This window comes from Astatotilapia calliptera, chromosome 23 (genome assembly GCF_964374335.1).
Source record: "Astatotilapia calliptera chromosome 23, fAstCal68.1, whole genome shotgun sequence".
In the NCBI taxonomy this organism is placed as follows: domain Eukaryota; kingdom Metazoa; phylum Chordata; class Actinopteri; order Cichliformes; family Cichlidae; genus Astatotilapia; species Astatotilapia calliptera.
In genome coordinates, this window is record NC_137443.1 from 31,839,823 (window position 1) to 32,097,203 (window position 257,381).

General features: G+C 40.1%; 5 protein-coding genes across 10 annotated transcripts; 1 reads left to right on the top strand and 4 right to left on the bottom strand.

Annotated features, from left to right (window-relative positions):
* Positions 1 to 4,374: 4,374 nt before the first annotated feature.
* LOC113016425 (glucagon-1-like) lies at positions 4,375 to 7,088 on the bottom strand. Its single transcript, XM_080297693.1, has 5 exons — positions 6,982 to 7,088; positions 6,130 to 6,285; positions 5,469 to 5,585; positions 4,854 to 4,997; positions 4,375 to 4,753 (listed from the first exon to the last, which is right to left on the bottom strand). Exons 1-5 carry the CDS (start codon positions 7,077 to 7,079, stop codon positions 4,729 to 4,731), a joined length of 540 nt encoding a protein of 179 aa, XP_080153819.1. The 5' UTR covers positions 7,080 to 7,088; the 3' UTR covers positions 4,375 to 4,728.
* Positions 7,089 to 7,331: 243 nt separating this feature from the next.
* LOC113016664 (dipeptidyl peptidase 4-like) lies at positions 7,332 to 30,474 on the bottom strand. 3 transcript variants are annotated; one of them, XM_026159658.2, is made up of 27 exons: positions 30,427 to 30,474; positions 22,989 to 23,076; positions 22,407 to 22,502; positions 21,535 to 21,626; positions 21,317 to 21,391; positions 21,167 to 21,219; positions 20,962 to 21,034; positions 20,682 to 20,802; positions 18,616 to 18,770; positions 18,431 to 18,528; positions 18,211 to 18,340; positions 17,431 to 17,466; positions 16,965 to 17,063; positions 16,763 to 16,833; positions 15,128 to 15,181; positions 14,929 to 15,038; positions 14,778 to 14,825; positions 14,596 to 14,694; positions 10,918 to 10,987; positions 10,641 to 10,835; positions 10,360 to 10,414; positions 10,101 to 10,200; positions 9,959 to 10,017; positions 9,787 to 9,859; positions 9,211 to 9,284; positions 9,049 to 9,128; positions 7,332 to 7,541 (listed from the first exon to the last, which is right to left on the bottom strand). In XM_026159658.2, exons 1-27 carry the CDS (start codon positions 30,430 to 30,432, stop codon positions 7,466 to 7,468), a joined length of 2,286 nt encoding a protein of 761 aa, XP_026015443.2. In that variant the 5' UTR covers positions 30,433 to 30,474; the 3' UTR covers positions 7,332 to 7,465. The 3 variants fall into 3 exon arrangements, with proteins under 3 accessions (XP_026015443.2, XP_080153817.1, XP_026015444.2); XM_026159659.2 differs by lacking the exon at positions 30,427 to 30,474 and adding an exon at positions 23,176 to 23,332 and having other exon boundaries at positions 7,333 to 7,541; XM_080297691.1 differs by lacking the exon at positions 30,427 to 30,474 and having other exon boundaries at positions 22,989 to 23,150.
* A 711-nt stretch (positions 30,475 to 31,185) lies between these two features.
* LOC113016665 (grancalcin-like) lies at positions 31,186 to 41,826 on the top strand. The gene is made up of 8 exons (XM_026159660.2): positions 31,186 to 31,397; positions 31,940 to 32,149; positions 34,512 to 34,581; positions 37,332 to 37,375; positions 37,556 to 37,703; positions 38,430 to 38,543; positions 38,750 to 38,808; positions 41,030 to 41,826. Exons 1-8 carry the CDS (start codon positions 31,374 to 31,376, stop codon positions 41,054 to 41,056), a joined length of 696 nt encoding a protein of 231 aa, XP_026015445.1. The 5' UTR covers positions 31,186 to 31,373; the 3' UTR covers positions 41,057 to 41,826.
* Positions 41,827 to 45,447: 3,621 nt separating this feature from the next.
* Positions 45,448 to 118,995, bottom strand: LOC113016662 (voltage-gated inwardly rectifying potassium channel KCNH7-like). 4 transcript variants are annotated; one of them, XM_026159653.2, is made up of 18 exons: positions 118,495 to 118,995; positions 117,494 to 117,724; positions 93,557 to 93,712; positions 77,907 to 78,386; positions 77,279 to 77,299; positions 76,526 to 76,549; positions 75,630 to 75,844; positions 69,367 to 69,792; positions 63,934 to 64,165; positions 63,671 to 63,838; positions 63,172 to 63,371; positions 60,921 to 61,164; positions 59,195 to 59,400; positions 58,572 to 58,656; positions 54,000 to 54,290; positions 52,715 to 52,874; positions 48,351 to 48,528; positions 45,448 to 46,865 (listed from the first exon to the last, which is right to left on the bottom strand). In XM_026159653.2, the coding sequence occupies exons 1-18, from the start codon at positions 118,568 to 118,570 to the stop codon at positions 46,590 to 46,592; spliced, it is 3,669 nt and encodes a 1,222-aa protein (XP_026015438.2). In that variant the 5' UTR covers positions 118,571 to 118,995; the 3' UTR covers positions 45,448 to 46,589. The 4 variants fall into 4 exon arrangements, with proteins under 4 accessions (XP_026015438.2, XP_026015437.2, XP_026015440.2 ...); XM_026159652.2 differs by having other exon boundaries at positions 60,921 to 61,173; XM_026159655.2 differs by lacking the exon at positions 76,526 to 76,549 and having other exon boundaries at positions 60,921 to 61,173.
* Positions 118,996 to 208,155: 89,160 nt separating this feature from the next.
* On the bottom strand, positions 208,156 to 237,061 carry LOC113016545 (fidgetin-like). The gene is made up of 2 exons (XM_026159446.2): positions 236,831 to 237,061; positions 208,156 to 210,575 (listed from the first exon to the last, which is right to left on the bottom strand). Exons 1-2 carry the CDS (start codon positions 236,853 to 236,855, stop codon positions 208,297 to 208,299), a joined length of 2,304 nt encoding a protein of 767 aa, XP_026015231.2. The 5' UTR covers positions 236,856 to 237,061; the 3' UTR covers positions 208,156 to 208,296.
* Between the last annotated feature and the right edge of the window lie 20,320 nt (positions 237,062 to 257,381).

Consider the following 257,381-nt stretch of genomic DNA (forward strand, 5'->3'; position numbering starts at 1 on the left):
TGCATCCTTTTCCACATATAGCAACATGGTAAGTTCCTGAATACTAAGCAATGTCACTTATATGTCTGAAACATAGCTACTGGATTACTTTTCATCCACCGCTGCATTCATTGTCCTCTTTATCCACCATAGGTCTGTTGTGACAACTGCAAGTCTTATTTTAGAGAACTAGCTTTGGGTTCAATGATTTACGTCACAGTGGTTCATTCTGAAATACAGCTGGTTCACTTACAGCCTGGCTGCACAAAGGCAAATCTACTATTAATAAGCCCTGGTGCCTTTGTGAAGGACAGCCTTGCTCTCCTTCACTTTCTGAGTGAGAAATTTCTACCTTAGCCAAAATCTAATAAAAAAGCTGCTGAAGAGTGGAACTGTGGAGAAAATGGAGGACCTTATGAAGTTTCACCCAACACGATTTCACTCATATTAGGGAGTTATGGTTGTGCCAGATGCAGGCTGGCAGACAGATGAGGCTTAAGTAAAAGGTCTGGATCCTGTTTATTTATAATATTCCAGATCCCTACAAGAAGGAAAAGATGTGAAAACACCAGCATGCTTCCTCGTGTTACATAACCTACTAGACAAAGCAAAGCTCGCTCAAAGAATGGGGTTATGCTTTATTTGTTGATGTCGCTCGTGCTCGGGCTCAGGAGTGTGTGTGACTGCAGCTGCCACAGGAGTCCTCTGTTAAAATCAGAGGCATTCCATCCATGAACTGTGTATGCATTGTGTGTGGGGGCCTGTGTATGTGATGATCCGTTTGCCATGTCATCTGGAAGTTGTTTATGCGTTTGGCTAGCTCCTTAGCTGAGGTGTGTGTGGTTTCAGAAAAGTCTGCTCTTTCTCTCAGTGCCAATTGAAGGGAAAATCTCCGTCCCGGGTTCATCCGTGGATCGGGTTTCCCCCGAGGCGTGAGCACCGATAAGCAGAGTTTTGTCCTTTCCTTATAACATTCCTAATTATTCAAAGTAACGCTCAAGTATGCCGTTCAGCGGGTTAGTTACAGCGCCGGGAGCAGTTAGGAGAACAAAGTGATACAGAGACTGTTCAGATTGCTCTCCCACAATCAACTCAGAGGTTTATTCAGTATACAACAGCTTATATAGAGGAAAAAAAGGTTCGTGTGTCAGCAGGTTCTCAGTTCAAACCGGTACAGACCAAATAAGGAAACGTCTTCCTGCCTTGTGAGCAAAGAAGTATCCTTTGTGTAGTTTATCAGTTCAGCTACAATTTATGATCATCCCAGCAAAATACACTCCTAGACATAGAATACAGAGTTCTGTCATTAGTGAATTCTGAAACAAACCACCTGGCCTTTAACAAGCTCTTTTCTAAAAGATAAGGAAGGGAGGATGGGAGTAAGGAAGTGGTCTCGTCTCTGTGGTATTTTCGACCTTGGGGTACCAGCCTGTGATTCTTACACATCAATTCTTGGGTCAGAGAGACAGAGAAAAACAACTAGTAAATGGGCCTTATTGAGTAACAGTTCTCCTGTATAATATCACTACAAAACAATATCCTGTAAATGCTAACCGTAGTATCAAAATATCACAACACCTATCTCTCTCTCTTTACCCCAAAGTTTCTTCTTCTTCCCAAAAGGCTCTCAAAACTTATAAACATCTGTAGCTCCTTAAAATCAGCAGTTTTGTCCGTGACATTAACTAATGGTGGAAACCAACCACATGATTTAAGGATTTACAAAAGTATAACAGATGATTTGTGTATTTAAAGGAGGATATTTGTGGAACACCGCATTGTTTCCTTGATACTATTAAAAAACGTTTGTCAGTGTTGAATTTCTCAAGCAAAAATATCTGGAGGTTGAACTTCTCCACCTGTGCACAGGTACTGAGCCAGAAGCTGAAAATGTAAAGCAGCTGATTACTCCTGCAACAAATAATTTCTTGGCATCTCTTCTTGTGTCTGTACACATGAGTAGAAAAGAAAAGCAATGAAAGATGTGATTGTGGCTTGCAGCATGTCACTAATGGGAGTTTGCGCCTTTTCGTTTGATCCTATGTAATCTCTGCGTCAGTCATTAAAGTCAGCTGGCCAGACAGCTCTGTGCTTTATAGCAGACAGTGGTCAGCATCTGGAGAACTACCCCTCCGTCTGACTAACAGCCCTCTAGCTACTCACCAACTATTTTGGCTTTGCCTGAAAATTATGCAGAGAAGAGAAGAGAAGAGAAAGATTTACACCCAAAGGTGGTAATACCACTGTTTTCCCCTCTAAGTTGGGCATTCAGCAGCAGCTGCCAACTTTAAATAGAAAAACAGCTTGTAAACCTCTAAGCTCTAAGGTGTGTGGAGAGGGTGACTGAGAAACAAGGCGAGGAGAGAATGTTTGGAGGAGGGAGTGTGATTGAGGGAGAGATAGAAAGGAGAAAGGTGGGGAAAGTATTTGTGGGGAAATACCTGAGGGAGACAGATTAGAAACAAAAGGCGAGCAGATGAAGACGAGCAGACAGATGGAGACACACAGTCGTTACTTTAGCAGTGGATTGAATGCAGTTATGAGGGCTGAACTGGTCATCAAAAGTGAAAAGGAAAGAGTGAAATGCTGGCCAGTGTGACGGTGGAAAAAAAAGAAGGCAGTAAAGTAATTTTACCTGTTCTCCTATTCCTCTTTTTTATTCCATTTTGTCATTAAGCTGAGCACAAACCAAGCAGGTGGAAAAGTGGGCCACTGGGTTTGTGATTATTGCACCTTGTTTCCAAGGTGACTGCGTTTATATCTTTAGGGACTGCTCCCAATGTTAGAGGGTGAAATAAGGACAAAAATGCACCACCTTACTGCAAGATGTGGATGTACTGCTAAAGGAGCGTGGCATGAGGCGTTAAACTTTTACGATCCATTTTAAGGTTGGAGTGTTCTGTTCAATCAGAGTCAGCATGAATCACCATTTATACATACACTTTCACTGGTCTCTAATCTTTTTATATATACTCATCAGTGAATGGCACAAAGACATTTACAGTTCAGAGGCTTCAGAGCCCAACAAGACATGGAGACTATTAAGGTGTATTCACACTCATTTGCTTTTATGAACTGCCAGCTCCTTCACTTTGGAAAAAAGAGAGAAAAACCTAATGTGAAGCAGCTGTAAGGCGAACAGAAAGTGACAGCTCTGGAAAAAGTGCTGCTACTGGTGTCATTCAGGAAGAATGGCAAACTTTCAGTGGACGATAAGAGTGAAGTTTGCTGGGAAGAACTTCTAATTTCATCTGGAAGAAACTGTGTTGTGCTAATGTCTGCAGATAACCAACACTTAATAATGGTGAAGACAAAAACATTCTTTGGAATTTGATTATTAAGCTGTTAGCTAAGCAAGCACCCCATAATATGAGCAATCCACTTACCAGTCACTTCAGTCGTTTACACCTTGCTGGAACAGTGTTACACTCCGTCTTACCTTCAGAACTGCCCTAATTCCTTGTGATTGAAAAGATTCCTCAGGGTGTTTGGTCCATATTGACACAGTAGATGGTGGAAGCAGCCATAAGAAGATGACTACATTGTGGCCATAAAAAGATGAACACAGTACTCAGGTTTGCTCTGGCAGTTGAGTGATCCTAAATTTGTACCAAGGGACACAAAGTGGCAAAGGCACTATGGATCCATACTTTCATGTTTATGTCTAATTCTGACACTACCATCCAAACGTTAGAGCAGATCAATCAAGATTTATCAGACCAGTCAATGTTTTTTCCAGTCTTTGTTGTCCAATTTTGGCGAGCCCATGTGAAATTTAGCCTTTGTATCCTGTTTTAATTGACCAGAGTAGCACCGGGTGTGGTCCCCAAACCCAGTTCTGAGGCTGGGTTTGGGGATGTTCTGCATTGTTACATTGTGTTTTGATATTTGAGCTACTGTTTTCTTTTAATTCCAACAGTTTTCACAGACACGATTATCCTTATATTTTCTTCACATATTAAGATTTTGAAGTGGGTGTAAAATGTACAGCTTTTACGAGCTCACACAAATCAAGCATTATTACAGATTAAACCACTTCTTCATGCTTTTCATTGTGCTGACTGTTTTTCTATTCATTTTTTAAAAATGGTTTTGCAGGTTGGACTGTTCCTTGGAAAAAATAAGCTCTCTAGATGTGTCATTTTATGTTCTAGTTCAGTATTATAAGAATTACAATACGGTGATAATTAGTTTTAATACTTAAATACTTTTAAAGTGTTTTTGTCTGAATATTTTTTATATAATTTTACTTAATTAACCTTTAAATACAAATGTTTCGCAGCATTTACCGGTGCATGTTTACATGAATAAAGAATCCAGATCCTTCCTCAACCACATATCTATACATTTCTATGAAGTTCATCTTTGTAATATAAAACAGGACTGAAGCTGAAAAAACAGTGACTGAAAACTTTATTTTGCAGAGCAGAATATTAATATAATGACAATCATAAGCTAGATGTGCTTTCCATAGGTCTACCTGAGATTGAGCGTTTTTGTGTTCGTGTTAAAAATATAGAAAATAATTTAAAATTGTAAATTGTAAAATTGAATTTCTTCTTTTGTGTAATGTAAATTATACGGAAGAGTATTTTATATGTTTTGTGTCTTTGCCTTACATTCACAAAAAGTAAAAAAGAAAAACTTAAATATAGTTTTGACAATACATCATGCAAAGCAGAATGGCTTTCAATTCCTCCTGTGTATGGCTTTGTTTACAGCATGCAGGGAGCGACATGGAGCAGACTCTCATTCATCTGCTTGTCTTTTCTTACTGAAAAGAGAGAAAATTACAATCACGGCAATGCTCAGTCAATAAAAAAGACCTTTAACCTCTAGCATTTGCCAAATCAGCCATGATGATTTGATGTTACCTTTCCCCTGAAGGCTTGGAGGTCATGACCCAGAGTAAATATTCCTTGGCGGCCATGGAATCCAGTACCTTGTTCACATCGCTGGTGAAGCTTCCATCTACGTGCCTCTTGCTGAATGTTTCACCCCATCTTTCCATTTCAGATCTGAGTATGTACACAGGCACACAATGTAAACACTGCCCCCTAATGGTCAGTAACCCCACAGTACGGAAACCTGACAATTTAGCTGTAAAATTTGATCTGCACTGGAGAAATCATCAGTTTTTCATATGATTATTTTCATCATAAGTGAAAAGATTGTTCTGGTGTAATCATTTCCTAACTGCTTCATTGTCTCTTTGCATGGTTCATGTCTCATTGCACAGTGTGAGTAAGATATGATCAACACAGTGGAAAAGTTCAAGTGATTTATTTTGGCACAATCACAAGAAACACTAAGGGAAAAAAGCAGTGGAAAGGGGGAAAAAGGTTGAAGAAGCAAGAAGAATCAGCTGATTAGCTCGAGTTCTCTGTTTTGCTCTCCCCATCATGGTGGAATCAGACACAAGCAGGCCATTTTAGAAGGTTTGGGTATTGTAGGAGGAGATACACGTGAAGAAAAGAAGGGCGGCCTACTCTCTTCGGACTTGTCCAGACTTGAGGTTGGCAACAAAGTCTTTGATTGCCTGGTCTTTGAGGAAGGAGCTTACATCACTGGTGAAGGTGCCATCTGCATGTCGCTTCTCGCCAGCACTAAAAAACACAGACACGGACCACTTGATATGTCTTTTTTATACTAATGGAACATATGAGTCAATTATAAAGGCGCTTTCTTATTTGAGGTACCTTATATTTACACTCTAGTGCTTTTAAATGTAAGATTTTACATTTACAAGTATAAAAGATCAACTCACTAAAGACTGGCTCTGAATTCCTCACAAAATGTGTGGCTTGCTGGGCACATGTGTCAGATGCTTTGGAAATAACCTGTTTAAGGCCAATGGACAGGCAAATAGAGAAATACTTCTTTTTATTATTATTCTTATGACCCCTCTGATTTATCTGCAGAGGCTTTAGAAGGGCCAGGCCCCTAGTTTGAGAGCCAAAATGCATATAAATACATGAGATGTTAGGCTGCTTTTCTTGCATACTCCTTTACTGCTGCTACTTTAAGCACTATGTTGTATTACGTGTTTCACTTGTACAATTGAACACTACTCTGCTAGTATCCTTGGCTACTTTAAAAGATCAGTTCTAGTGTCTTTTATCACAAATTTCACACTGTTTTCACACTGACCCGCTCCTCTTGTTGTTCATCAGCCACCGAACAAAGTCCTGTGCTTTCCTGTCCTCCAGATATTTACTGTAGTCATTTGAGAAAGTTCCCTCTGAATGTCTCTTCATGCTCGACAACTCCTCAGGCTCATCATTTAATGTGTTGTCTGATTCAAAACTGCAAGGGAGAGCAAAGTAGGTACCACTGAAGTGTTTTCCATAGCATATCATATTTCTACATATCTATATAAATCTCTAGGAACACTAGGAGTATAAAAAAGAGAAGTAAAAGAAAGGGGAACCGAAAGGAAGCACTTTGTTCTTAAACTTAGCATTGTCATATATAGTACATGTATCCTTTGTCCTTCCCTTTAATCCTACATTATGTATCACTTGTTTCAGGGTCACACTAAAAAGTTAATCAACCATAGGTTCTATGAGTCAGTATCAGGTCATGTAGGAATTTACACTACAATAAAAACAGTTTTTAATTGCATTTCAGCATAATCTTTAAAGCTTTTTCTTGTTTTTTAATTCAGTTGGAGAGACTTTTTCTCATACGGAAAATATCTTCTAAAATATCTTTTAATTTCTTTTTGACGTATTTTATAGTTGACCTAGCTCTGAATTATGTTTCAATAGGCTCAGGATACTGGGGAGCTTCCCATAATGCACTAAGCATTTCTTTTCCCTCTCTGTTTTTTATACACCCCTACTGTTTAATCACTGTAGGGTCTTTACCTTACAGTATAACTATTGTTGTGAATCTGTGCTATATAGATCAAATTGAATGGAATTGTTCTTGTGATTTAGTCACAAGAGTAACACAAGGGTGCTAAAAACAGCTTTATCTTAAAGAAGCGTTTCGTTGTACCTTAAGCTGTCATCAGCATCATGCAGAGGAACCTGCCAACTGCTCTGGACAAAGCCGAGGACCAGGAGGATGCCAGCCAGGGAGTGAATGCTTTTCATGGTGGTGACCTGTAACAGGGGACAACACACACAAAAAAGAAATAAAACATTCAACCAAACAAAGAAACATTTCCCCCACCCAGAAAAAAAACCCAAGAAAAAGAACTTGACGGCTAAAAGTAAAATACCTTCTCCACTGCAACAAGATACAACTCACCTTTTCTTCTTTCTTTCCAAACACCCGCTGTTAGTTCCACTGCTTATTGCTGGTGTCTGCATCTAACCACCCTCTCTCACTTTGCAGCCTTATATATTGAAAGAAGAGCTGCATAGGTGGGTCTTTTTTCCCACTCTTAGAGTAACAGTTCCACCTATTACTCTAAACCTATTAGACACACCCATTACACACGGGGCCTGTTGACTGAATAGATGAGCCGACCGTTTGCTCATGAAGGAAAGGTGCCAGTCAAGCGTGATGCCAGCTGGTCCTTCAGTGTTAAGGTCAAACAACCGCAGTTCATCCTGTCAAACAGAAAGTTGGGGAGATGCTTTAATGTGCTACTGTGTCATTGCGATCGGAAGCAATATTTGTGGCGTCATAACTGGATGGAGGTTGTGGAGTCTTCCGTTCAGAATCAAAAGATCGGAAATCTCTCTCCCCCCCTTTTTTGCATCAGTTGCAGTTATCTCTGTTTAACCAAGCTGACTATTCAATAATAAATACACACATACAGGTGGGTGATGCTACATGACTGTCACACATAGACCAGATATTTAATTTGCTGGAAATTAAGGTTTATTAGTACAGGATCAGGGCTGGAACCTTTCACTTTGACACTAAATTTTGCTGACTTTTTTTGTGACATTGAATATTGATCATGAAATAACATTTTTTTTAGAGCACTGACATCCAGAAATATTATTCAGGTGCTGGATTTAAACATAAGCTTAGTGACAGCCCTCTTCCCCATATTTAGATTTTCCTGGTGCTGTGGATCCACGGCTGGATCAGGAGGGGTCAAGGAATCCCAAAAAGGCGTTGAATGCACAACACTACTCAGTATCAACTGGGTCTATATAATGAAGGAGAAAATCAACAAGACTGTCTTCATATAGTGTCACAGATTTTTACAAAGGGACAAGAAAACTTCAGGTATTACTATTTCATCACCGGGACCTTTCCCCCCAAGAGTTCCGATACTACATGGAACCAACTGTTTGATATGACACATATTTAAACCAGATGTCTTTGACAAAAAACTCCCACTAACCCAGGTACACTAGTTTTCACCTGAGCTACACCCAACCCACTAATGACACCATACTTTAAATACCCCTTAAAATTGAAAGTGAAGCAAGAAGATATTTTTTTCCTCATTGTTAATTATTTATTACATTAGAAAAAACTCCATTAACAGTTTTACAAATGTCATAAAACTGTATCAAATACTTTGATGTGTCTATGCTTAATACAATGCTGTAGAAATTTTAAATGTCCAAGTAGTTCAGGTTCACTAAAATATTCCATTACACTCAGTTCCCATTTCATTCTTTGCATTATTATACTTTTTCTGCTGGCCTCTAAATGACATTTTAAACAATAAATGTACACTTAATATATTTCTAGAAAAATTATTTTTTTCACATATAGGTTTTACAAGGAACCATATCAGCTTTAATTCTTAAAGAGACAGATATTTTTAAAAGAACATATTACACACTTTTTGACTTACCATTATTTTATTAAATTACAACGTATCAGATTGTTTTTTGTACCCGATGAAGGTCAGTTGGACTGAAACGTTGTGGTTTAATAAAATAACACAGAGCAAGATGTTTGTTGTTAATTCAGAGCTTTTTTAAACTAAATGAACATATCTAAAACAAGCTCTCATAGACACAGAATAACATTAGAACTGGGACAGTTTTGCACCCATTAATTTTCCAATACTAAATGAGTTTACATGTATTTTTTTGCCTATCTTTATTCATAGAAAATAAAAACAATTTTTGGTTTTATGCAAAGCACCTGAGTAGAAAGTGAGTCATGTGGGTATAGACATGTTGATTGGCAGCACCAGCGAGCCCATGATCCTTGTCTGTGTACCACTGAAAGAAGAAAGCATTATATGTATGAGTGTTTCATGACATTGGTCCCACAATTGTCTGTTGCATTTCCCAAGTTGCTCACCATGGCCTCAAAGTCCACCTGCTCCTCAACCAGAGCTTCTGAGATCTCTGCTGCCTGCTGGAAATGGACATTGTCTAGAAAAACAAACCGAACAATAAGGCAGGGTTCCGTTGAAAGGTAACATAGTGGTATGATCATGGCCATTACTTTTGTCAGTGCTGATCAAGTTGCAAGTGTTGGATCTATTTATTTTACATCAGTCTGTATGAATTTGTTGATAATGATAAGTGCTGGTATACTAATGGATTTTCTGCAATAGTATTGGCATTCAATTTAAAAAAGATGAAAAAAGTGTGCTTTACCAACCACATGTAGAAATTCAAACTAGTCTAGAACATTTCAGTTTAGTTTTCTATAACCACATTAATTTTGTTGCACTTTTCCAACGTCAGGAGATGGCTATGAGGAATGCATCTAAAACCTCCTGTTTGAAAAGGCAGGGCTGCAAATGTATTCTGTCACAGCGAATGAAAAATAAACTCTCACACTTATTGTTATTATGTTTTAGGCTTATGTTGCCCCCCAAAATTATAAAATAATAAACAGACACAAACATAGAGGCCTTGTGTTGCTCACCATCGGCTGTTCCATGAACAAGAAGATACTGCACTGAATGGAAGTTCCTGGCCCTGCCAGTTACTGTTGTGTTCTGCACACAGTCAGATTTAATTTTTATGCGTCAACAAAGACAATCGCACAGCTGAAAATAAAGGACAGAGAACTTGATATTCCTGGCTGTGAAACTTACATCGTAACCTTCAGAATTCTGTGAAGGCAATTTCATGTAACGCTCTGTGTAGATGGAATCTGGTACAAATAGACAGATAGTTGCAGATGTTATTATTTCATATCATTAATGGGATTGTAAAAAGTGACAGCAAAAGAAATACCATAATAGCGCCATTTGGAGACTGGAGCAACTGCCATTCCACACTTGAAAACTCCACTGCCAGATCCCAAGACCATGGATGTGACATATCCTCCGTAGGACTGTTGAATATAAAAAACTCATTACTGCAGATCATCTATTGTCTTGAGTACATGCCAAACACATTGACTTGTGAGTGAAACATTAACTTGCACTAAAACATTCTCAATGTGTTTAACCGTTGTGGCGTTTTTGTTTAACACAAAGTCTTCACTACTTACCCATCCCCAAATAGCAACTCTGTCTTTGTCAATGAATCCCATTTTGATGAATTCCCTTGAAAAAAAAGAGATATGAATTTAATATGGATAAGGGGATGACAAGAACTTCTGCTGATCATTGCCATCATTGACTCGTGATATTTCCGCTACACTAAGTTTCTCTCTAAATGGGAGTCACAGAAACAAGTAAAATCCAGTTTTATCAAACTTGCTGGAGCAAAGAAGGAACCTGTTTGTTTGAGATGCACTGACTTGTCTAAACTCCTCCTCACTTTCCTTACCTGGCTGCTGTTATCTGATCTTCCACCTCTTTGGTTCCCAGGCTTTTGTAAATTTCATACATTAACTTGTCGCCCTGGTAACCGCTCCCTCTTCCGTCAAAGCTAGCAACAATGATTTTCTCAGTGCTTGCCAGGTAGGTGGACCAGTTTACCCTGTAGACGTAGTTTACTTTCTGACTGCATGGACCTGCGTACCTGGAACATCAAGCACATTCAGAATGAGTTTTTTGGCCCTACTTTAAAAAGTCTTTTCGTTTTATTTTAAATGAACTCTTACACATCGATCAGTAAAGGGTACTTCTTGGACTCATCAAAGCCTGGAGGCAAAATCATCTGGTACCAGAGATCTGTCAAAAATATGAACATAAAAAGAGTAGTAGGTATAAGGCATGTAGTAAAATAAATAATGAAACAATGTACAAATAATAATTTCATGCTGGTCAGAATTGAACCCATGGTACTGCATTTCAGCCACAGAACATTAGGATGCCTGCTCAACCAGAGAGCTACATTATTTTTCATAATTGTTTTTTTTTTTTTTCATGACAGTTTTCCAATGGGCCACCTTCAGGGAAGGTTTACCTGCTTAAACCTTCTATCGTGCAAGCTGATGTCCTCTATGTTGACTGGTATTTGGACATCCACTGCTTTTTATTCAAAATGCCAAATTATTCTTTTTGTTTCCAAATTTTGCTAATGGCAGATCATATTTAAAACATGCCTGTCTTTTCCAATAATAAATATAAACAAGTATTAGTGAATGTCATTAATGTAAAAGATATTGCATATATCAGTGCCAGTATCTACCTATTGATCCATTCTCTTCCGTTTATACTTAGCAGAGTTGCAGGGGGGGCTAGAGTCTATCCCAGCTACCATAGGGTGACCCTCGACAGATTGCCAGTCTGTTGCAGGGCTAGCAACAGACTGGCATCTAACACAGAGAGAACATACAAACTCCACATAGAAATGCCCTGGGCAGATTGTGGCCTCGGGATCGTCTGGCTGTGAAGCAACAGTGCTAACCACTGCTACTACTATGAATGCTACTACGCATGAAACCCCAGTGCAAGGGGTTACACAAAGAGGATGTGGGACCCATGGAATCTCCGATACCCAGCATCCAAACTGACGGCGAAACAACTAGTAGCTCGGTGTTCCAGCATTCGGAAGAAGGAACTGCTATCACAGCTGGAGATCATTGAGGTACAACAGAAATGCTATGGCAAGGGGGAGCCAGGATGGTACGTCATATCATCACCCCCACCTGAGATTGGGTACCAAGCCCCAAATATGATGGAACAACGGGCGTTGAGTGCGAGAGCAGCTGATCTGAAATGTAAGATCATGGTGAAACTGGAAACCTGGACCCTTTCTAGCAAGTTACCAAGACTATGTGAAGTACCCCCTTGAAGGTCTACTAAAAGATGTGAATGCAGCAACAATCCCTACTGCAACCATCAACGAAACCAACCAGCTGATATACACCATGAAACGAGTGATCATGGGGATCCATGGCTACACTGTAAAAAAAAATTGTAATATAAAAGTATTTTGCTGTGTATTTTACAGTTTTTTACTGTTTTTCTAGAATATCATTAAATTTACATAAATAGACTGTCATGTTACATTTCAAATGAAAAATAACATAAAATCACTGTAAATGTAATAAAACATAATTTTCTTGTTTTTAAATATATTTGTCTGTACATATGCATATTTAGATTGTTAAAATACATTCACAAATGTATCATAATTTCACAAAATATTTGTCTGTTATTTGAAAGATTGAACTGTTAAATTCAAATGTAATACTATGGAAAGATATATAAAATGATTCTTATAAACTTTTTTTCACATTAAATAATGTTATTTAGGGCGATCGTGGCTCAAGAGTTGGCAGTTCGTCTTGTAATCAGAGGTTGCCAGTTCGAGCCCCGGCTCAGACAGTCTCGGTCGTTGTGTCCTTGGGCAAGACACTTCACCTACCACCTACTGGTGATGGCCAGAGGCGCCAATGGCGCGATATGGCAGCCTTGCTTCTGTCAGTCTGTCCCAGGGTAGCTGTGGCTACAACTGTAGCTGCCTTCACCAGTGTGTGAATGTGAGAGTGAATGAATAGTAGAATTGTAAAGCACTTTGAGGGTCTCGAAAAGTGCTATATAAATGCAATCCATTATTATTTAAACCAACTGTTAATTGTATATTTCTGTACATTTAAGTATTATTATTCATATTGCCGCATTCATTGACCTTGTTTATAGGTAATTTCATTGTTTAATCACATTAAAAGGTTCCTAATTTAATGTTTAAAAGCACTTGAAAAAGGCAAAATCCCATGTAAAATTAGGGCAACAAACTGTATTGTCATTACTGAAAATAACCGTATTTTTATGAGAAAGTTATTATCTGTTATTTTATGGTATTATTTTGGCGCACCGGCTGCTGGAATATTACTGTTTTTTCAGGATTTAATTTTTACAGTGTACAAGATGATGGAGAAGGACACTAGAGGCCAAGATCATGGTAGCACGGAGGTGCTATGAAGAAAGGGTTGCTTAATAAATATAGCAGGCTGCCCCTACCTGAGGTCATGGAAACTACCAAGCAAAGACTCACAGACACTTGAAGAGATGCTGGCCAAAGGAGGCAATAGAAGCCACTGACATAAAGATCAGGAAGCTTGCAACCATGCCTGGAGGGTTTCACCCCAAGTCCAGCACCCTAAGGCTGTACGCTAAGTGGTAGGAAGGAGGTTGGGGACAAGTGAGTGTCAGCACCATAGTCCAGGATGAAACAATGAACATCCACATCAGGAAGATGGCTCGAACCGACCACATGCTCAGTGAATACCTCAGGTAGCAGAAACCCAAGAAAGAGGAGCAAGAGGAGGAACCATCATGTAAGGAGAAGCCCCTGCATGGTATGTACCAGCGGCAGATAGAGGAGGTGGCTGACATCCAGAAATCCTACCAGTGGCTGCTGGACAAAGCTGGACTGAAAGACAGCACAGAGGCACTAATCATGGCAGCACAGGAACAAGCTCTGAGCACAAGATCCATATAGGCTGGGGTCTATCACACCAGGCAAGACCCCAGGTGCAGGCTGTGTAAAGATGCTCCTGAGACAATCCAGCACATAACAGCAGGGTGCAAGATGCTAGCAGGCAGAGGATACATGGAACGCCATATCCAAGTGGCCGGCACAGTATACAGAAACATCTGTGCAGAATATGGCCTGGAAGCCCTGAGGTCAAAATAGGAGACACCCCCTAGGGTGGTGGAGAATGACCAAACTAAGATCCTGTGGGACAAGATACAGACGGACAAAATGGCGGTGGCTAACCAACTGGACATAGTAGTGGTGGACAAGCAGAGGAAGACGGCTGTAGTGATAGAGCTAGCGATACAGAATGACAGCAACATCAGGAAGAAGGAAGATGAGAAGCTGGAGAAGTACCAAGCGCTCAGAGAAGAGCTTGAAAAGATGTGCAGGGTGAAGGTAACAGTGGTAATTGGAGCGCTTGGTGCAGTGACCCCCCAAGCTAGGCAAGTGGCTCCAGCAGATCCCAGGACCAACATCTGAGATCTGTTTCTGCGAACATCAAAAAAATAAATAAATAAACATACTAGATTTGTAATTGACCCAGATACTCTAATGAGAGGGATTTTAAGAATTTTATCTCATGTTTAAAAACATCTACAGTGTAGTGGGGTTGAGGTTTAAAATGGGCAAAGCCAACTGCATATGGTTCAAGATTATGCTTATCCGTTGCCATTGACAAAATATTCTGGCAATCTAATTGTGTAAAAAAAAACAAAAGCTTTCTGCAGGGTCGTTGTTTATTATTGCTATTGGATTATCGTTAGAGAGTATAGTATAAATGTTATCAGCTCAAAATGAAACTGATGGGGAAAGTCTTAAAGGAAAAATTATCATTTCTGCATTCACTTACTGTATTCGCCCAATTTGATGGTGCCTTGACGCATGGTTGGCATTTGAATACCAGAAATCATGCTCACAAATTCCTTGTTGTCTTCCAAAACTCTTTGCTCTACAAATGTACAAATACAAGAAAGTTATTGGAATACTTTTTTTTTTTCTGGACTGCAGAACCAGTTGCATACTGTAACTTACCTCTGTTGTTTATGTTATCCATGAGAGAATAGAAAGGAGTGCCAGGACCTTTGAGTAAGGAATATGATGATATAATTAACTCAAATGATCCAAAAACTCTAGAGAGAATAAGAGGTAGGTTTTTACGAATCAGAAAGAGAATAAAACTGACCACTGCAGCTCATGCGGTAATAGGAGGCATTGTGGCTGAAGTAAGCGGAGTTATACCAACAGTTTTCACGTAGATTACACGTCAGACACTTGGTTTCTTGTTGTGTCCGCCTAAAACACATAAAAATGCCCACATAGCAATTCTTATTGAATTTCTTAATGAAAGATAAAGGATAAAACATGAAAATCATTATTCTTACTTGTAAACGTTTCTTCCTCCTGGCTTGCCACCCTCTTCATTACTTGAAAAATATCTGAGGAGTAATCGGTAAGAATGAGTGAGGCAGGAGTTTTAAGAATGTAGCAAAGTAGGAATAAAGCTTGAAGGACACTAGTATGGAGACTTTGGAATTCTTAATTATAATCAGTGGCAATCAGACAATACCAAAACCTACATGGCCCCATGTAAAAAAGTGATTGCCCTCTAAACCGAATAATTGGTTTGGCCACCCTTATCAGCAAAAACTGCAATCAAGCATTTGCGATAATTGGCAGTGAGTCTTTTACAGCACTGCGGAGGAATTTTGGCCCACTCATCTTTGTAGAATTGTTGTAATTCAGCCACATTAGAGGGTTTTCAGATATGAACCACCTTTTTAAGATCACGCCACAGCATGTCAATCTGAGTCAGGTCAGGACTTTGACTAGGCCACTCCAAAGTCTTCATTTAGTTTTTCCTTCAGAGGTGAACTTGCTGGTGTGTTTTGGATCATCAAGATGATTTTTTTTTCCAAAATTGACACGAGCCTTTATCTTCCTTTTTCCTAGCAGCGGTTTTTGTCTCAGAATTCTCCAGGCCATTTTGTGTCTTTCGTATTGTGGAGTCACAAACACTGATTGTACCTTTATTAAGTTAGGCCTGTAGTTATTTGGATGTTTTTCTGGGGTCTTTTGTGACCTCTTGGCTCAGTCACTGCTGTGCTCTTAGGATCATTTTGGTCAGCCAGCCACTCCTGGAAAGGTTCTCCCATGTCCCATGTTTTTGCCATTTGTGGATAATGGGTCTCACTGTTGTTTTGCTAGAGTCCCGCAGCTTTAGAAATGGCTTTATAACCTTTCCAGACTGAGAGATTTGTTTCTCATTTGTTCCTGAATTTTCTTGGATGGCAGCATGATGTCTGGCTTTTGATGATCTTTTGTCCAACTCCTTTTTGTCAGGCAGGTCCTGTTTATGTGATTTCTTGATTGAGAACAGGTGTGACAGTAATCAGACCTGTGTGTGGCTAGAGAAATTGAATTGAGCTATCCAAAGATGTGATACACCACAGTTAATTTATGCTATAACAGAGGGGGCTAACCACTTTTTCCACATAGGGCCATTTATATTTTGTCTACGGAGTCCTGCACTTGAGTTCTCACTCTGCCTGCCACACAGCTAGCTGATGACCAAAAACAAAATTTGAAGACACCGTGTGCATCTATTACATTAACTGCAAGCAATTAAATGAATAGATTGGGGATGTCAAACTCATTTTACATTGCAGGCCACATACAGCTCACTTTAATCTTAAGTAAGCCAGACCAATTAAACTACATGATAAATGAGCAAAATTACAGACAAAGTTGTGGGTAAAAACAGCAACTTTTCTGATATATAACTGTTTAATTGTTGGTGGTGGCAGTATTGGTACTGGTTATGATGATAGTGGTGGTGGGGAAGGGGAGGTCTGTATCAATAGGAAACGCTGCAAAACTTGTGAAAAGACAGTTAAAACTTCAGTGCACTCTTTTAAAATTTCTAAAGCTTTTCAGTGGGCCGGATTTCGTCTGTGGCAGGTTGATTCTGGCCCCCGGGCCTTATGTTTGACAACCCTGTAGGAGATGATTTGACTTACACACTATCTGTTGTGACTTTCAGAATGTCAATAACTTCCCATTCTCCAGAAGTGATGGCTGTAGCCTTGCCCTGCATGAATACAGAATATGTGTGGGTGGTTAACATGTCACAAAAAATGATTCATAAAGATTCATAAAAGATATTGTGCAAGACAAAAGAAAGACTAGCCAGCAAAAATATTTCAGTACTCATACACCCACCCCAACCACATGATGGATGTGCTTGTATTGCTGGGTGTCACTCATGAGCAGGTAATAGCTGTTCTTATCTGTGGCAAAAACTGGTTCTGATGGAGAGAACTAAAGAACAAGCGTGTTATTATTTATTCTTTTATGCCTTTTCTGTGCAATTCATTCATGTCAGCACACATTTAATTTTAATATTAATTTTATTTCAGTACCCTGAAATAAATGGTTGTAAGCAAATGTTATCCAACAGTCAGTAGGGAACTATTTTCTGCAGTGGATTAATACACATACAGTGTTCTACTGAGTGTTTCTGCAGCACTGTCTGTTGACAGTCAGACAGTCAGAGCAACAGCGTGACTCACTTTGATGTAAGCACAATACTCGTCATTGTGGGAGTGAGTCTTTCCATGGAATGTATTACTTTAAAACATTTACATATTTAATACCTATTTAACATTTAACAGTGTAGTGACCATACCCGTCCAATCCAGCCAGTGCTTGCCACCTCCAGATGCTGTGAAAAGATGTTAAAACTTGTGTTTATTGTCGTTCTAAGCTACAGTTTAGAGTACAACACAACAGCCTTATCGGCTCAGCAGCTTTAAACCCAGAGAGCACAAAGAGACATTGTGACTGGGAACTGAATTTTGAAACTCTTTAGCCAACAAATTAGGAAAATCTCTAAATGGCAGGGTTGCTCTTTCACATTTTTACATAAATGGAAATAATTAGCAGCCCTTTAGCTAAGTGGAATGCCACAAGAAACTCTGCTGCACCAAGTTAACACTTTCGACTAGCTTTTGTCACGGTTTATATGAAGATATTCCAGAATAGATTTTTAGATCTTTAAAAGTTTATTTTATCCACATGTATTACACTGCAGCATTTACATACATGACTGTATTTAGTATATAAGCCTGGACTACAGAAAATATTTTTGGACTAGATTTTTTCCTTATAAGACTAGGGATATAGGATGGAAGATGCATTCCAGATCATATTCTACTTCAGTTGTGCAAATTTCCAGTGGATTTGACATACATAACCATTGAGCTCTAAGTTATTTAGAGTAAATCTAGGGATATATTGAACAAATAGTCTTTTGTCCATACTTTAGATAAAAAGATCAATTTTTTATGTGATTTAACATGAAGCATGTCAAAAAACTCTAGTCTCAGTCAGCAAAATCTTAGCGGTTTTCACAAAGTTATGGACTCAAAGGTAGGAAAAAGTACTGGTTTATACATTTTTGTTTTACCTCATAAGTATTCCATGTGAATCCATTAAAGCTGTAGATCTGAAGGATGAGATGGTTTTGTACTCTCTTTAGCCACTGGACAGCTAGACGCTCATCACTCACCCAGGTTACAGTAGACAAGTAGTGCTCACTGAAGTGAAACAAAAAGAACAGTTAAAGTTCAACATTTTGTTTTTGGATATTTGTGGAAGAAATGATATATTAGAAAGTGTTAGATTACACTGAGCCAAATGAGTCTGGAACAACAACTTCAGAGATTTTTGTTGCATTGTCAGTGTCCACGACAAATAGCTTCACTGTGGGATTGGGAGTTCCTGGCTGCAAAGACAAAAGAATATAAGATAACAGACAAAAGCCAACACTGATTACTGATGTATGTCTTCAACAAAACAGCAAATGTGCTACCTTTGGATATGGAATAGAAACAGTGCTGGGGTACTGGTTTTCACCATACCACGAGTATTCAATAGTGTGGACCCCGGTGTCATTAAACTCAGCGTAAGCCAAGTTCTTTCCTCCAGGTGACCACCAGAGACCTTGGTTGGATGAGAACATTTCCTCTGGAACGATGAACGTATGAAGCTGTGTTAGAAGATCTTTTACAGCTTATGGAGTAGTAAAGCAGCATGGTTTCATGTTGTCACAGTACAATAGATCGATAGATTGATATGTGTTTGGGGTTTTTTATACTCCTTGAAATGTGACTGTAAAAACACAAACATTCTTCTAAATGAATGGGAACATTTGAGGCCTGCTGCTGTCTTAGAAAATCTAAGACAGAAGAGAAATGACTGATATTATAGTGTAAACATATTTTTTTAAAGTACAGACATATTAGCAAAACATCCTTTGTATGCATTCTACTGTACAGTAATTAGTCAAAATCATCAATTACATTATAATAAAATATCTGTCATGAAATGCTGTGTGGCAGGCAGGAGTAGGACCCAAGATGCAGGCACTCAGACTCGAAGGATGAACTCAAAAAACTCAGCTTTATTTGCTGACAGGGGAAAGCATACAAAACTGAACTGGGAAATATAAGCTTACACTTGACGGCGAGGCACACGAGGAAACACACAGTTTGAGGGACAACACAACACTGACTCAGAGAAACACAGGGTTTAAATACACTGGGAAGTAACGAGGGGAATGAGACACATAAGGAGGGCACAGCTGGGAGAAATCAGGACTGACGAGACAAGCAAAGCAGGACGCATTCACATAAGACACGGACCTTCAAAGTAAAACAGGAAGTATGACACAGAGACGCAAACTTGACACGGTGGAGACAGCAACTAAGAAACACAGAGACATAAACCATAAGGCAGAGGACTCTAAGAACCGAAAGACACAGAGGGAAACTCAAACATGCAGACACAGACATACACAGAACAGAGGGGACACAGAGAAACACGAAGGGCAAGGGATCGAAACTAGAAACCATAGAATAACTCACACAAGTACAAAAATACAAAAATCACAAAGAACTAAACATGCTGGGTCAGGAGACCCAGGGCCCTGACAATATCATTCAAACCAGAAGGGCACTCGGTCTAAGACCATACCACTACAGTGCTCAAAGACCAGCGTTGCTCCTTTGTCCTTGCTCTGCATTTCCACTTCATTAATAATTAAAAAAGTTTGACAATAAAAAAACAGAGACTGTTCACCTACAAAATAAAAATCTCTCCTTTTGAAATGTGTTGGTCTCAGCAGTAAGGCACAACTTTTACTTTAAAGATGAATGTTCTACATTTCTGGTCTTTGTTATAGTTTAATACTGCTCGGTGGTTGGTTACAGAGTGTTCGCTAACAAAGTTTGTATCTTCCACTGCAAACTACTGTATAGGTAGTTGCATAATATGCTAGTAATCAAAGCAATCACAAGGAGGTTGTTGGTGCAGCAACCTATTTAGAACGGATTTAAAAAACATTTCACCCAAACAATGGAAGCATCACACCAGCCAGCAAACACCTCTCCATCTGAGTTTTTGCTTTTCTCACCAAAAGATTCCAGTGAGTTCACAACTGATCTGAGGCCTAAACTTTGTATGATATCTAAATGCTAGTCAAGTATGACATCCTTTTTATTACTAATTGTGGCGGTGGCGTAGTCTGTGCCGCTGCTGCAGGGGAGGCGTGATGAGCTGATGCAGTTTCGGTGTGCCAGCCTGTATTTTCCCACAGCGGCGCCACAGACCATGCCCCACCACACCCCACCACACTAATGTTGTCTTTTTGTGCTTGAATAATGTCTTTATGTACCTGTATTTATCATATGGTATGGTCTAATATTAATATAAAATGGTTTATTTACATGTGATATTAAAATTTCAAATGTCTGTATCAGGATACGTATAGAGTTGATCAGGGTCTCGTCCTGGAGACACAGCTACTTGTGTAACAGTAAGAAGCAAGTTTCCTCATGCAAACACTGAACGTAAATGACTCATATATCTTCCACTTACCCTCATAAACCCAGTCTGGGATTCCATTTAAAATCTTATTTTCCTCGCCATTGAATGTGACTTGTTGTGATGTAGAGTTGGGGCTGGTCTTTATATACACATTATTGTTCCAAACAAAGGCCTAGAAAAACAAATAAACAAAAGTCAAGAGACAAAACCCAAATATATGGATGGATGGGAGGACTTCGAAAAGGTTGTACATGATAATCTTTTACCCACTTCAAAACAGAAGTGTCATTCAAAATTAAGCCTGCAATCATCTGTCTTTCCCTGAACTTACCAGTTTGTTCCCTTCAGGGGCCCAGGCAAAGTACTGGACTTTATCAGGAATGTCAGAGGGTGTGATAAATGTGCTGAAACAGATTTAAGCATACATTTTACGAGGTGCCTGTAACTGAAGTTGTGAATTATGTCGGTGATATAAATATATATTTAAATAGAGGAAGCCAAAACCTTCTTTGTAGTTGAAAAAAAAAGTTACTCACTCTGACTCCCGGTCATAAAGTGAATATGAAGCTGTAAATGAATGTCTCCACAGCTAATGGGACAAAAACAAAGTAAGGTAGTTTATCATTTAAAAACTTTGAATATAAATCAGTTTAGAAATGAATCAGATGTGAATAAAGGTACTTTACCTTGGAGTAGTTGCTCATGAATGCAACGTATCGGCGGTCAGCTGACAGCTGGTAATCATAGGCATTTTTGTCTATCTGTTTGTTGAACAGAGAGATTGTAAGCATTTCATAGACACCTCCTCAAAGTCTTGCATACAAACAACACAGCATCTGTATGGAAGCTGTGTGCTATAAGCTTTAAAAGAAGGCTATGGATGCACATGAGAAGGATGTCTTACAAATCTGTCTTTGCTCAAGAAGTCTGATATCTTGTCTGTTGCGACGTCATAGAGGAACACTGAGCCTTCTGACGTATGCAGATATTCATGATCTATGGTGGAAGATGAGAAAGATGAAAGCACACCCTTAAATATTCTATTTACAAGGGAAAATGTGTGTTAAAGAAGAGAGTTACTAAATGACTGATTACTGTGATAAAAGGCAGTTGACACAGTCATATAGATGACAATCTCAATATGGACCAAAGTTTTCTCATGATTGTTAAATTGAAAAAACTGCTACTACTACTTTATGGAAATGAACTTTAACTTGCTGTAGTGCTCTAATCTAGCTATAGCTACTACTTGATTTATTCACATGCTACAGTTATGCTTAAACATACCCAAATGTATGGGTTAGAATTAGGGTTAGACCCTATGGTAGGTTAGCTCTGAGAGGGTTAAAACCACTGGTACCAAAATCATAGTAGCACCAGATTTAGCACCAGGGGTTAGTTATCCATTGGGAACATGAATGCAAAAGTATGAAAAAGTGCTTGTGATCCATGTAGATGCATGGACAAAACCAGCTTGATATTTCAGAGAAAAAAGGTGCTGTTCTGGTTTCAGAACAAGTGAATTAGGCAAGTCAGAGCTGTCCTTATTAATATTACTGCATTCTAGGTTATTTGGTTCCATATACTGGGTAACTAAATACGTGCCAATAATTTCATGTGCCTCAGTGAGTCAGTAACACAAAGTGGATTTTTGGAGATATAAATTATCCTGTCTGATAACATATTTACAGTCCGGGAGACAATAACTCAGTGTCATCATGCCCCACACTTTCTTTCTTTCTTTTTTTAAAAATACAGGTTAATTACATCACCCACCAGAAATCCACCTCATGTTGTAGGATTTGGGTTTCAGTGAGCTGTTGAAGACGTCCTCAAGGGTGAAAGATCTAATGCTGACCTCGTCGTTCTTTTCTGAAACACGTGTTTGGAAAGCACTTGAAGATCACATGTTACAGATATAATATCTAGCCCCCCCCCCCCTCCCACACACACACACACACACTCACATTATGATGCTCAGCAATGAGATAAGCTAAGAGCTGTAGAGGCTGTAACTGATAACGGCAAGTGGGATGTCGCTTACGTTAATGTGTAATAATGGAAATTGTCAAAGTGGGTACAGAATGGGCTTGGATTTAAAGGTATGCATATGGGGTGTCAGAGAAACGTCATTGCGACTTTAATCACACTTATAAATGTGACTTCGCTCGTTTCTTAGGTGGCAACGTGACTCCCGATGAGCTAAATGTTTTCTTTCAGTGTTTATAGAGAAGTATTAAGTGACAACGGTCCAAACAACGCGCAATGACGCGCGCATAAAATACTTTCTGACAAATGTGTTTAACGGTAAAGCAGAGATGACGCCAGTGTGTGAAGCATTTAATAACAAAGACTCACCATTAAGAAATATAGCCGTGGGGACCGCTATCAAAACGACGACCACAGCTGCCCCAAAAATTCCGAGGAGCACCTTGGCAATGGAAACCTGTTCGAAGGGACAAAAGTCAGAAAGTGCAAACGGTTCCGTGTGAAGCATTCCATACGCATAACAACGACGTGTGAGTATTAACAAACCACCACCAACCATTGTTTCTGGCCGTAAAGTGAAGTATACAACCGATATCGCTCCGAATCACAACTTCATCGATCCAGTGCCACACGCGCAGAGAGCAACAAAGTTATGTGACACATTGGTTTGTTGTTAAATATTATCTCAGCTCAAGTTTCAAAGGTGACACAGAAAATGTTCAGCGGAGTAAAGTTCGTCAGGTTTTATGATGCACAACAGTTTTGAGGAAGTATGTTATCCAGCTGTTCCCCAATTTGTCCGCTATTCAGAAAATTGTTCCTCTTATTCAGCATGTGGACCAAAATGCCATTTCACTTAAATATAAGAACACATATCGTGTCTGTAAACACTTTTTGTTTTGTTCAAGGCTGCAATTATCAGTTTAGTCTGTTACTTTGTTTTGCAATTGCCTGAAATGACAAAATTAATATCTTGTTTGATTAGTTATTTTCCTGTTCATACAGAAAGAGAAAATTATGCTTGTTAGACAGGGACGTTTGCCAGGAAAAAAGGAAAAAACGGATTAACGGTTTACAACTATGACTAAACAGAGTGTAGAAATAAATATTAAATAACGTCATTTTACCTCTCAGGACCTGGCGTCCACATATGTGGACATCACATTTTGGGTTGTCTAGACCAAAATACAAAATTTTGCTCTACAAGGGCCCGATATCCACATACGAAGACAGTATACTACCACTGTTCTATCGAAATTTAAAACGAATGTCCTCATATGTGGATATCATTTTTCCCAGAAACAAAAATCAGGTAAAAAGATAATACTTTGTTTTTACATTCATCAGGTCCCAATCAGCCCAAATAGCAAAGAGAAATTAAAAATGCATGCCATGAAAGAGTTAGGAGGTTAAAGAAAACGGATTATTTTCATATATTATGAACTACAAAAGATGATCACATAGCACCCAATATATATTAATTCCTGCAATTGTGTTATTAAATACGATTTAATACTGTGAAGGCTATTAAAAAAAACAAAAAAGCTTAAGCCAAACTGTACTTGAGCATCCTTATTATGTGCCAAAATCTATTAAAAATATTTCACTGCTTTGATAGCCAGATAGTCACCATTGCTATCACTGGCTATGCTGCTATTGTGGCTAACTCAGTCAAGCTAAGTTGTAGCATTATATATGCAGTCCTGAGAGTTCATTCATAAAAATCAAACAAACACAAGCTATTCATATTGAACCACCATCCTGTATGACAAGGAATAACTTTTTGTTAGCTCTCATATTGCACTGCATATGCTGTCCACCACTTTACATGACTGTCAAAATTATGTCTTAGATGCATCCACCATATAGTCCCTTCTGTAGTGCATGGTAAGAGTCCCCAAGCCGTATGCAATGCAATAAGTACGGAGGAATGAAAAAGTTATTTAAAAAAAAGTGATTTTACATTCTCTGCTCAGATGTATTTTTCTAACAGCTGTACAAATAACACTATTTATTCTATATATGTACACACACACACACACGTATATATATATATATATTTTTTCTTTTTTTTCAGTCAGTGTGACTCTCAGAAATACAAGTTTAGGGTTTTTTTTAGACATTATTTCCACTGACTGTGCAAGTCTTCCTCTTTGCACACGACACTGACCAGTCTGAAAATGCTAAGAGCCCATTAAAGGCTTAACAAATATAAAGCTGTGCCTTTATGAGGAATAGACATCATATTCTGCACTTATTTTCCTCATACCGGACATCCTCAGCAAACAAATAGACAGTGGATGTCTTCCCTAATGCAGCATGGCTTGTTTGAAGAGTGTTACTTCACAGATGCCTCCATTTAGCTGACACTCAGCCTGACTAAAATCGTTTATAGGTGTCACTTTATACGCATTTAGTCTTATTGGACAGATATAGCTTTGACGTATGAAGGCAGAGAGTGAGGAAAGAAAACATGACAGATATAGAGCAAAGTTTGAACCGCTGGTCATCTGAATCTATGTACAGTTGTGTACTGGTGGATTTATAATCTAATGCAGGATTTTGATACATGGAAATATTGCAATGTCTTGACATAACAACCATTTTTCAGTTTAAAGAAAAGTGAATAAAAACAGAGAAAACAGGAAGTCATTAATGTAAGATAAACACTGTCACCGAGTCAGATTATTTTTTCAACTCTCTTTCAACTCTGCCCTGTGTTAAATAAAAATTTGTTATATAGGGCATGAGACATTTCTTTGGAGGGTGATTGTGCTTGACCGCAACCAGCCTTCTAATAAAAGTGTGCCGTCTCAGGGATAAATTGAGAAGCTGGGCCTTGACTTAAACAGATTCTTTGCTTCAGGTTGAATAGCCTTGAAATTTGGGAGTTGTTTGGAGGAACTGTGAGGAAATCACTGCTGTTGGAAATAAGCCAGTGAACATTTTGTAAACATCCTCACTGCACTGACGTATCAACTTAATCAGGGCTGCCCAATCCCAGTCCTCGAGAGCTACTATCCTGCAGCTTTTAGATGCATCCCTACTCCAACACAGCTGAATCAAATGGTTTGATTACCTCTTCAGCATGCCATCATGTTTGGCAAAGGCCTGATAACAAGCCATTCATTTGATTCGGGTGTGTGGGAACAAGGATGCATCTAAAAGCTGCAGGACGGTAGCTCTCGAGGACTGGGATTGGGCAGCCCTGAACTTAATGATACGTCAGTGCAGTGCAGCAGCTCATTTAAAAACCACTCACACACAGATACTTCAGATTATACACTACAATTACTAATGTTGTTTTGCAATACAAATTTGTATTTCAGTTTGAAGCTATAAACACTATAAGTGGATAAAGGACTGGATACTGATAAACTGATAGATCATATAAATGTTTTACTGCTGTAAGTCCTGTAACTAATTGTATTTACTATTACATATGCACAGTATATATGCACTGCTCAAAGAAATGGAACCTAACAAAAAATAAATGAAAGGTAAATCGCATAAATCAAATAGTGGATCTTGGTGAGTGAACTATACAAAATGAAAATCTTTAACATACATGTGAGCAATGTTCCCTCTAATTTTTCATGTGTCTGAGCGAACACACAAACTCCCTGAGCGGTCCCTTGGACCACTGTGAGCAACAGCAGACAGTGTGCACTGTGGTCACGCCAGCATCGAATCCATCCAAGTTACATGGTTTATTAAAACAATCAAATTACAGCATTTACATTTATGTTAGACTACTTTTAATTAACTGCCTTAGCCCACTTACGATGAAAAAAAAATCTTGTTCATGACCTGTGTAGGATGTTAACACTATTGGAAGTACCAAAAAAAAAAAAAAAAAAAAAAAAAAAAAAAATATATATATATATATATATATATATATATATATATATATATATATATATATATATATATATATATTTGCAAAAGAATCTGGCTGCAAAATAAAATACAGTATATAATGACCAATGTTGGGCAATTTAATTATATAGTTACTTATATAGTTACTTCTTCAAAAAAGTAACCGAGTTATGCAAACAAAGTTTTTTGCAGCTGTTTACCTAAAAATGCAGCCAAGGCGTTTTTTAAATAAACATTTAAAACTATTTACAGAACAATCAGGTGTTCTGCATCAAATTTGATGCCACAAAAATTATTTGTGCCACTCCAAAAAACAATTTCTGACCACTATGAGATAAAGGAGAACAACAGCCTGATACCTGCAGGCCTGACAACAGGAGATGTATCACTCCTGTAACACCTGTAACATTCAGTAGTCCATTGTTCTGACACACACAACAAAACTATTGACTACACTACACACTAACAAGATTTGCGCTAAATGTCTCAAATCTCTCATATCTCAAATATCTCAAAACACCTCCGTCACTCCTAAAACTTCCGCCCTTCCTAAACAATAAATGCCATGTTGCCATATCATATTTTGATTGGTCGACATGGTATATTTTTCGACCAATAGGAAAGGGTGGGTTTGTTTGGTTTTGTTTTTGCTCACAGGGGGAGAGCGCTTTCCTTATAAAACGCCGTTTACCGTTTCTTCCGCAGTAAATATAAACAACGATAGTATTCAGGAAGAAAACCAAACATTGCATATATTTGTTTTTATCATAACTCTGGTTTTATGTGGCCTATCAACTAGAGATGGACCGATCAGATATTACGTATTGGTATCGGTCTGATACTGACCTAAATTACTGGATCGGATATCGGAGAAAAATAAAAAATGTAATCCGATATGCATCACGTGATAGAGCGGCTGTGGCATGCGGGACCTGTCGGTGGTTTGGATAGCATTTGGAGCTTCGCTAGCAACCCGGCATTTCATCTCCGACAAAGTTATCCCCGAGAGAAGTAAAGCAAGTGTGTAAGTCCATCTCTGAATGTTTGTAAAGCATTCCTGCGTTAAGCTTAACAAGCGATATATGGAGCGACTGCCTCTTCTTGCTGCTACTTCAATCATGAAACTGCTTAATGATCAGCTGATCGGCTTTTCTGTTGCGAGTCCATCTCTCTGGTTTGTTTTTGGCCCACTTTGCACCAGAAAGAGGAAACCAGCGGCTAAACAACAGCAGCACGTTTAAGCTTGATCAGCTGTTGTTAGAATTTATTTATTATTACTTTCTACTCGAGGATCTTTTTCTACGTAGCTGACGCTGGTAACTGTGCAGGGGCGGATCTAGCAAAGTTTAGCCAGGGGGGCCGATAGGGCATTAACAGGGAAAAGGGGGCACAAAGACATACTTTTCTTTCTTATTCTCATTTAAAATGTCTAGCTTTTAATAAATAATTATCCGAATCTTACACCGAAAGTTTTAATTTGATGTAAAATGAATAGAAGTCAATTACTGTATATAGTGACTATTAAGTCTAATATATATACCCTAGTAAGCTATAGTACTTTTTCCTTTGGGAAGGTACCATCTGTACAGTCTGCAATTTTGTTGAAGAAAGATGTTGAATCTATTTAATATTTCTTGAAAAATAATTGATTTCTGTGCATTTTTTTTTTCACACTGCATCAAATTAAGGTTGATTACGTTGATTAAGCATCATGAGGTGGAGCGTGAGGGGTGGTTCCCTATTTTTTATTTATTTATTTTTGTTGTTGCTGGGAGTTGGAACCCTATTAGTTAGGTTGCTTAATATTTACGCTAAGTACTCTTTAAAATACCAGAATAGGGAGGATGGTGTAGGTTTAAGTTTATTAGATTGATCAGTATTGCTGAACTATAAATGTTTTTTTTTGCATATAGGTATAACAGAATAGCTTTAGTGTAGTTGTTGTTTTAAACTTGAGTATGAACTTATACAAAATGCAGCAAGATATTTAAAAAAAAAACAGTTTTATTGATTAAAACACACTATATCGGATTCATATCGGTATCGGCAGATATCCAAATTTATGATATCGGTATCGGTATCGGACATAAAAAAGTGGTATCGTGCCATCTCTACTATCAACACAACATTTAAAACTGGTATAAAGTCCACACGTTTTCCGTCAATTGTTCCGTCTGTCCTGCTCACATCTCCAATGGTTGTACACGTTATTATTAACGTGGCTTCACTCCATATCATCCACGCCGCTTTGCTAGCTAAAACACCGTTGTCGGCACATAAGGACGCTGCCATAGCCTGTCAACGACGTTGTTTAGCTGCATACTGTATATACGAATGTGAATCGCATTATTGGCTGGACTATGGCATCCCATAGGTGGCATCGTTCTAATCCCTTACGGGAGCAGCCAGTCATTTACTGACTAACACTGCAAAACAGAATTGTTAACATATTAATTTTAATTTAAATTCAGGTTGGATTTTTTTTGTGCACAACGCAGATTTTCTGTGCGCAGAGACCGTGCCAGCAATTGCGCACATGCGCAGCTTAGAGGGAACATTGCATGTGAGTTAGTAGTGTTGTGTAGGGAGCCGTTGACATGTCTTGAAGTTCTCCAGAGGCCTGATAATGAACTAATCATTTGATTCAGGCATGTTGACCCAGGTTGATATCTAAAACCTGCAGGCGCTAGAGGCCTGGGGTTGGACACCCCTGGTTTAGAGCATCAATAAGCTCTCTCTAAAGGACAGAAAGACCTCATGCCAACCTCATGGAGTATCATTCTGACAGTTTAGTCAGAAACATGCACAAGTAGCCTAGTGGAGGTAATTTTGTAGGCTCTGCTAGTGCTGCTCTTGTTCTTCCTCACACAAAGGACAAAATACTGGTCCGGGTGTTGAGTTGATGCCTGCCTTAGCCTATTTACACTCTTAAGACTGTGCAGCGAGATGCAGCAAACCTTCTAGTACCAGCATTTATTGATGTGCTGTACTGGAAATACTGGACTACCTCTGAACCTAAATGGGCAATAGTGACAATGACACTAGCAAAAAGCAAAACTGGAGAAACGTCAGTCAGAAAGGCCTCTCCAATGGCACAATATTGTCATGTTCAATTGCACCAAAGGAAGTGATGTAATTTTACAGCGAATTGTTGTAGAATGTCACTTTGGTAAAATAGTTCAAAAAATCTTGAGCAACTATATTCACGTGAATAACTGAACACAACATAACATTATGAAATGACGGATAGATTGTGCAGTTTGAAGCACCAGTATTACGGTTTTATCCACTGCCATGTTTCTTTATTTGAACTATATTTGGAGAATCACACTAAAACATAACTGAAAAGTAAAATACAGTTAATAATAGCATAAAACCAAGTTAAGACCCAATAAAATATAATGAAAGGAAACAAAAAATAAAAATAAAAAACACTATCAATAAGAGTTTCCACAGAAAGACTTAACAAAAAAGTTATCATTTGGTTCTGAGCTTGTGATTGAAGACAGCGAGGAGCAGTATTTTTTTTTTAAAGATAAATTGAGATAAATAGTCTGGAGCTGTTGAGCTGATGTGGCATTCTTAGAGCAGACAGAACCGGATCACTGTAGAAGGTTCCATGATTACAGATTCTGACAGTCAGACACCTAATTGTTAGAATCTGGAAACACTGCAGAGAGGATTGGCTAGTTTTTCATGGGCACAACCAATGACTGTATGGGCACAACCCACAAATGCATTTTCCTCACAAGTATGGCAGGAATTCCAACAGTAATAAATTTATTGCTAAGAAACATTGTTACAACAAAGAAATAAGTGACCAAACAGAAATTCTCTTTTTATGCTAGGTGTGTGTGTGTGTGTGTGTAGACAGAGAGACATTATTCTTTCAAATCCATGCACCTAGATTTTTTCACAGCATAATTACCTTCATAGCAGCCAGTGTGTGTCCTCGATGACCTACAGCACTCTCAGATGCTCACTGATTTCGGTGTTTGGCTCTGAGTGTTGGTATTTCCCTGTTATGATAAAGTGGGACCTCCCACCCCAGATGTTGGTTCTGTTAAGATACCACTCCACACTAAGCCATGGACATAACGTACAGGAAGTAATGTCTTTTGCACTGTCCTTTGCTCTCACAGTTCTCTAGCAGCCTCAGATATTTTGCTTTTCATTTGTATTTCTTTTACTGAAGTTTTACTGAAGAATGAAATGCCGTGAAGGCTGCTCACTTTTACAGATGTGAAATCTCATCTTCTATTTGTTGATATTTTCAGCTTCCTGTCTTGATTAGATACACATATTCTTATGATAGTGTTTTAGGTAAAGCTACTTTTGACTCCTCCCTTACTCAAAAAGGGATCGCGACAGTAGGTAGCTATACATAAATGATTTGGCAGGTTATTTATGCTGGATCTGCAGACAATTAAGAATAAATAAATAAATATATACATTTTTAAACTTAATTTAAACGTATCTTAATGTGCATTTTTCTTACTTGTAATTTTATTTGTTTCGTTTTTATTTAAAGACCTTTAAATTCCTGAAATTATGAAAAATAAATAGTATATAGCGCTTCTTTATTACACGAGCAGAACCAAGGTTTCCACAGCACAACCTAGTGGTGAATGACAACATTGCAGGAGAGCAAAGCTAAGAGCATTTTGGCGGTCCTTTTAAAAATGCCCTGTGCTCTTCTGTCATTGGCTAGTTGCAATGTCTGTCAAGGCACTTCCGACAACTCTCGGCAGCTCGGATGTGATGCACTGCTCTTCTGACTTCGGAAGTTACAGCGTTGTTACAGTGTAGCTCGTATCAAATCACACTGGCATTTTATAAGTATTAAACTTGTCAGAGGTCTTTCCTTTTCACCAAATGGCTTATCCAGGATACGGCGGAGTGAGTAAACTGTACTAAACACTGTTAAACGAGCTACAGTAGCTAGCAGGAGGGTTAGCTGTTGCTGGAGGCTCTTGCATATTTTACGTTAAGTTGTGACTGTAGAGGTGCTGCATTTGTTCCTGTACTCCTGTAGTAATTATTAATGTGGTAACTTTTTACCTACTGTAACTCAGGAGCTATATTGGCGTCCTCTGTTGATTGTAAATGAACTTTTATACCCCGAAAAAATGTCTTCCGGGATGAAAAATCTCTCAGTGCTCGCCTTCAGTCTCTCAGCTGTGTATATGAAAAAGGTTTTGGCATAGAGTAACCTATGAAATTACAGCAAGTACGATTATCGGTGCTAAAGACTTTCTTTATGTCTGTACACTGTATTTAAACAAGCACTGCAGAGTATTTGAAAATGTAGCGTATTGACAGCACTTTGTGTAGGGCACACAGGGCAACAGGTTATAATTGTTTTGTGGTATGAAACAAATCAGCACTCTGATCAGTGTTTTACATACCAGTACTAATCTTCTCTCTATTTTCTGTCTCAGTATGGGGGCCAAATGCCAGGCATGCCACCGCAAGGAATGCCAGGAGGGCCCATGAGAGGTCCCATGCCTGGGAACATGGGGGGTCCGATGGGAGGTGGGCCACCTCAAGGAGGATATGGACAGTATGGAAGCTATCCAGGAACATTTGGTGCCCAACCCCCACCTGCAAATGACCCAATGTGGGGATACTTTACAGCCATAGCAGGCCAGGTGAGTTTGGATGCATGCAGAAACATGTCAGTCATAGTCTTTAAGAAATTCACATTTTCCCAGCAGCTTTGATTTCATTTTCATATTTCAGATCAAAAACGAGACAGGCTCTGTCTGCAGATGTTCAATATGTCATAAGTGTCAGGAGCTCAGATGAAGCAGTAAAGGAGCTCTGACTTAACTTGAGTTCCCTCTGTCATCAATGCATAGATAATGCACAAAATCTTGGCTGCTGGCCTCCAGTTCGAAACGGTGTGAGCACAAAGTTTTACTTGATAGTGTGTGCACTCAGCTGAGAGGTTGTGGCTTGCTGAGACGAGAGCAGAAAGTTGTTTAGTTTTCAAGAAAAAACTGCATTAGAAACATTACAAAACAGCAGTGTACATGCACTTGCACAATGATGTTTGCAGTTATTGCACTCAAACTATTTTTGTTTAGTGGTTTTTATTCCGGGGTATTATTTCCTGTGGGATAAAACTGTTTTTAAACCTACTGGTTCTCATCTTCAGAGACTTGACACAGCTGCCTGAGGCCGACAGGTCGAACATTCTCTAATATCTGTTGATCTGTGGTCATTATATTTTTCATATTTGTCGCATACTGTAGTCTACCAAAATCTCATGGTTAAACGAGTTTTATTTAAAGTATCAAGGTTAACGGTGGATTATTTTAATTGAACTTTTTTTTTTCATCTTCACTTACACTACCGTCTGTCACATCTTCTTCCTTTCTTTACTTTCTGCTACACAGACAAGATCCTCTGCAAGAATGAATCATGTAGGACTAATATTAGTCTCTTAACCTGCCTACATACCATTTTCAACCTTTTTGGTGCTAAGGCATATCAGAGGTCAAATGTAAAGTTTTGATAATTATTAAAGTTTAAATAAGTGTCCAAACAGGCAGAGAGAGAACATGAAAACTATACAGAAAGACCCCAGTTATGGTTTGAACTGTCTTGCTATGCAGTGACAGAGCAAACCTCTACATCACCATGCCACCCTGCATAAGTGGTTGAAGAAATAAGTCACAGATAGTTAATAATTCGGAGAGTCAACTCTTACATGTCACCTCATTCACTCCTTCAAGCAATTCTAGTCAAAATCTGTTAGTATCACCCTGTCTTTCTCTGGTATCCCAGTCAGTGTTTGTTATAAGCTAATGTAAGCTGCAAGGCTTAAAGAGTGAGTGCCAGTAGAGTTTGTACTGGTCTATAAACCTTCCATCCGTTATGGATGCAAAATAGAAGTAAATGCACAAAATAATCAAACTATTGGTAGCATTCATTTAAACTCGTTGGTTTCCTGGCACAGGCTCGGGTCTTATGTATAGTTTTTTCAATAGTGTTGAGTTTGGGTGTTTGGGAAGGCCATTCCAGAAGCTCAATGTTAGGCAGCTTTATCTCTTACAGAGCCAACTTTGTTGTGTGTTTGGGGTGATTGTCCTGTTTAAACACCTAATTGTGTCCAAGTTTCAACTGTTTAGCTGTTGATTTGAGGTGATGTTGAAGAATTTGGAGGTAGCTCTGACAGATCTAGAGGAGGTCTGTGTGGATGAGTGGGCCAAATCCCTGTTGCAGTGTGTGCAAACCTGGTCAAGAACTACAGGAAACGTTTGACCTCTGTAATTGCAAATAAAGGCTTCTGTACCAAATATTAACACTAATTTTCTCAGGTGTTCAAATACTTATGTGCACCAGTGCAATACAAATAAATTCTTTAAAAATCATACAATGTGATTTCCTGATTTTTTTTTTTTTTTTAAATGCTGTCTCTCACACTGGGGAATGCACCTACAATGTGAATTTCAGACCCCTCCATGATTTCTAAGAGGGAGAACTTGCAAAATTGCAGAGTGTTCAAATACTTATGTTCCTCACTGTATACAGCATAAAGAATGAGCATCATGGTACAACCATCATGCTTGACAGTTGATAGTGTTAGGTTTGAAGTCTCACCTTTACATTTCTTGTCATTGTGGCCTAATAGTGCAGTCTTTGTTTTGTGAAGGATCAGGATCACTTATATTGGAATCTGCATCTGTTTAGAAATGGAAAGCTGAGACCTTTCCAACTTTTGTAAATCAACAATTCTTCTTAGGTCTTCACTGAGTTTCATGCACTTTCCTATTCTTTTAGGTATTGGTTAATCCAATGAGGACTGCCAATTTTTTTTTTTTTTTTTTAAACGGTGAAATAAATTCTTTTTTAAAATAAATCTGGTGGGAAAGAGAAATTACCAGTTGTAATTAATAGGCCTTGGCTTTGTCACATTAGGAAACCATCCAATTCCTAATGCAGAACCATCCGCACCACTTCTTACAATTTTAAGTGAAAAAATATGTGACTTCCTGCTCTGTACAGGACGGCGAGATTGATGCAGAGGAACTCCAGAGATGTCTGACTCAAGCTGGTTTTACTGGCAGCTACAGTCGTAAGTTTACTGCTTTCTCTTTAACTAAAGAGGTCGATGCTTGAATTATGCTTTTACACAATTTCTGTTTTAATTTTGAAGGGCAGTTTATATCTCCAATATCGAGCTAAAAGTTCCAGCTAAGTGGGCCCTTTAAATATTTGTTACTGAGAGCAATTTTTACTGAGAAACTGAGGAATTTTCACTGTCACAGCTTGGATTTTATAAATGTACACTTTTTTTGTGAAGTCTTGTTTGTGGACTGTTCACTGCATATCATTAATACGCACCTATGTTTATGTGTATTTAAAAGGGACAGATTAATTAGCAATTAATATGCCAGGTCTTTCCTGGCAGGTTGATGACATATAAAATTAATCAACAAAAGCAAACATTCAGACACATGTGAGCAATAAGTATGAGCAAAAAGGACAAAAACACGTAGGCGACTTTCCGTGAGATTACTTCACATCATGAAACCTGCTGAATTAACCAACAGTAATAACTTTCTAAAGCCGTCCTCTGGCCCGCCCCCTTAGGGCAGCTCTCACATGTTTATACATGTAGTTCCACACAGTGCTGAGCTCGAAGAGAGAAGTGAAAGGTTCAAACAATTATTGAAACACCCCAGAGTTAAGAGGAAGGATGAGGTTAACACGCGTTGCAAGAATGTAATTGCGCATGTGAAAGTTCGGTCATAAAAAATACATTTTTACAGAAAAGTCACATTTATGAAAACCTTCTGTTGGCTCTAATATTTGACTTAGAAGATGCTGAAGCTGTACAGTTCTACCATTTTTGGAGTATGGCGTGTTGCATTTGATCTTCATAGCCACTGGTCTATTGCTCACTGGATGGTTGACTGTCTATTATAAAGAAGGTAGTGAATGACAGATGAGTGATTTTGGACACAGCTACTGTATCTGTAGTGATTGGTTAACAGGTTTAAAATAGTGATTCAGTAAGTAAATTATCTGCAGCAGTTTTTGTTGTGAGCTAACAAGTAATCTATATCACCACCTAGGGCTGCTCAATTAATCGAATTTTAATCACGATTACGATCTGGGCTTTTAATGATCATTAAAAATGACTGAGCCGATTATTAGCCCCTCCCTTGTGCTTTACTCTGGCGCTGCTCCGTGTGGCAAATCGAGCGCACCTCTCTGCATTTCGAACAGGCGTCACAACAATTAAGAGGACCCGAGGGAAGCTCGGAAAGCTAAGCAGAAGTTATTTGGAGAGGAGAGTGACTGCCGTTGGTTGAAAAGAGAAGTAAAAAAACCCCAAAAACTTCAGTGGTGTGGAAACATTATGGGTTCGCGGAGTCAGACGTGGATCAAGTAGACATAGTGTGTAAACGTTGCTACAGCGTCGTAGCTGCACCACAGAGCAACACTGCAAAGTTCACTAAACATAGATGTTTACATTTTTCATTTATTTCTTATATTGCAAACATTTGCACTGTTATCAGTATTTGCACACTATTTTATATTATTTTTTAAAGTCATTATTCAATACGTTGTTATTGTTAACCCTTTAAAGCCGGTCAGAGCAGCACGCTCTGTTTTGTGTAACTATTTTTAAATCCCTGTAGAACCTGAACCATGTAAGCTAGCGCAATAATTTTTTTGCATATGAAACTTAAATCTTATGCCATCAGCTTGTCCTAAGTCACGGTTTCCTTCCACATATAGCTTTGCAAAAATTGCATAAAAAGCGCTTGCAAGAACAAAAACATAATATTCCAGAAACACGCTTTGCCAATCCGATCAGCTGTTCGTAACACTTCCCACAATGAAAAAGATGTCAACGCGAACTATCGCATGTCCGCCATTTCCTGTCCGAAACCGGAAGTGACGTCATTTTCACGGAAAATGTCGTTTTTTTTACTTGTAGGCCTTAAAAGCCTATACTGGTGTTTTTATAAGTCATGTTTGACTTTTCTGAATAGTTTCTGGGATGCTTAGAACTCGAATTGCACTGCTGGAAATAGCTTATTTTGATGCACATGCTGTTTTCTTTGCAAATTTGCATCATAGGATTGTTTTTTTTGTTTTTCCTGCAGTATATAAAAATTGCTGTATCTCCAAAATAAAACTATGAAGACACTTAAACTAAATTTCCTGTTGTTGTAAACTATTTTTTGCAACTTTTTTGTATTTAAAGTTTTGAGGGATAAACCTCTTACATTTCTCCAAGTAGAAATATATGTAAAAAAAAAACAAAACAAAAACGATTTTCAATTTTTTTGTAGTTTATTGCACTTTTTTGCAATTAATGTAATTACTATGGACTTAATGCATACATATTATTAAAATATGGGCTATAACAGTATAGCAACTTGAAATGCTCCCACAAATGGCACTACAACATGTAAAAAAATAATATAAGCTCTGGCGGACTTGGTTCTATAGTAGGTCTTAAAGGGTTAAATAAATATCGTCAAATAATCGAGATCTCAATTTCAGTGAAAATAATCGTGATTATCATTTTTGCCATAATCGAGCAGCCCTATCACCACCAGCTTTTTCACAAGAGCAAATACTAGTTTAGAGCTTTATTGAGAAACCTTGTAGGAGTCATACGATTTGGAGTCACATGGAACTTCCTTTAGGAGCTTCCTAAATCCAGACCTTATCTTGGGATGCTTTGAGTATGGTATTAGCTCTGAAAGTTGCTTTCAACCACCAGGCAGTACTTTTGTGTTATCTTTAAAATGAAAATAAAAATGTTGCCTCAAGTAATTTCTAACATGTGTATTATCTTTACAGCCTTCAGCCTGGACACATGCAGGATCATGATTGCAATGCTAGATGTATCCTTTTTTGTACAGTATCTTTGGTCTAAGTAGCTGCAATATGCTGCTCGTCATATCCTAATCAAACTTTTCAGGTGAAATTCCTCAGGTTTATAGCAGGCGTGACTCAACCTTTGCTTTGTTATAGCAATTACTGTCCTCATATCTGTGCTTAAATCTTAACCAACCTGTCACCAGAGAGACTTGACAGGCAAGATGGGTTTCAATGAGTTTAAGGAGCTGTTTTCAGCTCTCAACGGCTGGAAGCAGAACTTCATGATGTTTGACCGGGATCGAAGTGGAACTGTAGAACCTCACGAGATGACTCAGGCTATCAACGCCATGGGTGAGAGTCCTAACATTTCAGCATCAGATACTTAATGGCTAATATCATCTTTAATTTAGTGACACTTAATTAGACCTAATAATATGTGACTGGTTTTTACTGGAGTTACCACTTGGCCCTCACAGTGAGAAGGTTCTGGGCTCCAGCCTTCAGGCTTCTCTGCTTGGAGTCTGCATGTTCTCCCTGTGCCAGTGTAGGTTTATCTGGGTACTCCGACTTCCTTGGGCAGTGCAAAGACAGGCATGTAAGGTTAATTTGCGTTTCTAAATTGGCCATATTTATGAATGTAAAGTGGATAAAGCTTTTAAACTGTATAGAATAAAGTACATTCAGTATGACTTATAAAGCCACAGAATAATGCTATAAACAGACGATTCCATAACAGCAGGCCTTAATCTTGAGTCACAGTACTACGAAATGCTGGTGATAATGGTTTTCATCATTATTAAATCTTTCAATTATTGTAAAAAAAATCTATTTATCTATACCTATCTATCTGTCTATGAAGTGCTTTGCAGCTTTCTTGCAAAAGACAGCAGTGAAGCACTTGCTTCCACTATGATGAAAGAATAAAATATTGAACTTTATTTTGCTCATAGGAGTGTTCTTTTGATTTCAAATCTAGTAAATTATTTCACAGTGACACAACTTTTGACCAGCAGATTGACAGGAATGATGAGCCTGATATTGTCCCCCCCCCCCCCCCCCCTTTTTTTTTTTTTTAAGGCTACCGCATCAGTCCACAGGCCCTGAATGCTATTCTCAAGCGATACAACAAAGGGGGCAGGGTCTTCTTCGATGACTATGTGGCCTGCTGTGTGAAACTCCGAGCTCTCACAGGTATGAGAAGACAGACAAGGTCTGACATGTTCAGTGATCAGCCATTGCAAACGCAGACATGGCTTTCATTTCACCTGTATTCCCCTGCTGTTCGCTGTAGTGTGCTGCAATGTTCTACTTTGCTCCATCCTTACGTCTGAGTCACGAAGCAGCAAGAAATTAGTTTTATTGAAATCATGACCCTGATCTTACTCTGCCTGTTACAGACAACTTCAGGCAGAGAGATGTCATGCAGCAGGGATCTGTCACCTTCCAATATGATGATGTAAGTATTTTTTATGTCCGGTGTTCCAATTTAGCTCTGCCCGAATCTGCTCAGATCACCTGGTTGCTGTGTTTGTGGTGTTCCAAACACCTGTGTTACCCATGCAGGAAAAAAAAGATTTCTCCAGTCTTACTCTATTTTATTTTATTTATTTATTTTCCTGTCCTAATCCCCAGTCATGGCCATATCACAGTCCAAGTTAAGCCCTTTGCAGACATGAATAGGCAGGATTTGGCCAGCATTATAGACATTTTTCATCGGTTGTGAGTTTGGTGCACTATTCTTACATCAGCACAACGTAAACTTAACAGTAGAAAGTTGCAAGGTTAAAGATCGATTTAAACTAGGGCTGCTCGATTATGGCAAAAATGATAATCACGATTATTTTCACTGAAATTGAGATCTCGATTATTTGACGATATTAATTTAACCCTTTAAGACCTACCATAGAACCAAGTCCGCCAGAGCTTATTTTTTTTTTTTTTTTTTTTTTTATTTATTTATTTATTTATTTATTTTTACATGTTGTAGTGCCATTTTTGGGAGCATTTCAAGTTGCTATACATCAATACAACTGTTATAGCCCATATTTTAATAATATGTATGCATTAAGTCCATAGTAATTACATTAATTACAAAAAAAGTGCAATAAACTACAAAAAAATTGAAAATCGTTTTTGTCATTACATATATTTCTACTTGGAGAAATTTAAGAGTTTTATCCCTCAAAACTTTAAATACAAAAAAGTTGCAAAAAATAGTTTCCCACCACAGTAAATTTATTTTGAGTGTCTTCATAGTTTTATTTTGGAGATACAGCAATTTTTATATACTGCAGGAAAAACAAAAAACAATCCTATGATGCAAATTTGCAAAGAAAACAGCATGTGCATCAAAATAAACTATTTCCAGCTGTGCAATTCGAGTTCTAAGCATCCCAGAAACTTCAGAAAAGTCAAACATGACTTATAAAAACACCAGTATAGGCTTTTAAGGCCTACAAGTAAAAAAACGTCATTTTCATGGAAAATGACGTTTTTTCCCTTCCGGTTTCGGACAGGAAGTGGCGGACATGCGATAGTTCGCGTTGACATCTTTTTCATTGTGGGAAGTGTTACGAACAGCTGATCGGATTGGCAAAGCGTGTTTCTGGAATATTATGTTTTTGTTCCTGCAAGCGCTTTTTATGCAATTTTTGCAAAGCTTTATGTGGAAGGAAACCGTGACTTAGGACAAGCTGATGGCATAAGATGTAAGTACAACTCCTCCGGTTTCATATGCAAAACAAATTATTGCGCTAGCTTACACGTTTCAGGTTCTACAGGGATTTAAAGGGTTAACAATAACAACGTATTGAACAATGACTTTAAAAAATAATATAAAATAGTGTGCAAATACTGATAACAGTGCAAATGTTTGCAATATAAAAAATAAATGAAAAATGTAAACATCTACGTTTAGTGAACTTTGCAGTGTTGCTCTGTGGCGCAGCTACGACACTGTAGCAAAGTTTACACACTATGTCTACTTGATCCACGTCAAGTAGAACCCATAATGTTTCCACACCACTGAAGTTTTTTTTTTTACCTCTCTTTTCAACCAACGGCAGTCACTCTCCTCCCCAAATAACTTCTGCTTAGCTTTCCGAGCTTCCCTTGGGTCTTCTTAATTGTTGTGACAGGTGTTGGAAATGCAGAGAGGTGCGCTTGATTTGCCACACGGAGCAGCGCGAGAGTAAAGCACGAGGGAGGGGCTAATAATCGGCTCAGTCATTTTTAATGATCGTTGAAAGCCCAGATCGTAATCGTGATTAAAATTCGATTAATTGAGCAGCCCTAACTTAAACCTGATCTCACTATATCTGACTTGCTTTTTCATATGCACTTCTTTCAAGCAATGTGTAGAAAACTTAAGAACTACAGTGATAGTCCCCTCCTCACCTATACCCTTTATCGCTCTGGAGCTTTTCCGTTGCACTGACAGGGCTCCGAGAAACTATCATAGAGGTTTTGTCCTTGCACACCTGTACACCCACGGTATGAAATGTTCTCAGCATGACAAACAAAAGCACGCTGTGCAGAGGGCCCAGGACGTGTTTGCAAGCTGTGGGATCCTGCAGCAGTTGGGGGTTTGCTAGCATCTTGCTGTAGCTTTAAAAAGCATTTCCTGTTGAGTTGTTGTGGATGACCACATTTACCACTCTTCCCCCTCTTGTTGACAGTTTATCCTGTGCACAATGGCCATCTAAGTGCTGTCGTCTGTCCCAATCCACGAGGGCAAGCTGTTTGTGTGCCAATCAGAACCTAATTCTGGATTATTGTCTCACGGGAATGCAAGGGAAGGCCAGTATACTAAGACTGTGCAGCAACAGAAAATTCACCCACTGCTTGTAATGCTTACTATAATGCATTAATTGTGTATTTTACACAGGGATGTGCTGAAGATGTACACACATATTATAAATCAGCATTGAAGGGCAATATTTTAAAGCCTGTAATAGAAATGTTTGTCTTTCAAAATAAGGGCACAAATATTATAATCTTTTAAGTTTATTAAAAAAAATGTAATCTCATAAAATCTGCATGTAGTGGCTTTAAAGGGCTTCATCATAAACACCTTTTTGGATTTGGACTTCAAAAATAAATTTTTTATTTAGGATGATTTCCAAGAGATTTTATTCAATAACCAAACACCTGTTTTAACAGAAATTGTAAGATATGCTAACAACGTATCGCTGTTAAAAAGATGCTCTGATGTGCCATTAGACTTTCTGAATGTACGCTCCAAACACCTTTTGTTGGACTTACAGGAAGTGCATCACGAGTCACGATTGATTGTTGTTACAAAGAACATGTTCATTTGCTTTTTATATTAAATGTTTGACAGTAATGGATTTTGTCAGCTGCTGTTTTCTCATTTCCCCAATCTGATGTATACCTCTGTTTTATACAATTTACAAAACCAGATGCATATAAATCAAATTTACCAAGCAGTCAGTGATGACTGTGTGTTGGAAAAGTAGAGTGAGATCTGCAGTCTGTTCAAAAATGTTCATGTGTTTGAGATTTTCCAGCTGGGAATGTTTCAGCTTTTCCCCTTCGTCCATTGACAGCATTTTTGGAAAATCAGAATAACGACTTTTAATCAGCAAGCATTCTGTTTATTTATTTATACAACTGCGAATCCCCGCCCCCCAAGTCTATTTACACAATACACTTTATTTCTTTAAATATAGTTAACAGAAACATTCAAATTAGCTGTTAAGTGTTGCATTGTATAAAATACAGTGGCAAACATTTAAAAAAAATGCATAAAAACAATTGTGAACAGCACTAGATTTAAAAAGTGACATATCGAGTACAGCAAGTTTTCTAATCTCTGTGCAAAAGTCTGCAAATCCCAAGAAAGTTCATTAGATGCCTCTTCAGGTGTTGGACATGTCAAGTTTTGTTCTACACATGTGCTTGAGAAAGAAAGCTTATCCAAAAAAAGCAGGAAACATTTGTATCGTCCTGTAAAGATCTTTAATCTCACCCATGTTAATTGTGTATTATCTCACCACTTGGTTCTTCTGGAAGGATAAATCTGATTTCATCATTTCTCTCATATCTCACCAAGTTTTTGATCACGTCTACATGTATTATTGAGTGGTTTGGAGTCAAAGGATCAAATGCAAGCCAGGCTCTCTTCAGAGAACAGCGAAGTTCTGGGTTTGAACTTGCTTGTTTCAACATACCAAATGATCAGAGAGAAAGGTCCAAGTAAAAACTGGGGGGAAAAAAATCATCAAATCAATGTGCAAAAAATCAAGACAAACTCTGTGCAACACATCGCCTTCAGTGTTGCCCATCTCTGCTTGCTACATTGAGAGGCTACGCATGACATTAATCATCATCATCGTCCCAGCAGTAGTCCACAGCATTCCAACCGAGAGCAGGGCTTTTGGAAACAAACAAGGTACATAGAAAAATAATGGCAAATTAATACTTTGTTTTAGAAAAATAGATGTAACTGTTATTTCCAAGTCTCTGCGGATGAGTCGTGTGCTGTAATTACAGATCAATACGTGTCACGCAGACCTTTTTATAATTGTTTCAAGTGCAGTCTCCATGCAATACACGAGCTTGTGCTGGACTTTATGTAGTTGGAAAACTAAAAGGACTAATTCTCATAATGCAGTCTAATCTAAAATGGTTTGGTACATTTACATTTGTGGATAAGCAGATTTTTGGTGTGTCGGACTGATGTTTGTAAAGGCTAGAGCAGGCGAATAAAGCTAAGGCCGTTTGGAGGCTGAGCTCTGTCCTCAGCATAAAATACATGAAATAAACCTTGTTTAAGATGATTGTTTAATCATCATGCTTTGTTAACGTTCACATAGGCAATGTTATTTTAGGAGTATAATGGAAGACGTAAAGCATGCAACTGAATGAAACTAGCCTCCAGCAGTTCCTTCCAGCTTTCAAGAGAATTTGGGACGCTGGTTCCTGTCAAGCAGTCTCATTCTCAAACACTTGAAGGACTTTTATGTCAAGGAAATCAGTTTAGGAGTTTTAATTATTTCTAAAACATTTATTTTCTGTGACAAAATGACAAATGGAGCTCTTCGTTTGAAAGAATAATACCAAGTTAAGATGAATTTGAATAGGTGTAAACGCAAAGTTCACTTTATCTGATGTATCCAGATACAGATAATTCATAAGAAATCATGTATGTGTGCACAAAAACTGAAATGTGTGCACATATTCTCACATATTCTTTTCTTCTTGTATGAACCGGGCATGTGTATTAGGAAAATTACCTTCTTAAACCATGAATGGATTTAGCCGATCCTATCACTGATCTTTTGTATACAAAAACTCTGGATCTTGTGTGAAACACTCACTTGTGGGAACTGTGTTCTGTTGGTCTCAGTTCTACAATCAGAAACAGATCAGCAGAAGCTAGAGCTCTGTATGTGTAAAGCAAAGGGCAGCAGGTGCAAGGGTTAAAAAAAAAAAGAAGAATACCAAGGCATCAATAAGGTCCTCCAATAAGCCCCATCCTTATGTATAACCACTACACACTATTATTGTTATTTATAGCTCCCACATCAAAAGCATTTACCAGATTTAGTGTTGCTCAGTCACGCTAGAGTGTAAATAGGGCAACAACCTTGGTTGCCCTGTGATTGCACTGAATCGTGAAGCACCTTCAAGCTTCAAATAGGGCAGCGACCCATCTCCAAACAGGAAATGTGGACTGATCCTCTCACACAAATTGGCAAAGGTTTGCATATAATTGCTAAGTTAGGAATAAAGTCAGACTACAAACATGTTGCAATGAGGCAACGTGTCAATATGAGCAACTCTCCTGTGATGAGTCTCTGCAACAGCCCACTTGACTCAACTGGTTGCTGCTAGTTGTATACTGATTATATTCCTGTATCAGAGCCTGTCATTTTGCAGTTATTCTGCTATATTGCAAAAACAATTTATGGAGGAATTTCTGTTTTAAAAACATAATGTTCTGGCTGGACTCTGAATCTACATAGCTAATGTGAATTTCTATTTACTTTCTGTGCAACAGATTAGCAGTTTTGACTAATTCCTCACAGATAACTGCAGTAGTGTTCCCAGACCTGGTCCTATCTTCGAAACAACTATTTCAGAGGCAATAAGATCCCAAGGTTGCAGTAATTTTGGTCACACCACAATCTCCACCCACTGTTTTCTACAGTGTGATAATAATTAAATAATAAGAAATTTAAGCTCCGGGACACTTTCTTTTGTTTTATTTCCATCACATTATTACTGATCTCCATGTCAGCAAGTCAAGCTTGACTTACTCTGAGAAAACCATGTGTACGCATGTTCTGAAGTGTGTTTGACTCATCCTTTGTCCAGCTTTTTCATGCATATTCATGGTTTATATATTTGGCTACTGGTAAAAGTTGGATTTGTGTGTGTGTGTGTGTGTGTGTGTGTGCGTGTGTGTTTTTTATAAATGGACTAGCTTAATAAGCTACAGGAATTATTGTTGGTGAATTATCCTGAAAAGACTGGAAAAAACAATACATTTTGTAAACTTTCTGTCACAAACAGTCATCAAAGATTCATGCTGACTTTTGTCAGTGTCTCGTTGATCACTACCAAAATAGAATAGGACAAGCAGACAGTGAGCTGTGCTTCACACTGTAAACCATCACAGAAAAAAAACTTGTCCAAACAGCCTTGACATAAATGTCCTTCATGTTTTTGACTTCCTCAGGGTGTTAATCATCTTCATGTTGTGGTCTTAATTTTTGTTTGTTTCTAATAATTAAAGTGAGCTAAAATGTGTGAAGCTTTACATCAGGTTTGCTCTATACAAGTAAATTCATCCACAGCACAAACGCTATGTTCTTCAGCTCATAGATAATTATTTCCAGAATGTATTTAACTCTAGAAACATACCAGAAAATCCACTGTGGCTCCTCATCGTTACATCATTATTGCTTTCAAAGACTGACAAAGTTGTCATTGTGCTATGGGACATCAGAGCAGCCTCTACACACTCTAATATTACATCCTGTAATAGGGGCTGAATAACTGGTTTTTCATATGTCATGGCAATGTGGTGTACATTAGGCACGCTAAACATACAGACAACTCTCCTTGCCAATATGCGACTGCACCAATTTATTTGGAGCTTGAAAGCTGTGGAGTGAAATATAAACTTAGCACAAAAAGTAAGGAAGTTTGTGTTTGGCTAATTGTATCAGTGATTGTTTATTTCCCCTTAAATGGTGCCACATTTGTAAGGAAAATGCATTTGTGGGTTGAGCAGCAAAGTTAAGTATGTGGTTGCTTGCCAAACAGCTTATTCTGTGACCAACACAACCACTTTGGCTGACTTGGGTCAAATGGTGGTTGTAAAATGGGACACCAGCGCACAGCACTGTGCTACCAAGCTGGTGACTAGGATGAGGAGGAGGTGGAAGGCGAGGCCCCTGTTTTATAATGAACAAATTGTCAATATTTCTTGTTTCTTCGCACTTCAGTCATTTAATTCAATAAACAACACCAAACAAGACAACAGATAAACTGGTTTGGCGTGTTTTTCATAGTTTCAACCCACTTGCTCAACACTGCTGCTCAACCCACAAATGCATTTTCCTTACAAATGTGGCACTATTTAAAGGGAAATAAACAAGCATTCCAACAGTATAACATTTATTAGCAAGAAGGATTATTACAACAAAGAAATAATTGACCAAACACAAATTTCCATACTTTTTGTGCTAAGTTTAGAAATGCCTTGGAAAGAGTTTCAAGTAGCTTTGTTCCCTGTGAGGAGGGAAGAGTGGTGGAAAATGAGAGTGGAAAGCTACAGTCTGTGTGCAGTCTGTGAGCGTGCTGAGGCCACCCCTGAATGAATGGTGGTTTGCACTGTGTGTGAGGAACATGCAACAGAAGACAACATGAGAAAAAAAAAAATCATGCATATCTTTTCGGAAGAGCACATTAGGTGCCTTGAGTTGCTGGCAGTGTTCTATTTCAACTATGTACATGGTAGATGATGACTTTACACGTGGAAGTAATATAGTGTATAAATACCTCTGTATAAATGGATTTTATACATCTAAATTGGAGCACAGGGCAGGGACGGAGGAGGGAGCTAGGGGGTTTTCTCAAAAGGAATGGAAGAAAGTCTACAGTTTCTTTTAACCTTTGCATATTTAGTCTCTTTCTTAAACCCTGAGTCAAGCTTTAGAAATAACCTTCAGTCATTGTCGAAGGGTTTGGAGTGGGGGGTGGGGGCTACATCCCTGGAAGCCCCGGGTCGGAGACTGGCCTGTGGAGTCCCAACATTCCTGAGCTGCTGGGGACATCTGGTAGAGAGGCTTGCCGGCTTGATGGGAAATTCAGTGGATGTTGGTGGTGCTGCTGCTCTGCTGAGTCTAGGATGTCTCTCTGCTCAGTGTTGGTGTTATTCTCAAGCAGTCCAGCTAAGTCCCCATTGGGATGAGTCTCTGCATGGAGAAGGACTGGGGAGGTTTCTTTGGATGTGTTCAGGGCTCTCTCTGAGCCGGGGCTCTGGGGATGGAACAGTACAGTGGAAATCCACAGAAATTAAAGAAAGACTACACACAGCAAACGACTTTCTATCACATGATATAAACCCCTGACACCCGGTCAACGTAGGAGTGGTTTTTGGTAGTTCTTTCCAAGGCTTTATCTCACTTACTTTCTTATTAGTTTTAATAAATAATAAATAATAAAAATTTAATTTAATTTAAATTTTACTGTGAATTTTGTCCTTCCATATAGGTGCTCTCCTGCATTATTTCAACACTGCTTTCATAAATATCCACCTATAATACAAAACCTATAATAACAGGAGATGAAAAATTTTATTTGCTGTCCAGTAGCCTCTTTATTTATATGCCACTACTGCATGCCATTAACTTTTTCTACTCTCTGTGATTCGTTCTGTTTGTTGTCTTTCTGCTCCTGTTTTCTCTCTCTTGTTTTTTACGTCACCTGATGGCTGCCCTCTCCTGAACCTGGTCCTCCTGGGAGGTTTATCCTGTTTTTAAAAAAAAAAAGAAAAAAAAAAAGGAATTCTTCCTCCCCACCATCACCAGTGCTTTGCTCATAGGACACACAAGGGCAAAATATGGCTTGAGGTTCAGAACTGGCACATGGAGCTTCCTAATCAGGCTCCTGATGTCCTAAAACTAAAAACTAAAAAACAAACAAAACAAAAACAAAAAACAGTTAGTAGATCTCATGGCGAATGACTGAAATGAGTCCATCCTGCTCGATTTAAACAAGACAGTGCAATAGTGCAAAAAAGTCAATGTGGCCTTTTGAAAACAAACGCTTCTGATGCTCGTCACAGGAGATTGCTGGTTCATAAGGATAGTATTATTAATAAATCTTATAACATTTCAGGCTATTTACCTTCAAATGTAAAAGGACCGTGAACTGTGAACTGCTGCCACAAATAAATCAAACTGGATTTAATGGAATAAAAGATCAATATTTAATATTATTTTGAAGGGCAAGCTGCTCCAACTTTACAACAGCAGCACGCTGAGTGATGACGGGCAAAATCCACTGGTGTTCTCTGATTTGTGTAACGCAGAGCTCCATCACAGCTAACCAGTTTGCTCTACTATGCTCCAAAATAACTCCTAACTGATGTTTTCCTTGCTGACCTGTGATGGAGGGACCGTAACATGAACAGCAGGTTATGTACTGTGTAATCTTTGCTTTAAGTAAACATTAAGTAAATGTAGAGGAAATGACCCCTTTAAGCTCTTTTTGGTAAGGTAGTTGCTATTTGGTTTGACTTTTGGTAACTGTTATTTAATTATATAATAATTACAAAAAAAACCCCCAAACAACACAAAAACTATGATTGGAATTCATCAACAAGAATCTTAAGATTATACAGATTTGAAATTTACCACAAAAACGGAGCCAAAGCTATTGTAAAACAGTGTGACAACCAGCTGAAAACCGTGGCAGTGTTAGGGAAAATCAGCGTTTCCACTCATTAAGCTTCTGCTGTACCTGCGGCTGGGATGGAGCAGGGCTCACATCGATGGCAGACACCAGCTGGATCCTGACGGCTGGCCTCTGGTACTCTGGGCTGGAGGTGACGGTGCTATAAGCTGGAGGACCGGCTGCTGTTTGCCTCTGAAGGAGCTGCAGGATAGCCTGGATGTCTGCAGTCATCTGGGACTCAAGTCTGATGGCCACAAAACATGAAATAAACTGAAAAGCAGCATGACAGTGGTTCCATTTTGGATGCTGTAGATCTTTGTGTTTCATTAGAGAAAACACATCTGAAGGAAATATATTAGCAGAACAAAAGTTCACTTCAACAAAGTAACAATGAGCCTTGATAGTTGATTGTTTACATCAGGGGCGGGGAACTCCAGGCCTCAAGGGCCTGTGTCCTGCAGGGTTTTAGATGTGTCCTTGATCCAGCCCAGCTGATTTAAATGGCGAAATTACCTCCTCAACATGTCTTGAAGTTCTCCAGAGGCCTGATAATGAACTAATCGCTTGATTCAGTTGTGTTGATCCAGGGTGATATCTAAAACCTGTGGGGACACCAGCTCTTGAGGCCTGGAGTTCCCCCATTTTTGATGCTCGACATCAGGGGTGTCAAACAAAATTAATAGGTAATTAGCAAGACTCTATAGAAAGTGGTAACCCCTAACTCTACCTAAGTAAATTTAAATAAATGTAAGTAAATGTAAATGTTTGGAAAAATGTACTTCTAAAAGCGTCTGGACTTCTTTAAGTTGCTTGAAGACGTTTCACCTCTCATCCGAGAAGCTTCTTCAGTTCTAAGGTCAAATGGTGGAGAGTCCCAGATATAAACCTAGTGGGAGTAACCCCCCACTGGGTTTAAATCTTCTTTCCAAGCTCCTTAGACTGCGATGACCTGGATGACTGAGAACCTTCACAGACGTACTTCTAAAAGTACTTTTATTGCGCCATGTTCATTCACTCATAAGCTGCTGTAACATGAATCAAATGGTTCTATAGAACTCTCAATCAAGACTGATTTCCATACTGATGACAAACAGGTGATGAGTTCCTGCTTGATAGTTCTGAGTACACCAGTCAAAAACTTTAATTAAATGAGATCCGAACAAATGAACAGCTGTTATTTCTAAGAGAAGTCTTCTGGTAATGGCTACTCGCTGTTGCTGTGACAGCAAGGAAGACCATTATAGGTAATCATTACTACACAACATACGGTTACATTGTCACCTTGTTCTCTGAGCGAGAGACTATCTCTCCACTCTGTTACATATTTCATATGTGGGGGTTATACCCCATACATATGGAATATGTAACAGAGTGGAGAGATAGTCTTGATATGATAGAGAACTAAAGTACTCTTACTAAATCCCCAACGTCTGCAGTAATAGTATCAGTGTATCAGTAGTGCAGTTTACTACCAGGATTTTAAAAAATGTATTTGTGTAAATTTCAACTGTTTTGCAGAGTGTAAGTTATGCAGTGTGTGGACTGTTATACAATGAATATGCAGACAGAAAAAGCATACCACAGTATAGTGCAGTACCATGGATGGAACACTAGAGGGAGCTTTAAAGCTTCCTTCATATAGTAAGGACAATCAAGAGTTTCCCGGTAGTATGATCCTGCTCAAATGCAGAGCCTTCAGGAAGATGAGGAATTCTCAAAGGTGTGACCGAACACATATAGTGTGTGCATGTATTGATGCATTAAAGATTTCACCAGCAATAAATAAGGAAAGATAATTCAAATATTCTGAGTTGTGTGCTAAAGATATTTGCTAGTAAAAAGTCTAGTAATTCCCTCCAAAATGAAGTGGAAATGTGAAGTAGTAGATAATGAAGAAGTGCTCCCAGTGCTCAGTTCCCTCACTGTTGTGCCGATTTTGAACCTGATTCTGTGATATCTGCACTTGAAAGTATGAAATCCTCTATAAAAATGAACTGTTTTTCATTTCTCCTGGAGATTGCTGCATCACCTTATGCACCAAGTTACATCATGAGCCACAGGGTGTTAGGTGATGAATCACCTCTTTTCCCCCTGCTTACACACTCCTTTTCTGTCCTTCAGTACAAAATAAAGAGAGTCAGTAAACACAGCGAGCAAAACAGAAGCTTTCCAGTGCAGACTCGAGCACATTGGTACTTTGTCAGGTGAGTGGGGGTTTTTTCACCCAGAGGACAGAGTGGAAGTAAACACTTTGTCTCGGTTCTGCTGTGAGGGTAAATGAGGGTTGGTGGTGCGGTGGCCAAGCCTGCCCATCAACTGAATCAGCATAAATGGCTGAAAGGTATTCAGCAGTGATGAGACCAGAATTTCTACCGAGAGGCAGTGAGCAGAATATTGAAGAAACTCAAGTAGTTCCACCCTTCAATTCATTACTTCATGTGAGATTTGTGAGACAGTTGCTAACAAATGCCATCTCCTTCAATTGGCAACTTTACTATGACTTCCACAAACCAAACCTCGTAGGATGACGTCGAAACCCTTGCAATTTGTCTGTATCTTTTGGCTCTGCGCTATAAATAGACAGTCGTTAACTGTCTTCCTCCCCCTCATCTGTATCAGTGCACCAGCCCAGAATCACACCAGCTGCTCACATGGTCCACTCTCTGCATTAACACAGCTGCAGTGGGTGTCTGGCCTAAAATGTGTATGCAAGTTTTAGCCAATTATAGGCAGAATTATGGGATTCACATGGCTAGCTCTCAAAGAAGCTGCTGAAAAATACAAAGCCTATTATAGAAAATTGAGTCAAACATGATCCCAGAGGTGTCTTTAGTAATCCAAAGGTTAAGTGCCTGAAAAATCCTGAAATAGCATTCCACTGATTTAGCTCCTGTAACATTGACTAGTGATGGTAAATCTGATTGGCCAGTAGTACTGACCAATAGATTAGTTTAAGTTTTAACCAAAACTGTTCAAAATGTGAAAAAAGCCTGAAAGTTTACATATTGGTGCTTTTTTCTTTGTTCCTTTATTTAAAAACAGGACATCCGTGATTTGGCAGTTGCTCCCCAGAAAAAGGATGTGTTATAGTTTTTATGGGATTAACTGAGAAAGCTAGCTTTCTGGTATAAAAATGAGCTATGAGTGGTTTCAACAATGCAAAAAAAGTAGAAGAGATCAAAATGCGTGGTCTACATAGGAAGAGAAATGGAGAAGGGGGTCAACTTGAAGGAAAAGTATGTGAATAATGTGACCGTGAAGAGGGTTGCAGACAGAATCATGAGTTTGAACCCAGAAATTTAAGGGGTGATGCTGAATGTTGTCAGTGTCACAGATTGAATATGTCAGTTAGAAGAAGGAATTCTAGAGTAAGTTGGATGAAGCAGTAAAGACTGTTCCCATGGGCGAAAGAGTGGTGATTGGAGTGGATGTCAATAGACATGTAGATGAAAGGAACAGAGGTGATGAGGGCATGCTGTATAGCTATAGTGAGAAATCGAGAAAGACAGATGGTAGTGGATTTTGTGAAATGGACAGAAATGGCTGTAAACACAAAGGGAGAAACATAGGGTGATCTAAGAATGAAGGAAGTTAAACACAGGTGGATTACATCTTATGCAGAAGGGGAATCCGAAAGAGAAGACTGCAAAGTTATGTCAGGGGAGAATGTCGCTAGTTAGGATCAGACGGTAGTCTATAGGAAATTACTGTATATTAAGAAGAGGAAGCAAGTACAAATAAAGCTGAGGATGAAAGAATCGTATGCACAGTTCAGGGAGAGAGACCTGCTCTGGTTTGTAGGGAAGTGTTACCGATGAGTGGGAAAGTACAGCTAAAGTACACCAAACAGCTGCCAAGAAGCTGTTTGGTGTACTTGGTGGGGAAATGGAGAAGTGCAGGAATGTATTCAAAGAAATAGGTTAGCTAAGAATAAGTTGAGTAGTCAGAGAGTTGAAGAATGGAGACAGAAGGCTTGCAGTGACTTCTATGTGATCCTAGGCACTAATGAAGGCGAAAAGGACTTTTACTGACTGGCTAGGCAGAGCGCTTGAGTTGGAAAGGATGTGCAGCATGTTTGGGTGATTAATGATAAATGAAATGAAAAATGAAAAAAAAAATACTTATGCTATATATACTTATATATGTAGATAGTAACGTGTTTAGGACTGACATCATGTTCCATTCTGCTCAGCAGACTTTTGCAGGGACGTTCAGCTTCAGCTCCAGCATTGACTGATAAACTGGTCTTTTCCTGCTGCTGTTGCTATATCGCATTTAGAAATTCACTATTGAGTTTAGCCGCTAAAGTTGCCTGAAGTCTCTGTATCAACGTAATCCTGAGTGTTGACGATACAAAGAGCATTTGCAGTCTTTTGGTTTGACATGACCAACAAGCTGTTTCAAAACCCTTCCCCTTTGCCCTTGCGCACCTGTTGAGGTGCTGCTGCAGCAAGTCTAGACGTTGCTCCACCTCTCCATAGGTGAGCTCTGTGTCACTGTCATCCTCCCTGGCTGGTGTTTCCTGGCAGTGAGCCGACTCCTCCGCAGCCTCACCGGGATGCTGACGCACCCACTCGTCAGGGTGGAGCTCTGGAGGGAAAGACATGCAAGCAGAGATGAATACGCATACACACGCGTGCACAAGAAACGATCTGTGTTATTAGAATGGTTTCTCAGGGAAAGCACTGTATGTGCTGTGCCCTCTCATCATTTAGCTTTACTGAGCTCCGAGCAGCTTACCACCTTCTGATTCCTGACATTTACACTGGAGAGGAAAACACCCATCTGACCCCAGCTTGCATCACAACCTCAGTGGGATTTTCCTGCCTCTCTTTTGGGTTTCTGCTAGAGATTAAATTGACATTTCCTGTGCATTTCTCTCGCCAGTTTGTAAGAATCAATATCACTCTGCTCTCCAGAACAAATCCTCTTACAGCTGTAACATCTGAATTGTGGGATATTATCAAACCAACACACTGACACAGATTTCCCACGTCAGTGTGGAATCCTGCTGAGTTTGACTTGCAGTTAAAATTCAGGAGCGCCCTGTGCGTGTGTTTATACTAAACCAATTTATGGAGGATTTAAGGTGACTGCAGCTGACTACTGAGAGTGCAGATCAAATGAAGTCAGATGCAGCTGTTTATGTGGAAGCTGCATCTGCATCGGAATGCATAGGAGGATTCTGTATCGGTTTGCTGCGCGTTTACAGCCGGTACAGTCCTATTAACAACATTCACATTAACAACATGTTTCCAACAGATCCTTCAGTTTGGCCCGAACCTACAGTCACAAGGGGTGTCCCGAGCCAAGTGCTGGATAAAATCCTCTAACATTTTATTACTGAGTTGGTTTTAGGTTTCAACATGACACATAATCCTTTTTGGGATTTTTAATAGATGTGACAATCCTCCCCTCAGGCTTTTTTAACTGGGGTTTTTTGAATTCTTGAAAATGAACTTCTAAGTTAATTACTTATTCTGGTGTCAACCTTTACAGGGAAAAAAACCCCAGATTTACAGGAAACTGTGTATTTGAACAATGTCAGTAATTTCCCAGATGTTTCTTTAGTGTTTTATCCACTTGGTTTTTGTTAGAAAAAAACATTTATTTGAATGACAGGAAAGAAATAAAGACTAATCTCTTGTTACTTGATGGAGAGATAAAAAAACCCTCTTCATTTGTAGGAACAAATACATCTGACATCTCTGTCACCTTTGTATTCCTGGTTCTGTGCGTTGTCTCCAGCCTGTGTACTGGAAGCACTGTTCAACCCAAGGCCCAGGGCGTGGTCCCTTACCACCGGGTAGCCCAGCACACCAGAACACAAGGGCCTCTGCTCCTCTTCCTCCTCCCTGCCTTCCTCTTCCTCCTCATCCTCATCATCCTCTCCCTCCTCAGCAGACTCTCTCCTCTTCTCAGCTGCCGAGGAAGCATAGATCTGCCTCGTCTGCTTTGTGTTGCAGTAGGTGACCGCAGTCTCCTTGTTGTCCTGGTTGTGGGAGCCTACGGGCACAAAGTGCAGTCAGGAAACCTGCTGGGGGAACACTGACTTCCTCTGGGGATGTGGGGGTTGCCTTTGTTATCTGACAACAGTAGCACGTGTCTTGCTTTGGGATTAAAGTGAGGACAAACAATGTTAAAGCACAATCTAGCCTGTTAATGTTGTGCATTATATCATAATGTGTTCCAAATGTGTGTTTACAAGGCAAGCTTGTTCAGCAGTAATGAATAGTGAACATGAGCTTTTCATTCCAAACTGAAGTGAGGTCTAAATCTTCACACCTGATGGATGTAGGCAAGATATGCCAGCTGCTAGACTGTGAAATGGACCATTAGCTACTTTCTCTGTCCCTACTTGTGTTATACTGTGAGATGGTGACACCAGTGACAGAGGACTCGTAACCATGGTGACCAATTAGATTAAATTAAAGATATTCCACTTCACGTACGAAGTACTGAATGATGATGAAGCATTATATTTTTAAAATCTCTTAGTATCAACTGTTGACAGAAGAGCTCTTCACTCTCATACTGCAGACTTGTTTGTGTATTTTATTTTACAGTCGACTAGGAGGCAGCGCCTTCAGCTACTGGATCTCTTTTCTGTGAAACTAGCTCCCAGTTTGGATTTAAGAGACAGACATGCTCCCTACTTTTCATATTAAGCTTTAAACTCTTCTTTTTCCTACAGGTTATGAGTAAGTCTATGGGCTCAAAATGAGGTCATAAATATTTTGTACTTGTAAATCGAGTTTGTACTTGTAAATCAGGATTTGTATGTGTAAAAAAAATTTGTGTGTTTATAAAAAAGATTTGTATGTGTAAAAAAGATTTGTGTGTGGACTTAGCCAAAAAAAACCCCTGCAAGTTACAAGTACGAATTTTGACCCTATTTTTCTTCCTTTCATCTGATTGGTCAATGTCATGTCAATCACAAATGTAACAATCCAATCAGAGAACAGATGGGTTTGGCTGTCTGAGGGGTGCTTTTTTTGAACTGCAGGTCTTTGAAGGGAATAAATGCCCTTTTACATGCCAACCCAGAGTTTTCCTTCATCACCACGAAGGAAAACAGTCTGTGGTCGTCTGAGTTTGGTGATTTTTGTGTCACAGGTCTACGTGTTTAATATAGGGACTTCTCTGATTGGATTGTTACATTTGTGATTGACATGACATTGACCAATCAGATGAAAGGAAGAAAAATAGGGTCAAAATTCGTACTTGTAACTTGCAGGGTTTTTTTTGGCTAAGTCCACACACAAATCTTTTTTACACACACACAAATTTTTTTACACATACAAATCCTGATTTACAAGTACAAAACAGATTTACAAGTACAAAATATTTTTGACCACATTTTGAGCCCATATAAGTCTGGATCTGGATATCCAAACAAGTTATGCTACTATAGGCTCTGCTGGGAGATGCACTGAGCACTTATCTATTCTCACCTCCCCCCATTTTCCCCATTTGTTGTTTGTAGCCTCTCTGTGCTCTTCTTTCCACTCATCTCTTCCCCCTCACTCCAACCAGTCAACATATGGCTGCACCTCCCTGAGCCTGGTTCAGCCAGAGGCCTCTTCCTGTTAAAATGGTCTGTCAGATTGTTGAGGTTCTCTTTTTGTATGTTGTTGCCAGTGACAGTGACAAAAGATGGATTAATTAATGTAGTTTAATGAAATTGTTTAGACTTCTCTGTATTTTAAATTCTGTCATGCGTGAGCTTCAGAAAAGTACAAAACAAGTCCAGCTTGTCAGTGCCGAGCACTTTCACAATGCATTAACAGTGCCGCAGCAAATAGGAAGGTTCAGAGAATTGCTTTCAGTTTGTATGATTGAGCATGACTGCACAAAGAAACCTAATATAACCCAGCCTAACTGTAAGAAAACATTCTTTATTAAAGTATCTTTTCTGGAAATAAGCTTTTTTTATTTTATAAACCTCCCCTTTTATTAACATTGAGGCTGTCATTGCACTTGAGTCAGCACACATTCATGAGAAGGGGCTAGGAATGAGGAAGCGCAGCTTTGGCAAGTTAAATGGAGCATCAGTGGGCTTCAGTGTAACTCAAACACCACCTGGAGGCATCGTTGCGTAGATCTGTTTATTTAAAATACTGTCCTGAGTATCAAAAATGTTTGTAGGAAAAACCGAATTCGCAGCTAAGGTCACCATGACTTCTTACAGAGTGGACGGTGTGCCAAAAGGCCACCGTGTGATAACTAAATGTTGAATTCTTGAAGACATTCAACACATCCAAAGCATTGAAAAACACATCACCCAAAATTCATTCTCATTAGCCCTCATGAGTTTCTGACCTGACACAGGGAGGTCACATGCTTTGCTAAGACATCAGGCAACTCTGATTTGCCTGCTGTCTTCCTTTTAAGGCCCAGTTTCAATACTGTTATTTGGTTAAGTGATCAGATTGGATTCGTGTGTCTACATGTCGCCCGGCTATCTGAATGAGTTGCTATGGTAACAGTGTAATAAGTAAGCAGCTCTGCATGTGTACCTTGTCCTTTGCGTCCTGTGTTTTGCATGACAAAAGACGCTTTGTAAACTGACTTTAGCATCCACACTGACACACTTCTCTAGAAATGTCCAAATGTGGTTTCAATCCACTTAAAAAAAATGCTGGAATCTTTCTGGATACAATATAGATGTGCTAAAAATAGGTCTGAGAAAGGCTTCACACTCAGCTCCACCTAGGCTCTGTGCACAGGTACATGTATAGGAAAATGACTTCATTTGAATGTGAGTCTCTGTGATAGGTACAGGTATGTGAAACATCAGTCACAGAAAAAAAAAACATGAAATAAGGCTAAACAGAGAGTGTAACAGTGGTTTTGGAGATCATTTCTCTCAAATTATGCTGACAATTCAATACCCAAACTTTGGTCATTTAGTCATAAGATCCATAATTGCAGCTGCTGTTGCTCGGATGAAAGGCTCACTGTTAATTATTAATAAAAGCTACTTTCAGATGCTCCCTTACTCACAAGGGTCACCTCAGCAGGTAGTTCCATATTTGATTTGGCACATTTACATGCTGTGTGTCTCTCTTTTACACAAGTCCAAACAGATCTGTGTCTAAAACAGTGAAAAGAATTTGCAGACTTTAGACTTACAGTTTAAAGTGATTGTCAAATTTTATATGTAAAATTTATGACTAAGTTTTCAGAAGTTGATCAAATGAAAGTAAATAAATTAAAACTGAGAGAATGTTCACATTACTCTGTCATTAATCTGACAATCCCCGGTGAGGAAGGACAGGACAGGAGTATTAGGAAAACTCTGTTTTAACAGGAAGACTTCCAGCATAGCCAGGCTCAGGTAGGTGCTGTCACCTGCTGAGGCCAGGTGAGTCATAAGGAGAAAGACAAGATGAACAAAGAGCAACCACCAACAACAACAATCTTCTGGAAGTCCAAGCCTATAGCCCAGGGGTGTCGAACCCCAGGCCTCCAGGTCCAGTGTCCTGCAGGTTTTAGATCTCACCCTGGGTCAACACACCTGAATCATTTAAACCAGTCCTCTGGAGAACTTCAAGATATGTTGAGGAGGTAATTTAGCCATTTAAGTCAGCTGTGTTGGATCAAGGACACATCTAAAACCTGAATAACTAAAAATGGTTCAGGCACCTGATCCAATCCTAATTATAAGCTTTATGACACTGTCTGTCTCCTGAACCCAAACTGGAAGCCGTTTCCACAGAGGAGAAACGCCTTATAGTTGAAGGCTCTGCCTCCCCTTCTACTTTTAGAAACTGTGGGAACCACAAGTAAGCCGTGCAGGCGTATTGAAGAGTGCTCGTAAGGATAACATGGTACTATGAGGTGTTTAAGATAGAGGGCCTGAAAGATCAGATGGATTTTATGAGGATTTTAAATGGGTTTTCTGGATTTTACAAAAAGCAAAGGAAGACTAGCTAATGTGGACTTTCTGTGCAGAGCCATTTCTAATTTTTTCAATATTCTGCATTTTAAAGTTGTTACTAGAGACTTGTTACATGGTCAGGAACGACTTTTAGGCACTGCTCCTTATAACTTACCTTACTGGAGGCCAAGATATCCATGGTATGTATCAGTTTTGGCAGCATGTTTCTGAGGAATATTTAAATGAGGGTGCAGCAGGTCTGAGGTGTTAGCTGGCTGAATAAATGGCACTGCTATGGTAACAGTAAACAGTAAACAGCATGTGTGCTGGTTATCCAGATGCAAAATAAACAGGGTTTCCCATTTAAAACCACCAACAGTAGTGCTTTTGTGCATCACGCTGACCTGTGGAGGATTTCCTTCTGTATGAGACCCGTTTTCGACACTTGGAGTCATCCATGTTAGAATCAGTTTCTTGTGAGTAGGTCACCTATAAAGAGATGATGTATGATCAGACTGAACCAGCGTAAAAGTCTGTGCCATATCTGTGTCACTCGCCTCTGTTGTTCTAGAAGTAAAAATGTTAGAAGCACAAAAATTGTGTTGGTATTAAAACAACAAGCTTCCTTAACTAAGCAATATAAACTCCTGCCTGTCTTGTTGGAACACCATGTCTCTGCTGTTTTTGTTGTAATCCTAGCACGCTCTTCTCATGTGTCACCTCTGCTCTGCGTCCCTCTCTGCTTTCCAGTTCTCTAAATAAATAACCAAAGGTCAACACAAAGTGCACTCCCAGCTCTCTTTTTAAAAGATAAAACTAGCTCATTTGGATTCACACACACACACGATGCTGCTCTCTCACTTAACGTGTTATTACAACCTCCCACATCATGTCTTCTGTCCAGCGATTAGTACTCTCTCATTCTTGTCTTCCAGCAAATGAGCGATTACAGAAATTTCTTTAAAATAGAACTGAATATGAAAGCCTATATTGCTATAATCGGTGGGGCCAGCCTTATTTAAGTTACCTTTGCATTTTCATCACGGAGGTCAAACGTGAGCTCCAGGTTAGTGAAGAAGTGGTCCGCGAATTCTGGATACATGTCCAGCACCTCCAGAATGTCCTCCCTCTGAATGGTTTGCAGGTCACAATAACTTAGCGCCCGCACGTCTGCGCATGATTTCCCCGGCTTTGCGTACAGGTGTATCATTTCTCCGAAGATGTCATTTTTGCCTAAAGAAGAAACAAGTGGGGAGGTTGACACAGGAAGTGTCATCTTTCAGCTTATGAAGGACATTTATTTTTGGCAGAAGAAATTAAATTAAAGTTACTGGAGAACATATAGCATATATAACTTGTAGATGCAGTGTTTTGCAGACTGGGGAACCTCTGCCTAAGAAACTCTCCCTCTGATGCTTTTCTTATAACCAAACATGTTACTGAGCTACAAATTAAGCTAATTAGATGCAAAATGTTCCTCCACCTGTTTTTCTTAAAATGATAACGATAAAACTTTGTTTCATATTGACTAAAATATGGATTTATGAGATTTTATTTACATTTTGTGTTATTTTTGTGTTGATCTACTGCCCTCGCAGAGAATGTGCTGACTTACATGTGATGGCCCTTGCTTATCCTAACCCTATTGTGTCATGTGCTTTCTCTAGACCTTATTGGCTGTGTGAAAAGAGCCCTTAATGAAAAACAAGCGTATAAAAGGCTCAGCAGGCTACACCTGCCCACAGCTGAGATGAGAAAAACAGGGAGACCAGATGAGATTTGCTGTGATTAAATCTGGAAGCTGTTGATAGCAGAATGCGGCTTCTGTCATCAAGCACTACATCACACCACGCTGACAACCACACAAAATTTCTCTACTCTCTTTTCTTCCGCTGTCACTTCACATTCTTTGCTTTCTATTGCTCCTCTCTTCTCTCTAACCTGCCCACTCGTTCATCCCTCCCCATTTCTTTTGTCATTTGTCTCTATATGAAAGAAATCGTGCCCTTTTTTTTCCATTAACACATATTCTCTGTTACCCTCATCCCACTATATGTACCCCCCCCCCACTGTGTTCTGTCCTCTCCCTTCATCTTGAGCATGCCTGTGAGGGAGCAGTAATCAGAATTTTCTTTGAAGTTAAAACAACATACCCGATAGGGAGCTCAGCTGCCAGCCCAGCCTTATTATAGCACAACTGAGCCATCTTCATTTAGCTGGCCCACCTGCATCTACACTGATGGAGGTGTACTCAGGCAAGTCCGACCAGACTGGACTGACAGGACTATCAGTCATACTCTTTTGAGGTTCCTTTTAAAGTGTTTTTGAGCTGGCTCATCAGCTGGATTCAATTGTTATTCACTAATTAAGAACATTTAGATGTTTGCATACTTGGATGCTGAATTGTTGTCAGCGGGTTTTCTGCACTGTGAAAGCTCATGCTGGCTGTAACAGCACTAGAATTCATCAAACCCTCAGACATGAGAGTATGATTTGAAGAAAAAATGTTTTTTCTGTTGCTGAAAGCCAATCAAAAACAATTATTAACAAAATGTTATACTTTGGCTCTTTGGTTAAACTTAGACAAGACAAGAAGTTTGACATCCATCTATATAAACCTACAATCAGCAGGTGGTTGATGGAAAAGAGAAAAAACCACTAACTTAAAGCATGCTGCTTTTAAAGTTAATGTTTGTTAATGTGAATGCAATTCATATCTAACGTAAATCTTTAGATGAGTAATGCAGACCCACCCAGGATGGCCACCACAACGTCATCCTTTAGGATTTCAATGGAGCCACGGGAAACAAAGTAGAGTGCTGTAAGTACATCTCCACTGTGGACTAGCGTGTCTCCAGGGGGCGCATGGGTCGTCTTAAACCTCATGGCCAAGGCCCGAAGGCAGCCCTTGGTGGCTCCGCGAAATGCTTTACAGCCCTGGAGGAGATTCTTGTTGAGGTGGAGGCAGATATCCGCCTGTAGGCACTCTGGAAAACCCTTCAGGACCTGAGTCAAAGCACACATGTGTATGGTCAGACGTATTGAGGTAGTATATTATGTAAGATGTGATGGTTCTTTTTTCTTATATTTTATGTCTTTGGGTTTGGGGTGAAGCAGTAGGTCGAATTGACTTGACTTCCAGAGAAATTTAATACAGTTGCCACTTGTGCTCTTTCCTTCTTCTCAAAACCCTGCAGTAGAAATAGTCTGCAATGTCTTTTTACTGTTTTAGTGAGCCTCTGAGGAGCTTAAAATAAGAGGTAAACAGAACATTTAGAGACTGTAAAGCTGTAGATAAATGAAATCACAAAGTCAAAACATAGATTTGACATTTGAGTCTTCTGTCTGTTTCTTTATGTACTCACATAATGAGAATCCTCTAAGAATTCTAACCTCAGTAACGCTCATAATTTTTTTTTTCCAATACTCTGACCCTTTGTTTGTTGTTAAAGGATAAAAAAACAAATACCATTTAAAAAATACTGAACCGATAAAATGTGAAGCATTCCTACACATTTACCATTACAATTACCATTTCTAGTGACATCACATTCAACTTCTGTTAAAAGGAAGTTTTTCTTTTCCACAGTCACCAGGTGTTTGGTTAAAACACTGTTGGGGTTTTTCTCTCGATTGTACAGTATTTACCTTACAGTAAAAAGTGACCTGAGGCGATTATTTTTGAACTAAAATTAAAACTTATTTTTGCACTTACCGTTTAAAGACATAACCCCCCCCCCCCCCCCAAAAAAAAAAAACAAAAAAAAAACAAAAACCCAGCGACCACTGACAAAAAACTTAAAAATCCCAGGACAACTTGAACTGACTATTAATAAGTGTACATTTTCATAGACTGAAAGGCTTGAAAATGAGGTTTGAGTTCACTGGACATCACAAAGACATTTCTTCTTTTTGTCATTTAGACAATGACACAAGCACAGCAAAAGAAATGTTGCCTGAACAGGATTTCTGGCTCTGAAATGCTTTTTGTTGCTCGCAACAAAAACTGATTAGTACATTTGGAAAGGAAAGATTGAACAACATTTGGCAAGCGCAGGTGCCGCCGCGGAGCGTGCAGCCAAGCCTCCCACAGTGGGAGGGAAACCTGGCAGTGCCCAGCGAGGCTGTGCCCACTCTCACAGGCATGATTCACTCACTCTCTCTGGTACCAGATGAATATCATGGGGTTGTGTTTGAATACACAGATTTCATGCAAAAGGAACTTCAAGACAGGCCACATGCAAGTCTACCAATGATAGACGATTACTGGGGCCTGTGAGAAACATGAAGAATTACGTGTGTGTTCCTTAATAAAGGCATGCACAAGTCGATAAAATATATGTGGTATGGTTTCACCACAGTTGTGTACAAAATAGCTATATGTCCATATATGCACAGTAAATTGTGTAACACCCTGATGAACAGAACACGTCCATTAATTACATGCATGTCTGGGGCACTAATAAAACCTTGACATGGTGTATTTGATGGTCTCATGGAGAAACTAACAAAGCATTACACTACTAATGTCAGACACAGCTAGGTGAAGCTCTAAGACTGAGGAGCATCCGTATAAACATTGTGTTAGCACATGTACCTCCTGCTCTTACCAGAGTGGTGGGGTCATTCCATTTGACATGAGGCAGACATGGAAAAAACAAACTTATATAAGTACCATGAACAGTTCATGATGACAAAAGCCTGAGTTACTGTATGCACACACAGTAACAGTGGCTTTCATTCACTTGGTTAAGGCTAAACATTGCACAGGATAATGAAAGCATTGCACTATGCCAATGACATAGCAAGATAGGTTCACACTGATGTGGTAAGGGCGTTTTTCAGAACAAGATAGTTGAAACTGAGCAGAAATGGGGTTCAAAACTTCAAACTCACAGAAATGAAATTGAAAAAGGGGGAGAAGAAGTAGCAGAGAGAAAAACCCAACAGCAATCCCAGTTTTGTTATAGTTCCGTACCAGTGCAAACACCATCCCTCTCGTACCATATTCATGTCGATGCCGTTAGTGTACGTCCAAGCGTGTTGGAAGTACTCCTCCAGCCTCTGCCTCAGTGGGTTTGGGATCTGGTGGAAGCGGATGAATTCTTTGACCCGCAGCATCTGGAGGTGATACCTGGCTGTACCTGAATACAATCTCTGGATGATGGCGGACACATTTCCAAAGATGCTGGCGTACATTAGAGCTGGGAGAGAAGCCATAGAGGTGACCTTTGAGTACAGATGGGTTCATCTCTTCATATACATAACACCTACCTTGGGAGTTGCTGCTACTGCCAGAAATGCACAAACTGATGTCCTGAATGTGGACTGTGAATCCTTTATGTTCCAATTATGCTATATCAGCAGGTTTTAACAGTGCATTTATTTATATTTAAAAAATACATTGGATCTTTCATGTAAAATGAAAACAGTACTAGTTTCAGTGTTTGGCTTTATGTCTTTCCTAACTGTCTGTATGTGCTGTCATTCAGTTATCACTCACATCCAATGAGCATAACACATATGGAAAAGATCTTCTCAGAGTTGGTGTTGGGGGAAACGTTCCCAAAGCCCACGCTGGTCAGACTGCTGAAGGTGAAGTAGAGTGCTGTGACATACTTATCTTTGATGGAAGGACCTGAGCTTGGGTCACTGTAGTTGTATTTTTTCCCTGTAAAATGCAACATAATCATTTTTCTATCCTACTTTTAAATTCAGCTTTAAAATAGAGAACTGAGGGAAGGAACTATCATCAACAGACATTACCTATTGACACCCCCAGGTTGTCCAGCCAGCCAATTTTATGCTCCAGGTAAGGCTTCTCCACATTTCCAATTGCGTACCAGATGCAGGCCAACCAGTGTGCAATGAGGGCAAAGATGCACATGAGCAGCATGAGGACAGCAGCACCATACTCTGAGTAACGGTCCAGCTTACGGGCCACTCGTACAAGCCGTAGGAGACGGGCCGTCTTTAGCAGACCGATCAGAGTGGTAGTCTGGAAAACAGAGAAGTGCACGCTCACTTAAATCTATGTGTTTTAAATACTCTACGTTTGGATATGTACATGGTACAATGTGCTAAAATATGTGATACAGGGAGTGATGGTAGTTTACTCATGTCCTTATTCTACTGGGTGATAAATCTGGGGATGTGTAGGTATTCAGGGATTTCAAAAAAAATCCTACTATTTAAAACTTCCTATTTTTTTTTCTTTTAGGCTCATGCAACACAAATAGAGTTCCTAAGATTTGTAATGTTTAGTTATTTATTTAATCTCCGACAGGGACCAGTTCCCTGTTGGAAACAGGGAACTATGGCGTTACCTGTTGAGAACAGGGAACTTGCAAATTGATAAATTATACAACACTCAAAACATGGCTAAAAGGAGTTTCTCTCATCTCTTTTTATTTATCAGGGGTTATAAATGAAAGTCTTGAAAAGTTAATAATGGCTAATAATATCGGTCTGCAAATAAATCAGTTGGGCTCTAATGGTTATCGGTCCATCAGTGATTAGGTTCACTCACTGTTTAGTTAAGCTTATAAGTGATTACCGACTCAAAAACATATGGTGTAGCTTTTTGCAACATACAGTAGTAGATCATTCGTGCTGGTATAAACAGATCTTTCAAGGTCTCAGCATCCCTTGGTGTCAGCACAACTTCCCTGCCTCAAGCTCTACAAATCATAAAATGTCAGTAAGTATCTGGCTTCTTAACTGGCATGCCAAAAAAGCGTATGAAAGAGAGAAGGTTGCTTTGGTGATTCATCTGTTGGCAGATGAAAAAAAAAAACCTTTTCGATAACTGCATATGATGATGGCAAAATGAGCTTAAAAAAAACAAAAAATATCACCAGCTTGGAACCTCCATCAAAGTCTCAAAGCCAGTGTGCCAATGTGTCCCCATTTTTGACACAATGAATACAGAGTGTGTAACGTGAGAGTGGAGCGGCTATTAGTGTGGAGCAATCTGTAAACACAGTACAAGAAAATGCTAATAGGTCCAACCACTCCCTATCACACCTGGCAATTATCTTAATATCCTTAAAGAAGCACAAACCTTAGTAACTGTGCTTCGTCACTTCTGTGCTTGCCTATGCAGGTGAAAGCAAATACGACATTGATTATTCAAAGCACTAAAAAGTAAGAAGGGGGCTTGTTGTTTGTTGTTTTGTTTTGAAAGCAAATGACTGATGAGAAAGAGTGCGTCTACATCAAGCTGAGGAAGAATGCTGTAGCTGCTTCTGATGGGTCCATTAAAGAGCCTCCATTCTTCCAATCTCACCCCTAAATCACAGCCATCTGTCATTGCAGTGTTCCCTTTCAGTGACAACACAGTGAACAGTGAATGAATCTTGTATAGAAACAGATGGGCTTCAAATTATCCAGCATGCAAGTGACTCTGAGTGACCTGCACAGATGACACAGTGCATGCTGTATGATGTGTAAAATTGATTAAAATCTTAAAGTAAGTTGAATGCATTTGGGGCTAAGAGTGAAGCTAAAGCTAACATTAGGAACAAACTATATGAAAAATACCCAGAAAATATCCAAATATCCCTCTGGTCATCTGCCACTGTAGCTTTGCAGGCTCCCCTGGCCACTTTTAAAACCCAAGAGTCAACCAAGGGTGTGATATAACTTTCTGTCTTCAAAGTGGTCACATTCCTTCTATCCGACAAGAGCTCTGCACGGCACAGAACAAGCCAATAATCACCCAAATGTTTCCCTTCTTCATGTGATCTATAAAGAGAACATATTATCCACAACTATAGTGTCTACTGTCTGAGTGAACAGTTGCAGAAAAATTTCAAGTACAAATCTGTCTGTCCTTCCTGTGTGCACAAGCGAGACTGAGGGGGCTGCCTGTTACAACGAATCTGCCTCCTTTCTCTTTGTTTAGTACAGCCGTTGCTGCAGGTTTTACAGCATAATGGAGTTGGAGTGCATTTTTGTACAGTCTGCTTTAACCAAGGGGAAAACAATGCACATTTACCCTCTGAATGGAGACAGAATGTGAAGCCGGGAAGCAATCCATTACACACGCCTCACTTGATTTGCATGAAAATATTCACAGGACATCTGTTATAGAAAAGAGGATTTGCTTGTGTTGTTCACTTGACCTTAAAGGGTTAATTTAATATTTGTAATCATAAATGTCTCTTTCAGGAGGGCAGATACAGTAATATGATCAATTTTGTGGAACTGTCATGAAGTAGCTAGACACACTGGAAGCACAGTGTTTATGTAAATTTACTACCAGGCACGGAAGAGATGTATGTAACCACCCACGCACCCTGACATTTTGGCTTTGTTCCAGGTTTACAGTGGTCTGCCCAGAATTTCAGGTGAATGACATTTGAATTGTGATTTAGGTTCACTTTTTTCAGGGATCCTCCATAGTTTGCAAATGTGTCAAATGCGGGCACTATATCCATGTGAATGTGGACATAACATGCAAACTATCTGATCTTATCACAACAGGACATTGATATGAAAATGATGGAGGAGTTGAAACAAGTCCTGCAGGCAAATTCGAAGCCACATCATTTTCTTTTGTGTGCCAGCCTGCAGCCAAGTCCAATCAAAGCAGGATATCACCCAGGAATATGCACCCAATAAAATCAGCAGAAAAGACCCAACAAAACTCTTAACACATTGTCAGATGTGGTTTCCAGGCAACAAAAGTGCATGAAATTAGGGCTAAAAATAGTTCCTGTTTCTGCACAGTGAGCTAAAATAACACACCTTAAAGACCAGAGCTAAAAATGTACATGGATATGTTATTTTCAGCTTCTCTTGATTGGAGGAGGTAAAAATAAATTATTTTTTTTTTTGCCTCATCCTGACACTGTGTGTAAGTAGAACACATCCTGTCACTGCACAAGTCATTTGGCTGTATGATGAGGACGTATGTTGTGCTGTGGTGTCGCTCAGCTGTCTGCTCTTTTTTCCTTGCCCGCCACTCACTGGTGGCCTCTAGCCATGTACTTCCTCAAAGAAACACACACCTAATGGTAAATAAAGACTTGGCAAACCAGTAGGCTGACATCAGATCAGGACCTTGCTCTTAATACACACCTTAATCCTGGATATATCCTAATTTTATGTGTGTTTTTGAAGGTATTGCTTTGCGTATCGTGGAACCTGGAATTTTCACACATTGCAATGGACTGCATTGCCAGATTTGCTCCTGGATTGATTTGAAAATGCAAGGAAGGGGCTGGGAATCAGACCCGCTCTAGAAACAAGAGAAATGCATGTGTTTGGGGCAGTAAAGGATTGGAATATTGTATTTCCTTTAAAATGTTTTCTTACTATTAAATATTAAATGAACCTTGATGTATGTAATTTTATTTTGGAGTGCAAATAATTAAAAAATGTTTCATTTAATCTGATTTTTTTTGTATATTCTCAAGCTAGTAATTATGTCCTCTGCTGCTCCCCGTTCTCAGCAGCGGGAGTTTGCTAAGCCATCTCCCTCAGACTTGCAAGCAGAGCTGTTGGGCAGGCACAGACCTTTTTAAAGATTTGGATGGCCTGGGGCCGTAGAGTCTGTCTCTGATGAAAAGAGAGCGGAGGGAAGCAGATGCGAAAACGAAGTGTCAGATTGGTTTGGGAGTCTAAGCATTCAAGATAACATCTCAAAAAAAAAGACTGCCCAAAGTGTAGCCTGATGACACAGGGGTAACTAAGGCAGGACTGATGCTCAGCAGCTTCATGGTGTAAAAAAAGAGTTCTTTTCAATTTAGGTTTCACAAAGCTATTTCAGGTAAAAATGACCCCCCCCCCCCCCCTACTCATTAATCTACTGATTAAGTTTATTTAAATGTGTTCTGTACTTATTTAAATGTGACTGTACAAAGAGTTGATCTGTATCTAAGAGGACAGAGAGGATATTAAGTACAAAAATCCCTTTGGACTTCTCTATCCCCAACCAACCCCGGCAAATGGCCGTTCCTCCCTGAGCCTGGTTCTGCTGGAGGTTTCTTCCTGTTAAAAGGGAGTTTTTCCTTCCCACTGTCCCCAAAGTGCTTGCTCATAGGGGGTTCATATGATTGATGGGTTTTTCTCTGTAGTATGTAGGGTAGGGTCTACTTTACAATATAAAACACCTTGAGGCGACTGTTGTTGTGATTTGGAGCTGTATAAATAAATTGAATTGAATTGAATTGAATTGGAAGAGTGTGTATTGAGAGATGGACGGAGTACTTTAAGAAGCTGCTGAATTATGCAAATGAGTAGGAGAGGAAGATGGAGGAAAGTTCGTGAATCTGGAAGTGCAGGGGATTAGTCAGGAGGAAATGAGCAGGTTAAAGAGCATAAAGGCAGCTAGTCCAGATAACATACTTGTGGGGCATCGAACTGTTTAACTAGAGCATGTAATACAATCTTTTACCGATTTACAAGAATGAGGGTGATGTAAGAACTACAGATGGATAACGCTGATGAGTCATGAAGCAATGAGAATGAGTTGTAGAAGCTAGGTTAAGAAGAGGGCCAACGATCAATGTGTAATGTGTATGGGCTCATGTTGAGATGGGGTTAGGGTTAGGCACAACAGGCATGATGATTGCTTTGAGAGTATTGATGGAGAAGCATGGAGAAGATCAGAAGGAGCTGCACTGTCTTTGTGGATCTAGAGGAAACATAACAGGAAGGTATGCTCTGGAGAGAAGATGAATGAAAGTCAGTAGAAGAAGTAAGAAATGAGTGAAATCAGAGAGACAGATTCATGGACGTATTGAAGGATATGCAGAGGGTTGTGTGAAATAGGAGGATACTAGGGATAGGGCAAGATGAAAGCCAGTGAGCTGCTGTGGTGACCCCTAAAGGGAAGAAGAAGAAGAAGGACCATACATACTATTGTTACTGCTGAACTGTAATAACCTCAATCACCTGAACGACATTCACCTCAAGATGAACTGAGATACTAGTGACCATAATGTGTAGTGGTTAACACATTTGCCTAACAGGTGAAAGATCCCTGGTTGGAGACTGGGAGAGGACACAAATAGGGTTGGATGAACCCACCAATGTTATCTCGTGTTCTAAAAGACCTTTAGAGTGAGTTGTGATTTATTCTGTGAGTTCAAGTGCTTTTCTTGTAAAGGCAGTCAGATACTCGGTCATCACTGTCATCATCTCCAACTCTGCCTGGTTGATAACTGACTGATAAACGAAATAAATCCTCACCTCATCAGATCCTGAGCCAAAGATGAGCAAGTCAAAAGGGATGGCAGCCACCATGTCTATGAGGAACCAGCCTTTAAAGTAGTGGATGGCGATCTTGGCTGGGTGGCTGACCACCTCCTCATTGGTGTTGACGTAAGTCGTCCTAAAATTTATAAGGATGTCCACTATAAACATAATGTCAACTATCAGATCAACCACATTGAGGGGCGAGCAGGAATAACCACACTCCCGTCTCCTCTGCTCCTCAATGTCATTGAGGAGGAAGGCAGCAGAGTAGGGGGTGAAAATGGCCGTGTAGATGACCAGCAGCAGGATCAGCCAGTCCCAAACTGCTTTGAATGGACTGTAGTGAAGAATGGTCCACTTATCCATCCGTGGTGTCTGGAGTTTGTATTCAGGAAGCACATCGGCACCCAGAGAAAGAACCTAGTGAAAAACAAAGAGAACTTTTAAAATTTTACTGCCTTTAACATTCACTATCTGTGTTCAAATACACACACATTTTGGGAAACAAAAGTGTAATACGGTGCTTTTTCTTGCAGATTCTTTGCAAATTTGTTTTTATTGAGGACTTCACTGATTGCCTTTGCAGTGCCTGGGAGAAGCTTTCAATTTCTATTTCTGTTTTACGACACCATCAGCAATATTTTCAGAGTGAAGGGTCAGGCGAAAGGATTAAAATTTTAACTACATGGACATTTCAAAGAGTCTGTAAGTAGATTTGCATCACAGGAAATACAGGATGAGCATTGTTTTTGATTAAGAGTCAGAACTTATTATTTGCCACTTTGAGTCTCTACTTTGTGAAGGTGCAACAAATCTAAGAACTGCATGCACTTAACAATCTTAAATATGCTCTGTTTTTTGAGAAATTTAGTTAAATACAAGAAAATTTGAAAATATTTACACTAAGCGTTTGCATGTCTGCTCTCTTACATTGCTGGGCATGCTAGTAAGTGGAATTGCATACAGTCATGGTGATAACTATCAGTACATATTAAAAATCAACTTGTCCTTAGCAGCTCTTAAAGTAAGGTAAATATAAAGTTAGATGAATAATTATTAAGCTAAAATGAAGAAGCGGTGTGCTAAAAATTATAGTACACAATGTCCACAGTTTGGACTGAGAAGAAAGACGGTTTGGAGTAAAGGAGGCCATTTACGTCCACTGTGACAAACCATCGAGGTGACCTCTAGAGCTCATATGACGGTGGGTTCGGTTGATGCCTTGTAATGTTAGCGGTTTCACACCTTTGTTCTGGAGGGGGTAATGACCCCGCCTTTTTTCACATCTTGGTTCATGTGATAACCCGCATGATTAATAGTGGGTCATTGACCCTCAGCACCACCCCCAAGGTGTTGGTTTACGGCAGGGGTAGGCAACTCCAGGCCACGAGGGCCGGTGTCCTGCAGGTTATAGATGTGTCCTTGAGCAAGCACAGCTGATTTAAATGGCTAAATGACCTCCTCAACATGTCTTGAAGTTCTCCAGAGGCCTGGTAATGAACTAGTTGTTTGATTCAGGTGTGTTGATCCAGGGTGATATCTAAAACCTGCAGGACGCCCTTGAGGCCTGGAGTTGCCCACCTCTGGTCTGAGGGTTAAGGGTTAATTTCCTGGGACTCTCCATCAGTTGTTTTAAAACTGAAGAAGCCTCTGATGACAGGAGGGATATCTTCACTATCCTAAAGAAGTCACTGTGGCTCAAGTTTTAAAAAAGTTTAGTTTTAATTAAGTTTGAAATCAAATTTGCTATGAAAAAGACAAACAGGCTACGAGAAACAGAAGAAAACAGACGAAGGTGCATGTGATCTGTCAACCCCACATGAAAAAAACAAAACAAAACTCCTGATTATCCAACATCTGTGGGAGAGTGCCAAGAAATTAGACTGTAAGTGATAACATCCTAGCAATGACATGCCATATTTTATGAAAGATAATTTAGGATAAGATGAGATAAGGAATACTGGAATATGTTTAAATGAAGGTTAAAGCCTACATCAATGTTACAGAGCACATGGAAAACAAATGGCCACAAACCTCGTTGAACTAAAGTAATGATGTAAACAGGTAACTGCTGCTAAAGGTGGTTCTACAAGATACTGAATCATGGGGTGTACTTAGTTTTATTTTGGCTTTGATATCATAAAGACAACATGTAATAAGTCATCAATTGTTAATCTGAAATTGTAAGACCTGATAAGGACCTTTTTAATAATGCCCTTATACGTAAAGCCGTGGAATTAACAAAATGTATATTTTCTTTAGATTAGGTCAAGTAAAATTCAAAAGAAAAGACTTATCGCTGTGTGAATAATGCAGCTGTACATCATATAGATTCAGATGTAATGCACTTCACCATTATCTGTCATCCACAAGAACATCTTGCACATTACTTTAGGCATGATTTCCAATAAATAAATACTTCTCCAGTGCCTGTTTACAGAAACTCTTAAAATTGAAGCTTCAGTTGAGGGAGTGATACCTTTTATTATTATTATTTGTAAGAATATTGTTTATAAGAACAGAAACTGAACATATCAAACCAAAATAAAATGACGATGCATCAACTGCATATAGAAAAATAAGAGCATGCATAAATGTCAAAATGTATCATCAAGACTGGAGGTATAATCCATTCCGGCAAGCCTGAATGTCAACATAATTATCTCTGTTATTGCAGTCACCATATAAACTACAGAACCTAATAGCTTTTAACATGAATATTAAAGCAGCGTCATGGGACTTTTTTCAGATAAGAGTCTCAGTGACTTGGAGGTAATTATAGGTGCAGGCAGGGGTACAGCTATTCATCTAAGTGTTCAACACTTCAATAGCTACAAATTTTCATTTTCACTGCTGATTATGGCAGAGGGGGTAGGTTTGATGGGTGGGTGTGCAGGTAAATTGCATGCACTACAAAGGCAAAGATACAATTATGATGTGATGTATGTGAGTGAGCACGAGAATGAAACAAGAAGGGAGGGCCTTAAGTGACTTTATTTTGTCATTCATCATATTTTTCATTGCTCCTCTATCGGTGCCCTGTCACCCCTCTATTCTAACCATTGTAACTGGGGAGGTAGGACCGGAGAACAGAAGGATGACGTATAGCACAATGTGGCGTGGTATTAATAATTGAATTGGTTATTAAAAACCCCATCCCTCTGGGAGGAGGGTTAAACGCTTTTACCCTCTGATATGGGATAACCTTTGAAATCGATCAGAAACCAAAGGACAGGCAAAGGGAATGCGCTCTAATATTCATCAAGCTGCCACTTCATTAAAGCTGGATGCTTAAAGTGATGGTTTTAACTCAGAGTTTAATTACTGTTGACTCTGAAATAACACCTTAGATTCCCATTCTTGTAAAATGATTTCTGTTAGGAAGGAGTATAAATGTTGAGAAAAGCTGACACTTGCTGTACCGAGGACGATTGTGGCCCGATCGCTCACATGATCCCACAACCTGCTGGTAATCCTGAGAAAGTTGGTTGATTTGTCAGAGTGACAGTTCTAGATCAAAGTGTTGTAGACATCTGTTTCTAAATTAATGATCCCATCTTAATTATTTAACCTGGTTACAGTAGCCATGTGCACTTGGTCAAATGAACTCTTTCTTGCTGGTTAATGGAAAGCACATTCTGTGTGTGTCTCGGTCTCAAGCACAAATAAACATTAGCTCTCCCCTCTTCTGGTTTTTCTGGTCTGCACAGTGCACACTGAGATATCATTTAGAAGTACATAGACCGTTATTTGACTCAAGATTCCACCTCAGATAACCGCAAGAAGTATAAACTGCTAAGATGCGGTCATTTGAGCCTCATATGGGGATGAGCCACACGTAGGGCTGTTCGATATAACGATATATATCGGATGACGATATAAAAACGTCTATCGTTTCATTTTACACTATCGTTTGTTTCGTGGTGTTGCAAAATAAACTGTTTACGGCAATATTTTTTCATCGTTTTGATGGTCACTGTAGTGGCTATATTAATTTCTTAAAGTTCTCTCTTTCTCTTATATTTTATATAACCACACTACTGACGGACAAGCGCATGTTTTTATGCGTTGTGGTTAGCAACAACTACGGAGCCCCGCTGGGGACATGGGAGAAAAAAAAATTAAGACAGACTTTTGTAAACTCGGGATCTCGCAAAACTTTTGCAACAACCTTTCACAATAAAGCTCAAGATCCTGTTGAGACTTTTCCAAAAAAAATGGATCACGTGAAAGAGCAGATTATTTACGGATGAGAATTAAAAAAAGAGCCGCCAGGTGCTAAAAAATAAACCTTAGACTCAAACGTTAGAACAGGCTTTTCCCCGCAGCACGCCGTGTAATAAATACTCACAAAGAAAACGGCGGCCTTTACAACTTGTGTCTAAAAATGTATAGTTTCATGCATCGGTTGAAACACTCGACTCCAGCTACATGGCGCGCAGCTGGAAACACTTCCCGCAAGTCGAGCTGCCCGAGATTCACAGAATTTACAGAAAATGTTACATTTTTGTGATTTATATCGTTATCGGGACGATAGAATTCTTATATCGGGGTATGAGATTTTGGTCATATTGCACAGCCCTAGCCACACGTGCACTGAGAAGTTCAAAATGTAATAAACAGCCTGTGAGGTGCAAGTCTGCTTTCCTTTTTAGCTGATCAGTTTCCTGGGTGAAGCCACCATCTGGCTGCAGTACCTGTGAGGTGGCCAAGGCCAACAGAGAGTGTATCTGTTCAGATGCTTTAATTATAACTTCAAATAAACTCTGATGAGTTCAAAGTTGCTTTCAAGACATCTTCTGTCACTTGGTTGTCAAAGTCAGGTGTCCAGAAACCCGCTTACCAATCTAAGCTGTAAAGGAAAGTGATAGGATAGGAAAAGTATATTTTACAGTTATATTCTAGGAAGTATGAAGCTTCTTGATGCTTTCACCACTCTCATGCAGCAACTCTTCTGAGGTGTTGTATTCTACCACATGTTACCCAAGTCAATTAAAACCATATTAAGCCCTCTCTTACTTTGCACTTGTGTGAGAGGACATTGTGCCATTCTGTGGTCCCTCTGCCTCTGGCGTCAGTGTAAGGCCTGCAGCTGAAATTGGCTTTGAGCGCAAACAGGGGTCAGTTTCTGTGTCCTCTATCTGTTACACCATTAATTGGCAAAATGCAAAACTGAGACCTAATCAGTAGTTTCAAGCAGCACTGGCCTACTCCTAGGACTACATTAACTTATAGTTCCATGCCTCTCAGTCCTGGCAGGAAAGGTGAGAATGACCTCTTACACTGTTCGTAACTCTAGAAATATAGCCTGAGCTCTGGATGCTGTCTGACAGCTGTAAGAGAACACTTGGCTATAGACACCTCCAATGCTTTACGTATCAGATCCCTTGAATTTCAGTTAATCATCCTGATGCTGACTGAGGGCATTTGGGAGTGTGCATGCAATCTGCTGATAAAGTGCTCAATCTGTCCAAGTCTGATTTGTGATGATCATAAATGATAATATGATGAACATTATATTAGAATTCTAATATCTCACTGTTCTCCAGTCTGCACAGACTTTATTATTAAAATCATTACAAATAAATACAGACTAAGGGCCCAAGACATTTCAGTCTATTCCTGATTTTTTGAGTAGTCCTATTTATGTTGTTATTCTTATTGCAGTGCTGCCTCTGTTTGTTTGGGTGATACATTTGTTTTTATTTTATGTAGGCAAAATCCTTGAAATTACTACTTGTTTCTTCAAGAATGAAAACAGTGATGTAGTATGTTTTATTCCCTTCGCACTGTCCATAACAGTTTGAAGACCCAAATTCATGAGTCCTCAGATGACCAAACACACAGCAAGCACTGTTTAACTGAGGTTGGATAATTCCAAAGGAACAAGGTAATCCAAAAACTAAAACTGGCCTGAGCAATATATGAAAACCACACAGTGGAAAAGCACTGGCATCAAAGGCAAGGGGATGAACACAGCCAGAGAACATACGTAATCAGACAGACTGTCAACTATCAATAGGAATACAGGACTATAAATAAATAGAAAGAATAGAAACTCACAAGGCACAAGTGAAGAAAATGAGGCTGACAGGATGTAAATCCAATGAAAACATTTTTGTTGCGTTTGCAGGTCTCACAGGTAGTATTATTGTTATTTTAAGGATCCAACAGATCATTTTATGCCTGTAATTCTAAATTACAGGCCCTCAATTTTTCTCCCCATTCACAAACTTGAAACTGGCTCACGTCCTTACCTGTGTGACTTTGTCTGTGACATTGTGAGTGCGATCTTTGACTTTTGGGGCGATGATAGTTTTCTCAGAGGATGGAGGGGAGGGGCACTTCTTATCATTGTTTGCCTCTGAGAAGTTGAGCGTGATCAGGGGAATCTTGTTGATGGTGGAGTACTTGTTGAGGTTGGAGTCGGAAGTTGAGCCAAGCAGGCTTGATTTGATTTGGCTGAGTGGTCCTGAAAAAAGAGCACGGCAGAGGGTGGGTGTTATTATTAGAAGATGCCGTATCTTGTTTTATAGCTGGGCTCTTGTTGATCTGTTATGCACTGTCAGTAGTGTTTATTTGGAAGTAGTTGCGACATGGGTAGTGAGCATGGAGTGATTCCTAGTTTTGGAGTGACTTCAACCACAACACAATACCGAGAATACAAAAGATGCTGAAATATAAACTGTACAGCCTTTCAGAGCCTCTCATTAAAACATAATGAACAACACTGTTGGTGAATAAACAGAATGATTTAATGTGCAATCAGAGAGTGCAAGTTCCCATAGTTTGCCAAATCTAGTGCAGTGAACTCACTGTATAGATAAAATTATGTAGTATGATCAGTGAACACTTTGTATGTAGAACACAATCATATTAAAAACGGAACTGTGCGATAGCGCTAAACAAACTGACATGTGGCCCAATGAGAGTGAGAAAAGTGAAAACAAGAAGTTTGCTAATTCAGCTGCGTGAACCAGCAGAGGAAGGATACACTGCCCACCCCATAAAGCACAGTGATTGAGAGTCAAGGACAGAGAAACAGACAGTTGAGGATGAAAGAGTGCATGCGCAGCTTCAATACATGCCACAGTCAGGATACATCAAAGCCGTCATAAAAAAACAACTGAAAAGAAAAAAGCTGAAGCCATACCCCCAGCCATCCAGGAGCGAGATACTAGCCAACCAGGAGAGAGAAGAAATAGGAGGTAAAGGAGAAAGTGGGATTATGGAAAGGTGTTTGGGACGTTGGGTCAGTAGTCTCGGGTACAAGCATATCAATAATGTGGCATTACTAGTAAATAGAGCTTGACAGGGGCTCTATCAGTAAACCTTTAGAGGATTAAAAAGGGCAGACTATGATGCTAATGTTGCTATTAATGTGTATTCCATTTGATTACAAAGAGCATATGACTTTTAAAGAACCTGGTTGAATATGTACTGTACTATGCATTCAACATAGCACTGCAACAGTTCAATTAAGCATGTAAACAGTCAGGTTTCTTTCCATTCACAAAGACAAGATCCAGAGCTTGCACACAAGAAAGCAAAGGTTAAAGACAGTAGGAGGCATCATTTCTTAAGCATTAATTTATCCTCTTCAATGAACAACAAGCAGGAGAGAAGTTTAATGTGCTGCTTCCATGCAAGCATGTGCAGAGGTTACTGTGTTTTCTTTTTAGTGAGCACTTACAGAGGCTGGCTAGGTTTAGGCAGGTCGTGTAGTCATTTAGTGTCTTTCGAGGCCAAAGAACTTACAAACACAGTCATCTGCTGAGGCATTTGCATACAACATGAACCTTTTGTGGGAAAACTCATGCAACAAGCAGGCTTTGACATGTACACGTGTATCATTAGACATGCTGCTATTCACGATCTGAAAATGCAGCAGGTTGCCGTTAGTTACCTTTGATATTGCGACCATTATCTGTGAAGGTGGCAACAGAGTGGGGGAGAAGACAGAAAAAGGGGAGTGGAGGTGAGAGAAGAATTTGTGGGTGTCTATGATGATAAATGGGGGTTGCCGTTAACGACCCGCTACTGTCCCTGTGAACAATGCATTACAGGGAAGTAGATGTATTAAATGTATCTAAATAGGAATTAGAGGCAATTGGAGGAGACTGATTGAGCTGCAGGAAACAGGACCAGTATGGGTCACTCCTACCCTCAACCAAATGAGGACCAAAAGGTGGAAGATCAATACCACAGATTATAGATGTGACCATCTACTGAGGATTCACTAGAACCCCACATAGCTGATATTTTAGGACGACAGTCTTAGTAATTGATTAGATCTGTAAATAAAATATCAATTACATTTGTTTCTTTCTTATATCACATCAATTCAACAAATCAATAAACAAGACATCATCAACCAGTGCTGTGCACTTTGCAGTTTAATGTAAACTAATGTAAACTTTGTTTACCAGTTTAAAGCATTTAAAATAAATACAAAGTGATTATTAAGTAATACCATATATACAGTTCAGCAACTGTTGATGCATATCTGAAAATGTATAAAAGGACACTCTTACCTTCACTGGCATGCCGGTCCCTGAACACCATCTTAGAGTTGGACCCAAAGCCTTCCATGTCATGTACAGAAGAGGCCCTGCGAATACTGCACATACTCTCTCTGGAGGCAGTTGGAGTAAGGCCTGGGATTGATGGAGCTGCAATAAGCGTTTCCTCTTGGCTCTGGTTTTTTGTCTGGGCAACGGCCTGGTCCGGGTACATCCGGTCCCAGGGGCCTTTAGGCGACGAGTGGTCCAAAGGCTCAGACACAGGGGTTGAGCAGTGGCTGGGGCCGATGAGGGCACGGGTGTCATTGGCGTAAGAGGGACTGCAGCTCTCTCGAGTGGTGGGAAGTTGGTAGTCGCGTGTTGCTACTGAGCCGTCACTGTAGCGAGGAGAGTCTACCATGACGGCATCAGGGTCTTCCTGGGGCAGGGACTGCTTGCTGATTCCCAGGAGAGGTAAGGCTGGGAGACGGAAACGAAAGAATCTCCCTTTCCCTGACAGAAAACAAGAGAAAAATCAATAAGAACAAGTGGTCGCACTGCCTCTGTTTCTCCTATATTGTTCCACACTTATGCCACCAAGATAATATTTTTTTATAATAAGAATATGAATAACAACACTGACAAAGCGTCTCAATTCTGATTAGCACATGTTTTTATACAGCGCCAAATCACAACAACAGTTGCCTCAAGATTCTTTATATTGAAGTAAAAGACCCTAAAGAGGGTAAGACTTTTATTCTGAAACACAAAACTGGTATACCCCAATCCCCTTCGAAGCCTTCTCCAAAACCGCAGCTCAATTAATGTCCAAGCCATTCACCTTTATCTACTAAAACACTGTCAAACCTCAAATGGGAACGTGGGCCCAGTGAGTGAAATAAGATTTAAATTTCCAGCATATCAAATTTCACTTGCTGAGTAATCCTCACCTTTAAAAATAATCTCTCATCTGCTTCCCCGCTCCTCTCTTTCATACATCTGCACTCATCTTTCAGTGTTGTATATTTACAACAACTGTACATTTAGCTTGCAGACACTATTTGTGAGATGCTGCACAGAAACAATTTGTTTCTGCCAGCCAAATGTACAAATGTGTAGATATTTATTAAATCTGTTGAAAAAATCCATTTGAAATTACTTGACACTTAAAAAACCTTACTCAATTTAATCGTGATGCTGAGCGCCATGACAAAAACTTTATTTACATCTACACCATGAACGCATCATAGAAAAAAAAGAGATGTGTTCAAGGTGTAAGCACGTTGTGGGATTTCATTTTCTTATTACTGAGCAAGAGGTAAACCCAGTCTAGCTATGGACAGAATGGGGACTGCCCATTCAATCATATCTATTATCCACCTGATCAAAGGTAAAGTAAAAAAAACTTTTAAAAAAGTAAAGTAATTTGAGTTTTTCTTCAGGGAGTGACAAAAATAGCCCAGAAAATATGAGTATTGTTGCAAATTTTATCTCTAACCTTTAGCTTCTATTAATGGATTGGAACAAAATATTCTTGCATAGATTTGTTTCTGTCAAGCAGGGAACGCCTGAGGACAATTGATATCACATTTAATGTAACTGATCCACTCAATTAGTGTGAAGACTATTTGACTGTAGTCACACCCAAATAGCATAAAAACAGAGAATACAGTGGATTTTAATGAACCCTGAGAGACACAACCCCCTGTGACCTTGCGGGGTGTTTTTACGGTGTGTTTATAAGAATACGTGCTTACATTCTTCAGCATCCCTGGTGATACCTCACATTTGTTTGCCAGCATCACTGAAAAGCCTACCAACACAGCTTTCTTAAAAAGACCCTGGCAGATCAACACAAGTGCTTGCTCTGCCTCAGGCACAAGTTCAGGCTTCAGTTTCCTTCAATTATTCATAAGGGAGGACATTTGTGGAAATACTATAGTGTGATGTGTAGTAGGGCTGAACGATTATGGAAAATAATCTAATTGCGATTTTTTGCCCCAATATTGCGATTGCGATGCGATATGCGATTATTTTTTAAGGTCTTTGTCTTCTGTATTATTAAACAAAGACAAGCAATACATCATATAGTATGGCCAATACTATATTACATTAATTTTAAACTGTTCTTTCCTGGAAGACAGACCTCTGTTATGATGACATGAGGTGATGCATGAATTGATGACTGACATTTTTATTTAACTTCTTCAATCACAACAGTATATTTGAACATACACAATAGTTTATTTTTAGCTTACAAACATCTGAGCATAAAGTGCTGACAAGGAACCCTGGTGTAAACATTAAAATGAAAGTCAGTACAATGTGCAGATTGCAGAAATATACATAAACAAAATCAGTGGCTTTACCACACTCAGTTTTTCGACATCTGTGAACTACTAGACAGTCATTCAATTAAAAAATAATATTAAATAAATAAAACTAATAAATAAAAAATACACACATCTTACTGATCTCTGCAGTCAGTAACATTACACATAAAGTGCAAACATAATAGCAATTGTATAAACACACACACAAACACGCCTTTAAAGTTTAAAGGCGTGAAATTGGACGGTCTAGCCTTCTGATTAGCGTCACCGCTGTCTCGGTGGAGTTTAATAAACTCGGCCGTCTGCTTCTTGCTATCTAAAATATAACCAGACACTGGCGTAAATTCTCGACTGTCTCATACTTCTGTTTAATAAGTTTTCTGTTTGACGTTTAGTCAGCTGTGTGAAAACCAAGGAGGAACCCACCCGGGGGATTAATAAAGTTTTATTTTATCTAATCTAATAACTTTAATCTCAGCCAAACCGATTTACTCATGAACAAACAAAACACTGAAAAAAGCCCAACAATAACATTTTTAGGTTGTCTAAGTGACTTATATATTACGTTTAACCCGAGCAGCGAAACTCCGCGGTGATCTGAAAATGATGTGCCGGGAGTTGTGCCGTTCTCGGCCGCATCAGTAACCCTCGAGCTCCCGGCTAGCTGTCGAGCTGGTGGGTAGCAGACGCCTCTGAAAACGTCGAAGCACTTTTGTAAATATGGGATATCTTGATAAACCGAGCAGATATTTGATGTTTACACAACTACTTTCTCGCCTGAAAATATTTTAAAAGTTTATTTTGTGACCCAGAAAGATTAGTATGAGTAATTTTAAAACTTAGTAGCGGCCGCCATTGTTGGAAACTGGAGTTTGGCTGGGCCGCGCTATGAATTCTGGGATATGGTAGTAATTTGGACAGCCTTCGGCGCGTCGCTGTGACGTAATCGGTCTACAAATGCGGCCTCAGGAGGATGCAGCCCATGAATTTGGACATGTCCAGAGTATAATCGCAGCCTTTGCGGTTAGAAAATTGCACTTGATCATGTCGCGATATTATCGCAAATGCGATATATCGTTCAGCCCTAATGTGTAGAAGAGTCAGTCTTATAGGAGATTACAGAGAGTGCTTTAATGAGTGACTGATAGCTTCTGGAGAGATAGTAAAAAGTCATATTTCTGACCATATTGAAACATACGGCAGTTCTGAGGGATGATAGTATAACAATATAAGTTTACTGTAACGCTCCCCACCCCAAAGACACACACCATTCACACACACATTTACTTGGGTTGTACACTATATGCAAACACCATAAGACATGCTCAGACTTACAGGTTTTCACATACTGTATGCACTGCAAAGTCACCTGAACATATGCTATGCATATAACAATACTCTCTCAGCCTTTAGTCTTACTGCCATGGTGACACAGTGAAAATCAGTAAACACATCACATTATCATGTCTCCTTTGTATATTTTCTGCAGACAGCTACATTGTATACAACATACCGACATATGCAAATAGCGGAAAAGGTAAGGATGTATTCAGAAAAGTAGAATTAATGTTTGAGTGTTAGCAGGGAGCAGCCCGTCGCTTTATCTACCTCACTGCTTCTTCTACTGGGGTGAGACTGACAGGGAGGAGAGAGAAAAACTAACTTTAGACACAATGCCAATGTCTGTTTGGGTCAATGTGGTGTGTTTAAATTAAGTCTGGAGCCAGATGCTGATGCCAGAAGTGATCATCGGCATTTCATTTGAGATTCAGATTGGAAACTCCAATCTGGGATACCGTTCATATTCATCAGGATGAAAACAGGTTGAATCAGCATTCTCGTCTTTTAAAAGCGATTGTGAACAAAAGTCTGTTTCGTGAGAGCTCAGTTCTATTTTTCTAATCACACCACTGTAATATTACAATACTAACATGTTAGACAATTAATTGTGAAGCATTTCACAATTTTAAGGGCCAACATTGACTGCTAAAAGTGACACGTTATGAAAATAATGAACAATATTACTTGCCTCCAATTATTGTGCATGGAGGATAAGTGGACAATGTATGCCACAGCTCCTTAAATTAGTTCGTAATTCAGTCACACAGTCAGCGTGTGGTGAGAAAATTGCATGTACATTTAATTGTGGCACTGAAAGAGCCAAACGTTTCATGGATATGTTGCCCTTTTTGTGACTGCTGTTACTGCATGTACTGTATGCGTCTCTTCCCTCTTTACCCCTCCCGTTCCCTCCCTGCAAAATCTCACTGGCAGCTTTACACAACCAGTACAGTGGCCCTTGTTGCTATGATACCAGATAGTAATATTTGCACTGAATATTAATTGGGTCCTCAGATCCCCATGTTGGGGAGTGAAACATCTTGATGTAATGTGAGCATCATTCAGAGATTACGTTAGAAGCAGAAAGAGAACAACAACCCTCCATGCTGTGGTAAACGCAGGACAAAAACGATGGTGTGTCTTTTTGTCTCTGTCTTTTGTTCTTGAGCTTTTGCTGACAATACATAAAAAAGAGAGTTGTACAGCAGTTAATGTGTTTGCTAAGTGATTTGAAAGCAGATTTCTTTCACCTTAAGAGTTGTTTTCCTAGACTTCCAGCACAGCCCTAGTATTACTCACATGCTCTAGAGCAGGGGTCGGCAACCTGCGGAGCCGCATGTGGCTCTTTAGTCCTTATACTGCAGCTCCGCGTGGTTTGGGAAAATATATTACAAGTATTTAGCTGAAGTGTATTTTTTGTATTCGTTCTTTTTAAACTTGTAGTTCTAAATTGGAAGATTATTGTGACATTGAAATATAAAAATAAAATAAAATTTTATTATTTTTCGTCGCTCAAAATAAGCGTCACAATCGCGGAAGCATCTTTCTTGTAGTCGTCGTTCCAACACAACAACAGTGTGTTTGTTTTGATTTGTAGACCCCGAAAATGGCGCCGCGCTCCCACAATGCATTGCGGCGTGACGTCAACTCCAAAGCCCTATACTCGCCAATATAAACAATATATACAGTGTTATCTTCATTTTAGATGTCAAAAAGTATTTGCGGCTCCCAGAGTTTTCTTTTGTGTGGAAACCGGGTCCAAATGGCTCTTTGGGTGTTAAAGGTTGCTGACCCCTGCTCTAAAGGATAACATTTGTATTTCTGCTGGGTCCCAACTTTGCTCTCTGCTTATTTATTACAGAGGAAATTAGCCTGAGTTGATAGTCAAGAGCTTTATTTTATTTATTTTTTAAGTCAGGCAGTTGCCATCGGCGTGTGAAAATATACCAGAGTGATAATCAGTAAAGGTCCCTGGCTGAATTTGAAATAGAAACACTATAGAAGTCAGTGATCAGTATAAAACCTCACAGAAAGAAAGTTCCCCTTGGGTGGGCTCCTGCTGGGTACTCAGGGTTCCTCCCGCAGTCCAAAGACATATGTTATATTCACTGGTCACTCTAAATTGGCTACAGATATAAAGTACACGAATTACTTAAACTGCGTGGACAAGGGTAGAAAAACAAGTAAAGAGGGAAACACTGAAAGCAAAGAAAGAAAGACTAAGACAGAGTCTTAGTAGCCCTGAAGGCTAATCCTGAATAAACTGAAAAGCCATTTCCCCAACAGGAATTTGATGAATCTTTCCTCCTGAGGAAAAAGATAGCTCATAAATAATTTCCCCCAGCTGCTCTTCACTTCCTAGGCTCATCACCACATTCCCCAATGCACATAAGCCAGTGTGGTTGGTTACAGAAAACTATAGTGCGACTAAATGCTAAAGACAACACATAGCGCCATCAATCCACTAAATCTGCAATTCCTTGCTCGTTTTTTCCTGAAACCTATTCTGAACCTCCTGTTGTTCTACAGTTATAAACACATCATGTGGTTAGATTAGATGCTGAGCTGTAGTGGAGAGCTCAAAATAAATAGTGTCCAACGTGAAAATCTGGTGTCTAATGTAGAGATAGTAAGGAGACAAGCAGAAACCATTGTAACCTTTCAGCAGCATCATTTTTCTAACTTGAGATGCCTAGCATAGACAGGATATTTAGAAGAAGAACTGATATAGGCCTGGGCAAAGTAAGATAAGAGGTGAGACAATTTTAGAGCTACTTTATTGTTCTAATATATCACAAGCAGACAATCTCACATTATAGGAATGAAGGTACCAACAGTCTTAAAAGACAACAAAACTGTGTGAGGCCTTGCTTCCCCTTATAACTTACAAAGTTCTACGCAGGTTCAGTGAAGATGAATATAATAGTTTTGGTTGTCAGGGTTACAACAAATGACTTTTTGTACACTGCAGTGAAGAGCACCTGGCACACCAAATCCACACACTACCTTCTCCAAATCGCCCTGCATGTCTTCACCACCTGCACTCATGTGAAAATGAAACACCTTTAATCTTGATTTTGGAATTAAATACAGTATCTGTTTGTTATTTTTTAAAGCTTTTATCTATGTGACATTTACAGTCACCCATAAGACAAAAATTACAAATTATTAACCATTCTCTAATTTTGATATCTGCTCTTGGAACCTACTGATTATTTTATAAAATAGGCCTCTGGTTCAAAAGTACAAGAAGCTCCAGTGATGATGTAAAGAACACAAACCTTTAGGCACACATATGCTTATTTGACCTGGATAAGTTTTTAGATTTGTCACACACAGCAGACTTAATTTGAACTGCATCTGTCAAATTTGTAGTGATCACATATTTTGTTCTGGTTTTAATAGTGTCAGCTCTCAATATACTGACAACATTTTCAACTATTCTGCTTCTCATCTTCCAAGTGATGCTCAGTGCTGAAGGAATTCCCTACTATTGCAACAATACTTATGAATTCATAAGAAACACAATACACAGCATAGTGAAATGAACCATTTTGCGCACATTTCTGTGTGAATTTTGTGAATCTGTTAGTGGCTCTTCTCTGCTGCATCAAAGCAATCCAAGTCGGTTGCAGAATGTATGACTCATCACTGGTTGACAGAGGGCAATTGATAAGCAGTGCCTAATGCATTCCTCAGATAGAGTCTAGATAACGCAATGCATGCATCATCTCCTCAGTAACAAGCAGTGTAAGGCTATTAATTAGAATAGTAACACTGTCTGTCTCACAGTCTTAAATTACATATTTAGCAGTTTTTTCATGAAAAATTCTGACAAAATTATTCATAATTTGTGAACATGACACAGGTTTCTAGAGTTTCTAGAGTTAAATGGATAAATAAACGAAGCACAAAGAAACCTATCCAGCATCGGGCCTTGACCCTATAAGCAAATCTGAACTATATCTGTGGAGGCACTCACTTAGATATTCAGACTGGAAACAGAGCTGGGAGAACTGCTATAGTGTTCAGACTGGGCCTTAGAAAAGTGAAATACGTTTCTAAGTGGGGGTGGGGGGTCATGGTTTGGTCCTGCCTTCGCTATTGTGGTTGATATGGGGGTAGGGACGGCCTTAGGGCGTCTGGGGAGTCCCTGGGGACGTTTTCCCTGGAGGGCCTAACCCGGGGGATGTGGCCATGACCTGGTTAGGGGCTCTGGTGGCTCTTAGATGGTGTTTTCCTTGTGGCTGCGTACACCGGAGATGGGGGAGGGTCTGTGCTGGCGGACGTTGGTTACTGGCCTGGTAGCCTGGCTGCCCCTGGGTGGGTCCGGGACGGGTGTGGAGGCTTGGGGGTCTGGGGGTGCTCCCCCCCCGGTCTGGGGTGCTGGCTGGGCCTTGGGGGCTTGGGTTCTGGCTGTTGTGTCGCCGGCGCTGTGGGCAGGTTTTTTCAATGCACTTTAGAACAGCACACAGCAACACTACATATGAGCGGGCGTAGGGAGGTTTGGGGTCTGTTAGCCTGTTAGATCCCAATCTGACGGCCAGCACCTCCTCGCAACTGGGGGGCTGGGAGGAGGTGCTGGCTGTCAGATTGGGATCTGGGATGCGGGGCCTCCCTGCTACTGCAGATAAGCAGGTGGTCCGCTTGGTGCTGTATTTATTATGTTGCTCTTTTTTTGTTTGCTTTCCAGGTGATCCAGGTGTTTTGTTTGTTTTTCTTTCTTTCTTCCCCCCTTTCTCACCGTCGCTTGTCCCCTCTGTTTTTCTTTCTCTCCCTCTCTTTCTTTCATTCTTTCTCCCTGTCCTATCCCCCAGTCATGTCTGTCCCGTTTGTAGCAACCGAAAATAAAATAAATACATAATTATAATAAAGGTCAATCAAATGGACCAATATGGCAAGGCCATGATGATCCACTTGGTAAAATAAATCCGCTTGGCATCTTTCTTGGCCTTAAGACAACAATTCTGATGGCTAAAGATCCAAACAGGACAAAAAAAAAAGAAAAAAAAAGAAAAGTGAAATACGAGGGCCTTATCAGTCACATGCACAACAGCCAAACATGGCCCCCTGTCATACACACACGCACACAAAAGCTTGACTATAGCCTAAGCATGCACACTGTCATAGTATCATACATAAACATGTATATAAACTGTATGTAAAGAACATGCATTCACACGCCACATGAAGCAAGGCAGTCTGTTCGAGTCCTCGTTCAATTACACTAATCTGAGGTGACCTTTGGTCTTCACGATGCTGCTTTATATGTCACAGACAGAAAATGGGGAAAGTGAAAAACTTTAAAAAAAAAAAAGGCATCAAGAACACGTTCAAGAGCACAGCTGGGGAACGACATTATCCACTATTACACCGACAGCTCTGGGAAACCGAGGGACCCACAGCACTGCTCGAGTAGTTCATCAGGCCATCCTGAGCTATAATTGGTCCAGACCTTTGAAATGATAGCAGGCTAACACATAAGTGTCTGCTAAACGCTTGTGTCAACATGCCAAAGGAGCCATCTAGCTGGGAATTTCAGCAGCTGCCCTCGTGATTACTGCTGCTAGTACAGTTGCAAGATTTAAAAAAAAAAAAAGAAAGTGAAAATGTAGCAGTCAATATGGGGATAAAAGTACCCCAGAGGTGTTTTTGCAGTAGTCAAGAGTACATGCAAAGATTAGCTTAACATGTCTGGAAAAACAGAAATAAGTGCACCTGAAAAGGGAATGACAAAGAAATACATAAAGAAGAATATAGCCTGTACAGAGAAATAAATAGACAATCAGGGAATCAAGTGTAAAAATGCTGAAGTAGCCAAATAAAAGTATAACTAAGATGATTACAGTGTTTTGGTTCTGCGTCTGTGTCTGAGCTTTTTAACTTTCTAGTTATTTAAATATTCTATTTGGTCCCTGATTGGTCTAATGTGTTTGTGCTCATTGTAAACAGTTTGTGTTTTTGTTCGTCTTCTTTTTTTCTTTGTAAACTACATCCACAAATACTCAATAAAAATATTTTGAATAATGTGTTCATGCAGTGTTCTTGAGTCTGTTCTCCATGCCCTGCTGTTCATCCTTCCCACTGTTCCCCAGCTCTGTTGTTTCCTAGCCTTAGTGTGTTTTCAAGTTTAGGTTTCAAGTAGTTGCCATTTTCTTTGTACTTTACTTTTCATTTTTATTCAAATGTGTCATTAGCTTTCAACAAGTTGCTCACTTTTTGTTTATTTCAGTCTGACTGTCTTTGCATCTGGTATTTGAGTTCTCACACTCCACTCTGCATGACATACAATTTAAACTGGTAGCTGATAACATCAAGAAACAGGCAAAATTTCTTCTGACACAACGCATTTGTGCTAAATTGAGTCATCTTAAAAGTAGAGAGAGTATCTGTCTCCCAAATAGGAGCTGATTCCTTAGTAGAGGGGCCTGATAGCTGAAGAGTATGCCTCCTATTCTACTTTTACAAGCTCTAAGCACTACAAGTACAAGTACTACAAGCCAGCAGTCTGACAGAGAAGCGCTCTGTTAGGATAATAAGACACTATGACATCTTTAAAACATGCTTAGATTCTAAATTTAACAGGGAGTCAACGGAAAGAAGCTAATATGGGAGAAATATAGTCTCTCTTTTTAGTCCCAGTTAGTACGCTCACTGCAGTATTCTGGATCAACTGAAAGCTTTTCAGAGAGCTTTTAGAGGGACCTGATATTAGCTTTTTAGCATCAATCTGAAACAGGATGTTTCTAATTTCAGCAATACTGCGGAAATGAATAAAGACAGTCCTACATATTTGTTTAATGTGCATACTGAAGGACATAAAATATACCACAAGATCCTTCACAGTGTTACTGCAGGCCAACGTAATGCACTTTAAAGTAATTATCTGGTTAAAACGGAGGTTGTCTGATTTAGTGACTATCTGAATTTAGAAGTAGGAAATCAGAGCTCATCCAGGCTTTTGTCTGTGACATGCCTGGAGTGTAGTTGACTTGTATCATTTGGCTTCCTGGATAAGTACAGCTGGATATCTGCAGAGCAATTAAATTGAATGCAGTTTTTTCTAATAATTTTAAAAAGTATTGGTCCCAGCATTTAACCTTGAGGAACTCCGTGACTAACTTGTGTGTGAAGAAGAGTCCCATCTAAAAATTAGTAGATTTACATCTACAAATTTGCATACAGGGAGTGCAGAATTTTTAGGCAAGTTGTATTTTTGAGGAATAATTTTATTATTGAACAACAACCATGTTCTCAATGAACCCAAAAAACTCATTAATATCAAAGCTGAATGTTTTTGGAAGTAGTTTTTAGTTTGTTTTTAGTTTTAGCTATTTTAGGGGGATATCTGTGTGTGCAGGTGACTATTATTGTGCATAATTATTAGGCAACTTAACATAAAACAAATATATACCCATTTCAATTATTTATTTTTACCAGTGAAACCAATATAACATCTCCACATTCACAAATATACATTTCTGACATTCAAAAACAAAACAAAAACAAATCAGCGACCAATATAGTCACCTTTCTTTGCAAGGACACTCAAAAACCTGCCATCCTTGGATTCTGTCAGTGTTTTGATCTCTTCATCATCAACATTGCGTGCAGCAGCAACCACAGCCTCCCAGACACTGTTCAGAGAGGTGTACTGTTTTCCCTCCTTGTAAATCTCACATTTGATGATGGACCACAGGTTCTCAATGGGGTTCAGATCAGGTGAACAAGGAGGCCATGTCATTAGTTTTTCTTCTTTTATACCCTTTCTTGCCAGCCACGCTGTGGAGTACTTGGACGCGTGTGATGGAGCATTGTCCTGCATGAAAATCATGTTTTCTTGAAGGATGCAGACTTCTTCCTGTACCACTGCTTGAAGAAGGTGTCTTCCAGAAACTGGCAGTAGGACTGGGAGTTGAGCTTGACTCCATCCTCAACCCGAAAAGGCCCCACAAGCTCATCTTTGATGATACCAGCCCAAACCAGTACTCCACCTTGCTGGCGTCTGAGTCGGACTGGAGCTCTCTGCCCTTTACCAATCCAGCCACGGGCCCATCCATCTGGCCCATCAAGACTCACTCTCATTTCATCAGTCCATAAAAACCTTAGAAAAACCAGTCTTGAGATATTTCTTGGCCCAGTCTTGACGTTTCAGCTTGTGTGTCTTGTTCAGTGGTGGTCGTCTTTCAGCCTTTCTTACCTTGGCCATGTCTCTGAGTATTGCACACCTTGTGCTTTTGGGCACTCCAGTGATGTTGCAGCTCTGAAATATGGCCAAACTGGTGGCAAGTGGCATCTTGGCAGCTGCACGCTTGACTTTTCTCAGTTCATGGGCAGTTATTTTGCACCTTGGTTTTTCCACACGCTTCTTTCGACCATGTTGACTATTTTGAATGAAACGCTTGATTGTTCGATGATCACGCTTCAGAAGCTTTGCAATTTTGAGACTGCTGCATCCCTCTGCAAGATATCTCACTATTTTTGACTTTTCTGAGCCTGTCAAGTCCTTCTTTTGACCCATTTTGCCAAAGGAAAGGAAGTTGCCTAATAATTATGCACACCTGATATAGGGTGTTGATGTCATTAGACCACACCCCTTCTCATTACAGAGATGCACATCACCTAATATGCTTAATTGGTAGTAGGCTTTCGAGCCTATACAGCTTGGAGTAAGACAACATGCATGAAGAGGATGATGTGGACAAAATACTCATTTGCCTAATAATTCTGCACTCCCTGTATAAAGATATGCGATTCAGTTCTTTTGCTACCATTAGTGTATTTTAATCACTGTAGTAAAATACTGTGGTCAGCCGTGTTAGATGAGCACAGACACCAGTCCAATTTCAAGATCATTTGACTTTCAGTGGTGCTATTTCTGTGCTATACACTCTAAATCCTGACTGAATCTCCTCAGACTAACCATTCCTTTGCAGATGATCAGCTAACTGTTTGAATACCACTATTTCAATAACTTTTAAAAATAACAGCAAGTTTAGAAATCCGTCTATAATTAAGGATCGATTAAGGACTTTTTAAAATAATGGTTTAATTACCACCACCTTAAAAGTTTGTGGTACATAGCCTGATATTAAAGACAAATGAATTAAATTTAAATTCGATGGATGGATAAAATTGAAGCATTAATGGTGAAACGTCTTTGAGCAGTCTTGTATACGGCTGGGTATTGTCACTGATTTCTAGAATTGATTCGATTCAATTCCGATTCACGATCCACGATTTGATTCAATTCGATTTAAATCTGGGAAATTTTGCCTCAGAGAGCCAGAAATATTATAATTCAGATCAGTACATTTACATATTTTTGTATCTATAAAAAGGAAGCTGACACTTGCAAGACTTTATCAAAGGTGTAAGCATCACAGCAGATGCCTTTGTGTCAAAGTAGCTGAAGAGAAAACACAGAAAAACATGAAGGTGATTTTCCTGGCCTGGGATTTTATAAAATATATTCTGCAGTACATCAAAAATGAAAGAAAACCATTAATCAACATATGAACATTACCTCTGAAGTTACAGCGGTTTTATTAGCGCATTATGCATTTTGCATAATTTTAAAAAGTTTACATTTGTTCAGAAGCCTATTGAACAGCAGAAATGAGGCTTTCTTTTCGGAAGCAAGTAAAAGGAAAAAAAACAGCAGCCGACAGCGCTGTAAACAACGGCAGACTTGTGCGTAACAAGCAAGCGAATAATGCAGAAAACAGATTTTTAGACGGGAAACTGTTCTTGAAGTATACTGAGAAAGAGAGAGAGAGCTGTGCATGAAGTGTGGTGGAAGCAAAACAGCAAAAGTCAGAGGGAATTCATGACGATGTTTTTGTGAAGCATAGTTTGGATCTTTTTTGCTGCTGGTTCGGTCAATATTGTTTGGAGAGAGATGAAACTAACAGCTTTAGAATCAGCGCAAAAAAGGCATAAACACAAAGTGCGGATCAGTTATACTAAAGTGAAATATCAATTATAGCAGACAGCAGCATGTGCAACATTAAGATTATAGTAGGTCTCTAGCAGTGTTGGGTAAGTTACTTTAAATTAGTAACTTAGTTACATTACTAGTTACTTCTATCAAAAGTAACTCAGTTACTTCAAGTTACTCGTTACTTTCAGAGTAACTAGTTACTAGGGAAAGTAACTTTGGTTTTACTCAGAATTCTCTTGTTAATGTGTTGCTTCCGTAACTGGATACCCAGCAAGATTGCCAGTCTTCTAGCTTGCTTACTTGCCACAAGTGCACTGTGCCACCTACCAATAGAAAGGAAAAAATAATGTGCACATTTCCACGAGAGAAATCCCACGCCTGATTCTATCCTAGCCTGCTTTTTACATCCAACACAAAAACTGCAGTCGTGGTGCTTTCGATTGTACTCAGAACTCGGAAATTCTGCCTTCTGAATAGGAAGATGTAGGTAACACCAGACTGCAGATGAGCTGCATACAGAGCTGGACTGGGACAAAAAAAATCGTCCCGGGCATTTTGACCATTATAGGAAAAATCATAAAACCTTTGAATGAAAATAAACGCTGTTGTGACAGTGATGTACACTGTTCTGATGGGATATATGTATCAATCTATCAATTGTTTGTTGCAAGACTCAGATAATTATTTTTTTAAAAGTGAGACATTTTAAATGAGAATAAGAAAGTATTTCTTTGTGCCCCCCTTTCCCTTTTAATGCCCTACATGGACCCCTGGCAACACTTTGCTAGACCCGCCCCTGCACCAGCTGTCAGCTACTTAGAAAAGGATCCTGGTGTTATTTATCTCTCAGAAACAGTTCATAACTTCCCTTCAACTCATTCATGTCACCTAAAAGGTAAACCTGTTTCTCCATCACAGCTCTGATGATTCAGTAAGGACATCTCCTGGTTTCATCTTCATGTTTCCCTCTCATCACATAACCAAACCATATCATGACCAGCAGGTTTACAGCTGTGGCTCCAGCCAACATCAGCTGATACTAGAAATTAATATTAAATAAATTCTAACAGCAGCTGATCAAGCTTAAACGTGCTGCTGTTGTTTACCGTAACATCCGCTGGTTTCCTCTTTCTGGCGCAAAGTGGGCGATAAATAAACAAGAGAGAAAAGCCGATCAGCTGATCATTGATCAGTTTCATGATTGAAGTAGAAACAGGAGAGGGAGGGTGAGAGGATGAGAGAAGAAGAGGCAGCTGTGCAGCGTAAACACAGAATAACTCCAGCTTTGTGTCTTTTTCATTGTAGCTGAAACACAAACTGTGTTCCTTTTCACCTCAATACGAAACGCATGATATTTTCTCTGAATACGAGACGATTCCGTTTTTTACGGGACAGTTGGCAACTCTAATAATTAACCTTATGAACAAAATAAAGTTCAACATCAGTAACATAGCACCACCCAGCTGTATAGAAACTCCGTCATGCTAGCTAGCACGCAGTACGAAAAAGTCAGCATAACGAAAATAAACTCCACCTAAACTTGGTTCATATCTGACCCAGATGGACTGCAGGTTATAACTTCTTACCTGAAGTTCAGTTCACCTGACACTCTCGGACCAGCGGCCGCTTCGGGTCTCTCCTCTTGCCTCCCTTTTCCTTCATCCACCTGCTGGCTTCCACCACTTGCTAATGTTATTGAATCTGTGGAAGTTCCGCGATAGCCACCACACGAAGTAACGAATAACGAGCCTCTCTAAATCCCAGTAACGAGTAACGCGTTCCCGGCTTTGGCATAATAACTAGTTACCGTGCTCGTTACCACAATAATAACGTAGTTACTGTAACGCGTTACTTAATAACGCGTTAGTCCCAACACTGGTCTCTAGTATATTTATATATTTCTAATATATGTCCACCTTTATACGTGTATTATTTCTAACACTATATTTACTTAATGGTACAAACACAACCAGATTTGGGAAACGAATAAAAGCTCCGACCAAATGTCACAGACGGTCGTCTAGCACCGACCTTCTCCTGCCTGGGCCTTGCATGTTTTTACTCACATTGATCAGCTTTAGAAGGTGAGGTATGGTTTAGTCTCTCCAGCGAGTCACTGCTGCCTTCATCCAGGATGTAATCAAAGTTCAGGATGAACATCATGACCACACCCTCCTCGTTCTTCACAGGGATGATATGGGTGGCACAGAGGAAGTTTGAACCTAAGCAAAAGGAAATCACAGTTAGAAAGAGTTTTCTATTTGATTGACTTAACATGTGAGCCAGTGGCAGATACAGAATCTCGAAATTATGAGGCCCAATCAATCTTTGTAATTTTTCAGTCTGAAGCAAAATGGAAAACCTGATTTAAACCCGACATAGCAGGTTTCTAGACATTTTGACCCTGGAGTTTTCCATTAACACCCTTTGACATTCAAGCATCTTATTCCAGATAACGTTGCTCACACAGGCAGGTCTGGCAGAAAAATGAGGGTGAAAAGGTCAACAAGGCCTTTGAGAGGAAACCCACTGGAGCTCAATGATTTTATACATACAGACATGCGGCAAGTGTCCTTCACAGTTCAGTACAGTTGAAACATTGCAAACAGCTTACATCAAACCTAACATTAGCAGATTATTTAAATAATGTATCCCCTTGAATAATTAATAATTTCTTCTTCATGTAACAACCATGAATATTTTCACAGCAGTTCTCATGGAAGGAAAAAAAATGAGGCCCAATTACTAGAGTTGGCAATGGCTTCACAGTGGGAGGTAATTTAATACAACCCTGCTAGCTGCTAATGCCTCACATCTAAATGTTCCTAATTGATCAAATAGGAAAGAGGTGAACAAAAATAAAGCAGATATAGGAGACAAAATTGTAGACCATTCCTACCAGCTGACTTGTCCTAGCTTCAGAAAAAACCCTCAAATAAACAGAAAATATGATTGTTACATTTTTATTTTTAGGTTTGATTCCGTCTTTAATCCTACTCTAGGCTTAAATAGTAATTGAAGTGTTGCCAACATTAGTAAAGCTGTAGTACAGGAGCAATGAACAAAAATGAGATGCATGTTTATGTTTTAACTAATAAACATAGACATTGTTGGAAGATGCTCTCTCACACACTAGACTTGAAATCCTGGTATCACTATTAGGCTATTTATAGCTCACCCAGCAGGCACCCAGCCCAGCTTCTGGGGGAGCATAGATGCACTGCTGCTCAAACACCCTAAACTGCGATTCTTACTCTGCCTACAAAAGAATTGTGGATTACCACTCACTTTCTTATATCAGGTTCTCAAATGCTACTGTGCAGCTTTGTAAACCAAAGTAGTTCACAAGGCCTGGTTTTGATTTATGTTTTAGGAAGTCCAGATTTTGCAGGGCTAAGCAATATCCAGGGCCTAACAGTATATCAGTGTCACCATGGGTGGGTTGAACTATTCACTTAAATCTGGGGCGGGGGGGTGGGGGGGGGGGGGGGGGGGACGACTACCGTGCCTCCTGTGACTACAGTGTCAACACTGTAGCACTGTAGCTTACAGATAATACAGAACATAAAGTCACAGCAGATGGTTGCCTCTTCTTCACCCTAGTTCTGCCTACTCACTCACAGGGAATGACCAGATTGCTAGTGTTCCCTCTCCAGTTCCGTACCTTTACCTTAAAATGACTCTTGGTGTAAACCGGCACTATATACACACATATACACACTACACTATGAACACAGCATTGACTACAGAGTGAGTATTAAGAGAACAGCATTCTGATATAGCAACTATGACTTGAGGTAAAAAAAAAGAAGCTTGTTTTGAATCACAACTGAAGCAAGCACTTTGGCGACAGTGGGAAGGAAAAACTCCCTTTTAATAGGAAGAAGCCTCCACCAGAACCAGGCTCAGGGAGGGGCGGCCATCTGCTGCGACCGGTTGGGGTGACAGGAAGAAGACAAGATAATCCACATAGTTTAGTTTGCATTCAACATACTTTTTAAAAGCAATTTGAATCAGACTTGACTGTCAATTTTATTCACACGCTCCCCATACACTTATGAAATAACTACCCAGAAGATGGTAAATGGCCTGTATTTGTATAGCACTTTACTTAGTTCCTAAGGACCCCAAAGCGCTTTACACTGCATTCAGTCATCCACCCATTCACACACTGGTGATGGCAAGCTACATTGTAGCCACAGCTGCCCTGGGGCGCACTGGCAGAGGCCAGGCTGTGGGACACTGGCGCCACCGGGCCCTCTGACCACTACCAGTAGGCAACGGGTGAAGTGTCTTGCCCAAGGACACAACAACTGAGACTGTCGGAGCCAGGGCTCGAACTGGCAACCTTCCAATTACAAGACAAACTGCCAACTCTTGAGCCACGATCGCCCCAGAAGAGTTACCAATATGGCTGCCAAGTGGTAAGTCATGCTTCTAGAAGGACTTTGACGTTAGCTAGAGGGATTAAATCCTGACCTACACAAATATACACACATTATTAGTGGAATATTTTGGATATGAAAAGAGTGCATCCAGATATTATTGTGTACTTACCTCATACTGACAGATTCAGTTATTTACCCCAACTTAAAATATGAACTTCAATCAATGACTTTGATTTTAGCTTTCATCTCAGCTCAGATATGTTTGTCATTATAAAAATACAAATGCATCTGTTGTTTTTATCTCTTTAAGCACAAGGAGTAGCACTGACAGTGATAAGCATCCTATAATTTGACTCACTTTGTTTGCAAATTAAAATCTTCTCCGTCTGTCTCCATGGAAACAACTGAGCGCTCCAAAGAAAGTTAAACTCACTGCACCATTCTGTCATCAGTACAAAGTGACTTCAAGATGTTTTTCAAATGATTATCTTTATTCATCTGCCAATATACAGGGTGTTGAAAGAAATTTCCCTTTTATGGCAACAAACAAATGGAATAAATCATTTAGATGGGCATTTAACAGTGTTTCCACTGAAAACACAAACACCACCCAGCCACCTATCATTACATTTTTTCAGTTGTAGTGCTGAAGAAGTGTCTGAAGTTGTACAAATGCACATTTGCATAGACTAACCAAACATGCAAAACAAATCACATGCATGCACACAGATGCCCTCACATGTGCACAACCATACAGTGCTGTGCAGAAGTCTCAAAGCATTCTATCCATCAACGAACAAAATCCAATAAAACTTGCTAAATATTATGTGATGTAATGGTAAATGGCCTGCATCTTCAAACACAAGGCGAACAAAGAGCCCCACACTAAACACACCATGCAGAGATTATATCAAGAGACAAAAGACAGTGAGCCAGTCTAAAATCCAGAGACCTGTGGCACATTTTCCAAGCTTGAATAACTGCACCTGTACCCAGGAGAACTGGAGATGCTCACATCAAATATAGATAGTTATGATTTCATTTTTATGTGATTAGTTGACTATACTATATTATTTTTTAACATACAGTACTTTCCAGTACTTGTAGTAAATTCGTTCACAGTACAGTACAGAGCAGTCTATAAAAGTAGTGCTTGCAGGGACAAAACCCCAGCCTTGAAATGCAATCTATGTGTGTACGTGTATGAGTGACTCTAAAAATAGGCTGCTTGGAATCCATAGGCATTTATAATTCATAAGTGTCAAGTATTATATTCTAGAAAACATAATGGTGACTTGGTGACAATGGCTTTTTTAGGCAACATAAGAATGAGAATGGGTTTAAAGCTGTGTGTATGAAGAAGAATAGAAGAAGAAGAAAGTGATGGGAATTTTATAAAAACTTAAAGTTTGTTAAAAAAATCTATATTTTGTTTATTGTAATAATTTTTCATGTGATCTCATGTCATATACTTAGCAATGGCTCAATTCAAATACAGTTGAATATGAAAAAGACAATGGAGTAGAGAAGTGCTTATAGTTTCTAAGCCATACAGGGGCACAAGGACATTGTGATCTTTTCAAGGTTCAAGGTTCTTTATTTGTCACATGCATAGTTATACAAGTATAACACACAGTGAAATGTAGCCTGACACGCTCCTCGACATGTGCAAAAATTGGGGGGGGGGGGTGTAGAGGAAGAACATTATATATATATATATATATACATACATATAGTATATACACTGGGTGAATGTGCAGTAGTAGCAGCAAGCAGGTGAATTCTGTACATTAATATGAATAGACATCTGACTTTTTGTCATTACTTCAGTTGACGCATGTGTTACTTGGAGCGGAGTGACCAGTTTTAATATGGGTTTAGTATTAGTTTTAAACCTGCATAAAAATAATAATTCTACATGAACTTCTTTTCCCTCTATCTCTTCTGGTCATTACTCCTTTACTCCTTCATGTCTCTTAAATCCAGACTCCTTTTTTTTCTGTTGGTTTATTCCCCTTAGTCTTTATTTGCCTGCTCTCGTTCTCTGCTCCTGTCTCTGCATGTCTTTCTTCCTGAGAAGAAAGAGAGCTGCCCAGGTTCTCTGCAGGAAGGCCACCTGACGCATTATAAACGGACAGATCAGAAAGATTCCCGACACTGCTGCTGATGCAAATTTCTGCCCATCTGCCTGTGTATCCTGCCTCAGAGGAGTGTGACAGGCAAACACAGATACACATACATGCATGCACACACTCACACAAACAGAAATAACATTTACATTTCTTGCGTGCACACTGGCAGTGAGACAGCCAAGCATGCGCACAAAAACGCTAATGAGGTCCACAGATCTCGGCTCAGCACACTCTGAAACAGCCACAGACAGACACTGGCTCACACACATAAACACACACAGTCACTCACACACAGCCTGCCGGCAGCATTAATTAGCAGAATGTTCTCTGTCCAACTAAATCTAATACGCAGGCAATGGAGCTGCTTTACATGGTGCAGTGTAATGAGAGAGCACACCTTTGAAATTCTCTGACTAAAACAACTTTAGTCAGAGAATTTCTGACCTGAATATTTATAAGCAAAGCAAGCACAGTTAAATATCTCCATTTAATAGATCGGGTGCCATCTCTACTGCTTTAACAACAGATTTAGAATTGAAAAAAAAAATACCCTTCAAACTTAAAGAAAGTGTGTGACTCAGCATCAGCCCTCCCATGACACAAATTTACAGTCATGGATGGATGAAGTGAAACAGAAACACAATCTGTTCTTTTCTAGTCTCTAATCCTCAGAGAATGGTGGATGGAGGAAAGTGCTGACACACAGTTCATGTAAGTGGCAAAGAATCTCAAACTTTGGCAAGGTGAAAGTGATCTAATGCGCACAAAACTGCCTATCATCCCCATAAACAAGATTCTTGAGCCAAACTGGAGGGAATTCTATATATATAAGCAGCGTGATAAGGCTACTGCTTTGCTAGTGTTGAAACTGCTTGGTGTGTCAAGGTCAAGCCTTAAGCCTGAGAGGAAACGTGGGTCTTATTCATTGAAACATTTTCCACTCAACTTCATTTCCTCGCTGACAGGGTGCAGTTAGGAAGCTACCTGGATTAACAGAGCTACCTAGTAATCTTTTGCTAGACAGATGGCTCGGCAGGATGGCAGCACAGTGTGTTACCAAGTGTATATGCAGACTACGCCAAATCACAGCATGCTCTTTAATATTTTCAGACCAAAGCCACATTGTATAGCATTATCATTTTTGAACATAACTACTCTGGTACAGTGGGGAGTCAGTGTCCATTCTGATAAAAACACAAGATTAAAAAAAAAAAAGGTAGTTCCAGTCATGCAAAGTCACCTCCATGCCAGTTTTTGTACTTGATGTCTCTCCAGTATCCTAGATGACTGGTCCAAGCAAAGACATTACTATGAAATTAACACAACTGTGCATGAGATAAAACCGGCATTCATCTCAAACACAGTGGATAAAAGTTGATATTCTGCATAACAGACACGTTATAGACACCTTTTAGTACACAAGACTCCCGGGAACCTTAATTTGACCTCAAGGTTTGGACTAACAACAGGAACACTAATGGAGCTAAGGACAAAGTTCAGATGAGGGTAGTGTCTTATATTGCATTGATACACCAATGACCAACAATTCCAACAATGTCCTTTCATTACAGAGCTATCCAATACATGTCTCTGTTCAACACAGTTCTCTCAGTCTGTGCCTCACTGCCATGATTCTCTTTCTCAACTTACATTAATTACACCATCAAAGGTTGTGCCAGTTCAAGCTCATTTTAAGCTTGAGGGATCACTGCTCTGCTCTGCTGAAGGGCATTACCTCCAGCCGAGCAGAGCTTTGAAATATCTTTCAAGAAGCTTGGAGCTCTTTTCCTGAAGCCTACTTAAAGAAATTACAAGAAAGCTTGCGTAAGATATTTCAGGCTCTATTGAAGAATAAAGGTGGGCGTTACAACTTATTGACTTTCATAATCTCATTAGAATTGTGCAAATTCTTTTTTTCCTTATATATTGTATTTCTATGCATGTTTCAATTAATAATATCCCATTTCCCCTATTTCCCATTTTCGTAGCAAATCATTAAGAAATTAGGGATATCTCAAGATTTTTTCATAGTATTTTATAGTGTAAAATTTTTGTTTTATAGTGTAAAAGACCTGATACTTTAATTATATTTAGTGCTGTACAGGACATGAGATGTCATTGTATTAATTTCACCAATTAAAGAAAATTTACTGATTTCTTCAATTTTGGTTTCAAAAAGAAAGAGAGTTGGCAGTTCATTGGTAAATGACTTGTCAGCCAAGCAGGCAGTAGAATTATCTTAATCCTTAATGTTTTCTTGGCTGTTTATCTTAGCCTGCTGAGGAAATAACCTGAGTAACCTGTAGGAGTGTTAACCCACTACTGAAATGGTAGCTGTTCAGTTAAACCCTGGTTGAAAAGTTATAGCTCCAAAAAACCAAGATGGCAATGGCCAAAACACAAAACCCAAGGCTCAGCAGAAGTCAATAGTCTACACTACTGGAAGAAATATTCAATTTTCTTACTGAGGTTTTGCAAACATGTGGTGACAAATAAAGCCGAAGTTACATAGGCCTAGAGATTAGTCTGTGACCAGCTACCAGAAACCACTGATCATGAGGGAAAAATTAGTGTTCCCTAACTATTTGCTGGAAGTTGATGACAGTCATTGGAAAAATAATTGCTAGAGCCCTAGTCAGCGGTCAGCAACCCCCTGAGTTTTACCTCTCACTGGGAAAAATGTGTTGCACAACTCCACAACTATTTTCAATTGCTTTGGTCTCTAGGACACTGCTGTGGTCGCAGTTTGAAGGTGTTGGACTTTTCCACAAGCACTGCACAGCTATTCCCTGAGCTGTATGGAAACTGTGAATCTGCAAACTGGAAATGAAAACCATTTGGCTTCAAAGTGAAAGTGTCTTTTGAAACATGCTGGCTGCAGGCACAACTTTTACTTTAAAGAATTGAATTTTTTCAAATTCTACTTCTACTGAGCTAATAATTAGTGAGTATTTGCAGACCAACATAAACAACCATAGGCAGCTGTGGCAACTGGCTAGTAGCCAAAGTAGTCAAACAACATCTTATTTTCCACTAGCAAAGTTTCAAGATAAAGTAGTCCTCTTAGGCTACGTCCACATTAACACTAAAACGGTTTCTTCGTCTGAAAATACTCTGCGTGCACCAGGGGCGATTTTTCAGTCTTTTTCTAATTGCCCTGTCATAAAATGTAATATTTCACATATAACTGAAGCCTGTAGAAACTGAGATGTGGCTCTTGGGTTGTTTGCAACTTCTTGAGCATTGCTCATTCTGAACAAGGGTGATGCGCAAAGCTGTAGTAAAAAGTATTGATGGAGATGTACAGAGAAGGTCAAAAAGAGGTGCTCTGTCTTTGTGGATCTAGAGAAAATTAATAATAGGGTGCAAAGAGATGAGCTGTGGCTGTGCTTGAGGAAGTCAGGAGTGGCAAAGAAGTATGTGAGGCTGGTACAGGACATGCATCAAGACACTGAGATATAGTGGGATGGGATTACATCAGAGCTGCCCTTCTTGTTCGCAATGATGATGGATAGGTTGACAGATACGATCAGGCAGGATTCTCAGTGGAATATGATGTTTACCAATGACATTGTGATCTATAGTGAAAGTAGCGCGCAGACGAGAGCCTGGATAGGTGGAAGTTTGCTCTGGAGAGAAAAGGAATGAAAACCAGTGGAAGCACGACAGAATATGTGTGTGTGAATAAGATATGGGACAGGTGGAAAGGTAAACATAGAAAGAGTAGAGATAGTGAAGGCAGATGAGTTTAAATACCTGGGGTCAACCATACAAACCAATGGAGAGTGCAGAGGTGAAGGAGAAAGTGCAGGCAGTTTACCCTGCTGATATGAGTGTCAGCGGTGATTTGTGAGAAAAGGATAGCAGCAAGAGTAAAAGAGAAGATTTACAAGATGATAGTGAGACCTAATATGACATATGGATTGGCGACAGTAGCACTAACAAAAGACAGGAGGCTTGGTTGGAGGTGACAGAGCTGAAGATTATGATTGACACTGGGAATGACCAAAATGGACAAGATCAATTTCATGAAGAAATGAGTACATCAGATCGACAGCTCAAGTTGAGTGTGTTGGAGAAAAGTTAGAGAGGAAAGGCTGTAATAGTTTGGACATGTTTGGACAGGCATAGTGGTCATATGGGACAAAGCATGGTAAATATGGCGCTACCATGAAAAGAGGAAGATGCATGGATGTGCACAACATTCAAATGAATAAAAGAAGGATATGAAGAGGGTTGGTGTGATAAACAATTTGCATAGCTGAACAAAATCCTGGTATCTTTATTATAAAAAAAAACAACAACAATCCTTTGTAAAAAAAAACTAAATTAGTTAGGTAATAGAAATTGCTGAATGTGACTGTGTACCTGACAGTTGCACAGCAGGAGGAGTTCCAGTTTCAGGATGCTGGAAATTTCATTCCATTTCCACTATCAATAATTAAAAGAATGCAGCTGAACGTACACTCATTCACAGTGGAAAGGTAACTAAAGTTCAACACAAGCATACATTTATCTCTGCAGTTTGATCAAGTTCTTCTTCTTGCTGTCTCTCTCATACACGGATACACACACACAGTTGCTTAACATCTGTTAACTGGTTATATCTGACTGTTATATGGGCATCTTGACAGCCCTCACTCGGAGAAATCTCTGCCAGCACCATTTAAGTGAAAATCATTTTAAATGGAAAACTCTACTTTTTGCCTTGGTTTGATAGACATGGTGTGTGTGTATGTGTGGGTGTATGCAGTTATGTTTGTATGTGAGCACAAATGAGTGATACTAATGTGAGCTGAGCCTCGAGCAGCTCTGGTGTTACACTACCTCAGGGGTTACAGTGACACTTCCCTCCTTGTTTCCACTCTCTATGTCTCTGTAAAACGCTCAACTGTGAGCTTTTTCAGTTCGCCACAACTAATTGTCATCAAATCAAGTTATCCAGGTCACTCTTTAACCGTCTCAGCAAGTTAGAATGTGTTGGAGTCGATCACTGTTGTAGCAGTAGTGTCTTTTATTCAGAAAGTGAGAAAAGCAACATGGGTGTAGGAATGACGGCGACCTGTGTAAACTGCAAAGAGCACAAATTCTCATTTACAGTAACAGACAAGCCACTCAATCTGATGACTCTACTCAAAAACAGAAGATGGGTGAAAAGATGCTGTGATTCCATTAAAGTATTAAAGCTAAATGATTATAAATGAGAAAGATTTAAAAAACAAGCCTATGCTTCTGGAAATGTAACCAGCGCTTCCCACCCCTCTCCCGTTTTCCTTTTTCCACTGAGAACATTTAGATGTACTCGGAACTGTATACGTGTATGTCTGCTATCTATTCCAGAATTGAATGTCATCAATGGCAGCACAGGGCCTGGTGGTTTGAGAAACTGTCTCGTAGCACAGAGGTCACTTGTCAAATCAAGAGAAGTGCCTCAGCATCTATATGAATAACAGGTACACAGTACATACGTACACATTATTTATAACTGCAGAAATATCCTCTGTTATTATTCATAGAAGAAATTTATTTCCATTTATCCCCTGCCAGTGGTAAGGCAATGACAGTCTTGGAACATAATTAAAATCGAATGTAATGGCATATCATAAATATATTCCTGGAAATTAGCGATGGAGTCATAACATCCCATAACATCTCCTCTTGAACAGACAGGAGATGTGGGTGTTAAACATTGTGATCACAATGACAGAGTACAGCCTTGTTAGCATGAGGCACAATGACTTTCAACAGGACCTGATAATGGTAGGAAGACAGTGACTAAAAGTAAAATTTGAATCAGAGGGTCAATGCATTCTGTCTCAGCATTTATATAAGAGACACTTCATAATGAGTTTAAATCACACAGTATAAAAGCCAAACTGCAGGCTGAAGCAGATAAACTTTATTCCAAATCTGAGTCATGATGCAGAACTGAATACAAGCAACTTAATTGCCTTTTGTGTGCCTGATTGTGGTGCAGATTCATTCAAGGTCTTATTTTATGAGCCCCTCCTCAAAATGTAAACCAGCAGTGTTTACCATGCATACATAACTATTAAAATATAGTGGTGCAAGGAGTCAGCTGACTCCTGCTTTGCCATTTTCAGTAAACAAGTTTGTCTTTCTGTTCCTCTTTTAGTGTCAGGGAAACAGAGTTACTAAACAGTAAACAACAAAAAATTAGGAGCTCAGTGCCAAAGTTACAGTAGGTAGTTTTTATGTCTTTACTTTATCTTTCCAAACTCAGTGCTACTGCACCATCTTGGACAGACAGATGGTTTTTGTAGCTGATGTGACAAGCGCTTCAGATGCTACCAAAAAAGGGACAACATCAAGCATGACAAAATTAAAGCATCCGCCTGTGCTGATATGTTTCTGTCACTGCTGATCAGAGATGGAGCTGAAAATTACCCACAACTGCAGAGTACTTCAGGGTTTATTACAAAAACTAGTTGCTGTATTTTAGCATATGTCGAATCTTTTATCTGATATTTCCTTGGTATTGTTTCTATCCTTGGATCGGGAAAACGTGGCTTACTGCTATTGACAGATTGACAGACTGATACTAAAATTCCATTATGATGTGTGAGGGTTTAAAAAAGGACCCAAATTCAGAATCCGGAGGACAAAGACAGGATGACAGCTAAATACAAAAGACACTTACAAAAGTAACTTAACTTCCACAGCATGTCTTTGTCCTCCCCTCACAAAAACTGGTCACGACAGATGGACGTCCCTCCCCCTGCCAGGTTCTGCTGGAGATTTCTTCCTGTTAAAAGGGAGTTTTTCCTTCCCATTGTCGCCAAAGCACTTCATCAAACGGGTTTTTCACTGTTTTCTTTGTATTATTGTAGGGCCTTTACTTTACAACATACAGCATCTTGAGGCAACTGCTACTGTGATTTGGCACTATATATAAAAAAAATTACTGAATACACGAACAACTGATTAGTGACTTTTAAATTTGTGGATATCCTGTGTTCATGTGGTGTATGGGTTACTGTTTACAGTATTATTACAGCACGAGAGCTTGACTGAATGTGTACTGTGTACGTGAACCTTTGAAGAATACCTTGAAGAGCCAGTTAATGATTGTACAGTTAGGGCTGGGCAATATGGCCTAAAATTCATATCGCGATATAATTTCAAGCATGTGCGGTAACGATATATATCGCGATATATTCTTTTCTTCTGTATAAGGTATTTTCAACACTACAAGGCACACTTAAAATTCTTTAATTTTCTCAAAAATAGAGAGTGTGCCTTATGTATGAATTCTGGTTGTGCTTACTGACCTCGAACCCGATTTGGGCGTGCAGAAATCTGTTAAAAAATGTTTTAGTACAACTTTGGTAAGCCGCACTGCTTGATGGATTGTCAGAGCATTACGGCTGCCATGGTGAGGAGCTTCGCGGAGTAATCTGGGTCCAAAATTCCGTCCCTTCAGGTCCCAAAGTCAAACTCTTTTACTGAGAGTAAAAAACGGTCTAAATTCTTTAATCTTTAATAAAATCATCAGCGTTGCTGCTTTACCAGGTGTAACAATTAAGTTTAACATCCAGGCATCCATGAAAACAGAATTTATTAAATTTAACGGAGTTAGAAGTTAGCAGGAAGTTAGCTCGCTAGTTTCCACCTAAACATGACATACTATGTTCTGACTGAGAGATTTTTGAAACTAATTAAAACGTACAGCTCTGCTACCACTTCCAACATAAATGAAGAGAGAAAACTAAACAGCAGTGGCATTTGCAGGGTTACTGAAGTTGGACTACCTAATGTTGTGCTACATGATTGCTAGCGAAACAGCTATGTTAGCATAACATTGGCACAGTGAAGCTGGAGGATGAATGCCAACTTTTTTTCCACTCGAAAAAAGTCATTAATGAATCAATGTTATGGAAGTGGAGGAAGCGCAGTTTTTGGCTTTCCCCACATTTCAAAAGTGCTTCATCTCTTTGCTATGACTGTCGGCATATTTTGCAGATGCTGCCGGTGGCACGGTGGTTAGCACTGTTGCCGCACAGCAAGAAGGTCCTGAGTTCAATTCCAACATCAGGCCGGGGTCTTTCTGTGTGGAGTTTGCATGTTCTCCCTGTGTTTGTGTGGGTTCCCTCCGGGTACTCCGGCTTCCTCCCACCGTCCAAAGACATGCAGCTTGTGGGGATAGGGTAATTGCATAATCCAAATTGTCACAATGTGCGAATGAATGTGAGTGCGAATGGTTGTCTGTCCCTGTATGTTGGCCCTGCGACAGACTGGCGACCTGTCCAGGGTGTACCCCGCCTCTCACCCTATGACAGCTGGGATAGGCTCCAGCGCCCCCCGCAACCCTGAAAAGGACAAGCGGAAGCGAATGGATGGATGGATGGATGGATAATGGCTGTAAGCCGCTGCGATGCTTTCGACCAAAACAGGCACATCATCAACATGCGCTATCACGATAGAGCGGTATAGTCAAAATCTCTATCGTTGGCCAAATTTATATCGTTTCTATCGTATATCGTTTCTATCGCCCACCCTTATGTTCAGTCACTTTTTTCTTTTAGCCAGTTCATAACCAAATACTGGTTCGACTTTGTCAGACAACTAAAAATAGCGTTCACACAATATAGTAATGCAACATTTGCTAGAAAACATACAACAATATCTTATGAGGACTTCTAAGACTAAAATTTAAAAAAAGAACCCATAATTTCTTTTTTAGCGTCATTTAGCATTGCAACAATCTGAACAGCATTGGTCATGCTTAACTGTCTAGCAAGAGCCAAAAAAATAAGAAACAACGAAGACAAAATACACAGTACCAACCTGGATGTAAATAAGAAAGACATGCATGATGAAGAGACCTCAAACAGACGAAGTTTGGGAAATGTCAGACTTGAACTACTGCGGTCTAACACCTTGATAATGTCAGATGTCAGGTTTTGTTGACATTTGTACAGTTGTGATGATATATGCCACTAGCTTTAGGCTGTCCCCCTGCCTCTAAGGGTTTGTTGATTGAATCCCCATCAAAGTGGTCCTCCAAGGGTAGCAGAATACAGATCCATGGCATTTAGTGATAGGGTGCAAAAATGCGTCAATTCATGGAAGCAAGTGATTGTTGTGGGGCTGGGATTGTGTCTTGGGGTCTTTGTTGTGTTTTTCAAGTTGTTCCTCCTTTCTGTTATGTGGGAGATGCAGTTGAATTTCAATGTCCAGGTGTGAGGGAACATAAGATCCAAATTAAGGCCAGGACATGAGGTTTTTCAGAACATTTCATTGTTTCCCTTCCCTGATTGTTGCAACAATCCAAACAGCACAAAATCCAGTGAATGAAAAACTATATAACAGTGACAAAAAATGAATGGCTGCTCATTCACAGATTTGCTCTTTGTATATTCGTCTCTGAATGAGAGAAAATCTGGGATCAGGTCTGAAATATCGTTCATGAGAAATATGAACAACTGAGTGGAGGGGGCAGGGTTAAATTGGCAGACCCACACTGTGTGATTCTTCCATGCAGTCAGCATTCGTAGAGTCAACCTGTTATCTCCTGGACATCAGATGAATGAACAGCATCTCTGCACATGGAGCTGCTGGACAGGAGATGTGAGCCCCTTAATAAAACAAGAATGAGCAGAGACTTGTGGGGAGGGGGAGGAAAGCCAAGTGTTTGAGCCTGAATGGGTTGGGGGAGGGGCCGTCAGACTGTTTACTGTCTGTTTGCGGTAATACTATCACATAAATGCAGTGAGTGTGGGCTTAATTCAAAGATACAACACCAGACTGACCTACATTTATTCACTGGCGCTGTAAAGCCCTGGCTTTGTAATAGATTTCATTCATACCAGTTAATTAACTAGTATGTGTGACTGATATCATAAAATTCTATATGTGGGAAAATGACAAAGCTGTTGACATGTCCAGAGCAGCGTGTATAGCTTTCTGCTAAAAGTTTGATTTATGAAAGTAATTCTTCTCTTTGAAAGAATCCAAAAATGTCAATACCTTAATGGATATCAATGAAATAAAACAGTGAAACAAAATAGAAACAATGGAAGGATATTAACTCCTTTGCAACCTCCTAACAACTAAAGAAAAAAGATCAGATTTCTTTTTTTTTTTTTTAAATATTGCGTTGATTTTATTCTGTAGATATTAATGTCTACAACTATATGTATAGCATTGTACTTCATCTGACATGTCAGTGAGAAGAAAAAAAATGGTGTCTGCTGCTGCAGTGAAGAATGATCTAACAGGAGCACAATGGAGGGGAGGGATGGTGAAGGAATACGTTATTGATCCGAATGATCTTGTTACACACTAAGTGAAAGGTTTCATGAATTTTAATACAAATAAGAAGACAGAAAGGCAGCAAATCATTTATCTGTCTGAGGCCATGCTATTTTCTGCAAAAGATGACTGAAAGAGGAGCAGATCTTTTCATCTTTGTTGACAAAGGCTGCATTTTGGACCTTTATCTTAGCAAAGTGCTGGTGCTCAGTAGTGCCTTACAGAGCTACTAGTGTGACATTGGGCAAGTGATACTCAGCTTACGGGCCTATCAACCTAGTCAGGTCTGTCACGGGGGACAACTGTCCAGCTATTCATTGAAATATGGTTTGAAGATGTTACACCTATATGTACCATCATATAAATGCTTTCCAGGGCAACAAAGTTAGCATTTTGCAAGTTAAATTTTTGCAGTTTTTATCATGTGGGCTTGGTGTCAGTCTTTGTAAATGAATTTAGTTAGTTATTAAGTTATGACTCTTACTCTTTTCATTATGGGGGAAAAGCTGAGTATTCCTGCTGAGTAGATTTGAGTCAGATTTACAATTTCTGTCAATTTGTAACTGAAATACACATTAATTTAAACAGATATTCTAACATTAGACGTTATTCCTATATTACTACCAGTCTGCTTTCACAATTCTAGTGTCTTTATATTCAGTCTGTCAATGAAGCCAGATCTTTATTACCAGGTCAAATGTTCCTTTGCAATAGTTATAATAAACCGTCAGCTAAAAAAATAACTGTAACTGCTCTCATAACATGAAATATGAAGCTAAGTAGAAACTGCCTGCTTTTCTTGAGAACCACATCTGCATTTGGGGAGCCTCTTTCTTTTGCTAACAGCCCAGAAAAGCTGTTGAGGAGACTCGTTATAAATGGGATCCACTGTGAGACATGAATATAGAGGAAATCAAAGCTTCTGCTACAACACAAATCTATCTATGTCACTTTAGACTGAGAGTGGTAGCTTTGCTCATTACACTGCTCCCTAGCTGGGCCCTGTAAAGTGATAAGAGTGAGCTGGACAGCTTTATTCAGTCGCACAAAATCAGTTTTCTAAGCAAATCCTTTGTTTTATTTTATATGGGTTTATTCAATGTTGAACACGAGAACAGCTCACTCTGTTTTTAGCGCAGTCAAGTGAAAATAATGTTCTGTATCTGCATAAAGAGGTAACACTTTGCTTCCAGTGAGACAGACAAAGGGTGTTGGATATAGAACTAGGGCCATCAATTATTTAAGCAGCTCTCAAGCAACTGGACTGAATTCAAGGGGGCGTTCCCACAATGGAAGAAGCCATCTGATATTCAGCTGCACTTGATTTCTTTCCATCTCTGACACCTCCATTTACTCTCTCTGCCAGCCGCCCCAACCACACACACATTTAGATAAGGATGAATGCTCCTTTCTTCATCCCAGCTCTCCGTCTTTCAGTTATGCGCCTTATTTTGTCTTTTGTTCTCCCTTTTTTGTCCCCTGCATCTTCTTTTATTCTCTCTGCATTTCCTTCTTTTTAGCTCGCACTGTTTCCCTTCATACACATGTCTTTCACAGAGACAGGCTGCCCACTGTATGCGCTCAAACACAGCTAAACCCGAGAACATGACGGAGAATGCAGGTGAAACAGAATAAGAGCTTATCTTGTTTGCACAGCAATGGATCTGCAAGAATTGGTTTTATGGAGTGTGGTTTCCATTCAAGACTCACACCATTGAATAACCTGACTCATCTCATCATCAGTCATCCTGTCCAGTTTCCATAGCCTCATTGGCTATTTGCACATTGTGAGTTATTCATACAAAATTCCCACAATGTGGTGCACTTATGTCAGCAGCACCTTCAAAAAAACACCTTCAAGTCATCTCATTCTTGTACAAATTAGTTAGCCCCAAGCCCCTGCAATACCATGTTTGTATATCCATGGCAATCTGGTTTAGATACTAACCTAAGTGATTCAGGCGCTAACTGGGCAGATGTGTGGATGAAAACTTGTTTGGTTTACATATGGTGTTAAACTGTATTCTGTAACCTGTAACATTAAGTGTTTTGTGCATGCCCAAATATTAGCCCTTTATGTAGGTGATGTTTGCTGAAAGATAAAGAAGAATAAATATTATTTCCACTGTGTTGTTTTGCTCCTGATGGATCGTTGCCCTACATTCTCTTAATTTTCTCTTAGAAGCACGTTTAACAAAATATTACCAACACTAAGGTTTTATAGGATAGTACACCTGATGTTGTTGGATTTCAACTCTTGGACAAAACATGTCATTTTACTGTGTCAACTTGGGTCTAGAAATTGTAATTGTAATTTTTTTAATCATTAGGAAACATGAACATGATGCTGCAATACAAAAAATGGACTGATAGGAGAGACAGGCTAATTTTCTAATTTATAAACAAACATCAGTTAGTTGAGTAGTAATAACCAGACAACCGTGATAACAGGTCCCAGCAGACTCACTATGAGAGCAAGCATCTAGTAACCAAAAGAATGCAGTGTAAGCACAGGTTTCATTCAATTCAAAAGTAGCATGGTAACTTGAATCAACAAGAGGCAGCTGCACATGAAACTGAGACACAAACGCACACAGCACCAGCTGTTGTAACCACTTCTGGACACCATGATTTGCAAAGGCAACAACCGTCTAATCCAGATGGGCTCTTGTACCAAAATTTGGCACCAATCGATTTAGTGTGAATCTGTCCTCTGTACTAATTCAGTTAATTCCCTAAAAAGTACTAGATTCTGTCCCAAGCCCTAGCAGTATGACCTGAAGTATGTACAGAAGCAGACAGAACAATATATATCTGCCTGCATGTTAATGACGTTAATGTTACTGTGCTTTGTTCATAAAACTTGCAGAACAACTTTTTCCCCTTTTACATGCCTTGCCATAGTATATGTATTGTATATGTATTACTGCTGAGAAAAGATATACAACTGATCTTGCACTCACAGCTATGTTCACACAATCACTTACACACAATAATATATATTCACTCACATGCACCAAGCCAGAATGCAATCAACCAATTAGGAAATACTAACTATTAGGCACATCTCAGATGTGTACTATTGATCAGATAAGGACTCAGAAACAACATTAGTTTTGTAACTGAGCCTTTAAAAGCCAAAAGGAAAGAAAAGAAAAGACCCACTTATAACACTCCATTTATGAATAACATTCAGATCCACGATAGCACTAAAAATATCCATTAAACATTCTAAAAGCATAATTTAAAATGTAGTTTCTACCAATGCTAAATACTAAAAGTTTTAGCAGGTCCTAAAATAATTCTGTTTGCAAAGTTTGGACAGATCGTTAGCAAATCTGACCCAACATGAATAACAGACTGAAAATAACTATGACTTGAACTTTATAACGTCACCTATTTTGTTCAGATTATGGCTTTTTAAGCAACGACAACAAATGTTCATCACAATCTAAAGTTCCCACATTTATCCATGGCATTTGAAGGTTGGAAAAGCTCTAATCTCAGCGAGCATCACTGAAGCACAACCAGCTTTAATCTATTTAGAGTGTGACATTTTCACTCTCATTTGCTATTTACAAATGAGAGCTGTTAGCATGTGCTGAGCTTATGGATTTCTAGATACACAATGGACCCCGAGAGTCGGCATTTTTAGCATGGGAAGCAAGGCGCTGCAAATGCTTGGAACAGAGACGCAAATAGAGCGAGTGTTGCTGAGTAAATATGTGCTGCTGAGATTAGAACTGTTTATATTTACTCTGACTTTTTTTTGAAACTGTCATTAAGACACTAACATTTAAATACTTAATCTTTAACTCTGGTAATTTATTTATACACTGGATACATTCATTAGCAAATATCAGCCTGCAGAGTAATAATGAGTGCTGACAGGAACATCAGCTGTAGCTACCTCCTGTGGTGCATTGTTCAATGCCAGAGCTGAAACAGGTAGTCTTTTAAAACAGGAACTGTTTTACTATATGCTTGTGTTTCAGGTGGCAACAGATGTTCCAAAGACAATTTTGTAGCATTACCATTTAAATGGGCCATGCAACTATATTTAACAAAATCCTGCCAGAGAAGAATGAGCCCTGCATCTGTATTCCTTAAAAGATTAAAGTGCAAGACTCTTTGTACCATTGTCAAAATAATTGTCAGAACAATTATTGGCTAATTTCTTTCAATCTTTTAACTATTTTGCGTGAATTGTCTGTATTTAACACACTTTACATATTAAACTCATGAAATACATTACCGAATGCATATTTTGTATTACTACTGCGTATCTTCAGCACACTATTTACAATTACTTTCCCCAGCAGTTGGAAACAATTTCCACTTTAATGACAGAAGTCAGATACACTGAAAGGAAAAAGGACCAGTGGTCCAGTGAACGCAAAAATCATAAAGCATTAACAATGTGCCAGAGATTGTGCTGATGAGCAGAATCTCCTTCATGGACTGTAAAGGGCATTGGGCAATGTGCTTATATCGACCTAGGATCCTGGGATTAAAAAGAAGATTGGCTTGAGGAAACTCCTACAGAGCACCACAATGAGATCTGCTGCAATGACATTTCTCCTAAAATCCTAATACAGAAGACAATAGAGACAGAGGCTGAAGGCTCTCTGATTGCTGGCTGTTACATCTAAATCTATTCTCATAAATTTATAAATCTGGGAGTTGCTAAACCTGATTTTTCTGGATTTTTTTCACTGCAGCACCACTCAAGACAGCTGGTGCATTTTTTAAAAGAAATTCTAATTGTTGTCCATCACTGACAAACAACCGTGCTTCAGTTACATGACTTTATCCATTGCTAGACTGTATCAAAGACATATTATTGTGTAAAGACACAATAATATGTGTATTTTTTACAAATGGAGCTACCTGCTTCAGCACATTTGTATTAACAGTGTGATCACAAGAATGTTTTGCAGTCAAAGATTATAAATGGTTAAACATATCTGCAAACATACCAGATTACATAAAAAGCTAAAAATATATTTATATAAATTCAAAAGAAAAGATGATTTACATGTATGAATACATGTACCCATACTTGCTTATCCTAATACAAGCAGGATGTTTAACAGCAGTCTGCCAAGTTGAAACAGGTGTATGACCTTCCCTGGAGAAACTCTGACTCAGGTAAGAGGAAAACACTGTGGTAATTAGGAACCAGGATACAGAATAGTAATAAGGCATTTCCCTTGCTGTAGGGCCCAACAGTCTAAATCCAATGAACATTGTTATTATTAACAAACTGTCCAATTTCACTTTAGATCTCCTGTGGATGGGCCAACAGAGGGCGGATGTTTGGCCACGACTGATTTGCACTCTCCAATACACTGTTTTCAGAGATCAATGCAACATGCAGGTATTTGTGTAATCGTTAATACTGTTTGCCCAGCAGATCAATGGACACTGAACGTCCAGCTTGTCTTAGCTGACAAACTGGCCTAGAGGAGCATTAGACTCCTAATGGTCAGTTACTTTAATCCTTTAAGTATTAAAAGAAAATTCCATTATGAAAGAATGTTACCAATTTAAAATGTGCCACAATGGACATGCAAAGAAGAGTAGAATAGTGAATAGTGTGGCTGTCTCATAAAATCTTTCCAACTGGTAAACGTCTGGACGGACAGACAACTCAAAATATTGGCAGTTTGTTAATCACACCCCAGCTAATTTTGGTGACAGTGGCAACAATAATGTAAGTCATATTGCTGATGCCAGGGAAGCTCGTTCTGGCCAGCGCACTAGCTGAACTCGTGTTCAGCTAGTGTTACGCATACACTAAGCACAGGAGGACCGACTCTGATCCACTGTAGTGAAAATATAGGCTAAAAAATATACACTTAAATCAGCTTCACGCAAACTTGTGAAATGCAGACCAGTATCAAAGTATATTGTAAGGCAGACCTTACAATTATATATAGAGAGAAAAACCCATAAATTATATGACCCTCTATGAGCAAGCACTTTGGTGACGGTGGGAAGGAAAAACTCCCTTTTAACAGGAAGAAATCTCCAGCAGAACCAGGCTCAGGGAAGGGCAGCCATCTGCCGCGACCGTTAGGGATGAGAGAAGGAAGACAGGACTTTTAACTATGAATCCTCTATGTCACAGGTGTCGAACTCCAGGCCTCAGGCCCGGTGTCCTGCAGGTTTTAGATGTGTCCTTGATCCAACACAGCTGATTTAAATGGCTTAATGACCTCCTCAGCATGTCTTGAAGTTCTCCAGAAGCCTGGTAATGAACTAATCATGTGATTCAGGTGTGTTGACCCTGGGTGTTATCTAAAACCTGCAGGACACTGCCCCTCGAGGCCTGGAGTTCATGCTAGGTGTTCAATAACTCACATTTATTACACAAAAAGGGTGCAGAAATTCTCTGACACAAAAATAAAGTTCTCATGCAATCAATAAAAAATCTGAAATGGACTTTATGGTTTCAGAATGTAAAATATAATTATAAATATAATATAGAACAAAACCATTTAGATAAGCAAAGGGAAAATGTAGCATTACTGATGCAACATTTACAAAAAGCTCAGCAAGGCCAATATAACACAAAGCTAGATTTTATATTGAAAGGTGTTACAGGTTCAGGCTGTAGCACAACACTTTTCTTAAAAACATGGGCTGACATCTCCTCTCTGCCTATTCCCTCAAGAATTTTTCTCTATCTTTATCACTTTCTTTTAACCTCTGACCACAAACATCTATGTCTTTGTGACTGCTCCATAAGCTGCTTTTGACCTAATCTACATCACCTTCTTTTGGTCTGGATTTTCTTATACATTACATACACAATCATACTCACACTAACAAACAAAAAAAAGCTCAGTCTTTGAAGCATGCGTCATCCTGATTGAACCACAGCGCCGATTACACACCAAGCGTCAAAACAAATCCTCCTGACAGGATGTTGTTTCACTGTCCCTGAAAAAAATGTCATTTCAAAAGCAGAGATATAACACCATTTTGTAAAAGCTGCATTTATTTCAAAATAAAGCGCCCCCCCCCCCCCCCCCCCCCCATTTTGAATTTGAATACATGGGAACAAATGACTGAAAACTGCAAAAGTACAATCAATTTGAGGATTTCAACTACAGCGCCTGAAGTCCAAAGCTTTTCACAGAAACGCATGATCAACTTAAATGTGTAAACAAACTCGAGAAGTGCAGGCATGTTAATTGGAAACTGCCTCATTGAAGATGACCTGAGGCAAAGTTAAAAACTGCCCTATGGTCTCGCCAGTCCACCTTTAAAAAGTATTTTTGAAACTTAAACATCTGCAAAGACTCCTTTGGATGTTAAAGTATGGTCCCATTCAAAGTATAATGTAATTGAAGACAGTCTTTTTAGCTTTTGTTTTTCCAGACAAAAGCCAAAAAGTGTTGTTTAATAAACAATAGATTTTGTCCATTTTAAATAGATTTTGTTGAAGCAAGTCAAAATAGTACTCTTGTATGGCCCCCACATCCTTGTATGCATGCCTGACAATGTTAGGGCATGCTTCCAGTGAGACGATAGATTGTGTTCTGGGGGATCCAGATACGGACTAGGGCATTCCTGAGCCCCTGGACAATCTGAGGTGCAACCTGGCGATGTTGGATGAACCCAAACATAATGTCCCAGAGGGGTTGTATTGGCATTAGGTCAGGTAAGTGTGGAGGTCAGTCAGTGGTATCAGTTCCTTCATCCTCCAAGAACTGCCTGCATACTCTCATCATATGAAGCCAGATATTCTTGTTCACCAGGAAGAACCCAGAACCAGCATAGGGTTTGACAATGGGTCCAAGGCCTTCATCCTGATACCTAATGGCAGTTTGGGTGCTGTTGCTGAACCTGTAGAGGTCTGTGTGTCTCTCCGTGTATATGCCTCCTTAAACCATCACTGACCCACCACCCAACCGGTCATGCTGAACAATGTTACTAGAGGATGTTGGGCCCTCAGGCCACCTTCGTGAACTCTGTTTCTGATTGTTTGGTCAGAGACATTCATGCTAGGGGCCTGCTGGAGGTCATTTTGTAGGGCTCTGGCAGTGCTCATCCTGTTCCGAAGCAGATACTGGCCCTATAGGTCGTTGGTCATTACATATTGATACAAGTATTATTACTTGATGTTGTAGCCAACTCTTAAAAGTCATAAGAAATGCTGTAGAATGATCCCTGAGCTCAAGACAAAAAAATAAACAATTCCTAAAACACACAACCACATGGGGATCCTCCCTACAAAGTTCTTACAAAACTATTAATCCTTGTTTGAATCACAGTGCAACTTTACTGGTCCTTAAGTGTTACGCAAGGAGACTTAATCATCTGAATACATATGCCACGATTAGAGGACAGCACACGAACTCTCCCTGAACCAACACAGTTGATGTGAATCAAACAGTTAAACTTTCACTTTGGAGCTAACTTTGTATTTCATCAAAACTATCCCAGCTGTCAAGTCATGAATTAGCATATGCATGCTACATCATCTTAATCATAGATGAGTGATACAGATCCCATCATTTACAGACAACTGCCACACCTATGGAGGCTTACACTGGAAAATGTAAAGTAGCAGAATGAAGAGTGACATATGTGTTCAGTAAACTGAGGAGAAACCGAGAGATGGCAAGAACAGAAAGAGAGAAACCGCACGCTTGACTATCTTCACATTGGTCTTAAGGGAGCTGAGCTACATCCTTCCCGGAGTGTCCTATCCGGCGAAGGCTAATGAACACCTTTTCCCAGTCATTCAGTGCATACATCATTTCAAAACTGGACATCATGGGAGACAAAACTTTAACAGTTGCTCTTTTCCCCCCTCAGGGTTCTAAATGGGTGCACTTAGTGATTTGCTGCTGCAAAATGCTCCAGCTAGAACTGATTCAGAACTAAAAATTACACACTAAATGTACCTACACTGGCAGATGTTGTACAAGTCACCCTTCACATATTTTTTCTTCATCTACAGGCTTTCCTTGCAGATAGCAGCACAAAATCTATTCAAATTCAAACACTGTAACACTAGATTTAAAAACTGTATTATTTTAAGCAATTTCTTTACATCGAAAGGTATAACAGGGATCACAACATAAAGTCAAAACATAAGCAGCTTTCCAGCCAGTGTGGATTTCAATGTCAGACTATTGCAGCAGCCTTATGTCAAGTTCTGCATGTGTCACCTGAACCTTGCAACACTCACCATCCTTGCGGTGGTAGGTGATCTCCACTTTGCGCTCCTCGGACCCCAGCAGTGCCTGGGCCACCTGGGCCACAGCGTGCCGACTGGTGAACTGGCCATGCAAGAAGTCACAAGTGCATGGCTTCTGCATTACATCTGGCCTGGAAAAGCCCGTCATCTCGCAGAAACCATCATTACAGTAGATAATAGCGCAGTTCTGCACCCGGGCATTGGCTATGATGAATTTCTTATCTGTGACGAGGCAGAGAAGAAATTGGGGGAGAAAGAGTGTTACCGTGTTTATAGATGTAATTTTAAACTATTTGCACATAAATAAGAATATGAAAAAGTATAACAAATGTTTTATTTAACTAATACAAGTAGGTGTATTGGTTTGTATGGGATTATCCAGAATTACAGTCCTGAATGCTACTCAGCTGACTGAATAAAATTATGAAACTTCACATGTAGGTGGGATTGCTCTAGACAATAAGCATGTTCAGTAAATCCTTAGTAGGCTTAAATACTCCACTTTCTATTAACGAGGTGGCGTTAAATTTGACATTTTTTTAAAACAACAATGTGGAGACAACTGATGCACATTTTTGAGTTGTAAAAACCAGATTTGAGGCATAACTGAAACCCATTTTTAAAAGCATAATTAGCTAAATTCATATATGGGGGATATAATCTGTAATTAATTACGTTAATCCTTTAATCCGTGTATATCACACGCAGCATTTTAAACTACATTTCCCACCGGAGCAGGAGAAAATGAGAAGGACACCAGAACTAAACAAACCTGGTGCGCGATAACACAGTATGGTAATTGACTCATAATGACTTTCATGGATTTCTGGCATTAACATCACAGGGTTAGCCATCCAAAGCCTTGCTGGTGTATAAAAGAAGGCCTATTCCTAACAATAACTGATCTCGAGGAGCAGCGGGACAGACACAAAAGACAAGCAGCACAGCACAGTGCACCCACACAGTACCTGACACCCAGGAAATCTACTTACTTTGTCCTTCGAATTTCCGAATAATTACTCCCAAAAATGTGTTTTGTGGCGCAACATGACCCCTCCGGACAGGCATGGTTCCCCTTCCAAAAATAATAATAATAATGATGGAAGAAAAAAAATCTTTGTCTGTCCAAGTAAGAGCACACCGGTCCCCACAAAAATGTCTTCCGTAAAGTTATATAGCGGATGTCAACCGAAGCCAGAGGGGCTCCCCGTATTCTTTGTCACCAGTCAGTCATCCTCGTAAAAAAAAAAAAAAAGCCCCAACAAACCGCTTTCCGGTTTTCTTACCCAAGCCCCAATGTTTCCCTTATTTCAACTCCGACGTGTCCCCCGTTGAGCGCATCGCAGAGGCTTCTCTGCGCTCCTCGCCGACGTGAAGCTAGAAAGAAAGAAAGAATCGGCAAACCGCAGTTTAAACATTTCACCGTCACTCCTCGAAAGCACTGCGCGCTTTTTGTGTCTGCGCGTGAGCAGAAGGCGCGCGTGCGTGCGTGCGAGCGAGCGAGCAGGGGTCTATTGTTGTGAAGGGAAGACGGATGGTCTCTGAGGCCAATGGCTGAGAGGCGTAGCACCGACACTGCGAAGGGAGAACCCACAAGGATGCGCAGACAAAGCAGCAAACGTAGAGATGTTAGAGGCGAGGCGGAGAAGTAACGGATTACTGTAACACCTTCCAGTGTGGTTAGACGCATCATTTCACGAGTAGGCTTTAGTTAAGTTAGCACAGAGTAAACACAGCTCCTACTTTTAGCTGATACACGCCTAAAGGCGAATTATTATCGACATTTTCAATATTCAGTTTTCCTTTTTATGTCTTATCACAGCTGCTACATTTTTTGTAGACTTTATGAGCGCAAGCTAGCTTAACTTTGTCTGCTTGAATAAAAAAACAAACCAACGGAATTTTACTGAAAGGACTTATCTTATTTTGGTTTGCAACATGACATCGAGTGAGGAAATACGTTTTGACATAGAATCATTATTTTTCTTTGTTACTTTTTCTGAGTCGCAAGCCCGACAGCGGCAGTGGGAGGCTGAGACCAGGGCAGGCGTATTTTATTCAAAGAGAGCGCTTGGCCACCACATATCTCCCCTTTCCGCTTTTCCTGTAAAACACCGTTTGCATCCAAAATGGAGCAAGGATCCGCTGTCACTGCCTCGGCCAGGCGCTGGCCATGGTGCTGCTGTTGCGGCGTCTCACATTTCCGCCCGCTGCTGGTTTCAGTAACTTTTTTTGAATGAAAAGATTCAGCCTTTGTTGCTGCCTTGTAACGAACGTAATACACTGTGTAAAAAATAACAACAACAAAAAAAAACCAACAATAAAAAAGATAATATTTCCCATTCAAGCAGTCTACACTTAGTTGCTGTAAACTCTCCTTAGAATGCAACAGCTTACTTGAGGTCAAATAATTACTCTCTCTTCCAAAATTGTGCTTTCTGGCAGAGATTTAATAGTATATTCTGCACATTAGCAGTACTTTCATATGACTGAATGTTTTATTATTGAACTATTATTTGTTTACCATTAACAGCATTTTTCTAGCTTGTTGGGTGGTGTTTTTTTATTTATTTAAAAAAAGCAACTTATCTTTTCAATGCCATTTTCACATTCAAATACACAAAGAAGATAACAAATAACAGTAGACTGAAATAAAAAAAAAAACCCACATAAATTAGAGTGACTTTAGCTAGCATTTCATGTTATTTACATGCAAATTAGGGCTCAGGTGATAGAACGGGCCATTTAGTAATCTACTAATACTTCTAATGAAGGTCAGCAGTTTGATCCCTAGCTCTTCCAGTCTGCAGGCTTCCAGTGTTCCTAAATTGCACCCAGTGTATCCATTATAATCGTCTGGGCGTATAGTGAAAAAGCAATTAAAGGCATGGAATTAAAGTGCTGCATGAATTTGTGTGGTATGAGTGGATGAATGTGACATGTAGTGTTTAAAGTGCTTTGTAGTGCTCAGTAAAAATAGTTAAGAGCCATTTAAATAGTAATCTATCACATATGAACTGGTAACATGTTTATATCAGTTGTTCTATAAATGACATTTATTAGGTCATATATGTGCAATCTTAATCTACAAACCCATAGCTATAAAATTAAAGTAGCATTTATTGTATAAATGTGCTTTCAACCACAATTATCTATATTTCTTTTGGAGAATTTGCACTAGATCTCCTACTGATCATTTAATGAACTACACCAACATGAGCTAGCAGGTTATCTATACCGGGTGTCTTAAAATGCTCTTGTTTCCTTTTATTATCTTTTCCCCCTTGGTCCACTTTCCTTGCAGATTCAATTTATTCACTATGTCTCCTTCAGTGTTCCACTCAGACACGCACAGGCAAATAAGCACTCCCATACTCTAGTGGAACATCTGTCCTGCTCCATCTGCTCCATTGAGAAAATGATTGACAATTCAACAGACATGGTGGGGAGGGGAGTTGCAGAGACTGCAGACTATGTTGCTTTTGCAGTCTTTTATTTCTCTCTTATTCCGCTACTCCTCCCTCAGTCTGTGTCTGTTACAGAGCGAGTAAAACTCTCCCTTCACTGAAACAGTGAAGGCAAGGCCTACCCCTGCCATAGTCACAATCCCATCCATCCATCCGCTTATCCTTTTCAGGGTCGCTGGAGCCTATCCCAGTTGTCATAGGGCGAGAGGCGGGGTACACCCTGGACAGGTCGCCAGTCTGTCGCAGGGCCAACACACAGGGACAGACAACCATTCGCACTCACATTCATTCGCACATTGTGACAATTTGGATTATGCAATTAACCTATCCCCACAAGCTGCATGTCTTTGGACGGTGGGAGGAAGCCGGAGTACCCGGAAGGAACCCACGCAAACACAGGGAGAACATGCAAACTCCACACAGAAAGACCCCGGCCTGATGTTGGAATTGAACTCAGGACCTTCTTGCTGTGCGGCAACAGTGCTAACCACCGTGCCACCGTGCTGCCCACACAATCCCATTTAAAGAAAATGCAGTGTTTGTTAGTTTGTATTCCAGCTCTTAACGTGCTCAATGAAATGACAAAACAAAATTTACATAAAAATCTGAGGGCCTTTTTTATTCGTGTTTCCTTCTAGATGGTCCCTTTAGGTGTTGTCACAGTAGATTATCTGCCTCCATCTCACTCTGTCCCAGGAACATCATGCAATCAAAAAATCAAAAATAGGTATTCCCCAACAAATTGTGTGGGGTTTCTGAAAGTTGCTAAGAGTTACTGTGATTTCCAATTCATACAGGTCTAGTGACTGGTCAGTGTACCCCTGGTAATGGCATAGGGAAAGGTCTTGTATCTGTTTAAAAAAAAAAAGATGTGCATAACATTTTTAATCAATTTCAATCATTTTATCGTAAAATGAATTGAATTAAAAGTTTAAAATTGAAAATGAGATTATGATGGCTGCTGATACTGGTGTTTGCTCTTTAATGGCATTAGCTCAGCTTTTAAAACAGTGGATCAGAGATAGGCTACAGCATTTAGTTTTTCCATCAGAAGATTATTGCCTACCACTTGGAGAGTAGCTGGTGAGTTTCTGCAGACAAGTTAGCATCTTCATGAAAGCTACAGATGACTGCAACAAATCTTCTAGCACAAGGAGGTTTTTGGCACAACACCACAACTGTGGGGCTCTGGCCCTGTGTGAGTGAAACCTTACATAGGTGAAAGGGTGGACTGCTACTTTATCAGTTAATACTAGCAAGCTTGGTTAGCATGCTGCTTTCATAAATTGTGGTTGCAATGCAGACACAACAACTCAGCCATTTAGTGCTAAATAACTGAGTAATAACATGGGGACATTTGACTCAAACATTTAACACAAACGTTTTGAATAGTCGCTACCACACAATAAGCAAGCTTCAGGGATCACCCGAAATCTTGTAAAGCATCGTGTAAACCTTGCTTTACAAGGAAGGATCCAGGCCTAACTACGTGCTTTATCAAAAGGGAATGTTTTAAGCCTGATCTTGAAAGTAGAGATGGTGTTTGCTTCCAGAATACAAACTGGAAGCAGATTCTATTATTTTGTGGGGATTTCAGCCTGCATTGTCCGCAGTGGGTGTTGACCTCATTCTAGGCCAGGGGTGTCCAACTCCAGGCCTCAAGGGCTCGAGGGTGTCCCCCAGGTTTTAGATGTGTCCTTGATCCAACACAGCTGATTTAAATGGCTAAATTATCTCCTCAACATGTCTTGAAGTTCTCCAGAGGCCTGGTAATGAACTAATCATTTGATTCAGGTGTGTTGACCCAGGGTGAGATCTAAAACCTGCAGGACACCGGCACTTGAGGCCTGGAGTGGGACACTCCTGTTCTAGGCAATGATTTTGCATGCAGTTGTCTTTGGGCAAACATGTCATCATCAAACGTGGTCGCTTTTCAGCTCAGATCAGGTAGAAAATGTAGTCTGTCCTTACACTTAACTGGCCTGTGCTGTTACTCAGGCTATTGAAATTAGAGAATTTCAATTGGCATTTCATTCAATGAGTTCGAGTATGACCAGTACTCTTTCCTCTAGTGAGGAGCTCGAACAAGGAGTAAGACAATTCTCTACTCATACACAAAAAGATGTGAGTGGGGAGACTTTAACTTAGGCTTGACTCCATTAACAACAAACATCCACCCTCTTGAGCCTCCCAGAGCATGAGAAGATAATGAATTCCCATCTATAGACAAACTTTTTCATCAATAGAAAAAATTATTTTCCCCTTCACTGTTAGAAGTAAATTATTTTAAAGCAGCTTTGTCATGGAAAAATTAGGGATGCTGTCCACCTTTAAATAGCCCCCTTTCACTTTATGTGACACCAGATTGAAAGGTTAGGGTCTACACGGGGTTTATTTTCCATCTTTTGTGAGTCTAAGAAAGCTGACATGGGTTAATTACATGGACCACCAAGAAATTGGCAGTAATTTCCCCTGATGGTTGTAAAAGATCTCTATTACTATGAGATGGGGTTTTTAAAACCTCATCCCATAAGCTCTAGCTGCTGTAGCTGGTTCAGCAGTTATTAAATTAACCCAGAGCATCCTAATCCACTCAGTGTATGAACATTTATTTGTAAAGTATGCCACTCTACTTTGTCTTGATCCTTCTATTGGATATTGTTACACAACAAGAAGAAGCAACACGTTTTGGGTTCTACATGTTCTTTATTACATTACATTCTTCTTCCTCTTCTTCTTTCAGCAGTCCCCTTTAAGAGGGTTCCCACATTGGATCTTCCTCCATCTCCACCCTATTTCTTGCAACCTATTCTGTCACCCCAACCCTTTGCATGTCCTTCTTCACTACTACTCTAACCTGGCAGCTCCACAGTCAGCATCCTTTGCATAATATATCCACTATTCCTCCCCTAACAACAAGAAGAAAATAAGCTGTTCAGAAATCTAAAAAATGAGATGCACATGTGTTAACAAGAATATCTGCTATGGGTTTTTTGAAACATCAATCTGATGTTAGGGGGACTTGGGGGACTAAACTACAATAATTCAAAAACTGGACACAATTTGACATTTCCAAGTTTAAAAACGTTGTTGTCAAGCTAAACAAAGACCTATTTTGATAATAGATGATATTATTAATGTTAAATCAATGCCACTGATGAGGATATAATTGGGACAGTCCTATTTGTGTTTTCTTCTGTGAGAAAAAACATTCTTCTTTGTGTTAATCTCCCATCAAAACTTGCATCAAAATATAGCCTCCTACTGCCGCCACTGGAGCTTAGGCCTGACTATCAGCTCAGTTGGCCCATTCATTTGTAGCTTAATCTTTTCAGTATGTGGAGCAATTTAGATCGGGCAGCTAGGCCTTGGCCCCTAATCCACAGATCACTCCAGGGCAAATGACTGTCTACATCCAAGAAAGACCCTATCTCTTCCTATTCTCTTGTGATTTACCTCTGCCCATTTTTGTTTTTGTTGGCTCTTCTCTGTTCTGGCTGGCAGCCAGGTGAAGACATGGGGACAGTCAGAAAAATCCAAAGCAAATTAATTCAGACACAGTAAAGCAGAATAGAAGAATGCATGGCAATAAGGTTAAGTAGGTAATGAAGCATTGCATTGGTTTTTGCTATGATCACCCATCCACCTTTTGTCACAGACTTTTTCCACAGCTGGCCCCTTGCACAGATACATTTCTCACCTTTCCTCTCTACTATCTTGCTATCATTTGGTAACCTTGCAGTCCACCTTTGAGGTTCATGGGAAATACATACTTAGGATGTAGTGTGGGCATTACAACGATAACCCACATGTCACTCAAAGATACCCCTGACAGCTCTCTATAAACCCACAGTTTTGTCTTCTGTCAGTGTCACCATCCTAACTAAATGCCTGTGATTGCACAGCTCATTGCCAAAGAGAGGTGTCATCCCAGAGATTTATCACCCTACACATGACCCAGTCTCCTTGGTAGTCCACTTGAAGTTCCAAAGTGGACTGACTGTGACTCAGGGCTGTGTATATATATCCATTTGTGAGTGTAATGCTGTGGCTGTCCTTGTAAGAGCAGATTTGAGTTTGAGGCAATTTTCATAAAAAGAAATGATTTTAGCGTGCTTTAACTGCACTTTATGGACTCATTGCCTGGTTCACCTGAGATCCCAGGGGCAGAGATTTGTGCTTCAAAGCTGCGAGAGTACAGACACCACATTTTAGATTGCAGTTATTTTGTTTTCCACCCATAAAACCATTCAAACAAACAATACTACTGGCTTTCTTTGTTTTGTGCCTCTGTTTGTTTTATGTTTTTTTTTCTATAAAGCATTATGTTAGCAAAATAAAAAAGACAAAGACAAAGCACCCCATAGAAAAAAGGGCCTGGGTTTAAATCCACTGACCAGCTGGGGACTTTCTACGTGGCATTTGCATGTTTTGCACCAGATGACTGCCCCTCCCTGAGACCTGGTTCTGCTAGATGTTTCTTGATGATTGATGAGGAACAACAGAAATGCTACAGCAAGGGGTACCAGGACCTCAGGTCAGGAGGGAGATATCATCATCCCAATCCAAGATTGAGTCTACTAGATGATGTGAATGCACCACAGGCCTTCAAGATGGCAGCAGTTTAGCCATTACTTAAAAAGCCATCTCTAGACCCAGCAGTCTTAGCTAATTATAGGCCAATCTCCAACCTTCCTTTCATATCAAAAATTCCCTGAAAGAGTAGTTGTCAAACAGCTAACAGATCATCTGCAGAGGAATGGTTTACTTGAAGAATTTCAGTCAGGTTTCAGAGCTGACAGTGGACTCGTGTCTGTGCTTGTCCTGCTTGACCTAAGTGCAGCGTTGGATGCTGTTGACCATAATATCCTATTAGAGCGATTAGAACATGCTGCAGGTATTACAGATACTGCACCACAGTGGTTTGTATCATATTTATCTAATAGACTCCAATTTGTTCCTGTAAATGGACAGTCCTCTTCACACACTGAGGTTAGTTATGGAGTTCCACAGGGCTCAGTGCTAGGACCAATTCTGTTCACATTATACATGCTTCCCTTGACACCCCTTAGACCAGGGGTGTCAAACTCAAATACACAGTGGGCCAAAATTCAAAACTGGAACAAAGTCGCGGGCTAACGTTAATATTTATTGAAATATATGTACTGTATTCCTCCAGATATAAGAATGAATCTTTTCTTATGGACTCAAACACGTTTTGCTGAAAAACTGAACATGGAACAAGAGCAAAGCTTAATACTAAACAATATATATATTAGCTGTATAATACCAGTAGGCCAGCTCTAATAGTAATTTGGTATGGCTTTGCGGGCCAAATGTAATTAGGCTGTAGGCCAAATTTGGCCCGCGGGCCAGAGTTTGACACCTATGCCTTAGGCAGTATCATCAGAAGACATATTCACATTTTCACTGCTATGCAGATGACACCCAGCTCTATCTGTCCATGAAGCCAGATAACACACACCAATTAGTTAAACTACAGGAATGTCTTTTGTTTTTTTGCTAGGATGATTGACTGATAAATACCTAACTGCTGTATGTTAATGTCTGTCTGTCTGTCTGTTCAACAAAGTATGCTGTAAAACGTGATATGCCTTAGATCTTTGTAGATAAATAATAATTAAGTTCATAAATGGGAAGGATTAATTATTTACAGTCCATCATTAACACAGATCCCGATTCAAGTCTCAGATCAGCTTCTTGTGCCAATTCTTAGAACCAAATCCACGAGCATGGCAGTTTTGAATTTTTTGCCCTATAATGACGTCTGCTTTTGTAGTCATTTGTGAAATAACGAATATTTTCTTGTTCTTAGACTTAGCTCATCCTGTAAACACTCACTCATCCTACATGTATGGGTGAATTAAATGAAGCAGTGACTGCTGTTACAATTAGTGACAACTGCATCCATTTGTGATTGTAGCTGGATACTTCCCAGCTGCAGAATCGCAAACAAGTCACATTAGTCATCTTAATGGCAACAATAGTGGGCTGGTATTTGCATTGGAGAAGAGATATTGGAACAAAGTCATATAAAAATATCACTCACTTGGCAGCAGAACTACATTGGACAACATTTACTTTCAAATATAGCCTACTTTCATTAAAGAAACAAGAATTGATTCAGAAATATGAACTTTAGGCTGCCAGTTTAGCTCACAGGGTGAGGAGGCAACCATATGCTGTAAGGCTCAATGCAGCGGCCTGGATTTAACTCTGACCTGAGGTCCTTTGCTGTTTGTCTTCCCTCACTTTCTCTCCCCACTTTCCTGTCCTCTCTTCTCTATGCTATCAAGTAAAGGCAGAAAGAAGTGTGAAATTATACAGCAGTTTTACCCTGGTTTCAGTTTGTACTCGACATTGAAAACAAAATTATTCATGTCTATGCAGCTTAGAAAGTGCTTTTCTTAAAATGAGATGTATAGACGCATTACAGATAGAATGGGGATATTCAGCTGTGTACAATTTGTGCCTATATGTCTGGGAAATTAAAATACAGATCATTGTGCAGCTCAGTACAATGCATATCACATAGTAACAAATTAGACCAGCGGCATGATGTTTTGCAATTAATGTTGACAGAACAAACAGAGGCTGAGGTATTTTTAGACTTTGTTTACAAGCTAAATTACTTTTCTAATTTTTTACATTTCCTTTCCCCCCCATTATTATTAGGTTCATAATTTGGTGGACAGACAGCTTTTTTAATAGATTTGGCTCTAGTACACATTTTAAATGGACTTTAAATTAAAAAAAATGTGATTGAAGTGCAGACTTCAATTAAAACTTAAATTTTAAGGTGATTAGCAAAAAAATAGTACATTAACTGCTTGGGAATTACAGACATCATCTGTTTAGCCAATTTAATTAAAAACTTACACATGACATCTTTTTTCATAGTGTAATCTTTATGTTCTGGGTGCTGCTCACGTGATGGTGATGAATGGTAAATGGCGCTTTACTTAGTCCCTAAGGACCCCAAAACGCTTTACACTACATTCAGTCATCCACCCATTCACGCACACATTCACACACTGGTGATGGCAAGCTACATTGTAGCCACAGCTGCCCTGGGGTGCACTGACAGAGGCAAGGCTGTCGGACACTGGTGCCACTGGGCCCTCTGACCACCACCAGTGGGCAACGGGTGGAGTATCTTGCCCAAGGACACAACGACCGAGACTGTCGGAGACGGGGCTCGAATCGGCAACCTTCTGATTATAAGACAAACTGCCTACTCTTGAACCACGATTGATGAGGAAGTGTAGCTCTAAACAGAAAGCCCGGTCCACCACTAACCCATTTATGTTTCTAACTGTTTTCCACGCTCGGCAACACACCCACTGAGGAACAAACTCTGGTAATTGTCAATTCTGTTTTGAGACATGTAAAGTTAGAGACACCAGCAACCATAGTCAACTGTCTTCCAGGGGACAGAACAGGTGACATTGAGGGAAATTTATAACTGCTGGCTAAGGGTAAACATAAATTCCATAAAATTATAATTCACGTCAGGAGTAATGACACTTGGTTATACCAGTTGGAGAGCACTAAAATTAATATTTAATAAGTGTGCAACTTTGCCAAATAAAATGTGGGACTCTGAATTTTTCTCTGTTCCCCTCCCCAACTAGATCAGGAGTGACATGTTTAGCTGCAAGCAGAACTCTTAAACGTGCACCTTAAAGCAGATGATCAGTAAGCTGGAGAGGAAATGGCATCTCACTAATTTAGAAGTTCATTATTTAGCCTGAAAAAATAGTTTGCTGCTTTACGAAAACATCTAGAACATCTTACTATTCATGACTGATAGAAAAAAATATGAACAACCCTAGGTTTCTCTTTAGTACTGTAGCCAGGCTGACAAAAAGTCAGAGCTCTGTTGAGCCAACCAATCCCTAAAGTACTCTTCACACACTAAGGTTACCAATTATGTTTACAGGCAGTATCATGAGAAGGCATATCATACATTTTCACTGCTATGCAGATGACACCCAAATTTATCTATCCATTAAAACACATGATAACACACACCAATTAGTTAAACTGCAGGAATGTCTTAAAGACATAAAGACCTTGACAGCCTCAAGGCATTACCTTGGCCTCCAGTAACACTGTGAGGAACCTTGAAGTAATTTTTGACCTGGATATGTCCTTCAGTGCACATATTAAACAACGATGCTGAAAAACTAGTTCATGCATTTATTACTTCTAGGCTGGACTACTGTAATTCATTATTATCAGGATGTCCTAAAAACTCCTCGAAAAGCCTTCAGTTAATCGAAAATTAGAGCACTTCGCTCTCGCACTGCAGGCTTACTTGTTGTTCCTAGAGTATTTAAAAGTAGAATGGGAGGCAGAGCCTTCAGTTTTTAGGCACCTCTTCTGTGGAACCAGCTTCCAGTTTGGATTCGGGAGACAGACACTAGCTCTAATTTTAAGAGTAGGCTTAAAACTTACCTTTTTGCTAAAGCATATAGTTGGGGCTGGACCAGGTGACCCTGAATCCTCCCTTCCTGAGTGAAAAAAGTAACTGAAGAAGAAACACTCATTGCATCATGGGGATCCCCCAGCAGCCTAGGCCTATTGCAGCATAATAATGTGTTTATAAACCTCTCCACATTCAGTTGCTAATTATTATCAATCCCTGTCTCTCTTTCACACAGTGTCTTTGTCCTGCTTTCTATCCCTCACCCGAACCGGTGGTGGCAGATGGCTGAGCCTGGTTCTGCTGGAGGTTTCTTCCTGCTTAAAGGGAGTTTTTTCTTCCCACTGTCGCCAAAGTGCCAAAGCAATTGCTCATATGGGGTCATAAGATTGTTGGGGTTTTCTCTGTTTTCTTTGAATTGTTGTAGGGTCTTTACCTTTCAATATAAACCATTCTGAGGACACTGCTGTTGTAGTTAGGGGATGCATAATTAAGACTGAACTGAATTGAAAAAAACTGAATTTAACAACATCTAACCAAGTAAAAAAAACACACTCTAGAAATGCCTTCATGAATGGAAAAAGCAAACAGCTATTTCGAGAAAAAAGTAAATGTATATTTCATCCATAGCCTGACAGACATTAAGCATCTACTCATGAACACTTTGCTCTGTTGGGCCAAACACTCAATTGAGGGTGAGACCTGAAGGCTGCATAAAGTCTTAAGGGTGGAGATGGACAGTCCACATACAATAACAGAGGAAAGCATGTCAAAACTCCAGAAATGATAAAGTCTCCTAAGGTTCAGCAAGAAAGAGAATCCAAATGCAGGACTAACAGGAAAGGCAAGTAAATGCAAAACTGACCGTTTTATTAAAGTAGGAGTCCACGAGAAGGAAAAAACAATGTAAAACAATAATAAAAGTTTATTAAATTTCAATAACTTACAAAACATGAACTGACAGACACTAGGGACATCAAACTGACACCACACATTCAAACACTGAAGGAAGACCAAGGCTTTAAATACACGTGAAGCAATCAAAGAGTTTCAGGGAGAAACACCAGCGAAACAAGACAGAACTGAAACTAATCAAGGAAATAACAAATTAATTAAAATTAAATACACACAAACAAACAAATGACTACCAAAATAAATCTGGAAAGGAAAACTGAAACACTGAATATGTAGAACTTGACTGGCAGGGAAAACAAAGGGAACAAGTCCTGGAACTGATAGAGTACAAGATAAACACTTGAAAATAAGGAACCACCAATAATCCAAACTCAATTCTGCTCGATATTAGTTTTATCTCTTTATAAGCGTATTGGTGCAACTCTCCACAACAGTCCCAGTTTCATATGTGGCTCCTTGGGGGAAATTAATTGCCCCACCCCTACCATAGAGTCTGGTGAATAACAGAGAATACAACCCTGAGGAACAATTATACTCTAATAGAAATAGTATAAGTATATAAGTATAAGTATAAGACAAAAGACCATATGAAATTCAAAATCTTCAAAAAAAAGAAAATAAAAACAGTATAAACTTTAAAAAATATTGAGAATTCCACACTCAACAATCTGAATCCAAAGTACAATTTGACTACAGCACATAGTTTCTGGATCAACGGCAGCAGCTGAGAACTTCAGAAATTACATATGTTCATCATTATCAAACCAATAGTTTGAAACCAATAGACAAGAATATGTTTGTGTGACACATACATAAGGGCGTGTGTGTGTGTGTGTGTTTCTTAAAGTGTTTCTTTAATCTTACTATTTCTGATATACTGGAATTTGTTCTGAAAATGCATCTGTGGATATTTGTCTGTGTCTTGTCATTGAATAATGGTTTCAGATGGCCTAACCATTAAGAGGTTATCCCTCTGGAGACCCCCGTGCGATGACTCCATCCCTCCTGTTCATTACTGCACTGCTGTCAAAACCTCTGGCAGCACTTCAGCTGACCGAAGGCACCCCACCTCCTCCATTCCTTCTTTCACCTCCAGTGTGACTCTTGCTTGCTCTCACTTTCTGTCAGCTCCAGTCGGTCTGACAGATCAGGAGGTAAGGTTGCCATGGCAACTTATCCATCCATGGATTGTTCCCTACTATCACAAACTCTTTGGAATACAGAAAAACAGAAACATATGCCAAGACAAAATAAACTTCGGTAAATTCCTTGTTTAAGCTGAACTATAGGAACAGACGTGTCTCTGTCAGATTTTCCATCATGCTTCTTTTGTTGGCAAAGTAGGCTATTATAGGCTAGCAATAATGAAATTCTGCAGGGAAGAAGTGACATCTTCAGGTTTTTAGGCTATAGATGAGAGGAAGGGAAGGATTGTTTCCAGTGTTGTCAGTGTGTGACAGCACGTGCGGGGGGGCTAGAGGGGCTTGAGCACCCGCCCCTTTCCTGATGGGTCCCCTTTTGTTGAGGCAACTTTTTAAAAAAAAATTATTATTTTTTAATGTGTGTGTGCGTGCGGAGTCCTGTCTGTGCCCCTGAACAATAATATTTAACTATTAATCACAGTTTTGCTAAATAAAAGGATCTGGCTTGCATCAGTCACATGATCACATTTAACCAATGATCGCCCTTGACGGCAGAACGCGCTGGTTACGAGCCGGGAACGAGCTCACAAAGAGCACGCGCATTTTTTGCGGTCCGGAGCTGTAGAAGAAACACAAATTGACACAGACTGATGCCACAAAACCAGTAAGTAGGTGTACAGCGTACACTGTAGTGTATAGCACACAGGAGCATTAGCTTATTACGTACACGTTGGTAAGCTGTCTTGTTGCAACTGACGAACTGAAACAAACGAGCAACAGCGTGACAAACATTACCTGTCCTTTTATTAACTGCACAAGTAGTGCTGGTCATAGCTGCTGGCTACCTGTGTAAGGCTGTCATGGGTCTGTAGCTCTGTCACCGTTTTAGGGAACATATTTAGTTTTAAAGTAAGTTTCCGGGCTTTTCCTGCCTTTCTGGAGGGATTATATTTCACTAAAAAACGGTCTGATATGCATGTCCACATAATAATAATTATAATTATAATATATTAAAAAACACACGCTGTATTTTAAAGAACATACATTAAGAAGCAGATTATATTAGATTTATATTTTAAATAAGACAATATTTGGATTTTAAAGCAGTAAAATTATTGTATCTCTACAGTTTAAAAATGTAATAAGCTTTGCCCCTGCACAGAGTGGATAGTGAAACAAATGGAATCATCATAATGACATTATTTCATATTTATTTCTTCCCCCTCCTCATTGCTTTATTATTGTAGCTCTAGTAATAAATAATAATGTAAGGATTCTGGATCAGCACCATGATGCCCATAGTATATACAGTATTCTGAAGACGGTCTAAAATGTCACTGTGTGTGCGTGTGTGTGTGTGTGTTTTATTTAGATGGATTTAAAAAAAAATATTACTCGTGATATAACATTGTCCAGACATGCCTGGTAAGGACATGAGGAGGAAACAGTAGGAGCTGTGTGAGGCTACTAAAGGCAGTGCTATAACATTTTTCTGTCATCATTTTATTATAGATTAAGTGCAAGAGTTGTTAGGTGTGGATAATTAAATTATAGTTTATTGCAATAGCAAGTTGTGCCTTGTTGTCAGAAAGACAGCAAGTGGAGAGATATATATGAAATGATGGGATGGAAGGAAGAAGAGAAGCAAAGAGTGATTCACAGGCAGAGCCTAAGCACTGTCACCAATCTTTGCATTTTGTCATTATCTCATGACACTTGTTTAATCAGCTACCATCTCTCCTATGGACTTTTTAATGTCTACAGTCTCAGATCAACACAGCCCTGCCCTCCAGCACTATCCACAGCAACCCCTCAACAGCAACATTGTACCCATCAGGTAAAACATTGGCTACGTTTGCTTTGCCTTGTTGCCCATATTAGATTCTTGATGAATGTGTGTTGTTGTTATTCAGCCTAGCTCAATGTGCCCCTTTTTAACTTTGAGCACCCGCCCCTTTAAACCTCTCTGTACGGCCCTGTTGCCAGGTGATGTTATTCATTTACACAGTAATACATTTGTGGCCGTGAACGGCTTTCAAAGGACAGACAGTGCTACCAGGTATATTAAAAGCGATATATTAGGGGCGATCATGGCTCAAGAGTTGGGAGTTTGCCTTGTAATCGGAAGGTTGCCGGTTCGAGCCCCGGCTTGGACAGTCTCGTTGTTGTGTCCTTGGGCAAGACACTTCACCCGTTGCCTACTGGTGGTGGTCAGAGGGCCCAGTGGCGCCAGTGTTCGGCAGCCTCGCCTCTGTCAGTGCGCCCCAGGGTGGCTGTGGCTACGATGTAGCTTGCCATCACCAGTGTGTGAATGGGTGGATGACTGGATATGTAAAGCGCTTTGGGGTCCTTAGGGACTAGAAAAGCGCTATATAAATATTTACCATTTACCAAAAGCGCTGTGATCACCACATCGCTTTGGTTTAGACATGAGAGGACAAGTGTACGTGCACTGGAGTTAACTCTATCAATTTACCACAACAAGCTTTGGGAGTCAAGACACTCCTCCCCACAGTCCAAACTAAAACAGATACGTTTGTGTTTGTTTTTCTGCCGACATACCAATTCACCTGGGGTACCTAAAAAGTTCCTAAATCTGGAGAGTTTCCCTTCTTTGGAAACTATTTGCATTAGCCAGGACTAATTACACACAGGTTCACACCCCTATAATCACTGACTCTGTCTAATATCGTGACAGGACAATTAGTTAAAAAAAGATGTCATACAAGGTGAAGTTGGCCACTGATCAATCTCCTTCTAATCGATTTATGGATAACGACGTTGACTGATGACTGCAAAAAGCTCTTACAGGTAGCTTATTGACATGCTGTACTGAGTGAGTGACTGCTTACTGAGAATCATTTTCTAGGATAATCAACCTGCTTGCTGGCTTATTGATAGTATAAAGGGCTAAATATAGAATATAGCTGTAATGAATAGGGATATTTAAAGCATGGCTACTGAGTGTCTCATAAAAAACAAAACAAAACAAACAAAAAGAGTGATTGTGACTTCTGTGTTACCAAACAATGAGGTGAGCTGGGATGGGAGCCTGTCGTTCAGCTAAATCACATTTTTAAGTTCTCACAGTGAATATTTTAGCTTTAGCTCAGACGCATGAACACTTGTAAAGTGTTACACTGGTCACAGTGTAAAGAGAGAAAAGAAAAAACAACATTTACACCAGGTTTTAGTTCATTAAAGTTAAATAATTAAAATCAATTAATTAGAGCTGTCAGCAACTGATGGTGTCGAGCAATAAGTGGAGCTCATTTAGAGAGAGTATAGCAGGAGCCTACACTTCTGTCGATGCCTATTGAGTGCAAGAGAAGATACAGATGGGCACCATCTAATACTAATGTTGAGCTTTGTCATATTTAATTTCATATATATATATATATATATATATATATATATATATATATATATATATATATATATATATATATATGTATATATATATATATATATATATATATATATATATATATATGTATATATATATATATATATGTATATAGCATTTCATAAAACAGACAGATAAGTCTCTATCGCCCTCTTTTGGTGATGTTATTTAAACACACATCAAAAGTTGTATGGAACACTGAAACACAGTTTGCCATGGCAGCCTCAAATGCAGGTTAAGGCTTTATCGTGCAAAGAAGAAACAATAGAAGTCCATCCATCTTCTCTGTTTCAAAGCTAATTTAAAATGGGCTGGAGGAAGAAGAAAACTATTCTGTAGTCAGATGAAATAAAATTTGAAATTATTCTTGGAAAAGAGTAAGTTAAAAAGGGACCATCTTGAATTTTATCAGGACTCATATCAGGTCTGCATTTGCAGTCTAAGCAGTCTTTTTTTAATACCTAATTATATATATGTATAGGTAGGTAGATTTAGGCTGCCATAGCCTGTAGAGGTCTGCATGGATAAGCCTCACCAGACCATCACTGATCCACCACCAAACTGGTCGTGCTTAATGATGTGACAGACAGCATAATGTTCTCTATGAATCTCCAAAACCTTTTAGTTCGCTAGTGGTAGATTTTCCAATTCTGGTATTCACTGCAAATGTCATTCAGGTTTTGTGGTGCCAGGCAGATAGCACAGATCTACTAGAGGACATCAGGCCCTCAGACCACCCTCATTAAGACTGTTTCTGATTGGTGAGAGACATTAACACCAGTGCTAGAGGCCATTTTGTAGGGCCCTGGCAATGATCATCCTGTTCCTGCTTGCATAAAAGGAGAAGATACCCGTTCTTCCGAGGACCTTAAGGTCCTTTGTCCAGTGTGAGTTAACACACTCAGTTGGACTTTTTGTGGTGCAGACTGCTGTCAGCCTGGCAAGTGAGAGTTCCTCTCCAGCCTGTGAAGAGAGCCCAATGTGAGTTTACACACTCAGTGCTTTCTAAAGTTTGTGTATGTATTTATATATAAAAAATTCACATCCATTTAACCGCTACAGCCAATAGTAGTGGTTTTAATGCTCATTCCCTGTTATGAATTTAGCAAAGTAAAGTTCAGCACACGTTTTTTCCTGACCCTAAAGAGTACTGTTCTAGAAGCACACTCAACACTAGCATTCAGTAACTTGAACAGGACTAATTTCATTAATTGGAATCATTTATGAGTCTTGTTTTCGGGGGAGAACACAATAAGCTGTAGTGAGGCCCGTTTGAAAAGAGACCCATGACTTTCATGCTGTCTGGAAGGGCAGGCTGTGTGAATACACAATCACAGGTGTAGGCTGACCCTCACTGTAAGGTCATGACTGAGCTTGGTTTCATGATATGACTCGTGTCTCTATCAATCATTTAGCACATCTTGTCAACTTAAACCTGGTGTTGACCTGGGCTCTCAGCCAGCGTAGCCGAGTATCACTCGCTCTCATTAACTCTATAACAACTAAAGTAAGAGCAGGAGTGGAATGAAACTGGAGGAGCGAACTTCACCAACTGAGAGTATAATCCCTGCTCGTTTGGCAGTATATCTCTCTCTTTCTTCATCTTCTCCATTACAGAGCCTGAATCTCATGTGTGTCCAAGTGTCTGCATCACAGACCCCAACCAGGACTCAATATAAGAGAAGCTTTGTCACGTCTGAACCACTTAGAGGATGAGCAATAGCCTCGGCTCTCTTAAGACATAGCATTCGACTGAGAATAAGATCTGGGAGCAGGCCTGTTTAGCCACAAGTAGCATCTCCACCTCTTCAACCCGGATTCCCAAGAGCCTCTTAAAAGATGTTGCACAGTTTTCTCTCTCTTAAAAACAGCTGAGTTTAGCATTTAGCAGTGGCTGGCAATTGTTGGGAATATATTTTTTAATTCTATCACCAGCTGCTGTAAAAAGGAACCACAGCACAACAGCAGATACCACACAAAGGAGTGCATTTTAGTAAAATGCTAAACCGTGTATTTACCACAGCAGCACAAAATATAAACAATCCCTGTCAACATAATTTCTCCCAGAGTCAAATGTTCAGTCATTATATCTGGTTATTTGTAACAGCGGCCATAATAGGAGTTAAATTTGGCAAATTTTTGGTCCTTGAATTTACTCAAATGGGAATTCTAACAGGATCTTTCCTAACAAGTTTATCCTGCTGTTATGCCAAAGCGTTGTTTCCTGCCAAGAAGTGATTTCTAGTCTTATAGTGTTATAAATGACTTGTTGGCCAATAACCTGTCAAACAAATCTCATGAATGATTTCATGTTATTTAGAGCCAAAAGAAACATTCCTATTACACGTTAGAAGCTATGAATAGTTTTAGGCAATGTCACTTTTCTATCCTTTGTTTATCCAGTACTTGTTCTTTTATCTCATTGGGATTAAAAACATGTCTTTCAAGAGACCTGAACAAGCAAAATATTAGAAATATTAGTGTTTTTGGCCACTGATCACTTTTTGACGCAACACTTATTTTCTGATGTTGCCTCTCATTTCAAAAGAGAAGTGGTAGATGCTATCAGGAGTAAACAGTTGTCACCCAGTGCCTTGAACAGTTGTTTAATATTTTACAATCAATCCATGCTAAACTACCATCTGCTCCTTCCACAGGCTCCTCCACTCCTGCTTAGTCAGCTGTTCCAGTATCCACGACAACCTCGACAACCTCTTGCTCTTGGAGCTATTTGGTGGGGGGTAGGTTGCTGTGGTGTTTTATTGCTCCACTGCTGGGGTGGAAGGGGTTCTGTTCTGCATATGGAGCTAAGGTACATCTAAGCTCTGGGATCACAGAAAAAGATTGAATAAGGAGTTGGAGACTGCCATTCATTGTGTCATTGCCACTTCATTCTGGAGTTGACAGTTGTGCTGACAATGCCCATAACACATTGATGTCCTTTTGCTACTGGGCTGTTCAAGTTGACGCCATTTTCAGAATCAGAATCAGAATCAGAAAATGTTGAGCAGGTTTACAATATTAGGAAATTGCTGCGGTGCTTCAGTGCAAACATACTGTCATAAATTACGCTAAAATAGACATGAAAATAAAAATAAGAATAAGAATTAAAAGTGCTAAGTAGATAGATATATACATGAGTGCAGGTGGTGATCAGTGCCAAACATGGAATGATGCAATGAACACAGTGAAGCACATCCTCTGCTGGGCTTTCTTAATGACGGAGGTGATGGTGGGCTCCCACTTCAGGTCCTGGGTGATGGTGGTACCCAGGAAGCGGAATGAGTCCACAGAGGTGATGGGGGTGTCAGTCAGGATGATGGGGGGGAGTGGAGCTGTGTGCTTCCTGAAGTCCACAATAATCTCCACTGTCTTCTGGGCATTCAGCACCAGGTTGTTGTGGCTGCACCAGGACACCAGACGTTCAACCTCCCTCCTGTAGGCAGACTCATCCCCGTCCGAGATGAGTCCAATAACGGTGGTGTCATCTGCAAACTTGATTAGCTTGACAGACTGGTGGGTGGAGGTGCAGCAGTTGGTGTACAGGGAGAAGAGCAGGGGAGAAAGAACACAGCCCTGAGGGGAGCCGGTGCTGATGGTCCGGGAGTCCGAGACATTCTTTCCCAGCCTCACATGCTGCTTCCTGTCCGTCAGGAAGTCAGTGATCCACCGGCAGATGGGATCAGGCACATTCATCTGGGAAAGCTTGCCTCCGAGATGGTCTGGAAGGATGGTATTGAAGGCAGAGCTGAAGTCTACAAACAGGATCCTGGCGTAGGTTCCTGGGGAGTCCAGATGCTGCAGGATGAAGTGTAGGGCCATGTTGATGGCGTCATGTACAGACCTGTTGGCTCTGTATGCAAACTGCAGGGGGTCCAGGAGGGGGGCCGTGAGGGTCTTGAGATAGGAGAGAACCAGGCGCTCAAATGACTTCATGACCACAGATGTCAGAGACACGGGGGTAGTCATTTAGTCCAGTGATCCTAGGTTTCTTGGGGACAGGGATTATGGTAGAGGACTTGAAGCAGGCAGGCACATGACATGCCTGCAGTGAGGAGTTGCAGTGTCTGAGGGTGGCAGGAGACACACCGTCTGGGCCAGGAGCTTTCCGAGCATTCAGACTCTTAAACTGCTTCCTCACACCTTCTTCATGAATATGAAAAGTTGTGGTGGGAGGAGGTGGTGTGAAATCCTCTTTTGTGTGGGGTGAGGAGGGGGGTGTTGTAGGTGAAGTGTTTGAAGGTGGTGATGGCTCTATGGAGGGGGGAGAGGTGGGGGAATGAGTGTCCAAAGTGTCTCTATTGTTGGGGCCGTTGGAGGTGTGAAGGCTGCCTAATGGCTCGTCAAAATGGCAGTAAAAGTCGTTAAGGGTGTTGGCCAAGAGCAAGTCATCAGTGGAGTGGGAGGTTTTAGGCTTGTAGTTGGTGATATTCCTAAAACCTTTCCACACAGAGGCCGAGTCATTCTCTGAGATCTGCTGCTGCATCTTCTCAGAGTGCTGATGTTTAGCAATGTCTACTTCTTTAGTGAACCTGTACTTGGCCTCTCTGTAGCAGTCCCTGTCTCCGCTTCTGAACGCCTTTCTCTTTTCCAGCCACAGCTTTTTGAGTTTAGGAGTAAACCAGGGTTTGTCATTGTTATAACTCACCCTGGTGCGTGATGGCACAATGCTGTCCTCACAGAAGTGGATATAGGAGGTGACAGTGTCCGTAAACTCGTCCAAGCTGTTAGAAGCAGCCTTCATTGTGTCCCAGTCTGTAGACTCCAAACACGTGCGAAGCTCCTCCACAGCCTCGTTGCTCCACAGTTTTTTGGTCCTCACGACAGGTTTGGAGAGCTTCAGCCTCTGTCTGTACGCGGGGATCAGGTGGATCATGACGTGATCAGAAAGTCTGAGTGAAGCGCGGGGCACCGCACGATAGGCCCCGCTGATCGTGCTGTAACAGTGGTCTAATGTCCTCTCCTCTCTGGTCGGGCATTTAATATACTGCTTGTATTTGGGAAGCTCATGGCTCAGATTGGCTTTGTTAAAGTCCCCAAGAGCAATGATGAGAGAGTCCGGGAATGTCCGCTCCATGTGCAGTATCTGCTCCGCGAGTGCGCACTGAGCTGCCTGCGCATCCGCATCTGGCGGGATGTAAACAGCGGCCAAGATGAATGAAGCAAACTCCCGCGGAGAATAAAACGGTTTGCAGTGAATAAAAAGGTATTCCAGAGAGGAAGAGCAGTGCTGAGCAATCACTGTTACATCTGTGCACCAGCCACTATTAATGTAGAAGCAGACACCTCCACCTTCAGAGGTGCAGGCACACCTGGGAACAGACTAAGTTTGCCTTAATTCCACTGCTGACTACAATTGTTGCTTGGCTAACCAAGGCACTTTCTATTGTAAGGTAGAGATGCTACAATAATACAGAGAAAACCCCCCAACAATCAGATGATCTCGTAGGGATGGGAATTGAGAACTGGTTCTTGGAGAGTACTGGTTCCTAGTAGTCCAATTCCTCAGAATTATTAGTTTGCTTGAATATCGATCAGGCTAATTGGTTCTTGCACTCACGCTACGTTTAGCTGGTTTCAGTTTATTTGTCTGAGGAGGAAAATCGTGGCACAGTTGCTCAAAAAAAAAAAAAGAGTGCGATGGTAAAGTGCATCCAGGCCAGAAACAACTGCATAATGCTGCTAAGACAACTTTGGCTCATTGCAACTACCTGCACAGCTCTCTTGCACAGCATATGGAGAAACATGCTAATGCTTAGCTAGCCAAGAGCCCAGAGTGATGTTAAAGCTCACTGTATGCTGACCCCAGTCCAGCAGCCAGACCCTGTTCATGTTTCTACAGTAGAATCACTGTGCCATCACTTTAAAGTCTCTTTGTGCTTTTGTGCTGGTTTTCATCTTTGGTTTGTGCTGTCGGCTTTGTGTTCTACTTGTGTAATACTAAGAGAAAGATCGTGTGTTTCATCATTAGGATAGGGATCTGTGTTTGTGCGTAGGACTGTAGCCCATAGCTTTATATCGCTGAATGGTTATTATGACACAATGCTTTCAGGTCATTTCACCGAGTAACACGAAAGTAATGTAATGAGTAGTATAACAAATTAATATCTCCTGGGAGTAACAATGTACTGCATTACTTTTAAGAAAAAGTACTCTGTTTAATATGTGTAACACTGATCACAACAAAGAGGGGAAATACTGCCAACATGAACAAACATTTGATTAATTAATTTCAAAATGTAATGTCTAAATTCTTATCAGTTCCCATCCCTACCTATGAGCAAGTGCTTTGGCGATAGTGGGAAGAAGAAACTCCCTTTTAACCAGAATAACCTCAGGGAGGAGCGGCCGTCAGCTGCAAGTGGTTGAGAATGAGCGGGGGAAGAAAAACATCAGACAGGCATACCCCTGCTAAATGGCATCACAATGTACCAAAATGAACATCAGGTTCTCTTCCGTAACATCTCAAACTAGTGACCGAGTCAATAAACTCATAACGAAAGTTGTTAGGGCACATCTTTAATTATTGGTTTCACTTTTGGACCCTCTATCTTTTATTAATAGTTTCTGCACTAAAAAAAATAACTCTTTGAATAAACATGAACATGATTAAATTGCTTTATTTTAGCGTTATCCAATTCTTTTAATCCAACTTAATGTACTTGAGTTGGACCAACTTAATTAATTAATTAATGATGAATCAACTTATTTACTGCAGTTGAGTCCAACTTAATTTGACTGAATTGACCCAACCCATGCAAATTACGTTAGTCTGATTAAGATACTTAAGGCTAATAGAAAGCCATTCATTAATGTGGAAATCCTTTCCATGATTATTGTAAGTTTATTTAAAGAGTTATTTTTTGGAGTGTTCCACAAAGTCTAGAGTCTGGTTAACATAAAAAGCTGATGGATTCATCCATCCGGTGGAGGGGTACAGGGGCCTATCCCAGATGTGATAGTAAGGTGTGTCTATCACAGAGAGACAGATTACGCTTACATTCACACTTATGGGTAATTTAGAAAGAACCTAACCTTGATAACCGCATGATTTTTGACTGTGAGAGGAAACCCAGGACCCAGAGAGAACACACACAAACTCAGCCAGCCTGTAGATTTAAACCCAGGACTTAGCTGCTTGCTAAGACTGAAAGTAAGAGAAATGTTAATATTACACGAACTGTGCTGTGTGCCGCAGGATCAACACGCTCTTCTCTGTGCAAGTCTCCTCACATAGTTCAACCTTATATGGGCTATAGGTTTACTGACACTAATACCTCTGGATTATATTGAAACACCAGCGGCGTAATGATCTCAGGAAGAATGCTTATTGTACCACACTTTGTAGCATCTCTATTTTCAGAGACGGCTCGATTCAAAGGCACACAGAGCTTACCTGTCAGTCAGACTCACACAAGAACGATTTCTTTCAGCTGACCTGAGGTAGCAGGAGTCACTTTCAAGTAAATGGAGCAGGAACTGTACTGGAGCAGCTGGTGAAAGGCAACCCAATCTGTTCTCTGGCTGGCCATGTGGTGTTGTTTGGGTTTCCTTGGGAATCTCATAATGAGACTATAGTTAATGAGAAAAACCTTTAGGGAAGACATTTTAGTAGTTGAACAACTTAATGTACTTAGGTTTAGGTTTGCAGGTTTAACTCCTGGTTTCTATTGTACAAATTGGAAAATCTATACCAACTATAAATGGGATATTAATCAGATATTTTCAGTTCCATAGTTTAGTTTTTTAATATTTATATTGTGTACACTACTAGGGTGAAATCTAGAATGGACAAGCCTCCTTTTTAATCAAATTATAGCTGCTAGTTATGCAGAGTACAGCAGCATTTTTAACCCATTGTAGGACTGCCACAGTTTGTTATATCCTGCATATCAGAAATGCACCTTTTCTTTTTTGAACCAGATGTTTAAAATGATCGACATAGTCACGAATCATGGGAAACGATGAAATGTGTTGATAAAAGCAAAAATAGAACAGAGCATAGAACAGTGCAGGAAACACTGAATACATCAAAGGCATGTAAAACCATGTCAAAACAAACATATTGCATCTAATATTAGCACAACACTACAATTCATGTCTTAACATTTGCTTCTTTTAGTAAATATTCATCTTTCACAGACAGATTCCTTCCCGTATCCATGTTATGTAAGCTGCAAGTAAATATGAATTACATGGGTTTTAAACCTGACGTTGCTCGTAGTGTTCAGTGCCAGTAGGTGGCAGTGTTTTTATATAAATGGTCAATCCACACAATTAATGATTCCATCTGTTAACAGGCAAAACCACTTTTATTTTCATTAATTTGTTACAAAAAATAAATATTTTAACAAATGAAATAATTTTATTCCCATCAGAATTTAAATTGAAAAAATAAATAAATAAAAAAAATACATGTTCTATGCGCTGTTGAAATGAATTCCTTACATTGTTTTAAACATACTAACAGCATCATTTAAAATAAATGCAAAAATGTGTAATTCCCTGTTACTAACATGTACACTACTTCTTATCTAATTAACACTCAGTTATGAAAAGTAAGCTGAGATTTTTCACACATACAATTATCTGTATTTACATTATTTTTCATTATTTATATATACATTTTGGCTATATTTCTGTTACCACATTGTGCTTTGAATCATTTGGTAACATCCATTTGATAATAGCATCATATAGTCATTTTTTTAGTTTCTTCTTCGTGACACTGTCTAGTGAATAAATTTAGATATTCATAATTCAGGCACATTGAATTATGAATATAATTCATATCACTAAATGCAGCATACTTAAAAGTAGTTTATAGGTGGATTTCAGTGTTGTTGTTATTTTTTTTAAAATATGTTTAAATGTTCCAGTTTTGACATCAGTCATGTTCCAATTGCACATTGGATTACTGGCTCCAGGCTAGTTGTGACGTCACAAATCCTGTAAGTAAGTCAAGGTTTTAAACCCAGTCTGACTTGTTGATGTAAGAACATTACTGTACTTTAGAGAAAAAAACACATCAAGTAACACAGATATTAAGATGACATTCAAAATGTAGAAGAGGATTGATGATGATGTGCCATTTATTAAGAAATTAATATTTTTTTGCATCAACTGTGCAATCACATTATTAAAATGATTATTATTATTGCCATGTGATTTACCTTTCATATATTGGATAAGTGAAGATCAGCTTTAATCTGATTGTTGGCAACAAAATATTATCAAATGATTTCCTATTTAAGTTGGTATTTAGTTTAAGGTGCTTTTTTAAATTACATTAATTTTCATGTTTTTGAAGCTGTGAATACATAAACATTTAATGTGCAAAGTGGATATGAGTGGCAGAAAATTAAATACAGATGGAGTAATCAGTTACAGAGCCATTGTTCTATCTATCTATCTGTGCTAACACATTTAACACCTTCATTTACTTATTGGCTCATAAATACAGAAAACATAATATTTAATATTATGGGTGCCATAAATAGTGAATGAATTGATCACAAAACTACTTTCAGTAACCAAGCAGTCATCATTTCCCCCACAAAGCAAACGTAAAACAAGGATTTTTCCAGATCCTTGTTGTTAATGTTTATTTGGTAAACAGTTTTAATTTGGAATATTTTGGAGTAATATGATAAAACAGTATAACTATGTTTAGGATATATTAGTGTACATTATGATGTAAAGAAAACAATTCATGTTCCTATAATTTTTCCTATACTTCAACAATTCATCTTCCTATAAAGTCACACAAATTTTGGATGAATAAATTAAATTTGTTAAATTTGTTCACTGAGAAAAAATTATGATTTTAGTACTTGTTTTTAAAACGTCCTACATTTATTTGATATAAAGCATATCAAACTATCACTGTCAGTTGTTTTCTTTTTTCTTGGCTTTGTTTCTTTGTTTTTAGAGCATGGAGCTTGGTTATTGCACACTGAGCTCCTGCAGCATAAAGAACTAGCTGTCTTAGTTCTCCAACAATTGTCTTTTCTGGTGACTCTTTTTGGTGGTGGTGGTGGTGGTGGGGGGGGCTACCAGCATCTATCCATATGTTTATAAACTACTTTTAAAACCAAGGGCTTTATATGTATTTATAATAATAATGGATTGCATTTATATAGCGCTTTTCGGGGCCCTCAAAGTGCTGTACAATTCCACTATTCATTTACACACTGGTGAAGGCAGCTACAGTTGTAGCCACAGCTGCCCTTTGGCAGACTGACAGAAGCGAGGCTGCCATATCGCGCCATCGGCCCCTCTGGCCAACACCAGTAGGCGGTAGGTGAAGTGTCTTGCCCAAGGACACAACGGCAGAGACTGTCCGAGCCGGGGCTCAAACCGGCAACCTTCCGGTTACAAGACGAACTGCCAACTCTTTGAGCCACTATCGCCCCATAATTTATCTCCTCCTAAAAAAGATAACCTGTAATTCCCAACTTGACATTAACTTATCTCCAGATGAGACTGCTACAGCTTCTTTTTTTAAGACTGATGCTCTGCTATACAGAATTAATCGAACAGTTAACTGTTCAGTGTAGTATTCTCATAATCTGCTGTGTAGTGTCCTCTTTACCCACCACCAGCCCCACCCTGACAGTGACTTACAGTGACCTGCAGTGCTTCATTTATCCATGCCAAATGATCCTATTTTAAGTATTGAAAAGGCCTTTCTCTACCACAACTAATGTCTTACCCAGCACGTCCACTAGGTGATAATGAAGCTCAGGAGACAAGACTCCACAAATAAGGCTGTTTCATTTGTGTTATATATAATACAGAAAAAAAAATCAGGCCTGATCCCTCTTCCTGTGTGATTAAGGAGTGGATGAAATAAGGAGCTGTTAATACTAGAGGCAAATTATACCTTTTTAATTCCTCCTTAAACTGTAGTCTGGTGTAAGGAAAAGGCCAACGAATTTAGCAGTGGTTACATTTGAATTATAAGGCAGGATGAATGTTCATGAAGAATATTTAATCAGATGAATTTGGTTTAAAGTTGAGATTTTACAGTGCAAATATGCATATTTCACATTTTCCCGTTCAAAGATGCCATTAAACCTTTTTTTTAACCTTATGATGTGAAATCATCACTATTATGTTACGTATAATTATCATCACCTTAATGATGACCCTTCCACATCTTTCTTGATGGTATGGCGGTAGGTGCATTTTCAAGAATCGTCATATTTGTGCTGATTGCAGCGTCTTTGTATTTGCATTATGTGCCAGGGAAAGCTAGAACCTACAGGTGGGCTTCCTCTCCCAGAGTGCGGGAGTGAAGTAGGAAGTAAGGTAACTAAATCAATATCATGTGAATTATTAAGAGCTTCCTCCTCTGTCACGCAAGGTGGATCTCAAGCTCAGAGATTTACTCTCTCTCTCTTGCTCTCCTTCCTTCTCTTATTTTCTTTCTCTCTTCCTTCATTTCCCCTTGTAAGTATCTTTTTTAAATAATGCTGTATGCTCTGTACGACACATGCGTATGGCTACACCATTTACACACACGTGTATGCTCACAGACTGGTCTTTAAGTTCACCCTTGTTGGAGTGCTCATTAGTCAGTGCAGTGATGCAGAGTAGCCCTGTCATTAACTGAGAGCTCTCTGTCCTCCACTCCCTTCCCTCTGTTTTGTTCTCCTTCCTCTACTAAGGATTTGTCTTCATTTTATCTTGGACACCAGGGGCATTCCAGAGATCTACATGACAAAGATCTTCCTAATCCCACTGAAGTCTAAATACCCTCTGCAGACAGTCTTTATTAGCAGAATTGAGATCAGGTATCCTAATTGCCTTTGCCATACATGTCACTTGTTACTGCCGAAGTCAAAACTGTTAAGGCAAAGAGTTTGTTCCACTCTGCCTTTGTTTTCTCCCTTTGGATGGTCAAAAAACAAAATCACACAATTATCTGTTATGATACAAATTTTTTCACCCTTCACATGCTGGTTACGTGAACATATTTGGAAAACTCCATTTACACAAAGACGTTATAAGAGAGTGGCATGAGAAAATCTCAGATTGAAATCTTTGGTAAATCCCTAATTTCCTTAGGAATTAATAAAGTATTCTCATTCTTTGTCTGTTTCTGGTGGAAAATAGCAAAGAGGGTAGTAGAAGTAACTTCATTAAACTGTTTAAACATTGCTTTTCTAATATTAGATTTGTCTGTGGATTCTATGCATGTCCTAAACACGCTGAAAACTATGCTCACTATCAACTTCATTAGTAACACGTACAGGTGTGGACTTCTTTTGCCTTTAGAGCTTTCTTAATTTTTCAATGCACAGAATTAAAAAGGTCCAGGATTTATTGCTCAGAGATGTTGATTCATATTGAGGTGATAGCAACTACAAACTCATGATGCGAATCTTCCATTCCACCACATTACAAACGTGCTGTAGCTGAGTCCTGTTAAAGACCAGTTTGAGTTTATCATAGCTTGGTGACATAGCACTTTATCTGCTAGAAGTAGCCACTGTAAGATGGGCACATTGCGGTGTACACATCTTCCAATAGCATTATTGCTAACCATGTCCCATGGCTAGCAATAATACTCAGGTAGGCTGTGATGTTTTATGATTATGATTATGATTTATGATTTGGTATTAAAGGACCCAAAGTGTGCAACATCCATCTACACCATCATCACCAGGAGCCTCAACTGTTGTTACAGGGTAAAAATGATCCATGCATGTTGTTTATGCCAAATTCAGAAATCAAGACTCACCAGACCAGGCTATGTTTTTCTTCTGCTGCTCATTGGATCTCACAGTCAGATCCATCCCATTCTCCTGATATGTTCTTTCAAAAACACAAGATAGCAAGGCTGAAGATGCTAGCAACAGGACTTTGCTAAACCATGTGTAACATGTGTGGTAGCTCCTTCTATATTTTCAGTAAAGTCTACGCTTCAAGCTAGCATCTACTCATTATTGCAGATAAATAACAGTTCACAAAATAAGGTTTATCCCTCAGAATGCAATTTTATATTTGCCTCCAGAAACTAGCAGTGTTTGCTGATGATTGTAAAAACACAATATGCATGTAATCTATCCAAGAAAATAATGTTAGGGCTTTGGAATAACTCTACAATCTCATTATTCAAATGCTGTGTGAGTGAATTTATCAGCAGCCTTAACATGTTTTGATGTAGTTGGAAATGCACTCTTTTTAAAGAAATAGATAAACTTACTGTATGGAATCAATTTCTTGCTTGAGTGGAGACCCTGGAACCGCTTCACACAACCTCAACATTTATTATTGTATATTCAAGCTTGCATTGAAAGAGCTGTGTACAGGTATATAGGTATTACATTATTCATTATTACAATTTCATTTTTGAAATGCTGAATACAGTTCCCTGTCCAGGTGTGAAGTGTAACAATGAGATGGGTGATAACTGTTGGGGAAATTTTATAGCTAAGAGTGCTGTAGTACCATTTTCAAACCTCTTTCCCTTTGTCATGGTTTTATTTAAAGTGGACCTGTGCTTTTCTAGATTTTCTGTCATGAATATATATACAGATATAATTGTGCATGCTTGCATTAAACATAGGCAAAGTTTCAAATAATGAGTTCAGCATATTTCACATATTTCACGTAATCACCAAAAGCCCAGATTTCCAATTGCTTCAAGCACCAGAGATTCCAAAGACTGTAATACGCTCATTTCAGTTATGGCTATGAACTAAAGGCCCAGTATAAGATACAGTGGTGTGAAAAAGAGTTTCCTATTTTTTTGTGTGTGTTTGTCACAATGTTGCAGACCATCAGACAATTTTAAATATGCAATATGTAGTTTCTAAATAAATGTTTACTATTGAGGGGGAAAAATCCATTTATTCTATTGTCTATGTTTTCTACGACTTTTGTGAAAATACTCTGTGGACTGAAGAGAAAAAAGTGGAACTTGGAAAGTGTGTATGTCCCATTATATGTGGCATAAAAAATAACACAACATTTCAGAAAAGGAACATCATACCAACAGTAAAATAAGGTGGTGGTAGTGTGTTGGCCAGGGGTTGTTTTGCTGCCTCAGCACCTGGAATGGAACTATGAACTCTGGTGTCGAGCAAAACATCCTGAACAAGAATGTCCGGCCATCTGTTTGTGACCTGAAGATGAAGTGTATTTGGGTTCCGCAGAAGGACAATGATCCCAAACACACCAGCTAGTCCACCTCTGAATAGCTTATGAAAAACAAAATGAAGAGTGGCCTAGTCAAAGTCCTGACCTCAGCCCGATTGAGATGCTGTAGCATGACCTTAAAAAGGCGACTGATGCTCGAAAACCCCGTGGCTGAATTACAACAATTCTGCAAATTTGGCCAAAATTCCTCCACAGCGCTATAAACGTCTCATTGCCAGTTATTGCAAATGTAATCAACTGCAGTTGTTGCTGCTAAGGGTGGCCCAACCAGTCAATAGGTTTAGGAGGCAATCACTTTTTCATGCAGGGCCATGTAGGTAGGTGGATTTTAATTAAGTGCAAGTATACCATCAACACTGACATAAATACAAGAAAACGGCCTTTGAATAGCTGTCCACTGTAGTGACCATGCGTGAAAGGGTTAAATGTGACAAACATATTAAAAGAACAGGAAATCAGGAAGGGGACAAACACTTTTTTCACACCTGTAAATTCAATTTTCAAACTGTAAATGAATAATGAAATGTAAATATACTCCCATACATTTAGATTTATTTCAAGAATAATGATATGGAGCTAAATCAAATAACTGTTTGAATCAGCTGAACAGTCATCAGAGCAAATCTTTTTTGTTGACAATTAAGCTGCTTAAAGATACTTAAATGTCTGACTGCGTTCTACATTGTCAGTTAATACAATTTTGTCAAAGCCCTTGTGTGGCTCATTTACACATAAGGTGAACATTGCCATCTCTGACCTGAGGCACTGGTTTACAGCATTAATAAGATTTGTCATTTTTTTAATGTGCAGGATTTTCCCTCACTATGGCCTTTTCCTAACCAAGTAAACACTAGTGCCCAACCCTAACCATGCAACCTTCTCTTGCCAAAAAAACAAGCATCAAATATGATTCAGTTCAATTCAATTTTATTTATACAGTGCCAATTCATAACAAGTCACCTCAAGATGCTTTATATTGTCAGGTAGATCCTACAATAATACATACAGAGAAAGTCCAACAATCATATGACCCCTTATAAGCAAACACTTTGGCGACAGTGGGAAAGAAAAATTCCCTTTCAACTGGGAGGGGCTCTAATGGGATGTATAAGATACAGTGATATGAAAAAGTGTTTCACCCCATGTTTGTCACACTTAAATGTTTCAGATCATCAGACACATTTAAATATTGGACAAAGACAACAAGTATACACAAAATGCAAACTTCCATGCTCTCCACCCCCTATTATAAATGAACTGTGGTGTATCACATCTTTGGGAGGCTGAGTTCTTCCAAAGACCTGACTGATAAATTGAAAACGTATGACACGACTACCAAACCTTGTAATGAGGATTTCTTTTAATGTATCTAAAATGGGAACCACTCAGCAGTCAGCCATGCCACGCCCATTGATACACTGATGCCAAAGGACAACTTCTGTATAAGAGAGTGATGCAGGTGACATCTGGAAACTAAATTTTATTGGACACTAGGGAATATGAGGTTAGAATATCTTGAATACACTCATATAAAGGTTTAAATGTGATTAATAAAAATGACCCTGTAATAGATTAAATGAAACATGATCTTCTTCCTTACATAAATTTAAAAGTAAGAGGAATGAAGTTCTGGCTACATTTGCTGATTTTTCTTATTCCCACAGACATCTGACCTTGAGATATTTCCAGCGCTGCTATGATGTTTTAGTGTCAGTCCTTCACAATCAAAGACTAATGGCCTCTTTCATCATCTTTCCAGCAACATTCAGCAATCATACACTGAGAAATACATACACTTAAATGGAAGACATTAGTTACTGAATGTGATTATTGTATTATTATATGTGTGGTCCAGATCTAAATTGTAGGCAATATGTTCCTTGATTATCATGAGCACACACACACACACACACACACACACACACACACACACACACACACACACACACACACACCTACACCTTTATGGGCAAAAAAGGGAGAACATAAGCAGAGCAAGCAGAGTAAGACAATAAAAAACAAACAAAAAGCACCAGAGATTCAACAGTGGGACAAAGAAAGATACAGGGCTACACGCACAGAAAAGTTAGGAGGACATAGGAGGAAAAAATTCATGGCTTCATGGCAGGTGAAAGCATATAATGATGAGACACTGAAGACTAACGCCATTGTGAAGGCTCACGCACATAGGTGAACACAGAGGGGGACACTCGGATAATAATTCAAGAAAGCCAAACACGCTAATAATAGAAATAAACAAAGATGAGATTACTGTAGCTTAAAGAGGTTTCCTACTTTTTTCCATATGGATATGGCCTCTTCATCATTATGGTTACAATAATAACTTCTTTGTGAGGGAAAGAGAAGAGTGCTGGTTATGGGTCACTTCTCTACTCGCTCATCTCTTGTAAAGGAGAATTTTAGGAATGAAACATTTTGCATGGTTAGATCAGTTTCCGGGTCACATTGAGGAGGAATGGCATAGACTCTGCTTCTACAGGGAGTGCAGAATTATTAGGCAAGTTGTATTTTTGAGGAATAATTTTATTATTGAACAACAACCATGTTCTCAATGAACCCAAAAAACTCATTAATATCAAAGCTGAATGTTTTTGGAAGTAGTTTTTAGTTTGTTTTTAGTTTTAGCTATTTTAAATGGTAAATGGCCTGTATTTTAGGGGGATATCTGTGTGTGCAGGTGACTATTACTGTGCATAATTATTAGGCAACTTAACAAAAAAAATATATACCCATCCATCCATCCATTCGCTTCCGCTTATCCTTTTCAGGGTCGCGGGGGGCGCTGGAGCCTATCCCAGCTGTCATAGGGCGAAAGGCGGGGTACACCCTGGACAGGTCGCCAGTCTGTCGCAGGGCTAACACATAGGGACAGACAATCATTCACACTCACATTCACTCCTAGTGGCAATTTGGATTATCCAATTAACCTATCCCCACAAATATATACCCATTTCAATTATTTATTTTTACCAGTGACACCAATACAACATCTCCACATTCACAAATATACATTTCTGACATTCAAAAACAAAACAACAACAAATCAGCGACCAATATAGCCACCTTTCTTTGCAAGGACACTCAAAAGCCTGCCATCCATGGATTCTGTCAGTGTTTTGATCTGTTCACCATCAACATTGCGTGCAGCAGCAACCACAGCCTCCCAGACACTGTTCAGAGAGGTGTACTGTTTTCCCTCCTTGTAAATCTCACATTTGATGATGGACCACAGGTTCTCAATGGGGTTCAGATCAGGTGAACAAGGAGGCCATGTCATTAGTTTTTCTTCTTTTATACCCTTTCTTGCCAGCCACGCTGTGGAGTACTTGGACGCGTGTGATGGAGCATTGTCCTGCATGAAAATCATGTTTTTCTTGAAGGATGCAGACTTCTTCCTGTACCACTGCTTGAAGAAGGTGTCTTCCAGAAACTGGCAGTAGGACTGGGAGTTGAGCTTGACTCCATCCTCAACCCGAAAAGGCCCCACAAGCTCATCTTTGACGATACCAGCCCAAACCAGTACTCCACCTCCACCTTGCTGGCGTCTGAGTCGGACTGGAGCTCTCTGCCCTTTACCAATCCAGCCACGGGCCCATCCATCTGGCCCATCAAGACTCACTCTCATTTTATCAGTCCATAAAAACCTTAGAAAAACCAGTCTTGAGATATTTCTTGGCCCTGTCTTGATGTTTCAGCTTGTGTGTCTTGTTCAGTGGTGGTCGTCTTTCAGCCTTTCTTACCTTGGCCATGTCTCTGAGTATTGCACACCTTGTGCTTTTGGGCACCCCAGTGATGTTGCAGCTCTGAAATATGGCCAAACTGGTGGCAAGTGGCATCTTGGCAGCTGCACGCTTGACTTTTCTCAGTTCATGGGCAGTTATTTTGCGCCTTGGTTTTTCCACACGCTTCTTGCGACCCTGTTGACTATTTTGAATGAAACGCTTGATTGTTCGATGATCACGCTTCAGAAGCTTTGCAATTTTGAGACTGCTGCATCCCTCTGCAAGATATCTCACTATTTTTGACTTTTCTGAGCCTGTCAAGTCCTTCTTTTGACCCATTTTGCCAAAGGAAAGGACGTTGCCTAATAATTATGCACACCTGATATAGGGTGTTGATGTCATTAGACCACACCCCTTCTCATTACAGAGATGCACATCACCTAATATGCTTAATTGGTAGTAGGCTTTCGAGCCTATACAGCTTGGAGTAAGACAACATGCATGAAGAGGATGATGTGGACAAAATACTCATTTGCCTAATAATTCTGCACTCCCTGTAGTCTATTAGATAGTCGTAATAGTATAGACTTCTGTCTGTAAACCTCCTTTCTCTTGTAAGGACGATGTTAGCTGTGGGAGAGACAAAAGAACAAAACGTAACAAAAACAAAGGTTAAGTTCAAGCTCTCAATGGCACCAAAACAATTGAGCACAACTATTTCTCTGTTGAGGAGGAGAACGATGCTGATGCTAGAGCTCAAAAATCACAATAGCTATCTTTTAATTTGGCTAAAGCTTTGAGGGAAATAAGGATGCTAGTTTTGTGGAGAAGAAGATGCTATCATTATCACTGCACTATGTGAAGTAGGCTCTGGTTATATAACTCTCTGGTTATATAACCAACAAACACATCTAAATTTAAAGCGGCGTGTATTTTTTTGGCAATGCAAATGTATTGCACTGTAATTTAGTAGGTTACCTATAAACTGCACTTTTAAAAGTAAAAATAATCATCAACAACAATAAAAGAAAAAGGTAAACATGACTTCCTGATTTCAAACCATCTGATAGACTGATGGCTTCATTATAATGACCACACACTGTTTCAAGAACAGCTACTTAGTGTGTTCTAAAAACGTGACTCGAAATAATGAATTTATCGGTGAACTTATCATGTAACATATAGACACACTGTGAAAAAAAATTAAGTCAACATCAAGTGATGATGAGCTAATCCTAATGTTTCTAAATGTGATAAGCAAGAAACAGAGATCAGTTTCATCCAATTCACAAGAAAAGGCAGCAGCAGGAAAATTTTTGAAGCCATATCATGTTATTAAGTTATCATTTCTATATTCAGTACCAGTTCACGTTTTAAGCTACAGTGCACTTGTGGCCAAATGCAGTAGCCTGATTGGTCAGATTTATTTATTTGTATCAAAAAAATGGGGAAAATTGATGTTCGAAAAAATAAAATGTTGCAAATTCATCCAGTGAAATTAGCGGTTGGTGTGAATGGCTGCATTATGAATAGAGTCCAAAAAATATTTTTAATGAAACGGATATTTACATGGATTTCCAATGGTCTGTAAAGGCCTTTACTTGGTAATATGGGTATAGTCATGTCTTGTAGTCAAGTTTGTGCCTGATAACACAGGGCAGCTTCAGAGGTCCTATAGAATCCATGTGGCACACGGAGGATGAACAGCAGGGCAGGGTATAAGGTCGAACTGGTCATAATGTTTTGGCTCATTAGTGGATTTCAGCAAAATAGAAACCTACCCAGTTCTACCCAGTACAAAAAAAAGAAAGAAAATTACATGATCACAACAAAAAAAGCAAACAGATTTATTCTCTCACATTGGGCACCCTGGGAGAGAATAAATCTACAACCTGAGACTGGCGTGTCACACAGAAGGATGGGATACACTCATGCAGTAGTATCAGTCTTCTTCTATTTCTCCTGCTGCTGTTTCTTATCTCGGAATTGGCCTCTTGTTTACAGACACCATCAGTTAAGCACAACATCCTCTAATATCTGTTCAGCTAATGACTGGGTTGTAAAACCTATCAATCTGCAGGAAGTACAGGCACCCGGGGAGATGTTGAGGAATGAAACTGTTAAGACTAAACTGTAAAGTTGTTAGAAAACATGCCAGGTAAATTTCCCAACAGGCATTCTTTAACAAGTATGAGTTTCAATTCCTAGCAAACCCATATTTACCAGAATGTGGGCTATTTCTGTCGAATAAACACTCATCACATTCAACCTGCTGTGTTACCAGCTAGCCATCAACAATGCAATTAATGAACACAATGATGATAGCGCCAGGAGGACATTCCTCATTGCTCATCGTGCATTCCACGCTGCATGCTATTACAAATGACCAAACACTCCATATAATAGCACATCATTTAGCCGACGTCCTTCGCTGGCTTTGCTCCCCACATACTCCAGACTGGCCATCAAAATCTCTCTGATAGAGCACATTAATTACACCCATCCAGAGACAGCTATGATTACAATTTCACACGTTTGAATGGACTACAGCCATTTGCAACAAAACTGCAGAGGCAGAGCAATGACTTTAGTGCAGGGGGAGGGGGGGATTGGAAGTGGGGAGGGTTATTCGTAATTCTCCGACGAGAGGAGCGGATGCGGGATGCGTGGATGCATGGATGCTGACAGTTTTGGCGTTCAAGCAATGTTCTGTAATCTCATGCAAATAGACCTGAATCTCTATCTTAACACATCTTCATTAGCCAGTTCACAAGTGTCTGCAGCATAGATTGAGGGACAATGGAGGGTGGAAGTTAATGCGTAGTAGGCTGTCTCTGTTTTCATATTGGACAACTTTAATTAAGCGATAGATTAAGTTTTGAAGAGATGGTTTAATGCACTGAATCCCATGAGTGCTCTAATAAACAGCAGAATAGAATCAGTCAGTGGATCTCTAATGGGGCTGAAAATAGACACAGACATCTATATTTCTGCAAGTAAGTCACTTATTTAAATAGAGATGCTATATTTAATAATTAAAGGGGTTTGCATACAAACAGTATATATGTACTCGATGGAGTTTCTAAGGACTCTAATAGACACATTTAATGTGATCCACAGAATTGTGTGCTTTACATGTTTTTGTCCACAGTAAACAAAGTGAATTTAGAACAGAGAAAGGCAGCTGTTATCATTGAAAGTAGAAAGTTAGATTTAAAAAGAGCCAAGTGAAAAGCTGGGTGAGTTTAATTTAATTACTAAAGCAAAACTTTAAGACATTTAAGCTATGCATGCTTACATGTCTATTTACACATTATACTAATACACTGTTAATCTAACATTAAACTAGTGTAACTTTGTTGGCCCTATTCACACGTCTAACATGACCTTGAATTGTAGGCTGGATGTGTAATAATTGTTGATAGGAATTCTGTTTGTGGCAGCACATGTGATAATCATTCTCTACAGTAAAGAGTATGCACTGTTTATTTTTTTCCTTTCTTGTGTCTGGAATCGTTTTGACCTGTAATCCCCAAGATTATAGTGGCTAAACTGCCCACTGTGTGTTTTCATGCTCTTTATCAACTCCTAGCATGCTAGGCTGAGATGACTGCTGGCCTCTGGGTGCCCTTAGCCTGACATTCAGGGATCACAGAGGTAGCTCACTGTGCGTGCGTGTGCACACGTGCACGTGCCTGCATGAGCACAGGCGTCTCCAATGCCCTTGGGTCAGAGACCAACCCCTAGGAGGTAACAGTGGGTCAGGGGGCACAGCAATTAGGAAGCAGTTGGAACCATTAATTAGCTGATATATCACCTATACTTTTGTTTATATAGACTGTGTACTGGAAATAACCTCTGGAAAACTTTTCCTCCTCATCATATCCCTGTTAGGCTTAATTCATAAACATTATTACCGCTCATACTTTTAGTCCTCCACCTTAACTAACCCAAAAGCTAGACAATATGATGCAGCACTCATAGAAATGATAATGGCAGGGAATAGCAAATAAGTAAGTGAACCTCAAAGATGATGTCTGGCATTGAGAAAGACTCGTGTGCCCCGTCTTCCGGCAACATGTCTCCTGAATTCACATCAAGATTTTTTTTCCTTTCTGAGGGTTTCACCTGTGATCCGAGCCTGCCTTGAGCAGTTTGATTTTCCTCTCTGTGCCTCCAAGCCAGACTGTGAACTTTCAAAGGCTGCGAGTGAAGTCGTGGTGAAAATTCAGAGAGGGGGTAAGTTAAGCCTGCGAGCTCCAGAGCTGTGCAGCTGAAAGGGATGCTGGATGGGAGGATGCTGCAGTTGTTTTAGAAACCATAGAAATGCGGGTAGTAATGGGGATTGACAAGGCCACCCACGTGAGGGAAAGACAGTGTGCTAAGACAGACATGAGCGGATGCGTGAGAAGAAAATGATGTGCACAAGTGTGATTGTGTGAGAAGACCCTTTCAGAGAAATGCCATCAAACGCCCCGTGTGTGGTATGTTGGGGTGATATCCTTGTGAGCAACACACAGCCAACACTTCAGTTCAGTGATAAGGCTTTTCCTGCCATTGCTGCACCTCTCTAACCCACAACCAAAGGATAAGCGAGAACACAGCAGAGCTCCTCAGGAGCAGCAGAGGCCATTTTGCCAAGCCGCCGAGTGATTGACAGGAGCTGACGATAAAGGGAGAGAGGAGGGGCGTTGAAGGATAGCGGCCTAGGTGATGGAGTGCTCATAGGGAAGAGCAGCTATTGAATCCTCTTTTTAATCTGTCTGTCAAGGTTATTGAAAGTGCTGTCTTCGTTATTGCATGGCAGCCTTGGACTTGGATGGACCGTAAGTATAAGAGCGTGCCGTGTTCTGGCAAACAAATAAACAAGCTGTAAGCAAATACATACAGACCAATAAATGTACAGAATATAAAAGCAAATAAAAGCAATAGAGGCTAATATGCATGGCTGAATTTGTAAATGTTCCCAAGTGGACAGATCTCATCCAGACCTGCTCTCTCACTTTGAGGTGCACTCTTATCCAACCAACGGCTATTCTTTTTGCCCTCAGTCAAAATCCACCCCCCCACCACCACCATGCTGCTGTTTGAGCTCCGGTTAGACCGAGGGGGCTCCACTCCAAACTGGACCCCTTTTTCAATCGATGTTCATCAGCAGGGCTAGCAATAAGTTGTCAATGGGATTCTCATTAGAATTCAAGTATGCTTTTGAATAATATTGTATAGTACTGAATCACACTGACAGATGACTGGGTGAGTGGCAGTTGAGAGCTAGTCATGGAGTGAATTTTAATCAAAAGAGGCGATAGTGTCAGGCTGAAATTGATGTGTCTGTATCAAACCACTACTGCATGTTCCTGTTTTGTTGAATAATCTTTAGAAGAACAGGGTTTACATAACTTATCGTACCCTTGCAGTAGTTTGAAAGGTTAAGACTTTCATTATTCTATACGTTTTTTGTATTGTTGATCTATCTAAAATATCTCCTCTTAGTTTCTACTCGAGATGTAAATTTTTGACAGTGTGTCAATCATAAAGTATCTGAATTTTTACATGGTTAAGGTTCCCTGCTGTGCTTAGAGCGCTAATACTGGATTTTTGTTCATAGTTTCAGGTTTCCATGAGATATTAGGGACTTGGAGGCTGGTTGTAGCTTGTAACCACAATAAAAATAAATTAGAACACATTAAATATTTAAGAGGGTAATGATTTGAAAGCAGAGGAATCATAAAGTCACAGGAACCAACAAACAAAAAAAATTCACACACTTGAAAAGCAGCAAAATCCAAAATACTTCAGGCCCTGTACTATAAAGCAAGTTTAGCATATCCAGGATATCTTTGTTTTCTGGCTTCACTTACTCGAAAACTGTAAATCAGGCTAAACAGTTGCACAAATTTGGCTTTCAACTCAATACGTCAGCTCAGAGAGTGTGTGTGTGTGTGTGTGTGTGTGTGTGTGTGTGTGTGTGTGTGTGTGTGTGTGTGTGTGTGTGTGTGTGACAGAGGTCTGAGGCAACTTCCCGCAATGGTGACGCTATCCGGTCTTTAAGTCTGACATCATTATCCATTTCCGGGTCTAAACTTCAGGTCCCAAAGTCAAACGAACACTGAGGCATCACTGAGAGTTAAAACTGTCTAAATTCTTTCATCTTTAATAAATGATCAGCGTTGCTGCTCTACCAGGTATAACAATTAAGTTTAACATCCAGGCATCCATGAAAACAGAATTTATGAAATTTCACAGAGTTAGAAGTTAGCAGGGAATTAGCTCGCTAGTTTCCACCTAAACATGATATACCATATTCTGACTGAGGGATTTCTGAAAAATTAAAATGCACAGCTCTGCTATCACTTCCGACATAAATGAAGACAGGAAACTAAACAGCAGTGACTTTTGTAGGTTTACTGAAGTTGGGCTAGCTGGTATATAATGATGTGCTATGTGGTGGCTAGCTACGCATCTATGCATAATATAAACACAGTGAAGGTGGAGGACGAACGCAAACTTTTTTCCACTCGATGAAAGTTAACGCGAGGGTTCCCGATGGTTAGGGACAAATGTAATCGCATGGCAGGATCCTGTAAATGGACCAAACTTTAGTCGGGAGAACAACTGAGATAATCCATCCACAATAAGAGGTCAGTGCTGCATGGGCTGGGCTGTAGTTACATCGTAAGGTTTTAAAAAGTGAGAGAGGCTGACAGTGATCACTGACTTTTTAAAGGGGCTTGTTCAGATTAAATAGAACAAGATACAAAACATTAAAACATTATAAAAACACAATAGTCTTAATAAATGCAGAGTAGTCTGGACCTGGAAGCAGGGTCAATATGTCATCACTTAAAGACTGGATAGAAGAACTATTGACTCGAAAGAGGTGTTTTAACCTGCTCCAGAGCAGGTAAGGTTTGCAGCATAAGTTGCCATGGTAATGTTCTCTAGTACAAACTGAACAACCTTCATATTTGTGAAAACCCAGGATTAGCGCCGAAGCTAACTGGATAAGTCTAAATCCTGCTTCATAGTACTGAGGTGTGTATTGCGAAGGGATATTAATGGCTTAGTGAGCTATGTGAAACTTAAAAGTCAGAGCTTTCTGTGTCACTACAGTGGTTCTCTTGTTACCTGGCTAAATCACCATGGTAACTTATGCTGAACACATAACCTGGTTGAAAGCAGGTTATAATATAATAGTTATGAATACACTAGTTTGAGAGCAAACTATTGTTGTTGATTTTCATGTTATCGTTGATGGATTAATACTTTATGGCCAATTTAGTGTGTGTTCATGAGTGCAGGATGGTGTGTAATTGTATATTTGATACACACACACGCTACTTAGCAGTTATACACATTATACAAAATAACATAACAACCCTTGTGTTTAAGGACATATTTATATAATGTTAGCTTGGAGTGGAAAATAAACTTTGTTGTAAGAAAAATGATCCCTACGTTCATCCGTAACATCCTGAGATGTGTGAAATGCATGACCAACCAAACGGAACTAAATGTAATTAAGATGTACTCAAGGTTAATTTGGTCAGTAATGGTAATACGTACGTATGGGGTAGCCCTTTTCTAAATACCAGTCCATTCAATCTGTGTTATTAAAAGCCAATGGTAAAATGAGACCAAGCATATACACATTAAAAATAATTAGTTTGTTCTGTATGTTTTCCTCCAGAGAAAAATGAGTGTAACTAAGGTAGGGTTTTAATGTTTATTATCAGTTCTCTTTTCTTCACTCATGCATGTTTTTTCCTCACAATTCCTTTTCCTCGTCATTCTGCGTGGAGTGCGTTATTCATGCGCTTTGGTTCAAATGGATTGGATGTCGTCCACTCATTTGAGCTCCTTTCAAATTACAAATAAAAGACAGCCTTTTTAAACGGAGCTACTTGAAAACAGGGATCTATCCAAGAGAAATAACCTTCTATTCTCTTACCCATTTCATTAGAAAACTTGGTCACAGATTGCCCTCATACAGAACAACTTTCATATGGCAAAAGTGTTGCTTTGTTATCACTGCAAGGCTAGCTTCTATCAACAAACTAGCCTGAAATTACCAAATAATCCATCAAGAGCCACTGCCTTTCAGAGAGCTCTGCCTTGTATCAAAGGCTTACCTTGCCTTGTATTCAAATTTCCCTGCATTATTTGATTATTCCATTCTTTAGAATATTAAATACGAAATATTTATTCTGGTGCAGTTAAATCAGTTATTTACTCAGGGGAAGCCAGTAATTTTGCTGTCCCTGAACCATCCATGGCCACGAAGAAAGACATGACAAAGGGAGCCAGATATGAATACACTCTTACTCTATACATCTCTTTAATTTGTCCTTTAGTAATATAATTTATTAATCTGCTGTTGACTGTTTAGAAATTATAATATTAAGCTTACATGCATGGGGATGTTTGCTTAAAAGAGAGATTTTTATGACCATAACATTATCAGCTACAGTTTACACTCCAGCCACAATCAAAAGGCTGGTTTGTGTGTGTGTGCGTGTGTGTAGGTATGTGTGTGTGTGTGTGTGTGTGTGTACATAGCCAAGCACTGGTGTGAATACAGTATGTGTGAGCACAGTCACAACATATGCTGGAGCCAGTTGGGAATAGTTTTCCCCAGAGAGTAGTCCACACAGCCCTCTAGTCAGTGCCTCAAATTAGTGGGAGCAGCAGCATAGCTGTGCCTCATCCACTTTAATAGCATTTTAACTGTTATTGGAGCTCTTATATATGAGCATTCAGTGATGCTGGTCATGCCGGCACGCCTATGAAAAGGACAGTGCCACAATAGCCTCCAACTGAACTATGACGGGCCAATTAATGAGCTTTCATTGGGAAACAGTCGTTACACAGGTCACCTAAGAAGTGTAATTAGAATGCATTGTAGATTCCTATTTTTATTGAGAGCGTTAAATTGAAAGAGGGAGCGCAATCAATGGCAAGTCGTTATAACTATGTGGGCTGATAGATTTGGGTGAAAAGTAAAAAAAAAAAGGTGACTGTTTATGAGATGCAAAGCAGCTCACACGCAAGAGTGAGCACACACACACACACAAACACACATAAATGTCGCCCACGAAGCTTGATAGATGTGTCACAGTGGGGATGTGAATGGGAGCCAATTACATTTATAATGTCAAACGTGGTGCAGAAATTAGCTCCAGTATTATTATGTGAAAGCTAATTGCAAGGAAATGCTAAAATGATTTAAATCACCAGGGCTATTTCAAGACACTAAGACATTCTGAAGATAGCAGCAGCACTAACAATTTGTACAACCCATTTTATAATTACATTTAATAGGTTGTCTTATCAGTACTCTAAAAGTGGATTCGGATTATCACAGGGTGGACCAGACCGACAGCACAAAATTGTATTTTTTTTTTCAGTGATGAGTGCTGCCCATTCTGCTCATAGAAGGGAGAGAGATAATATTCTGGGGGTTAAAGTCTTGGATTGCCTCTTCAAAAGGCAAAGTGGAGCAGAACATCACTGGCGAGGCCATGCTTTGTATTTTCGAGAAGGCAGACCGGAAGGTCTACTATTGGCATTCATCGCCACTTAACTTCCCACCGCAATAGATTTCCTACAGTATGCAAAGACACATGCAGAGCATGTTGCCCAGCCGTCCACAGAATTGACCCCATCCAGCGGCACTGACCTCACCATTGTTGGCGCTCTCAGCATTCAGATTGTATGCTAATAAGGGCGGTGAATGGAGGAAAGGGGAGCAGCAGACACGCTCTGTTATTAAGCATACGCAACACTTGAGTCGCTGTTGCTTATTAATGTTCAGGGTCCAACACTTTAGCAGCATTATGAATTGTTGTCGGGAATGTTGGAATGCCGCTCCAGAGGAGTATAATAATGTTCGAACATTATAAAAAATGTCAAAAGGAATGAAAGTCGTCTTTAAGGAAAAGCTTGACTTTTGTATATAAAAGTTTTTCCACTTAAATAACTGTTCACAGTGCAGATCAGTTTGAAGGATACGCATGTTAAACTAGAGCAGTTCACTTTCTCCAGGTTAGCTGTACATTTGTTAGATACACAGTTTAAACTGTGGCTTGGACTCACAAAATGAGCTACTAGAGCTGCTGAATTACAGCAAAGACCAGCTGGCGAATAAAGGACAAATGATCAGGAAAGTTTGAAAGGAACCTGGAGGGGATGTAGATCTGTATTCTGTAAGCGTGGGCCACTGCAGGCTTAGGGCTCTCTGTCCACAGCACCTGAAAGCCTTATCCACAGGTGTATAATCAGCAACATAAGCAATAGACCCCTTTACCCTAAGACCACATCATCCACAGGCCAGCCGCACAGACCCAGGGTGCTGCTTGGAGCTTAGAGGGAGATTAAGTTGTGGATTTCATGAAGGAGGAAATGTATCATTCATAAAGCAACATTTCCTAATCGTGTATGATATCTAAAGCATGTCTTAAACATTTAACCTGTGGCTCGCATTGCACATATTCCAAACATATTCACTATAAAAAGCCATATTTGAATCTTACCTCGTTGCTTTGGTGAGATGTGTCACAGCTATATGGACCCATGGTGTCTTTCATTCAAACGTTAGCTGCCAGGCACATGACTGTGAATTACGACGATCTGGGCATCAGTAAAATGTGCTCTGATCTCAGTTACAGGGATTTTTATGTTTTTATGGAACACACATTTACAGTACAAAACATCATAAAACCATCTTCAAGTGTCACCTATGTAGATGCTCTGGTGAGAAGGAGCAGCAGGGACTTTGGTGGGGGAAAACCAAGGGCTGGAAATGTGTTGGCCTAATCAAGCTGTATGTGCAGTTAATTCTATGATCCATCATGCGCTTACACGCAATGGCACATGGTGAATGATTGTGCTCATGTACACACACACACCGAACAGATAGAGCTCTGCATGTGAAGCATCTCTGTCTCTCTACCTCACTGTGAGTCATTAGCCATTCCAGACGCAGGGTGATCAGCAGAGCCAGCCTGGCCTGAGACAATTAGAGACCCCAGAGGTGGCTGCACATCACAATGAGCCCTGCGGCCATGATTAAAACATCAGCTGCTTTCTATGCAATGCTGACGGAAAGAGAAAGAAAGGGAGGGAAGAGATCACAAAAAAGATGAAGGAATTGAGAGTTTAGCTCTATCAGCTGTCTATGTTAATGGTTAAAAGAGTGGTTTGTTCATTTTATAAGCTCAAAAACGAGGGGTGGATCTTCATTTATTTTTCTTATATATACATGCTTAATATCCCCCTACCCTCATTTACCACCACAAATATACCGCACACCCAATTTTCTATTATTACACCTGTTTCTATAATGACCTCGTTCTTTAAGAGATGTGAAAATTCATAGAGCTCAAACCCACAGACACACTTGCATAAGACTACAACAGCCAGTGGATTACCACTGCTGCAATGGTGCTATCTTCTTTGACATTTGTGGCTTTGATATGTATCTCAGTGAAGGCAGATTTAGAAAAATCCTTCAAGTGCTTCATTGAGCTGAGGTGCACACCATTCAAAAAGCTTGCAGACAACCAAAATAACTGGAACAACAGATGAAATAAGGCCAGTGCTTTAAAGCACCCACATCGTGACAACAAAGGCAAATAAAGCTATATTTAATACCAGTTATTGACATTCTTAATTCCTTTAAAGGTCCTTAAAGTAAAGAAAAGTTATGTCATTTGATGTATTTATTCATTTAGCTTTCTTTTCACCTAATTACATTTCAAAATATAAGTTGCGAAATATGCTTATGTGGAGAAATGATCAAAGTAAACTGAGCTTACTACTTGTGACAGCTACCTCAACAGTGGTCACTGTCACATAACATTACAACACATTTCTTTATGGGTTTTTTTATTTTTATTTTTATTTGATACCTAACTGAGCGCAGGTGGAAAGGAGCATTTCTAAACTGTCTTTTGTCGATATAGAAGTGGATAGTTTTGAGTGCTTTGAAAAGTCCTGTATGAACCTGTCATGGCACTGGGTCTGTGACCCAGTGTTTTTGTATTTGGACTCTTTGGATTCTGGTTTATTTAATATTCTAAGATTTAATGTATATCCCTGGTTCTGGTTCTTTTAGTTGTTTTTCCTGCTTTGTGTTATATTTGTAGTTTCTGGTCTTTAGGTTTTGTTTTGTGGGTTCCATGTTGCATGCTTTCTCAGCCTTGTCTTCATGTTTGCTTAACTGTTGTTTTCACGTTACCTTTCAGTCTCCCCATCCAGTCTTGTTTCCGTGTTTGTTTCTCGTCCCCACCCAATCTGAGTTTCAAGCCTGTGTGTCTTAGTCTTTGTGTTATTGTACCACCTGTTTTATGTTGACAGTCTCTCGTCCTATGTTCATTGTGTTCAGTTTTGCTTCCTTGTTGTTCTGTTAGTCATTATTGGTTCCAGCAAATTATGGTGTGATGAAGCTCCGTGAATGAGTTGAATCTTTCCAGCCACATGAAGCCCTGTTTAACAGCTCATTTGGAAGTGCTGACATCTGATGGCCATTCGGTACACAGCAGCCCTTCTGTGATAATACATGTGGGCTACATACAAGTGGATATGTAAACATAATGATGTATCAAATGCAGTTACCCATATGAGGTCCTGTATAATATAAATATATATTATCTGTCTGAGGCAAAGATCTGTGCTCAGCAGCCTCCTGGTCAGCCTCCCAAGTGCCGCTGCCTGTGCCACCGGCCACGTGGCCGTCCTACAGAGCTCCACCGTCTGCGCCGCTGGCCACCCGCCAGCCTTCTGAACTGCTAGTTCTTTGTTTTGGACTGTTGTGCTCCTGTTGCTCATGATCCAAAAAACAGCAGGATGTTGTTCTCATGTTTTGTCATCTGGTCATTAGGTTCTATTTCCATACCTCCCCTGTGTTCCACATTCCATGTTTTGTCAGCACTGTCTTAGTCTTAAGCTGTGTCCCAAAACGTCGGCTGCATTCTTCGGAAGCCGTATTTGAAGGCCGATTATCCCAGAATTCATAGCGCGGCCCAGCCAATTCCAGCTTCCAACAATGGTGGCCGCTACTAAGTTTTAATATTACTCTTATTAATTTTTCTGGGTCACAAAAAAAAAACTTTTAACATATTTTCAATCGAGAAAGTAGTCGTGTAAACTTCAAATATCTGCTTGGTTTATCAAGACATCGCATATTTGCAAAAGTGCTCCGACGTTTTCGGAGACGTCTGTTACCCAACTGCTCAATAGCTAGCTGTGGGGTTCTGTGGTCACTTGAGCCGGCGAGAGCAGCAGACTCGTTTTCAGACCCCCGCTGTCTTTCACTACTCAGGTTAAACATGATAATTAAGTCACTTGGATAACTTAAAAATGTAATTATTTGTCTTTTTTCTGTGTTTTATTTGTTCCGGAGTAAATAGGTTTGGCTGAGATCAAAGTTATTAGATTAGATTAGATTCGATTAAATAAAACTTTATTAATCCATCGGGTGGGTTCCTCTTCCTTTTTCACACAGCTGAATAAACGTCAAACAGAAAACTGGTTAAACAGAAGCGTGAGATGGTCGAGAATTTACGCCAGTGTCCAGTTATATCTTAGAGAGCAAGGGGCAGACGGCTGAGTTTATTAAACTCCACCGAGACAGCAGTGACGCAAATCTGAGGGCTAGACTGTCCCATTTCACAGCCTTGCACTTCCGGCCTTCTCGGTCTTTGAAGGACCCAGCCCACGTAGACCGCGAAGGCCGGGTCCTCCGAAGGATGGCCTACGTTTTGGGACACAGCTTTAGTCTCTGTGTTATCGTACTTCCTGTTTTATTTTGACAGTCTCTTGTCCTGTGTTCAGTTTTGCTTCCCCTGTCCTGTTAGTCTGTATTAGTTCCAGCTGTGTTCCCTCCTGTTTCCACACCTCTCATTGGCTGTGTCCCAATTCAGGGTCTGCACGCTTGAAGTACGCATTTCAAGTGCGGTTACGTCACCGCCACGCGACGATGGCTGTCCAAATTCGAAGTGTGCTTCAAATGCATACTCCAAATGCGCCGTCGATTTCCCCAAATATCAAGCGTGGTCCGGTGCACGCTTCGTGGTCCCATATATCCCACAATTCATAGCGCGGCGGTGGGTGTGGATAATCTTGCCGCAAAATATGGCAGAAGAGGTTTTTTTTTTTCAAACTTTATTGAAATTATAAAGTGAACAGTCAATCATTCCAGTTCAGTTTGTACAATAGACATACAAGGCGAATAAGAGTAACAATATACAGTACAATGAAATAAGAAGGATAAATAAATAAGGGAGAAAAAAGAAAAATAGAAAAAAAAGGGGGGGGGGGATGTGACAGACTTCATAACAACTTTGTACTTGAAAGTTGTGACAGCTCATTCGTTAAACATTTCTGAATGAATTTCAATCAATGATAAACCTTTTTTATTGGAAGTTAATTTAAGAGAGTTTAAGTAATATTCAATTTATATATTCTTTTGTGTTTGCTTATGTATTCACTCCGTGCAAAATAGGGAATGTTTGATGATGAGTGTCAAAATATATAAATAAATAATAAATAAAATTAAGTTTGAATGTGTTGAATGTGACTGTAGTTTCTTTTAAAATTTTTAAAGCTATTGTGATATTATGATATTATGGTTACCGTGAATTTTTCAGGGAACTATTACAGCGTACAGAAAATATAACATTGTTACATCCATAGCGGTGACATTCAAACTTCAGTTAACTCATTCACTGCCAGCCATTTTCAAATGGCTGGCAGTGAAACACAACAAGACTTGCACCACATTTTTGTCTCACTGCGCAATCCCTTACGTGCGCAAACCCTGCACCTCCTTGCAGGTCTACTTTTACTGCTGGTGGGCTTCAGTTCAACTTACGTTGACTGCCATTGACGTCTATAGACGTCAATGGCAGTGAATGAGTTAATATTGTTGGGTTCAGCTATTCAGCATTCCGAATATTTATCTATGAATCCACTATTATCAGCCACCTATTGGCTCCAGTCAATGGGCACCGAAGCCATTCACTAGTATTCCCACTGATCTCCCCTTATATCCCCAGTCCTTGCTACCTTGGCCGACCCTCAGCTCCCCCACCACCCAGCTTCCGCCTATTGATTGCTACCGCGCCACCCTTCTCTGTCGCCCCTCAAGAGTCTGAACGTTCTCTGATCTGAAGCGACACCACCACTTACCCAAGGCAGCAGTCCTCCCAGAAAAGGCTGAGCTATCCCAGAGTCCCTGTGGTGGGCAGCCCTCTGTCCCTCTGTTCTTATGGTTCAGTCACCATTGAGCAAAACCACATGGGAGCTCCACTCCTGTGCCGGCCTCACCCACAGTGGTTCCACTGAAATCCCTAAACACCAACTGTGCAGTGTTTTGCTCATGTCTCTCTCCCTTTTTTTTTGCCTGCAAATCATGAAATAAGAGAGATTACTCAACTGTGCAAAAAATTAGAGTTTTCATGGAATTCACTTTTTCAAAACAATAAGATATTCCTAATTAGACGGCCGTTTTCTGATTACACTCGAATGAAGGAAAAATAACGCTTGTCTAACGCAACGCCTTATCTAACGGGTTCAAGTTGTGTTGCTGATGCTGTCTCATTGCATTTGAGATGTTGCTGCATTCCCTTCCTGTTCTGACACATGCTATAACGGCTAATTAAATGTGATGGCTGATATTATTCAATTCGGAAACAGTCGTACCTCAAAGAGCAAAGAAAATTACAAAATTGATTTGATGACAGCTAAATTGCAAGAGAAGGCCTTGATTTAACCAGCCAATGTAAATGAGTCTAATTTAGAATCGTGTAATGTGGCCAGGAGAACGTGGCGGGAAATGATCAGGCTGGCCAGTCACAGATATTAAAATGAATTATATCTAATCGGAATTTTAGTCACGCTACATTAACTAATAGAAAGTTATTAACATTTCAAGAGTGTGGGGAGGGGAAAAAAGCTTTTGCCTGCAAAATTAACAGTGGCTGGGCTGACCCGTGGGCCTGCCGATGTGAACACTGTAATGACAGCATAATGGCATATTTACATTTAAAACCTCGCTGGCTAATATTCCGATTCCGAATTAGACGTGAAGTCGAGGAATATTTGGTTTGGCCTTCTGGCCTTTCTGCCGAGGGTTTCTCCGATTTCAATAGTAAAGTCTAACTTTTAATTTCTTTCGCCATTTCTGCCTAATCTCTTTATTTTTATGCACCCTCCCGTCTTTGGTTTGGTTATAGTATGTCTTTTATCTGGCATGTTACGGGAAAGTGCCAACTCCTTCTCTTGTTGCCTTTATTCCTGCTTTCATCCTTTCATAAGAGTATATCTATAGAAATATTGTGTTTCTCTACCTGTGTCGTCTTTGTTCCCTCTCTCGTGACGAGCCCAGCATGTCTTTAGGCTAGAAGGCCATCCCTGACAGCTATTTTACCTCTGGCAACTGAGTTTTGTATTTTAAGCGTTTTACTTTTATATTAATTTTCTTTGCTCACCAATATCACTTCAGTCTCTTGTGCGTCTTCAATCTGCCTGGTTTTTTAAGTTCAAGGACTGCTAAGAACACAGAGGAGTGCTTAAAGATGCAGCTTTTGAGGCTGTTGATACCTGCCAGGTTTTGCTAATTTTCAAAGGACAGTGAATATCCATAATGAAACAGCGCCCACTAGTCAGCCAAGGACAACTTAGGCATTCAAAGATGTTTCATCACTTATCACACACACTGCCCACTAAGCCATTAGTATTCACAACACATTAGAAGTTTCATGGACATCATACAAGCCTATTCAGATTAACTCAAAGCATAGTCAATCCTTAATAAAGGCATCAAAATCTTTCAGTATTCACAAAGTTTGTTTTCATGACTGGGAGGTTATTCAAATTCCAGTGTTTTTCAGTAAGTGAATAGAACAATTTACAAGCACACAATGTGTATATGTGTCTGCATATGTGTGTGTATCTCCAAGTGTGTGTCTGTTATTGTTTCTGGGTTTCGCCAGAGTTGGGCTGACCTCTGGCTCGACACGTTCAGCGCCAGACATCACCGGTCCTCTGCTCTCCTCATTTCCACTCCTCCGCTCGTCTGCAACAACTCTGTTCATCCGCAGCAAGCGATGAAATTTTTACACTGAACAGACTGTCTTTTTTTTTATAATTTAGCATGGCATGGGGATGAGCAGGAGTAGAATAGCTAGTGCGGCGTAGTGATGTGGGTTTAATGTTTGATAAAAAAAATAAAGAGAGAACATCATTCAACAAGGTTTGTCATTGCGAATTTAAAAGCACTGTGGTTTCAGAAAGGGTTAGCTTGAGTGCGTGCATCTGTGTTTGCATGAGGGAGAGATACATGAGGAGAGACAATACTGGATTCATGCATGTCAGGGTCCAATCGTAAAATGTTCCCTGTGCAAAATGTACGATGGTATTTGAGAAAAACATGAATGCTCGCTTCTCTGTGTCCTTTTAGGTTGACACTTTTAGCTTTTGACATTCATATGGTACTCGTGTGTGTGTATGTGTGTGTGTGTGTGTGTATACCTTGTTCGTGGCAGTGGTGGACTGTTTAAAAGGGGGGAAAAAGCAACAAAGAGCATCTTGGGCTCTGACGTCCAGCCAGCAGACCTTCCTCTCAGCCCACCATCTGCTCCCCAGGTCAACCCCCCCACCACCACCAAACACACACGCACCGTTCTTGGTGCCTGTGAGCTTAGTAGCTGCTTTAGAATGCACTGATGTGTGAAGCACTAAGAGAGCAAGCTTGGATTTTCTGTCTACTACAACTTCCCCCAGCAGCCACTTTTAAACACCTCTTTTAAAACAGGAAATTCTACTGCACTTTAATGCAGAAACACCTCGCACTAACCTTGAAAGCAACCATTTGACTTTATTTTAGTCCTGACCAAAAAAACCAAAAACCCAAGAGACAAAGAGATCAGCAGCATCTTCAAGGGTCTGGATAATATTAGTCCCTTAAGGCCCTGATTTCTTGGCAAGTTTCCAATCACGAATTTGCAATACTGTTTCATTTAAAGTACCAGTTTACTGCCTTTTTGTGCAGTACCCGAATCACTACATCAGAAAGTTTTGCTTATCAAGGTGAAAAAGACTTGTGTTTTTATACTAGATTTAGCCATTAATGAAGCTGATAAAGTTTTAAGACATATATTTAACAAAAGTATAACTTATTTTTCCAACCTTTTTTGGCTTTTTATTTGAAATTTTTTGAAATTTGCTTTTTAAAAACCCCCCAAATTCAATAGTTCTTCTGTGCATATGTTTGTTTGTTTTTTAATGCTCCAAAGACCACTGAAATTAAATGGCTTCATACTCATTGAGATAGGGGCTTCAAAGTAACCACTCGTAGACATAGATGGGAGTGGTTGTATTTACCATGCTGTTAACACTAAAATAGGGATTGTGATCTCATAAGTTTGGAGATATTTTGTTTTCGGAAACACATTTTTGAGCCTGTGGCTTGATAACATGTGTTTTCATGTTCCAATTCAATTGGTTCTTGAGAACCAACAACTCATTCTCTTCCACTTATCCTTGTCAGGGTCACAGGGGGGGCTGTAGTTCATCCAGTCTAACAGAGAGACAGACAGCCATTCACACCTATTTGTCAATTTAGAATTGCCAATTAACCTATCCCCACTAACTTCAGTCAGAGTATCCGGGAGAACATGCAAACTCCACACGGAAAGGCCCCGGCCAGGTGGTGGAATCAAATGCAGGACCTTCTTGCTGGGAGGCAACAGTGCTAATGCCCATGCTACTACAGCAACTAAAATCACAAATGTAAAGTTCATGGTGTCACTAAAGGAGAAGTTATCCTTAGAAGTTATCATTAGAAATGACCACATATTGTGTGGGATTTAAAAATTCACCAATGATAAAATGGTAAATGGACTGGATCTTATATAGCGCTTTTCTACTCTAGCTGAGCACTCAAAATGCTTACCTACAAGCCAGGATGGATCTGTACTTTTATGTTGTTTCCAAATACTGACCGTAGCAACTGAATGTTGCAGCCCAAATCAAGATCCAAGACCTGCCGACATTTTTCCAATCTATTGTCCATTTTTGAGGAGCCAAAATTGTTTGGTTTTCACAAATGACTATTTGAGTTGCATTTCTATCAGCTCAGTCTGGCCATTCTTGGCATTTTTTGTGCCAAGAGAAGTGATTGTTTTCTCTTTTTCAGAGCATTCTCTATAAATCCTGGAGACGGTTATCCGGGGAAAACCCTGGTAGATCAGCAGCTTTTGAAATACTCAAACCAGCCTGTCTGGCACCCACAAGCATGCCATGTTTAGAGTCACTTAAATCCCTTTTGTTCCCCATTCTGATGCTCGGTTTGAACTTTAGCAAGTTTTCTTGACCATGTCTCCTTGCTGAATTGAGTTGCTGTTGATTAAATATATATATCAACAAGCAGCTAAACAGGTATACCTAATAAAGGGGCAGTGAGTATAATTTCTTTTTAGTGAATTATACATGCATTTTCTAGCGCACGTCACAAAGTAGCAGAAACCCTGTATAATTACCGTAAGAACCATAACTCATGCTTTGTGTGAGACAGCTGACAAGTAAAAAATAGCTACTTGTCATTGAAAGGACAAGACCTGACTATGACTATGAATCAGTACCACTGGTTATGTGATTGCAGAATGTGTATGCTATGCTATGTGTTAAATGTTAAATGCTACAGTTCGTCAAGCCAGCAGAGGACAGTGAAACTGCAGTGATGTTAAGTGTTAAATATGTGCTTCACTGTGTCCTTCAAGCAACTGCCTGCATCAGTCTAAACTTACCAGCAAACACCTCTGAGATCTTCAAAGTAAATGTGTGTTTTTGTGCAGTCTCCAAGGTATGCCAAGCAATTTAATTGTTGTTTTCTTGATTTTCACGTTTTCAGACTGCATCGAAGACTCTCCAATAATTTTCTTTTACTACCTACCGAGTTATTTTGATGTATGCACTATGCTGGCCTTGCTTTATATAATTATGCTCACGGTGATGGTCAGTTAAGGGTCTGCATGAAAAAGACTAAGAGAAAGTCAACGAGAGTGCAGACATCTGCTGATCTTGTTTTTTATGTTTATGTATGGAGATATGCATCATAGAGACAGCATGCTTGTATGTGTTGAATTGGAGATCTGCATCTATGTACGTTAGGACATGTAAATGTGGATAAAAACAAAACAAAACAAACTAAAAAAAAAATTCTCCCCCTACCACTTTACAAATGAAATCAGTGCTGTGAGGCGGTGGATTAATATCATAAGGAAGGCCAGAGTGGGCCATTAGAGTGGTGTAATGTTGCTCTGGGGCCTTCTGATGGATGGCCATCGGCGCTACGGCCCTATTTGCACACAGTCACCTCTGTGGTAGCTGCTATTAGCAGGACATGGGAGGTAAGGGCTAAGGGATGGTGGTGAGGTTGCTGTACCAAGGTTTTATTATTAGAGAGGTGTATGTGTTTGTTTTCCACTGTATGTGCCGGTGTGAGTATGCGAGTGTGTTCAGATTTGTGTATTTGTGAGCATGTGTTACTGCAATTATGAATGAGTGTGCGCGCGCATGTGTGTGTGTGTGTTTCGACTCTTTAACAGACAGATGTTGCGCTCCCCACTCTCCACTCTATCTAACGTGTCTGTCTCTCTCAGTGGACGGCGGTAGTAGGCAGCAAACACACTCAGTGTAATTAAGACAAATTAGCCTGGATGGCAGCTTTCAATAACACCAACATGTGTTAGGAGGTTTTTACAGAAGAATACAATCAAAATCATCATTAGCTAATCAATTATAGAAAACAGAGTCAAATTTTCCACCTTGAAGCTCTTGTGGATTAATAAGACGCATTTATATTTTAAATAGGTTTATCTTATCCCTCTCTCCTTCGTGCTACTTTCATAACTCTTTCTTTCTTTTTTTTATTTGGCTGAAAAACGGCAAATTGGAATCAGAAAGCCTTTATTGTCATTGTACTTGGCAATACAATTTAATTAGGAGTTTTATGCCTATGTGCTGCTTTAAAATAAATAAACACATACAAGCAAAAAGTGCAATATAAATTTTACAGATAAAATGACACATTTTAAGTTCATGTTTTGGTGCATGGTAGGAAACAAACAACTACTGACAGCCCTGACAGTATAAAATGTTTCTTCCAGGTCTGAAAAATGTTGACGTCTGTGGTTGTAAAAACACTTCTGATCTTATAGAAGTCTTGGGGAAAATAACTTTCTGGCTTGACTTCTGATTCTTCTGATTGCCTAATGAGTTTTCAGCCAAGTTGTTAGGTAGTGTCAGACCCACCCGGTGAATACTCCCAATGTGAGTATTCAAAACAGGAATTCAGATATCACTGAATAGCATCCTGGTACCTGGATCCATCTTTCATACTGTCTATGATTAAAACACTATAGTTGCCTATGCCGCCTCCATACTTGGCTTCCGGTTACCAACTTTCTTAGAAACAACACGTTTCCAAACATCGAATAAACAATCCTGCTTAATTAGACATAGGGTTTTAAAGAGCTCAGCAATAGCTTTTCATAACTGCACAATAACATTCCTAACTAAAACTGCAGTCAGTTTACAGTGTTGCAAGTTGTTTTTGTTGTTGTTTAAAAACGCAAATCCTCCCATAAAATGCTGATTGTATAAACTGGAGGTGCACAGTACATAATGTAATGTTAAATGACTGACTCAGTTAACTAAACTTACTGGAGGCCTTAATTCTCTTCATGTCAGCCCTCCTTTGTGCTTTCTTTTTTTGCCATTTTCTCTGATTATCTTCACTTTTATCCCCTCCCCACGTTTTCACTTTCGAAACTTTTTGTTCAGATATGCAGCTTACAGTACTACGAACAGTTAACAGTAAGTTCTGAACAATGGGTGCTTGATTTCAGACAAAAGCAGCTCATCATTTGTATTTGACCCTTGTGAAATGAAATGAAACAAATACATTGTATCATGTTGTCACTAGGTAAACTAATAACTAGTTGTTTGAAAGCACTTGTTTAATAGATACTGTAATCCTAGAAGAGTAAAACTAAACAGTTTCATCCCTTAAGATTCTTTTAGATTTGCTCAAATTCACCTCTTTTTCCTCTTAGTGCCCCTTTTTTCAATGCTCTCTATCTCTCTTTGTTTTTTTTGCCTCATTCTCTCTCCGTATTCTCCATCTCTCTGTCTTGCTCTATCACTCTCTATGTCACTCGCCTTCTCCTCACATCTCTCTCCATCTCCCGCAACATTTCAAAAGAATGAATTACTTTGGGCTGTCACTTGGCCCTGGCCGAGAATTCATTTTTGTGGGTCAAGTGTTTCAAACTGTCATTTTTGACAGGAACCTTCTCATATAATAACTACATGGATGGACCTTGACTTGGGGTGTTTTAGTTTCTCTCTCACCCTCTCTCACTCACTCTTGTCTCTCTCTCTCTCTCTCTCTTCTCTTCATATGCATTCCAAAAAGATCTCATTGTTGGTGCCAAAAGAAGGAGCTGGAGAGACAGGGAACGTGGAGAGTGAAGTCTTGAAAAACGTGGTGTCGGAGAGATCAATGCCAGTATTTAACTATGGCAAGGTCTACAACATAAGTAAGTCATGGAAAAAAAGGAAAGTGCATAAAAACATTATGCTCACATGTGTGAAGTCAAGTAAAGATGGAATTGAATGAATTTAAAGCCTCTGTGTGTGTGTGTGTGTGTGTGTGTGTGTGCGTGTGTGTTTAGACATCTTTGTGAGGACAGAAAATTGGAAGTTTATTATACTTCTGGGGACCAACAGTCACTTATTGAGACAATATACCTGTCCCCACAAGATTGAAGGCACTTTGAGGCTCAAAATGTGGTTTTAGTGTCAGGGTTACAGTTAGGTTATGGTTAGGGTTAGGCTAAGGGTTAAGATTAGGCATTCATCTTTGATGGTTAGGGTTAGGGTAAGTGGCTAGGGAAAGCATTATGTCATATAGATGTCCTCACTAAGATATGAAAATTTGTGTGTGTGTGTGTGTGTGTATTTGTGTGTGTGCGTAGGTGTTTGGGCGTGTGTGTGTGTGTTTGCTGGGGACAGCAGGGCTTCAATGGCATTGGACTTGAGCAGACAATCTATTTACAGTGTGCTCAGGGGAGCTTATAAACAAATGTTGAGTAATTTCAGCCAGGAGTAATTACCCTTGCTGCTGACAAGGAGAGTGTGTTAGCACTCCCCTTCACCCTCTGCCCTGTCCAGAAGGCTCCAAGCTTATGTGCAAACACACACACATGCACACACACGCACACACAGAAACTTGCACAATATGCACATTAGAACTTCCTTGCACATGTGTGGCATTGTTGCAGCAGTTAACATGGAAAGCACCCACTCAGGCTCTTGGTTTATCCACCTGCATTCTTAGAAAAAGTACTTTTATTTTCTACTCTTGAGCCTGAATATTTCAAATTAATAAATTGTGAACTATATGCTCACATTAAGCAAGGCCAATATTTCAACCAGTAAGGTCAAGTATGTAAAGGTAATTCCAGTTACTGTATTTCCACAAAAAATTTCTATATATAAGTATCATAATTTGTGTCATTTCCACTGAAGAACAAGAAGTCATTTAATGCAGTAGATTTCAAGCTTTCTTTAGATTCCTTTACACTGGCTACCACAGTGCTTTGAGAATCACAAAAATGGGCTTGTATTTGACATTTCTTTCCCTAGAATCACAATTCTCAAAGTCTGTGCTAATAAGACAGGGAAAGAAAACACAATTGCACATTTTATACATCTGCAATTTATGTTACTATACAACACAGTGGCATTTTGTCAGGACAAGCAAGGAAAGCAGTGCTTAAATTTTCAAATCTAAAAGCAGACAGAAATTTAATGTACCATAGTTTTGGATTGTTTGCCACATTTACATGTTTCAGAACAAATTACAACAAAGCTAACCCATGTAAATACTAAATGCAATTTTTGAATGATGATTTTCTTTATCGAGTGGAAATAAAATATCTGATTGTACCACCTTTGGCAGCAAGAACTACAATCAAACATTTGCATGATCTGGCATAAGTATTTCATGATGTTGTGAAGAAATTTTGCCCCACCTCATTTTCGCAGAATTGTTTTGATTCAGCCAAAATAGAGGGTTTTTGAAGATGTCTGGCCTGTTTGAAGATCATGCCAAACCAACTAAATTGGATTTCATTCCTGACTCTGACTCGGCCAAAACCTTGTTTTTTGAGCAATTCAGTGGTTGACTTGCTGGTGTGTTTTGTATCATTGTACTGCTGCATAACCAGTGTCCCTAAGCTTCAGGCCACAAACTGGTGGCTGGACATTTTCTTTCTGGATTTTCTGATAGAGAAGCAAATTTAAAGTTCCATTAATCATGGCAAGTCATCCAGGTATGAAAGCAGGAGACACATACCATATTTGACTGTTGGCATGATGCTCTTTTTATGAAATTCTGTGTTAGTTCGTGTGTTAGACATAACAGTCCACAGACTTTTTCCCCATCAAGATGTTTTGCAGCAGATGTGGGATGATCCTTCGTATTCTTTTTGGTCAGCAGTGGTTTTTACCTTGGAACTCTCCCTTCAGTGCAAGTTTTGCCAAGCCTCTTTCTCATTGTTGAATCATAAAAACAGATCTTAACTGAGGCTTCCAAATCTTTAGAAGTTCTGGGTTCTTTTGTGACCTCTTGGATGAGTCATTGATGTGCTCTCTGAGTAATTTTGATTGGCCAGACATTCCTAGGTTCACATCAGGTTTTGCCCTGCATCACTTTGTAAAAGAGAGGTTCAATTTTTGTGACTTCTTGATTCTTGCTTGATGATTTGAAACATGTAAGTATAACAAAAATACCAAAAAGTAAGAAATTAAGAAGGGGACAATTGCTTTTTCAAAGCACTGTATGTATGTTGAAACATCTATCCTAATTGGGCACAGGATAAATATGTTTAATGAGCATGAAAATTATGTGAATAAATCCTATAAAGTCACCAGATTTTACCAAGTTCCCATCCAAAATCACACATGGTAAAATTTGGATGGCCATGTAACTGTGGAAATTCACTGGGTGTCTTAACATTTCTGTGACACTTGGATCACTGACACAGACAACAGTTCTGGGTTGCTTCCGAAATGCACTGCAGTGGCTCTAGTGAAATCACAAGCACTGTCTTAGATGTGAATGATTGACTCAGCCTGTCCCATTGTGGTTGCAATATGACAGCTGGAGTGCTCTCTACCAAACATTAAAAACTCAAATTAAGAATATTTTATTGCAGCCATTCGGCAGAATTCTAGAGTTTGGGATAATCAATGCAAAGGTACGTTTTTGTGGGGGCAGCACGGTGGCACGGTGGTTAGCACTGTTGCCGCACAGCAAGAAGGTCCTGAGTTCAATTCCACCATCAGGCCGGGGTCTTTCTGTGTGGAGTTTGCATGTTCTCCCCGTGTTTGCGTGGGTTCTCTCCGGATACTCTGGCTTCCTCCCACCATCCAAAGACATGCAGCTTGTGGGGATAGGTTAATTGGATAATCCAAATTGCCACTAGGAGTGAGTGTGAATGGTTGTCTGTCCCTATGTGTTAGCCCTGCGACAGACTGGCGACCTGTCCAGGGTGTAACCCGCCTTTCGCCCTATGAAAGCTGGGATAGGCTCCAGCGCCCCCCGCGACCCTGAAAAGGATAAGCGGATGGATGGATGGATGGTACGTTTTTGTTGTGGTGCATGGTGGCCCAACACTTGACTAAGACACACCACTTGTTTATTCCTTGTATTTAGCACTTTCCTGCTTCAATGGACACTTCATGTTAGCTTAAGAAACAGATGACTCAAATTCAGATGCAATTCCTTATATTAGAAAAGTAAAATATTGGAAGCTAACTTCTCATCTGAGAAATGTTATTCCACAGAATACAAAGGAGATAAAAGAAATAAGAGTAATTTAGCTTTGTACAAAAATATATTAAACTAAATTCCTTTGTTAACACATAGTCACTAGGTTTATGAAATTTAATATTTTGCCTGTTGACCTCTGTTAAATATGATTTATTTGAGAAACCCTTTACATACTATGAACTAGAGATGGACCGATCCGATATTACGTATCGGTATCGGTCCGATACTGACCTAAATTACTGGATCGGATATCGGAGAAAAATAAAAAATGTAATCCGATCCATTAAATATCACGAAAGCACCTCACAAAACTTGCAACACGCCGTAACTCGCCTCAGAACATTAGCACGTCGGAGCAGTATGCATCACGTGATAGAGCAGCTGTGGCATGCGGGACCTGTCGGTGGTCTGGATAGCATTTGGAGCTTCGCTAGCAGCCCGGCATTTCATCTCCGACAAAGTTATCCCCGAGAGAAGTAAAGCAAGTGTGTAAGTTCATCTCTGAATGTTTGTAAAGCATTCCTGCGTTAAGCTTAACAAACGATATATGGAGCGACTGCCTCTTCTTGCTGCTACTTCAATCATGAAACTGCTTAATGATCAGCTGATCGGCTTCTCTGTCGCGAGTCTGTCTCTCTTCTTTGTTTTTGGCCCACTTTGCACCAGAAAGTGGAAACCAGTGGATAAACAACAGTAGCACGTTTAAGCTTGATAAGCTGTTGTTAGAATTTATTTAATATTACTTTCTACACCAGGATCTTTTTCTACGTAGCTGACGCTGGTAACTGTGCAGGGTCGGATCTAGCAAAGTTTAGCCACGGGGGCCGATAGGGCATGAACAGGGAAAAGGGGGCACAAAGACATACTTTTCTTTCTTATTCTCATTTAAAATGTCTAGCTTTTAATAAATAATTATCTGACACCCAAAGTTTTAATTTGATGTAAAATGAATAGAAGTCAATTACTGTATATAGTGACTATTAAGTCTAATATATATACCCTAGTAAGCTATAGTACTTTTTCCTTTGGGAAGGTACCATCTGTACAGTCTGCAATTTTGTTGAAGAAAGATGTTGAATCTATTTAATATTTTAATATCCATCCATCCATCCATTCGCTTCCGCTTATCCTTTTCAGGGTCGCGGGGGGGCGCTGGAGCCTATCCCAGCTGTCATAGGGCGAAAGGCGGGGTACACCCTGGACAGGTCGCCAGTCTGTCACAGGACTAACAACATAGGGACAGACAACCATTCACACTCACATTCACTCGCACATTCACACCTAGTGACAATTTAGATTAATCAATTAACCTAATTATTGAAAAATAATTGATTTCTGTGCATTTTTTTTCACACTGCATCAAATTAAGGTTGATTACGTCGATTAAGTATCATAAGGTGGAGCGTGAGGGGTGGTTCCCTATTTTTTATTTATTTATTTTTGTTGTTGCTGGGAGTTGGAACCCTATTAGTTAGGTTGCTTAATATTTACGCTAAGTACTCTTTAAAATACCAGAATAGGGAGGATGGTGTAGGTTTAAGTTTATTAGATTGATCAGTATTGCTGAACTATGAAATATTTTTTTTTGCATACAGGTATAACAGAATAGCTGTAGCGTAGTTGTTGTTTTAAACTTGAGTATGAACTTATACAAAATACAGCAAGATATTTAATAAAAAACAGTTTTGTTGATTAAAAAACACTATATCGGATTCATATCGGTATCGGCAGATATCCAAATTTATGATATTGGTATCGGTATCGGACATAAAAAAGTGGTATCGTGCCATCTCTACTATGAGCTTCCTTTTGTTGATTAGAATTCTGCCGGCCTGGTCATCAGGCCAACAGATCATGTTATTGAATAAAAAAATAAAAAAGCAATCAAAGTCACATTCATTGTTCTATTGTTTTACATTTTAATCATTTGAAAGACTTAATTAAAGGATTGAAATGTAACTAGCAAACAGGCAAATTAATTTTCACCTTAACCTTTGAAAGTCAAGCAGGCCAGATACAGGCTTTATCCTTTCTGATCAATTACAAACTCTCAGCTCGCATGGAATGGATTCCCATGCAGATTGAGCTGGATCAATCTGCATTCCTCATCAATCGATGCAACAGCTTTTCCAGACCTTTGAGAGACAATGTATGATTAGGAGATAAGAAGATAATGACTGGAGGAATAACACACAGTCAAAACCGTCAATTTTGAATCAGAATGGGGCAAATATAACCAGTTCTGAGTCAAGAAAAGGAAATACACCACATGGAGAAAAGGTACTTCTGGTATTCAGCGTTTAAAATTCCAATCACTGGAGCTTTAAGGGCAATAGAGGAAGTCTTCATCCGTTTCTCTACTCCCCCAACCTTTGATTCCCTTTTGATGTGAGAAAGGTGACTGCTTAGGTTTGGTCTCACGACAACTGAGCGTCACTTGTATTCTGGTGTAACAATTAAGCACAGTGTTGTGTGAAATAAATTGAGCCAAACCCAGTCGTGAAAATCATAAAAAAAATTGCTGTGTGCAAGTTCAATTCAATTTAATTTATACAGCGCCAAATCACAACAACACTTTATATCGTAAGGTAGACCCTACAATAATACATACAGAGGAAAACCCAACAATCGTATGACCCCCTATGAGCAAGCACATTGGCGACAGTGAGAAGGAAAAACTCCCTTTTAACAGGAAGAAACCTCCAGCAGAACCAGGCTCAGGGAGGGGTGGGGCCATCTGCTGCGACCGGTTGGGGAGAGAGAAGGAAGTGGTCAATTTTTGGTTTGGTCAAATCAGTTGTAATAAATTACGCTTTATCCAGGATTCCTAAATTTGACGCCTTTCCACAAGGACATGCTGAAATTAGGATTACAACCAACATTTTTATGCTTTGTTTTGTTTTTTAATACCCTCACAAAGCAGTTGCTATAGTCCTGTATACATTTTTAGCAATGGAAACAAAATTTAACTGACAAGTGGGAACTGCAGGATATTCAATCAGTGTTAGATAATCGCAATAATAAAGTTCCATTTTGGTCCAGTACAAGTCTTGAGAAATATATATGGGTAATTCAAGGCCTTTCACTTTCCACATATATATTTAATGTGATAATTGATTATATCAGCTTTAACAATATTTTCTTGATATCAATAATATCTGTCTCAAAACTTTTTTCTTTGAGACAGATGCTTACCTAAGAAATAGTTAAAGCATCCATATAGGTATCAAACATTGTTGACTGCCTACTAATGATTGCCTACTGACATATTTATTTATTCATTTTCAGTGTTAACAATTGAATATGGAAAATAGCTTCACCAGTGTGTGTGTATATATATATATTAGGGGTGCAACGATACTGTATCGATATTGAACCGTTCGATACAGTGCTTTCGGTTCGGTACGCATATGTATCGAACAATACAAAATTTTTAATTTATTTTATCAACTTTTCTTCTGACGATGCTGTCTGTGTTGAGCGCTCAGTGGATCTGCGCTCGACAGTGCAGCCTTAGGCAGAGTAGTCGACCACAGATTCACTGAGCGCAGGGCAAGCTAGCGAGACAGAAGTTAAGCTCTCCTTGCAACATGGCAAATTGAACCTCCCCCACCCTCATTCAGATCTGGCATTTGGAACTATTTTGGTTTTCATGTGACGTATGACCCTGAAGGTAAGCGCGTCATGGACTAAAGTAAAACAGTATGTTGGATGTGCCACGCAATGCTCAATTACATGGGTGGGAACTAGTGTGTTAGCGCAGTTAGCTTGTTAACGTTTTGGCCGCCCAGCCCCACGCACGGGGCGATCCGCGGTAACTCGTTAACGGAGATTTGCCGTGTTGTGGCGTTAACGTCATTTCAACGAGATTTACGCTGACAGCACTAGTGGGAACACAATGAATATGACTGCACATTTACTCCGACAGCATCCTAGTGCAAAGACAAGTGGAAGCAGACAAAAACAACAAGCACACATGCTACAAACTTTACCCGAGTCATTTAGACAGCCGTTAGCACATGATTCTCCTTATGGGGACCTGATATGTTTAATATGCTGCTGAGAATATAGCCCAGAAGAAGCGTATAGTATAGCTTTTATCTTTTGAAAGAGCCATTTCTCTGTAATAAACTCTCTTTTCCAAAGATGAGGGATTCCTCAATCAGATACAGGACTCGCAAAATCGCTAGCCCGACATCCTGGGGCTAGCAATTTTTCCAGTCGGGCTACCAAAATTTATCTTTGCCCTGCCCGTCGGGCTATCGTAGTTAGGAAAAATATATGTCAATGCTTTTGCATTCTTTTGGAAATGTAGCTGGGTAATTATGTCATTGGCATCGGTGAGCCACTGTCAATATGTGACATATTGAAATCGCGTTTAAATTTGCGCTTGTTTTTTTGCTTTCACTTTGCAAACGCGCGTTGCAACTTCTTATCTGGTGTGCGTCTTTTATTTTGACAGTGAATGCGCACATGCAGACCACTTATGTGCACCCGTGTAAATAACATGATGTTCTGCCGGGTGTGTTGTTGGTTTTCCCTCGATTTCTGAGTCGACAAGTGCCTTTGTTACTGGGACCAGTCATTTTAAGAAAGGCCCCCATTAGAACCCATGAGAAATGCAAGAAATGCATTATTGCTCAGTCTGCAATATCTTTCCCAGAACAAACACCAATTGCAAATAACATACTAAAAATAAACCTGAAAATCAGTTCAAAACAGCGTACTATGTTGCAAAGAGTGAACTACCACTGGTATAATTTAGCAGTCTTTGCAAACTTCAAAAAGCAAACGGCCTCGACCTTGGGTCCACTTGCCTCTTACCCCTGACTTCAGTGGAAATTTCAAATTCAGGATCTGACACAGATTGATTCATGTTCTACACAGTTCTTACAAGTTCATAGAAATTTCTGTTCAATTAGAACCAAGTATTTGAGTTGATGATTGTAATTTTTATACAATGTTGTAATTTTTTTTTAACAATATTTTTATTAATGTTTTGTTTCCTTTACAATATTATACTTTAATGTATAATATTGTAAAGGAAACAAAACAGGAAACAAAACGTCAATCAAAAAATTGCTCTGTTTTTTATTCGGGCTACTTAAATTTATTTTGGGCTACCAAAAACTGAAGAGTCCCTGCCCGAAGGGCTACCAGGGATTTTGAAATTTTGCGAGCCCTGGGATATATATATATTTTTTTATTACTTTTTTGTTTCAGCAACATCAAATTTAAAAACTGTACTTTTGAGTTAAAATATATATTTATTATTTTAATAAATAACAAATTAAAAAGGCATGAACATTTTTTTTGTATCGAAAAAACATCGAACCGAGCATGCACCACATATATATATATATATATATATATATATATATATATATATATATATATATATATATATATATATATATATATATATATATATATATATATGACTGGTGTGTCACTGTACAGTGTAAAGCTTTGTTCATGGCAGCAAACCTACATCCTTTACCTCTGCTGGGAATGAAAGTGGAGGTTGTTGGAAGGAAAGTCACATTTTCACATTCCACTGAACCATTTCAATGTCAGACTTCTCTGCTGCATCCTTCACTTTATATATGGTGGAGAAATACATTCTATGTTTTTTGCTCTCCACTTATAGAATGCATCATTTGCATTTTAACACACTCTGCTCAACTGACATATCCGGCAGACGTGCACATTTGTGAGACTCTGCATGTATATACTGCACCAGTATATCTTGCTGTAAAATACAATCTGTACTTCTTTGTCCTGTCTTTGAAATTTTTTTCCCCCCAGCTGATATAATATGCTGGGAGGGTGGTGGGCTACGTTAGGTGCCATTGTGCTGCTTTGGCTGCGGACTGCAAGAAGTTGTGCTTGGCATGAGGCCCAGAAGCAAGGTGAGGACAAACACTCCCAACAAACACTCAATGACGTCCACAAATTTATAGACGCAGCTACAGATTATGCATTGTTAGTCTGTGTGTGCGTGTTAGTTTGTGTGGGTGGTTGGGTGGGTCGGTAGTAGGGATGAGTGTTGTGACACCTGTGAGCATGTGTTTGAGTGTTTGCACACATGTCTGAGCAGGTCCACCTTTCGTCTGAGCTGAGATTTGGAAAGGCTTCACTTTGCACAGGCTCCTTAATTCTCCCTTAATTCATTTGTGCTCCAGATTCACTTGGCTGCTGGGATAACCTGGGAATGATAATGAAGCGGGAGGGAAAAAAAGAGATAGAATGGGGCAGAGAGAAAGACAGAGAGAGAGTGAGGGACGTGAAAACATCACAGCACAAGGCACCTCCTTCAGTTCCCCCTTTGAATGTGTTCAGAATGGATTTAGGGCTTTTCACTGAGTCTTTTAAGAGAAGATGAATCTTATTAGTGTTGATTGCTAGTCATAGGATGCTTTCTGCCTCGGGAAACCACTTAACTTAACCCTTTCACAGATGCCCAAAGACTGCAACATTAGTGGGGTTGGGGTTTGATAGCATTTTATCAAATATGAATCTCGCACACAAGAATTTCACTCGCATGTGCTGTGCCAGTGTGCCTGCACATGTGATGTGACAATAAAAGTGATTTGATTTGATTTGATTTGATTAGGTACCACACATGGATGTTGGCAGTGTGTAACACCTCAGATTTTATACATTATTTTATTATTAATTACCTCATGTAAATACTTGATGCCTTAGTTTAAAGATTTTACTCGTCAAATCAAATTAATTCATAAAGCACATTTAAAGACAATGTGCTGTACAAAAGATGGAATATAATACATAAAAAACAAGTAAAATACATGTTAGTAAATGTTAAACCTTGGCTCAAGAGTTGGGAGTTCGCCTTGTAATCGGAAGGTTGCCGGTTCGAGCCCCGGCTCGGACAGTCTCGGTCGTTGTGTCCTTGGGCAAGGCACTTCACCCGTTGCCTACTGGTGGTGGTCAGAGGGCCCGGTGGCGCCAGTGTCCGGCAGCCTCGCCTCTGTCAGTGCGCCCCAGGGTGGCTGTGGCTACAATGTAGCTTGCCATCACCAGTGTGTGAATGTGTGTGTGAATGGGTGGATGACTGGATATGTAAAGAGCTTTGGGGTCCTTAGGGACTAGTAAAGCGTTATATAAATACAGGCCATTTACAATTTACCATAAACAGATACAGTCATGGCTAAAAAAAAACCCCACAGAAGACACAATAAACAAATGAGACAGACTTAACTAAAACAATAATAATAATGATAGAATAAAAAATCATTTTTAAGTCTAGTTTTAAAAGACTCACTGCACGGAGCAGATTTGACTGTTAGAGGAATGCTCTTCCACAGTTTGAGGGCCAAGACAGAGAACACCTCTGAGTTTAAATCTAGAGTGGGGGGCAGTGGAGGGACTGGGAAGCAAAGTAGGAAATCTAAGAAGCCACACATAAAGGGCTTTACAGACAAACCTGAAGATCTTGAAATCAATTCTAAACCTCATGGGACGGACAGGATTGACTGTAAAATAAGTACATAAAGTAAATAAGATCATGGACGACAATTTTCAGATCTATCACACAAAGAAAAGGCAGGATTTTTAGTATAGCGTATAACTAAGTATAACTAAAATTTCATAGTATGATGAAGCATTCGGAGGTCCTGTTTGAAACTAAGGGGCTGAGCCCAACTCCTGAAAAACAACCCCCATAATTCTGCCTCCAATAAACGTTATGTTTGTCACAATGCAGTCAGATAAGTACTGTTCTCTTGGCAACTCATGCATCGGATTGCCAGACAAAGAAGCATAATTTGTCATTCAAGTCCTGTCCAGTGGTGGTATGCTTTACACCACAGCATCTGACGCTTTGAATTAGACTTGGTAATGTAGGGATTGAATGCAACTGCTTGGCCATGGAAACCCATTCCATGAAGCCCTCTACACACTATTCTTGAGGTAATCCGAAGTCCACGTGAAACTGGGAGGTCTGTAGCAACTGACTCCACAGAAAGTTGGTGACCTCTGCACAATATGCAACTCAGCATCTTCTGACATTTCTCTGTGATTTTACATGGCCTACTACTAGCTGAGTTACTGTTGTTCCCAACCGCTTCCATTTGGCTATATTACAACTAAGATTTGACTATGGAATATTTGGCCATGAGGAACTTTCACAACTGGACTGGACTTATAATAACAATCTGCAATTCACTGAACTCCTGAGGGTGTGACCTGTTCTTTTACAAATGTTTGTAGAAGCAGTCTGCATGGTTATGTGCTTGATTTTAGGAACCTGTGGCCACAGAAGTGATCGAAATACCTAAATTTAGTGATTTGGATGGGCGAGTGAATACTTTTGGTAGTATAGGGTAGGTTGGCTGCTGTTGGGTAAGGTCTTGGTCTCAGTACAAGGAGTGGCAGTGAATGAGTTGACAAGTCAGATCCATCTTTCTCAAGATGAAACCGGTAGGGTTATGTTGACTGAGGACACGTTTTCTCAGAATTAGATCCTTCCCAAACTTCCTGAAACCTTCTCTCTGGTGACAGGCAGTGTTAACCCAGGGACCTTTAGTGTACTGAGGAGTAGGGAACGGAAAGGGCCATTTCTGACCAAATTCAAAAGTGTAGGAGTACATGAGAGACAGTCATAGATTCAAGAGAGTTTGGTGGTCATAAACTATGACAACTTATACATCATTCTTCAAAATGTTGAATGAAAAGCAACAGGGGCAGCAGGCGGTGGCAGGCAGCCAGACACAGAGACCGGCCATCATCTGGATGTTTGTTCGTTTAAAATCAACGAAAATAAAGCTGTGCCACACTATCCAGCAGGACTGGACTGAAACAAAAGTTCAGGCTAGGAATTTGACATCATCCCAGAACACTGTTAAATCAGATAACAAAGTGTCAATTTTATAGGATAACCGTTTACGTTGCTTGCGGATTATGACTTCCAATTTTTGGATTTGCTTCATTTTACCACTGTCATTCCTCTTTTTTAAAGAGGCACAGGCAGCTGTTTTCTGCTTTAAAGGCAAAACTTATTTTCATATGTGTTGGTATAGGAAAAATCCACATACATTTAAACAAAACAATTTATCTATTATCCATCCACCGACTCATATTCATATGCCAGTGTCAATGCAGTTCCATTAGCCTGGAGTTCAGGGGTGGAAGAACACTGAACTGCCAGACCTGCAATTAACTGACAGCCTCCACCTGCTGAGGTAACATTGATTAGTCTAGAGCTCGTATAGCTATGAAAGACCTGATATACATATCATCAGCATTGTAGTTTATCCATAACTTAACTGACTTGATATGAGTACAACTGAGAAGAGATGGCATAGAATGCACTCTTTATGTCTAATATGGACCAAAAATTATATTCATTTATTTCACTTGCACTCTTTAATTATGTTGGTTGGTATTTTGTGAAAATATAGATTCTCTGTCTCAGTATTTTCCATTTCTTCAAATCTTTAAATTGATTTTATCTTAAATACAAATCAATTAATTTGAATTTAAAAGTCAATTATTTTGGGATGAATGTCCTGTCTAACAGCAAATCACCCAGAATTTTCAGGCTTTGCTTAATTGAACTATATGCATGTCTTGGATAAATAAGTATTCCAAATTGGTTCACTTACCTCTCTGTAACTAATTGATCATGCCTGAAACAATGGCACTAATAGAGTAGTCCCAGCAGGACACAGGCTTCCCCTCCAGGAAAGCAAATGCAAAATGCTGCCACTAATTGAAATCATTTCGATTAATATGAAGCATAATCGAGGCTAACAATGTAGCATCACAACGGGTCATGCAGTTAGAATGTATTCCTGTTTGCTCTGTCTCTTTACTGTTTTGAACCTGCACCTCTGTGTTTTGACAGTCTCGCCCTCCTCAATGCACAAAGCAACAATTCATCCTGTAGAGAAGAATGAGCAGACGGGGCGGGGGAGCTCGGAACAGGGCCGATCGATAAGCAGAGTCGGAGCTGTGATTTATTTACCGTTGTGTGTTATGTTGAGGCGAGAGGAGGGAGAAGAAAAGCCTTCTGATATGGCCACGGGCAGCCATCATAATGGGGCCCTCTCAATCTTCAGTGAGTTGCTTGTTGCATTGTCAGGCAGGTTTCCGCCGCTGTTCAAAAGCGGTATCCGATCAAACCCATGAGACGCGAGCGACCAGACAGATGATTACTCACTGTAAACGATCCAGGAGGGGAAAAAAAAGAGAAATAACTACAGCGGATATTGATGACTCAATAGACTCAATGACAGACGATTCCATTTGTGTCTAGATAAAGTGTTGACTGTCTTGGATCAATCATAATACAGGCCTGTTATTGAGCATAAAAACCATGTTTAATATCATTAAATCCAGATCAAGCTTTTCCCTCCCTCTGCCTCCTCTGGCTTTCCCTTCCCTCCTTTCCTAGACGCTTACACATATCTGGCAGCCTGCCTTCTACAGTACAACCATGTGAGCACGAGACGTGGGGGATGGGGATATTAGTTGTGTTGTTGGTGGTGAGGGCGGAGGAGGGTGTGTTGTTCGTTTGTGTGTGTGTGTGTGTGTGTGCGGGGGGGGCATGTGCACCACAAGGAGAGATGGGAGAAAAAAAGAAACCTCCGAGGCAATCATTTCTGGAAGAGTGGTGGCAGTCAGTTTGGGTGTATGTGTTCTCTCTCTCCCTCCCTCCCCATCTCTCTTATTTATTTATTTTGTAATTTCAGACAGTTCAGACATGGCCAACACTCAGCTAAGGCCAATAACAGTTTATAGACTGCTATTGTCATCACATTTTGACAAACTTCTCAATCTGAAGTGACCTTGTGGTGCATGCTCACCTCTGTTCTGCATCTTCTCTATACTCCCCCTCATTTCTGAGCAGGTCGCCGATAGCAGAGGTTATTTGTGTTTATTGCTGAGATTTGAGTATGAAAACTATGCTTTTTACAAAACAGCCTGCTTTTCTATAGTAATGAGGAATATAGGTTCTTAGATAGCCTGTCGAATATAGTGAAGATGAAAACAAAGCAGAGAAGCTGTTTTGTGTGGTAACTTAAGCAAATAAATTCAAACTGAAGGTGTGTGTATTAACTGTTTTCTTTTTCCAAATTTCCAAATTGACTGTTTTTTTTTGCATTTGTTAGTAAGTAACTTTTGTCCACTTCTTTTTAAAATTGATTTTGTATTTACTGTTTAAGCCATGTGAGTGACTCAAAGATTGCTTACTTTTCAAATCATGTATATTACATTATATATACATTATATTCAATTCAATTCAATTTTATTTATACAGCGCCAAATCACAACAACAGTCGCTTCAAAGCGCTTTATATTGTAAGGTAGACCCTACAATAATACATACAGAGAAAAACCCAACAATCATATGACCCCCTATGAGCAAGCACTTTGGCGACAGTGGGAAGGAAAAACTCCCTTTTAACAGGAAGAAATCTCCGGCAGAACCAGGCTCAGGGAGGGGTGGGGCCATCTGCTGCGACTGGTTGGGGTGAGAGAAGGAAGACAGGATAAAGACATGCTGTGGAAGAGAGACAGAGATTAATAACAAGTATGATTCCATGCAGAGAGGTCTGTTAACACATAGTGAGTGAGAAAGGTGACTGAAGAAGAAATACTCAGTGCGTCATTGGAATCCCCCAGCAGACTATGCGTATTGCAGCATAACTAAGGGAGGATTCAGGGTCACCTGGTCCAGTCCTAACTATTTGCTTTAGCAAAAAGGAAAGTTTTAAGCCTAATCTTAAAAGTAGAGATAGTGTCTGTCTCCCGAATCCAAACTGGAAGCTGGTTCCACAGAAGAGGGACCTGAAAACTGAAGGCTCTCCCTCCCATTCTACTTTTAAATACTCAACAAGTAAGCCTGCAGTGCAAGGGCAAAGTGCTCTAATAGGGTGATATGGTACTACAAGGTCATTAAGATAAGATGGGGCCTGATTATTTAAGACCTTGTATGTGAGGAGCAGGATTTTGAATTCAATTCTGGATTTAACAGGGAGCCAATGAAGGGGAGAAATATAGGAGGAATATAAGAATATAGGAGAAATATGCTCTCTGTTTCTAGTCCTGTAAGTACTCTTCCTGCAGCATTTTGTATTATATTCATTATATTATATATGTATATATATATATATATATATATATATATATATATATATATATATATATATATATATATATATATATATATATATATATATATATATATATTATATGTTTTATATGTAGTAGCTTACACCTCTATAATTCTGTATGAGTAAAAATTCATATGGAAGGTAGATCTAATCCTCAGACTGATGGATGGTTTGCAGTTGCCTTGTGTTTTAGGGGTCTGCACTCCATTGTCACATATGTTGAGCCAGCAGTTCTTAAATCCTACAACTTGTAGAAAAAGATTCCTTTTACAAAGAAAACAAGGAAGTTTAAACAGTGTGCTACAAAAACTTGAAATAGATAACTAAATGAAATACTGTTAAAATATTTTCTTAAATATTCTTAGTGAACAATAAAAACTACTAAAAGTAAGTCAAATTAGAGCATATATGGGTTTTTTTTTTTTTAAAAAGGGCTGAAAAGGTTAGTTTGCTGTTAAAGCTCATGGATAATTATTCTAATATGTAGCTAGAAATGAAACTTATGCAGAAGCTCAATAAGGAAGATCTGGAGTCCCCTATCTGGCTGCTTTCCTGCATTAAGGATTTACATGATTAATGCTTTCCTGCTGTCAATTGACATCACTACTTTAGTCCTAACATCTTCTCGCCCGCGTTGTTTGAGCCAATCAGCCTCCGCTTTACATGGTTGAAATCTTTTGCTCTGTCATTTTCCCTTTAGACTCTGTTTCATGCAACCCACCTCTTACCCATCTCGACATCAGCTCTATTGAAACCTCAGTCTTCATCTTCGCTACCACCAGCTTCTAGACTGGGGAGGGTGGTGTCCTGAGTCCTATCACCACTGGAATTCCTTTTTTAAATCTCCAAATACATTAATCCCTCTATCACAAAAAATCATGTTTACTTCTTCCAAGTGATCTCTCCTTATTGAACTAATGCATAAATGGTTAGCTTAATGGATCAACTGTTTAAAAAATATGAAAGTTTTGGTTTGTCATTTGGAATGACTTCTTATTTCTTCTGTGATTGCTAAGACTTGGGACAGCAATTTTTTTAAAAAAAAGTCCAATTGCCCAAGTTAAATAGGTTAATTAGGCTGATTGCCTAAGTTATGGTTAATTATCGCCAATGACAAATTTGACCTTACTGGGTTACTGAGATCTTATACCATGCTAAAAGTAATCAAAGGGGAGGTAAAACAAAAATGAAAATGAAACAGGTAAATTGTTAAAATTTTTAACTAAAAGTGTCAAATTAACCTAATAGTAATGAAACAAACAGTGATAAAAGTCATATTAAGTTCATAGATGAAACTAGCTTTTAAGTAGCTTAAAAATGATAAAAAGCTAATGCAAATCCACTAAACCAATATGTGTAAACCAGGAAACGATGTGATAAACCTGTGGAAAAACGCTGGGTTGACACGCTTATCAGTCAGACCTTGTCCTTGCAAGCCCCCACGTTCCCTGTCATCTTTTCCCCATCCATCCAACCACCCCCACTGCTGGAGGCCTTTGCCCTGGGGCCCATCTGACTGGAAACTGTTGATTTGGATCTCTCCATCACTTGCCAGATAAAAGAAGGATTCAGGATTTATTCCAGCTTCTCTCTCCACTCCTTCCCTCCCTCTAGTCGCCACCACAAACACAATTCCCAGGCACCAGGTTTCTACAGGCCCTCCTAATGAAGTCATTCCCACTACTCATGATTTGGTGAGATTGCCACCACGACCATACTGCTCCCACTGTTGCTGCCGCCATGATCTCCTCTTTTCCCCTCACACACCTCAGGTTTCCCATCCCCCATTCCCAATGAGTGAACTCATGTGGAAACAGCAAGTGGTTATATGCATTTTCTTGGTCCATTCCTTCCCCGCATGCATGTCTCTGTGTGTTTGCACATTTATGACATGTTTGTGTGTGTGTGTGTGTACATATATTATGTTATGTTAACTAAGCTAACATAACCTGAGTGCTACTAATTGGATGTTTCCAACAGCAGTTATGCATGATGTGGTATTATGGCCAAAATAAAAATCACATAAGAAACTACATACTGTGGTGAAACAAAATGATTGCAGCAGTTATAAATTCTACCCAAAGTAAAGAAAAACACAAGATGATGAACAGATCACAGTTCTTGTACAGTATGTTCTGTGATAAAATCTGCCAGAGAGGTAGAAATCAAGTTATTTCAACCTGTCAATCACTGTCTGGAAAGATGAAACCCTTTGATGAGTAATGATCAGAAAAAAACAGTAGACAGCTAATGAATCTCTCATAATGTCAGGCACACAAAAAAATCTCTTTGTGGAGGTCTCCTGCACAGCCTAATGCACATCACAGTCTCTGATAGTTCACTCAGCGACACCTCCTCAGTAGGAATCCTCCAGAGACAGCCTCACTGGCTGTCAGTTGGTCGGTCTGCCACTCACAACTATGCGCTCGTCCCCAAGTGCCTGTGAACATTCCACAAGCGCCGCCAATCTGACAACAACATAAAAAAAGCAAAAGAGTGTTTCTGAAGGTATTCTCCTGTGACGCTGGCAAAAGCTCGTTTTAAGTTTTTCTGCTAAGGGAAGTGGGCAGTGGAGTGAGGATGACTCACATCTTACTCCCTGTTAGCAAGGGGGCCATGCGATCAAATGGATCAGATTTTGGCTTTTGAAAGTCAATGATGGCTGCTCAGGAAGCTTGTAAGAGAAGAACTGGACTGGTAACAGCCAGCTGTTAAAACGAACAAAGATCTATGATGTTGAATAGTAAATCATACCATAAGACACAGGCCTAAAAGAAAGACTGAAAAAAGTATGGATAAACAGCCTACTCATTATTAACCAAAGTAAGGAATATCTGATAAGTGCCAATTAATATGCTTCTAACCTAGAATTTGCATGACAATAAATGCAATGCATTATCAGTATGCCAACATCATGCATTATTAAAGTTGGACACCATTAACATAATAATATATTTGCATAATCAAGACCAACATTTGCATGGAAGATGTTGTAGTGAACCATGCTGAATCTCCATACTTCAGCGAAAGGTGAAGTCGTTTCTACTACATGTCCTTCTTCAGTCAATTCAGAGTTTTGTGACATCTCACATTAGTTCCAGTCCCATCAGAAGGACTTGTTGCTCTAATTCAGTGCCTCAGATAAGTCTACATTGCATACCACTTCACTTATCTGATGACAGCAGTTGTACAGTGGTTAGTTCCTTTCAAACCAACTACTGTATTAAAACGCAGTCCTGCTATTTCTATTCTTATATATTTTAATACAATAATAATCATACATAGAATAAAAGATGGAAGTAGGTAGTACCTTAAACCTGGATTATATCTGAAGGCCACCAGATGCTGTGATTGCAAAAATACTTCTGGTCCTATCAAAGTGCTCAGAGACTGCAGATGAAAATTAGCATGTAGCTAAATCTGGTATAAAGCATTAGTGTGATTAATGTATTTTGTACAAAGAAATAACCAAAGAAAAACAAACTACAAAAAACCCCAATAAATAAAACGGTTCACTGAATAACCCCTATAAACATTTACCATTGAGTTTATGGGCTTGTTCATTATGGGTGAATAGAAAATTGTCAAATTGTTCATCTTGGTCATTCTATTTTTCAAAATGAGGGATTATCTGTAGTATGAAACTACATGTTTGGAGGTTTGGAGTCTTCTCTCACCCCCGTTCTCTGCGGCCTGCTGGAGCGGGGGGGCTAGGAGGAGGAGTTGGCCGTCCGACTGCGGTCTGGAGTGTGGGGCCTCCCTGCTGCTGCGGAGTCGGGGCGGTCTGCCTCTCCCCACCGCAGGGAAAAGGGTAACACCACCTGGGTCTGGGTGCAGTTCCCCCCTCCAGGGGCAAGGGTACCTAGACCCGGTTTGTAGAGTAAGCTTGGGGAGTGTGATCGTGTGTACAGCGTCTCTTTATGTCTGTCTCCACGTTGGTTGAGTGTGGAGTAAGTGCATATGAGAGCATGAGGGTGGGAATGGATGTTTGTGTCTGTGTGTGCCTGTATGTCTGTGTCTATATGTCAGGTTGGGTATCAGACGCCACCTCTCTGGGGACATCTCAGGCCCTCCAAGGTTTGGAGGCCTATCTCCCCCCACCACCACTTCCCCTGCCAGTGGCGGACTCCCTCAGACATTGGTGCGTTGGTGGTTCTTTGTGTCCGGGGATGGGCGTCCAGGTACACACCGGCTCACTCCTTGGCGGCCGCTTATCGGGGCCTGGAGCCTGGGGCTCGCTCGGGCCACTTCGGAGGTGGGGTGCCCCCGGCCTCTCGGCCTGGGGCTCGGTCAGTCAGGCACAGCTGGCTGCCGGCGGAGCTCACGGGCACGTCACTGCAACTCCCTCTGGCTTCTGCTCCGCGGCTGCTGAGTGAGCCCTCATCTGGGACTCTCCTCAGCTCTTTCTGGGACAGTGGCGCGGCTGCCCCTCTGTTAGTCTTCCTTGGTCTCTTGTGTTCTGGGGGCCTCTGGATGTCTGGAGTTTTGATCTCCTCCATACCTGCTTCATGCCCTGGAGGACGGGGCTGTGGCTCCCCCACACCCTCTAGCAGATCATTACATGAAGGAACCTTTTAAAAAAACAAGCGCATCCATGCTCACAGGTGTACACACGGGTGATCACACCCACAAACTACACCCTTTTTGGCTCCTACCTCAAAGCACACTGTGTTCTGTTGATCTTATGTGCTGCACAATAATGTTTAATATTTAGTATTTACTGTCATATTCCCATATATCATTGTGATGTTGTTTATTCTATTACTCTTGTTCTCTTCTGCTTGTTTTCTTTTTTCTTTCTCAGCAGGTGATCCAGGTGATCGATATATGCATTTTTTCTCTCTTTTTTTCTTTTTCTGCCCGTTCTGTTGGTTTTTGTTTTTTGCCCTTCTCCCCCGTCCCTCTTCTCAGCTGTTTCTCTTTCCCTCTTTCTTTCTCCCCTTCTTTCCCACAGTCAAGTCTGTCCCGTATTCAGTAAATGGAAAATAAAATAAACAATAAAAGGTGAATCAAATGGACCATTACGGCAAGGCTGGGATGGTCACTTTGGTAAAGTAAATCCGTTGGGCATCTTTCTTTGCCTTTAGACAATAATTCTGATGGCAAAAGAGCCAAACGGGACAGGCAAAAGAAAAAAAAAAGTATGAAACTACATGCTCACACCTGTTAATCACAACTCGTCAGTTAAAGAGTGTCTGGTTTCATGCTCAAACCCACTCCTACTTCTCATATCTACTTGATGGTAATGGCGTAAACTGTTATTTTGAGGCTTAAAAACAGGACTTCAAAGACCAACAGATGGCATCACAGTCACCATGTCCATCTGTTATACCATCTACGATGCTGTCATGCTTGGGAAAAAGGCAAATCCAAAGAGCAGACCCAGGGAAAAGTTGGAAAATTTAAATTGTTAACTGTTATGGAGGGAATGGCTTGCTGATAGAGAGTAGTTGGTGGGAAGACTTAGCAGCACTACAGCTTTGCATATGGGAGCTCTGCTAGTTGTTGATGCTCACAAACCTAGAGATGGGTATACAAAGTTATCACAGTTTTGTGTGATAACTTTTCAACCACTGGAGTGAGTACTATCACCATAAAACTCAGAGTCACACATTACAGAACAAGCCTGAAAAGTAAAATAGTGTGAGATGTGTCTAAAGACACCAGGACAACTGCCAAGACAGTAGTGCATGACTTAGCCAAGTGAGGAATTGTGGTCACCAAGAAGACAATCACTAAAAACCTATACAGGAATAAACTGTGTTGTTGCAGACCAAGAAAAACTCTGTCTGAAAGTTCAAGCCAGACTCAAGGATGCTAAGGGCAACCTGGACAAACATTATGTGTAGTGGAAGCAAAACCTTTGGTAAGAGTATGCAAAGCTAAAGCGCTTTGGCCATAGAGATATTGCATGTATTTGGAGGAAGAAGAGAGAGGGATTCCACCCAAAAAACACTATCCTCACAGTGAGACCAGGTGGGAGTATCATGCTGCAGGGATGCTTCAGTGCGTCTGGAACTGGAAATCTTGTCAAAGTGGAAGGAATCATGAAGAAATAAGGATATGTGAAGATTTTGAAAGGAACTGGATCTGGGTCATCAATTTGTCTTCCAAAAAGACTCCAAACATATGTCACTCCTGATGAAGAACTAACTCTAGAAGACCAAAGTAAATTTTATTGAATGGCCTTCACAAAGCTTTGACTTGGTTCTCATTAAAAATCTGTGGGATGAACTGAAGACCATTGAATGTGAAGGTGCTTGAGAGATTCACCAAAGAAGAATGGGCTGGGATTTCTCAGAAGAGGTGTGTGAGGCATCAAATGACTGTAGGCTGTTATCTAGCAAAAAGGATAGAAAATTGACTATCAGATTCAGGGACCCACAATCTGTAATAATTTTGACCTTGGTAGGTCTTTTGTTTTATTTTTGTGAAATTATTTTGTTTCTGTGTTTAAAATAGGATGTTTGGAAAAGCTGTCTACAGTGCAAATTCCTTGCACTGTTTAACAGCAGTTTGGATATACTTAAAAAAAAAATGATATATAGGCTAATGATTCTGTACTCCACACTTGATTATCAGATGCAAGCACCTGCATCAAGGACTGCTCAAACTGAGAAATTCCACCCAGGCACAGACCCAGAGAGAAGAGCCAGCCCACTAACACCATTTGATACTCAATAGTAAAACGAGTTTAATAAACAAGAAAAACAGATTTCCAGTCCATCCAGCTGCCCCACAATAGTGATCGCCTAGCTCTTGCTGGCTTGTTTAGGTGCACCCTGTAGAAGTCTTCAATTAAGAGATGGATCCAAAAGGAATGACCAGGGAATACAACATCTATCTTCTGTTCCATATGCCTCCCAGTCCACTAGATAATGGAGTCCCCAACCTCGCCAGTGGATATCCAAGATCTTGTGGATTGTATATACTGCTTCCCCACACATGTACATGTTTGTTGGAGGATGTGTAGGGGGACAAAGTCAGTTGTAATTTGTCTGCAAAAGTTTAGACAATGGGAAAAGAAGGTTGGTGTACTGCCACTCTGAAGTCTAAAGCAGCCACCTTGACTGCCAAGAGCTTATGAGGATCAGGTAACCAGGACAAGTGTAGACTTGACAGTCTCTTGAGCTCAGCAAAGGCTTTTTTGGCTTTGGGATTCCATTTAAACGACCTGGAGAATGAGATGAGAAAGGTTGATTGTGAAACAAACTGGCTTCAGTTTCATATAAAAGATCTGTCTGCAACTGTGTACACGGCATTTCAAGACAGCTTTAACTTTCCCTGGGTCAGTCTTCATCTGCCCACCCTCAGGAATGTAGCCCAGAAAAGACACTTTTGTGACATGGAATTTGCTTTTGCTTTTTGTCACACAGAGCCTGTTTTCCTATAGATGCTCTAATACTTTCACTACATTTTCTTTATGTTGTATGAGATCTCTGGAGAAAATTAGAAAATTGTAAAAATAGACAAATACAAAGTTGTTCAGAAAAACCCTCAGCACATCATTGACTAAAGCCTGGAGAACTGCTGGTGCAATGGTTAACCTAAAAGGGGAGCACTGAATGCAACCTACACGCTTCCCTTTTGTGCACCAGACAGTAAGCGTTGAGCAAATCGAGCTTAGTGAACACGGTTACATCATTCAACGGCACAGGTGATGTATCTTTAATGATGATCTAATTCATGTACTCAATAAACGGTCTCAGTGTTGTATTCTTTTCCTCAACAAAAATATAAGATGACTATATAATACTGAGAGCAAGTGAGTCCTTGATGCAGGTTTCCATGGCTTCTCTTTCAGGACCAGAGAATTTGTAGAACCAGGTTGAAGGCAGAGGAGCTTCAGGCAACAGATCAGTGGCACATTCGTAAGGTCTGTTGGGAGGGAAAGAGCATTTTCTCCTTACAAAAAAACTTGTCCCAGGTCGTAGTACTTGGGGCGCACCAATGACAAATCTGGCAGAGAATTGGCTGACGGGAAGTGAATTGGCAGGAGGCATAATCTATGCAATGACAAAGGCAGAAAAAACTCCAACTCTCAATTCTCCTGTCAGTCCAATTTATGTGAAGGTCATGAGTTTCTAACCAGGTACAATCAAAAACGATTGGAGTTTGTGGTGTGGAGAATCTATGAAACTCCAGGTACTCACAGTCATTTCCTGATAGCATGAGATGAACTCGCTTTGTTCGGTACAAAATCCTGATCAGCAACTGACCGTTTAATGGAGACACAGAGAGGTGAGAAGAGTGGTTCCAAGGGAATTCCTAACTGAAATGGCAACTGATCACCTAATATTACTCCATTTTTATCAGTTCCAGAGTAAAGTAATGTCTACAAAGGCAGGCTAGTTGCAGGAAGTTGCCCACCAGTACCACCACAATTCCTGACGGACTTGGTCTTTTAATGGCATGCAACATAATGCCTAATCTGACTATGGTACATGCAACATTTTTCCTCCCTCCTCTCTTCCTCCAGGGAAAGTTTGGTTCACCCCAGTTCAGCTCCTCAATGATCACGAGGAAGCGCATGAATGGAAAGGTAAAGGAGGTTTTGGAAGCTGAACTCGGGGCAAGTGTTGCTTTGATTTGACACTATCTAAATACAATTGAAATTACTTGAAGTGTAGGATTTGTAGTTCTTTTCTTGTGCCTGTTCATGAAACTGGTTATCAATCTCCCTAGCAGTCCCCTAAATTCTCAAGGGAATCTTAGCTGAGTGTCATTCTTAGTGGCTCACTTACCCTTCAATTTATCACTTAGGAAATGATAGAAACCGTTTTTTAAAGCCTTGTCTCCCCAACCTGCTTCATCAACCAACACTTTAAACTTGACAGGAAATTCAGATACAGATCTATTCCCCTGTTAATCATTAGACACTTCAGATTCAGCTCAGGATTCCTTAAGGGGATTGTTAAAAACCTGTTAAAACTCATCAATGAACTCATTGTAGGTGACTGAACTGATGAGGTTTGAGAGTAAATGTAACTCCACCCAGAGACGATCAGAAATGCTTTTGGTGAGCGATTAAACAACAGTGGGCACTGAAGAAGCAAATCCCCGCAGTAATCCAACTCACCCCATGGGGAGAGCTGGAGTGACTACAGGACTTGGGTCTGGAACTGTAGATGAAGAAGCTTGAACAGTCGCTCAAGGCTGAGTGATTTCAGTATTTACAATCTGGATAACTTTGTGCCTGTATCATGAGTACTTCTATAACTGCAAGACAAGGTTAAAAATACAGTATAATATTAAAAAGGTAATATTATACTGAGTTCAGTAAACTCAGGTTTTTTTTACAGACTTGCTCTTATGTGACAAGCAATTAATATTAGCTGTAAACCAATAGTTCATTGATTTTAGTTGGTTCAAGTGCTACATTATGCATCAGAATAAAGCATTAATCTATAATTAGAAAGTATGGCCACTATTGACAACTAGTACATTGAAATGATCAACAACAACAACAAACAAAAACAAAAAAGTGAAATTAATCATAGACTGTATATAATATATTAACTTCAGTGTTACTGTAAGTGTTAACAAATAGGAGGTGTTAATGCCTATACATACATAAATACACAGTGTTAGGTACAATTTGTTCCAAAGTAAGGTGTTACTATAACCACATTTCATTTTTTAGGTTCACTTTACTGTACTGAATTCAACAATTACATCACAGTTACAGTTATGTTGTTGCTTGTGTTACAAATATTTTGTGCTACAATCAGCTGTTTTCAGTTCTCGTGCTGCAGTCAGAGAAATGGTCGACGGTTCTACAATTTTTGATGAGGAGAGATATGAATGTTACTTTTTTATCGCATGAAAGAATAAGAGTGCAATGGTAAAGAGCAAACTGTATCCGGATAACAAACAGCTATATTATACCGCTAACACTATTTCCAAGCATCTGCGCAGACAGCATGCTAATGCAAACTTAGCAAAAAAGCAGAGTGAGGTTAAAGTTGAGTGTATGCTAACTCAGATCAAGCAGCCAGAGCCTTCAACAGGTATCTAAAGCAGTGAACAGTCAGGCTTGCAGCACTGTAACCTTCTTGTAAATGTCTCTACAGTAGAATGACTTTTTGCAAATTGCTTTTCAGCCTCTTTGGGCTGGTTTTCAACTGTGTTGTTGCTGGTGTTGTGTTTATGAATAAAAATACATAAAAACTAAAAGAAAGATCGTATAAGTGATTTGTGCTGGTGTGTAGAACTGTAATTTAAGGTACACGGGTTGGTAATAAATTACAGCTGCTTTGGTGTTAATGAAATTAACAAAGGTTCCACTGCAGGGGAAAAAATGAAACATGAGAATGGATTTTTGGAAAATAAGTCATTTATTATCTTAGCCTCTGCTTCTCTTGTATATCTCTTTAGCCTTGTGGGTAGAGCTATGAGCATTTGTTTGGCAGTTTCTCGAGCCTCAGGTATGGACATCTTATTGTACCTGTTTTTCATCCACGTTAACTGACCAACAGCTCCCAGCTTGTGCTTCTAAGATTGCTATGGCAGTGGTGAATGTGGTGTACACTGATTTCAGTGATACTGCTAGTGGTGATGATGTGTAGAGCAATGTGCACATCTGATACAGTTTAGGGCTCCCTGTATATAGCCAGTGTGAGTTTCGGGGTATTCAATTAGTTGTTTTCTGTAAGCTGACCATGAGATGATACTAAGGAATGGAAGTATAGACTTCATGATGTCACTGTTTTACTCAAGTATTAACGTGAATGACTGTTAATATAAAAACATTTTTTTTTTCAGCTTTAATGAGAGGTAATGTCGTGGTCTATGATGTTTATTGTAAATTTTTCAATTTTTCATTTTTCATAACTTTTTGTTCAACTTTCTATTATACTACATATCATAGTTTCACTGTATTATACTTTAATGTGTATTTTCATCCACACTGCATGGGTAGTTGTCAGCTACATATAGAAAATAGGCAGCACGATTAATTTCAATTGTATATTTAAATACTTGGTATTGTATTGTTATTTTTCATCAGATAATTTAAATTAGATAGGTATGAGTTTTCAAGTTATATTCAAAGTGAAGCAATGTGCCCCTGATAAAACAAAGTAAAGGCACTTAGCATGTGTTCGCCTAGTTAAGATTCCCTCTCAGCAGTAATACAATGTTTCTAAGTGTCTGCTGGAAAACAAGTGGAAGGTCAAGAACATGAACAATAGATGTTGATTCCAATTATGTGTAAAGCATTGAACAAGATGCGCTAATGATGGCGTTGTAGGGAGAAAAAAGGTGTTTATGTGCTACTCTCCCAAAGCCTGTGAAACAGTTTATTAAGCAAAGGCTTTATTTCCATAAAGGCTGATAAGACTTCAAATGATTCACTGAAAAACAGTCCTGGCATCAGCACAGCAAAGCGGCGTGTGTATTTATCTCTCCCGACGTTGGGAGACAATCAAGACAAAGATGATAGCACATTTTGAAATGCAGCACAGAGACATAATGAGATTGCAGCTACTTCAGGAACAAACCAGACAAAATGTTTTTTTTTCTTTTTCATAAATGACTCCTTGTTTTATTCACACGCACCAAAAAAGGGCCATCGTTTTCAATTAATGAAGCAGGGAATTGAGTCCGAGGTCCTGCGGGATATGGATTAACTACGATGGCTTGAGGGCCCAATCTCACACTGAGTCTGTGCTGTGGTACTGCGTGGAAGAATTTTTCATTGAAGCCCCCCCCGCTACCTCCTACTTCCAACTCATCCATCCATTCCTCATCCTAAGGTGAGTTGCTTCAGTGCAGACCGCTATTAGTGGTAGGGGGAGATAAAACTGTAAGTGTTGCTCCCAATTAGTGCATCAGTGACCGCTCTGTGCCTCCTCCACGGCGAAGCCTGCGAGGAAGGAAGGAGGAGAGAATGAAAGATGGGAGGAAAGGATGGAAGGAAAAAAGAGAATTGTGTGAAGATGATGGCCGTGGAAAGGAATAAAAGAAGTGAGCTGGTTAAAGAGCTAGCGAGATAAAGACAAGACAAGAGATGAAACAAAGTGAGGATAGAAGAGAGTGAGTGGCGGTGGTGTAGGTGGAGGCGGAGGGAGACAGAAAAGTGACTAAAAATGGCTTAACCATTCATTTTGAGTGGCGAGACAGGTCCTATTAACATTTAACAGCGTTTGCGCAACTTGGTGTGGAGGTTAGGATGCAAATGAGGAGGAATTAAAACTGGCCAGAGGTTTGTCATTGATGGATTGCAGTCTGGCGGTACTCACCACTTCCTAGTGTCCATCACAGACGATTACTGTATAATTAAACCTTATTTCTGGACTCTCCGACGCATAATTACTTGTGTGGGAATGTAACCATCATCTAAAAGCTCCAGCAAAATGCTTTAGCATTTAGTCTGGCAGGCTGCAGTCATTTCACAAGAGCAGCTAGACAGATAGAGCCATCTGATGATCGGCAAAAGAACAGTCACTTTTAATAAGAGGTGGGAAAAAAAATATTAGGCGACAGTGTGCTGATTATAGGAAAATTAGGCTTTCAACTGGTAAAGTCCTTTGTGTTATTTGCATAATTTATTCCAGCTTTACCCCCGTTCAATCGCCTCCGATTTTTTTTCTTTTTTTGTGAGCTGTGGGCAATTTCCTCTCATATTTGAATAGATTGCACATTTAAGACTACTTAAGGAAAATGATCACTTAACATATTTTAATTGTTGTGCAAAAGACTGAGCGAAGGTGTGAGGCACAGCTTATGGAGGGAGGAGGACCTTTAGAAAATGAAGAGGACAGTGTTTTGGCAGATAACCTCGGGGTACAAACGCACACACTGGAAGAATGTAAACCTTGAAATTGTGAGTAAAGCTCAAGTCCGGCTGCTGGACTTAATTTTCCAATAACGTCCCCTGCTGATCAACCATAGCGTCATAAATACGGGTTATTTCTTTGTGTCCGAAAAATCAGATGGGGAAATAGATGTATATACGTCATGAATTATTTATGATCATAGCATGTATGGCATGTGCCAAAGTGGAAAAATAAAGAAAACGGCACCCCTCGATGTACTTTAACCTTGTGACGTGTTCGAGTTTTCAGAGATAATTACGGAGGCTACGCGGCAGCTTCCCACACTTCACCAGTAGCTATATAATGACACCTAGGAAACATAGTGGGTAAATGCGCATCATTTTCTTTAAGAGTACTCACATAATCCAAATTCTTTGTGATGGAGAAACATAATTAATGCTTTAATGTTTTGGTCTAGCCACTCTTAGCATAGCAAGAGAAATGAATTGTTACATTTTAATGAGAGAAGCGACAGCGCTGGCTTCCTGTGCAACACGGATGATTTTATAATTGCACACAAGGGTGACTAACACAAGGCTCATTAAGGCGATTTTTCAGCTGGGCTATTTTTTGGCAGGACAATACATTTATTTTTCCATTTTACTGATAAATAAATTCAGTTATTACTTTACGCTTCCAATAAAAACAATAACAACAACAACAAAAAAAAAAACGTATACAAGCTGTAATCTCCCAAGAAAATGTCTTTAATGAATTGTTTGTTGCTGCTTGTATCTCAGATTACATGAAAATACATTTAAGTTGACTGCAAGTATGGCAACATATTCACACATATAAACAAGTGGTGCATTTGTATTGTATGTATAGATATGTACAACAGAAACACATTACACTCTGTTTTAAAGTTGTGCAAGTGTGTTATATATACTAACAATTTATAAAATTTAACACACTAAATCAAAAAAAAAATTAAATAAAAAGAGTGTGCCCATGTATATACACATTCACACGCGCACAACCACAGTACTTCACAGAAGATTAAAGCAAATGTATTGGATTATACATTTCCAGGTCACGTTTAGGTTGACCCCCAACCGTTCCCCCGCCCCCTTTACGAATCGCTTGCGTTTTTCACATCAGTTTCATCATGAGTGTGTGTCTGTCTCGGAGAGGACACGTGGTAACACACACAAACGCGCACACGCACACTAGGCTATGCTGCAGCCTCCGGTCGCACCATCAGCTAAATGTTTTTAAGTACAGTCATCTGAGGTAGACTGCGCAAAACTTCATGGTGTTATTCTTTCCTCCTTTTTTTGTCTTTTTTTTAAAATACATTTTCCACAAATGTCTGACATTTGTAAAAGACCTAAATCAAATACCACGTGTGTTTTGTAGCCATGAGGTAGAAATGCCTTAAAGAAGAACTCTATTTAAAGAAAGGAAAAAAAGGGGAAAAGATCAGCACATCATGGAGAAAAAGACATGAAAAGAGGACCCGCTAAACACGCAACAAACAAAGCGTAGCATTGACCAGTGTGTTTCAAGTGGTTTGTCGGTCGGCTTGTGGAGAATGGCGAGGGATAGAGAGAGAGAGGAGGAAAGGCCTGTGCTACTGTTGTGTGCTGTGAAGTGCATTAGTAGGTTTTTCTGTCCAAAGGGACTCTCTCTCCAGAGGATTTGCTGACAGAAGGAATTCTGGTACAGATTGTTTTGAGGGTGGTTTTCTGACGGACCACTCTGCTTTCCCCCCTTGTGCTGCTGCTGCTGCCACGCTGCCTGTCTGTCTCTCTTTTCCATCAGTTTGCTGATGCTCAGCAGAACTCCCCACCCCCACCCCACTCCAGGTGCTGAACTGATGGTGCCTACGAGATAGCGACACAAGGCACAACAAGCAGCTCGTACCTTTGGGATATTTTTCTTATAGAAAAATCAGGAGGTACGATAAAAAGGGTAAGACTGATCAGCGGTTTAGATAAATAAAACACCAACTAAATAAGTGCTGTCAATGCCGTTGAGAAATTTCAACAAACCCCCCCCCCAGATTACACACAAAACGCTTTAGTGCACGTGCAATAGACCTAAGCAGTCCCATGCCACAACAGCTCCTTAAACGGTGGCGAGGAAGAGACAAAAATACATTCCAACATGATACAAAGGGAAACAGATATTGTTCAGTGATGTAGGTCTTCAAAACTACTGCCAAAATTCCCCACTCATGTTAAACAGTAGGAACTCAAATGTATGTAAAAAGAAAGACAATACGGATACAGGAAAAAAAAGCGCTGACATTGTTTAGAACTGATTTGTTTTTCTGGGGTGGTCATCTTAGATAAAAAACAAAAACAAAAACAGAATAAAACATATATATTCCAACTGCATATACCTCCTGGCTGACCGTATTATGGTTATGACAACTGCCGTGCAACCGAATTTATTTCTTTAAATTTCTACTTTCCACATATGTAATTTACATGAGTGGCATCTCATTCAGAAGCTAATCGAGTTCAAATACAGCTAAACATGGTAAGCTAGTTTCCCTAGATGTGGATTAAGCCTAAAAAACTAACTTTTTTTATTTAAATCAATGAAGATGAAGAATTTGTTTTTGTCTATAGCTAAGCGTCATCTGTGTCTTGGAAACTGAGCCAGTGTTTAACAAGGGGAAATTCCTACAAACGTATCTATGATACCAAAGTCCAAATGAAATCATTGTGTCATCTTCTACAGCACAACTATCTCTCAAATTAGATTTTTTTGTTGTCTGTCCCCAAAAAACGTCAAAGTCGGTAACATTGCAAAAACTGTAACCATGTTCTTATATTTCACTTCTTATTTAATTTCATTTTCACAATGAAAAATAGACTTACTATTAATTTTCATTTTTTATTTCAAAATAAACACCAGTAATTGTTAAAGACCTCAATAAAATATAGCAAATAAAGCAATAATGCAATTTTTGTAAAATGTTGCACCTATACAGGTATGATATGACCCATGTTTTCATAGTGCTCCTATTTTAGTCACAGCATATTGTTACAATGTCTGATTGGTGTTTATGGTTGTATGAGCACGTTCTGTTCTTTTAATGATATCAAAGTTAAAAGTTAATTTAGAAGCATATTTATATATGACATTTGTTAATACTGCAAAAAATAACTAAATATGATTTCAGTTGGACTCGGTAAGGGCAATATCCAAGCCTCGCTTTCTTGATGCTGACTGACAAACATGCTTTCCTCAAAACCATGCAAGACCAAGTCAAACAATAATGTAATACCCACACAAAAAGACAGTATTTTTTCTTTGATATCACTGATATTTTGGAGAAATACAGTTATTTGTTCTCTTTATGAAAGATAGCCAAGTCTACAAACATTTGCCCGTTAGCTTAGCATTGCAAAATCCCTGCAAAAACACTGTTAAGTGTTTAAAAAGTTAACTGGTTAACTTTAACATGCTGCAGTCTAACAGGCTAACATATTTTATGCCAAGCTAACGTAAACAGCTGTTGGTACTAGCCTGATCTCTCAGTTAAAAAAGCAAATAAGTATATTTATATGAAGAATGATTCCTTCCATTTAAGTTCATCAAGATCAGAGAATACCTCGCTTAATGTATGATGAATATTTTACGCAGGAGTTAGCTGATAACTGATGCGGTTCCATGCAGCTAAACCATATAGCCTAGATCATGTATTATAGACAATGTTGATTATGGTTGTTTTAATTAATGTACAACTCCCACCACCCCAACACCTGCCCATCTTTTAAAACCCCAAAACAACACAGTTTTATATTTTGAAACAGCAATGGTAATAAGCTCATAAGGATTGGTCAAGTAGAAACAGGTAACTAAAGCACCTGCAGTGAGGGGGGGGAAAGGACAAAATCTTTTTACTCTCACTATAGAATATGTTCCACGAATCCAGAACACATTTAGTACATTCATTGCCACCTCTTTGCTATTTAGCCTAGTCTTTTGAGGTACACCTAACACTGCCAGATTCTCCTCTCAGGTCTTAGTGCTTTTCGTGAAGATGTCTTGAGGTACTGTACAATTCACAAACGCTTTCCTGAGTGTTGGTTGTTGGTTTGTTACGTTTGCTTGTTTTGCAGACACAGGATCAGAAACATGGGTGAGAGTCAGGGGCCCAGGGTACTGCAGCCCAAATGGATTTCTGCTCTTAGTAAGACAATAAAGGTCGATTGACCACCACCCAATGGTGACTGTCAGTCTGGGTCTTTCAGACATGCCGCTGAAGTTTTTAAAGCTCTTAATAATTATCAGCTCATGCCATGAATGTAGATTGTGAGGCAAATAAACAAATAAACTCAGAAAGCACCACTTCAGGCACTTGGATAGCCAACTAAATCTCAAGAACAACAACATAACAATATATACACAGACACTGGGGTGTCCTGTCTGAAGCCAACTTGCTTGCAATGTGTAAACAATCCCTGGCTTTCTGGAGTGTCGAGCATTCAAATTAAAACTCTTGTTCATTAACTGCAAAATTGTCAGTTGTCTCATCAAAGCGACTCTCTTGGTGCATCTAAACCCTACTTGTGAGAGCTTGTGTTGGCCTTTTGTGTGCCTTTCCCCTTCAGCACAATGCTTCTGCCCTGAGGGGAGGAATTGTGGAAACCTCTTTTTCTCAAGGGCGGGATCTATCTTTTCACTGACTGCAACCAAACATTTTGTTCCACTCAGTATAAGTGTCAATCTCTTTCTGCGATATACTTGCTTGGAATTTACAAAAGACACTCTCAATGTCCTGGTAGGTGAGGGGCCTGATTTGTCCCCTGGGCATCATACCAGTCATGTCCACGCCCTGTGCAGAGACATGTAACAGGCCTACAAGAGCCTCCTGGCAGAGTCTGGCCAGATCCAGTCCTGAGAAACCATCTGTACGCTGGACCAGCAGCGCCAGCTCCTCCTCGCTCAAACAGTATTTGTGCTGAGATTGGGCCAAGAGCTGGTTCATGATCTGGTGTCGAGCTGCGCTATCCGGCAGAGGCACCAGGACCCTCCGGGAAAAGTACCTGCGCAGTCCTTCATCCATATCCTGTGGTCTGCTTGTGGAGCAAACCACCAATACTTGGTTGCCTCCATCCTCGCCCGAGCCCATAAGAAGTGAGTCTAACTGGGCAAGAAGTTCACCTTTAAGTCGGTTGATAGGGCTCTCTTCACTGAGGTGGGCCGACAAGAGCATGTCCACTTCACTAATAAACAGTACTGAGGGCTGCCGGCACCGTGCCACTAGGAATGATGCTCGGATGATTTTTTCTCCATCCGCCAGCCACTTTGTCGCCAGTGTTGAGCCGCTGAGCTGTAGGAATGGTGCTCCCAGCTGACTGGCCAGGCAACGTCCCAGCAATGTCCTGCCACTGCCTCTGGGGCCAAACAGCAACACACAACGCGGGGATGGTCCTAAACTGCTGAACATGTCTGGACGCAGAATGGGCCACAGGACCTCTTCCTTCAGGGTAGCCTTGGCAAGTTCTAGACCTGCAATGTCACTCCAATCCACTGGGGGCCCCTGCTGTACAATTTCAGAGGTAACCATGTCCAGGAGGTGAGGATCACTGGTTTTTAGTTGTTCTTCAGCAGGCCGGGAGTTGGAAGTGGATGAGGAGGAGGTAGGTCCAGGTGCTGAGTGAGAAAGGTGGAGACGGTGGTCTTCAGGACCTTGCTCACTGAGGGAGGGGGTGGTAAAGCTGGGAATAGAGTCTGCTGAGCGGGAACCCCCCAGGGTGGAGGAGACGTAGGCTGGTGGAGTCAGAGGCCCACCAGTTGCCTGGCTGCTGTACTTCCTCTGCTGCTCTGATGCAATGGTGGATTGTTTCTGAGGATTAAAAGTTAAAGATGACTTCTCAGCACTCCTGTCAAACCCACCACCACTGGCACTGTTGGAGCCTCCGTTTGTACTGCTGCTATCTGCTACCCTGTACATGGGACTCTCAGCTGAGCTCCTTGCCTGACTGTAGCCAAAGTTACCATAAGAGGGGTCTATCTCTCCTTGACCTGTCATGTAGAAGGCTTTCCTCTTTAGTGAGTTGGAGGAGCTACTGTTGAGAGGGGTTGGGGCAATTGGGGTCAGGTTGTGGCTCTGGTATGGGTATCCAGGTAAAGCAGAAGAGGGAGCAAGGGGTGTAGGTGCAGCAATGCCTGAGGGAAGGTACGAGGAGGGAGGGGGGGCTCCTCCAGGGCTATATCCTGGCCCTACTGAGTTTTGAGCTGGGTAGCCTGCTGGGGGGTAATTATAACTAGACAAGTTGGGGGAGCCTCCATTGTAAGCTGGGACTATAGTGGGGTGGGAGGGTGGAGGAGGAGGTGGTTGCAGTAGCCCAGAGCTGTGCAGTGGAGATGGAAGTGCCGGGGCGGGGGTAGATTGGGAGCTGTAACTGCTGTGCAGGTACGAGCTGCTGTACGCTGGGCCATATTCCTGAGAGGGCATGGAGGAAGAGTGCAGGGCAGTTGCTGTGTGGCTCCCACAGCTACTGCTGGAGTAGCTGGGCTCACTCAGGGTGCTGGAAGCCAGGCCCGGAGAGCTGCACATGCCAGACACCACCTCTGAAGCTGCCGCAACCCCCCCTTTCCTGACGGAAATGCCCTCTGGGATGCAGCTCATGGGGTAGACACCATCCTGCCAAGGCTCAGATTCACCTTTCCGTCCATTCATCACTCCTGGGACACCAGGCGTCTCCGAATATGAGCCCGGCATGTCCAGAATACCAGAGTACTTCTCAGCGTACTTCTTGAGCAGGTTGGAGGCAGTGAGTGCCGAGATGTCGTCATTGGCCCAGGCATATTGGTAGGTGGCCGAGCGCTGCAGGTGGCCAGGTACTGCCCTGTATGCCTCAGCCTTGTGGGCTGGCGAGCGCGTGGTGGACGAAATGTCGAAATGCTGTTCGGCCCACTGGCTGTGCTCGGGGGTCCACTGCATCTTTACGCCTGAGGAAAAAAAGACAGAGATGCGTTAACACACTGTCAAGCTAACATCATTTTAACAATAATTAAAACTGTCCAAAAAGGTGATATTTGTCCAGAGGCGTTTGGTGTGTTATTTGGTGTGTTATTATGGATTTGCATCCAACTAATCAAGATTTGTTAAACCCTACAGCTCACAAGGACTCTGAGAGAGCATCAGCAGGTAAAGTGCGGTACAGAGAGACGCTGGGATGGCTGGTTACGGCAGCCTAATGCACCCTGGCCAGACCAATAAGACAGAGGCATTGAGGGTCACTCTATAATCCCCGGCTCATCTGAAGAGGCTGGAGATGGGTTTGAAAATGCGCCTCGCCGAGTGCCACAAAGCAACACACACACACAAACACACACCTCTGCTTGTGGTACTTTCATTCAATACACACTTAAAGACAAACCTGTGCTCAGACACACAGGCGTTTAAAAAAAAAAAAAAGAAAAAACATCTATGCCTGCACTCCGGCGTGCAGACGTCCATGAGCACACGCGCACGCACGCACATCCACTGACCCAGACAGACAAACACAGGCACACACGCAGGAGCTGTAGCGAGCTATGAATTACAACACATTGTGTCTCAAGCTTAGTTCCTTTCTGCACAGCTCCACCTTGACCTCTCTCTCTCTACCATTCTCTTTACCATTCTGTCTGCCTCTTCTTCATGCCTCCCTGCTGCCTTGTTTTCACTCTCAGCCTCTCTCCTCTTTGCTTTTGTTTGTTATCCATTTTCCACCTCCCCTCCTGCTAGATCTGTCTTTATTTCTCTTCACCTCCTTTTATTCAGACTCCATCTATTTCGATATATATCTCCACTTTTCACTCCCTTTCTTCGAAGCCACCCCTCCTCTTATTTAGTCCCTCTGTGCTCACTTCGCCTCCCTCCCCTTCCCTCCTTCCTTTGCTCCTTCTCATCTCAGACATACTCACCTGGCTCTCCCCTTTATTGCCTCAGGAGGCTGGAGAGCCACTGTTTCCTTTAATCCCAGCCAATGCCATCTGCAAACACTGACAGTCACACAGTGGCTCCATCGTTGTCTCACTATCAAAGCCGTGGCACTATCAAAGGCTGGACTGGGCGTAATCACAGCAGCCGCACAGCAGATTGAACCCTGTTTGATTTGACTTAGTGCACACAAATAAAGGATAATATCGGTGTCATTTAAGCTACTTCCTCCGACTTATTGACTGGCAGCGGTTGCATGTAGAGACCCACAACTGGGGGTCTAGTAAGCAATCCCTGTTTCAAAATTGGTTTATGTGTGTGTTTTTGTGCTTGTGTGAATAAAGCCAGCACGCACAATAAAATGCATTCACGGAGGAGCAAATCTTCCCTTCCTCCCATCCATTTATGCTACTGCAAACACATAAACATGGGGGAAAAAACGCAGAAAGCAAGCACACACAAACAAATACACGTTCACTCTCTCTTGCTCTCTTTTCTGAGGCCCTGTGTTTGTTTGGTAACAACACAGGCAGGGGTGGGGGTATCCCTAGACTCCTATTTCCTCTCTGATTCTTCTCTCTAGCCATCTCTCAGCAGACGCCAGTGGCTAATTAGCAGAATGGCGATCTGCTAATTGTGTTAATTTACAACATTTTAGCCGAGGGGAGTCTTGCCGGGGCTGGCGTGCCCATCACCCTCCCAGTGTAGTGAGCAGGGAACACCTCAGATAGAGCTGGGCGAAGTTTTGTGCTAGCTAAGAGGCTCTTTTAATATTGAGAATATATTAAGTGAAGGCAGCAATATAAAAAGGACAGTATTTCTAAAAGGAAATTACATTTCCAAAAACAGGAGAAAATAAGAACAACGCTCTAGACAAAATTCAGATTTCACACCAGCAAAGAAACATTTAACAGATATTAAAAAAAAATGGCTGCACAACTGCCAAAGAGCACTATTTGCAAAGACAAAATGCTACAAAGTCACATTCCTCTGTGATGATTCCAATGCGTTCATACAGCAGTGTAACCATTTTAATCTGAGTAGCTCAGAGAGTCCACAGAAAAAAATTGTGTTTCCAGGAGTCCATCAGAGGGTGCAGTTTTGTTATTTTTCTTGTTATTTTGTCAGTAAGCCAGTGTCAATGAGTATTGATCAATCCTTAATAGAACAAGATCACTGAAAATATTAAACAATTCAAGGCTGCTCTCAAGCTTGTATTCTAAGCGTCATGTCTGATCCGTAGCCAGGAGCAAAAGACTGCACATAAAGTCTGTATAGTTCCAACATTAACTTTTAAGCATTACCAAATAACTATAAAGCAGATATGGATGAGGACAACAGATTCAGCCATGTGTTCAACTATCTGTAAATACATGTATATATTTATTATTATATTATATTTATTATTATTTATTATAGACCTTTTCTTACAAACAAACTGTCCACTCCCCATCTGATTCAGGGGCTATAATCACTGTATATACTATCAGAGTGACTCTCCTCTCTGCAGTGGCACAGACCTACAGTGAAACAGCATTGCTGACACAGGGTGATTCTGCAGCGTGATTCTGCCACAGAAAAATCCACCTTCAGATGTTTCTTAAATGGGCATTCAACAGTGCTTCAGTTGAAGATTATGGACATAACATAATATTAATTTGGTATAGTGCAGAGCAAGTGGCAGCAAATGTTATAAATATATATTCTATGATATGACACATTCTTTTTAAAGAAATTAAAGATATCACACAATCTCTGTAATAGATGACACCATCTGGGCTGAAATAAACATTTTTCTATAAAAACTGAACAGAGGCTAACTATTGACATCTAGTATATATTCATATTAATGTAGAGAAAAAACTGTATTTTAAGGCTTTGGTTTTTTTTGTTTTTTTTTTGCTTTATTGTTAATGCCTGAGTATATATGTTTAACTTTAGAGAAATTCTCATGTCCTCTTGCAGCCAGACAATAAGCCGAAGCACGAAAGCTACATCAAAAGAAAGTTAGCAAGAGATGACCCTGTTAACCTTAGCTATGAACAAAATAAAATACACATTTCAAATAAAATAAAAATCAACTTCAAATGTACACTCAAAACATTTTATTTTCTTAAATATTGCCATTCAAAAGGATCTTAATGTGCACTTGATACAGTAAAACAATCAAATAGGTATGAGCTATATCAAATAAAAGAGCTAGCCAAACTAGCATTAGCTAAGTTTTTCTCTAGCCATTATCATTTATGAATGCCACATCTCAGGTATAATATATCAATCACATATACATAAATGATAAATTGCCTTCTTTGTCAAAAAAAGAGTAATGCATGCATTTTTACTGATGTAGTGTATGTGGTGAAACCCCCCCCAAAGAAAAACAACGCAGCTAGCAAAGCTAGTGTAGCTTAATAAGGTGCCACACCTTTGGTGTTGCTACTTTTTAATCACATTAATTAACATAATTTGAATCTACCTATTAGCAGAAGACACAGAGAGATGCTAAGTACTGAAAAAAACTGTTCATTTTCTCTTAGACTTATCTGTTGATGACATTTAGGTAATTTGGCGTACCTTTTTATCTAGCTGTGTTATTAGCTAAAATACTCCAGCTTATCTTATTACACAAAATAATTCAAAAGAAGGTGTGAGGATAGAAAGAAATAAGAGTAATATATAAAAATGTTGAAGGTAATAGAAATGAGGAATAAACACAAAAAACAAAGGCCTTCAAAGTCTTAGTCTTCACTCCCTGTAATCCGACATGCACCAAACTCTTATGTGCTCTGTTTAAAGAAACACGATCTTTCTAATACTGTCATTAATAAAGATAACATATATAAAAAGAGTATGTCAGGCTCCATCAGGGCTTTCATCTCTTCTATAATGAGGTTAATGCAGAGAAGCAGTGATTACCCTGCAATGCAAATGAAGGCCAAACGATAACTTGCACTATTTAAATAAGGTAATAGCGATTACGCTACGTTATTCAAATGAGGACGGATGCTTTGAACTGAGCACTTTGAACTTGCTGCTCCTTCTCCAAAACATATGGAAGAGATCGAGGAGGACTGACTTTGGTATCATTCAGGGGTGTATCCTTTAATTCAATGTGATGTAAACCAGGGGCAATGAGCAAAGCAAAGCGCCCTAATGTGATGGTGCAGGTGGGGTGGGGCCTTACTACATCCCTTTACTTGCTATGAATGACCTTGAAAGACATTGAAAGAAAGTCATTGAATTCATTGTCAAAGGGCGATTCAATATCCCTTTGTTATTAAAAGCATCACACATTCATTTTCACAAACAGTCAAGGCTCTTTTCTTTAAAATATAAAATTGTTCTGTTACTTGTGGAGCACAATTTGGCCTTTGGCTGCAGAGGCCTTCATTAAGGTTACAAGATTACATGCGTGGGGCCTCCGGCTTAAATATTTAACAAGAAATATTTCCATTCATTTGTTTTTGGTCTCGTTACAGCACTTTGATCGAGCTGCAAGGCTGCAGACCTGGCAGACATATTTACAGATCATTTGGACAGACACATGCAATAAGGTGTTCAAGTTTTTTTTGTTTTTGTTTTGTTTTTTTAAACCAAGAGTCGTACATGTTGCCGAGAAAAAGGGAGAGAGAGAAATCATGCACTCGGGTGAAACATCCAGCAGAAATCTTCTCCACCTTCTGAAGCGTCTAGTCTGCCAGCTTTTTTCACCCCTCTCCTCCAGCCTCCACATAGAGAAGCCTAATAATTCTCATTACACTCGGCGTCCATCTGCATCAACAGAACTGCCTATTACTCTGTGTGTGTGTATATGCAGTAAACAGCTCTTTAGAGAGAGCTAATGAGCTCTTTTAAGTCTGTCTGCTATGTGATTCTGCAAGCGGGGTGTCAGAGCAAACTGCCCATTTCGGTAACGCCATAATTAAGCCGTATGTGTATGTGTGCGTACGCGAAAAAGACATGCTGGCACACATGTTTCCACTGCGTGCGTATACACACACGCCAAGACAAGGCGTACAAATGTGCACCCCTCTTTGTCTTTCTAACATAAACACTCACCAGAGACCTTCAAAAACAAACTATTGTGTCGTAATTCTTTTTTTTCCCCTTCCTTTAAACAAATGCGTTCCGGCCGAGCGTTGGAAGAGAAAGAGGAGGACGAGGAGGAGGAGGTGGAGGAGTAGAAAGAGCTGCATGACAAGCGATAACTTCATCAAGAGAGACCCGTTTTCACGCACCACAGGGGAAATCTAACCAGCCAGTTATTCAAATCCTTATCAAATACACCAGAGGGCATCTTTTAACCCCTAAATCACAGCACAAAAAAACCTCAGTACACAACATACAGTACGCAGCTATTGTTTAATGACATATGTGTGTGCATTTTTCTATGCACGCAGGCCTCGTGTGTGTTTGACAAATCTCCGGACTGCCTCGTTAATGAGTCCGGCACACTGTGACTAAGCCACAGGCTACGCTGTATTGGCACACAACCTACAGTAGAGAGTCAAATAATGTGATTAGGTCCTCCAAAAGGCAATTAATTATAAAATTAGTCATGAGCTGGTGTCTCTCTCGCCCTCGCCCTCTCTCGCTCACACATACATGAGCGCACAAAATCAAAACTGAAATCATGTTTATTCTTTGGAGCAGAAATTGCAATCCAGAAAGTGACAGAAATGTTATTATTAACAACCTTATTTGAACCGAGTCCAAACTACAGACAGAAGTGTTGCTTGCAGAAATTTAATTTCATTTCCATCCTCCATGACAGACTTTTTTTCTCTGAAAATAGCCTGAATTCACATCTTTGAAGCCTTCGATTCAAGTCCAGCCACAGCTTACCATTACAACGACTAGTCTGCCGCAAAGCAACGACAGTAACGACAACAACAACAACAGATAAGGAAGTAAACAGAGCGAGTTCAAAGTCTAGACGGCGAGCAGTGACCGGGAGAGATGAGCTGTCACTAACTCAAAGACGGTGGGTGGGGGTGGGGATTCTGTAAAGATGACAGCTCGGAGCTGCGATATAAAGATATTTGACAAATGACAGCAACTTTAAAAAACTCTAACACCCATTGTAATCAGCGATCTGTGACCTTGGGATAAGTTTGCACAGCCAAACCAGCAAACTCTAAAATATTTCTGGAGCAAAAAAATAAATCAATCTGTTTTTGACACTTTCAAAATATTAGGACATGTTTAATGACGATACCAAGTTTAGCTTACGGGAGAAATCAGACCAAATCACCGTAAATCTCTAACTAAATTCCAGAGGCGTATCCTCGTAACCCCTGCCTGCCCATATCAGATCTTCCTTAAAGCTGTATAAATTGACACTGTCTAAATTTCCTTTTACTAGACAGACTATTGAATGGGTGGGTTAAATGGGTAGGGCGCAGTTAAACAAATGCTCTGGATCAAGGAAATTGTGCGTGGCTTCTTTTGTCATTCAGAGAGGAAATTGAGAGATATTCGGCAGGGGCTCAGCGCTGCTAACGCACGACATTCATCTATAATGCACTTGGCCTGTCCGTCAGATACTCCATTTCCTGTGACTAGCGCAGCGTGCCTAATCACCCAGCTCCATGCAGGGTATCTTCCTCAAAGACAGCCCTGCACACACACACACACACACACACACACACACACACACACACACACACACACACACACACACACACACACACACACACACACACACACACACACACAGTTATGAAGTAAAAAATGAAGACAGACACATGCACAATACACGCACGCACACATTGAGCCCACTTAGGCAAAACAGATTATTCTTATCGTGTGAACAAAACATCTGTAAAGACTCTCAACACCAGTGTGCTCTAACAGTGTCACGACCTCAGCAGCATCTCCATAGCGCCTCTTTCATCAGAAAAGCCTTTCACAAGCATGCAGAAACCAGACACATCATCAATAGGTGGAAAGATATAAAGTATGTAACTTAAACCCATTTGTTGCTGCTTAAACATCTTACGGCAGCTGTTTTTCCCCCGTCTGCATTTACACGTATATGGTGAGAAAGCTTCTACTTGAGAAAGAAGGCAAAATCAGCCAAAAGTCATTTTAGAATCTGTGGCTCATTACTCATCCACAAGCTATTAATGATTAAGTACTCCAATAAATCTGCAAATACAAATTAGCTTCTTTTATTGCTATAAATTACATAAGATAAGATAAGATAAGACTTTATTGATCCCACAGCGGGGAAATTTTTGCGTCACCTCAGCTCAGGTACAGATATATGAAGGAAATACAAAAATAACGTGACATAAACAACCTAACACAGAGTGAAAATTTATAAAGCTTTAATAACATGTTTCTACTCTCGTTATTATGGTATCAGCTGCAATTATAATGATTTCACTGGTCTATAAAGATTTAACAGTTAACAGTTAATTTGATCATTTATAAAAATTACTCACGTATTAAAAAAAACTAAACTTAGCCATACTGTGGTAGCTCTTACATTTATAAATCATTTACCATTAGCACCTATTAGTGAAAACAGTTTGACATAATGACTGTTAAGGTACTAAAGTCTGTCACAAATTCTTGTTTTATTACTCATCTATTACTAGCGTGCAGCTAATGGGGACGGCAACAAATTAAAGTATTAACCCCAAAAATACTAAAGCCTACATTTTTATTAATGCTCTGCAAATCTTTAATCTTATTACAGATTAAATAAAAAACAAACTCACTGAGTTTTAAATGCCTGAGTTTGGTAATGAATGCATGGGATATACACACAGACAACTTATCCATGTATAACCCTTATTAGAAGGGTTATACATGGATGCACAATCTGTATGGGAAGACTAGCAGACGCTGAAGCTGGCAGCTTCTGATTAATTGTAGTAAAATGTGACACATTAACACCACAATGCAACAACTTGCTACACAGTATGTAGACTTCAATCTGTTTCCATCATCAATGCGGTCTGACGGAAAGAGTGGTCGCGGAGCTACATCGGCATTCCCCGCTTCCACCTGGGGTGCAGCCGGCAGGATCTTTCAGAGCGGCCCCGAGGTTAACGTGGGGCCACACGCTATCAATACTCCTCTGACGCTCGAATCCATACCTGTGAACCACTACCACTTTGTTTACCTGTGTGTTCAGTAATTAAAATAGATTTCTGAGAGGAGGCCTAATCCTTTCAGAAATGGCATCGATCTGACTACCAATGCACGAGAGGTGCGGTGTAATTTTGTCTGCTTTTTTTTCTTCCCTCCTCCCCTACACTCTGTTCAGCATAACCGAGTGCGCTGAGGACACACTCCCCTGCCTCTTCCTCCTAGACGGAAACTTTGGAAAGTCCTCGACATGAAGGACATCATTTAGGGGCAGAGGAGGGAGGGGGCTACAATAGAGGGGTGGCAGGTGGAGATAATAGAGAGGGAGCCTCTAACCTCGTCTAAAGCTGTCTGTCTTCGTAAATAAAATGAGATAATTATTGAGTGAACAACATTATACGCAGACGACGCACTCTTTCTTCTACCCCCCTCCTACCGGCGCAGTTGTAAATCTCAACAAACACGGTGCTTTTGGACATTAAGTGCTCACTAAGCACAGTGGATGCATCATATTTCAAGAGCAGGCGTTGTGTGGGTGAGGAGCTGGGGAAAATGGAGTGTAATGGTTATCCATTATCTTATATGGCAACGGCAGCAATGATCATTTTCAAGTGACTCATTTCTGGAAGTACCTATCTATTGGCCACTTCGAGAGAAGACTTTGATGGCTAATCCAAAACAACTATTCAGAGGTCATTTACTGCGGCAGCGTGGAGACACTCTGCACAAGAGAACGCTCAAGCCTTCCTCATTATTCAAATACAATCCTCAGGAAGATCTACATGACAAACAGCAGCGCAGCAGCCCCGGAGTGGGTGATTACCTACACAGCACACTCCGAACCAGAGTGGAAACATTAACAGCGCATCAACAAATGAATATATCACAATCCAAGTAAGAGTATGAAAGCGGCACAATAGATATTTGTCAGGGGAATTAAACAATGATACTGGAGCTGTATTAATACGTCGACGCTTGCTCACAGAGAAGCTTAGTAGTCGGTAATGTGGCCACGAGTCATGTCTGCCAGAGAACTTTCATATTAGTCAATCATATTCTATTCATCTCGCAAGGTAAATGTATTTTTATTAGTGTCGCTGCGCTGTTTGTTTGTGTGTGGTCTCAGCTCCACATGAATGGTTACTTAACACCACACTGATTTCCCCTCAGCAGTTAGAGAAAAACCAGCCTATGCTCAATGATGCATCACCGTGTTTGCTGCCGCCAGGCCGTGTGTGTGTTTGTGTGTGTGTGTGTGTGCATATGTCTTTGTGTGTTTGCATGTGTTATCGCTGCTGGCACGTAGACAGCCAGCCCAGGAGTGACTGCCGGGGTGTCACCATCTGTGGATGCATTTATGTCTGTCTGCACCGAGTTGTGTGTGTGTGTGTGTGTGTGTGTGTGTGTGTGTGTGTGTGGTTTGGAAGGGGAGGGGGGTTTAGGGGTAGGGTGGAGATGCACTCAGACAGTAGACTGGATGGCAATTGTAACATCAGTAGGCCAATTTGCTACCAAAAAACTTCAAATTTCAAATTATTTTTTCCTATTAAAGACCACAGAAAATGCCATGATTTATAAAGCCCCCTTGTATCAATTACAGAAAGCTAACTGTAAACTCTCATTTTGTCACATGGGCAAAAAAAGAAGAAGAAGATTTTAAAGCCTTTTCTACTCGTTACGATGGATTTTGCAGTGTATCAAACACTTGGCAAGCAAGCTAGATTAGAGTTCAACAGCAGTTGGTGGAGATTAACGCCCGCCGTGCTTAGCGCACGTGCAAGGCTGCAAAAGTGCGTGTGTGTGTGTGTATATGTGTGTGTATATGTGCCTGTGGGATGTGTGTGAATTACTGAAGAGGCCCTGGCTGGGATAACCTCTACCCCCAGCCTGTGAACTTGCAGGATCCTTCACGGTTCATGTTTGAAGTGTCAAATTCTGCACACTTCATATGGATTTTGGCACGATATGCCAACCCACACCTCTTACCGAGTCTGAAAGAGTCCAGTCTCACAGTCCAACTGTTTGGAAGTGTATTAAAACACATAAATGGAACCCTCCTCCCAGCCCCCCCAAAATGAAAAGCTTTCATGCCTGTCTGTGATGCTTTAGCAATAAAAAGGACATTAGTGAATAACCAACCTTTTCTATCATTTATTGGCTGTTGGATGGAAAGAAAAATTAACAAAAGTAAAATTGAATGAAAATAATTCACAGTTCGGTCCAAAAACGACATCAAGCACCAAAATGAGGCCTGGGAAAAGGAAGGTAAAAAGTCATGGCCTTCAAACAACTGTGCAAAAATTTTTCCAGATATTTGGGAACAGTGAGCCATAAACAAATACAAGTCATTTATCTTAATCTCACACCTTTGCACACTGTGGGAAAATGTTATACATGATGTAGGGGCGACTGACAAGGGAACGATCGGACATGTTGGTATATGGCGCTGGACTCCACCAATATCTGCTCTGAGATACAACCTATAGCTGCTTATTCTGAACTCGGATGCACATGTTTGTGCACGTGATGCTCCGAGCATTAGAAAGAACGAGCTCTCTGGTATGACAGCAGGCATGCGAAAGAGAGTACACGAATGCAAGGCAGTGCGGCCTGCACGTGCATCTTTAAATCCAGTGTGCTGCACATTATGCTAGAATTCACACAGGTTGTCTAAACAGTCAAACAGCGGATCAATACGCCCATCGATCGGTGGCATTGAGACTGAACTGGTCGTGGCGAGGGGGCAGGAGATTCTCACTAGAGCTCTCTGCAGGCTGCCGGCTGGACAACGTATACACACATACTCACACACTCCTTTACGGACACACACATTTACTGCAAAGGTGAGGCTGAGACAAATATTTGAGAACATGTGTACACAGATTTACGAACGTTAAATTTCTTCCTCTCTGCCTACTCGAACAGAAACTCAGGCTTCCTTGGGACACAGACTACCTCTGCACCAGCACAACGCTGCTCATCTCATATGAGCAGATTCAGGTCCTGTCTGTTCAAGTCAGAGCAGTCTGCCAGCAGTTTGTCTCAAAGTGAGGGCATCCAGTCAGCTTCAGCAGCTGAATATCAAGCTGCCTGCCGCCACGTCTCCTTGCGCTCAACTGACACAGTCGATAGCTCTGCATTATTCATGGGGACGGCGGGGGCCGATGAGATGGCCTCTCACTGAGGGCTGGATTTCAACAGTTCCAAACTTTACACGGGCTGGCGGACGCGTGACACCTTCAACAACTGCTTATCGTCAGCGAAAATGACAACCTAAGGCACAGGGAAGGGCACGGACTTTAAAGGGGAGGCTCGGGGAGGAATTTGTCAGAGGCGCATCTGTAGGTTTTGAACGAGGCTCGAAGACTGACACCATGGTTTTAATGTGACCCTTTCACAACTGACTGATGTGCCATTTAAATAACAGGCAGTGGAGCAAAAATAGCCCCTCTCTAAGAAAATAAAGTACATACGACTTTCTTGTCAGCTCTTCTTGTTTGCTATCAAGTCAATAAACACAGATCACAAAGCTAACATGAAACCCCGAGTATCTTTTAGCGATAATAAAAAAGAAAACAAATCATAATTTGAAATGTTGCTCAGCTACGTTTGCTTATTTCCATTACACAGACTCAAAACATCAATTAGCTAAACTGCGTCCGTTCAAAAAAGGAGGAGGGGAAAAAAAAGAACAAGTTAGGGAAAAAAAGAGAGACTGTTATTTGGAGTAAATCAAACACGACGCAAAGAGAACCAAAGGCAATAAAGAACGTCAGGCTGCTTGATATCAGATCTCGGAGGAGAAATTTGATGGGCACCGATGAGCAGAAGGCATCTCGGGAGGATTGGACAAGGGAGAGATTTAATGTGATCATAGGGGACGCTCATCTTTCAGGGAACGGGGTAATAATGAGCAATCAATAACATCCCTAACAGAGTTAGAGCGAGTGGCTGACAGCAGATGTAAGGCTCCGGCTAACAGGCTACGTCTGATCTCACATTACCACACTGGATCTGAGTTTAACACACACACAGGCGTGCAAAGTGTGTATAAATGCACAGACAGCATATGGATACCCCACCCCTCCACCCCCCACACACACCTACACACACTCTGTACTTCTTACACACTGACACATGCACACAGCGCACAATCTCCTTAGGTGACATCCAGCAGCAACGTGTCACTGTCTATCGATCAAGAGCTGTAATCACATTCACGGGTGATGAACACAGTTCGGTATTGTGAACACGGGCTTCTGTTTATCCGGTGACTGCAGATTTCACGGCCTAAAATGACAACCAGGATATAAAAAGTACCCAGTAAATAAAGCTCAATGTCCTGCTCACTGCTGTTTCCACCACTTAGACTTAGCTATCATGTAGACTCAGTTTGAATAGCTAGAAGTGACTTGACTAACACGTTACAAAAAAGCATTTCAGCATGGCTTAAGATTAAATGTTCAACAATCCCAGGGTTTCCTCCAGAAATATTCATTTAACTGTGAAAAGTGTTATAGGAGAGCTTATTTTCCACTTTAGAGGAGGACACACCAGTGAGCCATTATTCACATGCAGCAATGCATGCATAAACTACCCCACTGTTATCTGCAATTATTTGATACAAGTGGACAGATAATGGTTAAAAAGTTAAAGATAAGGTAGTAGACTAAAAAAATATATCCCCTAATTTAATAACTGTAGCTATTTTATCCAGAGATTCAGCATCACAGAGGTCTAGAAAAATACTTAAGAGTCAAGAAAATGGCTAGAATAATAAAATGCCTAATCTTCTGTTAATCAAAGCATTTTAGCTGGAAATATTTTCTTTTGATTAATTTGATTAATCCTTTTATGCTAAGATCTGGCCGACAGTTGATGTATTTAAGCCGCACTGAAACAAAAGTCAAATCTACTTGTACATTTAGATCATCACAGAACAATGCTGCTGATGTAACTGGCAAATAAATTACCACTAATTTAACACAATACATGTTTACAAGAGAAACATAGCATTAAGGTTAGCTTCTATAGTTACGCTCATTTCTTATAGCCTGACTCAAGGAGCCAAAAGATGATTAAAGAATGCGTTCTCAATGACCCTGAAGCTGTGAACCAAAACACCAAATACTATTTTCTCTGCCTATTTTGGAGTGACAAAGACCAGGGCCTTGATAACAGTTTGGATGTGCACGTTTGCATGCGATTTCACATATTTGTGACATAGCATGTCTCACAGTGGCAAAGCAGTTTTAGAAAATCAATTATTTTCTTCTTCCCATATTACTGTGCCGCTTCGCTGTCAGAACCTTTTCATGAGCATTTTCTGCTCCCTAAAAGCAGAGTCGGACGACGAGGAGGAGAGAGAAAAGGGCACGAGGTATTTATTGAGGAGATGAGTTGGGACACAAGATAAGGAGTGACTCTGCTGGCCTGTTCGAAGACGAATGTCATTCCACCACTGAGGTCCCATGAGGGACATGAGTCAAGGCTGAGGAACGAAGAGGCTGACAGAGGAGCCAGAAATTCAGGCTGTGATATTTCCATTTTTGAAAGTTACGATATTTGTTACTGGAAGACAAAGCCAGTACGGCGGCACCATATAACATCTGAATTCTGCTTTTACACTCATTTCTTCTTCACCTTGAGTTCTCTGCTCCGAACATCCTCCCTGCACGCTTTCGTTGAAAAAGCTGATTGACACCAAGCCTATAGGGAGCTGCATTTTGTAAACAGTATCATGTCGTTGCAGATGCTCCAGCTTTTGTTAACAACTTGTACTAACAGCTGACCAGATGTGTCCGAGGGTTGCAGCGTCTCCTAGCAACAGTAAAATGTTCTGGCAGAACGGGCAAATCTGAAAGCACAAAACAGATTTCTATACTGTGTCTGTCCTTTACTGGCCAGCAGAACATCAAACAGTGAGGCCACTGGTAATGTAAGTTTAATCTGCACTCATTCACTACCTGTTACACTTTGCTGTCCCTTGCACCCTCCTTAATCAAAGCTATAGCACAGCATCTCATCAGGTTGTTAGTTACTCTGAAGCTCTCAGAAGTTGCTATGGGCCTCTTATCTTATCAGTCAATCTGCAGCAGCGTGCAGGAAATGAGACACACAACAGCAATACTGCCAACAACACTCATCTGTCAACATACACTGGCTCAATTACCATACTGTAGCACAATTCAGGACATGCAGAACAACAGCCAAGTGGATAAATTGAATTGCTGACGTTATACAAGCTAAGTCATTAGCGTATCTGTCACCGGTGTATCTGTGCAACAGTAAAAGTGGTCAACTTTTTGCCGCCCGGACGTAAATCTGCATTTTTCTAATCATTGGGAGTGTGCATTTGTTTTGATTCGGCATCCTCGTATTACCGACTTGTTTGCAGGCTCTGTCTGCAGACAGAAAAAGGCAGGGGGGAAAATATATATATATAAAGAGGAAGGCGAGCAGATACACAGAGAGAGAAACAAAGCGTGAGACAAACCCATACAGTGATACGGAGAAAAGGGGAGAGAGATACACATGCAGGGAGATAAAGAAGGATGCCTGGTGTATGTACTGCATCCCAAGGGATCACTTACTCAGTATAGACACTTTCATTGGCCAAAACCTCTTCTCTTCACACACACACACACACACACACACACACACACACACACACACACACACACACACACACACACACACACACACACACACACACACACACACACACACACAATCCCTCCAAGCAATATTCCTGTAAGCACTTGTCCACTGAAAATCACTGCAAGTGAAGTGGAGAAGAGGAAGGAACGGAGGAGGCTGCTAGAATACAGGGAAGTAAAACAAGGAAAAAAAGGGATCAGGAGGAAGCAGGAGGACACCTGGCTGGTGTCCAGGGGAATTAAACAGTCTGTTTACTGCTCTCAGCGCCTCAGCACTGCTATGTTAGCCTAATGGTACGGACATGAAGCCAATTGATTTGTAGACCAATAGACCTCTCCCACAGCACAGGCAGATTACCTAGATCACTGGCTCTGCATCGAGTAGACATCGCTTCTCATTTGCGCCCCACAGGCAGTGGAATGTGAAAAGGGTTTTTGTGTGTCTGTGTGTGGGCATGTTTGTGTATATGTTCGCGTGCACCTGGGATTAGAATGTGTTAATTCGCAAACTCCATACACTTACAACCAGGTGACCCTTATTTCAATTATTTTCCTTCAAATTATGTAAAATCCTTTATGAAGGATTAGCTACATTATATTATTTTCATATATATATATATATATATATATATATATATATATATATATATATATATATATATATATATATATATATATATATATACATACATACATGTGGTTTAGTTCTGTAAAAGAGTTAAAACCGCCACTGATAACAGCAGGTTATGTCCTACAACTAGGGCTGCTCGATTATGGCAAAAATGATAATCACGATTATTTTCACTGAAATTGAGATCTCGATTATTTGACGATATTTATTTAACCCTTTAAGACCTACCATAGAACCAAGTCCGCCAGAGCTTATATTATTTTTTTACATGTTGTAGTGCCATTTGTGGGAGCATTTCAAGTTGCTATACAACTGTTATAGCCCATATTTGAATAATATGTATGCATTAAGTCCATAGTAACTACATTAATTGCAAAAAAGTGCAATAAACTACAAAAAAAATTGAAAATCGTTTTTGCTTTTTTTTTTTTTTTACATATATTTCTACTTGGAGAAATTTAAGAGGCTTATCCCTCAAAACTTTAAATGCAAAAAAGTTGCAAAAAATAGTTTACAACAACAGGAAATTTATTTTGAGTGTCTTCATAGTTTTATTTTGGAGATACACCAATTTTTATATACACTGCAGGAAAAACGAAAAAACAATCCTATGATGCAAATTTGCAAAGAAAACAGCAGGTGCATCAAAATAAACTATTTCCAGCAGTGCAATTCGAGTTCTAAGCATCCCAGAAACTATTCAGAAAAGTCAAACATGACCAGTATAACCAGCTTATCTTATAACCAGCCCTTTTAAGGCCTACAAGTAAAAAACTACATTTCCGCGAAAATGACGTCACTTCCGGTTTCAGGGAGGAAATGGCCGACATGTGATAGTTCGTGCTGACGTCTGTTTCACTGTGGGAAGTGTTACGAACAGCTGATCGGATCGGCAAAGCGTGTTTCTGGAATATTATGTTTTTGTTCCTGCAAGCGCTTTTTATGCAATTTTTGCAATGCTTTATGTGGAAGGAAACCGTGACCGAGGACAAGCTGATGGCATAAGATGTAAGTACAACTCCTCCGGTTTCATATGCAAAACAAATTATTGCGCTAGCTTACACGGTTCCGGTTCTACAGGGATTTAAAAATAATTACACAAAACTGAGCGTGCTGCTCTGACCGGCTTCAATGACTTTAAAAAATAATATAAAATAGTGTGCAACACCACTGAAGTTTTTTTTTTTTTAACCTCTCTTTTCAACCAACAGCAGTCACTCTCCTCTCCAAATAACTTCTGCTTAGCTTTCCGAGCTTCCCTCGGGTCCTCTTAATCAGCGGTCTCCAACCTTTTTTGCGCCAAGGACCGGTTTATGCCCGACAATATTTTCACGGACCGGCCTTTAAGGTGTCGCGGATAAATGAGGGAGGGGCTAATAATCGGCTCAGTCATTTTTAATGATCGTTGAAAGCCCAGATCGTAATCGTGATTAAAATTCGATTAATTGAGCAGCCCTACCTACAACTATATGGGATATTACCTGTCATTGTAATTATTAAAGAATGGAAGCTTGAAGACAGGAGACGTGTACCTTCTAACATGTTATGAAAAGAAACTTTGGCCAAAATATTACCTAATCAAGTAATTTTAGTACCTAGGCATTGAACAGGTTTCATAACTGTGGTCAAAAAACCCTGAAATAGTAAGCAAACACACACACACACTCACACACAAAAAAAGACAATAAATAAATTTAAGCCATGTTCCCACTCACAAGACAAACAGGTCCTCTGGCTGAAAGCCAAGCCACCACCACACTGGGGCTAGAGTTACAAATGTAAAAATGCCTCAATATTATTTCAGGTGCCACCAAATATCCAGTTATTGTGCCATATATGTCTAAGAAAACAATGATTTTTAGGCTTATAGCATCAACACATACACTCAACAACAGGTTAAAAGCTAGCTCCTGAAAAACAGTATGTCTGATAGTGACATGAAAAGAAAAAGAAAGCACTAGTATGCAGAATGTATGGTAGTCTTCTGTTTTTATTGTTCTATGCACAAAGTATAGATAGCAATTAGGTAAACACATCTATAGTTGAAATGCTAAGCTAGCTTAACTGTGTCTTGCTAAAACCATTTTTGCAGCCACAATCAGGGACAATAGAAAACTGAGACATGAGGTTCTGAGACATGAAGCTGCCTCGCCCCGTCATGTATGGTTTACTCAAACCATCCATCTTAACCTTCCTGACTTCTTGGGACCTTTTTGTGCCACTGCTATGTGTTAAATGGCTGCCATTTCCACTGTGTTCAGTGGAATATAACCAAACTTGCCACAGGATAGTTTTTACCTGTCAATGTTAATATTCCAGTGTGAATTCCTTAAATCAGCCTAAAATGGCTGAGCAGCAGAAATCCCCACACCCATCACCCTGGGGACCATTTTCTGCCCATTGACTTCCATTATAAACGCTATTTTTCAACCCCAAATTATCATCATATGATTTTATTTTTTCTTCTTTTCTTGGATGTCAATGAAGACTCAGGGCCTTGAAGTTTTAATTTTTAAATTGCAAAAAAAATGCAAAAAAAATAATGGCAGGTCAAAATGTATGTTGGTGCCAATCTTTGGTCCATCTAAAGGCCTACTTATAATGACAATCACATATTACTTCAACTGGTTTTTTGTGGAAATATTTAGTTTCGTTTTTTGGTTTTTGGGGCTTATAACACAGGGCGCTCATGTAATAACACTGGGATTTGAAGGGTTAAAACAACGAAAATATAATTAAAACTTTACATGAATATTTCAGGGAGAAGTAGTTTTACAAGGTTGGCTAATTTAAAGTGGAATAAAATATGGATATATGGTCTTTTTATGGCGTGGCTGAGAATGGTCCCTAGGGTGATGGGTGTGAGTTTTTTAAAGGATGGCAGGAGGGTTAAACTGGGAATTTAGAAATCAATGAATAATGTTTCAAAAACTTTTACAAGTGGGTATGAAAATGTCATTGACATAATGATTCCAATCCAATTTAGAGAAGAAAAAAAATATTCCATTGTGATATAAAAGAAAAAAAAAACCTGACTGTGGATTAAAAGTATTTTTTCCCGTGACACTAAACAGATGATGCTTAAGAACTGATAGTACAATTACTGTGGAAGTGTAACATATGGCTCCATGCGTGATGCACATCTGTGGCATCAGCAGTGAATGTGGTTCCAAACTGAATGTAGAAACCCAAACGACAAAAAAACAAAAAACAAAACCTTTCTGTAGGACAATGACAGACCACACACACTTGAAGCTACATTTATCCCTGTGTATGGCCGAATACTAAGAGCAATTCCACATTCTCCACAGTTTTCACTCATGTTACTGTCCCAGTTGATAAGCATGAAAATCCATTTATCTACAAAGGAACTGTATGGTCTGTATTTGACAATGTCTCTTTCATGGTCCCTTGCAGAACCCCTTTTTTTGTTCACAAAGCCACCCAACTGACTCCGCCACATCTGTAATAGACCACACTCATTTGATATAGACATATCAAGCAACTTATTGCAAAAGGTTTTTGCCGTGCATCAAGAGGAGCGGAGCTGGCCGACAGAAGCGGTGATACGCTCTGAACATAAAAGAACAATGGGCGCGGGGCAGATGCAGTTAGACGAGAAAAAGACACAGTGGACACCATACAGGGCTGCACATGTTTGCTGGCATGAATGCATGGACAGAAAACCTAATGGAGACATGCTAAGGGTGACTGTCATTCAGCTTTCTCCTCTGTGTGAGTCATTCTCCTGACTGCTGGGTGTGCAGGAGAACGGGGATCCAGAATTAGGCCTCTGGGGAGGATGAGGATGAGGAGGAGGAGCCATCAGATTACTGATTAGAGGGTGGGGAAGTGGTGGGATTAAAATGTGCATAGGTATAGACGGTAGCCCGACTAATGCAGCTCACAGCTCAGGAAAGGGCTTCGTCGAGCTTAGCTGTGGGAATTATAGCGTGCTTAATGCACTGACAAAACTGCACAGGTGGAAATGTTGCAAAAAAGAAATACAACTCTCCTGGAGATTCTTATCGTAACACCTTCCTCAATGTTATTCATTGCTGATCTAATCCATATTTGTGTAAATGAGCTGCACGGAGCTTTACAACACAAGGCAGACAGAAAAACCTTTGAGACTTTGGTATTAACAATGATGCTACGTCGTAATCACCCTCTGGCTAATGCAGCTAATGAATGAGAAAACGCTAGCAGGCTAACGGCTCTAATTCTCCTTCACAGGCTATCATGTTGCAGCCCGGAGACAGATCAATACCATTTGCTCAACACACAGGAGGCCTGGGAATCTATAAAAGGGCTTTTATTGAGTAATTAAACACCCATTACTGTCCCGTGCAGCCAAACAATAAATTTGATCAGCCTCTCAGGCACAGATCCAGCCCGTGATTAATACACAGTGCATGCATGACATAAAAGACCGCAATGACATTTTGGCTGTTTTAGACCCTAGAACAAGAGTTTGGTCCTTACAGCGGTTGTTTTCAGGTTCCATGTTATAGTCGCACCTTTGGGAAGCTCAGAGAGCGATTTTGTGCCTGTCCAGCAGCCTGTCTGACCGTCCTGGCCTGTAGTTTGAATCCCACCAGTACCACCAGTTACAGACACACCCTGCTTTTAAAAGTCCGGAAGTGAAATTTTAAACCTCGGTCAGTAACCCTGTAAAGGCAGTAATGTACTTCCAGGTGTTGTTGCTAAACAGATCCTGTAATTTTGAATATTTTAAAACATTTATATTGTGTAGAGGGTTTCATTTTTCCAAGAAAAAAGCAACAATACACACGACTAGTTTGGAAAACACTTGAATTGTCCTATGACTTCTAATGTCTCTACTTATTTATTCACACATTTCAGAGTTACTGAAGGCTGGATACTGTTCTTCTCAACATCCTTTTCGAACACTTGCACAATTGAAAATCCTGTTACAATCCCATCCTTGTTGGAGAATATTTAGCATTGTTGAGCCAACAATATGGCATCTGGGTGATTCTCCTAAATATGAATGGCCCATTCACAGGGCTCAATGGAGTTGCTTGGCAAAGGCCCTTCCTCCCCTCCCTCCTCCATACGCAAAACAATATTCAGCGCAGCAGTCTTGGCACTTTTCCCCGAAATCAACAAAAGAGGAACTTGAAGCTGTCCCTGAAACCCTCAAAGCATTAAGCCTCTGTGAGATGCAAGTACTTGGCACAAGCAAAGCGATTTATCGACAATGGGCAAATCATACAGTGCTTTGTGAGATTTAGGGGATACAATAGCACTCCGTTTCCAAAGCACACATTAGTAAGCATGTCATTGGGACCCCCTGGGGGATTTGAGCAGCCTAGAGGATTGTGTAGTGAAGAGGATAAATATATGTTACTGGGCAAGAAGATGGACCATTGCCAGTGACTCCCTCCCTCACACAGCATACTGTGGATTACAGAGTGAGGAATACATTAATAGAATAATCTTCTGACCACATAAACTAACCCACCAACTGAACCCATTTGGCTTGTTAAGTGTATACATTGGAGTGCATCTAAAATCAATTTACAACCATTTAACAGAGCTCAAGAGGTGCAGATGAGGAGAGATTCTCGCCTCACGCACGCACGTACACATGCATACCGAGGGCTTCTGCCACGATTGACAAAAAAACAACAACAACAACAAAAAAACTTGTTATAAATGTGCAGCGCTTGCAGCCATGCTGAACTCTTAGTGCTAAACAAAACCAACAATGGACAAGCAGACGCCCACTCAAAAGTCAATACCATGCGTGCCTCCTCTTCCTCTTGTATGGTTAATGCATGATGCCAGGTAGGGGAGACAGACGGAGAGTAGGATCTCATTATACGCTGCGTGCTATCATTAGCCATCTACCACATGTGTCCATCCTGCCAGCAGAGTCATACAAGCAACATCCTAATGCTCTCGCCCGCTTCCAGTGGGGAAACTTGGCCACACACACACACACACACACACACAGTGCAAGCATGAAACAACATAATCACACACAATCCTCCTTAGCAGGCCTGAACACACACACACACACACACACACACACACACACACACACGCACACATGCAGACATTAAACAATTTCTCAGCGACTGAGCTGCAGATCGTTTCCTTTTTCATGTCACTGGGAAAAAAACCCATATGTACAAGTTTTTGATTGCTGGTCAAACAAAAGACAGTCAACAGTTTCATTTTGAAATTGAAGCTGAGGCAAATTTAGAGCTTGGCATTAGTGTTGATTGTACATCACTTAAATGCAAATAAATGGGAATGTTAAGAATTATCGTCAAAAGCATGACAACAGTGAAATTTCTGTTTTAACTCATAACTCCGCTAACAAACGCTACTTATTCACAGCAGAAAAAATGAGATACATAAATCTTTTGTGTCTCTTGCTTTGCTTTAAAAAGCCATAAAAAGACTATAAAGTTATCACCTCAAGCTAGACAACATGTGACTCAAATTTTTTTTCTTCTTCTTTTTTTTAACATTTTACAAACCAAACCAGTAAAAAATAAATAGATTAAAAAAAACGTAGCAACCCTGCAATAGCCACAGTCAAATTTGGAGCTCTTTAGCAATAGAAGTTGTTTTTGCTCTCGCTCCCAGTTTGTGTCCATCTCCCTGAGGCCACAGGCAGCTAAGTGATGCTGTGCCACACGCCCAGCCACTCAACATCCTTTGTGTCCATCCCCTGGCAGCCTTCCAAGCTCACACAGACACCCATACACACATACAAATTCACTCTCGTGCCAAATGAGCCATTGTTCATTAACACGCACGCACACCTCAACCGCCTCAGACAAAAATAAATAGATAAATAGATAAAAATAAAATAAAAATAAGAAGTGCTGCTGACTTACTTTCCATTTGCCAAAGGTGTCCTACTAATCAAGATATTCAAACTGAGTGGCGGATTGGGGGTTTGTGGGGGGGGTTGCAGACGGTCACTATCTGGCCAAGCCTCGCTGTTAGCAAAATCAGATCATCCAGTCAGAGCCGCAAAGGGAGAGCAGCAGCAAGGCATCACAGTCAGCTCCTGTCTTGCTCTTTAGCTGCTGTTTTCTTTGGGCCAGTGCTTTTTCTTTTTCTTTAAAAAACAACAAAAAAAAAAGAGGCTCTCGTCGGGGTCCTCCGTCGTCAAACCAAATGAGCGGCAGCCCCTTCGCACACTTTAACAAGACTTCCATGGCAATAACCTAATTAGAAATGGTGCCTTCTCATTTCAAGGCACAATGTAAAGGATAAGCTGTGAGCTGCCATGTCTATTAAAGGTCTAATGGTGTGGAATATTTTTCCTTTTTTTAATAAGTCCTTAGCATATTTAACACTTCCAAACGCAGAATGCTTTAATATCTGCCAGAGAATCCGGGCCACGGGTGGTGGAGATTGCTGGTGAAGAGTAAAGGGAGGTGAACGGAGGTCTGTTTAAAATTCAGAAATAGGGGGATAGCAAAAGAAGGTAGGAGGGAGGAAAAAGTATAAAATAACTGTCGCTTTGATTTGATTAAAACCTATGAAAAACGATGCATTACATAAAATGAGAAACTTCAAACATTTTGTGGGGATTCAGAGTTCAAAGAAATGGAGATAATGCTTTTTAATCCTGGAATTAACATGGAAATGAATTTGACAGGATGTCTTTTAGAGGATGGTGTGCGTGCATGTGTGTGTGTGTGTGTGTTGAGAGGGGGGTAATAAATCTGTAAATTTGGCTACATTGGTCATAGATCAGTTTCTGCTGCATTTATTGCAATTCTTTCCTCATTTGTGTCAAACTTAAATTCATGACTTCACATCTTTTAACGTCTAACTTTTTCTTACATGTTTTTTCCCGTTTTATAATAGCACCAAAACCTGATGAACCACGTCTGGCAGTGTAAAAGCACAATCTTAGCACTGAGCATCACAGGTTACAGCAAGATCTTTGGTAGTAAGCTGTAGGTATTACTCCTCCACTGAGTCAGTCTTATGTGGCTATCCCTTCACTTAAGAACACCCATCAGATTTTGACTGGATAATAACTAGTCAGTACTGAGAAGGAGAGATGCCAGGAAAAGTGAATAGGAATCAGAAGAGTGTGTAAAAAAGGTTGAGTCGCAACACAGGGAAAAGAGGAAAAAAAATAAAATTTATCAAGCGGCAACTGTCAGTCACAAAAAACAAAACCCCCATGTGAAACTATGAAAAAAAAAAAAGATGCAGCCAGTGTAGCAGGGAAAAGAGGGGAGGAGGGGGAAACATAGAAAGAGGAAGAGGAGGATAGAGTGGATCACAGTGTCAAGGATTTTAAGGAATTGGCGTCCACTCATCTACGGAGAAACACAGGCAGCGGCCCTACCGACAGCTACCTGCCGTCTCTGAGAAGAGGAACTTGGATCAGCGAGGAGGGGGCTGTCAGCTAGCACGCAGGGAAACACACAAAGACTACACAGCCTCGCTACAGTTAGCTGACACACAGCCCCAGCACTGTCTTCTGGGACAGAGAGAGAGAAGAACGAGGGAGAGAGAGGAAGAGAGAGGGAGGAAATAAGTGGACAAAGAGTGAAATAGATGAGAGAGCAAAGAGACAAGATAGGCTGATGCACTGTCGAGCAAACGCGGAGAAAAGAAGGGGAGCAGGGAGGGGAGGTGGAGAGATGGAAGAGAGCGAAACAGACAGACAGGTCCGAGAGGGATTTGTTCTATTTGCATGCGCCAGGCTCCCATGGGGTCCAGCTCCGCTCAGCAAGCCAAGAGCACAAAAGATAACACTTAACATATTTGCTAAAAGATGACAACCCTGCCTGGATCTCATTTGAAGAGGCCCCTTTGTCAGGATGCTCAGACAGGAGAAATCCACTGATATGGACGTGGCAAGGACCAACAAATGTCTCTCTTTCTTTCCTTCCTTCTCCCTCTGTCTGAAAAGCCCGGTATTCCCCCCCCCCAACATGCACATCCCCTTACATCTGGCAGGAGTCCCGCGGGGCAGACTAGATCGCACGCCGGTGGTTGCAGGATGGTAAAACAGCTTTTAATGGTAAACATTACATACTGATAGAAAGTGTCAGGATAATTTATTTATACGGCCCCGCTGGGAGTAGCTTAGCCACCCTCGCAGCACACCGACTCTCTCTGTTCATTTGAAGGAAAAGTCCACATTTAGATAGATAAAGTCAGAGTAAAGGGCTGCCTGTTTGTAAAGCACTTTTTCTGCTATTCCTATTATTTCTCCACACTCTGTCCCTATTAGCTTTACTGTGAGGCCATTGGAGATGTGAGGCGATACTTTATGTGTATAATGAGGGGGATTATTGCGACTGTCACTGCAACAAGCTCACACAGTGGACGCAGATCTTACGGTGAGGACTGGAGCAAAGGAATAAACAAACCGCTCAGTATCTACATTATTTACAGTAGGCCACACACACACAAATCAACAGCGTGTGTGGCTGTTCCTGCGTTTCCTTCTTGTGCACACACTCTTGCCTTTGGAAAAACTCATGCTACCCATCTCAAACGTCAGAGCCCGCATTTCACACGAGTCTCAAAAACAGCAACAAAGCAAGAACACAAGTGTACGCGAGCGCCCAATAAAAAGAACAGAAAAATCACATCTCCAAATCAGACCCGCACGTCCAAATAAAATCAGTATGGACTAATTTAGGGGAAAAAAGCTGCAGAAACTGTTCAGTTTTAACTGTTCGCTGCTACTTACATGTGCATACCTGCATGCTAATTTGGAACAATGAAACCAGTATCAGGATAACTTCTACATTTTCACCAAAGTGTTAGAACATCAGCACGCGCACGTATAAAGAGAAATAAAGGCGAGACACACGCAGCAGCAGGAGAGAGGAGGTGAGGTGAAGCGAACGACTGCGTGTGTGAGCTCAGAGATCAGAGACGAAAGGTTGAGTTCTCACTAACAGCCACTAGAAAAAAAACAAGACTGTGCAGTTACAGAACTTGGCTGTCATCCATCCTAAAACTCTCGCCTTCAACGTGAACCTTCTTATTGTGCATCGGCACAACAGCAACACGCATGCAGGGCTGTTTTGTTTGCGTGTTTATGTGGCTGAAATTTCAAAACTGAATTTAATTTTGGAGCAAGGTGCTCTCATTGTGTCATCAGCGTTCTTCTATCACGCAGGAAATCCCTCACCTGATTAGAAAAATAATAACTAGCACTGAATGTTTCTTTAGTACAATAACGGAAAAAAGATATGGTGCAACTAAGGGGAAAAAAATCATAAATATGTATTTTTCACTTTGTAAAAATGTGACAGAGGTCTCGCGCACAGTGACTCCAGTCACATCCATTTGTTTCATTAAGTGATCAGTGAATTTCTGAGCACATTATTCTGTCTCAATGATATTTTGAAATGTCAAGGAAAAAAATAATTAGCCTACTCAAACTGCTGTATTTAATCTGCAGCTCTGAGGGTTTTCAAGAACAATATTCCATTACAAATATGTCATTTATTTAATATCTTGAAAAAAATCGAATTAGAGCTGCAAAATTAAGCCATGTGTAATTTAGATGTTGCAGGCTTAGTCACCAAATATTAATTACCAGGTAGTGTGTGTGCTACACAAGGCTGTGTTTGTGTTACAGAAAAAAATAGTTTTTAAAAAATTAAGAGAAGGAAATTAATCCAAACAACACAGCTACAATTTGGACATCCATCTCAAACATGAAGAATTCACTTTTTGAGTCAACACTGAAAACAATCTGAGGTCATCAGCTCCCCCCTACCCCCAACCCCAGCTGCCCAATGTTATTTTAATAGTTTTACATACATAAATACACACACACACACACACACACACACACATATATTTAAGTGAAAAAGTACATAAGTTGATGGAGAAAAAAACATCAACCTACCATAGACGCTGCTGCTGCTGATCATGTCGTGCTGGAACAGAAAGAAGAAGAGAGAGAGGAAGAGGAGGAGAGAGCATTGGAATTAATTTGTGGAAGAAAAGGCGGAAGGAAGGATTCCCTCTCAAAGAAAAAAAAAAGCTTTACAATAGGAGACACTTTCTGGGTGCAACACAGCTCGGATTTCAAGCCGTGTGAGAGGTGGGCCCTGCGAGTCTTTGGAGCAAGCAACTCAATAGGAGAGCCATCTAACCTACATGCATCTCATTAGAAAGTGGAGCCCGAGATGACAGGCAGCAGTGGAGGAGGAGGAAGAGGAGGACGATATCGGAGAAAAATCAACTGGTGCGGATCTGTCATCCGAGTTAAATCCGCTCCTTACGACCACAAATGTCCAGTTTGTGAGATTCATTAATTAACACGTGCCGCGATATCACCGGATCCGCTGACTGCACGCGCAACTTGTTGTAACCGTACCCGCCTCATGGAAGCTAATGGGGAGAAGAAAAAAAGCCTCCGCGTGTGTGTGTGTGAGTGTGTGTGTGCACCCAAGTTGTGGCTTTTTTCTGTTCGGAGTGCCGCACAGTCGACACACACAAACAGGAAGCCAACGGTGCAGCCTACGTGTCCGTGCCTGTGCGATCCACGCGCGGCGTGGCGCAGGTGCGCTTCACCGACAGATGAATAAATAACCCGTTACGCAGAGGGCATCGCTCGCAAATCGGGAAACTTGTCAGATCACAAACTGCACATGCACTATTCCGAGATGAGCGGCGGGCTGCTCCGAGCTCGTCTCCTCCACACAGACGCGCTGTCTGCTCTGACCGCTCGCTCTAATTGCAGATGCAGCGGATCCCCGTTCCTTACCTTTTTTTTTTCTCTCTCTCTCTCTCTGCTCTCCAGTGACAGGTCGACCTCTCACGTGTGTGCGTGTGCGTGTGTGTATGTGTGAGAAAGCGTGTGGGGGGGGGGGGGGGGGGGAGCGTTATGGTCGCATCGATCCCTGGGAGGGGTCCTGCTGATGAGCGAGGTGCCGAGGTTAAGCCGGGATGCGTGTGAGCTGAAACCATCCCAAGTTAACGCAGTAGACACTGACCACAGCCACTGCCATGTTGGAATTTCACCAGCGCTGAACAGCTGCTTCTCAGACTGACCAGTACGCTCGCCAACACGCATGCGTCAAAAGGAGGAGGCGGCGGCGAAGCAGGGAGGTGGTGGTGGTGGGGGGTGGAAAAAAAATCCAATTGTTACCCATAAGGTTGTTGTGGGCACTTGATTTGTATGTTAAGTTTGGAAGTAGTGATGGGAGATGAGCCGAAAGAGGCAAACACAGAAAGAGTGAGGACGCCTGCGCTGAAGAAGAGGCGCCTTTTAACAAGTCACTTCCACTCAGCTGTTTTAGGATATGAAAGGTCACACACAGACAGACACACTTTAAGCGCGTTTCTGACGCAAAAGAAACGCCTTTTAATCTTTGCACATCACCGACGAACTGATTTTCTAACATGGACACTGATTTAAGCACAGTGCTTGCGATCGCTTAAAAGTTCTCACTGATGATAAACTTTAGCGTTCACCTCTTAAACCGAGCAGAGAAGAAGAAGATGGAGAGAAAAAAACACGAGCGCACGCAGCAGTCGCAAATATCTCCCAGTGATAATTATAGCAGGCAGTATGGAATTAGCAATTGAAGCCCTAATTAGAATGAAAATGTCCCAGTTAGCGCGTTATCAAAGCGTCAGCGGGGAGACCAGGTTTAAACAAGACATCAAAGATGGAAGACCTGTCACTTCATTGTTCCTAATATCACCCCACTAAGTAGTTAGCGCGCAAGGGGGAGAGAAAAAAAATCATCGTTAATGTAGCCAAGTTTTAAGTGAGGTTATTAAAAATGTGCTTGAAACAATAATAACTCGGGGTTAAATGTGCATCCATGCTGAGGTCACGCACACCTCCACCAGTGGCTTCCTCCTTTCTTCCCTTCGTTCCTTCCTGCTTCTTATGGCTCGGGCCTGCGCTGCAACTTTCGCTGTCAATAATTATTATTATTTTACAATTCCACCACTTCATTAAAATTGTCAAGCCGGCAATGCAATCAAGGATTAATTAAAATTGATTGAAACCTTAGTTAATCACTATGTAATGGCTTCATGGAGGAGTGATCTTTTTGTTAGGAAGTGCTAATTATTAGTTACAGGGAAGAAGGCTTCCATGCATCAGGTTTGTAATGTTTAACTGGGGGAAAACAGGTCTCTGTCTTACATTACAGTGTGTAACTACATTACAGAGCATCCCCCCCCCCCCCCCCCCTCTGATTTCCATACTGAAGGCAAAAGATATAATTCAAGTGTTTTGAATATTCAGTGTTGCTATAAAAGGCTCCCACACTGCTCACTGCTATGGAAAACCTTGTGTAAGGCTACTTTTGTGACGTGTAAAAGTGTGTGTGTGGGAAAGATTTAACAGCAACATAAATCTAAATAGATTTTAACTCATTAGCCATTGGAGAGGTAATGATGTAAGTCTGCCACTAATGAGCTTAAGCTCTTAATTGAATAGGAGGGGGGTGGAGAAACACAGTCGCACACACACAAATATGAACACCCACACAGTGCACAAAACACAATGCGCATACACACCTTCCAATGCAATCCTGTTTCCTGTGTTCCTCCTCTCTGTCTTTCTCTCTCCATCTCCAGGGTCATAAGAAGGGGGGGTTAGAGTCACATGACCAGCTAAATTTCAACCCCAGCACCAGCAGACTTCAGTGTCGGGCCTCATCATTTCAACGCTACACTTTTTTGGTGAATTTTCCCCTTCCCTCCACCAGCCCCAAATTAATTAATTAAAAATAAAACCCAAAGAAATCTCTCGTGTTATTTATGAAATTACCGTGCTAAATGAAACACGAGGTCCTGTTCTTTAATGCGAGGCAAAAACAAAGCACCTAATCAAAGGAATCCCCGAACGTCACAATAATCAAGCTTCGGCTGCAAATGTATCATATTCCCGCTTATAAGAGGCAGAACATGCAACAAAACCCGTTGCTTTGATGTCACCTCCCTGCATATCATATTTTTCTTCATCTTCTCCAAATAATTATCAGCACTTAACCTGCCTTGTCTGCCACGAAGTAATGTCAGAATCTATTTGGATAAAGAGGAAGGCTTATAGAATAAAACGTTTTTTCTTTACATTATGAATAGGCCATATTCCCTTGGTAATACAGGCTGAAAATGAAAATGATGATATCCAATTTCTTAGTGTCTTCTATCAAATATACCCTGATGTAAACAAAGCCCATGTGAATGGGGTACAATTGTAGGGGAATCTCAAAGGCAGGAAATCCAAGGGGAGAAAACGGAGAGATTATAAAAGCCCAGACAGTGTTTCCAGTCTCTCAGATAAAGAATAATAATATAGGGAAATAGAAAAAGGGATGAGTTGCCTGTGCTTTGAGGCTAGAGTGTGGCCAGTCCTCTTTTATAACCCAGACTAACGGCCTGATAGGACGCGGTGTAGATTTGAGCAGAGCCTATTGAACATAAGCTGTTAAATTTGGCAATAAGGGGAATGTGATTTACTGTAAGCTACAGTGGCCCAAGAGTGACGCAGCCACCTGCGCACACACACACACACACACACACACACACACACACACACACACACACACACACACACACACACACACACACACACACACACACACACCTGAGAGCATAAAAATACACACTAACAATAACTCAGTCACTCTGTTACTGTCTATTGCTCTCTCCCTCATTCTCCCTGACACACAGTGTGAACGGCTGGCCCGCTTTGCCTCTGAGCCCTGTGCACACACACATAGACACACACACAGACACGCTCGCACGACCACTCATGCGGCTCAGCAGCACTGACTTTGACAAATAACCAGGAAGTCCTGGTGTTGGCTTAAAAACTCCAACTTGTTCAGTTGCAATTCTGCATTTGTCCTGCTTTAATGGCTGTGGAAGTGGCTTTGGAGGTAATCTGTCAGTGATTGATTAGAGCCTGGCCAAATCCCCCCTCACTGAACGCATTGGTAAGCTGCAGGCCTGCCTGCTGCTGCCGCTGCTGCTGCTGTGTGAGGCAGAGAGAGACAGAGCAGAGAAAAGACAACACGGAGACAGAGAGTTCTTCGATGTGCAAGTACATCGAAGAACTCAATAAGAATTCAGCTGGGAATTCATGTGTCCTTCTTTTAAAGGCCAAAACAGCCACAAACTCATCTTGCATATATTATGAAGCTGACAAAATCAAAGCAAGTAAGGGAATGTTTTATCTTTAGCAATATATTATTTCACACAGTGCCCAAAAATTCCTTATTTTATGTTTGGAGACGATCAAACCCCCAGACCACCACATTTCTTTCTTATTTTTTATAGCATCATTTAATAAAAATTATGTTTGTAAGAATTCAGCTCCAATATTTTGCAGTCATTAAGCATCAACCTGGTCAAAGTCCTCATCAGTGGTGACCCCAACCCTAGCGCCACACACTAATCTAATCTTTTTGTTTTAGAGACAAACAAAAGGGACTTTTTTGGAAAATATAAAAAATATTTGTGATCTCCTGATTGCTAAGGGTTTGGAGAGCGAAAAAAAAAAATCATGACAAAAAAGTCATGATCTGATAGCACAGGGTTACATAAGGTGATCCTTTAACTATATCAAATTTATAGTAAATTTTTTTTGAAAAGATATTAAATATTTTATATAAAAAATGTTGATATGATGTTTAAGATTTCACTGGAATATTGAATATATATATACTGGAGAATATATATATATATATATATATATATACACACACTTGATGCCAAACTGTCAGTGTTAAAATTCCTATAGGAGAAGAGGTATTTAGTTTATATGGAGTGCATCCTGATGTAAGAATATATACAGCATTACATTCTACTGTACCATGAAATATACTGTTGCCTACATACAGTACTGTGCAAAAGTCTCCCCCATTTCTCTGTATTTTGCTTCCATGTAGTCACTCTTTAATGGTAATTCTTAAGGAAGGCAAACAGGGAGAAAAGGCTGAGGTATGCTGAATTACATAAGAAGCAGAATGAAAACTAGTGGCGACAGGTCTCAGTGATGAATCTGAATTCATGAGGACGCTTTGGTTTGGGGCTGAGATCTTGTCAAAAGTAAAAGTGCAGAAAAGTACAGTGGTTTCCCAGTTCAGGCTGTGTTCAAGAATAGACGTGATAACACCAAATATTGACTTTCGAGCTCATCAGAATGGTGCTAACTCTGTTTTTGCCTCATATATTAGATTCATTTTAAGCTTTCACGTATTTTCCTGCCAAAACATGAAGAAATGAGGGGAAACTCGAGACTTTTCCACCGTACAAAATGCTCCTCCTCCTCCTGCTTGAGTAGGCTACAATGAACAAAGAAAACTAGGCCATACATTTGTTGACAATAAGAAAAGAATCATCCAAAGATTGTGCGTAAAGAGATAAAATACGGGTGCTTGAAGCAGCCACGTCTCACGGATGCATTAGTTCAGTTACAGAGCACCGAGGCCTCTGTCGACTTCACAATCGAATGAAATACAGTGTCACCATGTGCTGACATTGGTAAGAACTCTTCTTATGCGTCATAAAGAACTGTTGGATTCTTCTGACAGATTCACAAAGCAAAGTCTCTTTGCAACTAAATGACCGTGTTATCCTCCATTTTTATGGCTGCACAGATTTAATCAATGAATACACTTTATTTCACATGCTGTAAATGAATTAGTCCACTGATGGTTACACCTCTAACGATGTAAGCATCACTTTTATATACTGACTGGATGAGTGCTTTTGAATTTTACCATTTCGAACAAAAGAGGTTATGCTGTTCATGAAGTAATCAAAGTAAAAACAATAAAACAGTGCATTTAAATGTGTGTGTAATATTCCCATTTGGCATTTAAAACGATCTGCAACGTTACAGTCTCTGTTCTAATCAGTCACAACTCATTTCCACTTCTTTCTGCTTTTCTTTTATAATCAAAGACAAGCAAGTCCTTTTGCACATGCACAGGCTCTGACCATGAAAATGTTCAGCATGAATCTTAATATCACTTAAGTGATAATTATTCTGCTCGCCACAAACCTGACTAACAAAATGGAATTCAATCAGAGCCTGTGCATAATGACAGTCATTATGAAAATAATGAATAAAAAAGTAATAATGACATCCCTATCTGCATTCATACCTTTTTTCTCACACATCTCCATGGTGATTGGAGTTCTTTTTCTCTTCCCAACTCTACATTCTGGCTGCCCCATGGCCGCTTTAATCACATTGTTTATGGTAAACCAAGCGTAGTGTGCTAGCTCTGTGCGTGGACTCATTTAATTAACCACTTGAGAGGTGTAGCCGAGTAGTGCAGCATTGGCTCCTGCAGTGGTGAGTGCAGGGTTATTGTTGCTGACCGGTCTGTCTCTATCTCTCTCTGTTGCCTCTTTGAAATCAGACCAATCTCCCTCAGAGCAGGAATTTGCTTTTTTTTATTTATTTATTTATTTATTTATTTATTTATTTATTTATTTATTTTACCACTAATGCAAATCAACATGTGACAATCAGGAACAATATAATTATAATAAAAAAATCTCTTCAGTGTTGTGGGAAGAACCGATGACACATGCTGGGATTAAATGATAAATCACAGACTCCTCTGCTTCAATCAGTTGTTGAAATTAAAATTCTTTTTTACTCTGACCAGATTAAGAATTGAAAGATTTCAAATGCCCAGACCGTAAATTGAAGTTTTTAAAACATATACATTTACAGTTCTTACACGTTCTTGGACATTGACGCAGTTTTCACAGGTTTACCTCCGTACCACCACCCTATTTGGCGTGATGCAGCTGGAGTGCAGACTCTCAGTTTTAATTCAAGGGGCTGAATAAAAACACTGCATTAATTTGGGGTGTGCAACGTAGTCTCAAAATTATATCTGACGATACAGAAAAAAATACTAGACTGCATTTTATCATTCAGCAAGCTGCTATTAGTGATGAGAGACTACCAAGTTCAAAGAGTGAATTTAGGGCCACAAGTTGCAAGCAGCAGTAGCAACTATATAGTATAGCTCTTCCACAGCATGTCTTTTATCCTGTCTTCCTCCTGTCACCCCAACCGGTCGGCAGATGGCCCCGCCCCGCCCCTCCCTGAGCCTGGTTCTGCCGGAGGTTTCTTCCTGTTAAAAGGAAGTTTTTCCTTCCCACTGTCGCCAAAGTGCTTGCTCATAGGGGGTCATATGATTGTTGTTTTGTTCTCTGTATCTATTTTGTAGGGTCTACCTTACAATACAAAGCGCCTTGTGGCAACTGTTGTTGTGATTTGGCACTCTATAAATAAAATTGAATTAAATTGAATTATCATGCAACAGTAGTGATGCAGCAATATGACACAACATAAATCAAATGTAAACACAAAAGTAGCTTGGGTACTGTTTTTCCTGGAAATTTTAAGTAAAAGCAGCTTCGTGTCATATGGCATGCAACCAATGAATGTTCAAGTCATCCTAGGTCGAGTCCTTTACTTCTGGGTTGCACTTCAGCAACTGCCAGCGTCTCGGCTTCATGGCCCTTCACAGTTTGGTTGTACTTGACAATGTGTTTTTGCCTCAAAACAAGTCTAATATTTCTGCCTTAAGTCAGAATTGTCACGTGGAGTGGTAGATAGGACCCAAGATGCAGCTTGTGACGAGAGTGAACTTTATTTAGTGAGGAGGATGAAAAACAGAAACGGTGAGGCGAGAATAAACTTAAACTGGAACAACTAACAAAAACAAACCTAAAACCAAAGCGAGAGAAGTAGGGAGACAGGGAGAGACAACAGAGGATGGGAGACAGGAGGGAATCACACCTGAGTGAAATCACAACAGACGAGGCAGGGGAAACGTAAACTGAACATACTCACATAAGACAAGGACCTTCAGAATAAAACAGGAAACTAACAGACACAGAGAACCAGACAAGACACTGAACTGAACAGACAGACTCACAAGCAGACACAGTGACACTATAGACAGACAGAGGGAACACAGAGAAGTGGGAGCAGTCAGGCACAAAACAAAACCCTAACGAATGGCAAACCGAACCCAAAGACATCTCAGAATAAACAAGAACACAGAATATTATAAAGAAACACAAAACACTGAGTCGTCAGACTCAGGACCATGACAAGAATGGATTTCTTGCGTATTTTGTAAACCATTGTGATGGTTCATCAACTGCTTGCACTCCGATCTCATTCTCAGGCATTTCTGGGCTTGTCTCATTGTAACATCACTGTTACAGTGTCATACTGGCATTATTGTGCACAATACGATATGGCACAAATGTAAATATGTTTAGGATAAATAATATGCTGATTTGTACCTCTTTGTAGAAAACCCCTTCTGGGCAATAACTGGCTAAAGTCTGGAGCCCTTGAACATTGTCAAAGAATGGGTGTCCTCTTCTGTAATGCTTTACCAGGCCTTTACTTCAGCTGGCTTTGGTTGTTGCCTGTTTCTAACCTTTCTGGCTTCAGTTTTGTAAGTGAAAATTCCTGATTTGGCCACTTCTGTATGGTACACTTATTTTCAGTTGCGACATAATGCAATATGCTTCAGATCATGATCTGCTCTAAGCCTTGCCCAGATTTGTTTCGCTTCCTTATTTGTCACAAGTTGATCACAGTGTCATCTATCCTAAGAAAACTCTTCTGGCTGCTTTAGATGTGTTTTGGTAAAGTCTGAGGCTTTGTGGCGTGATCTCTGTATTTTCTCTTATCGAATCTTATCTTTTTTAGACTTGGATAATGACAAGCCTTCCTCCTGAAACGTGTTTGTCGCTCTGGTGGAGAGTTTTCTGCAGCTGTGAACATCCACCATTGCTACAGTATCAACCACGGACCTCCAGGCCTCATTATTTCCTCTCAGAATGTACCACAATGGCTTATATGGACACTCCTAATGTTCTCTCGCTCTGAGGCATGGCCTGTTTCACTTGTTTTGAGAACTCCTTTGAATGTATGATCTGGATTAAGAACCACAGCTTTCCCATTCAAATGTCAGACTTGGAATAAACTACAGATCTTTTACCTGCTTAATTTTTAAAGCAGGTCTTCTGAAAAGCATTTCTAATTTCAGCAGAGCCCCTGAAAACAGTGGACTGTTTGTAAAAGTAGCTTCCTCAAGAGTTTAACACCTCCAATTACAGCTGAAAAGTCTATATTTAACATAGCACTTTGAGTTGAACATGTTTCAGTCCACAGCTGAGTAACAAAAACTTGTGTAACTGCCCAAACATTTCTAGGATAACTGTAAGTGTGTGCACCTGCTTAAAATTCAGAGGTTTTGTGTGTGTGCTGTCATTTGTAAGTGTGAGGATTTATCCTAGCTCACAGTGTGTGTGTGTGTGTGTGTGTGTGTGTGTGTGTGCGTGCGTGCGTGCGTGCGTGTGTGGTGGGCCATATCCTTGAGGTTTACTCTTTTGATTCAATAGCGCTCCACATGGATGGACTCAATCAGATACCTCAAACCCAGTGAAGAGTGATGTTCAATGGAGCTGAAGTTACACTACAGCTACTCCCCAGAGGAAAGACGGCCCGGTTTTCAGACAATGTTTAAATGTAGACACAGCAGAAAGCTAAATCTTAAGCACATAAACAAAGCTATTTTTACTTGTTGACACGATACAGCGCCATTAATTTCCTTAATTGTTGCCACTGGTGCAGAAAATCATTTTATGCCTGGGAAAAGACAAGTTTATATACAGTTTCCTACTTCATATACTGTAGTTGTGTGATTGTCAGTGAATGTGGAGAATTTCTTGCATGATTGGAGCATGCAAGAACCAAGGCCACATTTAAAATAAATTCTCTGTGGCTTTTTTCCCTATACTTTTCTGCTGTCAAATTGGCATTAAAGCAAAAGATTACAATGTGTATTTAAATCCTCAAAGGAGCTGCTCAGAGATCACGTCTTTTACTACCACAATCAGATGTACGGCTGCAGTTGGCCGTGCGATTCCGTCTCTTCAAACACTTCACTTGCACACAGTTCTTGAACAATAACAACAAAGGTCTGGGCAAAGAACTTGAAATGGCCAATAGGTTTGTGGCCCTAGAAGCCATTACTCCTTGAATACCTTGTGGATAATGAAACTGGGCCAGGGTAGAGCGGAGATGGAAAACTGTGCTGTTGGAGTGCACTGAGCCATTGCAAATTTCTGTTTGAACCCATAACACTGTAGCCATGTGACAAATGATAGCAAACACAGAGCTTGAGCCACTTGGAGAAGACTACAGTCAGCTGGATTCATTCTGAAAGTCCACCATACAAACACATGTCTCTATGGTGCGGTGAAATAAGGGCTAGAGAAAATCAATGTGTGTTGCTTTGAAACCTTTTTCTATGTATCTGACTAAAAGTAAAAAGTTTGTGAGCCAACACCATTTACCGTTATGGTAAATCATAACCTGCTGTTGCATTTACTTTTTTCCATAGAAGATAGAACCTCCGTAAAAGTTACCCTCACATATATTTATCAATTAAAATATTAAATAAAGCGGGTCAAATTAATGTCAAAATTGATTTTAGGTTCTTCCATTGCCCATAACCCACTTCATAACCATTTTCATAAATTGAAACTGGCCATCAGAAAACCACTATTTTCCCATTGGCCATTTTAAAGTGGTGTGTGTGCTGAGCCAGACACAAGCTACAAACACTGTTAAGTGAGTAGCTGAAGAATAATTACTTTCTGTCACGGTCCTGGGTTGTTTGACCCAGTGTTTTGACTTTTCTTATATTTTTTTCATTTATTTCTTGTCCGGTCGTCTGCTATGTTCACGTCATGTTTCTAGGTTTTTTATATATCCACGTCAGAGCTTCCTGTTCAGGTTCAGGCTCACGTTCAGGGTTTTTTCATGTTAGAATCTTAGTTCACCCAGTCTAAGTTATTGTTTAGTTTCACCTTTGCCCTTTTATTTTTGTACTGTTAACCCAGCCTTAAATAAATGGCTTGTCCTTAGTTAAATCAAAGTTTTGTTTTTCATGCCTGCACTTGGGTCCTCCTGCTCACTCCACACAGCCAGCTTCAGCCAGACTGTGTAGAGTCTGAATGATTGTTGTTTTTTCTCTCTCTATGTATTATTGTAGGGTATACCTTACAATATAAAGCACCTTGAGGCGACTGTTGTGATTTGGCGCTATATAAATAAAATTGAATTGAATTGAACTTTCTAACTAGCTGCTCTCACAATCTTGTTAATTTTTTTGCTTTTTATTCACTCTTTCCTCTGGCTCTAAGTTTTTACTGAGCTTGTTTAACTTTTTGTTTTAAATTTTCCCTGAGACACTGATTAGATACTTATTATCTTAGATTTAAATGCAGTATTCAGCTTAGACATGCTTCTATTCATTTTATTTTGTAGGAGCTGCTGGCCGAGTATTATATAGTATTGTGCCTAGTAAGCTATGGAAGGTTTACTTGAAGGTTTTTCTCTCTAATTTCTGCAAATTTCAGTTTTTCCACAAAAAAAAAAAAAATCAAATTATACCCTTTTTTTTCTTGTCTGCTTAAAACTTCCCACATCATACATAACATATTAGTAAAACTTGCAGGTGCCAGGCTAGCTGTTGTTCACAGCTTCCTGTTCCTTTGCTAACATTCTCCTAATTATAATGCCATAACTGTCAGTGGTGAAAGTCAGGTAATCTTTCCTATAACACTTTTAACGTATCATGTTAAACAGCAGTAAAAATCTCAATTTTGGCAATAGAAAAAATGCATTTTGTTGTGCTTACCGTGTGAAAGACCGACCATTCTGTTTCAGAATGTGAAGTCACTTGAATTTATACCAGCTCTAGCTCACAAATAAACACAAGGGGGGCACTTTGTTATTGGTCAATTTGAAGCTAAGCAGCATGTCTGCATGTCCTGACCTCTGCCTGTTGTTCTGCTGTATAACAAGACCTTCACACAGCACCGACCAGAGACAGCTGTGTGCGTTGTCTTATCGGAATGGGCTGCGTGGAGTGAGATGCCTCAAGGAACTATCAGTAAACAACGCAATAGAGTTTCAGTTGCTATACGCTCAGGCGCTCATGCAAAATTCAGCACTTTTGCATGTAGTCTGAGATAGAGCCAAAGCAGAAGGCAGGGGTTATGGTTTAACTAGTGAACCTTCAGAACTCAACGATTCCCTCTCTAATTCTGACGGAAATGTTTGCAAAGTTGACCTTAGAGCATGAAATGGAAATATTAATTGCTGCACTTATACATGAAATTCAAACAGCTGCTGCTATTGCTAAGTTCCAGCTCTATCCAGCTATCTCTCGCAGTCTCTCTCCATCTTCCTCCCAAGTCCTTTAATGGTGTGATCGCCCTTAACTCTGCAGTAAATCTCTCCCCAATGGCTTATGGTTCAAATTAATGGCACTGCCATAAGTGTTTGAATTTCATGAATTGTAATAATCCTTACATCACAAGACACATGAAGTCATGTCTCCCTCTCTACAGTGGAGATATGATACATTTTAGAGGGATGCACAAAGTGGTCCCCTGGTAGGGTAGTGATGTATTCTAATAGACTGTGCTGGCCAACCCCCGGGCGCAGATATTCATGATTCATATTTGAAGACTGCAGAACATTTAAATGGGACATTAAGTGGCGAAGAAGATTAAAACACTGTTGGCTTTGTGGATCAACTGGGACATTCACTGGTGGGGTTATGTCTTTTTTATTTTCTTTTTTCTCTTTGCTTTTCCTAAGCAGCGAAAATATATCAAAGTTGAATACTCTTCACTTTTTATGTTAGGAAATATAAGTATTTATTTAACACTATACAATGTTAGTCAAAAACTATAAAAAGAAGAACAATTTTCTAACCTTCCAGGTGTCGGATTGTGCTGCTTTTCCAGTGGTGGAGATGTGCTGTCAAGGAGAATGTCATGAATTTTGGTACACAGATAGATACGAGTATCTACAATGGCTATTAAAAGGTAATGATTAAAGTTTTTGTCATTACGAAACATTTATCATACTAATTATACTGATGAAGTCTAAAATGTGTTCAAAGTAGTAGCTCACCTAGGCAGGGTTAGGCTAGGACGAGGGTTAGGGTTTTTCACTAATCTTAATGTTATTAAGAGCTCGGTCTTCTTTTAAAAGCTGTCACAAGGAGAAAAAAATTAGCTCTTTGCTAGAACTTTTTGTTGTCATGATAACATAAAGTTTTAACCTTGCTCAGTTGCTAGCTAGTTGTTCGTCTATTCTAATGACTGTATTCTGATAGGATGTCAACAGCTGGTTTGTGAAGATGTCTGATGTATGTTGTCCATAACCATTTTTACATCTGACTGAGGACACTGCATGCTTGTATGGTAGGGCAGCCAGAGCCTAAATCTACTTCTTGTAAGTAGAGGAGTTGCCCCCTGCTCGCCATTTGAAAAATGCAAGTTTAGGTGTAGTAAAAACAAAAATACCTGAGCCTCTGATAATTTGCTGCTTACATCAACACTTTACTTTTGTGCTTTAATTCAACTCCAGTTAAATACATGTTTTAATAGTGCATACCTGTGATAATTGTAAAATCCATGCAGGCATATGTCGTAATGATTTCACAACTTTATTATAGTAGGTGCATGTTTTGCTTTTAAGACATTGAGGACTTGATTGTGTGCAACGCAGTCGTATATGTGTGTGGTGGAGCAGGAGGACAGACTTGATGATCCCCTGTCTCCTGGTGGCTGTGTGGAGCCAGCCAGCCGTGGCGAGGCTGCCATAACTACCAGTTGAGCTCTGTCAGGGAGATGACCCACTCTCTATTCAACAAGACCTGCCACGATGACAGACAGACGGACTGCGAGATAGGCAGGCATGAAGGCAAAACACACAGCATGTGAATATTTTAACTCTCGAGTGATTCTGAGAACTCGCCATCTCGCTCCGAACAGCTGAAAACAGGAAAAAGCTGTAGGTGTAATTGAACCACAACAGCACAGGTCAAGAGTCAATAGTCTTATTTGAGGGCTAACACCATTTAAGACTAATTTGAGACTATGTGTTATTGTGGCTTTAACTAAGTTTCTAACCTGATCTGTGTAGAGGTTCATTGTGCTTTTAAAAGAGACCTGCTGCCCTGCAAAAGGCCATCTAATGGTTTTTTCAAACCCACAGTATTACTTTAATGTACTGCAGATCAAAGGATAAAACATCCACTTCTGCAGATGATGGGAAAAAAGCTCAAGTACAGATAAGATTTTATATTTTCTGCATAAGAAGTCCATTTGGGTTCTCACTGTTAGGAATGAATTAGTCTTGCACACGAATAAAAGGCACTTAAGTAAAATTCATAACACATTTATTATGTATCGTACGTGTTACCACAATTTAGAAATCCCCATAGTTTGCATATAGTTAATGTAGAGTTGTATATGTCTTTGGTGTTCCTATGAAATGTGAAGAAAAAAACCTCCATCCCTATGTAATGGATATCATGGGGATGAAATCAGAGCAAAGATTTTTTGTTAGACTTTTCAGGCTTTAGTATAATTCTTAATTCTGATTTTGATTAAATACAAGTATTTATGTGTTTTGAGGCACTATTTCTACAGCACATGTGTGTGGGAATATGTGCATTAGCACGTTGGTGCTGTTGTTGATGTTTGTATGTAAGCGGTGAGGTCAGGACCTGGACTGGAGGCCCATCCCTGGAGAGCTCGCCTCCAGCATGGCCAACTAACACTACAAACAATTAAAAACCACTGCTGTCTCCCCCCAGGGCGTTCGGCTTTATCCAGCTCGGGTCGGAGAAATAGCTGCTCTGTGCTGCACAGGATTCCCAACCAAACCCTTCGTATCGGCTCTATAACGATGCCGGGCAACACTGAAGATGGAGAGGCAGAATCGATACGGCTACAGCCTGTGGACCAGTGTGGAGACAGGGGGCTATTATTAGGACGTCCTTTCTTTACCACCTGAGCCACTTACACACTTGGGGTAGTCACACATAAACACACACACAACTCTTCCTCTGTTGAAGGAGTTTGCATGTAAGAGCAAATGACAATTCTCCAGCAATATTACTATAGACAGGCTTCATTTTATAGCAGCAGTTCCAAATATTTCCATTCCAAAAACAAAAACATGCTCTCTGTCCGCTGTTTTGAATCCACTTGAATAGAGGCGAGACTTCTGCAAAATTAATCACAACTTTGAGAGCAAACAAATAATTTAGACTCATGGCCTTGCCTGATGCAATACAGACATATCAGCTTCACCGAGCAGGTCTTGTATACAAAGAGAAGTCTGGTTGAATTAAAAGATTTGGATTCATTAGTGAAGTGGACGCAGTCAGCACAGCGGCCAGCCTGTAAGATAAGCAGTCAGCCAACCAGTTATCTCCCTGGGCATATGCTGTGTCCACTGCTCCAGAGCCCCGCTGTCAAAGCCATTGTGAATTGTAATGATCACAGTGCATCCCAGCCGCTCGCAACACACACATACGCGCACACACACATGCACGCACGCTCTCCAGTCTTTGCTCCAGGGGTCCTGACAAAACAGGAGACGGCAGGGACTCGTCAGAAGACAGCGCTGCCGGTGCGCTCCACCTGCTCACTGATTCTTACGCCTGGAGGAGCCTGAAGGCATTGCCATCGCACACCCTCCCTGTACATGGCACACACACTCACACAAATACACAAATCGATAGACAGACACAGATGCCAACACACTTATACATAGATCCACAACGCACATATACACCCGGCTTTTGATTACCTCCCACCTTTATTTCTTCCTAGCATCCTTTCCCTCGTGCCCCCCTCCAATCCGACCCTATCCATATCCTGTTGTTTGTCCTCCTCCCTCCCCCTCTACCTTACCCCTCACTGCAGAACGCATGTAACACACACACACACACACACACACACACACACACACACACACACACACACACACACACACACACACACACACACACACACCCTAACCTGTCAGGTAACATCAGAGAAGGGGAGAGTTGAAGAGACGTGACAGCATGCTGAAGGAATCGAGTGCCAGGAACACAGACCTCTCTCTGTTCACCTCTGCTGTGCTGGAACACAACGAGCTCCAGCCCCTCACCTTTGTTAAGGATCAGACCTGTTTGGAGAGTGCTGGAGAACCTCCAACAGTCAGAGGAGTGAAGACACGCTGAGGAAAGGAGATATTAGAGAGGAAGTTGTCGAGAGGAAGTTCTGATAATCAATAGGCGCGGGGAGCAAGTTGGAGAAGAAGAAACAAAGGCAGAAAAAAGGAAAGAAAGCGTTAGATAGGGAGGGCCAACACATGCTGCCCGAAGGCCTTTTCACTATCCATCAAATTCAGCAAGTTGGCCTGAAAGCTTGCAGCTGCCATATGTGATGAACCATTCACACAGTGAAGTCCAACAAGTCAGCAACAACCCCTGCAGATGATTTGTTAGAATAAAAAAAAAAATTCACTGTGAAAAACTTCAATGCTGTTAAGTAAAAGCTAATGAAGCTGCACTTTACATTTCTTGGCTGACATTATGTTTTAATTCCAGGAAGCTGAGCGTGAAACCTACCTATACTTTCAGGTATCGCACACATAGGATCAAAGAATCATTGAATACATGGCAACCCTGCCATTGCATCAGTATTAATATCCAATATTCAATAAACACATAGAGATAAATTTCAGCCATTGCTACAGCTGGCACCCAATATTTATTTAGTCTTTGCATGCTGAGGCTCCAGCTAAAATACTGTTTGCTGTCTTGGATGTTAAAAGGGGCTAATGGAGCATCGTAAAATTGATCTCAGTTTAAAAAAAATAAATAAATAAAAAATCAAGTTTGAACCAAGTCAAACTGGCATGTAGTTTGTTTTAATCCAATGCTATCTGTGTGAGTGATACTTGCAGCACAAAAGGGATGGAGCATTTTCATGGTGCCCTTCTGATAAAAAAAAAAGTAGAGGAGTTTCCCCCTGCTCGATAAAGATAAAAGATTAAAATAAAATACACTATATTACAAAGTATTATATAAATATATTATCATTATTACATATGCATTATGCAAAAGGATGAGTCTGTCCCTGTGAATTAGTATTAGTATTAGAATATATTGCAAAGATTGTAAATTTGATGATTATCAGTTTTGCTACTCTTTGCTCTCAGGTATCCTACATTTTTATTGATGAGCTTAGCTTATTTATATCTTATGGATGCATAATTAAATTCTGTGCTTGATGACAATATCTCAAATATTAACCTTTTCATCAAGTTTATATTTCTAAATGCAAATAAACATATAGCAAAAGATTTTGATGTAGATTTATTCAGATTTTTTTTGGAAATCTTAGATTAGCAAAATTTCTTTTGTTGTTGCTAGTATATTTGCCAGTACTGTTTTACTTTTTTGCATCATTATTCTGTATTTATTTGGATGATGCAAGCATTAAATAAAACTACCTATTTAATGGTGTATCACGGTATGTGCTATTACCATGTTAAAACACATACTGTGCAGGCCTGTAAAAAGTAACAGGTTTGGCAAGATGAATTTTGATATCTTTGGATCCATTTGCAATAGATCAATAGAATTCATAGACTTGCCAGTGACCGTACAACAAACTGATGACATTTCTGGTACACAGATTATTTTAGAAAAGACTGCTTCCATGACCCTTGAGGGAGTTATGAACAAAAAAAGTGCTGAAAAGTGAAGACTTGGTCTATCATCACCAACTATTTTTTTCCCTGAGAAGTGATCACTGATGCCCACAGGCAATCTCTTTTTCCACGTCTGAATGCTATATGCACAAAATGCCTGGTCATCAGTACAAAAAATGCCACTATTTATGCATCCAAACCACACTGCATACAAAATTCAATATATTCATGCAAGGAGAATGAATTAGTAATATGTGTGCATGTTCCAGCCTTGGGAAAACATCCCTTCTTTATAATTAAGCCAGTGGCAGAGTCAAGTGAGCCTTAGTGCAAACCTCTGTGTCTTATCCTGGTTGGAGGGGAATGTTGAAAGCTATTGCAACTAATTGGTTCCCCTGCCTCCTTTTTGTCATGGGAATGACACAACAATCAACACCCTCCATCATCTCCTGCAGAATTGAGAATTGAAACAACAGGGCGGTTGTCTCATGTCACACCAAACAGACTGTCAGTCAAGCATTAGTGAAGACTGATGTTGTGTGCTGTTTTCCCACTCTCTTCTTTTTGTTTGGGCCATAGCCAACAAGCATCATAAAGCAAAATCATCATCAGTTGTTTATGCTTCCTGAAAGCACTGGATTAATTCCCTATACTTTACAAATCCTCCTTTTGTCTAATCTTGCTTCTCATTTTTGTTTTGCTTACTTTGAGGGAGCACTCCAGCATTTGGTTTCAAGGAAAAGCCCTCCACACATATTTGATAGGCAGTTTGCAAGTTGGAGAACTCCACTTGAACACTAACTACCCATTTTTAGTGTTAGTTATCCTCTGTATTCACAAGACCAATTTTCACCAAGGAGGGGGGGGGGAATGATTTTGCTTCATCAAGAAGAAGTGGATCTTCTAAAAACAGTCATTCTGTTTCCTGCTTCTTCCCCCTCTTCCGCTTTACATCTCCAGAGACAGTTGCAGCCTGATTCTCTCGATGAAGTGGCTCTCCAAACTTACATCATGCATTGTTTTGCCGGCTGGTATGCTTTACGGGCTCTTGGCCCATTGGGGTGCTAGATTGAGTGCGTGTAGGTTAGTGGGTGGGCAGCAGAAGTGGGTTCTTGGTGAGGGGCAGTAAATGCTGGAATTCCTAATAGAAGGTAATTGAAATGAGCACTTAGAAGCCGTTGGCTGGCATTTTCCTCGTGCACGGTGAAGGGCTGTGGTAATCATGTGCTAGACTCTGTTGTACTCTACGTGCAACAGAAGGGCTCATTAGTGGATACTATGCATTATATAGGTGTACGTTTATCCTCGACAGCAAGAAGACAGAGCTCATGAGCTCACTCAGATAACTTTCTCAGGATTTTTTCTCAGATATTGCAGTGAGCATTTGTCACTGGTGGGCAGAAAGCAGCAGCCTTGAAAAGTTTCACTGAAATGTCACAAAATTTGATGAGTAGGCTGCTCGAGTGTGTTAAGGGGATGTGCTTACAGAAAGAGCCTCCACTTCAGTATTCCTTCTCTTTCTTTCTGCCTTCTCTTGCTGTTTCTGTCCTTGGCTCTCAGGACAAATAGTACCCTTACCCTCAGCTACTTTTTCCACCCCTATACAGACTGGAGCAGTTGTTACAAGCTTTCAGCGGACGCTTCATGCAAGACAAGGCCTTGTTCCATTTGATGAAAAGCATAAAGTAGACAATTCTCAGAATATGTTGAGTGTGAGGTACTGTAACTACAATGAATGACATGTTGTCAGGAGAGTGGTGAAATGGTCAGAAAATTGTGCTCTCTGGAAAAAGAATGCTTCCATTGTGCTGCACAAGGCCATACAAGCACAGGGGCGACCTTGGGATGAGAACAACTTAATTTAAGAAAGTAGGAGAGAAAAAAACAAAAGAGATAAAGGTTCTGCCTGAGAAGCAGAGCACGTGAACCAGTTTTGATAATCCGCACATTTAAATGGTTGGACAACAACAACCCTGAAATACTGTAGCTGTGGACTTCGCTCAATCAATCACAATATCTTTCATGAGCAAACAGAACCTCCGGTGCTGCCGCTTAGGACTGGGTTAACAATCAGATTAAAAGCTTGACAAGTGAGAGCTGGACCAATGCCAGGTGATGGGAGCAGTTTGTGGCCCTACCAATAGTGGGCAGAAGAACAAGGCAGAAGTGCCCCACTGCCAACAAATAGGGGGTCGGGGTGGAAGATGGAGGAATGTTTAAAGCATCCCAGTCCCAGAACGCATCTGGTAATTCACCAGTTTCCATTATGAAATTCCATTACATCCCCCCACCTTTCTTTGTCTATCCTACATCTGTTTCTCTGTTCCCCTGTCCTCTTCTCCTTGTAATCAGCTACTCTCCATCTTCCTCACTTTCACTCAAACAAAACGATTGCTCAGCAGAAGCCCTTCTCGCTGTAGAATATTTCTGTTTCGCTTCACTTATGTTTCCACGTGCTCACCAAAGCTGAGGAAGAAATAAACAGAAGAAGGTAAGGATTTAAACACAGACACACACACGTGCACACACAGACTGAGGAGATGTCTTTGTCAGCAAGAGAAAGACATGAGTGGGCTGGCGCGCTAATCATCGATCGGATGATTAAGGCAGATGAGGAGGGCTTTTTCCCTCAGTGAAGGATCTGATTGTTGGTCTCCTCCCGCCTGGTGTCCAGGGAGCACGCCGGCGGCAGCGGATCAGGATCAATACACTCAATCACTGCTGAGAGGGCCAGCGTCAGTCACGCTGTGCCAGACTATTAGAACCAAGTAGGCAGACAGTGAATAAGTCCATGCTTCCCTGGTCCCAACTCACACCACAGGGGGAAGCAATGAAGTAGCTGGCTGGA

Coding starts and splice junctions, on each gene's coding strand:
- LOC113016425 (XM_080297693.1), bottom strand. CDS start 7,079: ATGAAAAGCATTCACTCCCTGGCTGGCATCCTCCTGGTCCTCGGCTTT. Junction 5,586..6,129: donor ATGAACAACAAGAGGAGCGG/GTCAGTGTGAAA, acceptor TGTGTTTTTTAG/TGCTGGCGAGAAGCGACATG. Junction 4,754..4,853: donor TCCAAGCCTTCAGGGGAAAG/GTAACATCAAAT, acceptor CTCTCTTTTCAG/TAAGAAAAGACAAGCAGATG.
- LOC113016664 (XM_080297691.1), bottom strand. CDS start 23,127: ATGCTTCACACGGAACCGTTTGCACTTTCTGACTTTTGTCCCTTCGAA. Junction 15,182..16,762: donor AAAGTCACAACAGATAGTGT/GTAAGTCAAATC, acceptor ATTACTCCTCAG/ATATTTTTCAAGTAATGAAG. Junction 7,542..9,048: donor ATGACTCACTTTCTACTCAG/GTGCTTTGCATA, acceptor TCTGTTTGACAG/GATGAACTGCGGTTGTTTGA.
- LOC113016665 (XM_026159660.2), top strand. CDS start 31,374: ATGGCTTATCCAGGATACGGCGGA. Junction 32,150..34,511: donor TTACAGCCATAGCAGGCCAG/GTGAGTTTGGAT, acceptor TGCTCTGTACAG/GACGGCGAGATTGATGCAGA. Junction 38,544..38,749: donor GAAACTCCGAGCTCTCACAG/GTATGAGAAGAC, acceptor TGCCTGTTACAG/ACAACTTCAGGCAGAGAGAT.
- LOC113016662 (XM_026159652.2), bottom strand. CDS start 118,570: ATGCCTGTCCGGAGGGGTCATGTTGCGCCACAAAACACATTTTTGGGA. Junction 63,839..63,933: donor CAACCTGGGGGTGTCAATAG/GTAATGTCTGTT, acceptor TGCATTTTACAG/GGAAAAAATACAACTACAGT. Junction 54,291..58,571: donor CAGAAGGAAATCCTCCACAG/GTCAGCGTGATG, acceptor TTGTGCCCGTAG/GCTCCCACAACCAGGACAAC.
- LOC113016545 (XM_026159446.2), bottom strand. CDS start 236,855: ATGATCAGCAGCAGCAGCGTCTATG. Junction 210,576..236,830: donor CAGCAGCAGCAGCGTCTATG/GTAGGTTGATGT, acceptor TTTTTTCCTCAG/GCGTAAAGATGCAGTGGACC.